Raw genomic sequence first — 287,651 nt, 5'->3', positions numbered from 1 at the left:
ATTGATCGCAATGCCTGGGATATTTATTGATTTCTTTATTTATCAGTTGCATTCTCTTTTTTTTTCCAGTTAGACAAGCAGGCATTTTTTTCCCCATTTTCTCTCCCCTAGACATATATAAATCCCTGCACTTGTAAATATTCTCCATGTTTGTTTGTTTTCTGGTTGTAAAAAAGTGTGTTTATTTTTAATATAAAATCCCATCCCTGCCTCATTCATGTGCAGATTGTGGCCAGGTGCTGATTGATTGATTGATTGATTGACTGTCAATCAGCCCTAGCCACGTGGTATCAGAGGAGCCAGTTTCTTTGTTCTGGGGCTCAGTTAGTCTAGGAAAAGGACTGGGAGCCTCTGTGTCTGCTATTCCTGCCACTGGCCAGTCCTCACCTCAATGCTGCCCTGCCACAGGCTAGTACAGTACAAAAAACACTTTCACTTCTTACCTGTTGAAAGCAAACTGTTACCCCCTTGGTCACTGAACTTTAAGCATTGCAGTTTGCAGCACATCACACTGGCATGTGTCTGAAAAGAGACTTTTGCTGGTCAGGCTGGGATCAGAACCCAGGCTTGAGATGCAGACAGCTAGACAGCAGTGTCAGTTTGGAAGCAGGTCACAAATCTGGAGGTACAAAGAACACACAAAACTAGAAGAAGTTAAGAGCACAAGTGTACACTGAACAAGTTTTACCTTCTGATTGAATTCTGCACCTTCGAAGTTATGGACAAGAAACTAAGCACGACGGGCATAAGTTTTGACTGATGCCTTCATCAGTGTTGAGTGTGTTTATCTGCTTGAGTTCTGCTAAAACTTGAACACACAGGTTTGGTGTACGATAAATCTTCAAACACTTATGAGCACTTTACTTTTACTATTGATTTCCAAACGTCTATACCGGTGTACCTATAAGAATCGATGTAAAGCTGTAGATATATATAAAGCTTGGGTGGCTTTCCCTGTGCCCTGTTCCAATAAATCGCCTTCGTTTGCGTAGGCCATGTCCCTCGTTCCATGTAATACTTTATAGGGAGCCATCAATCTGTGTATTAAAAAGCTGACGATGGGCTTTATTTGCCTAATAGAGGAACTGCCATTAAAAGGAGGTTATTTATGATGTGCCAGTGCTGTAAATCTGACGACAGTGGTGTGCAAATGAGATGCCAGATTCAACCTCCACATATAAAGTCTGCACCGGACCGTGTGGTACAGCAAGCTAATACAGTTTGACAGTACATAAGCTGCATTATAACGATATATATATATAAGTACACAATTGAATCAGAAGAGTGTTAGGCTTGGGGCTAGGGTTGCATCGTGCAGAAAGAGTTCCACATTAAGTGAACCCGAGACTCCTCCTGTTGGGAGTTTTTTGTCTCCTCTGGTTCCTCTCGAGCAGCAGTGAGTGCTGACCTGCTTGTTTGTGGGTTTTGCTTGTTGTTTCTTTCTGGCTCTGTTATAAAGCAGGATTTATGCTGTTATCTTAACGCGTGTCCCGAGGTAATGATGTATTTTAACACCTTATCAGCCCTAATCAATGTCTCATCCAGGGAGCCGGCTCCTGCCCCTCACACTGGGCTTGATTCATATTCAATCTTGTTAGCATCGACCAGCAGCCCGCCAGATCATGCCCTCAACACACACACACACACACACACACACTCACACACACACACACACACACACACACACACAGGAGGAGGTGAGAAATGCACCAGTACTCACGAAATGAACATTTCAGTGTTTTTATACCTTTTAAAAAAAGTGGAGTTACGGTATTTACACTTTTGCATGAAAGCTTTGTGCCACCTTGGTGGAGGTTTTGAGAAACGGAGGAAGCTTTTACCTGGGCGCCCCCTCCTGTGGAGTGTCTGGCTGCAAGGTGATGGATGAAGCAGTGTGGTCAGGCAAGGCTGTCTGGGCCTCTGCATCATTTTTCACACTGGCACCAACCTGCTGCTCTCCCAAGGTGACTGACAAACAAACGATGTCTTAAATCTTTGTGAATCCTGTGGGAAAGTGATGGAACTGTGCTTACAGAAGGTTTTAGCTGAATAATTTGTGTTCTTTACTGTATAGTATTATTTTTTCAATGCTACTAGCCCCATTTATTATCTCTCTCTCTATATATATAGATTGTGGTAACTTGACAGGCGGTCAAGGCTGATCAGTGGCAGGAGTAGCAAACACACAGAGGCAGTAACTGCAGTTCAGCATCTTGGTGCACTTTTATTTACACAAAACAAAATCTAACTTCACCTAGGCGTGCTAACTAAACTCTGCAAGTTCTAAACAAACACCGGACAGATAAGCTGTTACCAAAACAAGCAATCATTCCATTACCACCTACATTCCACACATGTCCAATTAACTAATAGCACACCCCAATTAAACAATTAACCACTTATTAATTTACATTGTGCAGTTGTTTCCACTTTATTTGTGCAGGGCCTCTGCCCTGTCACTATATAATAATTGTAAAACTACAATAAAAAAATAAATCTAATATAAAAAGCAATAAAATGGTATTTGAAGCCTCTTCCTCTCAAGCAACCTTTTAAATGTATTTATGTGAAGATATGGAAGCAGGTTCATTGACTCTGGTAACGGATGAACGTGATGGCTGATCCGCTGCCATGTGCGTGCAGGGCCCAGTGCCCCTTATAAAATTTCCCCATAGTAAAAGCCTAATAAAGTGTATTAAAGCAGAGTGAAAGCATGGTACAGCATAGGTAAGCACTGTAAAGAATAGCGAGGTATGGTAAAGCATATTAAAAAACATGATAAACCAGTGTAAACTATGGTAAATGCACAGTATAACCATGGGAATAGCATGTGGGAAAACTGCAAAAATACTGATTCTCTGCAAACAAGCCAGATTGGTTATAGGTGCATGTGTATATTGTAATGTTCACACATTATCCCAGCTCTTTAAGAAGTCAAATGCATCGGGCAGCAGTAGGTACCATACAGGAAACAGGAGATTTCGAGAGAAAAAGAATATGAGGAGAGAGACGAGGTGTAGGAAAGGGGCTATCCACTGCAGAGACGCTTGTGCTTCTGTAATTGCACTGAGCCCCTCCACTGCAGAGACGCTTGTGCCTCTGTAATTGCACTGAGCAACAACACGCACCTTGGATGAAATAATTACCATCATAAAAACTGTAATTAATAATTTGGTGGAGAGCGTTCACTGTTTTTTTTTTTTTTAATAAAGATGTGTTTTTTTTTGCTGAAATGCATCTGCAGTGGTTTTTTAAGTTTTATTGCAGCATTTTTATTCTCCGCAGTCGCCCTCTCTCAAAGAGCTTCGTAATAACTCTGCTGTCTGACAGCGTTCCCTGAACACACTCCCATAGAGGCAGTGCTGTGAAATTCCGGTTGAAAATAAATGAAGATGTAAGACAGGGGGAATATTAATGGCTAGGGAAAGAGACATTATTTCTTTCCTGAGTCATATATTTTTCAATTAAAGCGCTAAAATCAAATGCATTCATGTATGTAATGTATCCAGTCCTTATTATTAATATTATTTAGCTTCTATTTTTTCTACCCACTTAGAAATGCTCAATTCGAATGCCAGTGCGAGGGTTTGGCACAAACAATCAGGCAAAAGGCAGGAAATCAGGCAGCCTTTGAAATAGAGACTAATAATGAGAACTTTTATTTAACAAAACACTTCTTCCTAAACCCAGCCTCTACAAGACTGAGCATACAGGCCAGGTGCAGCTTTTTAGACACACATGCATCAATTAAACCAAAGTGATTGGACAAACGTTACTCCTGCCATTGAAACAAGGCTCAAAATGAACCCTTTCCCGGGTCCAGTTAATATACACATATTTAACTAAAACACTGTTTAACATGTATACCAAAAATAAAGTAAAGAAATATGAAAACAAAGATAATACTGTTATTGATGTTGTTGGTGGAATAATTATGTACGGAAGTTCAAACAAGTACCGGTATAAAATAAGTTAACACAAAATAAATAAACACTGTTGGGTTATTTTTACCACCTGACAGATCAGGACAATGGGGGACCATTGTTTCTGCTGTCAAGGAAAATAAATGCCTTTATTCACCCACCAAACCTACTATAGCAAAGGCTCTGCTTGGGGCGTTTTAATTGGGGAGGTGGAGGAGGAAGACTTTAATAACCTTTGGGGATAGGTGGAATATCTCTTTTGGTTAACCAATAGAATTCAGAGAAGTTTGCCCAGCATCGACCCTATTACGACATGCCCCAGGCTGTCATAGTACTAAAAAAATAAGCAGCTATATAACAGAGTTTGTTGAGCTCTCTGCTGAATTCTTGTCAATGTACACATTAGGATTTTGGCAGTAACTGATTTAAGAACAAGCACGTGCACGCATTAAATAAGACATCTTTTGTGATTCAGATACATGTGGCTCCATTTTTTGGATGCATTATGGAAGACTGCTGCCAGTCAAGCTGTCGCTTCTTGTGCAAATTACCCCAGTTCAATGCAACCTGCATATTATAATGATATGTTTCTGTAATGACTTTTTAAAATTACTAAAAACAGCATCCAATTTAGCAAGCGATTATTTTGAGGCACAGTGGTAAATTAAAATGGCATCACCATAATCTAAAATGGATAACAGTAATTGCATGGCAATTTCATCTTTCCTTTTTTTTTAAATGCATTCGCTATCCCAACATTAATGCTACCTTTGTTTACAAGGCCCTCAACATGTTTTCTGCATGGAAAGATATACTGTAGATGCGGAAGGAGAGTTTTGATGTCAGCTTCTTCCCTGTACAAAGATTGATACCCAATGTTGTATATATTTAAAAATGAAAGCACATGTAACATAATATTTGCCATCATGTAGTCCTGAAACTACAAGACGTACATACAGCTAGCATTATGAAGTCTTGTTTTGATTACAGAAAAATGCTTGATGTTAGCATATATGTTTCCCAGGTGTTGTTTTGTCAAGAAATACCCATGCCTGTAATTCATCAAAACAGACATGATTAAAGCTTGGTGGATTGGGCATTATATTGCAGTTTATTAGGCAGTAGACATAAAACCACAGGCCCTTGAGCCCTATTGAAAGATCACAGCTGGGTTCAGATGAGGGCCGTGTTAAATGTCATTGTCAGCACCCATTGTTAGCAGAATTAACTGAGAAGTAATGTGAACCTCTAATCGCTCCGCAGGCTATGGACTTTAACTGACAAGCACACCCAATCAAGTATCCAAACAAACCCCACGCTCCACTGGTCAAATGATCCTTAAATCTATCTTGAGCAGCATTATCAGGGCTGTCTGTCCTGAGCTAATTAAAGACATGCGTTGGAGCGGGGCTTTCAGACGCTACAGCTGTGTTAGCGCTGGCACTGGGCTGTATGTAGTCAACAGGCTCCTGTCATGGCATTGACAAGTCTGCTGGAACCAGCTGTCACCACGGCACTAACTAGCGACGGCATCCTGGTGGCAACTCAAAGATGGGCGTCTGAAATGAAGCAAGTCACTGCTGGAGCCGTACAGGATATACAACATGTGCAGCGCGGGCCCTGGGAAGAGAAAAGCAATGGGAGATATTCATCAGTGCACTCCAGCAGACCCAGCAGACAGCTCACAGGCTGGAGAAAGCAGAGACCGTACTGGAAGGCAAAGTAAAAGTCATTATGAAGTCCATGCAGGGGTGACAGGGATCAAACCTGCTGCCCTGTGATTGCTTAACTTATGCTTTAGCCATCAGATTACTCAGCAGGTGAATGCAACACAATCCTACCTGACAAATCCTGTAAGTAACCAAGAAAAACTGTCTATGATGGTATTAGTTAACTGGTCCTTGCTCTGATTGCTATAGAATATGTCTACTCTATATAAATGCTGCTTGGATGGGTTATTTTAATTCTATACCTACCATTTACACGAAGTGCTTACAATATGAGATAACTTGAGATATCATGTACTGTTACTGACGGCTTCAATTGTCAAACAATAATGATCATTTCTTTTAATTCAAGAGATTATATATGCTAGTAGCTGAGTCACCCATCCACTCTTGGCATTACAATTCTATATTATATTAAAAAAAGGAAATCAATTCATAACAGAGATTACTTTCCAGAGTTTTCACTCTGGCTAAGAAGCTCTGCGGAGATGGGGAAGCATATGCTTTATCACGCTTCTAATTCATTTCTTTGAATAAAAATTAAAATTTTTATTGCGCTGAAACAGGTACAAGACGTGACAAAAAAAAAAGAAAACTACAAAAAGTGCAAGGACATTTCATTAGAGGAGCAGAATTGTCCTTTTTATTAACTCAGTGATTAGAGAGGGAGCAGTGAATAAAGCTGAGTAAAAAGGACCCGTATTGGAGTCACTTAGCGGCAGGGATAAAAGGTTGCTTCATTTTCCACCCTCTGTGTCTCAGCCTGGAGCGCTCATTGTGCCCCGAGGTTGCCTTGTCTCTGCCGAGTCTGTCACGCTGAATAGAGTCCTGATTTATATCTCGTTGCAACTGTCATTTCCACTCATTTCTCTTTGATTTTGTTAAGAGCATTTGAAAGGATGGCGAATCACTTCTCCACTCCTCCCCTCCTCCAGACCCAACCAGTCAAAGTGGATTTGTATTTTTTGTTGCCATTTTCTGCCCACTGCTCTGCTTTAGTCCTGCTAAATCGGCAAAAACAAGACGCGTCCTTTCAAAAGAACACATTCATCAACAGAGATCAGCACGTTCATTCTTTTTATAGATTTTGTTTTACATCATAAATTACATCTAGAATAAATACAATTCATAACACAAAATTTCAGGAATTTAAATATGGCAATAAGTACTTGGCGAGTATTTTTATAGAATCTTCAGAGTAAAAGTTTAAAATTGGCTTCTCCGCTCAATGGGAATAATATGTTGACCTGACACTTCTTCTCTTTAACAAGAACCCCAATTCCCAGAAGCCATTGCAACTTCTCCACCCTTTAGCTCTCCTTCTCAGTAACTGATCGTATCTCATCCTAAAACTTAAAGGTAAATCTAGGAAAAACTAGATTAACATTTTGGCCTTCTTCAGTGCATTCTGATTGAGTGTTTTGAAGTTATGGACGATTTGCCTATAACTCACAATTGTTCAATTTTTCCTGACTTATTGGCAAGAATTTACAATAAAAACTACACTTTCACGATCATGTGTGCATCTTTCATATTGGAAAACGTGAGACCTGCAAAGTGAAGGAAATACAGTAAGTAATAATAAGTAATATTCAGTGCAATTCTTTTGTTAGATCTATTTTCTTTTAGTTATGGATGACTCTCACTCTTGACCTCGATACCAATCTCTGCAGTATTGATAGAGAAAATAAAATAAGTTGCCAACCAGTCTCTTAAAAGTCCTGCTGAATGTATTCTAGCTGTTTCTGCTAACTGGTGCAGATGAAACAGAACAGGACTGGAAAAAAGCCCAAGACATGATTAATCATGCTTTAGCTTGGCTCTCCTGCCCCCTCTCTGTGTTGCCCATGCAGATTTCACCAGGACCCCAGTGAAGGATGAGAGGGTTGGTTGACCGTGTGCAATCAAGAAAAGGAAACCTCCGGGGATCCAAGACCATTGAGCTGCCTCTCCTTCAGGCAAACTAGCTGACAAATGTGCATACAGATAGGACACACTATCTCAGGATCAATGGTATTGCTTGGTAACTGAGTATTGATTGCAGAGTCGCAGGCATTATGCTAAGGCACTTGGAATCCAATGCAGTTTTAACCATTTTGGAATTGGACAGGCTGTATCAAAGCAGAACTCACAGCACATTTTAAATATTGTTATGATACAAATGTTTTACCTTGGAGTAATCTTAGTTGAACCATTAGCAGACCAGGGTGGTAAATATATACTTATGCCTATAAATTATGCATGTCATACTGTTCTGTAGTTAGACACTTTTAAATGTCAGGTGATTCTTTCACATCACCGCGAAAAGGGCAGCTAATTAATATTATCCAAAAACCATGTAAGGAAATCACAGGCTTCCTGTTAATGTAATTAGGTCTGTCATTTTTTTTTTCTTTCTTCTGTGTAAAGAGTAAACGCTGTGAAAGCTGAAGTGAGGAGGCAATGTGTGTTTGTGTGAATATTTACTTGATTGCATGAGCATGGACATGTTTGTGTGGTTCAGGCCTTATTTTAAAGGACACTTTAGCTCTTTTACCACAGTCCTTATAAAAGTTTACCACAGTATTTTTGCCCTGTATCTTGGCAGTTTTACCATGCATTTATACAAAGCAGTTTCACCTGGTTTGCCATGTTCATTAATATGCTTTAACATATCTTGCTATTCTTTACAATGCTAACCTTTGGTTTACCATGCTTTCACTATGCTATGGAAAACTTTTATAAGGGATAACCAAGTCACCTCAGTTCAATCTCTACTGTTTATACTGTGTTAAGGGTGCTGACAAACCTAGCAAGCTTCTTACTGATTATGTGTGAGAGAGAGAGAGAGAGAGAGAGAGAGAGAGAGAGAGAGAGAGGGAGAGAGAGAGAGAGAGAGAGAGGAAGGTATAATTCATCTATCACCTGGTGTTGTGAGGCATATAAACTGTATGACTTTCTGATAAAACAAATTTACTGCAACAGTGGCTGCACAAAATCTATACCTCTAATGTCCTTAAAATAACAATTGTGACTAACATGCCACTGTGTAAATATATATTAAATCTTGCTAGAATGGTGGGCGATCTCGCCAGCAGGCTATTTTTCACTTTATTTAATTTGGCTTAAATAATGCATCTATACTGTGTGTTTGACATACTATAAACAAGCTTATCAAACCTTTCAAACACCATCGTTTGAACATCATTATAGTCTGGTGTTAGCCGTTTATACAAAATCAAGCAGGGTAACTCAAGATAAATGTCTGCAGTTCATTAAGCTGTTTTAACACTGCGTGTTTAGTTTAAGAGAACTGTTTAACATAAGAGAATGCTTACGAACACTTTGCACAAAATGTTCCTTTTTGCATCTATCGAGGAAATCAAATCCTGAAGAAAAAATGTGTCTGTAGTTTTGCATTCTTATTTGCTAATTATATTTTCACTGGAGTACTTCACTTAAATATTTTGATTTTCATGATGTGAGTGTTTGAAGAAAGTATTTCAGCTTCACTGCACCACAGTAATACAAACAGGGGAACACAGAACAGGGCTGCAGCAGTGGGACTCGTCTCCTTTAACATAAAGCTTTTTTTCTGCTCAAAATAAAAGTTAAATTGATTGGTGACTGAGGCTGGAGGGATCTTTCTTTCCACTGTAATTTCCTTCCCCCAATGGAGAGACGTTAAGGACATCTCTTTTTTGTTGTTTTCTTTTTCTTTGTATCTTTACAAAGGATAAGTAACTGCTACTGTACGCCATCAAACATCAATAATAGTTGGCAGCTGTATTTTGTAAGCTCAATGCCCCCCTCCCTGCTCGCCTGTGCACAGATTCTGAACATGTGCTGAATCAAAGTGTATTATTTTATCATGCACAATTATAAATACAGTAGAATCTGCTCAGCCTAAAAAAAACAAAAAACATTTTCCTACCCAAACATTTTGTTTAACTGTAACTATTACTGAGATGAAGACATTAGTCTACATTTATTTAGGTGGTTTCACAGAAACTGATTAGCACTATCTTTCCTATAGTTTCTTTTTGGTTTGCTTTTACTAATGGACCATAGGAGGTGTCAGGGTGGGTGTGGTGCTGTCTCTACAGTGCACCCAGACAAAGGACACAGGACCAAAGGAAACCCAGCTGTGAAGGGTGCTGAATAAACACAGCAGAGTGAACTTAATAGAGACTGACAGGCCAATTAGAGGAGCTGACAATGAGACTCTAGGCTCACTTTGAGAGTCTAATAAAGCAGATTAAAGGAAGAGCAGACAGCTGATTTCTGAATGTCCTAAGCATTCTAGAGCAGATCTCCAGACTCTTTCCAGTCACGGATCACTGCGGGGTTGGGGGTTGGGGGTTGGGGGTTGAGGTTGGGGGTTGGGGGTTGGGGGTTGTGGGTTGGGGGTTGAGGTTGGGGGTTGGGGGTTGAGGTTGGGGTTTGGTGTCGGGGGTTGGGGTTGGGGGTTGGGGGTTGGGAGTGGGGTTGGAGATGTAAGAATTTTGTAAGAAACGGTACAAATTTTCAAATCAATCTTCTGTGAAACACGAGATGTGGCTCCTCCATTATGTTCACAGTCAGGCCACAAAAGGAGTGGTCAGTTTGCCATGTAAACCAATGCCAAACTCGGGCCTTCTCTGAAAGAAACCGATAAGGGCCAGGCAGATTTTTTGCATACCATACCCAGCCATGCTCCATAGGTGGTGTGCACATATTCACAATACTTGTGTATGCGTAAGTATGGGTCTTTGGCATACTGTACGCTTGCTGAAGTGAGATTGTAGCGCATGGCACCATGTGTTTATGCTTAGGAATGTACATGCGACAGGGTGCAATTAATGGTGGACCTGGAATGCTAATGAGTGCAAAGCAATGACAAGTGTTACTTACCACGCTTTGAGGTTTGTCATGCTCCCGTTCATTTCAATGACCTGCTGAGGGCTCGCTGTGGCAGAAGTAATTTCCCTGGGCCAGATGTTTACCAACGATGAATGAGAGCAACAAATCTTTGCTGCCTATTGATCGCCCAGCAAGTGAGAGAATCGCATCATGCAAGACTGGGCTGCTCTCTCTGAAACGCCCTTGGAGCAAGGAGCCAAACAACCATCTCAATACAAGACCTGTCCTCCAGCTAACAGCACTGTCAGGGTATGATGTGGGCCTACCCCATACCTATAGCACTGAACTCTCAATGTCCTAGTAGCTTGGGGAATCAGCAATGAGACTGAAGAGATACTGTACAGGCATTTGGGAAAGCATGGTACCATTGCTGAACATGAATGTTGTATAACATTGATTATGGTCCTGCAAAGGTCTATTTCCCTTTGTTATACTGATATATTGTTATTTAATCTTAATTATATCATAATAATGTTATAACTGTAATCTGATACGTTGTGGTACAATATAATTTGATGAATGTTGAATTACTGTTTACCATACTGTTAGTTGTACTGTGTGTTGCATATCAATTTGAATAAAAAAAAATACAGATATCAAAATTCAATAATTATTACAGAGAATAAGAGCTTTAATAAAAATCCAACAGTCACTGTTCCTGAAAAAAGTGGCTTTGTGTTCCCTTAGCTTAAGAGCTCCACAAAGCTGAGATTTTTTTTTATGTTTTAAGCCCATCGCATCTCACCGCTAGGGGATAGGACAGAACCATAACATCACCCAGCCACCCCCCGCCCCTCCCCATGCATTCTCAAAACAGTAACATTCCTCCTGTTCTTTAGTTATCTATCAGTTTAGAACCGCAGACCAGATCACTGGACTCCAGTTAAACTAATAATCCAAATCATTCTCTCTCAGCAGTTACGTTGTCTGTACTGAGCTCTGCCACTAGGAAAAAGCAGCAGTCTTTATGTTTCTCTGTTGAAACTGCTCTCATGTAAAGAACGCTTTTATTTTCTTTCTTTCCTGTTACTTAATCCATGTCAGAATTTCGTCCTCATGTGCCCAGGGGCAGTACAACAATTTGGAGGCAGCAACTGAGTAATAATTTAATAGCTGGTAAATTATCTGCCTAAAAGAAAAAAAAAAAAAAAAAGCTACAGGCAGTATATTTATTTTCAGATAGTTATCTTCAGTCACAGAACATTAACCCCAGATTCGGAAAGGGAGAGCGAGACGCACAGAGAGTGAGACAATGGGAAAGAGAATAGCAGCAAAGCCCCAAGTGCTTTTTATTTGTTTGCCTTTTTATTTTATTGTTATTACCTTCCCTGGCTCTCTCTCTTTTATGACCAGCGAAAAATTATGGAACATGCCAATGTTTTATAAAGCTCCGTCTAGGGGAAAAAAAAACAGAAAAACACAACAACAAAAATCTCTGCAATGGCATTTCCATCTCTGAGATGCAGCGGCTGCACAGTGCCAGTGCAAGATAGCAAACCTGCTTCTTGTCATTTCTGTCACGGCTTGACGACAGTAATCACTTTGTGCCTGTGTGTATTTGTCTGCATACATCTGTATATATCTGTGTGGATGAGTCTGTGAAAATGCTTTCGTTTTTACGGTGAGTTAAAGGCGTGCCAGCTGCAGCTAACATGGCGTGCGTGTACGTGTGTGTGTGTCACTAGACTGAAGGTATGAACTGTACACAAAGCTGCTGTGTGGACAGACTCAGGATGGCTTTAGTTTTTTCTGAGACTTTTATCATGGAAAGCTGGAACCAACATCATCACCATGACAACACGACTGCCTGGAAAACCATGTGACTCCTGACCAATGAAACGTAATGTGAGACCATTAAATGACATTCTAGAAAACTGCGTGAGACTGTGACTTGTGTAACTTTTTTTTTGTCTCCAACTGTTCTGTAGTAAAGTATAGCATATTAGAATAGACTAGATTATTATGATCTTGTTTTGTAGAGAACAGATGGTGCTGACAGAGTTGAAAGGTCACAGACTCATATCACTTTCTTGATGAGGAAATCAAGGACAGTTGACATTCCAAAGCAGCACGTAGTCTAGCTGAACTGAAAAGCAATCAAAGGAAGCAATTGAGGAACCTTAATTAAACTCAGTATTGGAGAAACAGAATGTTGCAGACATCAAGCAAACGTTAGAAAGAGGGAAGTTGTCATTTGAAGCTATTTATTCTTTGAGAGGTCTTAAATTAAATCCCCCTAGTAGGGGCAAAAAACTTTGAAATGTCATTTCCATGCGTCTTAGAGATTACTCAATCAAAGCTTCTCACACGCTCTGAATAAATGACAGTTATTGCCTGATTCTGAACAAGGTCATTAGGGTTTGCACCTTGCAGTAACCCGTGTATGAAAATATGCCCCTGCGTAAACTACATTTATCACATGAGCCTTGAGAGCTACAGATACAGCTCCATACCGAAACACAATCTAAAATGTGTATCCAGCGGATTGGTCGTTGGTCTCAGAGGGGTTCAGCCGATAAAAAAAGGAAAACAAAAGGGAGGCAATGTGTTCTGACCCGACCGCTCACCTCCATCTCGGAGGATTTGACTTTTGTCTGCATTAGTCGGGATGCTGATTGGGTTTCGACCTTGGGAAGCGCGTTGCTGAGAGACATTTTTCAGCTGATTACTTGCAAGTCAAGGAGGTCCTCCGCAGTTGACCAGCGTTTGTCTTCTCTTTTGGATGGGGGGGGGGGGGGGGTTGCCCCCCTGTTGCCTGTACAAGAGGTCAATGACAAAACACAAACAGATGACAGGTTTGACAATCTCTGCCTATCAAGGGAATATTGAGCATGAAGCATGGCTAGGGAGGGGAATCTGCAGGACCAGTAAGCATTTACAGCTACCTGACAATCAAATGTGAACACCGGGGACCACTCCACGCTTCATTGCTTGCAGGCCTCAGTATGTTACAGTAAGATACTGGTAGAATTCTCTGGGCTTATATGGAACATGCAGATATCATGGGCAGTCTGTGCACCACCTAGTATCATAAAGTGCATAGGCACTAACTGGCCTTTGTAATTATATGTGCCACTTTCCCAGTAGTATTGGAACAGTATTGATACACAGGGTGTCTCAATATGTGTTGGTGGACAGTGTGCGTCACTGACCATAACTAAATAGAAATTCTATCTATAAGAAAGGTCCTCAGAAATGATGCATGCCACTTGCCCTGGGTATCTGTTTTTAAAGCAATGTTAAATTGGCTTTCTGTGTAGTTGTAATGCATGGCATTTAACCTCCGATTCTTCAGAAAGCTCCACTTTCCATGTAACCTCCCTCTCTGTCAAGTTGAAAAATGTAATTTGATTCTGATGCATGTAGCCCTCGGGGCATCAGTGACTCTGCTGTTTCTCTTCTTGTGCAAACAAAAGGCATCTGCCGGCCACACAAAGCGCTTTCCAGTGTTGTTGGGTGTTTTGCTGTGTAAAAGGTCTCTATTGTAAAACCAAGGGCATTATTTAACTGGGAAATTTTTCATTTATTAACAATGAGCTAACCAGCACGTTAACATATGTTGCTCAATTTGTGTTCACAGTTAATATACATGAACCTATTTGTAAACTAATAAATCAGTTTGAATAAAATAATAGCTGATCTCATTTTCTAACATACTACAGTAACATCTTTAAGCGTCTGGCATAGCATTCGATGCATAGAGGAAGCGGGGAAGCAGCGGAGAGTTCAAGGGAGCCCCAGCTCTCATCGATATGTATTTCACAGCCTATTACGTGGAGCAGCAGCAGCCTGTCACACACCGGCACACCACACACATGGCTTTGAAAGAATTCTTTTGGCACCAAATCACAAAGATGGGGCCGATGACATCTTTGATTTGTATGAAAAGATTAAAAAAATGTGCCCCCTTGTGCGAGATAATCCAGTTTTACTGAAGACCACACCGAAGAAAATAAAGCTCTCTGCCTCCTCCGTGCATACAATGCCTACGTCAAGCACTTAAATGGACGGGGACTTGTTAGTTTCAGATTTAGCTTGCAAAATATTTATTTAAAAAAAAAAAGAGAGATTTATTTTTCCAGATTTAATTGCTAACGACAAAGATTTAACTTACTTTAAATTGCTGAAAGATCGTGCATTTCGAATTTATCTGTTTGCTAAATGTTGATGCCAAGTGTAAAATAAAGATTGAAGTTCCATGTGTTTTTTCACAGATTCTGTAAGGGTTGTGCACCGTTAAATATTAAGAGGCCTGTTCTTTGCTCTAATCACTGGCATATGAATCTTTCTGAAAACACAAAAACATGGTGATCGTTCATTTAGAGCCAGACAGACGTTGGAGGAGACGGCTGGGGAATCATTTATGTCTGCCGATAATCAATGCGATCATTGCCCAGTTCATTTGCATGCTCCATTGAAACTGTCAGTGTGCAGGCGCTTTATAGCCTTGCACTGCTTGCTCTCGCTCCATCTCCTTGCTCAGTCTGAAATGATTTGCAGTGGCAGTTTTTAAAAGATCATTGCAGCTCGGGTGGCTGTACTGATTGTAAGCATTCACAGGACTGTGTCTAGAGCCTTTTCTGACCAGCATGTGTCAATCAAACATTAATATCCAGCCTGGCTAGAATTACCTGCTAAATAAGTGACCGCTGCAATAATGAGGTAATTATCCAGCAGCCAGGTAATGCCCGCTGCTGAGGTCGATAACGCTGAAATTAAACTGAAAATGGGTTTGTGTGCACCAAGAAAAGTTTAAAATGGCTGCTTGGAACTACCGTCAGCCACTGTTACTGAAGAGTTTGAAAGATTTCAAAGCCCTGTGAGATTTCTGTAGTATGTCAGAAACTATGTTACATTGTACAGAAATAGTCCAAATATACAGCATGCTGCAGCTGCCCAGTTTGGAAAAGCAATTCTGTATTCAAAGAACCAGCTGAAGCATTTTGTAGGTGTGCTCCTGCTTCCGATTGCCTCTTTGACGAGTTGCCTGGACGGGTGGACAGTGTGGTTGGTAATATATCAATTTAACCTGACCGCATTCAGCAGGTTTTGCACACCTGTTGCACTACACAGCCAGCCTAACTTTGCAGCTGTAGGAATTACAGCCGTTTTAACCCTTTTTGCAGTATTACTCCCTCCCTTGAGCAAAGTTACTGTGTCCAAGAAACTGCACTGTACAGCAATCTGTTATGCCAGGTGAGTACAGAAGTCACACATGATTGTGTAGCTTTGTTTTTAACATGCAGACATGTCACTCCGGACATCCTACAAATTGATCAATAATGCTGCAGTGTATTCTTGTAAGGGTTAGCTTGTCAGGACGTTCTTCCAAAAGAGATCTGTGATATTCAGAGTTCTTTTACTGTACTGGTCAAATGCTTCAGTGGATCCCTTCAGAACCATTTAACGCTGCCCTTGGTGAGGGTATCCCATTTTGACAGTGTTCAACCCCTGTATCACACAGAAGAGGTGTGTCATCCCTGACTTAAAATGAACAGCCATGCCTAAGACTGAAAAGAGTGTTGAATCTTTGTATATACTGCCTCCATGTGGCTGTAAGGTAAAGTACAGTATATAATCTTAGACTCCCTATAAAGTATACATACTTCAACTGAATATATATATATACATAAAATGAATCCCCAAATTCTGCTGTGATCGTGTTTATTTCTTTACCGCAGAGTTCTTCATGCTGATCCAGGTTATCAAGAGTCTTGCGTGAAGAACCTTCATTTTAGTTCATGTATCTACCCAGCCACAATGTTCCTGTACTGCTATTTTTGGTCATTTGAAATGTCTCGTCAGGCAGTCCTAAAATCGGGCATGTACACCTGACAGCAGCTTATCACAGGCAGTAATGTGACAGGTAAAGCCATCAGCACTTTATCCAAGCAGAATAACAAGGCAACTATACAGAGCAGGAGTGAAGGAAAGGACACAGGTCAGCAATCAATCAGTGCATCAGTCACCCCTCCAGCTGGAAGAACTGGTGTGACAAACACTGGTCTGTAGTTCCTCTTCTATGAACCCTTTACCATAATATATTTGCAGTTTTTCCCTATGCTTTTCCCATGGTTATACTATGCATTTACCACAGCTTACCCTGGGTTTCCATGTTTGTGAATATACTTTACCCATACCTTGCTATTCTTTACAATGCTTACCTATGCGTTGGCATGCTTTCACTATGCTTTATTACACTATGCTTTTACGATGGGAAACTTTTATAAGGGACGGACATGGATTAGCATTTTAGTAACACGCACTTACTTTGTGACAAAGCGTGTTCCCTCCGTTGGATTTGCTATATTTTTTTGATGCAAGTACTTGGTGAATTTGAACCTCTGTAAAATGGTTCTCTGGAAGACACGCATCATTGGATATTACTGATTTAAACAAAAAAGTGTACTCCAGGCCTAAACCAAGAACATCTCTTACAATTTCAATCATCCTTACAGCAGCTTTAAAAAGTACCAAACAACAAAACAAGCAGCAACTGTGATAAAGAGAGTGTTGGCAATCAATACTTGAGCAAATTATCATATTTGTTATCTGATGCTAAAAAACACACAAACCTCTAACAGAATGCAATCCCAGGGAGAGCGAATGCAATACTGAGGCGTTTGTAATTACATTTTTACACAGAGCCAAGAACAGAAACATAGGCAGACAGAACAGACCAGTGACTTCCCACCGTCTCGGAGAGGGCTGATGCCACTGAACTGTGAAAGGCAGATAGTACGCAGGCGAGGCTGGCACAGCGACCTTTCGAGTCTCAGCTGTGCTATCACCACAGATAACGTGCTTGAATAAAGGTTATGATACAGCGTGACATTTTCATTCTGACTGGACAACTTTACCAGGACTCCTCATTTAAAAGTGTGCGGTCGGGCGTGTGTTTAGGGGAGGGGCGCTTTATTCAGTCCTTTTCTATATTCAGCAATGCCATCCTTTTATACAAACCCCTGATGGCAGCTTTGCCGCCCTAACCCACGGGAGCTTCCAGCCCAATGCAACACTCCCTCTGGAATCCTCAGTGAAGACCAGCAGGACACAATTTGATTGACTTGATAAACTGCGCCAGCTCGTGACAGAATCTCTCACAGTCCCTGACAGCTTCCTTCAATTCCGATGTGTGATTATCGATGTACGTTGTACCTCATCTGGATTTGATAGGGCAGGAATTCAAGTTTTTATTTTTTCACAAAATCAGGTTGTATTTTGAACAAATGCTTTTCTATAACCTGACAACTGCTTTCGGATCTCAGCCTTAAAAGGCACAACAATTCATTTTAGTTTAAAATTCCAGCATTTGAAAGCATTCCCATTAAAACGCCCCCATCTCTCCAAGCATGGTCACTATGGAACTTAACTGGTTTAACTGGAGCTAACTGGTTAGAATACGGAACAAATGACACAATCACGTCTTTGAACAAAAGAGAAACTTTATTAGAATTAGAAAAAAGTAGATTCAATAATATTAAGATACCTTCTTTTTTACAAATTTCTTTTTCCCAAGGCAAGTTAAGACATCAGCCCTGCAAAGTCTGTACAAATCAAATCTGAAATGATCAGTGTAACAACACAGGAGCAGAGGAGATGACTGAAACATGATGAATCTGAAATGAGAGAAAGGGAGTTTTAAAGCTTGTTTTATATCTCATGAAAAGCAGATCAGTGCTGTCGCCTCTGAACAGATCCATCAGGATTCACAGCCTCGCGGGACTGGAGCATGCAAACTCCTTCCTATCCCACGCCAAAGGTTCGTTCTTTGTATCTCTCATCCAGTATTAACCCTGACAATGCCTCCGGCTCACTTGTGTCCATTTCTCATCTTCAGAAGCGAGTTTGCAAATTAAAAATCAGCTTTTTTTATTGAGATTCAAGTCACAGCTGATCTGAAAAGTAAAAGAATCTCAAACGGCGTCAGATTTTGGGAGTTTCTCCGAAGATTCAGTGACACTAAATTAAAAAATAAATAAATGACTGATACCTGGTAGGGAAGCTCATTCTCAAACCGTTGCCTCCTACAAAATTTAGTATCCAAAACCGTAAGATGTTCAGTTCTGTGTCCTGAGCTGCTTGTCGTTAGAGGTTTTATAATGTATTTAAACTTGGACGATGGACTATATTTGGCAATGCAATCTGTGTTAAAAAAACTCATGTGATATGCTGCTGCATGTTTCTTAGGGCGCACACACATGTGCGTTCTTAGCTGTGTTTTTTGGGGGTGTGTGTAGAGGGAATTATGGATTTCACACTGCTGCCCATGAACGCAGTAGTTATGCAATACTGTGAAACTGATTCATTCTAGAAGCAAATGGTCTTATTCTTAAGTCTGCTTGCCCTACCTGCATGACCTAATACAAGCCCTTGAACAGTATTGGTGCACTCAGAAAGGACTTATCAGTATAGATTGTAAAGTGTTACTGGCTCTGTGTGCGTGCGTGCGTGTTGTGTCTGTGGGAGTTAGACGTGCTCTTCAGCCTCGCTGGGCAGGGCTGAGACGCTGGCCAGTGCGGGGACGAGGCTGCAGTAGATCTCAATGCCGTGCAGGAAGACTCGCTCGTTCAAGAACTCGTTGTGGTCGTGCAGCAGGATCGGGGTTCGATTCATCGGCGAGAAGCCGATTGCAGGCAACCCAACCTGCAGAGGAAAGTAAGAGGAGTAGGGCAGGTTGACTTTATTTAGGGGTTGAGGAAGCTCACTCACACAGACACACAAACGGTGCTTTTGTGATCCCATAATTACATAGTAATTGATGTGGACACACTTACAGTGTAAACTGTTAAAAGGAAAGTAAGATAAACAGGATACATGTCCTTGCATAGGTGCATCCTAATCACACACTACTGTACCATAGGCCTACAGCATTTCCAGTTAGTACACTGGCATTGCATTGCCACTGTAGTGCCACTGCTTCACCATTTCTGATAGATCCAGAGAAAGCAGCGTACGGTTGCTATGGACAAAGCAACAGTAAAAGAAAACGACTTACTGCTCGAATAAATCGGCTGTCGGTTGCTGCTGGAAAGATTTCCTTTTTTAAAGCCAAGTTCCTGATGAAAGGAATGAACAGAAAGGAGTTTCTTGTTTGTTAACATGGTGGATGTTTTTGAAAAGCAGTGCTGGTCTGTACATCTCTGCAGGCTGCACTCACATGTCGCTGCACGCAGTGCTGAAGGCTCTCCACCAGGGGTCAGTGTGCTCCGTGGACGTCAAGTTCTGGTTCATGTGTTTCTGTTCAAACGAGACGAGAGACTGACCATTCTTTTTTAATTTACAGAAATACTGCTACCCTTATCTTAACTATATTAATACTACTGGTGCCCCCTACACCTAGGCAGGTCATTTTTATACCCTATTAGTGTTAACATTACTAAATACAATATAACAAAAATGTTACTGTATTTAACTTTTAAGTCCTGGTCAAGAAGGTAGCATATATCACCAATCAGCCAAAACAAACAACTTAATCTAATTCCAAGAAACAATTCAGGAGCACCGGGCAAAACTAAAACATGTCTCAGCTAGGTAGATGCATGTTTTTTGTTTGATCTCCTTTAAAAGGTATAGAGTCATTAAGTTTCAGTTCTTCCTGAGGTTTATTCCAAGACCGTGAAGCTAGAGAACAGAGTGGAAAGGGACCCATGCTAGAGTTAATGGGTTTAAAAGGTAGATTTGTTTTCAAATCTGCAGCACTGAAGTGCATTAAAATAGACCCCTATGGAAAACAGTAAAGAGGCATGAGGGAACCTGTTTGTCAAGGTTAGGAGGGAGTCATGGACAGCAGCGTCAGTCTGGAATCGGAGAGAGAAAGCCTCCTATCAGACCCTTGACCTATTTTAACAGTTCAGCTCTGTTCATACCAATGCCATGAACCCTGTGATTTTTGTTGTCTATGTACAAGACCTTGGCATGCTGTCCATGACCGATTATATTGTGAGGATCCTGAGTTAGTTAGAACTGGACTGCTCAGATACTGTACCTGTGCAAACTGGTAGGTGACACCTTCCCCAGCGGCCTGACACCACGCTTTAATCTGCTCTTCAAATTCCTGTTGGAAAGAGATTCATTTTCATCATGCAGTTAACGTTTCAGGTGCATTAGAAACAAATCAAATAACACCATGGAGCACGTTTCATCACAGAACAGAGTCAGGATGCAATGAACAATGCTGCCACCAGAGCGCTATATGTATCTTGCTGCAGAGCTCAAGTCTGTTCATGGGTCATACACAGGGGTTCAGATTTTCTGTTTATTTTTTTACTGTTTTCGGGTTAAAGCTGGGGTGATTCTGCACGGAAGCACAGCTAATGCAGTGCCTCAGCTAATGCAGTGCCTCAGCCTGTGCAGCCCCGTACCTTCAGACTGACGGTGGGCGGGATCCTCATGTCAAAGCTGACATCCATGTTGGGGGGGATGACGTTATAGGCCACGCCCCCTTGCACCATGGTCATGTTCACTGTGGTGACGTCACCCAGCGTGAAACACTCACTGGTGTTCAATCTGGAGGAGAAAAGAACAAAAGCAATGAAAATGGATTTCATTCTACTTCTACTTCAGGTTTGGAGTCTATGCCCCAGTGATTTTGGACATTCTGCTACCCTGCTCCTACCCTCTGTCTATCTCCACTCACTTTACAAATGTGTCCTCTGGTCAGGGTTTCTGTCCTTGATATAGTGGACGGGGTTGACTTTGCGGAACTGCAATCATGTATCTTCTAACCCTTCTATTTCCCAGGCATGACTCCTACTCCTTAGGTACTCTCACTCATATTTATTGCATTCATTCCTGCGTAGGCAGCTACAAACAGTTACACATTTAAAAGGCTTGTTTTTAATAACCTGGACCCACAGAGATCCAAATCAAATGTTTGCAGTAACAGTTAAAATCCCATTAATTCCCCTTACTGTTTAACACTGCCGAGAGGCTTGTGTAACAGCGCAAATTACACAGCTAGCACCAGCACAGCACTTGTCAGAAAAGCATTCACCAAGACAGAGCTTGACAATAGAGAACGACACGGGAGAGAACAGCCCTGGAGAGCAATGCATTAACCAGGGTAACAGCAGCTGCAGCAGCAGGGAATAATCACATCACCTGGCACCGCCATGCCCTGTCATTCCCAGAAAAGACTCTCCTTCCCCTGCACCACGCTTCTGAATGACATCATCCTTGTTACTAAAAGCCAGGATATACACGGCTGCCTGACTGACATCATCCTTGTTACTAAAAGCCAGTATATACACGGCTGCCTGACTGACATCATCCTTGTTACTAAAAGCCAGGATATACACGGCTGCCTGACTGACATCATCCTTGTTACTAAAAGCCAGGATATACACGGCTGCCTGACTGACATCATCCTTGTTACTAAAAGCCAGGATATACACGGCTGCCTGACTGACATCATCCTTGTTACTAAAAGCCAGGATATACATGGCTGTCTGAATGAAGCCACCTGAACGTCTGCTCTTACCAGTCTCCCGTAACATCTATCTTTCATATAGGGACCCTAGATATTGCTGCTAATTCATGTCAGTTTTACAGGCCATACAAGTCTTTACATGCCGTGGATCTCGTAAACGGTGTATGGTACAGACTTGACAACTCGGTTAAGATCACTAGTGTCGACACCCATACAGCATGTTCCACTGTGTAGCACAACAACGCTACCCAGGACTGGACAGTCACACTAACAGCACAGGACTGGACAGTCACACTAACAGCACAGGACTGGACAGTCACACTAACAGCTCTCAGGGGTTTTCATGAGGTCTTACCTGGTCTTCTCCTTCTCTCTGAAGTCCATGAAAGAATTTATAATTTTGTGCTGTAAAAAAAAAAAAAATGTCTGCAAAAACATGTAAAAAACTGCAAGGAGGGTTATATTTGAATGACTTTAAATGATGGTGCTATTCAGACCCGCCATGGTTTCAGATCAATTAAATAGACCCCAGTGAAGATATATCCATACTGTACACAGCAAACCGTACGCCGTGGTCAGGGACACCTACCAGCTTCTCAGCTGCAGTGTTTTCAACGAATCTTGACCCATGCCCTGGGTTTCCAGTACATCTTACTGTTATCCCTGCAAGCAACGCAATGTGAAACGTCAGCTTAAATCCAACAGAAAGAGACACACAAACTGCTACATTCTGACAGCTGCTGAGCTGACACAATTCTGACATGATTCACATTTGTATTTCGAGTCAGTCCAACAGGCAGTAAAACGGAATATTCCTTTTTAAAAGTAATTCTGTCTTTCACATTTTCTTCGGCTCACAATCATTGTAACAAAGAGCTACACTTTTGGTAACGTTCCCATGAAAGGTTGGGTTCATTTACAGATTGGCAATAAATGTCATATATATATATAGCTGTTTGCCTAGCATTTTATACAGCTGTATGTGTACAGCGTAAGAAATGTATTGTTTCAGATTCAATACTTAGTTTTTTTCAAGCACACATAAAGGCTGTCACATGTCTTACACATTAACGTTGCAGTCATTTATAGATTCTAATGAAAATTTTAAGGAGACAAGAAAGAAACGCTTTGGCTGCTGCCTACTTCAAGTCTCAAACTATACCCTTGCCCTTGGTAATGTGGAGTGGAATGTTACTCACACCATGGGTTCCTCTCTCCATAGAAAACTGTGAACGAGTCTCCAGGGTTCGCCAGGCCTAGAGAAACAGACAGAAACAGGAAATGTGTGACACGCTCCACAAGCCCTGAAGCAGCGAGCCAGGGGTCGCACTAAAGCCCTTTCTGATGGGTTCTCCAGTGGCCGTAGTGGGGTATTAAATCCAGGATCCTAATCTATACTGTGTATCAGATATACACTAATGGGTTAAACTATGTGAGCGTAAGGAATGAACTACTGTGTTACGCTAGAAGGATGAGACCACACCACACCACGTTTCAAATCTTGTTTACCAAACATTGTATGTTATTGCTTAGGTGCAATGCCATTAGTATTAACAGAGAGAGGTAATTGATCGAATCAGCAACATTTCCCTACAAGAGGATTTTGAAAGACTCAGCTCACGAAAGGTTTCATTAACACCAACCATTTTTCATTCATCAAAGCAGGCTTACACTGAGAGAGGTGATCATTAGAAGCTGTACTAGCCATGCTTTTTAAACCCGCCCTGTTCCCCTTCCCCACATTACCTTCGTCCAGTGCAAAGCCAATGTTCAGAGCTTGAAACTCAGGGAGATTTACAAACATCTCCATTCCTTTGTGGCCCCCAACCTCCTCATCTAAACACAAGCACAGACGATCAGCAGGGAAATGAATCACATTGTTTTTATATAGCGCCTTTCACGGCTCAGCCCTCTCAAAGAGCTTCACCATCACACAGTAAACAGGCCTGTGAAACGAGACCGAACGATAAAAGAACAAAAGTAAAACGGAAACGCAAAATAAAGACAGAAAATGTAATCACACTCCAAACGCTTGAGAGAACAACAAACAGGCCTTCAGCCAGGGCTTAAAGTTAAGCCATTCCCCGCTTTTTTGTGCTGCCTAGCTACATTTGAATACACCTTTGTTTAACAGGTGTTGTGTGAAAAATATAACACAGTGATTAGTCCCTCTAGTTTACCCTTTCAGTTTGTCAATTCATATATTGTGAATATGTATTTCTCTATTTTGTAAGCCCTAAAAATGCTATTTTTAGAGCAATATTTTTCAGAATGAATGCAATGGAATATTGTAATCTGGCACTTGTGTTTGCTTTTCTGATGAGGTGATTACCGTTAATGAACATTAAAATTCTCCAAAACGAGTTGAAAAAAAAAGACATATTTTCACCTGGGACAAACATTAAGTGTACTGTGCGAAGAAACCTTCTCCCTTCAGACTTCAGTCTCCTAATAGCTTCTATGTACCTGAAAGCAACATTATTAATTACACAACTTCACTTCACACAACTTTTTAAATACACATATGCAAATATACAGATGAAATAAAACATTGGCTTCCGAGCTTCAGGAAATAACAGCCATTTTATCATTCAAAGCACATCTTCTACTCGGACTATACTAGCCTCCCAAGAGAAGTATATTGCAAGACAGAGACCATGGACTAGACTCCTATAGTGCAGCTGGCAAAGCTTTTTCATGAAAGGAAAAGTATTACAAAACTACAGTAGGTCTATAAGGCTTAGCATGACTAAGACCCAGGATTATCCTACTGCTACACCATGCTGTCATCTACAGAAGCTAGTTTTATATTGGCACTGTGGGTCCTATTCCCAAAGCTTTCACTCAGTAGAATGCCTGTCCGCAGTTTGTATTTTATGAATAAAATACAGTTTGGAATCCATGACTAGGTTCTGTGCTGGTAAAAGACAGTGAAGAAGAGTTTCCAGTCTGGAACACAGCTTTTAATTGATGAAAACATGAAGTGAAACCTTTGTGAACAGGCTCCCACATCTTCGGTGGGTTTGTTTTATGGAAGTAAGCGAACAGGATTCAAGTTGAAACTCACTGTATGGTGACACACTTCATATCCTGGGTGCCTCTGCCGTATATGTTCCCTTCTCCGTCCTTGAATGCACCAAATGCATCGTACTTCCAGTGTTCCTACAGACAGCACAACACACGTGTGAGCAGACAGGAGTCACACTGGCCACAGTGTGTTTTTGGTACAGCTATGGTTGAGTTACTGTACATCAAGCTCCCTCCTTTTTCTTAATGATACAATACGATAGCTTACAGCAGCGGTGGCCAAAGCTGGCACTCCACTCCTGGTCTTTGTTCCAAACCTGTTCTAACTGAACCAATTAAACCTCCATCCAGACCCTGATCATGATCTCAATTCACCTGTTAATCCTGGAGCGGAATGGCCCTCCAGGACCGGGATTGGACACCCCTGGCTCAGTGTGCACGGTTTCCAGACATAAATCAGGTGTAAAACCAATACGTTAGTTGTACATTATTGTACCATCTTACCTGGAAGACAGGCACCACGTCTGTGTGGGAGTTCAACAGGATTGATCTGAGCTTCGGGTTCGTCCCTTCCCAGGTCATAATACCCACAATTCGCCCGGGACAGACCTGAGTGAATACAGAGAGAGACTCCGCTGAAAACCAGATCATACCAAGTCCTCTTCCAACGCTGGGGTTCACAAAACTTAGAAGAATCACACTCAACCAATTCAAAACAAATACATATCTTTAAAAAAATAAATCATAACTTTAATAAAAGACCACCAAAGGACAGCTAATCAATACAAGTTTCAAAATCTGAAAAAAAATAGATAACGACTGACATATACATACATATCAGTTTATTCAATTGATTTTTTATTATATTTCCTACACTACATATTACTAGATCGGTTTGCAATTTTGAATCATTTCCAGACTTGTAACCAGTATCTGTGTCACTGTGGTAGAGAGGGCCACTCGCCTACCAATTTACATTGGAAAAAGGAAATGATATAAATAATAAAATAATTCCTGCCATGGAGGTTGAAGGAAAGCGTGTTGAGTAAATGCATGTTGGACTGTGAGGTAGCATCTACCCCAGCTGCACCTAGCCATGTTGTAAAAGACTGACGGACGCACATTTTCATAAGCTGTCACTGTGCCTTGTTCCTGCATTGCATCACTTTAGATGGACAAGCCCAATCACGGCTTTCCTGGCGGAGGGATAGATGATCCTGCTGTGTTTTTAAATATACCTCAACTTTCTTAAAGGGCAGCCCCAGCTCTGCTGCAATTCGATCCAGGAACTTAAGAGCACCCTCTGCAAATAGAAGAGCACAGCCGTCATTACTTCAACAACAACAATAAAACATGCGGACTGCGACGTGAGAGACAGGACGTTATACAAACCTGGCACCCTGATCTCTATCTACATGGAGAGAACATCCTGTTACTGCATGCAAGGTAATAAGTCATTGTACATAATAAGAGATCTCATATTGTGCAGTGCGGGGAGCTCAAACTGCATGAAACGGACAATAAGAGATAGTTATAGTTAGCTATTATAAACTAAACTGCTCCCATGTCTTTTTTTTTAACTGGTACTGTGTATCACAATGTAATTCCAGGCTTGTTTTTTTATAGGATAAGTTTGGATGCTCCAAATGCACTTGATTTGGTCTGAATACATTTAAACATTCGTTTAAACCAAGTACGAACATGTTAACAAGTGGCTAAGAAGGACTACAGAAATATCTACACTCTCACATTCCAAGGATGTGCCAGGGCTAGATCGAGTCAGCAGTCACGCTAGTCTGTTAAACAATGACTTTCCTATTTTCCATTATCGGTGCTCCACAATCAGTGACCAATTATACAACCACTAACGAGCCATTCATTCTGTTGTTGCAGCGAGATGTCCAGGGACTTTGATCCTTCCAGTGGACTTTGCAATTTAAACCTGTCTGCATGCACAGTATCCGTGTTGGGAATACATTCTCCACTCTCATAAACTGTTTAATATGGAATACTGAGAGCGGTAGTGTGAATGCTAGTATTTCGAAGGATGCTGCCCCAGTACTCCGAATAACAGGTGGGATACTGGTTCAGATGAAACACAGTGAAACTGGCAATTCCCGGTTTTAAAAGGGAAATCTTTACTGTTAGCAGTGTCTATATAATGAGCAATAGTAATAGTGCAACAATAACCCATTGAAACGGGAACATGCACAGAGACAGCAAGCTGGTTATTAAATGCTAAATGGCTTCAAGGGCCTTTGTGATGCATGCAAACTGAGATCTTTTTTTAACCTGCGTAGAATGGGACCAGATATCTTTTTTTTTTTTTTTTTTTTTTTTTGACAGGTACGGTTTGTGGAATTGTTGCAAGGAGTTTATTGTGTGAGTTGGTTGGTATTTTTTCATGGAAAAGCACCGACCGTAATCAGGCTCTGGGTGGACAGTCTTGATCCTCAGGTACTCCCTGAAGAGACTAACAGAGGGGTCCTCGGAAGACACTGAGGGGTCCTGGCTCCTTCCTCCCCTTGTCGGCCCATCTTTACCTGGCAGCATCTCAGACTCACCTTGCCTGGAGTAAGAGAGTCAATCAACACCCTAATGTCACCACATCTGTACAAATAAACTCAATAAGAAGAAGAGAGCAAGCCACCAAAATCAATACAGCAAAAAAAAAAAAAAAAGTACTGTAGGTCACCTTGAGCTACATTCCCAGTGAGATATAGCATGCATTAGAACAACCAATGACTAGCCGTGGATTCTACAGCTTTATTAACCCACTCCCCTAAATATAACTTCAGGTATTTGAACTTACCTTGCTCTGCACCAACAGCAAAGGTAAAAGCACTTGATGAGAGGATTGGATGATAACTAATAAAGTCTAGGTTTATTCTGAAACACGAATGTAAAAAAGAATGTGAAATGGGGAGGGTACACCTATTGTATATAATCTAAAATGGGGAGGGTACACCTATTGTATATAAAGAATCTCAAATGGGGAGGGTACACCTATTGTATATAAAGAATCTCAAATGGGGAGGGTACACCTATTGTATATGTCGATTTGGTGTGGTCAAGATGGTTTCATTGCACGGCATTCCACTTAATGTCTAACTGGAAACTAGTAAAAATGCAGAACAGCAATGGGTGTGTGTGTGTGTGGGGGGGGGGGGGGTTGCATTCTATTAATCCACTGTTGACTGCTGACTGTAGCGTCACACCCATGGGACAGAATCAACCAACCAGGAACAGGGCTTGGTACTTACAGAACGGGTTGGGCCAGATTGACAATGTAACGTTTGTGTCAATCAATATCAGACTGATGACAAATCCCAAACTTTTTGATGATCAAACTCCCCACCCCTTGAAATGCAATATTGTACTCTTCAGTTTTCTTAGTTTATCATGTAGCCTACGTTTCTTGCATGTATATAAGCAAGGTGCAAGTCACCCATGGGGACACAGGGAACAGTGATTATGTTCACCTCCTGCGAGTGGATTATTGACCTCTAATTAGTAAAAGCTTGTGAGATTAATTTGGACTGTCAGTACCTGAACACAGATGACATCTCAAGACACTATAAATAAAATCAAAGCTTACAGTAACTAAATAAAATATAGAAATAAAATATAGAATGTGAAAAGAATGGACACACAAACAGCTAAACATGTTATCTGAATACATTAATAAATTATACAGCATCGCCTCTGTCTACAGCTGCTGTGATTTGTTTTTGACAGACTAAGCAACTTTATCATCACCATATGGCGACAGATACCTGTAAGAGAGTGTATATCACGATGTATATCAGTTTATTGATTTTTAACATTACACTAACCGATTCAAAAACGGATTCTGATTGTTGTACGAGACAAAACGGTCATTGCAATGGAAAGAGAAATACTGTTTGCAACTGTGCTGCTTTGATCTCATTCATTTTCAGCAATCTGAACAAGTTCTACATTGCATTGTCAAGAACCTATGCAAAGTCATACACGTTACATTATAAAAATAAAAAACACATGAAAACGGAGTGACTTCCTAAGGCATACAAATATAAATAATGAATAATAAAATGCGATTGGATACTACCTCGATTGACGTACAGCTTGGAGCTCCACAAAGCCAAACCTCACACTGAAATAATGTGTGCGCAAAACAACCCAGCTCGCCTTCTGTCACTGACACACACAGCCAGGCTAGTTAAAGGATTACCCAGTGGTCGATACGAAGCAGTGTCGTCACAGAATCTGCTTGCAATAAAACTCGGAATATACCGTATATATTATATGACTGTTCTCAGTAAATTCCATTCCACTTACATCAAATGGCTCTGAGGAGTAAAAAATATATATTTAAATACTTATTTGCATATCAACAGGACTTGCCAATTTAAATTTAAACCAGTGAACAGGAAGTATTTGTATCCCAGTAATGTTTGCAGCTCAGTAATGTTTATTATTATTATTATTATTATTATTATTATTATTATTATTGATTATTATTAATAATAATAATAATAATAATAATAATCAATAATAACCTGCAAATTCAGTACACAGAATCAGTATTATGCATCTGACAGCCAGGAAATGCAGACACCTGAATACTGTGAGACACAAAGCCAACACATTCAGTGTAATTAACTATATACTGGGGATCTGAAAGCAAGCAAATTCAATAGAACCAGCAGCTTCAATACAGATAGCTCACTAGAACTACTTGGGATCAAGAATCGTCAAATCACTTTAAAGATACTGTCTCAGAGCCACCGAAATCAGTTTACTGAACGCTGCTAACAACTTAAATAAGGGGACACTGTGATGCTGTAATTCCAAGAACCAAGTACTGGTAAAGCAAAGGGTTCAAATTCTGTAGTAATCTCTTGCATGTAGCAGAAGTTTAAATGTTCTCCAGTCATTGACCTCTTATCATATTTGACACTTTGTCAGCACTAAAGCACAGGATCTCAAAGAGCCAAAACTGGCGAATCAGCACCAGTAGAAACAGAAGCTTTATACTGCAGGGACAAAGGCCATTTGGCACTACTGCCTGCTCACCAATGCTGTTAACCCACTGGTGTCTAGTATACACTGATTTGTACACTCTTGTGTACAAAGGTGTTAAATGTACTTCCCTAGGGTCTCTATAGTGGTCAGTCTTAAGAATTGCAGCCTCAACACAAAAGGAGTGGCTGGTCCTTATGGCCAGTCTGAAGGTACGAGTTTATAAACCCTACATTTAAAAAAAATATATATATATATTATATATATATATATATATATATATATATATACAGTGCCTTGCGAAAGTATTCGGCCCCCTTGAACTTTGCGACCTTTTGCCACATTTCAGGCTTCAAACATAAAGATATGAAACTGTAATTTTTTGTGAAGAATCAACAACAAGTGGGACACAATCATGAAGTGGAACGAAATTTATTGGATATTTCAAACTTTTTTAACAAATAAAAAACTGAAAAATTGGGCGTGCAAAATTATTCAGCCCCTTTACTTTCAGTGCAGCAAACTCTCTCCAGAAGTTCAGTGAGGATCTCTGAATGATCCAATGTTGACCTAAATGACTAATGATGATAAATAGAATCCACCTGTGTGTAATCAAGTCTCCGTATAAATGCACCTGCACTGTGATAGTCTCAGAGGTCCGTTTAAAGCGCAGAGAGCATCATGAAGAACAAGGAACACACCAGGCAGGTCCGAGATACTGTTGTGGAGAAGTTTAAAGCCGGATTTGGATACAAAAAGTTTTCCCAAGCTTTAAACATCCCAAGGAGCACTGTGCAAGCGATAATATTGAAATGGAAGGAGTATCAGACCACTGCAAATCTACCAAGACCTGGCCGTCACTCTAAACTTTCAGCTCATACAAGGAGAAGACTGATCAGAGATGCAGCCAAGAGGCCCATGATCACTCTGGATGAACTGCAGAGATCTACAGCTGAGGTGGGAGACTCTGTCCATAGGACAACAATCAGTCGTATACTGCACAAATCTGGCCTTTATGGAAGAGTGGCAAGAAGAAAGCCATTTCTTAAAGATATCCATAAAAAGTGTCGTTTACAGTTTGCCACAAGCCACCTGGGAGACACACCAAACATGTGGAAGAAGGTGCTCTGGTCAGATGAAACCAAAATCGAACTTTTTGGCAACAATGCAAAACGTTATGTTTGGCGTAAAAGCAACACAGCTCATCACCCTGAACACACCATCCCCACTGTCAAACATGGTGGTGGCAGCATCATGGGTTGGGCCTGCTTTTCTTCAGCAGGGACAGGGAAGATGGTTAAAATTGATGGGAAGATGGATGGAGCCAAATACAGGACCATTCTGGAAGAAAACCTGATGGAGTCTGCAAAAGACCTGAGACTGGGACGGAGATTTGTCTTCCAACAAGACAATGATCCAAAACATAATGCAAAATCTACAATGGAATGGTTCACAAATAAACATATCCAGGTGTTAGAATGGCCAAGTCAAAGTCCAGACCTGAATCCAATCGAGAATCTGTGGAAAGAACTGAAAACTGCTGTTCACAAATGCTCTCCATCCAACCTCACTGAGCTCGAGCTGTTTTGCAAGGAGGAATGGGCAAAAATTTCAGTCTCTCGATGTGCAAAACTGATAGAGACATACCCCAAGCGACTTACAGCTGTAATCGCAGCAAAAGGTGGCGCTACAAAGTATTAACTTAAGGGGGCTGAATAATTTTGCACGCCCAATTTTTCAGTTTTTTATTTGTTAAAAAAGTTTGAAATATCCAATAAATTTCGTTCCACTTCATGATTGTGTCACACTTGTTGTTGATTCTTCACAAAAAATTACAGTTTCATATCTTTATGTTTGAAGCCTGAAATGTGGCAAAAGGTCGCAAAGTTCAAGGGGGCCGAATACTTTCGCAAGGCACTGTATATATATATATATATATATATATATATATATATTCTATGCTGTATAGCAATGTCAGCCATTTACTTTAAACATGTGTTGGTTCTTATCTGCTGTGCAATGGGATTATTTCACTGCAGTCCATGTTCCTTATTCTATTCAGCTGGGGTAAATGCAAACAAATTTGATTTTGAGAAGCAATGTTAGAAACAGATTTTTTTTCTGCACACACTGAAATAAAAAAGACTTGAGGTTGTTAGTTTAAATAACATTTATTTCATTAAATAAATACATAAACAAACTTTTTTTTCCAGCTACTTATTTAACCAGTAACATGTCTTAAAGGGTGCTGGGAATTGAAGTTCCACAAGATAGGTTTGTAGTTCAACACCAAGAACCATGAAAGAACTACAAATCCCACAGGACATGTGTAATTTTAACACAAGGAATTGAAGTCATCCTGGGAATTGCTCATTTGGAAAGTGGTTCTGTTCTCGTGCTGTAAGGTGGGAGTCGGAACGGACCACTCCAACCCTCCAGATTAAAATTTGCAAAGTGCGCTCACAAATGAAACTAACCAAAAAGAAACAACAACTTGCACATAAAAAATAAAACCTCAGGTGCGGGTAGAAGCCCTTAAATGAACAGTTGTTAATACTGAATATATATATATATATATATATATATATATATAGTTAGTAATTATAAACTGCTTGTCCCAGTGACTGTCTGCCCTTGGTGTTATTGAATTCATTTATAATTGTGATCCAGCAGATCACATCTATTTAACCTCTGGCACTGCTACACTTCTAGCAGCTTTTAAATAACAAAAACTATGATTTTTTAAAAGCAGCTATAATTATAGCAGCATCAGAATCATAGGGTTGGTTCCCACCAACCAGTAGCATTTCACATCCTTCCCATTTATTGAAGAGCCTTGTATATTTGCAAAACACAAAGAAACGTGCGTCTAATTTTAACGCCTAATTATAGCACTAGGTTTTAGTTTTAATCTATTTTTAAAAAAATTGACAATACTATTTTAGCATCCTTTTAACTAGATGAGCCAATATTGGGCCAAATGGCCTCCACTCGTTCTGTAGCAACTTTTGAAGAAATTTGATTTTTTTTCCTGCTTGTTATTGGTTGTTTTTACAGGTAACTTTGGTTACAGAGTAGCGCCCGTGTTTTTTAGGGGCTACCTACTTGACCCCTAAAAAGCACAATGGGGAGATATAACAAGGAACATGCCTGATGGCCTTAGTGAATCCCTACTTTCATTGCCACAATCAGCTGTTTTTTCATGCGACTTAATTAAAACTCAAGCACTCAAGCATTTTATTTTTTTTCTTCCGAAAGGATTTCTTTTTTTCTTCCGTGCTGTGAACGAGTCTCTCTGTTCAGCTTGCTGAGGAAGATGAGCAGTGCCTGGTGGAACTCCCTTGGCTTGTCCATGTAGCACGCGTGCTTGGCTCCATCGATTCGCACTACAGTGTGGTGAGGGAGCTGGCTCAGGTTCTTCAATGACTGGGTCCCCAGACTGCCATCCAGGGCACCAAAGACTATCAGAGTCGGGGTCTATGTGAGGAGAGAGGGAGACAAAAACTGATTGCAGGAGCTGTTCAAATTCCCTTTCCTTGCACCCAGTCCTGGTTCTTAAAACTACTTTGTTGAGATTTCTTAACTAAAATGATCAGGGGATTGAGGATAAACAGGACCAGACTATGAAAGCTATTTTATTAAGTTAAGGATACATTCTCCCTTAGGTAGGGTACTGACTCTTAAATTTCTGCAACACCTTTAAACTCAAGGAACACTGAACAGGAAATTTAACTTAAGGTGTTTCATGTAACTGGCCACTGGTTCAAATAAGGTCCTGGTTTGGAATGGACTGAAAGAGCCACAAATGAGTACTGCTGTCCTAACACTATAGAACACGAAGTGCCCGATCAATTGTGCTTTGGCCAGACTGACTGATGCTGACATAATGAAGAACGCGTCTCCTCTACCTGTATGCTGTGGTACTGCTGCTCGCTGTACAGCTTGGTGCCCACGGGGGCGACAGCGACGAAGCCTCTGAGACGGGAGCTGTGGTGCATCAGGAGGGGGAGAGAGAAACGCCCGCTCATCGAGGGGCTGATCAGGACCGGCGCCTGCACCCCCAGGGAGTCCAGGAACCGCAGCAGGAGGTTAGTCCGGTTCTGATCCGTCTTCATTGTTTCTGAATCTGCTCACATCCAAAATGATTAATCGCATTGCGAAGCGAGGCATGTTTAATTTATGCAATACATAAATTAATACATAAATTACTGGATCTGCATCAACAAACCTTGGGTTACTGATAGTGTTGACAAAGTTTGCTTTACTTAATATCTTTTAATGTATTATAGTTCTCTGTATATATTTAGTATGGTGCACAACATGTTCTTACCGGGCAAGTCCAGGGCCAGTGCTTGGTAGCCGTGACTAGCCAGTAAAGTCAGGGTGCCCAGGTCCTCCCAGGTCTTTGAGGTGAAGGCCTGACCGTGCAGTAGAACCACCTGCAGCCTGTGTGCGAGAGCAGCACGGGTACAATTTCCAATGAGAAGGGCTGAGGTCTAATACCTGCTTTTCAATTCCAATTCCAATTCCAATTATAAGATCAATTCCCAATTTCAATTCCAATGACCTTTTAACCAATTCCAACACACCATTAATCAAAATTGCAATTCACCATATTCTGCTAAAATGAGCTCCTCACAGTGGCAACAAATTACTTACATTGAAGTCCCTGTCAGTCAATTAAATTGGCTTCAAATTAAAGCAGTTGAACAATCGCAACAATTATTATGTCTCTAGACTATCAATTCCAATTCCTTTGAAGGAGCTGGATTTGGAATCGGTTCTAAAAAGGAATTGGAATTGACCTCGACCCTGCCTATGAGACACAACAATTTTGTGTATCTTAAAGGTTTCGTGGAGATCAAGCTCCCCGAGAATCTCCTTGTCTTGTCCCAGCACCCACTTTATTTCTTAATTTATTTTATATTACTGTAAAACAAAACAAAGGTAACTCACAAATAAAATGCAGAAGTGTAGTTATTTCACTATCAAGAATTTGAAGAATTCAAAAAGACAGGGAGCAGCACTGTGTTCAATGCCTTGGGCACTGGTACCCACCTGGGCTGCATCTTCTTCCCCGCTGCATCGACGCTGATCGTTTCCCTGAAGAAGAGAGGCGGGTCTCCGGCCAGCTGGCCCGTGCGGATTGTGATGTTGACTGGCTTAGGGAATCTGGCGGTCGGAGCTGTGGGAGAGCCTCCTGTCAGCCCCATCCTCTGGACATTCAAGAAGGGCTCCATACTGCCCTGGCGGATGGCGGGCAGCAGCAGGTACAGCAGCACGGTCGCCAGCAGCACTAGACCCAGGACTACCAGCCGGTTCCGAAAGAAATGCATTATCCCAGAGCGGCACAGTCTGAGGAATGGGAAGGGGGCACGGGGAATCGAAGGTTATACACAGATTTACATAAAAACAGAAGAACAGTTTGGGAATGAGAAAAGGCCATTCAGCCCATCAAGGTTTGTTCCTTGTTAGCACACCATTCTCCCCTACAGGGGGGATCAAAAGCACAGACTCTGGTCTTTCTTTAAATGTTCCCAGTGTTTTAGATCCCACTACATCACCTGGTCGGCTATTCCATGCATTTATAACTCTCTGTGTAAAAAGAAAGAAAAAAAAAAGCTTCCTACCTTATTCTAAACTTACTTTTGCTCAGCTTTCATTTATACCCTCTTTGCCACAGTTTATACCAGTGGTACGGTCCTAAGGATTGAAAGAGCAGTAAATCATTAGGACTGGTTTAAGAACAACACAATAGACCAACCCTGGGCTTTGTTCCAACCATGTCCTTAATAACACCGTATAAAACACACACACATTTTTAACAAGGCAAAGGTTTTATCACACAGAAAGGGATCAAAATCAAAATACATACTAAAAACAGAATAATGCATAGCAAATTACTCAACACAAAGCGTAATAACTTAATATTTCTAGGAAATTAAGCAACAAAATAAACACTAGATAAAATATTTTCAATAAAGTTCGTTATTTGAGCAGAAACCCGAAAAGGTGTTTTTACAGTCAGTTTACTTTACACACAATCCTGGAAAACATGTCGTAATTAAAATAATCCTAAATAAACTGTAACCTACGCTGCACTGGAATTGCATGTTTCATCTCTAAACCTAAAAAAATATTGACCAATGAAGTATACATTATAGTCTCCCAAACAAGCCCATTATCTTAGCTAACAATAACGGTAAACTGCAGTTACTCGTTTGTCTAATCACATACAGTACATACCAGGTCTTGTCTCCTGTTGTGATAATTACAGATTCGCAGATTCGACCGGACTTGTGTGCGTCTGTGTAAACTGTCCGACGGGGACGACGATTAAATAAGATTCCACGTTGTTTATATATATATATATATATATATATATATATATATATATATATATATATATATATATATATATATATAGTTCCCAACGTTTCGATATGTTTAATATATATATAAAACAGTAGCAGACACAAAAACATTATTATTGATTGCAGAGGAATTTGATCTCTGAATTTCAGCAACCAACAGACAGGATTACTCAAACACACTGGGTGAATGTTGTGCGTCGAGGGTTCTATGGAATTAATTTGCAGTGACGAAAATGTCAAAACCCTTGACTCACCTGTACCCACCTATGCTACCTGGCCTCTGTCTGGTTTTACTGTCAACATATGGATATATTTGTTAAGTGCTGGCTTAAAGTCTTGTGCTTCAAAAAAAGATCTCACCCATATTAATTTATATGGTGAATTTTGCAAAAACTGCATTCCCCATGCTTCGCTGCTACTCCTCCAGCGCATGCGCGTTGGACAGTTGTTTGTTTTTGGTGACGGTGGCAGCAGTGGCGTATCGCGGGGAGTGCCTTGAGTTTACGTTTCGGGGAGAATTAGTTGAGATAAACGTTACCTAAAAAAACAAATTAAACTGCCAAAATACACGCAGAACCACCCAACAGCAGCGGAGTTCAGTTCCGTTATGTGGACAGGGGTAATATCCCGTTAATTCAGTTATCTGGGCCTGGCGAGGGAGGATAATCCCCGGGCTCACCTGTGGACCGGGGCCGGGAAAAGGTGGGGGAGAGCGCGGACGGGGGGAGGCGGAGAGGACCCTTGGAATTCTATCTTTGAAATAGGAATCTTAATGCTGATTGTCTGTACTCCGGAGGCCGAAACAGTACGACAAAAAAACCGATTAACTAGCAGCTGTACTGTGAGCAGACGACTGGAATAAACGAACAATCGATTTGGAAGTTTATTGTCTTTAAGTTCAGTTTTTTTTCACTGTCATCTCTTATTTATACTGCGGGCTGAGATGCTTACAACCTGTCTATTGGAATAAGAATTTTCCTCAATGGGGAAAAAACAGCATGACTGCATATTAGAGCAGAAAAGCACTCGAATAATGATTGTGAACAACTAAGTATCATATAGTTGTGGTACTCCCATAGACAGTAGTTAATTACCTATTAATATAAGGACGTGGTACCTAGAATGACAGACGCCCGACTTTAATACATTTTCTATCAATTATGTTCCTCTTAAGTTAAAAAAATTCTTACAGCACTTATTTTTTGATCGTCCTCGATTTTCTTTTTTCCCTTAATTAAGTTTACTAGCTACCAGTATTACTACTAGTAACCATTTGCTTTCCTGATTACTATTTCATTATTGATTTACGGTATGTGCTAAAGATCTGGCTTCTTTTCTAAACAAGGCCATCTCTATTAAAATACTGATGGGACCGGTTTTAATAATAAAGCGAATTATTTGTTTGGATGCTGCTCTTTTTTGAACGCTGGATGTATTCCAGCACAGAAATCCAGACACATCTGTTTAGTGTTTTTCTGCTTTTGCAATTTCAACTCTCTTCGAGACATTAAGACCTAGTTCCACAACATTTACTTTATTAAGCAACAATATAAAAATGAACCGCTATCTGCCAGTCGCCCGCCAACACTTTCTGGCTGCCCTAGCCAGCACCAGCGTGGTGGTCAAAGCCATCTGTGCCATAGTCATCCTTTTGTACCTGCTCTCTCTAGTGGTGGACACTGTCTACGTGCTGGGGGTGACACCTGGCTTTCTCTTTCCCCCGAACTTCTGGATCTGGACCCTGGCCACCCACGCGGTGACAGAACAGCACGTGTGGGATGTGGTGGTTAGCCTGGCCACGGTGATCGTGGCCGGGAGGCTGCTGGAGCCCCTGTGGGGTGCCCTGGAGCTGCTCATTTTCTTTGCCGTCGTCAACATCTCCGTGGGCCTCCTGGCCGGCTTCTCTTACCTGCTCACCTACATCTCCACCTTCAACCTGGACTACCTGTTTGAGGTGCGGGTCCACGGCATGCTGGGCTTCTTGGGAGGAGTGCTGGTGGCCCTCAAGCAGACGATGGGTGACTCCACAGTGCTGCGCGTGCCCCAGGTGCGGCTCAAGGTGGCCCCCATGCTGGTGCTGCTGGCCCTGGCCGTCCTGCGCCTCACCACGCTGATGGACACCACGGCCCCGCTGGCAGCGTACGGCTACGGTGTGCTCTCTGGGTGGGTGTACCTGCGATTTTACCAGAAGCACAGCCGTGGCCGGGGGGACATGTCGGACCACTTTGCCTTTGCCTCTTTCTTCCCAGAGATCCTGCAGCCACTGGTGGGCCTCCTGGCTGGGCTGGTGCACAGCATACTGGTCAAGGTGAAGGTGTGCCGCAAAACCGTCAAGCGGTACGACGTGGGGGCACCTTCCTCCATCACCATCAGCCTGCCCGGCACTGACCCTCAAGATGCTGAGAGGAGAAGGTGGGTACAGTCTGCACAGGGGGTGAGAATGAAGGTCGAAACCCAAATGGGTGAGGACCAGAGAGTAGAGATCAGGGTTGGGGTCAACTCCTTTTTTTTTTTTTTCAATTTCAGTTCCATTCCCAGTTCCTTTTTAAAATAAATTCCTGATTCCAACTCCAACTCCCAAGTCCTTCAAATTAATTTTTAACAAGGAATTGGAAAAAAAAGGAATTGGCCCCAACCCTGGTACTGATCGCCTGTCTGCTGATAAGATGTTTTTAGTTTATTTTGAATGCCATCCCAGTATGTCTCACTCCACAAACATTGTAATGTTTTCAGACAGATTCCGTTATTGAAATGTAATTTGCATGTTGTAACCTCAACAGAGTGCCTCAATCACTTGCTTACCTGCCACATTTCAAGAGTCTATCAAACTGAGGGGTTGGTTTTAGCTTATGTCTTGTACACTGAACCTCCTAGTCAAATTATAAAACACAAAAACCATTAAGAAAATCTCAGCGTAACAGATTTTAGGTTTGTGATCCTTGTGACTTTGGTTTTACCTTGGATCCTGAACAAGTAGATACTTTACTACCCAATAGGTGCATGTATGAGCTGATATGTTAAATTATTATGGGTGGTGTGAGTGATGATACCATTATTACAACTTGTCTTTGTTGCAACTGCCAGCCTGCCTGTGTTGGGGGCAGGCAGAACAGAGTAGACTGGTAAGCTCTATGGCTCTGTAAACTTTGACAAGGATACAGACTGCGCAGTGCTTTGGAGAGATCTAAAATAAGTGGTGAGATCTACAGTAAAAATAAGATACTCTGGCCATCTGGTACAGTTTATATTAACCTTCTGGAACATCGCCCTTATTCCTCCTCCACTGCTGCTGGTAGAAAACAGAACCGGGCAGCAATTTCCTGCTTTGCCTGCTGATCTGTGATAAATTACTAAATAAGTGTTCTCTGAAGACTCACTGCCTCCAGTCCCCACCTGTGCAATTTGCTGAGTTGCACAGGTGCTGTTATTATGTGAAAGAATCATACAGTATGTATTACTGTACTAATAATTTCTACCAAGGCTTCCACGTATACATTTTTTTATATAAACATGTAAGCTACCTGCAGTGACCAGTGACCAGTGCACATTAAAACAGGTTAAAATGTGTCTATAGTTGCGCTCTATAGCCTGGACGTCGCGAGTTCGAGTCCAGGCTATTCCACAGCCGACCGTGGACGGGAGCTTCCAGGGGGCGGCGCTCAATTGGCCGAGCGTCGCCCGGGGGGAGGGAGGGTTAGGTTGGCCAGCGTGTCCTCGGCTCACCGCGCACCAGCGACCCCTGTAGTCTGGCCGGGCGCCTGCGGGCTTGCCTGTAAGTTGCCCAGAGCTGCATTGTCCTCCGACGCTGTAGCTCTGAGGCGGCTGCACAGTGAGTTCGCAGTGTGTAAAGAAGCGGGCGGCTGACGGCACACGCTTCGGAGGACAGCGTGTGTTCATCTTCGCCCCTCCCGAGTCAGCGCAGGGGTGGTAGCGGTGAGCTAAGCATAATAAAATAATTGGGCATTTCAAATTGGGGAGAAAATAATAAAAAAACTAATTGGCAACGACTAAATAAAAAAAAAAAAAAAAATGTGTCTATAGAAATCTTATAGAAGAACAGGGATGTGATTTGTAATGCTGCTGTTGTATGTGTCTCTGACAGGCAGCTTGCCCTGAAGGCTTTGAACGAACGTCTGAAGCGAGTGGAGGACCAGTCTGCCTGGCCGAACATGGAGGAGGAGGAAGAGGATGAAAGTGGAGCTGACGTGCCGCTCCTCCCTGGACGTGAGGCCCCATCCTCGGCTGGGGTGGGCGGTGGCCAGGAGTCCAGCATCATCAGCTTCGAGGACGCACCTTTACAATCCTAATGCCACAGCTGAGACTGACATGAGACCAACAGAGAGAGATACGCATTCAGCTGCTAACCATCAGGAGGGACCTCCTTGCACTTGTTAACGGGAGAAGTAACAGTTAAAACAAAATCATATATATATAAAAAACAAAGTAAAAATCCTACATCAGCGTTAGATCCATTTACAGTTGGGCAGGGGCAGGTTTTTATTTCTCTCTTTCAGCCAGTAGGTTTAAACTCTAAAGTCTGCCGGACAGTTTCCCTGACTTGCCAGGCGCCTGCTGGAATTTCATTGCTAAAGTCCATGTACCGTGTTGTTTCCTAAACAAAGGTTTCAGCTGAAAGTGCTACATATACAATTAATAGGATACCCTTTGTGCTACCAGTTAGTCATGGTTGTGTCCGATTTGTAAACCTTTCCTTTTTTTTTTTTTTTTTCACATAAACTTTAGAAATGCTTGCAAACAGCTTCCATTTTCGTTTTTAAATGCTTAAAGGTGTATTTGTACTTCAATAAATCTTTGAAATTGTGAAATCTTCCTACTTGAGAGACGTTCTGTATCTTAGATGATCAGTTTCCCAAATTTTCTAGGCTTTGCAGAAAAATTGTTGTGTTCAGTTTCTGTAGAATATCAGAACAATCCCACACTCCTGAATCATACTTTTGCTTTAACATGTGGAATAAAGATCTTGTATAACAAAAAGACACATCTATCCCGAGCATTGTTAAAGTAGAACTGTAATTGATGTTGGGTTTTATCATTGCATTATGTGGAGGCTCTCTTTTACCTTGGCGCTGTGAAATTATACACTCGCCTTTTATCTTTGGAGGCCAGGGTTTGATTTCTGCTTCAGTCCCAAAATGCCCAACCATGAGCTACTTCTTGATTGTTTCCACACTTCGCATTACCCAGCCATTGAGGCCACAATAGATATCCAGTGTCATTTTTACTGAAGTAGTTTATAAATATCAAAATCTTAAAGTTCACTCTTCTGGTACTGAATTCACAATTCATCTCCATCATCTGGGTGCATTCCAGCATGTAAACTGCTCCTTCACCCCCAAGAAGATGGTTTGTTGAGGCATGCTCATGAGAAGTCATGGACTCACATTACCACTAAAAGAAAAGAGGCCATTGTTAACTAAAGAGCTGGTTCTGTTTCCCTTGCTGGTTCCATTCAGCCAGTGGCTGTTAAAACATAGTGCATTTGACTAGTAGAAAAGTGGTAGCTGTTATAATAGTTTTTTGTCACCAGGTGTCAGTTTGATATAAGCAATTGGCAGACTTCTGTGCTTGCCAATGAACAGTATGTGGGAATGGGTAACTAACCAATTGAACAACCTGATCTTACGAGTACTTGCAGGCTTTAGAGTTTCAGCTAGGATTGCATGGGTAGGACTGTGTTGTAATCAAGAGTGTGAAAGTAAAACTCCACCAAAAGTGAAGTAAGCAAGTCATGAAATCAACACAACTAATCGCCGTATATCAAGTGTCTGCGAATTTCCCACGCACTTCTAAAGAGGTTGCGTCTCAAGGGGGTTGTTGTAATAATACAAAATATATATGAAAGTGTTCAGAAACCCAAGCATAGCAAGCACTGTTTTTTCAATGGTGTTCTGTTGTCTAACTGGCCATGCAAGTAAATGTAAACGGCACTTTCACGTCACATAACGATTTGTTGGCCAGCCAAACCTGAACACTAAGATGTCAGTGCTGTTAGAATCTAACTCTTAACAGGAAACCAAGAAAAACCGCAAGAACTGAAGCGGCTGTCAAGACCCATTGAGATGAATGCAGCTTTGATAGGAAATGAGAGCCAAGAACTGTCAAATTTATATTGATGAGCAATACTAGAAGAGTTATGTGGGTGAGATTCATAACAAAATCGCATGCTGGTGCTGTGGGGCATATTCAATAAGCTGTTATTTATCCAGGGCACATTTTGCACCACTTAAATAGAAACATTGCCTACAACAAAAATAGCAAGTAGTTTGGTACAAACCCATTCATATTTTTATGTTTTTTACTTAGTTCCTTTTAAAGAATTATGTGGATGAAGGACAACTGGAAAAAAAAATAGTGAAAACTTTTATTTGCTTTTTGAATTTCAACACATATTAGTGACAATGCCTGGAAGAGCTGACAGTTTATTGGCAGTAAAAATACAAATGAAAGTCTGCAAACATTTTAGTTGTTTGATTACTTTTGTTTCTATCTATCCTCACACACATGTATTAAGACACTGTGCAAATCCTGGTAATTGTTAGATATTGCACACACATCATGTTCACCTAGCAGGAAAAAATACTAATGGGCATAATTTTGATCATTTGTAGGCTTAAAAAAAAGAAAGAAAATTCAGTGACAACATTATTCATACAGATATAAACAGTACAATGGGGGGGAGGGGGGTTACAGTTAGGCTTCCCTGAAGTGCATCATTTACTCGAGTACATGTTGGAATGGACGGAGAATAGACTGCTTGGATTTCTGAGGCAGGGTTTAAACCCCTACATGTTATAATCATTGGCTGAGCCCACTGAATAACACGCTGTTATCCTGTGATAGAGCTGACATGCTCTGCTGCTTTAAGTTTGGAAGCGTTTCTTTGTCATGTAGGAGCTGGTGACTTGGTTCATGATGACCAAGGCGCTAAGTATAGGGCACAAGGCAGCCAGGTACCAGCCCAGGCTATGGACAGCAGTAGTAAACCATAAGGAAGACATGCCCAGCAGTAGGCTGGTGCAGCCCAGCAGGTATCCCACCAGTCCTGACGCAGAGTGGTAGCGCTTCAGTTTGGCCAGCGACCAGCCTTTGGCCAGTTTGGGGAAGAGCAGGGAGACCCCACCCAGGGACTGCATCACAGCAAACAGGACAGTCAGCAAGCCAACCAGCCCGTGCCAGGTGGCGAAGTGTGGTTTGTTGTTGAGGTGCTTGTTGTAGAAGATGGCAGCCAATCCCAGCAAGGCGCAGGTAGTGGCCAGGGCCTGCAGGATCCAATGGTAGCGGCCTTTGATCTTGTGGGAGAAGCGCTGAATGGGAGAGCTGTCTGGGGAGAAGAGGAGCAGGGCCTCTGTCATGAAGAAGGAAAACTGGGAAGGGAAAAACGGAAAAATAACAATCCACAGCACATCCATTAATACCCATGTGTTATATAGGTCAAATGAACACAATATAGATGAAAAGGAAAGTCCTGTTATTATAAGTGTAACATGGATAGCAGTGAGTTGTATACTGGAGGCGTGCTGGGGCACAAATGCAGAGGAAGGTGTACACTATTAATTACAGTACTTACAGAGAAGGTCATCAGGAACGGATGCCAAGAAAATAAACCTGAAAAACAGAAGAGGATAAGAGTCTGCTCCCAACACTGGGCTACTGTCTGTAATAAATTAATTAGTTATTACTTTGTAATAATAATAATAATAAAGGGCAGAAGGAACAGTGCAATATTTTCTGACACCAAAGTGGGAATCTCAACTCCTTTGTATTTATAAACCAATCTGAAAGTGCTTAATGTTTGGAGCACAGGATCTCTTTTTAGAGAAATACATTGCAAGATAAATCTTTTGGGTGTTGCAGCTGCTGAAGTATATTAGGGACTGAGGGCGCTTATACAAAGCAAAGTTGGTGAAGTCAGAGGCAAAATACACTACAGTGTGGTTGCACAGAGGAACGTGCAGAGCTGTACTCACTGGTCCCAGGCCTCGCCATTACAGCCAGAAACACTGTGAACCCCACACAGAGCACATGCACGCTCACACCAGCCACTCTGCGCAGGATGCTGTAGAGCTGTGATTCGGAATCCGCGCTCAGTGTCATTCTCCGGGCTGAACCAGCGCCAAGGCGACTCTCTCCTCCTGGTACAACGTTGTTCGCTTTCTCACTTCGTCACGTGTAAGCCCGTGCCCAAGGCTAATCCATTCAGAGGGGCTGTTACTGTCCTCCTTACACAAGGGCACTGTCTGAGCTTCAAGGAGGCAAGAACAGACAGCGGCGAGTTCTAGAACATCAGATCAGGAATGTTCAGTCTCTTGGGCTCATGAGACAACGAACGCAATGGTGCCTGTTGAGAGAAGGGTGCTCATTTCAAACCAAGAGTTTGTGGTACTGAATGTAATGCTACGAATGTTAACGTCATTATTGCTATGCCATTGCACTAGCTAGTACAGCAGCACAATGTTGGCTAACATTACCTGCCTTTGCATTTCTTAAATTGCAGGTAGGTCTACAGTATGCGTAAAACAAAATACCCCCCCCCCCCCCCCCCCCCCCTTTTTTTAGACAGTAACGTCTTACTGAAAGCAAACAGACACGCACGCACGCATCACAGCACAGAAGTTTTTGAACCCACTCTGTCCCACTTGTTTTCAGCTCTTTAAACCCCTCTGGTCCCTCTAGGCACATCACACTGCAATTCTAAACTACACACAAAAAGACAAACAATTGTTTTAAAAAACAAAAGGGAAATTCGATTACGGTAGGTTTAAACCCTTTTGAATGTTAAACTTCCGTATTCCTCCCCAAACGAGTCACTGCATCCACCCTATTAATAACACACCCACACCTTACACAACCACCGCAAATAAAAGAGGATTTTATAATTTGGCAATTGTAGGCGATTGAATGTACAAAATGTACAAGCGCGCATGTTTTTTTAGTAAGAGCATCGACTTGGTTTTTCAAAGACGTGGCTTAACTTACCTATTCAGATGTATTTGTTCCTCTGGTAATCACGCAAACCTCATATTTAACTACATAAATAGTTTTGTTCGTTCGATCAATATTGTTATAAAAGCATAATAACGCAAAGACAACGGGGTCAATCGGTGAATCAAATAATACGTGTTGTAATGTTTATTGCGTGTATGTAATCAAGCTGTCTTGCATTGCACAGGAAACAGTCGTCCCGCCCAGACAGTAGAGGGGAGCTATCAATCAGAGGTCTATTCCCGCCCTATCTATATTCTGCACTAATGCAGAGATACCATTTTAATCAATCAAATCAATGCCAAACAAGCCACCCCCATTCCCGTCCCGTGGGTTCATTTTAGAAGCCAATGAATTTCTATCCTCTCTCTTCTCCCCACCAACCCCCCACGCTTTCAATGACACGTCACAGGGCAATGCTTCCTGTTGCCACACGTGATGTAGTCAATTTAAGATTTTGAGAAAGAGGTTCCGGGCTTGTAATTGTCTGTATTTGTTTTTGTAGAAAGTCAGTTTAAAACTAACATTAGAAATATTGCGGCGTTTCAAGGTTTAGTTTCGTGTAATTTCCATTGAGGTTTGAATACCGTAATGCGTCTTTTTGTAGAAGAAAGGAGAAACGCTACCCTTCACAGCATAAATGCTCGGAGCTGAAACAAGACAGATACTGGTAAATAAATAAAGGGTATGTGTTATATAACAGCAGTGCCCGTAGTTAACTACCTTTAAAACAACCAATGTCGATGTATGTTTACTTGCGATAATGACCAAACAGATGTTGAGTACTGAGTCATAAATAGTCTATAGTCGCTATTATTATTAATTCCCCCGCTACGCCAGCATTCATCATGGCAAACTCACGCAGTGCTACCCCGGTGTGTTACTGTACCCCTTGCTATGGCTTAGGTCATGGCGAGCTGCTAACCCATTAAGTACCAAATCATTTTTATTTTGAGAAAAAAAAAAAAACAACACAAGCTGTATTTATGTAATTTGATACATTACATTTAGACGTAACGTTAACGGAATGCTCCATAACAAAGTAGCGTGTCCTCCAATGAGGGCACTGGCTGTAAATGGTTTAAACTGATAGCGGTTCCTAACCCTGAGCTTGAACCTAACCCTTTACACGCTCTATTCAGTAACTTTCCCCGGTGTGAGGAGGAGCATGATGTAACCGGAAACACTCTGCCCCAGTGAAGACGCACCCCCGGCTCAGGCATGGGCAGTAACAGCCGCATCGAGTGTATCTTCTTCAGTGAGTTCCACCCGACCCTGGGACCAAAGATCACCTACCAAGTGAGTGAGCAGCCATCCCGGTACTGGATACAGTTAACCAGTATGAGATGGCACGTTTTTATAGGGCTGAAAATGTGAGATTGTTTTCTCCTAATTGCTTTAAAATGGCCCTTTCATGATGAATGTCCCTTGGAACAGGATTCTTGGATTCATGTGTACATGCCCCGTATGCATACCGAGTCGAGTCACACTTACATTCAGCTTTATGTTGAGAAATGCTCCTGTTTCAAGTTTATAAGTTGAATGATAGGCTGAGCTGTTGAAGGTTTACAGAGTGTTCTTTGCACATTAATCTGCACTCTCTGTGCTTCTAATTGCTGTACTGTGTTCTAACCAGCTTGCTTTCTTTGTTCCAGGTCCCAGAGGAGTACATTTCCAGAGAGCTGTTCGATACTGTCCAGGTTTACATCATCACAAAGCCCGAACTGCAGAACAAACTCATTACAGTGTGAGCAGAAGCAGCAGCATCCCCTCCTCTTTCTTATCCTTGAGGCAAAGGGAGGGATTGTTTGTTTGTTTGTTTGTTTGTTTTATCCATGTTAAAGCTAGCTGTACCTATAGTTTATGACTGCATTCCCTGTTAATGACTTGATTAGCCGTCTCTCTCTTGTGATTGGTGCAGCACGGCGATGGAAAAGAAGCTGATTGGCTGTCCGGTGTGCATCGAGCACAAGAAGTACAGCCGCAATGCTCTGTTGTTTAACCTGGGCTTCGTGTGCGACGCTCGTGCCAAAACCTGCGCCCTGGAGCCTATCGTCAAGAAACTATCTGGATACCTGACAACACTAGAGGTGACCGTCCATACTCCTGCACACTCCACGAAGCTTCACACAGTCTCCCCTCAGGGCGATAGGGCATTAGGGAGCTGTTGACGCAGTCAACATTTTCAATCTGTTAACGCCAAGTTGCACAAATATGCTTTTTGTCTGTTTTACATGACTTTTGCACATGGGAGGAAAAAGTGTTGCTTCCATTTTTACAGCGATGCATCACTGTAAAAATTAGTATTGGCTGGGGAAGAGAAACATGATAAAAGTGCATTTTCAAAAAGGGTGGTCCACGTGTACACAGGACAGTTGTATTTCAGAGAATCACATCTGAGTTTAGGAGATGTTTGATTCGTCAGTTCACTTGTTTGGTTCGGATTGCCCTGCATTATGATTTTTTTTTTTTTAGTGGCATGTATGTAATGGGAGTGTTGGCTCTTTGCTTGTCTTCCAGCTGGAGAGCGGATTCATTTCCAATGAAGAGAGCAAGCAGAAGCTGGTGCCAATCATGTCCACACTGCTGGAGGAGCTGAATGCCAAAGGGGAGTGCACCTTACCCATCGGTAATACAGGCTCTCTGTATAGCAGCCTCCTGATTGTAAACTAACATGGTGTCAATCTCATGGGTACACCTTCCCTGGGAACCTTTCTCTGTGATTTTAAATTTTTTTTTTTCTCCAACTTAAGTCCCAATTATGATGCAAAGGCACATTTTATGTGAGGAATATAAGTATAATATAAATCTAGCAAGAGACCATGTAGTTGCAGGAAGGCACAGTTAGATTATTATGAACGCTGTCATTCTAGATGCATTAAAAACAAGTAATAATTTGCCTGTGCACTTGCTTTAAAATAGGGACTCTATTCATGGTTTTGTTATGGTTGCTGCTAATGTCAAGACTGGATCGGTCAATCTGGTCTAAAACCAGGCTGATGGTGACCAGCAGTGCCAAGGTTGTAGGTTTTTACCCCTGTGTGCTGCAGACGAGTCCAACACCATCCATGTGAAGCTGATTGATCAGCGGAAGGACCCTCTGATCGTGCAGGAGTATGACGTGCCTGTCTTCACTGAGTGCAAGGATGAGTTCTTCAGATCACAGTGGGACCTCACCACACAGCAGGTATGCGCACACACACACACACACACAACGGGGGTTTGAAATCTATATAGCCTGGTATTGTAGCCAGTTTGGTTCTGTTGCTTTTCATAAAGCTAACAGCACCCCACATGTTGGGGGGGGGGGGGGGGGAGTCCATGATCTAAAGGTTAACGCTATAGGATAGTATTTTCTGTATCTACTGTATATTACTGTCTGCGACCCATGTCTTTCTCTCTATATTACTTCAGATCCTGGCCTATATTGATGGGTTCCGTCACATTCAGAAGATCTCAGCTGAAGCGGATGTGGAGCTGAATCTAGTTCGAATCGCTGTGCAGAACTTACTGTACGTAGACTTTATTCATGTCCCTGTCTAGTGAAAGTGAATACCTAAAACTGTTTTCTCTGATAACATGACAATCCCAAAGAGCTTATGACGAAATGATACACATAATAGACCAATGGAACTTTAATTGCACTTTGTTTTCTTTTTAATCATTCTTCTCAAATGCTCTGTGTTCAATTGTAAGATGTGGGAATTAATGTATATTTGAATGTTCTTTTGTACAGCAGCTGGATGACGCATTTAAACAGAAATGATTTTTTTTTTTTTTAGACTTGCTTTTAATTTTTAAATTCTGACTCTAGGTACTATGGAGTTGTGACCTTAGTCTCTATCTTTCAAGTAAGCATTTTCATTTTAATAGTTGTGATTGATAGATAGATAGATAGATAGATAGATAGATATTTTCAGAATTAAGTAAATATTTCTGTGAAGCACAAGAATAGACTTTTTAATTTATGGATGATAGAAACCATTCACTGTTGCTTCAGTATTCGCCCATTCTACTTCAATTATAGGTACAGTATAATGTCCAACAAACATGGACTACTTTGTATAGCTATTTGTAGAGTTCAGATTTACACTGCTGTATCAATGTGCCACAGCTGTGCTTTGGGGAACAGTGATATTGAATTGTATCTGTTTTCAGTATTCAAATGTGTACTGCACCACCCCCAAGGTCCAGAATCTCATAGATAACAAGTCCGTTCAGGAGGAGTGTCTGCTCTACGTCACAAAGCCAGGTAAAGGCAACATGACTGAGGTCAAGAGGACTACCTGTTGAAGGAGAGTTGGGGCTGTGTTACTCTGAGGTATAGAGGGGTAACGATTAAGTGAGGATTAGGGGCTCGGTTACAGGTTTAGATGGGTGCAGAGTGGGAGTTGAACTGAGACGTAAAGGGTAATGTATTGTTTAAGGGGAATCGGAAGCAGAAAAGTATTGTATTAATGAAGGGGTCCGCCCAGTCATTCCGTGTGTAAATGTGTCTGTGTGCCTGTCTGTGGGCAGGTCAGAAGCGTGCCAGCCTGCGAGATGTGTTCCAGCTCTACTGTGGACTGAGCCCTGGCACCACCGTGAGAGATCTGTGCTCCAGATACGCTCAGCAGCTCCACAGAGTCGACGAGAGGTCAGTGTCCACACAGGGCACAATTCAAATCGCTTTTAAAAGGGGGGAGGGGAGAAACAAAAAAGAAAAGAAAAAAAAGTTCATGTAACAAACCCAGGGCATGCACATCCATTTTTATTGTGATGTATTACTGATTATGCGTTGAACAGGTAAGAAGTGCTCCACATTTGCATCTCTTTTTGTGCTTGTGTTTTTAAAATGCTGTTTCTCTGCTGAATGTAAATTGAATTGGGCCTGTTGTCCTGTTTCTGACGCAGTAGATGCGTTCAATAAGCATTTATTCCCGTGCATAGTTTGCAGCTGCTTAGAAGAAAACAAACAAGCGCTGGAGCAGATACCTGGCAAATGTCTGTCCCAACAGCAAGGCAGCCTGTAAGGGTTGGCACTGTCTCTACAGGAAGCTGATCCAGTTTGGGTTGATGAAAGGGTTCATCCGACGGCTACAGAAATACCCCGTGAAGGCGACCCGCGGCGATAGAAGCCGCCCGCCCCGGCTCTACACTGGTTGCCATAGCTACGATGAGATCTGCTGCAAAACAGGTACCAGATCCAGTTACGAATGTGCTGGTTTGCTTCGCAATATCTGTTCTGATCCCAGAACTAGTTGGTTCTTTTTAAAAGGTTGAATGTGGCATCGATTCCACACAGTAGGTGGAGCAGCTTGCAGCAGGTGGAGGTGGAGATGAGACTCCCGTTCTGAACAGCATGACCCATTCCAGCTTTTACACCTGCGCTTTATTTGATTGGACCTCTCTGGTGCATCTGATTAAGCTCGGAGTAAAACCTGGAATGGCTCAGACACTGCTATGCAACGGGAGTCTTTGTTTTGGATTCCCTGTCTGACTGCTTGCTTGTCTCCCTTTTCCTGCAGGAATGAGCTACAGAGAGCTGGACGAGCGGCTGGAGAACGATCCCAACATAATCGTGTGCTGGAAATGAATTCGCTGGGGGCAGTCAGCTGGGAAGAGACAGGCTGGGTCAAGCCAAGGCAGCAGAGAGATAAAGAGGGATCAGAAACACCCGGAAATCAAAGTGAATGCACATGCCAGTATCATAATGAAGGATTTGCTGTGCACTGGGATGAAAGAACCACAGTTTTTGAAACTAATCCAAGCAGGGAATTTGTGTTTTCATTGAAACAGAAGGAATCATTACACAATACTGGCTGCAGCTGTATTAAAATCATGCAAAAAAAATAAAAGCTTGTGTTGGTTAGTAAAATATGTTATTTTATATAATGCATCCGAGGTGACTTACCCTACAACCAACTGCACTCTCTGCTGCAATAGGTTGTGTCAGCTCTGTGTCATTCTGCATAGCTGTAGAGACTGTGTGTAAAATGTGGTGTTCTTTTTTCCAAAAGGGGGAAACAAAACTTAATGTTTTATAATTTAAAAATGACTTTTCATTTTGAATGTGTTCTTCAAACACTGGAATCCATGCAGAGTTTACATTCAGTCCCATGCTTCATGCACAGGAATCCTGGTGTCGCACATGATCTGTATTCATTTTTTTTAGCAGACGTCCTTAGCCAGGGTGACTTACAATTGTTACAGATATCACATTATTTTTACATACAATTACCCATTTATGCAGTTGGGTTTTTACTGGAGCAATCTAGGTAAAGTACCTTGCTCAAGGGTACAGCAGCAGTGTCCCCCACCTGGGATTGAACCCACGACCCTCCGGTCAAAAGTCCAGAGCCCTAACCACTACTCCACACTGCGTATCGTCTGATCTTTTGTATTGAGCTGACAATTACAGAAAATATAACAGTAATATGTTATAAGGGTTATAGTAATAATATAAGGGTTCTTGGTACCCGTTTTAAATGGTGTGGTTGTGTAAATGAATTGTGTTAGAAATACGACGGCTTACCTACTAGCTTTTGAAATCGATTGTTATTTTTTCTCTGTTCTTAAAATGAAATACAATACAATGAACTACTGAACTGTATGCTACAATACCTGTAACATTGTTACCATGGCAGAATAGTAATACTGTTTAATATAACGTGTCACAGAAATCTAACGTGTAAAATATTATTACACCATGATATACCATGATGATATAAAGTAGCCCATACATTGTACTGGTTCAGATTGTTTTCCTAATAAAATGTTTCCAGTGTAATTGATTTGTTTAACTACATAAGGCGCACACAGTTATATTAAAAGTTTGACTGATTAAAAAAAAAAAAAAAAAAAAAAAAAAAAAAAAAAACGTTATACAGTATAGGAAAAAAAGTATTCGGGTTTATAAAGAAAACGGTTGTACTGCGCCTGCGTATGTTTGTGGTTGCCACGGTGACGACGGCGGGCTCAGTGGAGGGAGCAGGTTTGACAGCAGCACAGGAGAAAGACCCAGGCCATAGAGCAGCACCCATCATACATACCACCGCCGCTCATCAACACAGACGTGGCGATGGAGAGTGCAACGGCAGTGCTGTTCCCCGGAGAATCTGAGGGGTACGTCCAGAGTTTGGAAACTTACCCACTCAAAGAAATTGGAAGCGCCCGGTAAGCTGGCTGATATTTTATATTAAACATTATTAAACATTTTCCAGGTATTGTACCATTCTTTTGTTAGTACGAAAATATCTACCAACTTAAGTTACCGTACGGTGCCGTACACTTTAGTATAGTACCTAAAATAAGTGTATGTAAAAAGTACATTATTTTACAACAATGTCTTCTAAAAGGTGCTTGATTAAAACTAACTTTTTTACATGTTTCAACAGTTAAACGTGTTCTCACGTATGATTTTCACCCAGAGTGATTTGATTTAAATAAAAATAAAATAAATAAAAACCTGCCTACAGTTCCAGTTCCAGTCTGAGGTTTTCTATTGCTCAGAATTTAGTATGTGTTTCACTCGTCGCTGTGCATTGTGCAGATGGTTCAGACAGCACGAATACATCGAGAAGCTGAACATGCAGGCTATCCTGAACGCTACTGCCAGCCAGGATGAGTTTGTGAAGGAGCACCTCATCTCCTACAGCAAGGTACAGATCAGCTGATCCGACAAGTCAAGCAAAAGTGCCTTTATTATTATTATTATTATTATTATTATTATTATTATTATTATTATTATTATTATGATCCCGCTCTGTATGGGTTTTATTAGATGACTCAATGTAATGTTATTTTATTTCTGTTCTTGTTTTACAGATCCCCACTCTGATTTATGAAGTGATCTCTGTAGAAATTTGGAAACATAAAGTGTTCCCAATCTTATGTCAATTGCAGGACTTCAACCCTAAAAGCACCTTCCCTATATACATGGTGGTGAGTCAGCTGCACTGTGCAGCTGTGCTGATATATTAAATCCACAGATGAATTTAGATTATACCCATGCAGTCCTATCCTCATTGTGTTTTTTTTTCAATGGATTAACAGATTCATCATGAAGCCACCATTATCAACCTCCTAGAGACTGTCCTGTTCCACAAGGTATGCGTTCTGCTCTCTGTTGAAACTTCTCCTGCGGCTGGTACCAGAAGGTACCAATGGGATCGAGTGGTGTCGGGTTGAAACGCTAAGCTCTGTTTGTGATGGCAGGAGTCCTGCGAGGCTGCAGAGGAGGCTGTTCTGGATCTCCTCGATTACTGTCTTCGGAAAGTCACCTGTCTGGCCGCTCAAACTGTGACTGGGGAGACGCCGACCCAGGACAAACTGACCCAGAGTGACCACTCGGACACAGCCACACTGCAGGTGAGACACCGCAGGAGGGAAGGGGGTTGTTTCTACACAGTTCCAAACATGACCCATTCAAATGGTACCCACATGCAATACAATGCAAGTCACAAAGTCGAAAGTCATTTAAAGTGCTGGTTTTGTAATAATACCTTGAATCTGCGTTGCTGGAAAATGCTGTGAATAAGGGCTATGACCTGCAACGCTCTTTCAGAACCTAAGAGATCAGGAAAGGGATTACCGAACATAACTACATTTCAAGTTTTACATTTGAGGCTCACTTCAGCAAAAGCATTGAATTGGTCCATGACATTTCCTGTTCGAATGCAGTATTTCCTCGGTTCGGGGTGCAGTTGTGTTTTGTGCCGCACAACGCTGGGTTGGCCTGTAATAAACTTTATAAGGAAAGAGTTGTTTTTAAAAATCCTTTTCAACACGCTTCAATGTTGTTGTTTTTTTTTTTTATCAGGATCTTCAGGAACAGAGCACAGCACTCGAGTTTGATGTATCACTAAAGGCCCTCTCCATCCTGCGCTACATCACTGATCACATAGACAGGTAGGTTGTTCTTGTGGATTGCCTATTCGGCTGGGTTGGGTTCTGTTACAAGTCGCTCTTTAGCCCCTAGCATCATGGCTCCTTGTTCTTCATTGCAGTTTAACTCTGAGCACCCTAACCAGGATGCTGAACACACACAACCTGCCCTGTGTGCTGGTGCAGTTAGTGGAGCACTGCCCCTGGAGCCGACGCACTAAAGGTATGCGCTAATAAACTGGATTACTCTATGGTGGAAAAGAGCCAGCACATCTAGTTATGGTGAGGCAGCAGCTGCAAACCCTGTGGTAACCGTAGCATCCTGTGCTTGTCACCTGCAGCACAATACCCAGCATTCTGAGTGACTGATAAGAGTCATTAAGGCCAGTTACAAACAATTGTCAAGAGTATACAATGCATTGTAACAGCGTATTACACTGAAACAGTATATTAGTTACACTTAAAAAGAGGGCCCAGTCTTACTGGTTCTTGGCAAACTAACAGCATTGCCCCGCTGCCTGCACCGCTGTGCTGACAGGTGTATTCCCCCCGCAGGTCAGTTAGAGAAGTACATGGATGGGAAGTGGTACCAGGTCCCCAAAGTGGACCAGCTGAAGATGACTAAGCTGGACGGCCAGGTGTGGATCTGTCTGCTCAACCTGCTGCTGAGACCGGAGTGCCAGCAGAAGTATGACTTCAACGACTTCAACAAGGGCCAGCTATTAAAGGTGCAATCCAAAAAATACACCCCTGTACCCCAGCGCTTGAGTGCGAAGGGATTCTGTCAGAATGTGCTTGTGTTGAGGAAGTTATATCAAAGTGGTTATTTTAATGCTTGGAATACATTTTTATAGAGGAAAAGAGTGATTTTTTTAAATCTGTTTTTGCCCAACAATTCTGTAACCAAAATAAATTTACATAAGGAAAGCTATTAGGAAGGATATATATATATATATATATATATATATATATATATATATATATATATATATATATATATATATATATATATTGGCAGGATATTTTGTATTCAATTTGGAGATTTTAATCTGGATTCATTTATTGTTAGTGTGGCCCTCAATGGTGAACAAGCTAATTTCCAGATGGCTAATTGTAATCCGCTGGCAGGACTTTTTTCTTCTTCTGAATAAAACATCCTGCAGAGTTGTGTACAATAGTGTACAAGGAACAAATACCTATAGAAAGAAGGCCAGCAAAACTCTGGTACTATCTGGAAAATGTAATATATTTTGGGATGCCATTGTGATACCAGTGTATTTCCCTGGAGAAACAGTAGAGGGATCTTTAGCAGACAGCAATTACAAACAGCGGTAGCATTACTGCTACAGCAGCTCTCTGGTGCTACCACTGCAGCTGTCCTTGTTCTTCCATTGCCCCTTTGTAGTGCATTGGTTTTGTAATGTCGCTGCACTGCTGTTGAAGATGGTTGGGTAGGGGATGCAGTGCTATTCCAAGAGGCTTGTTTGTCACTTGATACTTGCTTGTTTTCTTTGTTCTTTTATCTGCAGCTGCGAGGCTTCCTCACAGAAGTCCTGATCGACCAGCTGCCCAACCTGGGCGAGTTACAACGCTTCCTCAGCCACCTGTCTGTGACTGATCCCGCTCCTCCAAAGAGGGACCTCATTTTGGAGCAGGTTGGATCTCAGACTTTAATCCAGGACACCGTGTTTAACACCAGTCAAATCAGTATGACGACTTTGCAGGGCAAAATGACCTGACACAAGGGTTTTTAATGTGGCAGAGAAATAGATTGAGGGTAAACCAGTGGGTAGACTCAGTCTGCTTTAGTTCAGATCAAACTCAGCCGGTAAGTTTGACAGAAAGTCTTTTAATCCCCCTTAGTCAAGAAGCCTAGATACTGCATAGAACCCCTCTCTGCTGGATGGACAGAAGTCCACCTTCCCATTTTTTTTTTGTAACTATTTATTAGATCCCTGAGATTATGGACAACATTCTGAAGGAGAATTCCGGTAAATGGAAAGCGATCGCTAAGTACCAGGTGAAGCAAGCATTCGACCCTTGTGATGAGGACCTGCAGCAGCATGCACGCAGGTAAGCTAGATAGCCTTATTGTTGGTGCCACACAGACATGTAGGCACAGCCTCGCTCTTAGTGTACACTGAAGCACTGCAACAATGTGTTCTTGGTGCCGCTGCTCGATGCCCGGTGTGTTCTCCCTGGTCCCACCCTAATCTCTGGCTCTCCTCAGACTGGCACAGACCTACAACCTGGATGTGATGGAAAACCTGATCCCAGAGAAACCCAAGTGTGGCTTCTGTGGTTCGGAGGCGTCTAAGCGCTGCTCCCGCTGCCAGGGCGAGTGGTACTGCCGCCGGTAAGAGACACTGACACACACCCAGCACCCTCTTTAAAAAACAAACAAACAAGGGATAAGCCTTGATGGGCTGACAGGCCTCTTCTTTTTTCTTTTACCTAGTATAAGAAACAAGGTTAAGCTACATAGGCAGAAAATCTGAGAAGAAAAATTGTTTGATCAGTCGACTTTTTGACTGTATAGAATTTTTCAAGCGTTGCCGAAGTGAGCATGTTTATCTTAATTGAGGGTTTTCTTTGTTCTTTTCAAAATCTTAAATCTGGGTCCACATTTCACGTAGCTGTGTAGTTTTCTAAAGTGTAGCGACCCAGCGCCTGTGTACAAAATGTGCTGTCTCCTGCATGAAAGTGCTTCGGTGATTGACTAGCAATGACAGTTTTATTTTGTGAATGGGATTGAGACTGTCCGGCTGACTTGTTTTATTTCCCCACAGGGAATGTCAAGTCAAACACTGGCAGAAGCACAAGAAAGCATGTGAGCTAATGGCTGAAACTGTGAGTAAACTCCAGGGGGACTTGAAGATCGAAGCATAGAAAACCAGCAAAACAGCACAGAACAAGCAACTGGGAACTGATGCACCATCCCTGCTTATAGGAGCGGGGAGACTCATCTTCAGAAACTACACACATTAAATAAGAACATGAGATTCCCATCCTAGTCTGGAATGGGGAAGGTATACTTGAACTGCAGCAGTTTGTGCAGAACTGGATTGCAATTTGCAACTTGCAACTTCATTCCCAGCTCTTCCAGCAGGGGTCACTCTTGGACAGAGGGATTTCTTTGGTGCTGTGATGGGATTGTCATCCTGATCTGATCCATGTAACCGTTAGCAGAGTTTGAACAAGTCCAATTTAACAACGTAAACAGCAAAAGAAAGAGAGGAAGCCCCAAGGTCCAGCAGCTGTTTTGTACACATTTATGTAATTTGTAAACTAGTAAAAATATATATAGTTAAAATAAGCCTGGTATTGTGTTTTTAAATCTCTGTCTCTTATCGTTCAAGTGACGTTGTTTATTTAGGAGTTGAATTGTGACTTAACACAATTCAATGCCTATCAGTTACAACTCCTACACTTCCAGCAGGACCCGCCAGTGAATGCAGTAGCTGCATGTTCCATGTCTACTCAACTGACGGATTGTCCTAATTCCATAATCCAACAAAGTACTGCAAAGGAAAATCTGTTTCCAATGGGATGTAATTCCAAGCCTCTAAAAAAATGTGCCAAAGAATAAACGTGAAACAGACACAGAATTCGTATCTACTATCATGCATTTCCAAGGATCCCTCCTCCTGTGGATGGTAACAAGATGTTGTGTTTTTCCTTGTGTGTGGAAACTGCTGTTGCTAGCTGACGTCACAGCCAGTCGACAATAGCTTTTCCCTGGAATCCTTACCGGTGTCCCGAGTCTCATGGAGATGTTAGCTGGCAGACAGGGTTCCAGTAGTGTGTATGCTTTCTGTATATCGTTTACATTAAATGAGAAAGCATTTAAGATTGCGCCCCAGGCCTTTAAACAAATAGGCTTATTGCTACTGGTAATATAGGGCGATTATAAAAGGTTATGCATTAACAGCTTTGTTATGGCTACCATAGCTCTCAAGTAGGCTTTTTTTCTAAAAGTGAAAAAGAATACTAGAAAGAAAAGATTTAGACAAGCGCTGTTCTAGATACCTGTTTGCATCACATCTCTTCAGCAGATCGGATAGGAGGCAGGGTGGAGGCGTGTAACTATATATATATATATATATATATATATATATATATATATATATATATATATATATATATTAGTTCTGCTTTTGCTCTCGAGAATTTACAATAGGTGAATGTTTCCCCTGCTGTCATCAAAAATAACAGACTTTGAACTGAAAACACAGATACAAACGTAAAGGTTAACCACAGCCTAGTACCAGTTCATTCAAAATGCCTCCCACTTCCAACCCCCAGACTGACAGCTTTTTTTTTTTTTTTTAAAGGTGGATCTCTGGGCTTTTTCTTAAGAAGGCTGTTTCAGGGCACTGCCGTTCCTTTCACTCAGCCTGAAGTCATTCAAATTTATTTTTCGTAACCGTTTACGACCAACACATATTTATCGTACATTTAAATATAAAGCTGTGACTCCAGTAACGCGCCTAGCCTCCTTAAACATTTTTATGGAAACTGCTGAAAATTGTTAACAAAAATAAGTAACTGCGTCTGTGCAACTTTTGAATCAACTTCAAGGGGTCTGTGTTACTGTGAAGCTACATTGATACTTACTAGGCTGGCTTTAAAAATGATAATATACTATAATGGATTTGTGTGTGATTCTGCAACACCGCTACTTTTTTTTTTTTTTTACTGGACTGGCAGTTTGCATATTTAAAAAAATAAAATCACCAGGGTTTTTCACCAAAACTGCAAAACTAGGCTAAGATACTTCTTGAGCGTTCTTAACGGGACGTGCACGGGCGGCTACCCCATTAGAGTTGCCTGTGTTGAAATGTAACGATTCACGTCTTCACAGAACGCTGTGTGCTCGTGTGTTCACAGTCCATTATGCGATTTTACGAACCGCTGAACGCTTGGGTTGTTAACAGGGTGAAACGAAGTAGGTTGAAAAGAGTGGACTGGCACTGTGTATGTGTTATTTTTTTTTCTCTCGTTACATTTTGGACAGGTTCTTCACTCTGCGCAACAGACAGAGCCCGACGATGTGTTTTTATTATCATTCTCCTTGGCTAAATCAAGTGGATTTATAAACATTTCTCCATCTTCTACAGCGATGGGCATGGACAGTTTTAAACGATACAAGAAGGGCGTTTGTTGAATTAAAATAAAAAAAGGTATGCTTTTTATTTTCCTACTTAAGTGGTTGTTGTTTTGCCAGACTAGTAGTGAGAAGCTAGTTGGAAAAAAAAAGTACTGAAAACAAGTAAGCAGTATTTACAGGAGCTAAACACGGCGTTTCTTACTAACTAAAAAAATAGGGGAAAAAAGCGAATCTCTCTGACCGTGTAGCTTAATCTTTAAACTGCCTAATTTCTGCGGTGTTGCGAGTTTACAGCGGGCTTTGGTGTCAAGTGAACGGCCCTTCTGTCTGCAGTGAGAAGTTTAGCTTGCATATATAGGTCAAGGAACGAGGTGCTGGCTTGCTATGCATTCCGTTTCTCAAGGTCTACCGTGGGGAACACTGTTCGTATATTCGAGGGTTGTCAAAATAGTTTTGCGCGCACAGCATCATTATATAAAATGCTGGAAGTCAGTTGATTATAGTTACATAATTGTATTGCGTATTGAGGGTCTGCAGGGGAAATTCATTTTTAATGCGCGCCTCAGTTTCTGGTCTTTGTGCTTTATGTGAAAATGTGACACAAGATAGGGACGAACAGTGGCTCGATTCATATCCAAATGTGGAAGCTCCGATCCGCATTGAGTAGCCACTTTCTATAACGATGCCCCGGAATACAGTGCGCCAAGCATCGTCTTAAATTTGCTCGTAAAGATTTATCCCAATCATCACTGGCTGTTTTTTTTTTTTCTTACAGGAACTAAGGAAATCACTATTCTTTATATAAAGCATGTTTTAAAATGGGACAAGGACAGGAATGAGAAATGACCCGTGGGACACGCTGGTTATGTGCTCCAGATCAGGACTAGAAGGGGAATCTGGAAGCCTGAACAAACCCGCTGGCTTGGTCAGATTTCAGTGTCTCTGATTCCGGTATTTTTTCTATACCTCCAAAATCTCCTTGCATGGACTTTTCACACAGCTTCAGAAAAAAGGGGGGGTTGTACTACACTAATGAAAACAGTGCTCCCCTCTACAGAAATGTGTTTCATTTTATAGCGCTGAGATAATGTACGCATGATAAGGAACGGCTCCAGCCTGGATTAGAATTCTCTTTTATTTTTCTTTTTAATGTTCAGCTCCCAATCAAAGCAGTATTGACTTTCTCAGCCGCAGGACTCTGGAGTAAGAGTATAGACACCTTGTGCAGTGTCCTCCACAGCGGTCCAGCTGCCTGTCTGTCGGGATGTCCCAAGGCGAGCTGATCGAGCTGCAGGAGATGTCCCTGGAGGATCGTATAGAACTCACCCCGCAGACCCCCCGGCTGGAGAGGGTGAACGCGCTGCGGATCAGCCCGGGGAAGCTGCCGGAGCTGCTGAGTCGAGTGCGGGTCATCCGGCTGCTGGGGGAGAGCCTGGACCCCCGTCTGACTGACGAGGCCGGGGAAGGGCACGACTTCCAGCCCTGCACCCACGCCCAGCCCACCTGGTGTGACCTCTGTGGGGACTTCATCTGGGGGCTGTACAAGCAGAGCCTGCGCTGCACACGTGAGTATAGGAAACGCAGTGACATCATTATCAGCAGTGACATCATTATCAGCAGTGACATCATTATCACCTCAAAGCATGTGGAACAGGGCGGAGGCCTCCAAACTCTGCAAAGACCTTCTCCACACAAAGCAGACAGGGGAAACGGAACTGACTGAGGTTCCCCAGAATTACAGACAAGCTCTAAAGAGTACTGGGGAAGTATTAGACCTCTCAAACACAGCTCACACTGAAGCGTAGATAAGGGTATTCTATAAGTGGGGCATCGTTTGCACTGAAGGGAATTATTATTATTATTATTATTTATTTCTTAGCAGACGCCCTTATCCAGGGCGACTTACAATTGTTACAAGATATCACATTATTTTTACATACAATTACCCATTTATACAGTTGGGTTTTTACTGGAGCAATCTAGGTAAAGTACCTTGCTCAAGGGTACAACAGCAGTGTCCCACACTGGGGATTGAACCCACAACCCTCCGGTCAAGAGTCCAGAGCCCTAACCACTACTCCACACTGCTGCCCTGGGCAAGTGTCCATCAGATCAGATCAGGCTCCTACTATTAACAGTGGAAGTGAGTTATTTTAGGGCAGGTGGTGATTAATATTCAGATACATTTCAGTTCTGCATTTGCAATTTTTATTGAGGACTCAGAGAGAGATGACACAGATAAAGTATTTAATAACAAGACGGGTAACAGCAGTTATCAGTTCTTTCAAAAAACATATTTGCCATGTTGGAAAATCTTCCTTTTGTGACTTCTTAATTCAATTTATTTTACTGAAAACATGAATATTTGTAGCTCTGGAGGAACTTTATACCAATATTACACTTCTGATTGTGCATGATTGAGCATGTTTGGCTACATGGGATTTAAACCAGATATTAAAGGGAACAGAAGGACTACATTTCCCATCATCCTCTTGCTCACATATGTAACTGGGATGGATTTACCAGTGAGCAGGAGGATGATGGGAAATGTAGTTCTGAGAGGTCCATGCGCGGGTACATGGGAAGCCATCTTGAGGCAGGGAATGCAGTGTAAAAGTTTAAAAAAGTGGTCAAAAAAAAAGTAAACAATACGCACACCTTACGTAAACAGTTGTAGCAACACATGGGAACGTGTAACACAATAAAATAAAAAGGTCCTTATGTACCCTTTAAAGATGAACCAAAATGAGCATCTGAGAATAGCGCTTCTGTGCTGTTTTCTGTTTAACCACACAGTTTGCTGAACGCAAGCTCAGCTCAGCCTCACTGTGGCTTAAATTGCAGTACTTGCATTTTTTACATCATGAAACTGCAGTTTCTCTTTGGTGTATTTTGAGTGTGCTCAGTGCTTCCTTTCTCAAGGTTCTGCAGAATGTTAGGAAGGAAAAGTGAAACCATCATTTTTATCATATTTTGACATAAACGCCAAGTTTTACAATGTGTGGCTTTCTCGCAATGCAAAGTGCATGATTACACTTTTCCAGCTGTGTATCAAGTAGTGGATGTTGTGTGGTATAGAACTAGCTTCTCAGGGAACGCTTTAGTTAGGAGGTGTCTCCGACCTGTTCCATGCAAGTAGAAAAACGAAACGTACTGCATTCAAATCCCAAAGCGAGGGACCCAGTCCTTATGGGAAAGTCTCCTGTGAGGATTTGAAGGCAGCTTTGCAAGGCAGGGGGAGATGAGGGAGCTGGGAAGGGTGTGGACAGGAAACCCAGCACCCTGGAGCGTACATCTGTGTGTGGGAGCCTGTGTTCAGATCTACAGGAAGTGGCATTGGAGTGACCCCCTCCCAGGGAAAGCAGCAGAAGATAAGCGGTCAAATCTGGAAGCGTGGATAAAAACAGAGGCAACTCAACAAACAGAGCACTTCCCTGTTTCTGTGCGTCTGTGTGATTCAGTTTCATCGTGAAGGCCACTGTGAACTGATGTTGCACAGTCAGGACGGAGAGGTCATGGTTCTTTGTGTCTGTGTGATTCAGTTTCATCGCTGTTTCATTAAATTTACAAATATTTGGTTCTAAGAGTAAATTCCATTAAGAGCAAGTAGTAAGTACAATAAATGGATAAGAATGAAATGTTGAGAGCAGCTCCAGCCCTACCCAGACCCATTGTAAACATGAAAACCCTTAACTGACACATTACTGTTTAATCTTACTTTGATGTTTGCATGCACAGCTGATAGACTTACTACTGGGAGAGCTGTATAGTGTTACCATAGCTTTAAGAGATCTTACAAAGGGTTCAAATGGACAAAGTGCTCTGCTGAATCCTTAAAATGCTAAATAAGTGCTGGATCCACGTGGTTTTGGCTGAACTGTAGCGTGTCCTGGTTTGTACAGAGTTGTGTTGCTGTGTCCTTGTTTCACACTGAGACAGTGCTCTCTCTGTTTGTGCCCAAGATGGCTTGGCTCCCAGTGTGGGCGCCCTGGTATTTCTCAGACTGGAGGAGGTGGGAGGGGGGAGGGGGCACAGTGAGAATGTGCCCTGATAATAACATTAGAAGAGATGACTTCGACATCACAGGTGGGAGGAAATGACAAACAGTTACTCTAACACATCCCTCCTTCAACCACTGTGCCACACTGCCTCCTAGTCCTTCAGCTCTAACCACTGTGCCACACGGCTTCCCAGCAGCTCATCTCACACTAGTACAAACAGTGCTTCACCCTACAGTCCCTTAGCTCTAACCTTTGTGCCACGCTGCAACCCATTCCAAACAGCACTCAAGTCAGACTGTTACCCTTTAAGCTCCTCCAGTAATGAATACACAGGGTTCCGTTAGGTGTGTGTGTGTGTGTGTGTGTGTGTGTGTGTGTGTGTAGCGTCTGTGTATCTGAGCGCGAGGGTGGATGTGGTTTTGGGGAGGGGGGAAACATGAAGTGATATGGCAGAGAACACCTAGCTCTTCTTATCTGCTACCATTGTGTTCAACATCTTCAGCAACAGTTAAAAACAGAAACGGGTTTGCTGAGAGCTTTTTTTTGTCCGAGTTCGCCTCTCGCATATAGATATAGTGATCTTTTTTTAGTTTTATTTAGACACATATAAATTAAGTGTTCACACTCCACGTTAGAGTGAAGATGCGTTTATATATACTGACTGTTGTGCAAATAACTTCAAAGATTTCATAGCAGTATCTACAGTATACATATTTATTACATGCAAAAGTGTTTTAAATTAATCTATGTGATGGCTTTAGTGTGCAAGTAGTGCTGCATGTGTGCTGTATATTAAAAGCCACAACTGGTTTGACAAACAACATTTTTTTTCTTCAGTTACTACCTGATGCCAGCACTAGATGGCAATGTAGCCCTTGAGTTGTGTAAGCCGCCTTTACTTACAGCACAGTTTCATTATATGCCCCGCAAATTCATTCTCTTTACATGTTTGAGTTGTATCTGGAGAAACCCTAATCAAGCTGTGATGAAACTTGTTATAGACATTCCTTAACACAAGATATCTGGTTTCTCAGAATCTATCTGTTGTATAAGCTCCAGTTTGGGGGTGGGGGACCGGCTAATGGTTACACTCTGGGGTACCAGCTGTACTGGCAGAGAAGACATGTTTAGGAGCTCTATAGGCCACACGGGTGCTTTAAACTTTAGGGATTGAAAAAGTCAAACAGAATATAATACAAAGTGTATCTCAACAAGAAAAAGAATACATTAGTTCAGTGTAATATTGCTCTACTTCCACTATATACATCCTCTTTAATTGAAGGAAACAGGAGGCTGAGTAACAGTGAGTCAGTGTCTTCATTAAGATTCATACCCCAGATCCCCTCTCCTTTACTGTTCTGGGGTATGACTCTTAATGATCTAACCACTATGCCACATTGTATTGTGATTTTGCTCTGTGGAATCTGGCATAACAACCTGACCCGTGTCTCATTTCCTACAGCAAACTGAACAGTGTGTAACTAACTGGGTAGAGCAGTGTGTGTCGCATTCTGCAGTGTGGTTTGACTCTTATCTGTGGTGGTGTGCATGCAACACGGAGGAATACTTACCACATTCATCTGAGACAGCGTAATACTTCGGCCCATTTATCTAAATGGCTGTTGGTTTATATTTGTAACTATTTATGGAAGCAGCAATTCTGCCTAATAGTATGCAGTGAGATTATAGCAACAGCATACTAACTTAGTAGATAATGGCATCCCCAGCATTGTTACTGTAATAGATTTGAATATGTGTCAATACCGCTGGTGGCATTGCCTCTTAGTGCAGCTGGTAAGGAGTCATAGATTGCTCTAGCACTAAATCTTTTGCAGAAATTGTTTCACAGTTCTTAGGACCACTTCCTTCCACAGCTTAGATAAATACCAACTAACAACTTGGACTGCATTTTGCAATCAGCATATTAATCAATTATCCATTTTTATTTGCATTAAAGCATATTCGACTGACAGGGAAGAACAGGGAGGGTGTGATTAAAAGCCAGTGCTTTCAATCGTGAGCTTTTCTGCTGTGTACTGTAGTAAAAGCGCAGGGAAGCATAGTAAACAGAAGTATGGTGAAGCTTGTGAAAAGCAAAATGCTCAGCCGTGTCGCGGTAAACTTAATGTAAATGCTTTTTATTTTCTTAGGCATCGCCTTACCTACAGAAGTGCGTGCAGAGTTGAAATGAGACAAAAGAAAAACAGATTAGCTCGTTAAGAGCCCAGGAGGTTTCTTTTAATGAGTTGTATCCCTGGACAAGCTCCCCTGGAGGCCAGGCTGTGTAGTGCTTCCAGGGCACAGCAGACTGGCTTGCCCCCCTGGCGGCTCCTTCATGCTGGACATGCTGCTGGTTCCACTCTGTCAGAGAGAGCTGGCCCCCTGTTCCCACACTGCTCAGCAGACTGTCATGTGATCTGAGCTTGCCAGGGCTCTCCAGTGTTGTAATGCTCCTGCAATCTCATGCCTGTGTGTATATATAGAATCCCCTGCCCTGGCAATGGGGAGGTGGGGGAGCAGTGAATGCAGGCTGTGTCTGTGCAGGGATACTGCGTCTCCTGTGCTGCAGGGCTGGAGAGGGCAGCAGATCGTCATGACAGGGCTGGTTAATGAGCTGTCTGTTAAAATCATTTCTTACACTGGGCTTCTTTATTGTGCACAATGTAGCTTTTCATATCACCGTTTACAGCCAGCACTTCACAGTACAAAGCCCCTCAAACTTATTTTTGTTTAACCTTTATGTTTTCCCATAAAACTGAGATTTACATCTTCCTGTGTCAATAAAGAGCAAAGTCATACAGAAACACATCAGCATTGTCACACTGGCTATAAAAACCCCAATGTGATCACATTCATCAAGCTTCAGAATCGTTGTTTTTTTTTCTTTTGGTTTAATTACTTCTTTATCGAGATTATGTAGGTGCTGTCATGCTGTGACATGCTAAGCGATCCAAATCGCCTTTTTAATTCGTTTTCAGATTACAAGAGGGATGCCAAAGTTCTTTAAAAAAAAACCCACAGGAACAGAAACAAGTGGGAGAAAATGACGATTCAAGAGAGGGTACAGATGAAAAGATGTCTTAATAAATCTATGGCTTTCTCCTTGCCATTACACCCCCTTATTGTCTCATACACCCCTACGGTTTTGGGGGAATCTCTTTGTCATTGGGTCACTGTGTTTTAATGTTACTAACCCTTCTATGGTATACCAGTGTAATTATGCTTTTGAAACACAATGGAAAGTGTAGTTGCTGTAGCCGCAGCATAGCGCACCACTGGAAAGCATTGGTGACATCAAATACCATGAAGAAGAAAGACAGGTAGCATTCTTTTCTTTTTTCTTTTTTTTTATGTATGTATTTATTTTATTTTCAGACTGCGGGTTCACATGCCACTACAGGTGTCGGGCACTCATCCAATTGGACTGCAGCGTGCAAAGGAACCGCTTCACCGACCAATCAGACCCTGCAGAGCACACCGTGGAGACAGACACCAATGTGGTAAGAGATGATATTGATTGAACCCTCCCCACCTGTGTTGAGGGGTCATGACACGAGCGTTTTGGATATTAAAAGTGTCCCGTGGAAGTGATATAAGCAAGGCACAGGTGTTAACTACGTCACTCAGAAATCCAATTAAAACGTCCCTCTTGTCTCTACTGATTTTGAAGTCTTTACTTCCCAAACCCCACAGCCAAGAACGGGACTTCTGAAGTTAGGCCAAGTGAATGAAGCTCTTCACATCAAAATACAAATTGCATCCTTCTTAGCTCTTTATTACTATCGTGTAAGACATTTTTAGACACTTCTCATCTAACTTTTTGTCTGATTTTACAACACATTTTCATTGAATTTTGTATGATTATGGATTTATTGTATTATCGTTTTACCTGATGCAATATTTGATCTCTTCAGAAACACGTAGTTGATAATCTAGTACAGGAAAGACAACTGTTTTGGATTTCAAACGTTAAGAAGGTATCAAAGCATTACAAATTTCTAATTGTTCTTGAACGTGTCATAGAATATACCTGTCAGAAATACACAGCGTGCCAATATCAGAGCTGAACAGAGCGCAGGCAGGGCTGTGTCACAGCAGTGTCAATGTCAGAGCTGAACAGAGCGCAGGCAGGGCTGTGTCACAGCAGTGTCAATGTCAGAGCTGAACAGAGCGCAGGCAGGGCTGTGTCACAGCAGTGTCAATGTCAGAGCTGAACAGAGCGCAGGCAGGGCTGTGTCACTTTATCTTCACTTGACAGACTGAAGCTGATGCCAAGGCTATTCATTCTCGTTAATTGAATATTTTGTGACTCCCCAAGATGAGCCCTAGATTATATAGAGAGAGAGAGAGAGATTGATCTATTTTCAGATCCATCTTTAGTGAAATTCTGGCTCTGCTTTAATTAAAATTGCATGAACTCATATGCTAATATACAGTATGTAAGGATGATAATGTGAGCTATTTAAATCCTTAATTATTTACAACTCCCTATTCCCCGGGTCACTGCAGTACTGGTATATGAAAATCTGTTCTGAGCTGATAGGTGAAATAAAGAATTTGAATTTTTCACATGCAAAAGAGTTTCTGAGGAAGGAAGGAAGGCAGGAAGAGAGGCTGTTGACACCTCCAGTATCCATGGGGTAAAGGGAGAACAAGGGGAGGAAAGAGGGCAGCCCTGTTTGGGATGGGGGTGGAGTTCAGTAATGGAGTTTAATACCTGGAAAGTATTGTATTTGCTCAGCCCAGATGTAGGGGAAATCTAAACTTAAAAGAGTCAAGATATATACACATAGTCATCATCATTATGACTGTGTTGTATTATTAATCAGCATAGCTGTAGATGTTTTGTTAGTGTGGTTTTCGTTGCACAGTCGGCTCCAGTCTGCTTGGGATTGAGACTGGAGACAGGAGGGCGAGGCCAGCTTCTCCTGCAGTGAATATGAAAGAAGTGGTGGGATCTAAAGACACATTTCCACAGTAAGTTATATCATTGGGCTGCTTTGCAGAGTGAGTTGGAAGCAGGAGGTTTGTTCATTGCTCATCTGGTTGAGAGATGAGAGTGCCCCGGACTGGGAGATTGCTTCAAGCTTTGACCTCAAGGCAGACCCCAGGGATCAGGGTTTGAGGCTCTGGGACATTACAGGCACCATGTACCATCTGTAGAGAGCCCAGATTGTATTACCTATCTATTCATGCCATGCCAGAACCCAGCCACAATTTAAACGATTCTCCAGCAGCGAAGGGGTGGGGGTGGGGGTGGGGGTTGCCTAGCAACTGAAAAGGGACTGCTGGCCTGGTAATGGAGTTCTGTGTTGCCAGGCAACCACAGTGGGCTGTCAATTGGGCACGTGGAGGGGGTGAAGGTCAGAATCGAGAGCAATGCTGGTTAGTCAGCACAGTATTCTTACCAAGTTGAAAGCTTCCATAGTAAAGAGCTATTGTTACACACACACTGTTGCAATACTGAGTCACAAATGAGATGTGAATTGTCATCTCAGAATTCAGTGGTGCTTTGCAGTACGGCTGGTGTAAAATTCACAGATATGGCAGGTTAGTCAGTTAGTCCATTTCCATCATGGGAGGACCCTAAACTTTCAAATATATAGCACAGAAGAACAGAAGTACAAACATGTGCATGAATAGTTCTTATTCAAGAACCTATTAGATAGTGCCCTGGGGCTAGGAGATAAGCCTCTTATGTTCCTATGTGATTATGTTATGTGATGTATGGGGTGAACCATTCTGGGCTTACATTTTGAACATAATGAATGCAGAGCATGCAAGCCAGTGATAGCTTTCTGTGTGTATAATGCATGAGTTAACACAGTACCTTAAAATGAATATTGCACAAGTCTAATTATTATGCAGACAGGAGTAAGAGGAAATAACAACGCAATGTTCACAGCAGTCTTCAAATCAAACATCAGAAATAGCCTGTTTGAAGCTCTAGCCCTCGGAAATCCAGGATACAAAACCCCTTGAAGGTCTTAGAAAACTTGTTACCAGGCCAAAGCATTGTTTATTTGTACGGTTTGCCTCTTTGTCTCTGACGTGCTCGCTGGTGCTATGAAATAATAAATTGTAGGGATTTGAATCTATTCTTTTTCTGAAGGTTTTGGGGGGGGTGCAGCGCCTTCAATTCCACATCATACTGGATTGAGTGTGTGTGTGTGTGTGTGTGTGTGTGTGTGTGTGCGCGTGTGCGTGTGTGTGTGCATGTGGGAGTGTGTGTGTGTGTGCAGGGGGGGGGTGTGCGTGCATGTGGGAGTGTGTGTGTTTGTGCGTGTGCGTGTGTGTGTGTGCGTGTTAGATTAATGATTTATCGAGCGTTTTGTGCTATGCTGTGATACTATTATTACAGCAATCGACAGTTTAATGGGTACTACTCAATTCATTCTGATGTGATTGATGTCTGAGACAGCTATTGATTGTCAGCCTGAGGTCTTAGTATGTTTCAATACACAAACCTATACAGTGTGCCCTGTGTTCATTAGCTACATTAATGAAGCAGCTAAACTTCTGGAGTGACACTGATTGTTTCAGATGGTCGAAAGTGTGAGCAGATGCTTATACAGAAGAGTACAGTTAGACACTGAGTGAACAGGAGGCATGAGTTTTAGGTGGCATTGTCTGTATGGCGTGATTCAAATGGAATGTAGACCTAGAAGCACTCCATGCTAATGGACTGAAGATTCCTTCCTCCCCACACCAGGACTCCAGAACCTATAAACACCTCCGGTCTTAACTCCACCAATGCTTTACCACCAGGCTGCACTGTGGAACTCCTGTAGCGTTTGCATGTCAGAATATTACAGATAGCAAAGTCTATTAAGAATTTAGATCTAGCTGTCAAAGTAACACATGTATAACACTAGCTTATAAAGGGCTTTGTCATGGTATACCATAGTATTTGTGTTTTGCACTTTGCTACACAAAGCACAATACAAAATCTATTTCAGATTAAACAGCATAAATCAGGTGTGTTTCAGAGTTAAAGATTAAAAAAAAAAAAAAAAATGAACAGTGTGTTCTGGTACAGCCTGGCAGTGAGGGTGTTAATGGTGCTTGGCAGGAATCCCTAGGTTTTGCTAGGGACAGGAAAAGGGAGGGGAATATGAAGTTATTAGGCAGTTGGAAGTTCCCTCGCTATCCAATCAAGGAGGGGTTCTGGGCAGCTGTGTATTTTCCAATTCCAACGGGCGGGGGGAGGTTTAGAGAGAGCTAGAGAAGCGGAGCACAGCGCGAATCATTTACAGAATCGACAACGTGGGTAGAGTGAACTAGTGGAAAGAAAAGACGCATTTTACAGGAAATCTCAATCAACAAGACAAAAAGTTAAGACATATACAAAGCAATAAAGCATTTGTATAAAGAGACCGCAGGCTATATTACATTAGGAAAAAAAAAAACAAAGTAAGGTAAACGTGTATGTCGAGAACTACATTACCTAAGCAAATATATCGTATTCAAATTAAGAGTCGCTGACGGCCGTTTTAACTTTGTAGTGTTTGGCTGGCAGTTTTCTTTTTTAAAATTTGAAAGGCGTTGCGGGCTGGGCTTGCTATATTAGTTACAGCTGTATAGTTTTCTTGGGCGAAGGCACGGGATGAGAGACGGCGTTGAAGTGTCGACCCCGTCCTTTGAGATGACTTGGGGCAGCACCACGAGCAGCGGCTACTGCAGCCAGGAAGACTCGGACTCGGAGTTCGAGCAGTACTTCACAGCTCGGACCTCATTCTTCCGCAAGCCACGCAAAGACATCGGCAAGGTGAGAGATCAGCGGCTAGGGGTAGCGTGTGTGTGTTTGAATGTATCTGGGGGTTGAGGCTGTTTACATCGGTAACTAAAGTCTAGTAAAAAAAAATATATATCATTGAGTCAGATCCGTAATAACTCAATTAATTAAGAAACAAAATTAAGCGGCTAATAGTCTTATTAAAAAAAATAAATAAATAATATCGTGTACTGGTATCAATCAAAATGGTCTTTAAGATACATAATTAAGATATTTAAAATGATATATTATGCGGTAATTGTATATTAGCAGTGAGCAAACCGTTCTTTCGTTTTAGTAATAGTCAATGTATTTAATTTAGTTCTGGTATAGAACATTTTCTAAATGTTTTAATTATATGCAGTAGTTGTAGTAAACGCGTCTCTTGGGGAATAGTGGGATGGGGGTTCACAATGTACTGTCACAAAGAGATCAAATCCCCATAACTGGTGTCTGAACCCCCAATTTAATCCCCACCGCACCCCATTGTTATATGGGGCAGCAGAGAGAATCTCCCAGTAATGCCCCACAATGCCCTGGCATTGGTTTGGGGAATTACTTTGGGTTTGCAAACTTATTGTTTATATTTATAAATGTAACTGTAACCCCCTTTTCTTTTTTCAAAGCATCGTTCTTGGAACACGATTGTGTCACTGCTAGTGTTGCTCAGTCACATTTGTAGTTGTAACTGGAAAAGAACAAGTCTTCCATTTCCTTATGGTCTGATTCATGCAACGTGTCACACCGTGTGCTGCCTTCTCATCATTATGGATTGAGGAAGGTTTTGGTAAGTCTTGGATCCGATTGGTTAAAGACCAGGTCTTTCCTCGTCTCTTAACAATATATCCAGGTCTGTCCAGCTTCCCCCTGCATCTGAATTGAGGTGCACACTAGGCGCGTGTTTTGTGTAATGTTCATACTGGGGATCTGTGTTGAGTTCATTTGAATATATGGAAATATTTTCCTTGCATAGTAAAAACAGTGCTGCGTGTCTCATGCATGACAATGAGCGATGCAGTGTCGTTACAGACAGTCTAGACTGCAGATCAGAAGTGGGGTTTTAATGCAGAGGTTTCATTTGTTTTTTGTTAGGTGGTGGTGGGGAGGGGTGTGTTTAATCTGTTAGACTGGTAAGCAAGGCGCTGACGGGCCTTGTGCTTGAGCTTGTCTTCCAGCCCTCTGCATGACAAACGATCCTGGTGATAGCTCTGCGTCTCCAGGGAAATGCCGCGATGGATTCGGAGATGCCCAGCATTGCATGCATAGCTCTGAGCAAGGTCTCAAACCCACAGCAACCCCTGCCAGTGCAGCTCCTGTCCCATCTGCACCCTGAGCTGCCGTGCCCATGTGCTCGTAGACGTGGAGAAAGTGAAGACAGGCTGTTTGGTATTCCAGTCATCCCAAGGGTGACAGCTTGGACTATGCGCTATGACAGGCTAAACCCAGAGAATGCTACACGGATGTGGCCAGGAGGATTCTAATCTAGCGTTCCGTCACCATCTCAGTTAAACCATGCAAAGTCATATTTTATATTTCCTTTCATCCAGAATTGTGATCTGCAAAGGTTTTTTTTTTCTGATGCATGCTCAAAGAAACAATGCGATTCATATCCTAGTGATCGACAGTAATAAATCAGGCACCTTGCAAGGTTTCCTTGCTTGCATCCTATAAGGAGGAGCTGTTTTGTTGAGGTGAAGAAGCACTTAAACCTGCTGACACCAAGATAAGCTTAGTGGAGAACTCCAATCGTAAAGCAATAAAAACAAAAGGCTTAAAAGAACATCAGGTTTGTGTGGTTTGAACAGAAATGGTGACGCCAGGGTGTCTGCGTCATTGCCAGGGGGAAACCGTTTCAGCATTGGAGTCTAGCTCCACTGCTTGTCTTCTTGTTTTGTTACAAGAAGATTGAAATGGTTGTGGAGTTAGTGCTGTAAGTATAGATAGCAGGACTGTTTAGAGCTGCAGTCCTGTCTGAGAGCTGTAACACTGGATCGCACACCACACTGGAATGTTAGATGTTACAGATACAGTAAAATATGTGGTTAGTGGACAAGAAAGTGTGCCTACGTTCACCCGGCATAGCCTGGCAGGTGTAGCTGAAAGGTCCTAGTACTGTAACATGCTTTGAATCTGGCTGCTATAGACTGAGATCTGGTGGTTGCTGTGTGTTTTAAGTGGAAATGGATCCACTGCCTGGAAGTGAAATGCTTGAAAACGACACATCTGTTCCCATTATCTGCTGAGAATGCACCAGTAATGGCTTACAGTGTTTGCTGAGAGTGCCGTGTTGGGCTCGTTTGCACACGCCACACTACCATTAACAGAGAAACATTGGCAGCCTGCTGGCTCTCATTGTCTTCTGGGTCAACATGTTTCCTGCAGCCTCTTTCCTTAGGAAGCTGGGCAGGCTGGCTTTGCTGTGCAGACTGCCCCTGGGGTCGTGTCCCGGATTCACACAGGAGATGCTGGCTCTGCTGCCAGCTCGCACACACACCTGCTTTATACCAGCCTGGTTTGCTTTTGGCCCACATGCAAGTGAGTGCACAGGTGATGCTATCCTGCTGCAGAAACTTGACTTCAAAACAGGTTTTCTGTATACTGGTCTTCCCTGGGATTGTGACACACGCAGTCTTTGTTTTACGCTGCAAAGGGTAAAGTTGATTTACCGTTTGGTCTAGACAGGAGGTGAATGGCTAGAATCAACACCCACAACATTTTCCCAGTTTAGCTTATTTCTGCAGGGAGTGGATTTTTTTCTTTGCTCAATCTGAGAAGCAAAACAAGTGCTTCTATTGACCAGATGTTAATTTTGTCTGCTCTTTTTTTCTCAGTAGTTATTTATTTAAAATGGTGTCGCCTGTTCTCATTTTAGGATATAATGACAGGCTGGTATTTAGTCTTCCAAAATAACCAGAGCACAGACATTTGGGGCCTCCCTGACCAGGGATGGAAACTCCCATTGCATAGCAGTCTGATCCATTCCTGGTTTTACTAGGAGCTTAATAAGATACATCTGAGCTTGTTACCTATACACTGCGGCTGATCAAGCTCATAGTAAAACCTGGAACTGTTTTTCAGTCTTATTTCCATCCCTGCTGACTGACCGGTTCATTTTTGGCCGTCCCTATCCCATACAAAAACACATCATTTTCAGCTTATAAAAGCAGCAATGCCCTTTGCAGCAAGCATGACCTGGAGTGGTACAAGGGAGGGGTGAGAGAGAGCTAGGGCAGGTCACCCTGGAACCCGAGGATGTTCTGGTCTGGATTATTAGGAACAGCTGATTTGTACCGCACATGTCCTCCGGTGTTTCCTCAGGAAAGCTCCATTGCCTCAAGTCCAGGCTGGGCTTCAGCAGAGAGGAAAGGGAAAGGGAAAGGGGCTGAACCGCCTCTCCCAGATCAGTGAGAACTGCACACAGCTCCCTGGACAGGGTCAGGCTTGGGAAAGGGGCTTCATAGCAGGGCTTGGGAAGGGTCAATACGGACCATCAGACTGAGACCCCAACCCTGCTGGAGTACACACCCTTCCACACTAGCGCAGCATGATCTGCAGTATAATATTGTATTTCTTGCTCTTACTGTATTACTTGTATTGTAACACTTGAAATGTATTTGCTTACGATTGTAAGTCACCCTGGATAAGGGCGTCTGCTAAGAAATAAATAATAATAATAATAATAATAATAATAATAATACTGTACCTGGAGTGAGATTCAGAAAGCGTTCGTGCATCAGTTCTGAATTGGGAGTGCAGTGCTGTCTCGTTTGCTAAGATGTGGGGCTGTAATGATACACTAATGTCACAATAGGATATGTATCGCGATATGCAGGTCGCAATACAGTATGATCAGCCTTTTGCATGTATCAGTTATGAATATCCACCTACTGTACCTCACCAGTTCATCCCACCAGGGACAAACCTGCTTAAAGAGTTGAAGCATTGTATGTGTGTTTTAAACCATTCCTGCTGCCGTTGAGCATGAGGTGGTTAGTGCTGGTGTCAGCTGTGATTCTTGCAAAAGAAACTGTTGTAAAACAAGCCTTTCATTGTGAGCCGTTCCTTTTGAACAAAGGAAGAATGCAGTTATTTTTGTATGAATACAGGGCTTTGGAATGCAGACTAGGAAACCACAGTCGTGGCGGTGCCGGTATTGCATTTCCACAAATATGGAGATAGGAGGGGCAGCAAAGTGTTCCCCGCCCCCACACACACGCACACACACCCCAGAGGAGGGATCCGATTGGTTAATGGTGATATCATGGGTTTGCTTAGCTGATGATGAGAACAGGAAGTACGTCTGATGCAACAAGTGAGCAAGAACATTGTGGGTAAGAAATGCGAGAGAGAGGGAGTGGAAATCAGTGCTGGCTAACGTCACTTTAATTTGTCAGATTAGGATAAGGAAAGAAAAGAGAGCGAGCACAAAGAAAAAGACAGAGCAGCAAATCAATCGCTGAGTTGTTGAGGGGCAGGGCCGGGGTAGTGGGGCTTGGCATTTCCTTCTCCAGCTGCTCTGGGAAAGATTCCCGTAACGTTTCCCACTGCGTTCCCATCCCCGGGTCAGACCCTCCCCTGACTTCCACAGGTGCGTCATCCCAAAGTATTCATTGAAAAAAATTAAAACTGAAAGCTAGGAACTAAAGACGCAAAGAGCGCTTCAATGCCATACCTTTCTCTGGTAACAAACTCAGCGTGATCATTTAGGTACCGTTTTTACTTAGCCTCAAAGATTGGTAAAAGGAGAAACGTCTAGCATCCATCCCTGCTGTCGATACATAAGCAGGCTAACACAGCCTTGCTGTAACTGTCAGCCACAGTGGAGGCAGTGAATCACACAGAGAGCGATCGGGATTCAAAGCCTTGCTGTAACTGTGAGCCTCAGTGGAGGCAGTGAATCACACAGAGAGCGACTGGGATTGAATGAGGGCAGCAGCTGCAGAAGGGAGTCCCATCCTGGGGCTGGCTGGTTGATGCCGTGGGCACACTCGGGGCTCTGCCGTGTTCACAGCACCGCCTGGTTTACAGCATTGTGTCTCTCTCAGTGCTGCCTTCAGCTCATCTACTGCAGGCCCTGTATCAGGGGAGCAGTCTCCACACCTGCTCTGAACAGCAGTGCAGCGCAGTCATTGTGTAGCGGGCAGTGTTGTGTGAAACCCTGCCGTTATGGATTCTGTTCTCTCTCCTGTCTGTGAGGTTGGATAGTGAAAAGCTCACTAAAACTCACTAAAACTCATTATTTTGAAGCCATTGCACAGAACATTTGTTCATGGAGGGGGGAAGGGGGTATTTGATTTGCAGCATGAAATAATCCTGCCAGCTTGATTGATTGATTGATTATAGTAGTAAATGAGATAATCAATCCTGTTTTACACTCAATTGTGGGTTTCGTGACAGCTGTAATTATCTTGTATTGGCTGGGGAAACAGTCCAATACAAAATGTAATAAAAATTGAAATTTTAAAAAAAAAGAGATTACACATTTTATAAAATTGGAATTAAAAAAACAAACAAACACCCTGTATATTTTGACAGAGTTTCGTGCATGCCGCCTCATCTTCTGTGTATCCGCTGCAGTCCCTGTATGACTAATGATGGGGTGGGACGCATGCAGTAACATATAAAACTGGAGCTTCGGTTCTGCATGTATTTCACTTTGTTTTGTATTGAAGTTTAACTTGAATCTGTTTAAATACATACACGTAGCACAGTATCACTCTGAAGACAGTGGCTGTCCTATACACAGAACATGCTGATTTACACAAGCCTTGTCTGCTAGGCTGTGGGCTCAGCCCCAGGGGAGGCGAGGCTGACCCTCGCTGGGAAGGAAGCGCTTGTATGTGTTCAGCTAAATATAGCCCAGAGCTCTGACCGTGTTCAGAGAGCGCTGGCCTTGAGAGCGACATGGAAACTTTCACATCCACTTCCAACATTTAAAGAAATGAGTTCATGTTTTGGGCGTTTCCTTTTTCTTTCTACAAATAGTAGGCTTGTACAACTGGTCTTATCTCAAAAGCATGCATTTATCTTAAAAAATTATACTTAATAAAAAAAAAAGCATGCTGTTTGTTTGTTGTACTTTATCATCAAAGTTAATGCTACAATTCAGAGCTGCCTTTCATGGTAAAGCACTATTGAGCTATCAAATACTGCAGTGGAAAGGTGGCCACAGTAGAAATGGGAGACTGTGGTTAAAAAATCAAAAACCTTCCCAGAGAAGCAGAGGGAGCAGCTCTTTGGGGAGATGCCTTGTACAAGATTTATGGGAGGACTATTAACATTGCTGCTGGGCCACTGTTGCTCTGGCTTTATCAGCTTCCCCTTTCGTGGGCTTCTCTTTTAATCTTGTTTTTAGGTCGTTGTTTTGTTCCTCTTCAGTTTAAAATCTATTCTGCCCGCTGAAGCTCGGCAGCAGACGTAATGGTTTGCAGGCTATTACTATAAGACAGATCAGCTTGCTCGGCCCAATGGCTCAAGTGCCCCACCTTGTGGTAAATCATCAGAAAGCCCTTTTAAAGTAATCGAGCAGTACTCTGCTGCCTCCTTGTGGAATACCAGAGAACACTGTGAAATCAGGCATTTCTGACAGCATATGTTAACATACGGCGCTAAGATGAGGCACCAGGACTGAAAGGGATAAGCGAGCAATCCTTCTTTCTGCCAACGATGTAATAAGGTTGAATTTTCTGTTTTTCAGGACGAGCAAAAAGACCGGGAGAAGCAGGAGCTGTCTCCGAGCGAGATTGAGCAGAAAGTGAGGGAGTACAATGCACAGATCAACAGCAACCTCTTCATGGCCATGGTGAGCACACAAGAAGGAACCGGCTTTGATCAAACCATTGCTTCTACAGCACGGCGAAAGATCCCTTGATTGCCTTGGTGTCTCAACGTCGTGTGTCTTGTGTTGTTTTGTCCCCAGAACAAGGACGGCTCCTACACTGGGTTTATCAAGGTGCAGTTGAAGCTGGTGCGCCCGGTCTCCGTGCCTCCCCCTCCCCGCAAGGCGTCCTCCGCCCTGTTGGTGCGAAAAGGCACGGCTGTGAAGCGGCGCACCTCCTTCTACCTGCCCAAGGACACGGCCAAGCACCTGCACATCAGCTCCCAGACGAAGGCGCACGAGGTCATCGAGGCGCTGCTCAACAAGTTCACCGTGGTGGACAACCCCCGCAAGTTCGCCCTGTTCGAGCGCAGCGAGCGTGAGGACCAAGGTGAGCAGCTGTGTGGGATCCCATCGTTTCCAGTGTGATGGGTCTGCCCTCAAAACAAAATGCACATACAATTCAGCGTGCTCTTTCAACTCGGATAAACGAACTGAGAAAGGAAGGAAAATACAAATGAGTGAAATACACCCTACACGTGTTAATCCATGTTCAATTTCAATTTAAAATTTAAATGCACAAAAAAAAAAAACCGCTTAGCTGCAGTTACCCGTAATGAAACTGTGGTTGAATTGATTACGTTTCTTTTAGTGTTTGTAAAGGTGAATTGGTCAGGTGTTGGTTTATGTTCTGAGGCTGTGATGTGTTGCACACTGGGTCTGACCTACGTGGTCCCTCTCGTTTGTGTGTTTGCAGTGTACCTGAGGAAGCTGTCTGACGAGGAGCGGCCCCTCCACCTGCGTCTGTGTGCCGGCCCCAGTGAGAAGGTGCTCAGCCTGGTGCTCAAGGAGAACGAGACTGGAGATGTGAATGTGAGTGAGGACAGGGGAGCAAAGAGGATCTTAATCCACGAAGCATTCAGGAGACAGGATGCGTAGAGAATCTTTCTGAGGAATGTTAGGCATCAGGAAAAAAGGGTTCTTGCTACTTCTATGCAATTTATAGCACCCAGCCAGTGCAAAATTAAAATAAGTAAAAATCTCATGGATTAATAAAAATAAATAAAGGGAAAAAATTGTAATTGTAATAAAGAAAAGACTTTCCCTAGCCTCTTTTGTATTTCACCGTGTGTGTGTGATATATATATATATAAAATCAACACAGCTGGCTGTTGCATTGTTGCAAAGAGTCCACCAGATGGCCCTGTTTCCTTAACCCTGTGTTTGTGTCTCTGCAGTGGGACGCCTTCAGTATGCCGGAGCTGCACAACTTCCTGCGCATCCTGAAGCGCGAGGAGGAGGAGCACGTGAAGCAGCTGGTGGAGCGCTACACCCGCACACGCATCAAGATGCAGGAGGCCCTGACCAGCCACACCCCCGGCTGAGATGCGACACGCCGCAGTGCTGCCAAGAGGCCACCAGGGGGCCTCAGTCGCCTTTTCTCCAAAGATCACAGCTGACCGAGAGAGTGGATGGACACTGCCTGATTGTGGGTGGTGAAGAGAGCGAATGGAACGAACCGTGATGTGCCTTCGACCCGGAATGAGAGAGAGAATGAGTTGTGCTTGTGAAAGAGAGAGATTGTGAGAGACTGGCTGCGTCCAGCAATGACTGATTGCCTTAATAGTCTCTTGTATGATTCCAGTGTGTTCAGAAATAACGTGGGGGGAACATGGAAATGGGGTACTCCTTTCATTTCTTTGGGGGGCACTCCACCCCATCCCCACCATCAGCACTGTGGAACCTTGTTGAAGTGTTAGAGACTGCCAAGTTAGCCACCCGGGTATCCAAGCCCACAGTGTTCATAGTGAATGGCTGGACTGTCTGTACAGTACACAGTGTAGGTCACAAGGCTTCTGTGTTGAGAAGCACTTTGACTGAATCCTGTGCACTGCCCATTTTCGCTTTGCTTTTTATTGGAATAGTAATTCAAGTCTTGGCGGGTGGGATGGGAGATTTTACATTATTTACATTTTTTTTAGGCTTTTTTTTATATAAAACATGAAATTTCATATTTGTAATGGTTCAGTTTTTTTTTAAACAATCCCAGATAATAACACATCACATGTCTTCAGTCCAGTACTTTTTGGATGTGTATTTGTTTAATGCCTTCGTGTTACATATTGTAATTGTAATTTGATAACAATTGAAGGGTTTAGTGCAGTACACTGGTAACCCATGTTTTGCAGCATGCTATATCCCACACAGCAATGACCACCCTGGATTTTGTTTTAACGAGCCTAAGCGGCTCAGTCTTTTTCTATTTTGTTCTTTAGAGTCTAAGTTCAGGTAGAAACCAATATGAAAGCTCTGTAATCTGAGGTTCAATTCAAAACATGGATGTGAAGGTGAAGACTTGCCCCTTTTTTGAGTTTCAAGTTTGATTTTTCTCAGCATTTAAAAAAAAAAAAAAAAAAAAAAAAGTTTTGGTTTGGTTCTTTTTTTTTTCATATTCAAGACGGTGAACTGTTAATCAAGAGACAACTTTGTGCCTACAAACAGAAATAAAAACTGATGAGAAAGCCCCATTGAAATGAACTGTGTTGATGTTGCATGCATCTCTGTGCCAGTTTGAAATGTAAAGCTTCCTGTCATTTCTGCTCTTCAAAGCGTTATCAGTATAACCCCAACCCCCTTCACCACACACTCGCTGTGGCTGGGAGCCAGTGCGGGCCAGTTTGACTCGCAGAGGGACGGAACTGCATGCTGGTGTGGAGAGGGTGGGGATCATGTTCCTGTGCTGCTGAATCCTTTGGAGAATGTAAAAAAGCTGGGCAGTCAACAAAGTCTGCTAAATTCTCACCATGGATGGGAGATCACCTGTCTATAGTGGCCACTCTGCTGTATCCCAGTGTCAATGATGAATCCCTGGGGAGAGACCACTTCCATGTAACACGTTTCACTGGGAAATAGAACAGGACAGTATTGGAAACTCCTTTTAAACATACAGGGGCTCCTCATAATCTTGCACTACTTTCATCTGTAGAATACATATTTGTTTATTTGTTTATTTAGCAGACGCCTTTATCCAAGGCGACTTACAGAAACTAGGGTGTGTGAACTATGCATCAGCTGCAGAGTCACTTACAACTACATCTCACCCAAAAGACGGAGCACAAGGAGGTTAAGTGACTTGCTCAGGGTCACACAATGAGTTAGTAGTGGCTGAGGTGGGATTTGAACCGGGGACCTCCTGGTTACAAGCCCTTTTCTTTAACCACTGGACCACACAGCCTCCTATTTGTGAAATGTCATCAGTAAACTCCTCAGTTATCGAATTGCACGCAAATGCAGTAATCTACAGGAGGTCAAGAGGCTATGGTTACCTGTAAAACCTGCTGAATCCTCACTGTCCAGGACCAGGGCTGGGCACCCTGGGTTTAGATTTACAGACCAGCTGTGTGTCCTGTCAGAGGTCATGTTATGGCAGGAGTTTCCAATATTTTGTCCAGCCTTTGTGTAAAGTGGGCGTTTTAATAATTTTGGGCTATTTTCATAATTTGCCCAGCTTTCCAATTTGTGAGTGAAGATTTTCTACAGCATTGGTTTAGTAAAAGCCCTGTACCTTTTCTCCCATGTTAAATGTTGTGTTTATTAATCCCACTGGTCCCCTGACTGGTCGTTACAACAGGTACAGGACTGTAGGTAAATGACCTCTGAAAATGTCACTTGTGTACCCTGTGCCCTTGGAAGAGAATGGCACGTTTGCTCCTATGCGAAGAACTCGCCACGTGACAAGGGCCGTCAGGGAACGGAAGTGAGGTAGTTCCAGTCGCGTCTCGCTGTGCTTGGTGTTTATATAGAAAAAGGTAGAATCTATCAAGGGGTGTCTATTTTATTTTTAAGGGGGTGTAGAAAATAGAAAACGGAGGCGTCTGATATGAGACCCGGACTGGTAGTGAGAATGACGTCTCTGTAGTGTATCTGGAGCTTCTCTGCACATAATTACGAAACAGAAGCCTGATAGAGGTTTATGATTAGCGACCTGCTTTGAGACGGGCCTCGCAAAAAGAAACGCTACGACTAGCATTAATACAGGATGATAATCATTCTGCTGCGAGAGTGGTAACTAACAGTTACTATATCTTATCTGACACTTAAAAAGGGCCAGTCGGGTTCAGTTAGAACATTTAGCGACGAATACAGGACATGTTACATGTTATTTGTGTAACCCGGCTAAATCTGTGACAAGACGCTCACTCGAATGTACGGAGTAGAGGTCTTAACAGAAATAGATATATACGATTAGATAGTTCAGTGCTGTGAGAAGAAGACAGATTAAACAACACAAATAACTCCGGCTACAGTGTGTAGAAAAAGATCGGATTTGACAGGCCAGTTATTTTTTCTAAGTGTACTACAGGCCCGACACTAGCGTGTTGGTTGTCAATCTGTAGAGTTCTGTACGCTAACGGTTTAAGTGTAAAATCTCATCATCATCATAATAATAATAATAATAATCGATTTAGTTTCCGATAGACGGGAGTTTTGTTGGCTGTAAAAAGCGCTATTGGGTGGGTAATATTTATTAGAAAACGTTTATGCTGAGTGTGGACTTGTCAGACTGCTTCTGAGACGAAGGCAGGTATTGTTAATTTGTTTTGTGTAATACTGTTAGGTTTCAGTCGCTCCATCAGTTTATTATTTTTTTACTTGGAACAGACAAATCAGTTTATTTTGTGACCAGCATCTATTTTGGGATTCAGTCGCACCTTCTCTGCTGGCTCTGTCCGGCCAGAAAATAATGTCCCGGCGCTGAAGATGGGTGGCAGCGGCTCCAAATCGCGTGGGTTCTGGCCTTTTGCTGGCTCCGGTATCGGTTCGGATCCAGCCAACGGTGGCAATGAACAGACACTGTCCAGGCTTCGGGGCAGCAGGTCGTGCACTCCCTTCGTGTTTACTAGAAGGAGGTACGTATACTAAATAAAGCTTTTGCTAATCTGATTGTTTTATTTATGTGGTTGCTACTAATTATTCACTAAAGTGAAACTCCTAAAAATGTCTCTAGCACACAGTGACCTAGGTATAGAAATAATACTGTTTGATCAATTCAGGTTTCACTAGGAGAAGTCGGATGAAATGAAAATAGAATAATGCATTTAAATGTTAGTCATACAGCAGTGTAAGTTACCTAAAGATCCACAGAAAGACACTAGTTGAGTACAGTTAGTACCACTTGACACCATTGTTGCCATCCCCTTAAAGACTAGTGTCCAGCGCTGCCCATCTGCCAGCTTTGAAAAGCATGTGTGATTGATCCGCAAGGGTCAACACTTTGCTGCCGTGTGCCTGGTCTGTTAGATGTGTTTGTGATTAGTGACCCATTAATTAGATCCAGGGTCGACACAGATTCCCAGCAGCCTCTTCTGTCTCCACAGCTCCCTGTATTACGATGAAGATGGAGACTTGGCCCACGAGTTCTACGAAGAGACAATCGTGACAAAGAATGGCAGGAAGAGAGCGAAACTGAAGAAGATTCAGAAGAATCTAATACCTCAGGTGAGCACCTGGTCCAGACAAATCATCACGTTACACAGCTGTCTGTAACAGCAGAGAACACCCTAACACACCTTTTATAATAGTTTAGCACATTGCTAGTAATGGCATAAGAACAGCAAAAAGGTAAAGCAGTAACGTGTCTGTCCTGTTGAGATGTGGGTTAGTACATTTCAACTCCATCCCAGTAAAACATTTTCCAAGTCCACTGCACGGGAAGGTGGGGGGAACCTGTATTGCAGAGCACATCCTAACAGAAGGGGAAGGAATAGTCGTTGGCACATCAGTCCGCTGGATCATTAAGCGGATTGCACTTTTTAATTGTGAAATCGTCTTGCCCCTGCAGGGAATGGTGAAGCTGGATCACCCTCGGATCCACGTGGATTTCCCGGTCGTGCTCTGCGAGGTGTGACGATGAGGCGTTTGAAAGACCACGGCTGACGCCCTTACGACTCCCCCCCCCCCCCCCCCCCCCCCCCCCGCTTCCTCCCCCATGCAGTCCCTCCTGAACTTCCATGCTCACCCTCGGCACCCCGGGAGTGCGCGCGTCCTGGGGGCTGGCTGGTGTGCTGGGAGCTCTTTGGCAGCGGCTGCTGTGTCGTGCCTCATGGAAAATATAAACCCCGGTCTGCTTACTGTAAAAAGAAAAAGGTGTAAGTTTAACACCCTGACCGGCGAGCTCCGTTAGGGAGGAGGTTCATGTAAAGTGTTGTTGGCTCAGATCCATCCCCACCTAACCCACCCTCTTTAAAACATACAGGCCTTACTTTCTTTTTTCTGTCATGGGTTTCTGAATGAACTTGTGCTCTTTGATTGAATCCTTCAAATGTTAATGTGAAAGTCATGTGCAGTCAAACCTGACTCATGACCCCTCCTGGGGCCGTGTGAGTGGTCCTTATATACAAATGGTCTTTAATACAGGTTTGACTGTATTGGCCTCCTATTTATTCTGCCCACGGATTATCAAAAGGAAGATGAATTGGGAAAAATAAACTTATTTGCTTGTTTTTTGTTTTTATTTATGTTTTTATGGACCCCGTCTGCTTGAAAAATACTTTCTTGGCAACCCCATTTTATACAGATACTAAATGAAGTGAAGTAAAAGATAGCAGGTCCCCCTAAGCCGAAGCAGCTCGTCCCGACAAGACCCCTAAAATAAAACTCTAGTAATGTGTGTGTGTGTGTGTGAATTGTACATCATACTAGTCTTGTACGTTTAGACAGCAATACCTCAATTAGTGGTCAGTTATGGGTATCCGTAGCAGTTAGCAATATTTTACAACAAAAATAACGTAGTATTTTATATGCTACTCGGTTACACTAAGTTGCATGTTTCTGATGAGATGTGGCTCCCTCTTGTGGTTAAATTGATCTTTACATCTTAAGGTGATTTTACATAGGCTGGTTGATGCCTATGTGTATGTGTGTCACACCTCTATTACAACTGGCAATAGGTTCCTTTATCAGTAATCATTTTCAGTGTCTTGGGCTGGAAGAAATATAAATATGATCATTATGTGCGAGCCTGCCTGGGAAGAAGTGCTGTGACAATGTTGCATCGTAAGGTGGCAGCATAGCCTAAGTAATAACGAAAGGGCTCCAGAGTGCTTTTAGTTTTGGACTGCGCAGTCAATATCAGTGAAGTTAAATCATTCTCAAAATAGCAATGAGAAAAATGGCTGGGCAACATTTAGCAAGCTTGTGTGTGTTTTTTTTGTATTAACATAAGTAATGCCTCCATTTAATTAAAGCAAAAACTAACGTTAATTAAAGAAAAATATATTGTAATATGTATTCAATCCAGTGTGCATGGCTGCCGTTTACATTCCTGCTTTGTGTGTTTTAAAAAGGTTCTGGAACGTTTGCTTTAAAAAAATAAAATAAAATAAATCCACAGATCCCTGCTGTTCTAGTGCAGATGTCATGAAAATGAACAGAGCAGTGTCTGACTGTGGTGACCTGATCTGCCATGTCTGTCTCCCATTTTCAGGTTACATTCAGTCCTGTTATGTCATGTGGGTCAATTTTAACATTGGTCTTTTTAGGGAACTGTATCATTTATTTGCTGGAACTTATAAATACATTTAGTGACGGAGGGAGTAATCCCTAACGCTGCTGTAGAAACCATTAAAATGGACTCCATTGCCTTTTTCAACATTGAAATCTCGGTTGAGTCTCTTGTTGAATACATTATTTCTGGGTCGATGTTATGATGCTGTGCCTCAGAAAAATATACCTAATCTAATTACCAGGAACTGTGCATTATCATCTTGTGATGATACCACCCATTGAAAATTGTGCAGGGTATAATTGAGAACACTGAACTGCGACGTACTCCAGCTGGTGTTCGTTTGTTAGTTAGTTAGTTTGTTTTTTTTAGATGTAAAGTATCAAGCAGATGCTGGTGTTGTGAATGACACATTACAAAGACAGAGTACTGTGTTACAAGACCAAAGTTGGAAAGCTGTATGGGATGCAGCAATCTGCCGACCCCTTGAGCACTTGGGACAAAACGAAACTGAAATCTTGCCGCTTCGACGGAATAATGAAATCAAAAAAATAATAAAAGGGATGCTGTGTCTTAAGTACTGTGTAAATACGTAGCTGTGGTGTTCTGCGCCTTGAGCCAGCGTCCAGGCAAGGGTAGGCTTTTCATCAGTGTGTATATAATAAATGATATCCTGTGTGCAGCACTAAGTACTTACTGCATTTCTGCAAAAAAAAAAATGTGAGTAGATAAAAAATAAATCAGTTTTGTTTGTTAATATTTATGGATTTTTTTTATGAATGTTTTTGTGTCTTTTTGTTTGTTAAAAGTAATAAAACAAAATCCTCAGTGAATTGCAGAATTTTCATATTTTTTTTCTTAATTGTTTCTAACCCTTTTGTCTGTGGACTGTGTAGATCACGTCATTGTATTCAGATCTTTTTAAAGGTGGAATAACCAAAGTTTAAAAAAAGAAAACTCATTAGCATACCATCCTTCTCACAAATCCAGTACTGTTTAAATTTTCCACATTTTGTTTTCAATTGGACTCTGATGAAGATCATTTACAGGGATGGAAATAAGACTTCCATTCCTGGTTTCGCGAGGAGTTTAACAAAACATACCTGAGCTTATTATACACACCTCGTGGCTAATCAAGCTTGTATTGAACTGCTCTGCAATAGGAGTCTTATTTCCATCCATGAATTATCCAGACACAGCTCTTAATCCCCCTGATTACCACAGATCTTGAACTGCTTTACATACGGTGACAAAGCTGGCCAAGATCACTGCTAACTGGGGTGCAACCAGTTTCTGAATGTTTTAAAAAAAAAATGTGAAAGAAATACTTTGCTCTATACATCCACTGCATGTATTTTGTTTAAACGTGACCCCATGTAATTGTCTGTGGAAAAAAATCTGAAGTGAGTGCATGGTTCCTGTGGGGCATTATTGCCTGTAAGAAATGTGTTCTTGGCAATGCAAGCAAAGAAATCCTCTCCAGCACTTCCCTTTCCCATTCAGCAGTTCCTGCAGGCAGTGGAAATTGAGATCAGGTAATGCTGTCATTATTGTTTACAATGGGGGTCTGTAACCCTCCAGTCTTGCTGTCTTCAGTCCCCTGGGCTCCCCCTCATACGTATCTATTGGGCTGTGCCCCATATCTCTTAACTGTCCTTCCTTTCCTGTACTTGAACTCGTAAACTTATTACCTAGCTGTTTGAATAGATTATTAGCTATGGTGTCAGTAATCTGTGTGTAATGTCCATTAGAAACCACGCTTCAAAGGGGAAGTAACACATTACACCCTTATTCCTCCTTACTCCTTATTACGCTACCCAGCTCCTGGTCCAGGCCCTGGTACTCTCCCGCCTAGACTACTGCAACTCCCTCCTGGCTGGCCTCCCTGCGTCCGCCACCCGTCCGCTCCAGCTCATCCAGAACTCTGCTGCCCGCCTGGTGTTCTCTCTGCCTCGCTTCGCCCACGCTACTCCACTACTCCGCTCGCTCCACTGGCTCCCGATCACCGCTCGCATCCAGTTCAAGACTCTTGTACTAGCCTACAGATGCCTTGACCAGACTGCACCCAGCTACCTCCAGACCCTCATCTCTCCCTACACCCCTACTCGACCTCTCCGCTCCGCCTGCACTAGAAGACTGGCTCTACCTGCCTCCAGAGCCCGCTCCTTCTCCACCCTTGCTCCGCAGTGGTGGAATGACCTTCCTACAGATGTCAGGACTGCCCAGTCCCTGACCACATTCCGGCGCCTCCTTAAGACTCACCTCTTCAAACAGCACCTGTAGAACTCCTCTGTTTGTATCCTGGGACACTATCACCCTTCATTTAAATGTGCTTTATTTTGCTCTTATCTGCCCCCTATTTTACTGCATTTAATCCTGTACTTCAGAATACTGTAATCTGCCAAGTGTTTAACCTGTAGTACTTTGTATTTAATCATATCCTGATGCAACTATCACTATTTAATCATATCCTGATGTAACTATCACTATTATCTGCTGTATTATTGAATTGTGGTTTGTCACACTTGAACAAAAGTTATTGTATTTCTTGCTCTTATTGTATTACTTGTATTGTAACACTTGAAATGTATTTGCTTACGATTGTAAGTCGCCCTGGATAAGGGCGTCTGCTAAGAAATAAATAATAATAATAATAATTCCAGAAAGTGCAGTTTTCTGACCTCCAGACCAAACCTTGACGTATTTTTCCACTTTTGCCCAACGCTTTGCTGTCCCTCAATATGCACTGAGCACACTGACCATTTCCGTTCCTCAGAATGGTTTTCTAACCGGTGCAAGGTATCACCAATGTTAACTGCTCGCTAGGTATCCCTATTTACCACAAATTGTTTCACTTTCCCCAGCAGAAGAATAGAAAAAAAATAATACCTTCCATACAGGGAATGATCCCTTCTGTGAGAGTAATATTGCTCAAGTGTAAATTCAAATCTACCGTATCACAAGATCCATTCAGGATATCTCTCCGGGCACTTCTCTAATTAGCATCCACAGATATTAATAAAGGCTTGCTGTCAAAACATTTTGGAATGAACTCCCTGCTAGCAGCTGATACAGATCTGAAATATCTTAAGGTTATGACTGTGGAGCTAGCTCTGTCCTTGACATTATTCTTTGAACCGTGAGTTTTTTAGTTTGTGTCCAGACCCTGCTTCTCCATTAATGCTGAGAAGCCAGTCCTTTACAGCGTAGTGCTAAACTCTAAGTGAGTGTTTAAAGTTGAGGACGGTGTGCCCGCAGAACTTCCCTGCACAACGAGGAGCCTCGTGAGAGGCAGACAGACGGTCCCTTTGTGCTCCGCAGGCACACACGGCTGCGATTACTGGACTTGCCACTTTCTTGGAGCTCTGCAAGTCATTTAGGAGATAATGACTGGTGTTCATTAACACAGAATGCTGGCAGGAGAAGCTGTCCCCTTTGAAGTACCCTACTTTGTTGCAGCTCTTTGAGTCTCTGCCTTTTTGCAGTGTTTCTTGGCATGACATCATCCACTTCCTCTCAATGATGATTAGACCTCTTGATCCACAGTCCTGCTTCACTGTGGCTGCTTCTGTGGTTTTTCTGCTGTAACGGATTCACAGCACACTTAAGAATGCCTTTGGATCCCAGTGCAGACGCTTTAAACAACACAACAGTGTTTTACATTCTCCCTGTAACTGCAATGTGTGTTTCCTACATTATGATCTGAAGCCTAAGGGGTCAAATTTAATTAGCATTTTAGCTGGGGGGGTGATCTATTCACAGAATATCACATATAAGCATTTCTTATGGTAAATACAATAATGCAAAGGGGCTTTGCAGTTTGACCATGCTTTCACATGCTTTTCTGTACATATCTGTTCTTTACCATGCTTTCGCTGAACCACAACACACTTTTTTAAAACGTACTTACTGACAAGGTAGTGCATGCTCAATTTCTTTAGATGACATTAAGCTACTGTATACAATTCCCACAACTGATAAGCTTTTGTCTAACTGTGCCCTGCCTGTGAACAGAGTACTGTTCTGAATCACGTCCCTTAGCTATGAAAAGCATGTCACGGTTTGCCCTCTAGAACTGAGTTCTGTTATATTAAAGACTCACAACACAGCAGACAATGTCGAAGAACCTTGATCCTCGGTCTTTACCCTCTGTTTTCTGTTAGCATGCTATAGCCAAGTTTTACACCTGTTACTAAGGAAAGGAGTTCTGGACAGGCCTATGATTGTCTGTGAATGGCACACACTGGTAACACAGCATCCAGTGTAAATGTTGTGTCAGAGGTTTCCTGATTCACGTAACAATGGATCAGAAAAGCTCTTAGAGGCACCGATATTCTAAACAAACCGCTTACAAAACCCAGGAAACCCAACAACCCCAAAGGGAGCCCTCAAGACAATGGCAAAATGCAAAATCAAAACACACAATGCTTCTGAGTGCTACAGGTTACTGAACAGAGACTGCACTCTGGCAGAACACCTCTTAAACACTATAGACATCAAACAGGGACAGGTCAGACGCTCTCTGCCCATCTGTCTGATATAAAGAAATAATATAGAAAGATCCAAAAACACTATCAACTGATAAACTATCTAGAGCTAGTTCACTGGCTGGGGACAGATGCTTTCATGAAGTCGTACAAAGCAGGTAGCTAGAGAGGGGGTGATTGCCTGGGAGTGTGGAGCCGTGCCATGCATGTGCTTGTCAAGCTGCTGAGGTTTGTGAACACTGGCAATCACAACCTCACTGAATCTCACCTGTAGATAATGAAATACAATCACTAGGGACTACACTAAACTGAGGAAGAGCCGTGGATTGGGGGGGGTTCCCTTGCGATCCCATTGATTCTGCACAGTCCTGGCCAGTCATCCAGACTGAGGGTTAGGCAGGTTGAATTTAGCATTCCTCTCTACAATAATGTCAGGAAATGGCGCTGAGACTAGGAGGAAGGGTGTTACTAGCAGGCAGTGGCTGCTCCATGCTCCAAATGCTCCAAGATAGAGATAGTGATAGAGAGCGAGAGCGAGAGCGAGAGTGAGAGAGAGAGAGTATAAAATAGTGAAGGGAGTGACTTCTCTTAAACGCAGACTACAGCTAGCAACTCCGACATTCTCCATTCAATATCCGGAGGCGCTTATTCCTTGGAGGGCTTGTTGGTTTTTTCCTTGCTGGGTAAGTGCTTTTTTTTTCTTCTGGGGTTGTGCAAGCATTGGAAAGGTCTGGGATGCTTGACTCCTTTACCTTGCTTCCTGAAGCCAGTTGAGTCATTTCATATCATGTAAGACAGAATTATTTCCTGTATGAAACATTTAATCCTCAAGAAAGCAGTAATTACCACGTGGCAATGCCCTGCTCGTAACGACAAGCATCCCAGAAGGACATTATCAGATAGGAAATATAGCTTCTTTGGGTATTACTGCTGAAAAAGGTTTTACAGCTCTTTTCACAGCTTCTTCATGTAAATGTAGGTAAGATAGTCCATGATTGGAGCTGATTGTCTGTAAAAGCAGCTGTTAGACTGTTATTACAATATTTTGTTCGTTTTTGTGTGTGTGTGTCTGATTCCCTCAGTCTTTTAGGGTTCTCTGGGATTTTGCAAAAGCATCACTATACCACACAACAGTCACTCCTTCTTGATTACTGGCAGCAGTTTTGGTTTAATGTCCCAGGGGGGGAAATAGTTTCTGTATAATCTATTTTAGATAATGACTGCGAAACTCACAACCCGATTGGCTGAAACAATCTGTAAGGTTAATAAGGGCAGCAGTGTAGAGTAGTGGTTAGGGCTCTGGACTCTTGACTGGAGGGTCGTGGGTTCAATCCCCAGGTGGGGGACACTGCTGCTGTACCCTTGAGCAAGGTACTTTGCCTAGATTGCTCCAGTAAAAACCCAACTGTATAAATGGGTAACTGTATGAAAAAATAATGTGAAATAATGTTATATCTTATAACAATTGTAAGTCGCCCTGGATAAGGTCCTGCGGAGAAATAAATAATAATAATAAAGAAGATTAATGTCAGATGCAGCGGCCGTTCCCTGGGAGAGATAACTCACCAAAGTAGTTTCATAAAATGTCCAATGTAAAAGATCCGATCTTCATGTGCTTTACACTAACAAGGAGCCATATATGTGGCTGCTATCCTCCCAGATATAATTCAATGCCTGTGATTATTGCACCACATTGAGATATTCACTCCAAATCGTCACAAGCATTTTTCAGATAGTAAAAATACATCTAATAAAGTTACACAAACCAGAAACAAAACAATTCAGACATTTCATTTAGGGGCTTGTAGGTTGCCTTAAGTTGTTACAATTTGAAGTCAATAGCTTTGAGAAGACAGACGATTGTGTTTTCATCAACATGTTTTATTCAGTAAATAGACCATTTCAGATACAGGAAACACAGGCTAACCTGAAGACATTGTACTTTAAAGAATATCTTTAAACAAACAGCTGCGCTCACAGACCTCAAAGTAGCAGTGCTGTCCAGAAACAACAAAGTGAACACGAATCCCCCTCTTGCATTAAAGGAGTGGAAATGCTTCCTGTAGAATTCTTGCAGGCAATTTGAGTCAAGTTGCCGAGGGAAGCTGGGATAAGGTGAGGCTGTTGTGTTTTCAGCTAGCAATGGAATTAGCAGTTCCAGGCTTCCTCTCGGCTCATTATACTGAGCAGCACAGCATTATGTCACGACTGTGTGCTTTGAGAACTTCTGTGCAGTGTGATATTAAAGACATGGGTCTGTTTTAAAGAACAGTGGCAAACAGAAACGTCTCCCTTCTAAAATGTCTAAACCTCATTTCCATGGTCCTCATTTCATGCAGTAATACAAATAAGTGGGTCAGTAAATCAGCCCTGGATGGAAACACTAGCAGGATTAATAGAGTTAAAGTGTGGCAGTATCTAGATCATTAAAATAGACCCCACGCATCAAGCCGGCTGTCACCAAGCTGTGCCTGCTTATTTAAGGCTGATCTCCCTCATTCAATGTACTAGCTGATAGGTTCAGGCGGCCACTATACAGCTGACAGAAATGCAGTTTGTCCTTGAACTTCCCTGCTGTCCCTATAATGTACTCACTTTATAAAGCGCTGTGAGATAAGTGGACAGGCACCATACTAGAAAAAAAATAATCCTGTAACTAAAATCCAGGTGTCCTCGGGTTGGTCAGAAGCAGAGGACGTCTAGTAACCGCAAATCCCTAAACCCCCCCAAGCTACAGCACTGCCTGTGCGGCACGATAACAGTCAGAGGCTCCCATTGTCCTTATTTCCTGGCTGAAAATCCCAAGAACGGAATCAATTAGAGGCAGCTACCGTCCGCACAGGATGCAGCCATTCCCTTGTCGAATGACATCGGCAGGCGAGTCAGCATTAAAAAGTGACAACAAAGGAAGGAAAGGCATTATATACTCTTAGTGCAGGGTGGAAGTGTACTATGTTGCTCCACTCCAACAAAACAAACAAGATTTAAAACTGTGCCAGTTTAATCTCCAAGGGGAAATCACTTTCCCAAAATCAAAGATGGGTTACAAAAGCTAAGAAGTGAAGCCAGCATTTTACAAAGCATTTGACAAAGCAATCTCTACATGTGTGATAACACAACCTCCAGGTTAAATAAAGGTTAAAGTCAGCGTTGTGCCTCCATACTTTCAGAGCGCTGACCCCAGACACACGCCTGCTGAGAAGATACATTCCTCGGGGCAGAGAGGCTGTCTTAGCAACGGCTTGGAAGGACTGTGTGTCGTTCGGGATGATTTTAACCCCACCGTCACATTTATCAGGGTCGTTTTTCTATTAGCCTAACTGGAAAAATACAGGTTTTTATAGCATTAGTAAGAAAGAAAATAACAATAAATTATAAATGATATATCTCACATTGGATATATATTGAACTCAGACCCTTAAGTTTTTTTTTTTACTCCGCTTTGTGGGAAATTTAATTTGCCACATAAACCGGAAGAGAAGGGTGGAGACTTCCTAATGTAATTCTTCTCAAATAATAATCCTCAAAAAAATCAGTTCCAGACGGTAACGGTTTACATATTTTAATTATAGTTCAATGCGGACACCATGCGACTGATGTTATCAGAAGCATAAAAGCTTTGGTATTATTATACGGCCATTTTTTTTTTTTTTTTTTTTTTTTTTACAAGTTACAGTTATTATTACACAACCAGTCTTAAAGTCGATACATTCTGACTCAGCGACCAAACTACTGTAAAGTTTGCAATAACTTTCCTTCACTGCGGGGAGCGCGTGCTGCCTGTGGATGCTACCAAAATGAAATGGGGGGGCGGGGGTGGGGGGTTGTAAACAATGTACAGCGAACAAAACCGTTGATATGTTATAATTCAAAAGTAAACGTCTTCTCTTAGAAGTACCACTTCCGATTTCTTAAGAAATACACGCCCTAGATACATTTCACACTTTTATTATTTTTATTTATGCACCATCAGTGCCAACTCCACCCCTTCCTTCTCATGAAACGTGCCGAAGCTGGAGTCCCTTACATTTTTTTTTTTTTTTTTAAGCGTGCCCTTTAATAAAAACCTGGCTGTTTGCACTTTGGTAGAGCATTTTTGTCAAATCTGAGCATGTGGTTTGGACTAAATACACGAATTAAAAACAAAAAAGCAAAACTTTAGAGTACCAGCACGTTTGTAAAATATATATAAGTTACAAGGAAGGATACTACGGGCCTGGGTATGGTTAATGAACGATGACGTTTTGTTTGGTGATTATTTTTTTTTTCTTCTTTTTCTTGACTCGTGTCGAGTTTGATTCATAGTCGCCGGTTTTTTCACCGGGTATGTTTCTTGTTCCAGGTCATCTTTTCCAGTGGCCGAGCAAGCTGCATGTCCTTTTGTTTTCACGTTTTAAGGTTTAAGGTAACACACACACACTGAAAAGGTATTGTATGTTTCTTTAATTTGGTGCGCTGTGGGAAGCAATGGTCCTGTTTTGAATAAGAAGAGCGCGCTGTGCAATTTAGCTTTACCGAGTACTGCAAGCGGAATTGCATCCAAGTTGCGACCGTTGATTTATTTAATGTGTGTCTGATTTATCAGGACGCTTCGTTCCTGTGGTTTAGCGGTCCCGTGTCGTGTATGTTTGTTGGGACAGGTGTGTTTCATGCACATACCGCTATGTGCGCCAACATAGTGATAATTATCAACGGACAAGGTCGTAATGTCAACTGCCCGATCTCCGCATCTGATAGGTTATTTCGGTAATTGTTACTTTGAGACCAAATGTTGGTTGACGATGGTCAATTAATTATCAAAACAAAAGCACGCAATTGGCAAGCGGTTTGTGTTTAAACATAGACTACACACTACCCTATATGTATTTATTGCATGCATGCAGTCCCCGGTTTAGATTGGTTGGCATTCTTTAGAGTTAAACTTTAAAGCAGGCATAACTTTCTGCTTGCAAGCTTAATTAAGCTGCTTATTTTTATAGCACAAGTGCAAAAAAAAGGATATAAACTTGACAAGCTGTGACACTGGTAGTTCGGGCTGCTGTCTCTTGATATAAAACATATGATTGCATGCAAGTATCTGTTGTGAAGGAAAGTGAGAGGTACAGCATAGGGGTGGTGATAAAACGCCCATTGCACAGCAGTTTCACCCATTCCAGATTTTAACATGTGCTTGATTAGCTCCAGAGTGTCAATAAGCTCAGGTGTGGCTTATAAAGCCAGGAATGGATCAAACTGCTGTGCAACGGGAGTCTTATTTCCATCCTTGCAGCAGGTGTAGATGGGTTTTAGTTCTTGCATTGAAATCCAGCAAGAGCAGGTCTGTGGTGCGTGGAGCAGGAGGGCTGCGCCCCTGTCTCAAGCATATTTTTGCAATCTTGGGTATGAATTGGAAGTTTTAGAAATTGGGAGTGCCTGGCAATAGTGGCTAATCTTCCAGTTTAAGTCTCTGTATAGACCTCCTATCAAGCCTAGTTTGCTAAGATTTTGATCCAGTGTAAAATGTGTACTGTTATTTTATGTAACAATAAACAGACTCTGCACAAGAATACTGTGTGTAAAAGTTTTAGATTAAACATTAAAAATATTTTCTTTCATTTCCCCTCTTTTTAGATAAACATATTGGTGTTACCGTTAAGTGTCTACCGCCTAGCTTAAAAAGAAAAAGAAAAGAGGATGACGAAGCTGTCATTTAGAATTTGTCTCCTCCTGCTGGCGGAGCTCTGGGCATGCTGCTGGGGTGAAAGGTTGAAGCTGACCAGTTACCCCATCTTCTCTCAAAAGCCCTTTGCCTTGGTCTGGAATGCGCCCACTGAGGACTGCAGACCGCGGTACGGGGTGACGCTCAATTTAAAACAGTTCCAGGTCACGGCCTCACCCAACGAGGGCTTCGTGGGGCAGAAGCTCACCATCTTCTACAAGGACCGCTTGGGACTTTACCCCTATCACACCGAGAAAGGGCAGCCTGTCAACGGGGGGATACCCCAGCTCGCCCACCTCGGAGAACACCTGGCAAAGATGCCAGAAGGGATGGACAAATACATCCGAGATTCCCAGTCCAGCGGCCTGGCTGTGATCGACTGGGAGGAGTGGAGGCCCCTGTGGATCCGCAACTGGGACACCAAGGACGTTTACCGCAACATCTCGCGCTCCATGATCGCCCAGAAGAACCCGGGCTGGACCAAGGAACAGCTGAACAAGATGGCCCAAGTAGAGTTCGAAGCCTCTGCCAAGGAGTTCATGCTGCAGACCCTGAGGATGGCCAAGAGCCTGAGGCCCAACCAGCTCTGGGGCTACTATCTCTTCCCGGACTGCTACAACCACGACTACAAGAACAGCCTGAAGGACTACACTGGCCGCTGCCCCGACGTGGAGATCAGCCGCAACGACCAGCTGGACTGGCTGTGGGAGGAGAGCACAGCCCTCTACCCCTCCATCTACATGGGCACTGTGCTGCGCTCCAGCGAGTCCGGGCGCCAGTTTGTGCGCAACAGGGTCAAGGAGGCCATAAGGCTGGCATCTGTCGGGGAGGGGCTGGCACGGCCGGTCTTCGTTTACACACGGCCCACCTACTCTAACGGGCTGGAGCTGCTCTCTCAGGTGAGACTGGAGTCAGACTTCTGAACTTCTTATATATAAAAAGCTTGACGTATTTCCTGAAATCGCAAGTATGTTTTGAAACAGGGTTGTATTTTTGGTTCTAATCACAAGTTTCTGTCTGTGGTCTCCTGCCATCAGTTCGTGCCAGTAGAAGTGCAGCTGCACTTCAGGGACGTCATGTGCAAACCCGCTTGCTGATGCCTCTGTACTCCCTACTGTTTCACCTGCTTGTCCGTGGTTGGGTGGTGGAGCAATCTGCTGAACATCTCTGTAACTAGATGACCCCCTGCTACACTATGAAGTAATGGTTATCAAACAAACCAATGCAGAATTTCTGTGAATGCCCACTGAAATGCATCTCCTTTTTGTGATGTCCCATATTCCCATGTTTTAAGGGAAGGGTTGGGTTAGGGTGGGGGTGGGGGTTAGCCAGGTCGTTATTTTTGACTTGTGCTGTCATGGGGTTAACTCCTCTGAAATAGTCATGTACCGTCAGCCTTGTAACTTGACCTAAGCTGTTTCTGAATGAAAGTCTAGCAGTCTGCTTTAATTACAAATTCAATCTGAGATGCCAATTGTGTCTTTCCTGTAAATCTCCCCCGATAGCACGGATACCCTCCTCGCTCACTGCCATGAAATTGGGATGCAATCTTTTCTCTTATGGGTTGTCCCGGGAAAACTTTTCCCCCAAAATGCAGCCAACCTCTCTTTCAGTGAAGAGACACATTTCTGAAAGGCTTTAAATGCCCTTCTTTGTACTTTTTGAAACTGGGAAAGTCATGGGAGTGGAGTTTATTTTCCTCTGTATTTGAATTTCAGAAGCTCGTTTCAGCAAATATTTTTGCTGGCTGAGTAAAACAAGAGAGCTTCTGGAAATAGAAGAGCAGTAATCACTAAAAGGCATTGACCACATACAGGGCAGTTTAGTCTTACAGTAACACTTTCATTTCAACATCAGTTTGTTGTCAGAAACTGAAAAACCGAATAATCATTTTGCCATAATCCAGCACACCAGCGTGTCTCTCTTTGTGTAATATCGGAGTAGTACCATGACTTGGCCACCTGAGTTGTCTACGGTTTTCCTAATGAGTTACAGGTGGGACTTTAACTCCTAGTAAAACCTAGAATGTCTAAATGCAAGAGAGCTTTTCTTGAAGCATGGTTGTGTAAAGTGCCTGTTCATTGCTCTCTGCAGATGGACCTGGTCTATACCATTGGGGAGAGTGCAGCTCTGGGAGCTGCTGGACTTATCTTTTGGGGAGATGCAACTCATGCCAGCAGCTCTGTAAGTTTGTCTGTCTTTCTTTTTTTTTTTAGGTAACTAGGTACCAGACACGATGTAGCAATTTGCATGTTTCACTTGTGAAATTCCTATCAAAGACGTCAGCCTTGTTTTTTATTTTCTCATTCTGCCTGGCAGTGTACTGGACTTTGTGTCCTCTCCCTAGTAGAACTGCAAGGGGCTGAGTGGCTCTGTAACACTGCTGTGTAACACGTGCGCTGATGTTTCCTCCCTGTGGTTGCAGGCTAGCTGCGGGGTGCTGCGGGACACCTTGCAGGGGACGCTGGGGAGCTACCTGCTCAACGTGTCGATGGCGGCGCAGCTCTGCAGCAGCTCACGGTGCAGCCTGAACGGGCGCTGCGTGCGGCTCAACCCCAACACCAACACCTACCTGCACCTGAACGCCCGCAGCTTCCAGATCACACAGGAGGAGGGCAGCCTGAAGGTGAAGGGGGAGCTGAGCTCCGCTGACAAGGACGACTTCCGGAGGGACTTCATCTGCCAGTGCTACAGCGGCTACAGCGGGGACTCCTGCGTGGTTCAGGAGGCTGGGGCACGGAGGGGTGCTGCCCTCTGTATGACACCCTCTATCGCCGCCCTGCTGGCAGTGTTGGCTCTGCAGGTTCTCCTCTAGTAGTGCTATGAAACAAGAACAGCAGCATCTCAAGGACAAATTAAACTCTCTAGAGACTCCAAACCAGCATTCCTAATCCTGGAATAGCTTTCCCAAAGGATAAATTAATTTGTAGCTATTACCAATGTGTCCAGGGATAACCAAAACAGTAAATAAACCAAAATCATGACGGAAAATCTGATCTTTTGGAGAAGGTTAGTCAACCTATGAGAGTTATCCAAAGAATAAATAGCAATTATTAATTATGATTGCATTCTTCCAAAGACTTTGATGGACCACAGCCTTCACCCTGAAGCGCAGCGTGAAGTATCCAAAGATTGTTTCTTGTTCCACATTGTTTTCCAGGGTTTATAGGACTCTAGTCTCTATACCTCAACTCGGTGCCACCAGTACGTGACACACTTTACCTTTATTCAAGAGCTGTTTTTCTTGCAGGCAGTGTAAACTCACTTACAGTATTTGCTATCTGTCCCGAAATTAAAATCAGGCTGCAAGCAGAAAAAAAGAAAGAAGTGGTGAAGTTTGTAAACACAGCTGAATTCTTTTAACTTTGCTCATATGTTCAGATACACACAAAAAAGTGAAATCCAAATGCTTTTAATATATTTGCTTTAAAAACTAAAAACAAAAGGATATAACATTGAAGGGGGGTGTATCTGGAAATTAGTTAAACCACAGCTTGTTTATTTAAAAAAAACAGGGCAAAAGAGAGTTTGTGAAGGTTCTTTGTAAAGACAAGTTAATCTCTGGACATAAACCAAAGACAAATGTCAGTCCGTATCTCAAGGCTAATTTGGACCCTCCCCCATTCTGCATTCCTCTGTTTATTGTCTTTGATACAAGACTGCAAGCACATTCCACCTCCACAGGTCCACATTGAAAGGGTGTGTCTGTTTTTTAACAAGTGCCTCTCTCTCTCTCTCTCTCTCTCTCTCTCTCTCTCTCTCTCTCCTTCTGTGCTAGCTTTAAAATTATTTACAAGGACAAAAAAAAAAAAAAACAGAAACTGGAAAACACAATTGTGTAATAAAACCTCAGCTTGTAAAAGAAGACGCTCACCCCTTTCTGGTTTGCTTAACATTTACGAAACCTCCACGGCTGTCTTTGTAAGCTGGTTAGTGGCATTGTGTTTTCACAGGCTGGCTGAATCACCTTTGGGTGTGTGTTCTAAAGACATGCAGAGGCTGTTTCAAACACAGGTAGATGGCCACTGACCATTAAAGAACCTTTTTACATTTTTGTTAACTTTTGACTTTTGTTTCATTATCTCCTGATGTCAAGCAATGTAATTCTTGATGTATGAGTGCAATCATGTATAAAGCAAAGCAAACTGGATTTTTATTGTTTTTTTTTTGCCAACTAGAATGATCTGCAAATGTAACCTGATCTAAATTATTGTTTAAATGTCAGGTGTTCTTATGAACATGTTGTATTTGTATTGTTTTGAATACAGTGTTTAAATATGTTTTCAGTGATGCTGAACAGCTAACTTTGTTATGATGGTTTGTTGTTTCCCAAGGACTGCTAAAGCAACGGAAATTTCTTCCATGGGAGGAAAAAAACAAACAAAAAAAGCAACATATAATATTGTTCATATTTGAGCTAATCTGTGTGATGAATATATAACCCTGTATTGCTGCAAGCTGACGCAGGAGCGTGTCTTTTTGGCTCACACAGTTTTGTATATTTCATCATGACTGTGGCACATTGCTGCTTTAAGGTTACTGGGCACGATGTTGTAGCTTTAAACAAAACAAACCCAAATCATTTACAGCCCGGAGCAATGGCTCGATCCCTGAGCATAATGAGTCATCACATAAACCTGCATTAAAATGAGAGCCAATACTAACCTGCTGTTTCTCTGCTTCTAATTCAGTATGATTTAAAGAGCTAGACCTAATGCAGAGCTACTGTATCTGCTCTGGTGTGTGTGTAACTGCTATCTGAATCACAGGGCTCGACACGCACACCGACCCACCAAAGAAATAGACCTCCAACCGCCATAAGCCTGTTAAAGCTGCTATCGTGTGAGCAGGCAAACACATAAGACTGGCATTGCATTGTAACTATGATCTTAATTACTCGCACGGGAGCTAAATTAGGCACATCCTGGAGGACGAAGACCTAAGCATTCCACCTAAATAATGTGCAGTTATCAAGTCTCCACAACATGCATGTTTAATGAAGCGAATGGCAATCTCAAGATGTGTGTTGATCACACATTGTTTAGGTAGTGTGGATAGAGTATGGCAGATTAAGGAATAGTGAAGCCTGAAACAGCTTCTTAATTTACTGTTTTTATCAGTTTAATGCTTGAACTCTGTCAAAACTGATATCCGGTGGTAAAATTCTGAGCCTTCTCCGGGCAGCCTTCTCCCCTGGGCAGCCTTCTCCTCCAGGCAGCCTTCTCCTCCGGGCAGCCTTCTCCTCCAGGCAGCCTTCTCCCCCGGGCAGCCTTCTCCTCCAGGCAGCCTTCTCCCCCAGGCAGCCTTCTCCCCCGGGCAGCCTTCTCCTCCAGGCAGCCTTCTCCTCCAGGCAGCCTTCTCCCCCGGGCAGCCTTCTCCTCCAGGAAGCCTTCTCCTCCAGGCAGCCTTCTCCTCCAGGCAGCCTTCTCCTCCGGGCAGCCTTCTCCTCCAGGCAGCCTTCTCCCCCGGGCAGCCTTCTCCTCCGGGCAGCCTTCTCCTCCAGGCAGCCTTCTCCTCCAGACTGCCTTCTCCCCCGGGCAGCCTTCTCCTCCAGGAAGCCTTCTCCTCCAGGCAGCCTTCTCCTCCGGGCAGCCTTCTCCTCCGGGCAGCCTTCTCCTCCGGACAGCCTTCTCCTCCGGGCAGCCTTCTCCTCCGGACAGCCTTCTCCTCCAGGCAGCCTTCTCCTCCGGGCAGCCTTCTCCTCCGGGCAGCCTTCTCCTCCAGGCAGCCTTCTCCTCCGGGCAGCCTTCTCCTCCAGGCAGCCTTCTCCCCCGGGCAGCCTTCTCCTCCAGGCAGCCTTCTCCTCTGGGCAGCCTTCTCCTCCAGGCAGCCTTCTCCTCCGGGCAGCCTTCTCCTCCAGGCAGCCTTCTCCTCCGGACAGCCTTCTCCTCTAGGCAGCCACTGAATGTATGTGCATACATTATGAATGAACCTGATTACCATTGTGCACGACAACATTCCTCTCCCCGCCCCCTGCCACTTTTCTATTTTCCTCTAGCTATCTGTTCCTAATGTGGCTCTTGCTTTTTTTTGGGAGGGGATCATTTCCAGTAACAGGCAATGCGCAGACGCCAAAGGCAATATTATTGTGCTTGCAAAACAGAGAATGCCTTGTTTTCTAACTTAAACCAGGCCTACAGCAGCACACCCAGGGATCCCTTGGATTTACTCTGACCCTCAGCAGGGGGCAGGACCCACAGGCAGGCTGCTTGCATGTCAGACCCACTGAAGTAGTTTTTAATGCTGCGGGAGGGTGGGGGTAGTGCTCCTTAAATTACGAGCTTCCTCACACAGCTCTTTTTGAGAAGCACATGCAGACCAAGTCTTTCAATTTTGTTTGCATACGTAAGGTAGCCCGTTGGAAAAGTTTACTGCCATGAATGTAAGCATCCTTTGCCTGGGACAATCTTACCCGAGATTGAACATGTTTCCTTGTGCTTCACCGTGATATTAAGGTTTACTACTCTGCTTTGCTCTGGTGTACTGGGCTGCCGTGTGGAAGGCAGTGGGTTCAGTGGTTGGGGTTTTGGGCTGCAGTGTGGAAGGTGATTTCTAGCACAGATCCCCACTGGTTGAACTCCCCCAGTGAGCCATTACTGCTTATAAAGCACTAGCAGCTCCTAATGCGCTGATAACTGCTGCCTGTCTTTGGCTAGTTTCCTTTCTCTAATCTGGATGGATTTCCTGTAGTTAGCTTGTTCATAATGTCTTTAAATGACTTTGGGATGTGATAGAATTACAGCTAAATGCAAAACATCGGAAGCCACGTTTGCATTCCGCCAATCGGCACAGGAGTTTTACTGGCTATTCCAGCTCAGTCACTAAGAATACTCACAGGAACAGAATAAGCTTTGCTGCAAATTTTACTTAAAAAAAAAACTAAACAACTCAGAGTGTTATTGTAGGCTCCTGTGTTCACCTATTTTTTACTGTGCAAATAATCTTACTGACAAAAACAACCACTAGATGTCCCTGTTTTCGCTGTGTTCTTTGGCAGGAGACCCAGTGAGGGGCCAGATTACTTTTTAGTTCACTGTGGAAATGAAGTAAGAGCAAAAGAAAGTGATTAATTGTGCGAGAAGGCGCTGAACTGCTGTGCTGAAAACTACAGCTACCCCAATACTCTGCTTTGCCAGCATTATCAGTCGAAATGGAAAATTCTCAGAGACTTCCTGCTTAGTGTTGAGCCCAGCTTCCTTGGTAAGAATGACTTTGCAGGAAGCTCTGAGTGTGTTTGGCTCAGCCTATGATCTCTGTTGGGCCTCTCTGTGAGTTGATAAACAGCTTGGTTCTTTCCAAACCCCTTCCTGCATTTCTAAGCCAGCACACAGCACTGGGGTGGGGCCTGTCTGTCAGTGTAGTGAAGGACAGGCCGCTATTCACTTATACTGTAGATCTAGTGCTCCCAGCACCCTCACCTTTAACAGGCTCTGTGTTATTCTCTGTACAAAACCTGCACTGGGTTTGGACAGACAGACACACAGACAGCAGGGCTGGAAATAAAAGACACACATTGCACTTTTAAAAGACACCCATATGAACTTTACTCGACACACCTTAGCTTCTTACCCGCACACTGTGAGATGATAAATCCTGGCAAGGATCACTGTGCTATGCAATGGGAGTCTTATTGCAGACATTACTGTTAGCCCCTGGACCTGTACCCTGTATTGCATAATGCACAGCAAGACCATCTCCATAGAATAGTTTACCATGGTTCATTTGTACAGTAAATTTGCAGTTTTCCCATGCATTGACCATAGTTTGCCACGTTGTTTTTAATATGGTTTACAATTCTTGCCTTTACCATGATTTCACTATGCATGATTACACTTTGCTATGCTTTTACTATAGCACACTTTTATAAATGCGCACTGCTGTCTCCGCCACACTTCATTCTTACAATATAAACAGTTTCCTCTCCGGGCTTCAAGACTCTGCTGTCTTCCTCTGGAGCTGTTTGCAGGCGCATGGAAACACAGATGCCGGAGTGTGCTAACCCGTGAAGCAGAAACCGGCTTGGTTTGTTATTATTTCCAATGAAGTACGGAAGTGGAAAAAATGAAAACTTCATTTGAACTGCCTGGAATAGCAAACCGCAGCGTGACATGTTTCCAGACCGGCAGCTTTTATGATACTAATAAACTCGTCTCAACTGTAGCGCTTTGTGATATGGCAACCCACACATTTTAACTGCGACAGATCTGAAAAATATTATTATTATTATTATTATTATTATTATTATTATTATTATTATTATTATTATTATTATTATTGTAAATGTGGGAAACTGCTTTAAAAATGAACAATCTTTTCTCTTTGTTATAACGCGTGTTGACAGTGTCACATGTTTATGGGTGAAAGACCCGCCCCCTCTACTTTCATTGGCTGTTGCAGTAGCTATACAGTTCCTCAAATGTTGCCGACCCGAATCAGCAATGGGTTTGTGTGTTCGCTTCCTGCCTAATTAAGTAAGTTTTTTTTTTTATTTCCCTCACTAATATATTGTATTATTTATTTTAAACAAACACTTTGCTAGGACTATTTTAGTGTGTCATTTCTTCTTGCACCGGCAACATATTTATTTGTTGTTATGTGTGTTTTGAATAGTTCTGCTGAAAATATTCAAACACAAACGCACTACGAAGGTAGTGTTTTGAAAAGTTGAAGCCAGTGCCACTTTATAAGCGCTTGTGTATTACAGATATATTTATATATTGTCCACATTTAGAAATCCCCACATCAAAACAAATTCCAGATGAACTCCAAAGCTTTTTTTTTAAAACCGCGTTTCACTGCTATTTTTGAATTTCTGTATTTCTGTACAATAAATAACGTTTCTACGGTGTACCTATCAAATATATGCAATGCTGCTGCTTTTAATGAATTATCTAAGTTGTATCAATTGTTTGAGAGCAGTAAAAATGACACTGCATTGTAAATTGGTGACCAAACAAGTTAGCTTGAGTTGCAGGTTAAACATGTGATCTGTTGTCAACCAAAGGAAGTGAGTAATAAACAGTACTTTTTAATGAATCATAATCGTCTTTTATTTCTGGGGATTTTTTTTTTTTTGAAGCTTCCACAATTATTATTATTATTTTTTTTTTGGTGCAGGCATCTCTCATCAGGACAACCAGCTGGCAGGACCAGGGTTGGAGAAGCAGACAGCCAGGCTCCAAATGCTCTGCGGCGCCTCCACCTGGTTTGAGGTAATGAAGTGCGTCTGGGTGCTTCTCAGCATCTGGGCTCCAGGCTTGGTCACCCTGAGTGTCCGACAGAGCGTCCCTTCCCTGCTCCCCAACACCCCCTTCTTGATGGTGTGGAATGCCCCCACCCAGCCCTGCATGACAAAATACAACGTGGACCTGGACCTGAGTCTGTTCGACATCGTGCTGAACCAGAACCAGAGCTTCATGGGAGACAACATCACCATCTTCTACGAGGACAAACTGGGGCTCTACCCTCATTACGACTCCCCGGGGAAGCCAGTCAACGGGGGGGTCCCCCAGAACGGCAGCCTTCCAGAACACCTGCTGGTTGCCGGGGTTGAGATCCGGGAGGACATCCCTCACCCTGACTTTAGCGGCCTGGCCATCGTTGACTGGGAGAGCTGGCGGCCCCTGTGGGTGCGTAACTGGGACTCGAAGACGGTGTACTGGGAGGGCTCGAGGACGCTGGTGAGGGAGAAGCACCCCGACTGGCCACCCAGCAAAGTGGAAGAAGCAGCCCAGAAGGAGTTCCAGGAGGCTGGGCGATCTTTCATGGAGGGGACCCTCAAGCTCGGCCTCAGCCTGAGACCGGGCGGCTGGTGGGGCTTCTATGGCTTCCCAGCCTGCTACAACTACCAGTACAAGAACTCTACTGCCAACTACACGGGACAATGCCCCCAGCTGGAGATGAAGCGCAATGACGAGCTGGGCTGGCTGTGGAATGCCAGCTCGGCCTTGTACCCCAGTATCTACCTGGATTCAGACCTGCATGACAAGGATGACTGCATCCGAAAGTTTGTTCACTACCGGGTGCTGGAGGCCATGAGGGTAGCGGGACAGGTGGTGCCCGTCAGTCCTCCTGTGCTGCCCTACGCCCGCATTTTTTACGCCTACACTTTGAAATTCCTCACACAGGTAAAGGGAATGGTGTAGTTATTATAAACTCCTCATGTTAATGAGATGTTAGCGGACATCCTCAAGTTCAGTAATTGATTAGACTTTAGATATATCATTTTTGGATGTATAGTAACTCTTTGGAATTGTGTTATTGTTGTATTGTTTTTATATTGTATTGAGTATGGACTATTTAGGTCTCTCTTTGTATTAGTGCTTGCAGTATTGAGATGTACCCGTGCTGGCCCTGCAGGCACAATGGGAATAAACGAAACCGGGTGTGTCCAGTCTCGGGGCTGGAGGGCCATTCCACTCTAGGTTTAAACGAGATAGTGAACTATTTCTGCAGAGATTTAATTTGTTCAAGTAAACAATTTAGAACAGGGCTGGAACAACTGGCCACACCTGAACAAAGCTAAACTGTGAACACCAGCAGATTGATTGTTATGTGTTTCCTGCAGGAGGACTTGATTCACACCATCGGTGAAAGTGCTGCTCTGGGAGCAGCTGGAGTAGTGCTGTGGGGAGATGCGCACTACGCACAGTCACAGGTAACCTGCACCCCGAGGCACAAGCTTCATGGCTTGGTTTACTGGAGAATCACTTGGGCACAGCTTTTCCCAGTCATCTCCTCCAGCTCCAGCAGCAGACCTTTTAGAAGTACCAAAAATAACGTCTTCATGTTCTGTACGTAAAACACAGATTTGCAGTGTTAGGATTAGCACAATCAGTAGAGCGTGTCGGTGACAGTGAATGGACCAGAATGTGTGAAAGGGCAAAATATGTACTGCAGATGTAGTACAAAGAAGCAACTTGGGAGTATCGTCCTCACCTGACAAAGAAAATATCATTGTGGTGAAAGCAGTGCAACAAGGACTTTTAGGTCCATCACATTCCGGTGCTGCTATTGCAATACAAATGAGGAAGGGAAGAAAGTTGAATGCTGCTGGTTTAACCTCCCCCCCCCCCCTCCCCCTCCCCCCTCTCCCCCTCCCCCTCCCCCCTCTCCCCCTCCCCCCTCTCTCTCTGTAGGAGGTGTGCCAGGCAGTGAAGGAGTATGTGGACGGGATGTTGGGGCGATACCTGGTTAACGTGACGGCTGCGGTGACCCTGTGCAGCAACACTGTGTGCTCGGGGCGTGGCCGCTGCCAGAGGAAAGACAGCGGCTCAGCCACCTACCTGCACCTGGACCCTCGGAGCTGGGCCGTGGTGTCGAACCCAGGTCCCAAGAGGGTACAGTTTAGCGTGCGGGGACGACCGGGCAAGTGGGAACTGGCTGAGATGGAGGCCCAGTTTGGATGCCAGTGCTACCAGGGTTGGGGCGGGAGTCATTGTAAAAAGCGGATGTAGTTTGTGCAGCTGCTATTTGGGTTATTGTGTGGAGACTCGTCCCTCACCAGACCCTAGCTGAATGCCAACAACAAGCTGAGTCAAGTAGACAAATGTTAAGAGAACCTCTGAATGCATGATTGTGTGTTTAAAACAACGGGAACAGGGTTGCAGAACATCCAAAATCTTCAGGGCACAGACTCTGAACCTTCAGGAAATTCCAAACCTTCCGGAACCAATTAATGACACATTTAGAATTCACAAAAGATGAAAGCTATAGGCTAGGCTTAATATTTCTATTCCACATCGAATCTGACAAGAGATTGGATTAGCTGTGCAAAAAAAATAGTTCCTTTCGGCTCCCGAAAGACTAGAACACAGTAAACACCTGGGTACCTGGGTTCCATGCAAGACATGTGCTGCATGGTCTTAAAATGCCCCTTCCTAGACCTCGGTGCTTTGAGCAATCCTTTAAAAGGACTCCACGCAGCCTGTGGTAGATGCATCATGTGGATACTTAACATAGTTCCCAAGTACAGTAATCTAAATCTATTCATTCAAGTATTTCACAATGAAAAGGTGTACTAAACTGTAGCCCTTTTTATAAAAATGGCCCAATGTCTTGGGTTAGTAACAGGTTTTAGAGAAATATCCCACACCAGTGTTACAAGACCACCAGCTCCTATCAAGATGTTCTGCCCAAAAACAAAACAAAAAAAAAGAGCCCTGCACTGGAAGCAGTGCGGTTTGGGCTGAACTGTACCCTGTGCACCTCATGTTAATCTGTTTTAAAAAATAAAATGTTTACAATGCATTTACTTTTTTATTGAGCGTTTCATTGCATTACTTGAATTGTAAATTTGTAACCATAGACGGTCACTACTTCATTGGAACTACAGCGGTACTGCACCGGACTTCAGGAGAGACGAATCCAGTGTTGCCAGGTCCTCCCTGCTTTTCTAACAGTAAACACAAACAATTAGGCTGTCCAATATATATACTGAACTTAAGAGACAATTCATGCAAGTAGCACTGAAATCCAACTTTAGATAACACCAGAAGCACATCATTTTAAATCCTATTACAGTAGATTCTTGTTAATTACATGGCCCAGGTGCCTACTGTAACAGTTTCATGCAATTAACCAGTGTATGCAGTTATCAGTAACATATACAGTGTAATACATTGAATTGTATACCTGACAATTGCATACAATTGTGAAGCACATTTCTTTTGAAAATGTACGTTCCTTTTTCTGGTTAAATTAAAATGTGTGTTCCTTATTCTGGGTAAATGCATAAAACTGAGGCACACGGGGTATGCAATTCACAGGGATCTACTGCATGGGCATTTTCATAAGAACTAGGCTTCACATTTTTTTAAAGTTAACAGGAATATGCAATTATCATGGATGCAATTAATTGGAATGCACTGCACTTGTGTAATTCGTAAACCTCTAAAACCTACAGTAAAATTATATTGGCATGCCGTGGCTACATTGTAAAACAACAATCTGTAGTTTGTTTTTGATTTTCCAGAATATTTATTCACTGACTGGCACAACACTTAAACACGGCTCTTACACTGAATGAACTCCTGTGCCTCTCAATCAAATTCTAATTTCTATACAGAATTGACCCATGACGTCACAGCACATCCGCCATCTTAGTAAAGGAAGGACTTGCACATTATGAATACATCTTAGGGAGCAAATTGTTTTCAGACAGGAAAACAAAACAAAACAAAAAAAAAAAACCTTTAGAAAATATTTTTAAAAACCGTCTTCCCATTTCTTACCTCCAGATTGCTCTGAGCACAAACGTACAACCTCTAGATCTGGCAACACTGGGTAAATCGGATGGCATTGATTTAATGAAGGTGTTCACCTAAGACACCAATTGGTCGATCGCACCATCCATCAAGCACAGGGGCGGGTCAACATTTCGAAATGTGTTTCCGCTATGCACAGAGTGTCTGTGTCTGTGCAGATTGCACATGCTCTGAAGTTTAGCGCCGGGTCGTGTTTTTGTAATATTTTCTCCCTGAATGCATGTGTTTGGCTCCTAATGTAGTTCGGATATTGCAGGCCAGCGAGACAGGTTCATATTAAAAGTACAGAACGGTAAGTACTGGGCCAAGTCGTGTGCCGAGCAAGTCCACAAGACGTCTTTTATTTTTGACTTAAGTTTAACGCAAGGTGAGAAAGTGTGTACCATCTTCTGAATGCAATGAGAAAATAATCAGTTTAAAAAAAAAAAAATCTGCAATGATAGTATTATTTTTAATACACTTTCCTGAACGTATAACTGCATACACAATTATATCTGGTTTTCAAAACCGTCTGTTCTTAAAAAGGAAGATACATATTGTGATTACGTTTTGAAGTAATCCTCCCAACATATTGAAATGCTATGTCGTCCATTTGTCACGAAAGCCACTGTAGTTATTTTTACACACACACACACACACGCACACGCACACGCACACGCACACACACACACACACTCACACACTCACACACACACACACACTCACACACTCACACACACGCACACGCACACACACACACTCTTGTGACCAACGACTTCACAGGCGAGCAAGCCCACCGCTTTCAATAATGGGCATGTGTTATTTTTCTGGTCATTTGAACATGATGGTTGCAGGTCTGCGTATAGATTTAACATAACGTTTCAGTGGCATTTTAGTTTTTGTATCGTGTTGTCTTCAACGCTTTTCATTATTATTTTCAGACAGGACGAGAAGACTGAAAATGGATGTCTCGGGTGTAGAGCCAGGTAGGGCTTTATTTAGATTTTTATTATTAGAGTTTTTAAAGCTGTGGATGCCAATCAAATTCCAATATGATGACATATTTCATCCATGTACTATACTATGAAACTTAGAAATACCCAAAGAAACTAATGTACTGCATTAATATTGACAATTCTTAAGAGCAAAGCATGATGGAGAGAGCTTTGCACTAACTTGTCTTTTCTCCCTCTCTCAACTTCTGCACTGCCTGTGGCACAAGATGACGAATCATTTCCATGCCCACAGTGCAAAACATCCTTTTCTGGGGGGCAGGAGCTGGAGAGGCATATGAAGCAAACACACCATGTGGAGAGACTGAGCGTGACTGCTGGGTCTGAGCTTGGGAAGGGGCTGAGCGACTTGGGAGCCTGCAAGAAAGCAAGCCAGGGGGTCGTCCATGGAAGACCTGTGTGTAACGAATGCGGGAAGAGTTTCTGGGACTCCTCAAAGCTTAAAAGACACCAGCGAATTCATACAGGAGAGGCCCCGTACGACTGCAGTGAATGTGGGAGGAGGTTCGGTCGCTTGGAGCATCTTAAACGGCACCAGTACGTGCATGCTGGAGACCCCTCCTTTCCTTGCACCGAATGTGGAAAGTGTTTCAGGGCTCCGGGACGCCTTAGAAGTCACCTGCGAACTCACCCGTGGCTAGTCTTGCACTGGTGTACTAAGTGCGGAGACAGTTTCAGCCAGGCGGAAGAACTTGAGAAACACAAGGCAGTCCACGCCAGGAAGAGCTCGTATGAGTGTTTGGAATGTGGGAAGAGTTTCAAGGAGGCTGCGAAACTTAAAAGACACCAGCTTGTTCACTCCAGGGTGATCTCGTTCCTTTGTTCCGAATGCGGCCAGGGATTCATTCGCTCGGAGCACCTGAAGAGGCATGAGCTGGTGCATACCGGAGAGACCCCCTATCACTGCTCTGAGTGTGGGAGGAGATTCAGAGACTCGAGAGGCCTCGCCCAGCACAAGCGCATCCACACGGGGCAGCTGCCGTACAGGTGCGCGGAGTGTGGCAAGAATTTCAGGGAGAAGGGAAAGCTGAAAAGACACCAGCGAGTTCACACAGGAGAGACCCCCTATGCCTGTACTAAATGTGGGCAGAGGTTTGGACGGCAAGAGCATCTTAAGAAACACCAGCAGGTGCACACAGGAGGACATGTGAGCACTGAGCAGACAGACCGTTTCGCTCAGTTAGGGGCTCTGGTGTCGCACCAGCACACTCCCGGACTGGAGACTCTGTGTGCTAAAAGGGAAGAGGGTTTGAAAGGAGAACGCGCGGAGCAAAGCAGCGCAAGGGAAACGAAAACGCACGCCTGCACGGAGTGTGAGAAGAGTTTCGCTCGGCCAGACCATCTTAAAAGACACCAGAAAACTCACACGCAGGACCATCGCTGTGCTAAGTGTGGGAAGGGCTTTCCAGAGGAGTGGAGACTTAAAGAACACCAGCGGACTCACATGAGGGAAGTGCACGAGTGTAGTGAATGTGGCAAGAATTTCAAACGGTCAGACTATCTTGAAAAACACCAGCAGAGCCACAAGGGAGAGAATCCTTAGTGCTGTACCGTATACTGGAAGGGATAATTTAGGAAGCATTATAAACTACCAACTAGTGTAGCTGCACCAACAGAGAACATGCACTGTAATAAATATAGTACTGAACAAGGGACAAAAGTGTTAAGAACTTACAAACAATTAGAATAATGTATTCCCTTTGCAGATATCGTTGATTCACTGTACTTACATGTAGACTAATGTGTGTGTATATAGGAAGGAATTTGTTATTGGTGCGAAACCCGAAATAATGATAAAAAACAACAAAGACACGACTGCAGGCATTTCCAGGTACAAACAAATAAACATGCCTTTCCACTGGTGTGGCTAAGATTGAATGAAATGTTAAGCCCTGCATCAGGAATGAGATAATCCGAGGATGCAACATGATGATGTTTATACCAGATGCACCTCGAATGCATCTGGGTTGTAAAAAGAGGAAAAAACAGAGGGTCACCATTCACACTCTGTTCATGGGAGCCATTTCAAACTCGATTCAACGCACCTTCATACAAAGAGCAATCGCTCCCTAGAATTTCTGAGAGAACCATTCGTTAGCAATCGTAGTAAACTACCGGACGAGATAGATACAGAACAGCCTTATTAAATAGAATGCTGCAGGCTCAAACCTTCCTATTCATCTCTACACAGTGTGACAATAGCAAATACTCACTTTAAACAGGCAATGGAACGCAGCTGTACTGTGATGCTTTCTGTGCTATTAATAGAATGATATTATAGTACAGGACATACGCAAATGTTTTGTTACATTTAGTAAAAAAAATATTTTTTTAAAAATGATTCAAGAAAGTCCTGGTTGTTGTTTGTTTATTGCACAAGTTGTCAATTCTATGGCATAAGGACTAGACAGTGATTAAAATGTTTGCGAGTGACACATAGATTTACTTAGTGGCTGGCTTTATTATTTATTTCTTAGCAGATGCCCTTATCCAGGGCAACTTACAATTGTTACAAGATAACACATTTTTTTTTACATACAAGTACATTATTTTTTTACACATTATTTTTACATACAATTACCCATTTATACAGTTGGGTTTTTGCTTGAGCAATCTAGGTAAAATACCTTGCTCAAAGGTACAGCAGCAGTGTCCCCCACCTGGGATTGAACCCACAACCCTCCAGGCAAGAGTCCAGAGCCCTAACCACTACTCCACACTGCTGTGCTATACTGAATGCATTTCAATCAAGCACTACCCATATAAAATGCATTCTCCTTGTAGACACGGTGTGAAGTGTGGAAACAGCTTCCCAGATTCATGGAAACTGAAAAAACACGAGCAGACTGACGCAAGGGAAGTACAGGACAGTATTCAGTGTGGGAAGAGTTTCAGAGGGTTGGGCTGTCTTCAAAAACACCAGCAGAGCCACACTGAAGAAAACCCTGAGCCTCTCAGAGCAGACTGTGAGACCTTCTCATCCTTATAGACCCATCAAGGGACAAGAACAGACAGACACACTTCAGACAGGCAAGAGTGAGTACTAATAGTTCTCACAGACCTGTCGAGGTACTAGCACACACACTCATAACAATCTAGAAGGCACAGTGATGGGATGGATGAGGGTTAATATTACCTGTAACTGCTTCACATTTTCACAGACCACTGTTATGAACTCACTCTCGGTCTTAAACTTCTGATCCACAGACTGAGAATGATTGGTCTGTCTCACAGATGAACTGGTATCAAACAAAAGCTTTTTTAATGTGTTGGATGTAAAAGTTGATTTGCAGATTGAAATATATATATATATATATATATATATATATATATATATATATATATATATATATATATATATATATATACACAGAGTTTAAATCGCCCTATAAAAGGTTACATTTCTCTAGCGCCCAGCACTGCACAAAAACACATCTAATGCATTGGCAGATATATTGCATTGACATGACAGTTCCATTTCATCGCCACACGGGGGCAGCATCGGTAGAGAACCATAGTTCAAACAGCTCTACAGCCCTTCTTTCAGGCAGGTTCCGGTTTAATTCGTTGTTTTGTTTTTTGTTGGTTATTTAGAAACCGGCTCTTTTAAAATACTATCGATAGTAAAAACAATACTTCACAAGAAACAGTAAAATATAATATTTGTAAAATACTGGTGTCGACACCTGTACTGCAAATTTTCTTAATAATCAAAGTAAGTTTTTAAACAGTTGCGGATGCTGGACAGCCGTAGTCTATATGCAAATTAGATCTTGCTTTTCTCAGTTTGATTCGCCAACTGTGTTCGCCAATCAGGAGTCAGGTATTTACTGTAGCTTGTTGTATCCAATCAGATTGCTGACAAGCTGGGTTACAGGGGTTGATTATATTTAACCAGCAGTTCTACTAAATGGCCACACGATGGCAGCATTGTATAAGAAATGAAAGATAAAGCCTGGTCTGTCTCTTGAAGTTCATTACCTGCACTACCCATTGCAAACAGCAGAGGGCACCACAATCGCTTGACAGAGCCGCACCGAATTAATGAGATCGACCGGGGGCGTGTCGTGTGAAACAAGTATATTTAATGTTAGTTTGTTGAAGAACAAAGCCACGCTTTTGCTACTGTTTTGCAAATATTACAGGTGAATGCAGCACGTTTACTTCTTTATTATTCCGTGCAGGGGGTGTTTTTTGAATTTTACATTGTTAATGACAAATGACCGGCCGTACCCGCGTGTGATGTTTGTTTACTTGTGGTATCATGGGTGGGTTTGTTACTGTTTGCTGAGCGGCTGCTAATAATTTGTTTCGCTTGATGAGCTCTGATCAGTAAACTGGTGTGTATCTGCTTTGAAATATGTTATGTGCTGTTACTGTACGGATATGCGCACAAAGTTGTGCTTTTGTTGTGCAAGAGCATGAACTAATTCTGCTTTATAAAGTCGAATGAAACCTGCTGAATAATGTTACGTCAGCATACTAAATTACACACCGCTTTGTAGTTTTCCAGATACTTAACAAAAAAATGACAACAAATACAAAAAATATGTGACATTTCAAAATCTATAAAATGCTGTACTACTGACTTCCAGTAGACTTTTACGAGATTACTTTATAGTTTCTTTGATTACATGATGTAAATAAAAGATCCTACTTATGCTCATATATATCTTTCAATCCTAAAATCGTAGGTGATGTTAAACTTTTGGCCATTGCTGTATGTGAGAGGGTTTTGATTCGCAGGTAACACGGGTATTGTGTGCAAGCCTGTTCTCAAGTATTGCTCTAGTGAAGCTGGTCAGTGTAGCATTGCTCTAGTACAGTATTTTGTCATTATTGTGTTTTTAAATTATTCTTTTGATTCATATATATTTACATCCTTTATTAATGGTCTATTATCCTCTTGTTTATTAAAAAGAAAAATATATCTCTTGTAAAACTACCATTAGTGCTTTAGGAAATATCTGCTTCATTATTTCTGAATATCGAAGAATGAATAGGTCTTGCCAAATGTGTTTGTAAATATTTGGTAAGCATGTCATTACTAGGGTCTCTCTCTCTCTGAACCTTGTTTTCATGGTTTTTGTTTAGCAGTAGGTTGTCTTGACCGAACATAACTTTTAGTTTCCCCAACTCTCTCTTATTACTGTTTCTCTGAATCTTCTTTATCCAAAATCTATTAGGTTGTGCAGATGACATTCCTTCGGTCCTGGTGTCCATATTATTCGTGGGTTTGGATAAGGCTGTGTTTCAATTGGTCCTTGATAGCTTGACTCATATTAATAATATTCATTGCCTCCTGTATGGGAATGATCATATCAGTATTTCAGGTCAGCCAACAGAAGCACGGCATAAACCAAGTTGAAGAAATTCTTCATTTGTTTTAAATGAGTTTGCCAACCACAGCAGCTTGTAGCCGTAACCCATTTTTAATGAACGTGCTGCGCAATGTTGTCTTTTTAGATTCAATATTATTTGGTAGCATCAGACAGGGTTGCTCTAGCAGGCTGTGCATTGCAGGGTTTAGAATTGGCAGGTAAACACACCTTGTTAATAATGATACGAGGCTGGGGAGGTTATGTGCTGGTACTGGATGTGTGTTGAATTGCAGGTAACATCTATTCTTTGTTCATTATTTATTTAGTGTCCTGTAAGTGGTTCATTATTTTGCCAACCCCACGGTAAGGCACTTGTTTTTTGAACACACTCTCCATTGCTTCTGCAGAGTAACTTTATTATTGCATTGCGCATCACAAGTCCTGTCACTTTGTATTTTTACGTCACACATTCTTGGGTTTGCCAGAGGCTATATATATATATATATATATATCATACTAAATGTCTTCTCTATTGAAGTTTGTCATGACATGTCACTTGAACTGTATTTATTCCCTGCCTCTCTCTAGGGAGGCTCCTCCCACCTGCTCGTATTTGCATGCCCCTCTATACCCTGTTGCTCCTCCCCTTTGTCGCTCCCTTCTAGAACACTGAAATGCAGAATGCTAGGGGCCAGTATTCCAGGGTTAGCTAACACACGCTCCTCTGTCTTGCAGATGGTAACCCGTGGTGACTGGATCTATGGAAGGGTGCTGATATTTTTGCCATTGTATTTTTGGTTGGCAAATCACGTTTTAAGCCTAAAAATCTTTGACTCAAGATCTTTTGTAAAAAATGACTTTGCAATGTGTGTTTTTGTTTGCTTTAACATCTCAGTGATTTTGAATAAAAACCCATTTTACTGTCTGCATGTTGTGAGTATCGTTCCTTTTGCTGCTTTCAGTTGCTTACTTGTCTCCAAGTGTCTGAGTGTAGTAGCCTACTGCTACTAATCCTTGGGACCTTTGTGTGCATTGATTTTCATGGTTCATTCTTTCAAGGTATATTCACTTTACTGTGTTGGTGTTGTTTATTCTTAAGTTTTCTTTTGCTTTACTTTGTTCCTTCCTTTGTAATTGTTTAGGCTTAGCCCCAGGTCCACATCACACAATGTAATACTGTGTTCACATAGCAGGTGAGCTGGCTGGCTAGCTCTGTTAGTAGAGTATGGATCCTGATTCCCCGGTTAGTGGGTTCAAACCCCATGTTAGTGGCATGCGTGTTCCTTTTGTATTCAAAGACTTTGACCTTTTTTGAGACAAGACAAGGCGTCAGTGGTCTTAAGCATAAAAATAGTAATATAAAGACATTGATATAAGATTGTTATCATGCATAGAGTCAAGTGATGCAGTGTGATAATTCACCTGCAAATCCAGCCGATTCCTTCCTTTTTCAGACTTGGTTCATTTCCTATGTAATCAATGAAAAAGCAAGCTCTTCCATGAAAGTGAGATGGCACAGTGGGTTAATTCATTAATATGCTGTGCTTTTCTTCTTGGGTGACTGGGTTTGAATCCAGCTGATTTCTTCCTTTATTTTCAAAGAATTGGTTCATTGACCTTATGTTCAGTGTGAAACCCAGATTTCCTGTGGGAGCTGGTGGCGCAGTGGTTAAGGCCACTGCCTCCTCTCCCCGAAGACGGCGGTTCGAATCCAGCTCCCGGTAAGTTCCAGAGGCAAGTAATGATGTCGGTTGTAAGTAATGATGTCGGTTGTGTTTCCACAGATGGAGGGAGGAGGAGGAGGAGGAGGAGGCAGCAGCAGCAGCAGCAGTAGCGGTGGAGGCAGGAGAGGACAGAAAGGGGGGGGTCTGGCCCCCCCGCCTGGGAGGAGAGTGGCAGGTTGGGGTGTTGCAACCTGAGTGAAGAGAAATGTGACCAAGTGTTGTTTTAGTTTGAGTCCCCTTGAGCATTCTACAACTGTCTTAATTAATAGGTGGTCTCTTTTACTATCATAATCAATAAACCAACATATTACTGTGTATTATGATAGTAAAAGAGACCACCTATTAATTAAGACAGTTGTAGAATGCTCAAGGGGACTCAAACTAAAACAACACTTGGTCACATTTCTCTTCACTCAGGTTGCAACACCCCAACCTGCCACTCTCCTCCCAGGCGGGGGGGCCAGACCCCCCCCTTTCTGTCCTCTCCTGCCTCCACCGCTGCTGCTGCCGCCTCCTCCTCCTCCCTCCATCTGTGGAAACACAATCGACATCATTACTTACAATCGACATCATTACTTACCTCTGGAACTTACCGGGAGCTGGATTCGAACCGCCGTCTTCGGGGAGAGGAGGCAGTGGCCTTAACCACTGCACCACCAGCTCCCACAGGAAATCTTGGTTTCACACTGAACATAAGGTCAATGAACCAATTCTTTGAAAATAAAGGAAGAAATCAGCTGGATTCGAACCCAGTCACCCAAGAAGAAAAGCACAGCATATTAATGAATTAACCCACTGTGCCATCTCACTTTCATGGAAGAGCTTGCTTTTTCATTGATTACATAGGAAATGAACCAAGTCTGAAAAAGGAAGGAATCGGCTGGATTTGCAGGTGAATTATCACACTGCATCACTTGATTCTGGGACTAGCCCACTGCACCACAAGCTCCCACAGGAAAGCTTTCTTTCACACCGAATATAAGGTCAGTTAACCAATTTTTTGAAAACAAGAAGGAATTGGCTGGATTTGAACCCCATACCTCAAAAAGAACCACACAGCATGCTGGCAAATTAGTCCACTGAGCCATCTCACTTCAGTGGAAAAGCTTGCTTTTTCATTGAATATATAGGGACTTAACCAATTCTTTGAAAATATAGGAAAGTAGTAGTTGGATTTGAACCATACTCATGAATTAGTCTACCGTGCCATCTCACTTCAGTGGAAGATCCTTTTTCATTGAATATATAGGGACTTAACCAATTCTTTGAAAATAAAAACACCTGGATTTGAACCCAGTCCCTCAAGGCAAAACAACAGATCGCACTAGCAAATTAGCCCATTGTGCCATTTAACTTTCTTGGAAAAGGCTTCTTTATCATTGTCTATATAGGACATGATCATATAAATAAAGAAGGAAAATGTTTCTACAAGACAGTTTCAAATTTCTACAACTGTAACTTCCAATAAATCTTGTACTATCTAATGTTAATTAGAAGTAAGGTAGTGCATGAGTTGAGCCGCATTTCTCCTCACAGAGGAATTGATGACCACAAAGACTTTCTTTTTTTTCTTTTAATGTAAAAAAACAAATGCTTCTTATCAAGTGCTTCAACATTTAACAAAGAGATGTATCATAACCCCCTTTATATTCACAGCCTCTTTAAAAAGCAACTTCCTAGAAACTACAAATGAGACTCCTCAAAGTTCAGCAATGAAGGACAAGCGCTGAAAACGTAGACTCGAGTAGGGTACAGCACGCTGTTCCTTCAGCTAGCGATTCAACGGAGGTAGCAGAAATAGCTCAAATGAAAGTCAGGCGAATAAAAGGGGGTTTATAGTCAATGAAATACAACGACATTTAGTTCCTTTAGTTTTGTTGTTTTTTTTTATTATCATTTCAAATGTAAAAGAAATATGAACCGCCAAAAAAAGACTATGCCCAGTGTAAAAAAGAACAAGGCGATGGGAATACGATGTTTACGACCCACCGATCGACTGAAAAAACTTCAGTACGAATTCAGTCTACCCACTTGGATATGCCAATGTGACAGGGCAGTGCTTCAGTATGAATTCAGTCTACCCACTTGGATATGCCAATGTGACAGGGCAGTGCTTCAGTATGAATTCAGTCTACCCACTTGGATATGCCAATGTGACAGGGCAGTGCTTCAGTATGAATTCAGTCTACCCACTTGGATATGCCAGTGTGACAGGGCAGTGCTTTATGTTGGCGGTGCACAGTTCTCTTGCAATGTCAGCACAACGCAGGACAGTTCCATGTCTCGTTATCTACTGTACATTGAAACGTTATCTACTGTACATTGAAACGAATGCAGAGGACAAAACACTTGCTTGTCTGTTAGACCTATGGGGCGGTGTGCAGTGACTGTACCTGCCCTCTTCACCAGTGTATTCAGTGGGACACCTTCACATTGGGGAAGATTATACAGTGATAGAGAGAGCGATCATTAATACATGCGATAACAATATTCCTAATAGTTACTCTTCAGATCATGGTGTTGAAGCACACGGAGTAAAGGAATACCATGCTCACCAGGGCTTTAGCCTCTGCAGAGTCCTTTGCATCTAAACTGTTGAAGAGGATCACTGTGTCCTCATTGGGTATTATGAGCTCGGCCCTTTGAACACTGCTGCCACATTTCCCTGTTTGTCATACTCAAAAACAGTTTAACCCTACGGCTTACTTTAAGAATGGGACACATGTCTGGTGTGAGTGGGAAGCTTTGCAAATTCTTAATAAATAATAATAAAAAAAAAAAAAGCTACAAGTCACTGCACACCCCTCCACTACTGAAATGCTTCACAATACAGAACACACCGAAATACACATCAATACAAACCAGAACCGCAGGAGTAACGTCTTCCTCCACAAAGTTATTTAGAGAAGCTATACGTGATTGGCAAACAGACACTGAACAATCAAACGCAGAGTCCATTCTCACATTTTATTTGAGTTTGATGAATCCTATGATACGTAACCCCCCCCCCCGCCCCCGAAAAATAAGTGAACAGAACTCTTGCATAGCTAATGATAATCTAAGGCTTCTATTAGTAGTTATTATAATCTGATAGATGATGTGGTGAAATATATATGTAGTCCTTCTGGGGTCGGCCAACAGTCTTCGGATGAGCAAGAAAAGCAAAACAACAACATAAAAATGAAACTTAAAAACCCTTTACAAATAATTTAAAACAGTTCAAACGAGTTTTCAAAGCAGTATTCGATACTGTCCCTTGACATTCAGGTCACACTTCATTTTATAATTGAAACTTTAATCTCCAATATTCCTCATTGATGTGATGACAAGCAATTGTGTTTTTACATGTGAATAAACAGACGTGCAATAAAGGGAACACACGTGGTGCAATTATTATGTGTCTCGGTCTAATCTGCCATGATTTACATCAAAACATAATGTGAAGTTTTGTGTCAATTGAAAATATTCAACCGTATGCTCATTTTGTTGCACGCATGCATTTCTATTCCACAGCTGATAAGATTTGAGTCTGTTTGACGTGTGACACCTAGAGTATATCTAGAGATAATTCTCCAATTATCAATAATGGTTAAATCTAGACTGTCCTACAATAATGTATTAAAATGGGCAAACTTAGCATTCTGATTTTCTGATTATATTTTAAGGTCATGAATGCCGTTGACTAATTCCCTTCAAGTTGATAACAGGTTTCACATTCCCAGCACTACTGCAGCGCATTGTTTAAACAGCAGCTTGTTTGGGGTTTGCTCTAGAGACTGGTAGACCTACAGATGAGAAAGGGGTTCAGTAATAAGGCTTCAATGCTGTCAGTAAAACTCTAATAATTGAGACGATAGCTCCTACAAAGTGGTGTCTCTTGGCTTGAGGATATGTACTTATACATCTTAAAGTTTATAAGATGCCTTTTTTTAACAAGGTATTTATATTTATAGAATACATGCTTTTATTTAAAAAGGGAGGCCACTGCTTGCTTGTCCTAGTCTAAACTGGCTGTTGGTCTGAAAATGTAATCTATACTAAAACGTAATCCTTTTGACTAAGCTGGGATGTACACCATTTCATATGCAGCAAGTTAAAATGAGTATTTACTGGGAAGTACATTTCAAGTGAATCTCTGGGCAGGGCTACTGTACAGTGGTCCGGATTTAGAAATGTGCACTTGCAAAAAAATAATTTCATTTGCTGCATTGAAAGTGACGTTCAGATCCCAGCCTGTTGGGGTAATCATGGGATATATGTGACCTTTGAATGCAGTCTTAACACACTGAAACACACAAGCATGTTGCACCACAGTGTGATGCTGACTCCATGGAAGAACAGCTGAACAGGAACTGGAGTCTCTGGAACAGAAAGATTTCCAACTGGGGGAGTGGGGCAAGAAAAATATTCCAGGCTGTTTGTTTTGTGCACAAAGAAACACCGCTATTGACGGTGATAAACTCTGTCATCCGTCTCAATTCACAGACTTCTGATAAAACCCAAATGTTTAGCAATTATTATTATTATTTTTTTAAAATTCAATTTTCCAAATTGCAAAAATATGGTAGCCTGGAAAGATTTCTTCAAGCCAGGGAACAGTTGATGAGGGATACGGGTCTTCAGCATAAGCTGTGAAGTTCAGCTTCTCGTTACAGGTCACATTCGGCGAGATGGAACAAGGCATTTGATTTCCAGTCTCTGTCTTTCATTACACAGAAAGAGTGGGCTGCTGTTGCTGTACAGCATGCTGCAGAAGCAAACAGCTCAAATCCTTCCTAACTAACAATTGTTCCTAGAACATCGCCCTGTCCTAGGCTCATTAATAAAGGCTGAAATGAAATACATTCTTGAGTTTAGAGAAATACTCCTTCCAGACAAGGGCCCAGAAATCTGCACCCCCCCCCCCCCCCCCACAAACCTATTCATTTATAGATGATGATCCAAGCCCCACCCCAACCGACTTACTGGTACACCCCTTCCCCTCCCAGCTCTGTGTTTTCATAGCATCAAACACATCATTTTGACCTTCTCTCCACCTTACATTTCATGATGACCCCATTAACAAATAATAATAATACTGCAACAATTAGGCCACAGCGCCCCCCCCCATTCCAGTAGGCTGCTAATAAATAGGGTGCAGTTTAAACCAAGCTCTTGCCTGCCACCTGCTGGAGGAATGCAAACAGTTCAAGCGCATGATGAGCACAGGTATGTGTTTAACCTGTCTGAACAGGGAGTGCCAGAGGGGGCAGGGGGGCACGTTCCTTATCCCCTGTCTGTGGAGTCCTAGCACAGGACACAGTCCGAAAGCATCACATTCTACAATTCCACAGTTTAAAAGATCTGTTCTCTCTTTATTTTTCTCTTACATAGTGTTACATACAGCATTAGGATTTGTATTCGGCGATCTCCCCATGCTGCCTGATAGCTAGAGTCTCTGCACCCACCTCCACCCCTCCCCTATCAATCCCGCAGTGGATATCTCTCGCCAAGGTTCGATAGAAAGCAGATCCTCCACAAATCAGCTTGGTCTGGCTTGATAATCCTGATCCCTTTTGTTGTGTGTAGGTTAGAGGGGGTTTGTGACGGGTGGTGCGGCCGGGGGCATAAGGCATAGTTCTGTTTAAAAAAAAAAAAAGAAAAAAAAAAAAGCACACACAAGAATGCTCTCCCCCCTCCCTTCCTCTTGGTCTCACTGTCCAGTCACCTCGATCACATCGTCGTCCGAGCCGCTGCTGTCACTCTCAGAGAGAATCTGAGGCTCCGTCTGGGGAGGGAAGCCAGGCAGGTAGCCTGACCCGGTGGGTCCCGGAGTGGCTGGAAGGCCGCCTGGCAGCAGGTGAGTAGACGGGTAAGGCGCATACATCCTGGGCTCCGGCATGAGGGACTGGCCGTAGGGGAGTGGGAAGCCCGGGAGCATCCCGCCCAGGCTGGGGCTGAGCATAAAGGGGGACATGGAGGCCGAGGCAGCAGCGGAGGAGGACGACGACGAGCTGGGGGTGCTCGCCCCCCCGAGGCTGAAGGGGTCCGCAAACATCAACCGGGGGTCCCGCATCTGCCCGTGGGCTTGGAAGTAAGGGGACCCCGGGCCCATGAACATGGGGTGTCCCATCTGGGCTAGTAAGGGGTTGGCGAGTGCAGGGTTCAGGCCCATGGGTGGAAGGTTGTAACCCCCAGTGAGCGGGTAGCCCTGCAGAGGCACTGAAGTCCTTTTGCTCGTCTGCTGCTGCTTGCGTGCTGACTGCTCGTCGCACGCAGGGGTGGACGACTTGCGTTTGCTGCCCCGCAGGTCCAGGGCTTCCGCTGCCCCTCCCTCGCCCCTGCTATTCCTCCCGCTGCTGCTGCTGCTGCTTTCTGCTGGCTGGCTGGAAGCGGGGGTGTTTAAGCTGGGCCCTGGATTCAAGCCATGCATCACCAGCAGCTGTTCTGCTGAGATCCCCTGTGCACTGCTGCTGCTGCCTCCCTGCGTCTCTGTGGTCGACGCAGGATTGTCTCCGGTCTCTCGCACGGCTGCCAGAGCTGCATACTGCTGCAGCTCGCTGATGATCTCTGGGCTGTCTGGAGACAGAGGCCGGGTCAGGCTGTCTGGGGTCAGGCGCTTCCTCTTCGAGTCAGGAGACGCCGAGCCGTTGCTCCCATTGCTGGTGGATTCCAGAGCTGGCCTTTGAGAACCTGAGGAAGAAGCGACAGTTGTTTATAAATGATAGGCAGAGCAGGCAACAGCACTTGTCTATTTGAACGCAGGTGTTTCAGCAGATTACAACCACATTTGGTGCTTAACACATAATCAAAACATCTGGAATAAGGTGAATATCCATATTTACTCATCTCCCTTTTATGACACGCCTAGAAGGACACTGTGTATATACTATACTGGGATGGAAACAAGACTCCTATTTCATTGCAGTTTCACCAATTCCAGGTTTTACTACAAACTTGATTCATCACAGGTTATAGGTAACAAGCTCAGGTGTGTCTTATTAAACTCATAGTAAAACCAGGAATGGATCAAACTCCTATGCAATGGGAGTCTCATTTCCATCCCTGCAATGTACTGTATATATTCAAATAAACAAATAATGGAAAACATATAAGCACGATTGCTTTCTTCCCCTTGACCCTGGACCTTCCTTTCTGCTTTCTCTCCGAGGACGTAGTCCACAGTAACCCCCTCACCTAAAGAGCTGTCGCTGTTTTCCTGCCCCTGCCTGGACTTTCTTGCTGCTCGAACAGCAAAGATCCTCCCGTCGCTCGTGCGGATGTAGGTCCCTGTGGGAGGGAAAAGAGAAACGCATGAGGAGTGCACAAGGCTTTCAGATCCATTTTCAAACCTACAACACACAAAGCAATTAGGTACCAGGCAGTGCTGTTTTTTTTTTTTTTTTTTTAAATGTCTGCTTACTCCAAAATGAAGAATAAAATATAAGCAAAGAGCCAAAAGATCTCTGGCAGTGATACTATGGCAGCTGTATTTTAAAGACTACAACTAACCAATGCAAGAAAGTAAGTATAAAATGTGCACAATTGCTTCATGAGGCTATTCCGTGCTTTAGGTGCACTGGGTCATTTACAAATAATTTGTTTTTCAGTCTCTTGCATGTAGGTACTGGTGTGCTGATACTGCAGTAAGCCCATTACTGTGTATATTACACATGCTTACAAAGCACGAGGCAAAGTCAATTTAAGAACCCTACTAAAGGGAATCGTTTCATTCTATATTTACCTTTTGTTCCTCTGATAACATGGATACTCTCTCCAGCATTGATCCGAGCTTGAACATCAGTTAAGCTGTCAGTTCCTGGAATAACAATATCTAACACAGATTTAAAAGGGATTATTCTAAAAACAACCATGGTAAAACTGCAAATGAATAAATGTTAAATGTGCATCAGCTATCGTTTCTGTGCTTTCAAAATAAAGGGGTTCCATAATAAATCACAGATCGATTGAGCTCATAGTTTATATAAAAAAAATAAAAAAAATAAATAAATGGAAAGGCACAAACTGCTATGCGGTGGGAGCGTTATTTCAATCTCTAATGAGAAAAAAGACTGCAGTTTGAGTCATTCCAGGTTTGCTGAAAAAGCAGAGGTGTGCCTTCCTGATCTCACAGTAAACCCTGGAATATTTCAGGGTTTCAGCAATGCTCCAGCCCCTCAAGCTGCTGCTCCTGCCTCTACCTGTGGTGGTGACGATCTTCTGCACAAGCACTCCGGCTTGCTGTAGGAAGTTGACGGGGAAGTTGAGAGCGGAGCTGGACCCGGCGATGGAGGAGCTCGCCCCCATGGGAACCTGCCGAGGCATCATGGGAATGGGAGTGGACTGGACCGGCCGGACACTGGCTACTGGCTTCTCATCCAGCCGAGGAGGGGGCCGCCTGGAGAGAAGGCAAGCTGTCAGTTTCAGTTACTAAACGTTTCAATTTTAGGATTAAAACACCTGTACATGTTTAAAAACATGAACACAAGAAGCCCTCGGTCCCTTTTTATAAATGACTACAACATGTATGTGTACAGTTGTGTTAGCAAGAGAGTGGGAAGAATATGGAATATGAAATACATTTCTCCACATTTTACACTTACTACTATGTAAATACTGGATGCCAAAGTGGTTAATTGCAGCCTGTGCTAGTGTGCCCTCACAAATCACAAGCACTCATTTCAAAAGCATCTACCAATTTCTCTGGCTGAATGCAGGGATGTTGGTCAGACTTTGGTCACTGGCAGGGTAGTAGTGTGCGTAGGACGGGCGGGTGTAGGGCACACAAGCCCGCTTTTCATCCTCATAGCTTTTCTTTGCTGCCTTCTTCTCTGCCTTGGTGAGCTTCTGCTCCTTGCGATCCATCAGCAGAGACTCGTGCTGGAAGGGTTGCTGTGAGGGAAGGGAAGGAAATCAATCACTGACCACGTAACAGAGTAAAAACCAATATAGCCAGCCTCACTGGTATCTTCACAGCTACGGTAGACGAAACCCTTGACTTTTTCAGGCACAACACAAATAAAATCAGATGTTTTTTTATTTTATCGACTTGGGCAACAACCTTAAAACCATTAAGATGTCTTCAGCTTATCACAACACGTGCATCGCTGGTGTGTTCTTTCTTAAACAATGCAAGTTTAAAAACGTGGATGATACAGGAGATGGGTGGCGCCACTACCCATTGTCAGGATATACCTGCGAGGGGCATCCCTCTTTACCTTGGTGATGAAGTGGGGGTACAGGGTGTAGGCTCTATGCAGGACCCTCTCCAGGTGCTCGCTGGGTTCCAGTTGGACCTTGGCTGGGGCCGGCTCCTCCTCCACAAAGTGTAGCAGGGACTCCACCTCCCGCCGGGTGAAGTTCATCACAGGGTTCAGGTCATCCACTACTCTATCTGTGTGGAGGAGAGGGGGGGGGGGCCCTCCACATTAAACTGGTTGCATATTCATTTGTAATTGTTTCAGTTATTCAAGTGCCTTTTAGGACCGACAGCATTCCTGCAGGAGGTTCAAGTGACATTGGCACAAGATCAAGGCTGCTAAGCGGACAAATTATGGGTACAAATTTTAAAATCTAAAAATCAGGCTGTCTTGAGTTTGTACCAACTGCAAACGCTAAGCTGTGTCCTTCTCCTGGGTGGGATCGTTTCTCCACATTCTAGTGTGAGATTCTCCAATTAAAAAAAAACAAAAAAAAAACCAAAAAGTATTTTTCTGAATAGCTGTTTGGATACCTGACATGCCCTGCTTGGAGATCTGCCGGTCGTAGATCTTCTTCTCCAGGGTGTAGTCTGACACCAGGCGATAGATGTGGCAGGGCTTCTTCTGCCCGTACCGGTAGACCCGGCACACGGCCTGGGCATCGTGACACGGGTTCCAAGAGGCGTCGAACACCACCACCCGATTAGCACCCACCAAGTTCACACCAAGGCACCCCGCCCTGGTGAGGCACAAGCAATCGTCAAGAGATCTGAAGACCAAACTAAAACGGAGTCTAGTTTCTATTGTTCCCGTGGGTCGAGGTTTTGAGGAGGCTTACCGCGTGGATAGGAGGAAGAGCCAGGCTTTGTCATTCCGCGGGTCATTGAACTGGTTTATTAACCTCTCCCTTTCTGATGTCGAGGTGCCACCATCCAGCCCTGTGGAAATAATATCAAAACGTACAATTCGAGACAACAGAAGACAGCAGAATTCTACAATCTGAAGTGCAATACGAGTGTACAGACTTTCTCTGGCCAGTGACTTCATTTATAAACTGATGATTCATAGTGGCTGAATAAAATAAAAAATAAAAAACTTACCTCCCTTCTCCTCACATACAGTACTATCAAATGGACTTAAAACATTCGCGGACAACGCAAGGGCCGATAAGAAAAACAAAAAACAGAACAGATCGAGTAACTGCGGGAAATGTCCATAAATGTACAGCAGATGGCACTGTTATACAGCAAAACAAAACAAAACAAAACAAAAAATCTGGATACAGATACTGGATTCCCATCCCTGCTTGTTTCCTGATAACAGGAAGCTAGTGGCAGCATGCACGAGTTACACGGCGACCGTACATGTTGCCCAAAAAGAGTTTGTTTGCAGAATCAAGGTTTACACTTTAGGGGGCGCTAGACTTAAATCTGTGTCACTGACTATCCGCCTAGTGCTTTGCAAGCACATGCAATATACAGGCTACACATTATACGAGAGCTGCTGTGCACTTACTATAGTAGTTGACATTTCGCACCCAGTTGCAGCCCTGACCTTCTGTCCCCCGTGAGTCTGGCATGGGCCTCTTAGCCAGAAACGCCTCAATCACAGACAAGGTAGAGAGACTTTGGCTATGGAGTTGAAAAAAAGACAAACACAAAATACCTACACGTTAAAAAGCAATTGGGATTTTTTTTTAATTGACATACAACATAGTGATATTACAGTTCTTGGGAAGGAACTCTAATCCCATTGGGGCAGGGCTGTGTAGGGTCCTGGCGTACTCTCGCTTCACCCTTACCTGAAGACAAGGAATTTATCTCCCTGGCTGACACTCTCGTCTATCAGGTGAAACAGCAGGACCATTTTGGCCGAATTCTCCAGCAATCCTGTCTGGTAGTCGGACATGATGTCTTTCGCCTGTAACAGAAGCATAGTAAGGTCACTCATTTGAGCCGACTCCCGAAAGGCGTGTCTGATCCTGATCTCGGACTGCATACCCATTCGTAGGTCATGACCTGATTAGCCTTCTCCTGCATGACGCCCAGGCTAATCCCCCCCAGGTTGTACTTGCTGTTGGAAGCGTCTGTCCCGGCTGCAGTGCTGGGCTCCGGTTTGGGCTTTATCCCTTGGGGCTGGCAGCGGTTGTTGGACGTGGTGATGTCATCCAGGTCAAGGTCCTGCTCGTTGGCCAGATTCTGCTTCTGCAGGACCTCGTACAGAATGTCCGGGTGGTTCCAGATCTGCAGGGATGAAAGAGTGCAGGCATTGTTAGAGTCGGGGTCCTGGGGATTGAACTGGGCTCTACTTGTGAATTTACGTGGTCAATTAATTACCGTTTTCAGTGTTCAAGCTGCGAGACCATCAAAAATGAATATTCTTTGTTGCACTGCTCAAGGAGTTGAATAGGGGGGGGGCTTGCCAGACGTACCTTGCAGCAGACGCAGAATGCTTTAAGGGGGTTCAGCCCCAGCCAGCCGCTGTTGCCCGCCTCTCGGAAGCGGTCCATGAACTCGGTGTAGAGGGCCCTCTGGATCGGGGAGAGGCGCACCATGATCACGTGCTCCTCCTTGGATGGGAGGTGGTTTTGCAGCACGTCGTGACCCCGTCTGCAAAAAAAAAAAAAAACACGACATTCACAATCAAACTGGTACTAAATGACCTATAGTAATAAAAGCAGAGATTTCTAGTTATAAAATCCTTCCACGCACAGACGTGTGAAATTCCAGCAAATCAACACTATTAATGTTGTACACTGTTATAAATGATAAAGTGCCGGCACTGGGTAGCGTTGAAAAGCCGCTTCAGTGTGGCTCAGGCTTACCTCTGCACGAACCCCTCCAGCAAGCTGTGCAGCACGTGGCTGCGGTACCTCATGAGCCTCCTGTCCTGGGGCGTGCTGTCCATACACTGCCCGTTGAGGATGGGCCTCTCGAACATGTTGCTGAACTCCTGCCTCGTGCCCAGGAAGTCGGGCCGCACGAAGTCTACCATGCACCAGTACTCGATGAGGTTGTTCTGAAGCGGGTAACCCGTCAGCACCACCCTGCGCCGCGTGTGGATGCTTTTCAGGGCCTGCGAGGTGCTGGCGTGGCAGTTCTTAATGCGGTGCCCCTCGTCACAGATCACCACGTCTGGGCCAGGCCTCGACAGAGCTTTCTCCATCACTGAGTGAACCAGACGGGACACAATGAAACACGGCACAATAGATCCGTGCATGCCTTATATAACAGCATAAGAGACAGGGATGGAAATTGCACAGCAGTTTTAGCCATTCCTGGTTTTACTAGGAGCTTAGTAAGACAAGCTTGTTCCCAATATACTGTGGCTAATTAAGCTCATAGTTAAACCTGGAATGAGAGAAACTGCTATGCAACAGGAGTCTTATTTCCATCCCTGAAATAGTACAATTCTCCCTCTTTAACCTTCTCAGCTGGTTTCACAGACCCTGATTAGTAGTAATATTGGACTACCTCACTTTGCTTAAAGTAGTTTGCTTGGAGATCTCCACTTACCCCAGGTTCCTGACCACTGTGTTATAACAGGTGTGCAGAGTAATGTTATTTTTCGTAATTAACATGAAAGAGATAATATCAATATACAGATGTGTATTTGTTTGGCATATTTGGTTTATTTTGATTAACACGAGAGGACACAGAGCCGAGCCCGGCGCTCATTTCAGTCTCTTACCTTTCAGCAGTTCCTGCTGCCTGTCCTCTTCATCCAGGTCAATGATGACGGGACCCGTGGGCTTCTTGGGTTTCTTCTTCCTCCCCGTGACAAAGCTCTTCTTCAGCGAGAGCAGACGGTACATCTCATAGCCCATCAGCAGCACGCCACCACCCGCTGACCAATCACTGATCACCTTCGCTCGAGCTACTGTTGTCCTGTCAAAAGAAGGAGAGTCTCTAATGAGATTTCAGCACTGTTTACAGTGCAAGCACAAATAACTACAACAGAAACTTCCTATTTCACCCTTATAAGCTTTATTAGCGATATGTCGTGAGCAATCATCAGGAATCCAGCCAGAAGCCTTGCAGCAATATCAACACGCTGCTTTTCCTCTCAGGAGATGCTACAAGTAGAAAACTTCAATGTGCAAGATACTGGATGATTTTCATAGGACCACTCGACTGCTGTGGAGGATTGGCTGCGCTGTAATTTGCCCTGAAGCTGGCACACTTACTTGTGTTCGTCGTTGAGGATGTGGACTTTGCAAGTGCGGGGCAGGATCTCCTCTGGGTTATAGTCCTGGGGAAGAGCCTCTTGGGCTGGCAGCCACATGTTGAATTCAGCCAGCCAGTTTTGCAGCGTGTTGACCTGGGATTAGAAAGAGAAACACACAAAATGCTTTCAAAACAGACCTGAAAAAGAAGTATTCCCACGCCACAAGTTCACTGTCACTGTAGTAACAAAACACATTAACAATCATTATTTGAAATAATCTATGCATTTGCTATAATACACTAATCTACTTTGTGAAAATTACTCAGAGAGAAGCATTTCAAACTGCTTTACATTCAATTACAGTGCTTCTTCAGGACACATTAACAGTAAATTGTACTAAAAATAGTCCTTTGGTAATTCATTTATTTCAAAAAGTCATGATCAGTTTTTATTTTGAAGTGAGATAGCTATGTAAGGCAGTACTATGACCCTGAATGCGGGTGGCTGCAGGACTCACAGGCACGATGGCGAGCACAGTCCGAGCGGAGGTGTGGCGCAGAAGGACGTCCACGAAGGAGATGACCTGCAGGGTCTTGCCGAGGCCCATGCTGTGTGCCAGGATGCAGCCAAATCCGCTGCTGGTTTTAAAGCGCTCCAGAGACTCCACCAGGTTATCGTAGAGGAAACGGATCCCACCAATCTGGGAAAGGATGGAGAGAGAGAGAGAGAGAGAGAGGATACATTCGGTAATTGTGAGTGAAGCCTGAATGCACATCCTGTATAATGCAGCAAATTCAGTTTTTATTGAACGTTAGAGATTAGTTTCTGGAAGCCTGAGTTTGAGCTTGGCGTAGGTCGAACGTGATTTTAATTAGGTTTTCTCAAATCACCTCACTATTAGATGGTGGACTAGTCTTTGCTTAAGAGACACCCGGGACTGGATAAACAAATTGCACTTGTTGAGCTATTGTGAGGACGCTGTACAAATGACCTTTCTTTTTTTGCTGTTTTTCACAACAAATATTGAAATGATTTACTGCCCTAGTCGATTCCACTAAGGATTTTACAATATCAGTTCATGTGCCTCTTCTGGCTGTCACTCAGAAGACGAGACTGCTTCACCTGAAAGAGGCGTAGCATGAGAAACCATGTTTTCGGCTCTCGGGGAGCAGAGTGGTTACCTGGTGTGGCTTGACGGCCCGTGCCAGCTGCGGGGCAAGGTAGAGGTCCTTCTCTGTCGACGGGTGGTTGATGTTGACCAGGACACGGCCCTGGGCGTCAGGGTGGTTGAGGGCGTCGTTGATGTGTGCCCCGCTACTCTCCTCTGAGCCGCCCACCCCCTCCTCCTCCTCCTCATTGGTCGACTCGCTGCTGATCTGCAGGGTCTCCTCCTCCCCCGAGCTCAACTCGATCACATCTGCACAGGGGATCAAAGGTTACAGGTCAGATATACTGCACAGCCAGCCTGGCCATTCAGGTGGGAGTTACACAACCACTGCCAGTTTGTTCTACTTGAAGTGCATGGAGGGCAGTTACACAATCACATCTAATGGGCAGTTACACAATCAGGATTACTGTTTTAATAATCAAGTGCTCAGTGACTGGTGACTGGCATATAGCAGGGGTCAGCTGTGTGTTCAGACGAGCAGATATACAGCCGTGGTCGAGTTGTTTTATTCTGTAAATTGACATTAAAAGCCACCCTTCAAAAATCACTTTTTGCTAAGGTAAGGCAAATCAATTCAACAGGTCACCGTGCTTATTAATAATTACCCTAAATAATGCAATTTTTATGTAAAAGACAAGACTGCAGAACAACAAGGGAATTCAGACTTTAAAATCAGGACTGTTCTAGAAACTCAATAGCAGCAGAATTCTCCATGTGTGTCCAAAACCAAGAGTTCCTCAGTAAGCAAGTCTTGATTCTTGGCTTCTCCCAAGTTGCGGGTCAGTTTGCGGTTTTGTGCCGGTTTTACAAACTCTTACCGTCCCTAATGCTGTGCAATATTCTCTTGGTCTCATCCTCACTGGCACTCCCACTGCTGTTGCTGCTGTCCAGGCAGATCACATCCTGCTTGGTGGCATGGGGTGTGCTTTGGGAAACCTCGTCAGTCCTTAGAACTACTTCCCCTGAAAGACGACAACAGTACAACTGAATGCAGACGCATTCAACTTTTAGTTAGAAGCTGGTTGCTGCATGCTTTAAGATAGTTTTAAAGTTGGGGACTTTATCCAGTCACGTGAAAAGCAGTTTCTAGCCCACAGCCCTTGCTTCAGGCTCCCCTGCAGCTGCACTCACCTTGTATACAGTCAGGCACTGGGTAGTCTTTCCTCTGCTGGTCCAGCCGCTTCCGCCTCTCCGCCTCCTCTTGCTGGGCAGCTTTGGTCACCGCTTCAAGTTGGTGCTCACGCAAGAGCTTTCTGCAACAGAGCAAGGGGGGGGGGGGTGTGAAAACACGTGTCAGTAAATTCTATACAATGAAATGCACACTAGAACGGAACTACAAATCTTCAGGTGTACCGCACAGTATTTTAGCATTGAGTTTGTTTGCTTTATGTTTATTTGTAATTTCCCTAAATCCCATTAAGTCAACAGTCAACAGACTATTTTCAATAAAACACGTGAATATGTTGCGAGTCGGCGTGTGCGTGTGTGCGTGGCTACCTGATGTTCCTCCTCATGTGAGGCGGTTTCTGCACTGCCCTCTTCTTCTTGGCGCTGTGGGCGAGCGGGCTCTTGCTGGGCAGGGGCAGCTCGCCCTGCTGTGAGGTAGTTGGCGTGGTGCTCTGCCAGCCTGTGCCATCGCTCTCGGGATCCTGCTCCGTGCTGCAAGGGGAAGTCTGAGGCTGGTCTACAGCAATGACAGGGAAAGAGAGGCTTACACAGACAGAAACACTTTGCATGCACTGGAACCAGCTGGACAGACACACGACAGTAATGCCACATATACAGATGGAATACATTTCAGACATACACCAATCCAGACTGAAACTGATAGTTGTATATAATATATAAGACTAATGGAAATAGTTTTTCTAAGCAAGTGTGTGCAAGAGCAAGAAAAAGTCAGAAACCAACGATTAAACAAATGCAACAAACACAAACCTTTTTTGGTACTATGGCTTTCCTGATTAAGTTTCAATTGCATAACTCTGAAGAGATTATTGAACAGCCAGAAGCTCAATTTAAAGACAGCTGATGTGCAAAAGAGAAGGTAAATAATGAGCATGTTATAGTTTATGAAGTTTATTTAAAAGCACCAACTTTTTTGAAGCATAACAATACTTTTTTAAAATAAATAAACCTGGTGCACGACATTTGGTAATAAAAACAAAACAAATATTTACTGTTGATTTGCTATCTTTTTTTCTATTTGGTCACGCTATTTGCTACAGTAGCTGTTTTATTAGAATTAGCATTAAGAAATAATCTCTGAATGCTTCTCGGGTCATCCCAGGACTGCCAGGTGAGCCCAATTTCACAAGCTCACAGTAAAACCTGAAATGTCACGAACGACTATGCAGCTGGAGTCTTATTTCCACAACGCTGCACTACGAGGTGCAGACATGACTGTGGAGGAGCCTGGAGCTGCTCCAGCCACCCCTCTATCGTTTGGGGTTCCAGGAATTCTGTCACAAGGCTCTAGTCATGAACAGGACAGCAGTTAAAAGGAAGTGTCTGGTTCTTCTGATCTCCCATTACCCTCAACGTTAATTGAGACCTTCCCTGAAGTATTAGCTGTGCAAACAGGGATGAAAGAAGCAGTCACTTTGATAAGATTTGAAAGCCACAGAAGTATGCTTTTAGATCCCCTTTTAAATATTTTTCTTTTAAGTTGCCATTTACGTACAGTTTTCGGTTACCCTGAAGAACCCTTGCATAACTACTCCTGAAAATGAAACATCACATTAATAGAAATGTGGCTACAGTTCTCTGTGCAGCGGATCGAAGATCACCAACGGAGCCCCCACCACACACACAAAAGTTAGCCATAGATTTCTCAAAACATTATTTAAACGTCTTCTTCCCCTACATCTTCACAGGCATTTATACTGTGTGAGCGCACTGCTACGTGAATGGCTGACTGGCAGTGTGAGGATAATTCACGTTCAATGGAACAAGAGTCTCGCACCATGGGCTGGATCCTTCATAGACTGGACACAGCTGCTTCTTCGGAGTGGCATGATCCCTTATTGAAGCCTGCCGTGTGGGCAAATACATTGGCACAGCAATGATTTGCAATTAGGGTTGCAAGCAGCAGTGATCAAAGTAGCTGGTAATGACCCAGTGGGTCTCTCTGGCAAGCCTCAGCGGTCATGCCGAAGAACAAACTGCAGGCCTGGTGGTCTCCAGCCAGCCAGCCGCCCTCCCAGATCAGAAGCGTGTTCCAACCAGGTCAGTAATTATTTAATTGCTGCCTGTTGGAACAGGGTCTGGAACTGCAACGGACCGGAAGAGACTACTGTGCCTTGATTATCATGCATTACTTTGCTGGGCACACTGATCTAATCAGGGTTCTGTTACACAGATAAAATGCCACACAATTACTTTCAGAACAGGTAATAAGCAGTTTCATTGCTGGGAATAACTCAGATCGCCGCTCCCACAAATCCTTACACTGTACAGCTGATGGTCGTGTTTTATGTAACTGAGCATTGCATAATCAAAAGTGCTTGTCTTATTTGGCTGAAACACCCAGGGAACTGAAAAACTCAGTGCCCTGTGAACCTACCTGGGATTGCTCTCTCAAGTCTCTTATTTCTGTTAGAATCTAGAAGTGCCACTAAATTACAGTAAGATGTACCAGCACAGTACCATAAAGAGACCACTAAATTAACGAACTGTAGGTGGGTTGCAGCAGTGAGGTGCGATATTCAGATCGGGCGTTTGAAGCCTTGCACTGTATACCAATTCCTTATCAGAGATAGCAGATGTAAAATCATTAAAGGGACCATTTAAAAAGTAGCTTGAACAAGTCGCAGCAAACAAAACAAAACCAAGCTCAATTCACTGCTGCCTCTTGTTTGCTGAATAACAGGCAGTCTGAACTCACTTCAATGAGTGCGGATTACATAACAAGTGTACACTTACCCTTTACATAACAGCACTTCACAGCACAAGCATTATTCATGCCAGTGCTTTGTTAGAATAGCCTATGACCACGTACTCAAACGTAAGCAGGCCTATATGATAAATATAGTATTTGCAAACGGAATGGGGGCTGGCAACATTATAAAAGTCCATACAGTATAAACGTGCCTGACAAGATATGTTTAGTGATCTGCTGCTTTTCTGGGCCACCTAGTATAATCCAGAATACATAAATACTATAAATGAAATTTTAGGGTTGACTCTGAGGTTAATGCAACTGCAGGGAGACTGATACTGCAGAAGGTTTGCATGAAGGTTTTCCATGCATTGCACTGCCAGTAAAAACAGTAACACGCAAATGACCTACTATAGTAGCTACTACTACTACTACTACTACTACTACTACTACTACTACTAGGGAAGCCTTGGCTTTGATCCCAACGAGAAATGACTTAGAGTAAGCAGATTACAGCCAATCCCGCAAAACGAGGCTTTGCAGCTTTCTAGAGCGTCACCCAAGTGTCTAGCTCATGGTTTAAATACACATACAAAGAATCAGCTGCCGTGAAACAATAGCTACTGTATGTACCAGTCCAAGTTAGCTTTACAGACACAGAGCTTTTTCACAAACATTTCAAATGCACAATATTCTTTAAAATGCAACTTTACATGGATATCAGGAGCATAACAACATAATATCTGTGATATATATATATGACCTGCAGTGGCGTCTTCACCAGCTATAGAGCTCTCCTGCACTGCTTCAATACTTCCCACTGTAGTAAAAAATAGTACTGTACCAACTGAACTAAACACACTGGCAATTAAACTAATCTGTAGTTTACATTTCTAATTGGACGTGGAGCTAATATCAGTACACTTGTATTGATAAGATTACCTTTCAAATGAATCAATTCTAAATACAGCAGCTTAAGAAACAAAACAGAACACTAGGATTCCTTTAAGTGCTGTATAGCTAAATGGATGGATTACCCAAGGCTGAACACCCCTGGAAACTAGTACATGGGGACCCTCTGTTTCTCCCGTAGTCCCAAGGAGGGGGAGTAAACAGTCAGTTTAATTGCTTCCAAGAGACATAAAGTAGATATTTACTGATGTGTTACATAAGACCAAGCTTAGTATTACACAACATGTGTTCAGTACGCACCGTGCAAGAAATGCAAATGTAACTGTGGACAAAGTGTCCCTGGGAGTACTGCCTGTACTTCTGTACAATATGTACATATGGGCAGCAGTGTGGAGTAGTGGTTAGGGCTCTGGACTGGAGGGTCGTGGGTTCAATCCCTGGTAGGGGACACTGCTGCCGTACCCTTGAGCAAGGTACTTTACCTACATTGCTCCAGTAAAAACCCAACTGTATAAATGGGTAATTGTATGTAAAAAATAATGTGATATGTTGTAACAATTGTAAGTCGCCCTGGATAAGGGCGTCTGCTAAGAAATAAATAATAATAATAATAATAATAATAATAATAATAATAATATTTACAGTGACTTTTCCATGTCAAGATACAGTACAATACACTTGCAATTAAAGCACAGGTAAGGTTTACCAATATTGCCAATGTGCTGCTTCTTTATGAGAAGTAGTAGAACTCCCACATCAGTTATATTATCATCATCATCATCATCTCCATCTCCATCATCATCTCCATCATCATCACCATCACCATTCAGATCTTTGATGCCAAAGCGAGTTTTAGGCAGAGAACACAAATTCATTTCACATTCAGCTGGGAGATCAGAACAGGGAGTTAAATGCAATGAAAATAACACTACAAGTTCTTGCATGAGTCACAACAGAATATCTGAAGAAAAACTGGATCTTCGATGGCTCCCAATCCTTTCCCTCCCAATCATGCGTTTAATAACAAAATCCCAGCAGCGTACTGCAATGACAACTTCTCGTTACACCAAGAACCAATCTTTAGTACCATATATGCAGCATACGACGCATTAAATAATATCAGAAAATAACAACAGGTTGTATGAAGCCAAAACAAACTGTTGGGAGTCACAGAGATTACATGCACACAGGAACTTAATTCCAGTGAATACTAGGGCATACAGTGTTTGTCTATAAAAGACAATGAAAGCTATCTTTGCATCTACAAGAAAATGACACCATTTCAACATTGATGCACTGTACTGTGACTAAAGGGTCACAAAAGCATGAAAGGTACTGTACTACAGTACAATAAGTTAACATTTGTGAAAAGGGTAATGCAGCTCTTTCTACTTTCTCTTGTAACTAGGTACCGACAACACATCAAGTTTTGATAATACAAGTATATTCACAGACAACAAAGTCATTACTTAAATCTTGAATTATTGTTTAAAATTTAAAATCAAGCCGCACTTACATGTATATAAAACTGCACTTAAAATATACTAGAACTGAAGAATGCTTCCAGGATCCTTTAGTATATTTACAGCACACTATTTTGGCCAAAGTATTCTAAAAGCATGAGAATGAATGTATGATGATAAACAGAATGTAAAGTTGTACCTGGAGAAGGCTGTGCATCTTCTAACAGTAGCATGATATTACAGGCTGGTGAAAGGCACCAGCAGCTAGCTCTGGGTCCGGAGTGTCCTGGGTGCAATGAGGGTAATTTGGCTGAACGGCTATCACAGTGCTGGAAGGACGGAGGGGAAATCAGGGCATCTCTCAGCGTCTCTTAAGGCAAAGAGCACATGTTTGCTTGCTTGCTGCTGCCACTACACTCAAGTTTCCATTCACCGAAATCTCTTCAGCTAGTGGCAGGGACCGGGAACCAAACAAAACAGCTTACATAACCACTCACACTCAGCCGGGACCCTGCAAGGGGGGGAAGCGCACAGGCAACAGCGACTTCATCACACTGACTTAACCCCTTACATAACAAGTACCTTCATAAACACAAATGAGCAATGCCACACACACACACACACACACAGGGAAATTAAAGCACCAGAGGTCATTAATTACATACAAAAAAGAAGTATTCAGATGTGACCATAGCAATGAAACCTGGCAGGGAGCAACAGACGACTATGGAGAATATGGAGGTATGGTGTCAGCTTTGCATCTTAGTGGGTGCTGTCATAGCATGTCTAAGGAGTGTTAAGAGTTTAGAATTTGAAAGTTAATTTAAAATTTTTAAAACTTAAATATGTTTAGAGGTAATTAAGGTATGGAAACATTTTATTAATGAAGAAAATAATAATAAAATAATAATAATAATAATAATAATAATAATAATAATAATAATAATAATAATAATAAAGACTGTTAGCTGCTGACAGACTTAGGCCATCGACACAAAAACAAGTGCATCAGATTACAAAACAGTTTCTAGAAGAGGGACTGCACCGCCGGGAGTCACAGAGCCCCATCGGGTCCCCCTCCTTTCACAGCACACGCACCTCCCCCTCCAGCAGGGCTGTCTTAGGTAACAGGGGTGAGCGGGTTCAAAGCCTGACCGAAGCACACTTTTCAATACAACAACCCATTATAAAATTGTGCAGAAAATGAAAAACATATACTGCAACAAAGATTCTTCATTATCAGCACAGTATCTCGCCTGCAGTACAAGGCACCAAACGGCATGGAATTCATGGAAAAGTGAAATAAAATGATACTGGCACCAAATGGGTGCATTGTTGGCTTTGTTATAATACTGGTAACTCCAAATGTGCAGGGTATTATTGCAATCATGTGTCAATGAAGAAAGTAGGAAAGTAGTGCCTTCATTTTGCACACTGATATTAATTCCAGCTTCTGGGTGCACAGTCATTTTTAGGAAGGTGACCAGGTATTATGAGTCAGTTTATTAACCAATCAGCACGCACGTTTTCCAGTCATGTATCATTTACAGCACTTCCCTTGGGAGCCAAGGGAGACAATGGAACAGCGGGCAGGCTCAGTGAAGACCTGGGGCTCAGATTCCTTGATCCATTACTGCAGTGATTACTGAGAGAGATCGGCTTGGAGTTACATAACACCTCCAAACAGCCTGATGCAAGCGTTCAATCAGCGAGGCAGACAAGCACCTCACATTGCTGCAGGCTCAGCTCGGTGTTAACAACAGAGAGATTAGCGCTGGGACAGATACTCAAATAGGCCAACATATACAGTGCACTGCTTGAAATGTATTCACAGACAAAAATGGGTTTGTGTTAGCCAGATTCATCACAGGTAATTTGGTACATGTTTAGTATTGGGTGCGGCTTTCGGTAACTAAATGTGGATTAATACAACTAATCTGGGCTGCCTTCTAAAAATATTATAAAATTAGAACCTTACATAACATTGACCCTGACCTACATGCATAACAATAAACAGACTTCATGAAAACTATAGTTCTGGTGCTAATATATATTATTCATCTACAGTAAACTGGCATACCGTTCATTCATAGGCATCCAAAATAAATCTTTGATGTACTGTAGGCTTACAACAGTCTACCAATCATCCTCACCTTTGTATAAAAAAATATATATAATAAATAGCAGAAAGATTAAAATATTGTACTTCCACCGCATGCCCAGGCGATAAAACAAAGAATACAAGCAAGATAAATAGCCTTTGTTCTGCTGCCAGGCTTCACAAATGATTTTCATTTCACAGATCTATCCAGCATATAACAGGGTTAGTCAGGTAAGAATATACAAGGCAGGGAGAGTAGGAATTGCAAAGGGAATCTAAAGCTGCAGAGCAACCTCGGCCTCTATAAGTACATTGCAGAGAGGTTATCTACAGTACAAGCTAAATCAAGGAGTCCCTATACTCAGGAGTTGCAGCGTGCTGAAAACCATTACACAGAGGAGGAGGAGGGCTTGGCAGGGCAGACATGCACATCAGGGCTGTAAACAATCCCTGTACTGTAAATGCCCGGGGTAAAGACGTTAGGCTTTTACTGAACACCTCTGCTTGGTAGATCTGACGCAAGAAATACAGTACACGTATGTGCAACACTGGATGAAATACAGTACAGGTACGCGCAACGCTGGATGAAATACAGTACAGGTACGCGCAACGCTGGATGAAATACAGTACAGGTACGCGCAACGCTGGATGAAATAAAGTACAGGTACGCGCAACGCTGGATGAAATACAGTACAAGTACATGAAACGCTAGATTGATGATAGTTTAAGATCCCACGTAAAGGATTGCCTGTCTCTTAGCTCAGCAGTACCCTGCTGCTGTGCTTTGTGGACGAGTATGCAAGCAGAACTTACCAGCGGAAAGACAGCAATACCTAACCTCCTGACCCTGTGCAATACTGTCACCTAATAAGCAACAAATGCAGTCCCTAGCCTAACCCTGAAGAAGGAAGCAGGATTCAAAGCTATACTTTCATCAATCAATCAATAGAAACAGAATATATATAAAATTGTGTACAGCGTAAGATTGAGTCCTACCGCAGGCTTTAGTTCTTGCCTGTATCAAAAGAACAGAGCGTGCACCTCGGCCCGAGGTCAGCCGTATGGGAAATACAAAAGACCTTTCATTAGCCAACACAGTACAATGCTGCCAGATATTAGTGGTGAGAGCTGGCTGGTATCTGCACTGCTTGGTAAACACGCTCATTTTGTATAATCGATCCTTCATTTAGAGTTGAAGGGTGCATCCCTGTTTAGCACTTTATTTATCTGCTTTGTAATGGATTAAAAGAGACGCAGGAGAGCAGCTTTTACATGTTTTTTTTTTTTTTTTTTTTTTAAATGAGCTGTTTCATAGCTTTAAGCTGGTAAAAACAGGCCAGCATTGGGATTTCTGATGCTTTTCGCTACAAGCCATGTCAAACATGCTGCATCACTTTCAGCAGAGGGTGCTATGGAGCAAAGTATACAATAGTTGTCAGGAAGACTGCAGTAGATTTTCTTTGCTATTCTTTTACCACGAAGAATTAGGTAAATCATTTCAAAAAGGTACTGTGCAGGCCTAGTTAACCACAAAGGCCTTTAACATCTAAAGGGAAATACCTGCAAACTGGTCCTACCTCTCCTCTAAGCTCACTGTGCAAAAAAATAATACACAGTTTATGTACAAGTGTAACTCATTATATTAAAAAGATTCATAAGTGTCAAATATGGATTTTACCACAATAATAATAATAATAATAATAATAAATAATTTGCAGCGTCGACTAGAAAACACTGTCCCCATAGTCACAGATGTGAGCTAGTGGTTCTTCTAAATCAGGAGAAAAAAGCCAGAGGTGTTGAAGCTGTTGAAACGAAAGACCCTGAGTTTGTAGTTAAATCATTTCAATGCCAGACCTAGATGACAAACCCAGAACGTCCTGCCCTGCCTAAACCATCCAGCTGAGAGGCTTCAGCAGGGAGCTCTAGCTGTGCAGGACACCGAGCCCTGCCTTTCATAACCGCGTTATATAATGTGTGTGCGTGTGTGCGTGACGTCAGCAAGGCAGACGGAACGTCACCAGCTCTTCAATACGTGGCACCACAGCCAGCGCTAAATGAAGAGGGCTTATTACCCTGATCCCATCAGATCTCTTCCCTCCCCACCACTTCTCCAGCAGTCTGTAGGGAAATCACAGAGCCCTGCTTAATGATAGCCCCAAGCTGCATTCAACGCAGCTCCGATCCCAGAATCTCTTCTTACACGAGAGAAGGATGATGAAACTCCACAATGGGGATGAGCTTGTTTCTGGCACAGGCTTCCACAGTGCCCAGAAATCACAATGACTGACTGGATGAGGAACGATGCGGTTTGCATTAAGTATGACCCCCATCAGCATTCCCACTTGCATGCAAGCCCTGCGCACACACAAAGGAACTACTGCAATTCTATTTTATATGCACCCGCTTCTCATTAACTGAGCAATTTAATGCATTGCACATGGCTGGATTTAAACAAAGCCATTAAACAGAACAACATTTGTAGCAATCAAATTAAGAACACATGTCCTTGAATTTCTAAATTCCTTGCCTGTAATATGCTTGTGTGAGACTTTGGGAAGCTTAATGCTGTGTTATAAAGTAATAATATTTTTAAATGCTTTAGTATAGCAGTACATGTTTTATAACATGGTACTGCTACAGGCTGTAATAATGCAATAGGCTGTTTACAAACGTTGCAATAAATAGTTTATAATGGGTAATTGTGACCAATTATTCTATGCGCACCAATAACAACCCAACTTCCATTTTTCAGCGCTATACTACAAGTTTCAGAACTGACTTTACCCCACCTCCCCCGAAGGTAGCAAGCCACTTCCTCCCTGTGTGTGTCTCAGATCAACTACAATAAGCAATTAAACTAGACACACACACACGGCTCGTCTACGCTTAGAATAAACACAAACACACACACACACATATGGCTTGTCTATGCTTAGAATAAACACAAAGAACACACACACACACACACACACACACACACACACAAACATGCATATGGCTCGTCTATGCTTAGAATAAACACACACACACGCTTTTCCTTGCTCGTTGACTCCACTGATAACATCTCCCTTCTGGAGCACAGTGAAAGGCTGACCGCTTGCCCGGAGCCCCTAAAAGACCCCGTTTCTGTACCACCAGCTGGCATTTCCAAGCTTTATGCTTTGTGCTTTGTTTCACCTCCCACAGTTTCTTGGAATGCAAGACAGCAATCTGAGCACGGAATGGAGACCCACTGCTCTGCTGAGCCACAGCAGAGCTGTTTCTTCATGAGCTTAAAGATGAGACTAACTGCATATATATATCATTCTTCTATGTTATTAAGCAGTTTCCAGTAGTCAAAATGGCGTTATCATCCACTTTAAAAAGAAGATTGTTCCATCACAGACTGGCTCTGGAATGTCAGACTGAACTAGAAACAATGTAAACCGCTGATGAAATGAAAGGGCTGGGAACTCTTGATGGTTCAGATACATTTTGATACTTGCCTGCCAAAGTGAACCATATATGTATAATTCTATTAAAAAAAAAAAAAAAAGAAAGAGCCGAGGGTAGAGCGATTAGTTTTGATAGACAAGGCATTGGGAAGGGGTTTGTTTCAAACTTCAGAGCTGTCTGCAACTGGGATCAGGAAGGAAGCTTCAAAGGCAGACAGATAAAGCCATGAGGTATAGTCAGACAAACACATCTCCCCAAATGATTTGGTGTTTACAAATGATTCCTATGTTACAAGTGAAATATCTGTTTAAGTAAAGAACTTGGTTAAATAATTTCAGTGGTACACACACTACTCACCAGTTTTGTCATTCACGTCCTCTTCGTCGTCTCCATCGTTGTCCTCCTCCATCTCCTCCTCTTCCTCTTCCTCGCCATCCAGGTTCGGATCCAGGTCCTGGTCCGCATCGCTCCCTGAGCTTGCCTCTTCTGACATGGCCCCCAGCAGTGCTCACTGTGCATTACCTGCCATTGACCCTGCAGCGCGACAAGGGAAACACAGCACTGCTCTGTTACAACTTCACAGTGACAGGCTGAGTTCTGAGATGCGATTTATACAGTAATATGTTGCACGACTGTCTCCCTGTGGTCCCTTCAGGCTGCCTTTCTAAGGGCGCAATGGGAGTGTTATCTTATACTCTTCTATGCACCGTTGGCTACACAACATTAAAACCACAACACACACACCCCTCCAGCAGCCATATAGTAATATATAAATATATTTATTGGATGCATGGTACTGAATGTGCCACAGGGATGGAAATAAGACTCCCGTTGCATAGCAATTTGGACCCTTCCTAGTTTTACTACGAGTTTAATAAAACATGCCTGAGCTTGTTACACTACATATACACTGTGGCTAATAAAGGTTGTTTTAAAATCTGGAATGGGTGAAACTGCTATGCAACAAGAGTCTTATTTCCACCTCTGTTTTTAAGCATTTCACTACATCAGGAATAATGTGTTCTCACACCCACCCGTGAGTTCCAGGACCCTGACTGGCCAGTGTACGGTGCATCTTGTTAATCTCCCCTCAGATGCTGCTGGACAGATCCACCTGGCGTTGTTCCTAAACAGTGCTACCCACCCATATGAACCTGCAGTATCAAGCACCAATGCTGTTGCTTTCTGTGCCAGCAAGCAAACTCATTCTCCTTCCACTCCGGGTCTCGCTCTCTTCTTGCTTATATAACCAGAGTCCCTAACAGACAGGCTAATCTGGGACACGAACCTCCCTGTCCAATCAGGGGGTGATTATATAACAATAGGTGCGAGAGCAGAGACCCTTGAAAGCAGCAAGCCAACCCTCCCCTCTCCCTTTCCCTCTCCCCCAACCCTTTCCCCACCTCCCCTCCCCTCAACCTAACCCCCCTCCTTCCCCCCTCCCCTTCTCCCCTTTCCCCCCCAACCTCCCCTCTCCTCCCCCCCAACCCCTCTCCCCCCCTCTCCCCCCCCAACCCCTCTCCCCCAACCCCCCCTCTCCTCCACTCTCCCCCCCCAACCCCTCTCCCCCAACCCCTCTCCCTGCACAACATTCCTCGCCGAATGGAACTTATGCAACCAGATTTTTTTTTTTTTTCAGTAAGGTAAGAAAATTCCATCCCACCCCCACTCTCTGACTCACTGTGAAGCAATAAATTCTGTTTTTGTTTTGGGTTGTTATAACATTATTATTATTTATGTAGTTTTCTATGGTCATGTTTTTCTGTCCATATGGGAACAAAATTGTTATAAAAAAAAAACAACAAACTCTGAAATGTGTCAGACTAAAAACACTCATACATCCAGCTCTTCAAGTCCGCAGACAGCAATACAAACATGTTTCTGTGTGCGTGCGTGTGTGTACAGGCACTGTACTGTATGTGTGACTGCTAAGAAGATTGTTCTAGTGTTTGCAGAGGTGCAGTGTGATAGCTGAGGTTTGAGTGTGCAGTCTCTTTGTCATTCAGCTGTAGGGTCCACTATCAGCTGAAGAGCAGAGTGGAGTGTGTTTGTGCTGTGATAGTGCAGGAGGAGACACACTGAAAAACTGATGAGAGTGCAGGGTTTCAACGCAAGAGAGACAAGAGAACAGTGAACTGATTTATGCTTTAGTCAAACAATAGCCTACTTACAGTAAACTCCCAAGGATTGTCTTATTTAAGCCAAGATCGTCATGTTACCTTATGTAACAAGATCCAGTTTATCTCTACCATCTAATTTTGCTGCAAATTTCGAACATACTTAGTACTTAGTATGCCCACAAAATGATCACCACCAGGTGTACACATTAACACAACACGCACACCTATAAATGCCTGCTTCCAGCATTATCTGGCAGTTTAAATTCTTCTGGAGGTTAGCCTTCTTTTGCTCGATGAAGAAGGGAAGACTGGCAGTTTTATTATGAACAGATCTCCCGTTAAGCATTTAAGGAGCCATAACCAAGGTTTTAAAATTGTTTTTCTCACCTCTTATTGGCAGATAATTCAAGAGGTTGTGGCTGAAACCCTTTTTTGTTTACCTTTTGCTCCTTTTGGTTTATTCGTTTTGTTAATTACACTTTCTCCATAGTGTCACCTGGTGGACAAATATTGCAATTGCACGATGTTTAAAGAGACCAGACCAGCATTGACCTGGGTTTTACCACACACCCCCAATGCTATTAAATTGCGTACGATTCTGCTTTCAACCTGAGCTCTAACCTTTTCACTTCAGACCTAATGAATGTCTGACGCAAAAGCTTGCTTTCATTGCCCAAGGGGGAAAAAAAAAGAAAGGTGCCCCTGGAAGCGAAGGCATCTGAGCTGGCGGACGCAGCTATGACTTACAAGTTAAGTTATATATGCTAACACAAACACAGACTCACAGTCACACACAGAGTTCCTGCCGGTCATTATATAACACACAAACAAGTCACTCATAAACAACAAATACCTTCTCAGGCTCTCCTGCACTTTAAAAATCAGATCGTTCTGTCTCAGCCTGGCTCAGGAAACTAAAAACAATGTAAACTGCTGATGAAATGAAAGGGCTGGGAACTCTTGATGTGTCAGCTGCATTTCGATACTCGCCTGCCAAAGTGAACCAACCTGCTGGCATAATTCTATTAAAAAAACAAAAAACAAAACTGACTCGTTTTTTTCTATCTAGTTTCACATGAATTTCTCTCAAAACTACTAAGAGTTGGTAGATTCAGAAGTGTGGGCATACAGTTAAAGTTATCCTAAAATGTGTTCACATTGGCATTTGGGAATCCCTTTCTATGAGTTCCCTTTCCATCCTGGGTCTTCTAGAAGCGACTCTTTTGTTAATACTGTTTCTTAAGCAGTGATTGCTCTGTTGTGACAATGATCTTGTGCAGTGGATGTGGGGATACGTGGAAATGCCAGTATCCAGGACGTTAAGAGCAAAGCAGTCTTTGGTTGTGCAGGTGTTGCACTCCTTTAACTAGAATAAGCTACCCTGGAGAAAGTATGATTTTTATTTATTTTTTAAAGCTTTATGAGAATGGGGAATTGTGACCAGAAATAAAAAGCAGAACCTATCTGTAACATGCACTGTTTCTAATAATGTGAATAATTAATAACTTTCAGCAACTGATCCCAGACATTTTAAATTAAGCTAGATTGAAACTGAGAAAGAAAGGCAGTTCTGTTTTTAGAAAAAGCACTGTAAAGACAGCATTAAATATTTATGTACATTGACCAAACAAATCCTTACTCACAAACCAAAATACACATCATTTACACCTTATAGCACATATATTGTACAGTCTGGGTCATGGTTACAAATCACATTCAAACATTATTTCTTATTTTAACTCCCCTAAACAGCAAGGTCCACCCCTTCTATCTCTACTACAGTCCCACTGACACAGTGACACAACCCTATACTGTACTGGCAAGACCACCGTAGGGATGGAAATAAGACTACCATTACATAGCAGTTTAATCCACTCCTGAGTTTAATACGACACACCCAAACAAGCTTGTTACTTACACACTGTGGCTAATCAAGCATTCAGTAAAACCTGGAATTATGGGTGAAACTGCTATGCAATAGGAGTCTTATTTCCATCCCTACTATAAAAGGACACTAAACCAGGCTGCACTTGGGAGATTCTTGCAGCTCAGTCTCAAAAAAAAAAAAAAAAAAAATCCTGTGCAAGCAGAATCTCTATGGAAATTACAGTGCATACAGACGGTGTCTCAGATTCATGGTTTATTAATCACGATGGCTCTAGGGGCTCTAGGTGCAACACTTGAAAGAGAGACTGTGACACATACAACATCCATCACATTAGACTGAAGGTCTTTCGATTTGTTTAATAATATATGCTTTGCCGGTTCACGGAGGGTACTATATTAATAGTGCTTTAAGTTTTCATACGGGAATGGATATAGTTTTATGCATCTTAACCAAGCTCAGACATGTTGGGGTTACACAATGGAATCCCACTTAAATCCTGGTCCTGGGGCAACAGTTGCAGTAGCATCCTTGCACAGTGAGAAACTCAATACAATGCAGAATTACTGCAGACTTGATCACTCTCACCCTTGAAGGATCTGAGCAACATGTGCTACTGTAATCAATACAATTGCTGTCACCCTACTCACTCTGACCAGTAACCTTGACCTTGTACAGGATCTCACTGTGCACACGGCTGACCCCCAACGCCCAGGCCTGCATTTAGAGATAAACCTAAATAGAATCTTGTAACATTTCCCTAATCCTGCCCAATAGGACAGCAGCATTCTCCTTTGTTATGCAAATGAGCATGGTCCTTCTGGTTTTAGCTCCAAGGTTCTATCCCTTTTAGGAATCTCCTTCAAACTCCTCCTGCCCTGAAGATCTACAACAGAACATTAACAAATAGAAATGAGGTACAGCAAGCAGCGGGGCAGCTAACTGGCATGGGCTATATCAGGCAGCATAAAAGGATGCTGCATCCCTAATCGTGTTATATAACCTGCAGTGTGCCAGATTTAAACAGCCCCCCGTTTGACCTGACCTACCTGGGCGGCTGCCAGCTTCTGCGATGCAGGCATGAGGCACAGTAGCCTACTGCCGTCAACTGCTTTTAAAAATCCTCACCTTACACTGGGCTTTGATGACTTGTACACACACTTTTACACAAACAGTTACAATGATCGTCCACCGAATGGCTATGCAAAAGATCCATTCTAGGAAACTGCAAAACAAGCCAAAAAAAAAAAAAACAACAACAAAATAAAATGTATATTTAGGGTCACACTTTCAAATGCACATTGATGCTCAAGGCTACGATACTGTATACAGACACTACACGCACATCTTTCCCACATTCCAACCTTTTAGCTAATTTGCATGCTCGGTTTACATACTGTTAATATTATGAGGATTACTTCTTTGAAATGTGCTCACTGTCAAGATCTCTCTGATTGTAAGCAGGAATTCCTTTATCAGCAGGAGGCTGAAATGACTTTGTAAAAGCAGCTAATGTCATCCCCTGAGCCATTCTGCCAGGGGATTGTTTTGCGTTGTTCGGTTGAGCTGTCCTGCTTCCTCACATTAAGCACTGAAAACGTTCTGAACTGAAAAGCTACACTTTTCCATTGATATACAGTACCTCAGTAGTATTCCTGCCCATAATGTTATATCTCAAAGTCAGTGCAAAAATGCAACATCTAGGCGCAGTAAGGGGAAATGGGTTCAGTAGATACCATGAGCCACACACAATACTGTGAAAACTTAAATAACTGATTTAAAAAAACCTGCCACGTCAGTATGCAGGATAAACAGATAAGACTCCCAATGCATTGCAGTTAAAGCAATGCCAGGGTTTACACTGAGTTCACAAGCAAGATAGCGTGTTACTAAATAAGCCTTTAATGGCTTACACTGCTGTGCAATGGGAGTGTTATCTTTTACACACTCTTGCATGATTGGCTACACAACCTCAAAACCACAACACACACACCTCCAGCAGCCATATAGTAGTATATAAATATATTTATTAGATGATAGTGAATGTGCCACGAGGATGGAAGTAAGACTCCCGTTGTATGGCAATTCGATCCACTCCTGATTTTAGTATGAGTTTTATAAGACTGGATTGTTACTCGGTATTAAAATCTGGAATGGGCAGAACAGCTCTGCAATAGGAGTCTTTATTTCCATCCCTGTGCCAAGCAGCATACTACTGTAGTGCAACACTGAATTACAGAGAACGATTAAAAAGAGGACAACCTTTGCAGGCTCCCAAATGAATTGCTGTTTGTTTTTAATTACGTGCTATATGTTAAGTAGCTGATAAACACCACAGTGCCTGCTGCTGTGCCGCAATGGGGTCTTTATTGGTTTAAATATTATGCACAAAAATATTAAAATAACACATGCACTGTAGGCCAACCACACAAATGTTTACTGTGCATGGGCTCTCGTGGACAATTAGCACTGCAACTGGCACCCCTGAAAACACTTGTGGATAATTAGCACTGCAACTGGCACCCCTGAAAACACTTGTGGATAACTAGCACTGCAACTGGCACCTCTGAAAACACTCGTGGATAATAAGCATTATGGACAAGACAACAGATTACTGTCAGCAAAGCTGGGGCTCTTACTGTATTTCTACAAAATAGCTTCCTTATCTCAGTTTTCTAATTTTACAATCACTATAGAAATGTGCACTGTATTGTATTGTACATTGCAGACACGTCACACTGAACCAGTTTCGCTCTGACATCCTATTTATTGAGTAGTTAAATACAAAACTTTGAGGTTCAGCAATAATAAAGTATATTTAAAAGAAGATTGTTCTTTTCTTTCATAACTAACTCAATTGACTTGATTGAGCCCCCCCCCCCTCCTCCCATCATCATTTCCAGTTCAGTGTCCTAAATTGAACTCAGTTTGTGACTTTGCACTGGTAATTATTTATCTAATCGTCTCTCCTTACATAATGCTTGCCATAAGGTTTATTCAAACACACAGTACACGTTTCTATAATTAACCAGGGGTTTCTAAACAGCAGAACCCGACATGCCTTTCTGGAAGATTGTTTGTCTAAAGCATTAAGTCATGGAATTTATTTGAACTGGAAATAAAAATGGAAAAAAGACTCTTACTGCATAGCAGTTTTACCCATTCCAGGTTTTACTACAAACTTGATTAGCCCCAGTTATACAGGTAACAAGCTCAGGTGTGTCGTTAAACTCATAGTCAAAGTGTAAGATATCACACGAACAATTAGGGCTAAAGTATTTATTTATGAGAGGGTAGAGCCATCTCCTGCCCAAAATGTGGTCCACTCAGGGGCGCTGGAACTAGGGGTGCAGCAGCACCCCCTGGCTTTGCATGGCTTCCATCATATACAGGGGTTAGTTTTGTTCAATGGCTTTCAGCACCCCCATTTTAAACATTGCTCCAGTGCCACTGTGTCCAGTGGAGCCAGAGTGACCCAAACACTCTGCTGACTGCATGACATGAGCACGGCTCATCTTATCCAGCGAGATGTACTGTACGATACAATCATCTGCATGGTCAAAGCTCGCCTTTGTTATCAGGGGAATCCAACAGCTTTGTAGGACGATATACATTTCAAGCACGCCTAACATGTAAAAATAATAATAATTGTGTTAAAATGTAAAAGGCCTGGAACAGAAATATGGTTTAAGAGGTGTTGCTATATCAACTTGAGATGTAAAAAGCTACCTGATGCATTTTGTACAGAACTATCGAAGCAGGTTATATATTTATATATAGTCTACTGGTTATTTAAAGTTTACAACAGCAATACCACTACCACTACTACAACTAGTACGACTAATAATAATAATAATAATAATGAGCTTGTTATCTGAATGTTGCAGTGAGTGGTATCCCAGACACATCGATTAATTTACTTCAAAATAAATTAAATGTTTGTTTTGTAAAACAAACAAAAAAGAATGAACATGTACAGCATTTACACTGATAAAGAATGTATTGATAAAGAACATTAAACAGCTGTCTACAAGTATGTGTTTAGCTTTAAAGCCTTCCTAAAAGCTAGATATTTTTTTTTAAGTCCTACAGTTGTGTTTACTGCTTCGGACACAAATGACATGCATTGGTGACAAATGTTTTAACATGTTGTAACAGTCTTCTATAGTGTTACAAGATGTACTACCGCACATAAAGTCGGCTTCTATGGGCTCATTCTTTGCCATACGATGTGTTAAAAGCTTCAATTTACCTCTACAGGAGCTGGCGGCACAGCTTGCGAAACGTTAGGATTATTGGTTAATTAGTGGATTGATTTGACTTAGCTGTGCCACTGTGTTTGGAAGTCGCACCCCCCCCCCCCCTCCCCTGTTTAAAAAGTGCGTGTGCAGTGGCCCGTCGTCCCACCGCTTATGCGACTCCCATAGTTCAATGTATTGTAAACCAAACAGGTGCTCAGGTAACTAATAAGCACCACCGGCACAACTGTAGAAACACTGACCGGCTTAAGATTTCAACCAGTTCTTAATTATACTATAGTTAGAGGAACGGTTCATGTGTTCAAGAATGTAGTAATAGAGTTTTACACATTGGCCCGTGTTAATGCACCTATGCCGCATCACCTGTATAATCCACCGACCCTATTTGCAGTTTGTAACGCATTATCTGGATCCAAGAAAGGATTGAACAGCAGATGACCCTTTATTTGCACCACTGCTGTGATATAAATATTTACACTAATGTACTGTATTGTTGAGTACCAGCTATTCGGGGTGCAGAAAGGATGGACAAGGCGAGAGAGATGAGACGAAACGATTCAGGTCCAAAACGGCAATTACTTTATTCGGTAGACAGGACTAGTCTTGACCAATGACTGTCTATTGATGCCGACTGTTGCAACCCCTGCAGCCCCTGCAGCTGCCTGCTCCCGCGCGCGCCTCCTCTCTGCACCGTGCACACAGGAGCTCAATGCCTTGCAAGGATGCTGTCGAGGCTGCACGCGCTGTTACAGTACTATTAATCTAAATAGACTCAAAGTGCTTTCACAGTTCCCCTGTTAAATGCCCATTTATAAAATTAAAAGTAAACGTAAAATGTTAACGTGCTATGTTATTATTTCTATTCTTACAAGTGATTATATATATATATATATATATATATATATATATATATATATATATATATATATGATTACTACATGCCTGGTATATTAATCTAATACACGCTGTATTGACTCTTTGTACGTACTGCCTGCAAAATTTAAAAACAAAGCAATCGTGTCACAAAATTCCCATGACTGTCTATGTTCCATGATCATAAATTCCGAAGTCATGCGTTTCCTTATTTATGTATACCAACAGTATAATTCAGCAGTGTGCTACTGTTATGCAGACTTCGATGTGCGAGTCTCCACTCTCTATTGTCCAGAATTGTGGCTGCATAGATTTCGGGCTGCATGTATTTTTTACATCAAACACAGCTACAACAGTTAAAGCACAAGACTGCCGTCTTACCTTCCTCGCTCGGTGGTTTTCACAACTATATAATATGTTTTTGTTAAATTTTATTCCACCATATATTTTATTTCCTTCGGCAGTTTCCTAGACCTTATTTCTCACGGAGCAACCGAAATTAGATTCCCCTCCAGGAATCGATGACAAAGCAGAACGTTCCGGGGAAGAAGGGTTCTTCTCGTCAGAGACACCGGGGAAAGGTTTTCACAAGGACGCGGGGACGGGCATGTATTGTTTTATTTGAACAGTAGTTATACAAGTAACAAAAAACATACAATAAAATAAAAACAAGCAAAACAAACAAACACAAATACTCAAAAGAATAGAAGTGAATACGACGTTAACTGACCTGAGATTTGAAGTTGGAATTGATGGGGTGTACTTTCACTGCAGAACAGAGACACCTGGTGGACACAAAGTGCAATTGCATGAAAATCAAATATCGCTGAAACAAAGTTCTTGTACTCCAAAACTACACTTGCAGTGGCAAAATTTGTATATATATTAGAATATATACTAATGCTTACGTATTACAGATATGTTTCTGTGATCTGTGTCCAAAATGCTGATTAAAAAAAATAAATGTTGTGCAGTAGTTTAGTCACACTCGACCTTACCAATATGGCGTGCCACCTCGGTCTCTAATGAAAGATGACAGCACAGCAGCGTGACGATTGCGACGAGCTTTGATGATGTGTTGGTGTTGTTGTGTCTCTCGTTAATGACGTACAACGAATGGTTCATTTGGCAGTCGCTTTTGTGTTGCAGTGTGCGTGGGATCGTTTCTTACCATTTATCAACCCGTTCTCCCACTTTATTTTCAATTAAGATGGACTGGAGAAGGAGTTAGGAGTCTTCGGACTCAAAGGATTTGAAAATGAACAAAGGGTGGCTTGAACTGGAAAGTGACCCCGGTGAGTACCACAGAGGCAGTACAGTTTCACATCTCTGTGTACTAACACAGCGCATAGAGAACACAACGCCTTCTCGAATAATATTGTTACACGCATCATCAGCACCATTCACATCAGTAGAAACACACCTCCAGCTGCTGTAGATTTGTAGTTTTCAGCGCTTATCGGTATGGGTCACATCATAAAAGCGGCGCTCACATCACTCGCAAATAACTCGGATGTATGTAGACAACTGGATTTGAACCTGTGACCCTGCCACTCTAAATACCGTCCGAGCCATGCTGTTCTCTTTACAGTACGTAGTGAAACTCGCAAGGATAGATCACATAGATTAGATGCACGATCTCGTTTATGTCTCCTTCATCACTGCGTGCATAAGTGTACCATGTTAAGTTTCATATGCATGTATCTATTTTATGATGCATATACATTTTTTTCAAAGTTACGGCAGGGCAACTTCACTAAGTCCCATAGAGTTCACACAAACTGTTTTAAAATGTCTAAAAAAAAAAAGTTACAAACAAAATGGACTCATTCACAAGCTTCAATACAATCATAGGCAATCACATAATATATTCAATGTTTTTATGCACATGTTGTTTAGAAAGTCGTTTCTTAACACTGATCTGAAGACTTCGTGTTTTATATAATACAGGGATGTAATACATGCTTGAGTAGCAACAGTGCATAGCTAATAAGCTCAAGTGTGTCTTGTTAAATTCATAGTAAAACCAGGAAAGGATCAGACTGCTAAGCAATGGGAGTTTTATGGCCATCCCTGTAAAGTCTGCAACAATAATACAATATGTGAAATACCTTAATTATTTAGTGGCCTGGATTCTGCAGATATCTCCGTGCATTTTCCCAGGGGCACATATGTTCGTCCATCCTTGTATTAGCACAAAGCCCAGGTGTGCGTTTGCTGATTATTTATTTTTCTTTAAACTGGAATAAAAAGAATTAGAAACTAGTTTAGCAGGTAAACATCATGGTGTATCTATAAGTAATTCTGTCAAGCTGTCAGATATGCTCTGTGCATGATGAGTAGTATTAAATAAAGTTGTATTTCTGTCTTGTCCTTTGTTTTTTGTAGGACTCTTCACTCTACTTGTGGAGGATTTTGGTAAGTTGGGAAAACATTTCAGTGTACAGATACTGTCTTCATTCTATCCAAGATGCCCTGACCATTTCAGTGTAACAGATACTGTCTTCATTCTATCCAAGATGCCCTGACCATTTCAGTGTAACAGATACTGTCTTCATTCTATCCAAGATGCCCTGACCATTTCAGTGTAACAGATACTGTCTTCATTCTATCCAAGATGCCCTGACCATTTGAGTGTAACAGATACTGTCTTCATTCTATTCAAGATGCCCTGACCATTTCCAGTGGGGCATCTTCTTTTCACCCCATTTTACGTGAAACACATTGAACTTTCCATTACTTTTGAGTCACATTTATGACAGACACATATATTTGTAATGTTGATGTGAAATTGTGTGTTCCAGGGGTGAAAGGAGTGCAGGTGGAGGAGATCTATGACTTGCAGAGTAAATGCCAAAGGTAAATCCTCACCAATTTCTGCACCCATGAAATAAAAGCTGAACGTGGTTCTCTATTAACTATACTTGTATAGTTCTGAATGTTCTGCATTTGACTTGCAAGCAGGAGCAGGCTGAGCAAACTTGTGTAAAAACTGTTAGATCTACTGAAGAAAATGTCCAGCAGCTGCTCTTCATTGCCCTGTGTTTTTTTCTTTGCACCGGTATCCAGCTGTTGGTTAGACTTTCCCATTGTGCTCTCTCCCTAGTCCTGTGTATGGCTTCATCTTCTTGTTTAAGTGGATTGAAGAGCGGCGATCCCGGAGGAAGGTCTCTACCTTGGTGGATGAGACGTCGGTCATTGACGATGACATTGTAAACGACATGTTCTTTGCACATCAGGTATGGTGAAACCCTTTCTGATGCTGTTAGTTGCATGTGTAGTACCGGCTTTTCTTCTTAATATCTGTTGTTTTCCTGTTTGCTCAGCTGATCCCCAACTCGTGTGCAACCCACGCCTTGCTGAGTGTCCTCCTGAACTGTAACGATGTAGAGCTCGGACTGACCCTGAGCCGTATGAAGGAGTTTACCAAAGGGTTCAGCCCAGAGGTACGAAACTGTCCCAATCGAGATACACATTGGTGATTAACTGTGCTTTGTATATGTGTACCAGCTATCCTATACAAACTGCCTGTCTCTTTTTAAAGCTGTACAGCGGGACAATAGTGTAGAGAAATGAATACTGTGGTTCTTATACAGCCTTCTATGAAGTCTTTTCCAACTACAACTGTTCACAAAGCCATAAAGAAAATGCCACATAATTAAGTGAAACTGCTACTCTGTGACGTAAAAACAAACCTTTTGTCATTCCAGAGTAAAGGATATGCAATTGGCAATGCACCAGAGCTTGCAAAAGCCCACAACAGCCATGCTAGGTAAGATGCCAACCATTTTCCTGTTGCTTATAAGTTAGGGATCATGAGCGAATGGCTCTTATAACAGTCTCCCAAAACAATGCACGTATCAATTCATCTGTTTGATATATGTAGTTGAAGTAATAAATGTTGCACAAGTCAATGTTTTAGATTTTTGGTCAGTCTTTAGCGAAAACCTTAATTCAAAGCCCGTTACCAAGTAATTTACTTGGTAGACAAAGCAAACACTATGTGGCTGATAGTTTGGGGAGACTACATTTATTCAGCACTGTGCAATAGTTTCTTGTTGGAATAATATATACAAAAAAAAAAAACTGTCCACCTTATTTCATCTGTATGTATAGCTGGCACTAGTGAAACTGCCTAACTGTGAGGCTGTATTGCTTTCTCCTGGTAAAACAAGGAACATGTTGGACTTTACTGCCATCATAAAGGCTGCTCGTTTGTATTGCTTGTGTTTCCTCTGAAGACCTGAACCACGACACCTTCCAGAGAAACAGAATGGGATCAGCGCTGTGAGAACAATGGAGGCCTTCCACTTCGTCAGTTACGTGCCGATCAAGGGGCGCTTGTTTGAGCTCGATGGGCTGAAAGCGTACCCCATTGACCACGGTAAGAGCAACGGGAAAGACTGCAGCTAGCAGAGCCACCCAGACCATCCGAGGCTTCATTTAAAAGTCATTGCACCAGCCACTTGATAATCGTGTCAATCTAGCTCAAGTGGAACAAAAGGGGCTGCTTCACTCTCATAGCAATTCATTTTTTATTGTTGGAAAGCTCTTTACACAAGCTTTATTGCTACTTCTCCTGCATGGAGAAAAATCATGACAAGGGGCATCAAAATGGGCAAAATGCAGACTCCATAAACAGCTCTTCTTTTGCATACACCCAGCACCTACCCGGGAGCCCTTTTCTCCATCACAGGTATTTTATGTATCATGTGCCACAAATGGAGAAAACTCCTCTTCCGAATCTGAGCTGAAATCACCCACTTGAGTGTGATTGTAAATGTATTAACTGATATTTCTTTAGGACCTTGGGGGGAGGATGAGGAGTGGACAGACAAAGCCAGGAGAGTTATCATGGAGAGGATAGGACTGGCTACAGCTGGGTAAGGAAGATGACGATCAGCTTCAATCAATTTATTGAGCTCTCATCTCCTCTAAAACATATTCATGTCTGTTTTTAGTATCAATGGTTTTAAATTAAAGAGACGCGAGGTAAACATAATTGAATCATTTGTTTGAAAGACAGGAATTCATGCCAGTGAGTTCACATTTAAACCTGCCAGCTTGAGTTGAAAAGTACAGTTAGACTGAATGTTCTCTGCCCATTCTTAGGGAGCCTTACCACGACATCCGCTTTAACCTGATGGCTGTTGTCCCTGACCGGCGTATAAAGTATGAATCTAAGTTACACGTGCTCAAAATGAACAGACAGACCGTGCTGGAGGGCCTTCAACAGGTATGGAGGGTTAACTTGACAGGGGGCACGTTTAATCTGTTTTTAAATACAGTCTGCACCGTGTGTTTTGTCATTTTGTTTATTGTAGCTTATTCGGGTGACACAGCCAGAACTTGTCCAGGATCGGAAAGCGCAGGAATCCTCGCCTCCAGAAGAGACGCCTCCTACAGTGAAAAAGGAAGCAGAGTCAGACTCTGGGAAGGCACAGGCTACAGCAGACCCCTCACGCACAGGTACTCGCAATAATGAATGAGAAAACATTCAACACATTGCATCAGCCCCACCTGGAAGAGGCTGGGTAAATGCAGCACGACTGCTTCCTCGGAGAACCCTGGAGAATTAACCATAAGTACAGTCCTCTTAATCTCAGACTAATATAATGTATAGGTTAAACATTTGCATAAAATCATCATCGGATTTGACCCCAGTGAAATCCAAAAGGTCTGTAGGAGGTTAGGAGTAAATCACAATAGCATGGACACGAGCAGCACATAAGGGTCAATGTTTGGAATGAGAACACGAAGGGAACTGGTGCAGGTCCCAGTCCTAATGCTGCTTTTGACTTTCCAGAATCTGCAGAGTCTTCCTCTTCACAGAGCCAGCCGGAACCAAACCCGAGCTCAACAAGCAGATCAAAAGCCCCAAGGAAACAGGTGCTGAGCTCGCAGAACGGCCCGCCTATCCCCCCCACCCTCACAGTCCAGCGGTGGCCAGCCTTCCTTGACAACCACAATTACGCCAAGTCTCCTATGCAGGTCAGGAAGCTTTATTTATGAGTTAGTGTGGTACATATTATTATATTACATCCGTGTACACAGCCTGGCTCTCTTTTTTGTTTGTAGATTTGTAAATTGTTTTTCAGAGTTGCTGCCTCCAGGGTCCGATCCAACAGGCGATAATGAATAATGCAACTATTTATTTTTGTGCCCTAATGCCACTTTTAATGAAGAATCTTCCCTCACTTGTACTTTACCTATAAGTCTCCTACCTTCGATTGCATTTGTATGTTAGGTTTGTTAATCGTATCTCTAGAAGTTTTTCAATGCTTCACATGGAAGAAAGGGTATATTAAGGGTATCCATTCCTGGTTTTACTGTGAGTTTAATAAGACACACCTGAGCTTGTCCTATACACTGGTTAATCAAGCTTGTAGTAAAACCTGGTACAGGTGAAACTGCTTTGCAATAGGAGTCGTATTTCCATCCCTGCTGTATTGTCTTCCTTTGTGTGTGGGTGTGTACTGACAGAGAAGAGCACCAGCTGATGACAGTTTGGATTAATTGGAACAAATGTGTGTTTTACCTTGTGCAGTATGATTGTGTTATGATGAATGCAAACTGTTGGGAGTATGCTGTATAACAGATTACACTGACAACACTACCAAATATGTTTTCGTTTTTTGTTGTAGTAGCGAACGCAAATTGTTGGGCCTCTTTGTTGCATGGTTCATTTTGTCAGATGGTTTCAGAATATATTTTTTCTTATAAATCTGGTAGTTTGACGTAGTGTGCAAGGCACGGTCACAACACAAGCGCTGTGCTCCAGTGGCTCATTAACGGCGTGCTGTCATTGACAGGAGGAGGAGGACCTGGCAGCGGGGGTAGGGCGGACCCGGGTTCCAGTCCCCTCACGTCACCCTTACTCGGACGATGAAGATGATTACGATGAAGAGGAAGAAGACTCCAGCAAAACCGAGGCTCAAGTGAGGTGAGCCACTGACGTTAGTGTGGGCTAGCAAGCATTGGCTCAAAGCTAATAACACGTGCACGTTTTCACTTATCATTGCAGGGATTGTCATGCCCATACAAAAGTGAATGCAGCATGAACAACTTATATTAATTGTTTGCTGTTGAAAGTAGCTCCTGCCTATAAATCATGTGTAATAATTTACACAAGACACACATGAAATTTCAGTAATTATTACAGTTTTTTTTAAAAAGTAGATTCACTATTCAGTACAACACTTGTTTAAATCTGTTTCTCTCTCTCTCTCTCTCTCTCTCTCTCTCCAGGTACAAGAGGAAGCCTGGCCTGAAGCAGTCGAAGGGAGGCCAGCTGTCCCTCCTGCAGCCCAACACCATGGGCGTGCTGACTGAGAAGCTGAAGGAGTCCCAGAGGAAGGACCTTTCAGTGCCGCTCACCATCAAAACGGCTGCAGCAGGGGGCATCTGCATCACCGCCCCCTCCCAGCCCTCGCCCACCCCCAGCAACGAGAGCACAGACACCGCCTCGGAGATTGGCAGCGCCTTCAACTCCCCGCTGCGCTCGCCCATCCGCTCAGCCAGCGCCACTCGACCCTCCAGCCCCGTCACCTCCCACCTCTCCAAGGTGCTGTTCGGGGAGGACGAGGGCCTGCTGCGGCTTGACTGCCTGCGCTACAACCGGGCTGTGAGGGACCTGGGCCAGGCCGTCAGCTCTGCACTGCTCCACCTACAGGCCGACGGAGTGCTCTGCACCCTCGCTCACGCAGGTAAGGGGCTGCTTTGGGTGACAGGTTTGCTGCAGAGCGTGTCGCTTTTCCTTCGCATGTTTTTGGTGTGCAATATCCATTTATTAAAAGGTGCGCTGGCTTGCCTTTTTCAACCCTTGTATTGTGCTAGTCTGTAATAATAATGAATTATTTTTGACCAATTTTTTTTTTTCAGACCAAAAAAAACCAAACATTCTTCTTAAGCATCAGTCAAAGAGACAGTCGACTTTATCGCTCTTAAAGTTCCTCTGTGTATAAAATTGGAAAAAATGGGTCAAGTACCTTGAGTGCTTTTACTGCTAGAATTGGATGCACTCTTCTCTTTTAGTCAAGACTTCTACTCAAACACTGAAAACACTTGAATTTAACAAGGTTTAACAAGCTTTCAAGTATTGGCAAAGACTGACTGCTTTCTCTTTTAGAGAATAATGGGGAAACTGAAGCATACATGTTTTCTCAAGGTTCTGTAATTGTGCTTTCAGGAGAGCAAAGTCCCGAGGAGGTGAAGAATGAGAGCGGGCAGCTGCAGAGCAACGTAGAGGAGAACAAGGAGGCTCTTGAACCCAGACACAGCAAGGAGAAACTGGAAACTGGGGAAAACAGTAGCAGCAAAACCACAGGAGAGAAATACTCCCCTAAAGTTAGTGACCCTTTTTAAAAAGTTTTAAAAACCTTATTTTGTAGTAGCGCTTTGCGCTTTACTTGTGTGGTTTTGTCTGTTAGTGTTGTAGGTTTAAATGTAATATTTGTTTTTTGTATTTGGTTCTGTAAAGGTTACATGTCTGGGGTGGGAAACATGCTAGATTAGGTCTTTGTACTAACCATGTTTAATCCAACCAGTTAAACCTCCATTCAGGTGCTCTAGTAGTTCATTGCTTCCCTAAACTTGTAACCATCCAGGACTGAACCGCACTCCACCCCACCCCATTATAAATGACTTATTTCCCTCTTCAGGAAACAGGAAACATCTCTAAAGAGATTTCACCACATTTATTTCCCATCACAGGAGCTCCTCGCTTTGCTCAAATGTGTCGAGGCTGAGATAGCCAACTACGAGGCCTGCCTGAAAGAGGAGGTTGAGAAAAGAAAGAAATACAAGGTCAGTTTCCAAGTCCTTGAGCAGACGGTTAAGTGTATATTACAATACAAGGGTTTCACAAGATGTGAACAAACAAATGAATACAGCTAGTGAAAGGTTTTGCTGATGGACACAGGCATCAGTTTCAGGGTAATGCTTCTGAAACAAACACTTATTTTTTTTTCTGTTTTCCAACAACCTATTGTTTTATTATTTTTAGATTGATGACCAAAGGAGGACTCACAACTATGACGAGTTTATATGTACTTTTATATCCATGCTGGCACAGGAAGGTGAGAATTACTTTCATTGGATTATTTGCACTTTATTGCATTGTTTGGAAGTGTGCGTTACATTGATACTCTGCAGAGAACCTTATACTACGTGCTCCTTGTAAAAGGTCATTCAGAAACGAATACCTGGAAATTGGCTAATATTTAACCTCTTGCATGAGACTGTACACAAACTTGAAGGAAAGGGACCATTTCTGACTGCTGCACCACGACACTACTGGGAAAGCAATTTATTTACCAGTCTAATTAGATGTTAACTTGAACATACAGTATTGGACTTTGTCGGATGGATTTCAGTTTCTAATTTCTTTATTGCTTTAAATAATTATGCATCCTTCAACATTTCCAAGCAGCAGTTTATTTCCAGTGTGAAAGAAAGGTGACTAAGTGTCTGTGAAGAAATAGTGACCTCATTTTGGCTAATGTTGGGCACACTGGCAGAAGAGGGATGCAGAGCACAGCATTGTCACGGCATTATTTTATATTTCCAGACATCCAGACAGTATTTTCCAGAATTTGCAGACCAATTACAGAAATTCAATTTCCAATTTTTCAGCTTGGTTGTTATAAGTTTTCCATGTATTCATTCAGTTTGGATCACACACCATGTTCTTGTAATTCCTTATCGGTCGTCAGATGCTGAAAGGCCTCCCTTTTAACCCTGTCCGTTTGCCTTTCCTCAGGAATGCTGGCCAGCCTTGTGGAACAGAACATCTCCGTACGTCGTCGTCAGGGCGTCAGCATCGGACGCCTTCACAAACAGAGGAAGCCGGACCGCCGGAAACGCTCACGACCATACAAAGCCAAGCGGCAGTAACCTTGACACACAAAACCCTGGGATCCAGCGCTTGGAAAACTTGTATTAGCTTAGCTTGTTGAACAGAGGACTCTACACAGTACTGTACCGAACCGAACCCAGGCCCTGGTCTGCGGGTTGGAGCGGCAATATGAGAAACGCTATTGCATATATATACTTAGTATATTCTGCTCATTGCCGAAGATGCTGCAGTTTTATCGGACCGTTTTAATGAAGCTAGTCACACATTCACACACAAAAAGATAGGGACTCATCATGTTTCATGTCTGCGGTTGTTTTGGGCTATTCAGATCCAGTTGCGGGAGCCCCATTTTTATTTTTATTTTACTTTTCTTACTCTGTTTCCTATGTGGGTGGTCTCTGCACAGCTCCTTGTGATTCATATACCAGACACACACAGTATTTGGGTGTAATAATTCTGAACGTGAGGAATGAACTGTGATACCTGAGTGATGATACCAGGTCTGGATTGAGAAGCTTGGGTGGCTTGCAGATTGGGGAGGATGAATCCGTTTGTTTTTTTTCTCCTGCTCTCATAGTTTTATATATAATAAGGACTTACTTTGTGCTCATTTATCTCCAAATTAGTTTAGGGGTGTTTTACCTTTTGTTTTTGTATATCTGACCATCTCACCATACCACTGTTATTTCTGTCACATTATTCAATCACGCACATTTTCCTTTTACTAATTCTTCTTATGTTTAGTTACATGTATTGGTATAAATGTAATTATGCATTATCAAACCTGTTCTTCTTTAATGAACATCTTCATGAACAAGTACAGACACCACTGAGGTATAAATGATCTTGATGGCCAGCTGTTTAGGCAAGCCTGTGGGACAGTTCAGGAAAAAAAAAAAACTAAACAAAAAAACATTGTGCACATCACCTCACTGCTCTCTTTTTTGTCTGAATTTTTTTGAATGCTTCTCCTGCAAAAGGCAGCTTTTTTACCTTGCAGTGTTTGAATCACAAAAGCAGGGCAGGTTTTTTAATTCAGCAAGATGTCCGTAGCCACGCAGTGGTCTAAAAAGTTATAGATACAGAAGTGATCTGCCTTGTAATTAATTCACACCTTCAGTCCTTTCAAAAAAAGAGAGGAGAAAGAATCACCAAAATGAGCGTTCTGATATTTGTAATCAGTTTAACAGCAATGGAACCGATTTCCTTCTACTGTCTCATCCAGCCCCTGAATCAACATAAAGATCCTTTTATTCAAATCATTTTTATTTTTGGAAGGAAAAACTGTTAAAGCTGCCAGACCGGTGTATAATTTAATAACTGTAAAAATCATGACTTTGTATTTTTTGTTTTGTTTTGTTGTTGTGATAATGTTTTATGTTTAACTATAAACCACATGTGAACATTTTTGAACTGTTACAACTGTTTCTTTTTGTTATTAAAGCTTCAATAATATTGTATTGTGTGCAGGTTTTCCTTTTTTTGTTTTAGCAGGATATGTAATCAAGATTTCTATCCATGTACACATTCTTAGATATAAACGCTGTGTAAGATCATCTCAGTTCAAATACCACCTCCCAATCTGACAATCCCAATTTACTATTGACTATTGAAATGTAACGTAGTAATACTGTAATATATAGAATGTTTGAACCAGTTAAAAACAATTAAAATCCCTGTGGTATTAATTACAAGAAATCCTATGTACCTTCAATAGTAAGGAGTACCACCATTTCATCAATTGAAATGTTTCCAAACACTGCCCTCCCAAAGTGAGTATACAGTGTACACCATGCGCTCTGTCAGACATATATAAGATATACTAGTAAACATGGCAGTCTGGGGAACGGTCCAAGCTGAAGTCATTTAGTAATAAAGCCTATTGTAAAACCAGCCTCGGCTCGAATGTGATTTTTATTGTTTTTGTTTTTTGTCTCATGGGAGTTGAGGCTCTGGACGGCACAGCCATGCTATTCAAAGTTTGTAGTGTTTGCATGTTTCCAGTAGATGGAGCAAGATCTCTTTAATCATTTTCCGGACACAGTACAAAACAGAGAGATTTGTCCTAATGCATTTGTTATCGTCGTACGTGATTCATAACTGGAACACATAATGAGAGGGTTTGAAAATGTGCCCAGCATGACTGCAGCAAAAACAAAAGTACATAAATGTAATTTCTGGCACTTTGGAAAATTGTTTAGAATTTAATAGACAGGTACTTTCTCAAAGAACAAATCCATTTGTGGGCCCAACTTTGCAGAATTACAATGCTATTAACATTCAATCTATTAGCTTTGGCATAAACAGTGTAACTGTGTAACACAATAAAATATGTCAGTCAGCCTCTGGGGGAGCAATATGATTTAGGGGAACTAAAAGGAAATCTGAATAGAATAGTGTAAAACATGGATATATAAAAGCCAATGTACCCTATACAGATTTTGTTTTTTACAAAGGATACTATTGGCTGGTTTCACAGATTACCACTAATATTGGACTACCTTTCCTCATGTAACATACTTTAATTCAAGAAGAGCTAATCAGGACCTGTGAGGCCAACTGGTGGAATTGAATTTGGTGTAATTCTCTTGTTTACCATTACGTCTCCTATAAGCATCAGTTAAATCAATTGTAGAAACCTGTAACCAGCCCCCCTGTAAATGTTGACACGAGGACACCCCAGCAAATGAGATGCTGTAACTCAGTGGATCTATCCGTCTTACACACCTTCAAACTAGATTCAGCTGGAGCTGTGAAATCAGCCCAGTTAACAGCAATTATCCACCAGGTGTCAGTATAATAAACATGCTGTGGAGATATTTGCTAGAATATTCAACAGGTTTAAAAAAGGGGTTCATGAGGCACGATTAAATCTATCCATGCCCTCCCCTCTGAACCTGTTTAGCGTGACACGTTTTTAAAGGGAAGAAATCAAGCCGTTTCTGTGTGATTCAAAAAGAGCCTTATTTCCTTTGACTGGGCCATGCACTCCTGTTCAGTCTAGCCTGGCTCTCTGTTGCTGCAAGGGCTGTGTTTCTTCAAGGACAGGGTGATCTACGCCCTGCTGGGTGCAGTCCCTTTCTCATCGGGTGAATACACAGGGACTATCCAACCGCATGCAGCAGCACCACAGTACAGAAGCTGCCATCTGCCCTTGAAGGGGCCTGGAGCATGAACTATAGTGTAGCATTCTAAACAGATAAGAACTACAGTCTGATGCTGACTACCAATCTAGAAAGAGGCATGGAGAATACATATATATATATATATATATATATATATATATATATATATATATATATATATATATATATATATATATATATATATATATATATATTCCAAGGTATGGAAACGGGACTATCAGGTTAATATAGGATTTCTCTGAGAGTTAAAATCGTGGTTTTGTTATTCAAATTAAGAGCTCTTCGCTAAACAAATCAGATAGTTGAGAACACCATTTTGGAGCACCTCTTTGGGAATGTTATATGTTATAGACAGGAATACCAGCTGCAGTTAATTCTACAAGCTGAAATTTTAACATGAACAGACTTTCACTGGTGAAGCTTCCACTGCATATAACTATAGGTATTGAAGGTTATAATGTGTAGCTGGTGAAACGGGGGGGATCCTGTCTAAAAATGGCGTTGTGCAGCCTTGGGCACACCATGTATGCCAAGAGCTTAAATGTTAAAGTAAACTGGGTCATTACTCATCTAACTGAGCTGCAAGCTGCTCCTTTCTTTTCCTCTGTTCTATTGCTGCTTAATCTGTGTGTGCCACAGTGTCTGAAATATTACATGCGGTAAAATCTGGCTTTTATTACAGAACATTTGAATATGTTGATGAATAAAGTAGGCTACAAATGCATGTCTTTGTGTAAACTTCATTTTAAAGTTATTGAACTCATTTGTATTGCTAATATTGTTACACAAAATGTCTGAGTCTCTTTATAAGGCATTTAATAAGCCTTGAATTCTTGAATAATAATATTGCATTAGATATAAAGGTGGAGGATGCTTATTGTGCTATTTCATTAATGGAATACTTAAACAAGCAAGATTTAAGTATTTTGTCGAGTGCCTAATTTTAATCCCCTAAGTACACTGCTCTGTAATATTGATGAGTGGGATTGTCAAAGTGATTGATTACACCTGTGGCCATTTCGCCACTTTTAAAAATGGATATTTAATGAATTCCAATCAGGTAAACCTTCTCTCTGTAAGTAGATTTTTGGAAGAAGTTTCTGTAAAGAAGGAAAGAGGAGTCTCATAACCTTGAGGACATGTTTTATTAATATGGAAATGCTCTCTGCACAGAACCTGGCAGTACAACAGAAGAGCTTTTATCCAGGCTTGGAAGACTTCTTTATGTTTCATATCAAAGATCTCTTTGAGCATCTAAACTAAGAAGGTCTCCCTAGAACCCCAAATTAGGAAAGCTTTACCTCTTAGTTTATCCAATTCATCTATGACTATAGTGTTCCGAATCCTTTATCTGTATTAAAAAGTCCCATTCAGTGAGCCAATCAAAGTGCCTGATTCACATCCCTCTTTTTGACATTAGTATAGTCCCGTGCACGGCAAAAAAGTAAACTGACAAAAATAGTTCAATTCGCACAATTCATTTTTCAAACGAGGGTTGATTGTAACATTATTATGGAATAATATTAAAATTGTAAAGAAAATATATAGTTTCTTCCAATGATCATTTATAGTCAGTTAATATGAGTTACTGATGAGTCTTGACATACCTTGCCCCAAAGATTTGTATTGGAAGAGACAGGGTCAATATTGAAGGGGTTATAGCTAATAAAATAAATGCCTATCATGCCTATCGTGCACTTCCATTCCATAAGCAGATCTCAACTGCGCTGTTTTGAATGAAGCACATGTTATAGTGAACATGCATCATACATTTATATATTTCTGTTTGCTTGCCTTCCTAAAAGGTGATCTTTTACTTCATTCTTAATTTTACCAGAAGAGTGAAAACACTCTCTAACCTTTAAGTGTTGACTCAAACGTCCATGCAGAATTCTGCATTCCATGTCTACACCTTGAATGGTGTCCAGGGGTCATTCTTGGTCACCAAAACCAATGTAGAGCAAGGACAAGGCCATGCAGGGTGCTATTAGTGATTGTGGATATGTTTCTTGCTTTATAGAGGGCATCACCTGGTCAAGCAGACCTTCTTTTGAACCATTGCCCTCACAGCATATCAAACGATGCCATTTGAGGTAATGATAAACCAAGTATTACAGAGCACAGTGTTCTAAATAACAGTGTTCCAAATGGGAGTGTTCTAAATAAGGGGTGTCCAATCATGGTCCATTTCACTCCAGGTTAGCCCACCCCTGTTCTAAATGTTTCTTGCAGACATGGTGTAATATCCTCTAGGGATAAATATATTAATAGCTGCACAGATAACCATGTTATTTCTGTTTGGTCTGGCTCAGATTTATATTGTACAGCAGGGAACTAAAAATAAATCCCACAACAATTGCAATAACAATTGCAATATTAATAGTAGACACACCACAGGCCTAATGTGATAACATTAGTAATAATATTTAATCAATTAACCAGAACAACATCATTAATATTTCCAGCTTCATAACTCATTTCATAGCTCCCTTTTGCACAGAACTCTGCAGATATTTGCTAATCACATGCCCAGTAGATTCATATTGATGACAGGGGCATCGAAGGCACAGTACAAACCCATTTCTCTTGTTCATTTTAATGCATCAGCCGATCCACTTTAATATGCAAACACTTCTCACCCTACATTAGTAGTTTCAAAATGTATCACGATTGATCCTTCAGCTCTTCTGTCACCGGAAGTATTGCTCCAAGCGGGATGACTGTGACGTACCGGGTACAGCTATTACTGCACAGCTGGGGAGAGTGCAGCTGAAGAAGACAAAGCTATACAACACTGTAGGGAGAGTCAGCAATCAAGCAATCTGAGAACTCATCATCTTCATAACAAACCCTGGTCTTACGATTAGATTGTTATTAATAACCATGGACTGACTCTTTAGAAATGGGACTTGATTTCTGACTCTTAGCATGCCATAGATTTGTAAGTTAAAAATGATTATGTCTCTGTACACAGATCATGTTTAGTTTTAGGTGTATTCAAACATATGTAAATAGGTTTATGTGTATTTGCTTTTGTGCACTTGTATGTTTATGCCTCCATATATGTGTGTGTGTGTGTGTGCCTTTGTTTTAGGGTCTTCTTCTTCTTCTTCTTCTTCTTCTTCTCCTTCTTCTTCTTCTTCCATTTTGACAGTACAGTTGCTAGTAAAACTTGTAAATGAAATGCTCTGTGCTTGTCTGGAGATTAATCAAAGCAGCTTCACAATGCTTGATTTCATAAACATCAGGTACAATCTTATCATTTAATTGAAGCCCAACGAACTAGTCCACAGCAATATTCAGCACTGCTGTTTTAACTCTACACGCTTCTATCCAACCAGGCGAGAGAAAGAATGGGGTGTTTCTCAGGGCGCGTACCCTGTACTCGTCACCGAGCATGGAGTACACACGCGCGCTCCCCCATCGCGTGGACGCGCCCGTGCTCCGTGTTTCTGGTGCCCCTTAGCGTCAGCGTCGGGGTTCGTGCCTGCGCGTTTGATCCGTGCAGGTTGCTGGTTTCTAGGTGATGATGGCGGAAGAGGAGCACCGTTGAGTTCTCTCTCTCTTATTTTTTTTATTTTTTTTGTATGAAATACTGTTAAAAAATATACTCTAATACTCCTTGTCTCTATTAACCGAGACCATGGGGAACGAAGCCAGCCTGGAGGGTGGAGGGCAACCCGGGGATCCAGGCTCTGGCATCTCAACGGCAGGAGCTCCGGGTTCCATTTCAGCACCAGCGGGCTCTGGACAGCTCATCAAGCCCAGCAATGGAGCTGCAGTCGGGGGTGGAGCGGCGGCCGGACCCACGGCAGGGATTAACAGGTAAAATAGAGGACATTGCATTCCATTTCCTGACAAAAAGTATTATATACGAACTCCAGATTGCACTTTTATTCTGACGATTTTATTCGCTGTTAAAGACTTTGAAACATGAATTTTGTACAGAAGTGTGTGTGTGTGTGTGTGTGTGTGTGTGTGTGTGTGTGTGTGTGTGTGTGTGTGTGTGTGGAGAAAAAATATATATTTTCTGTTTCTTTTTTAAATGTAGTAATTCTACGGTTGCGTGGCGGTGATTCAATTTTTCTGGGTTGACTTTGGTTCTGTATTGAAACCCAGTAACCCAATTGCAATTCTAGGATTCATCTGTTTATGTATCGACATTGGTGTGTTCTACTGTGCACGAGAAGCCTGGTTTTACGAGGCAGGCTGTGCTGTCATTCATTATTCATTGAACATTTTCAATGGGATAGTTATAATTTTCAATTGGAACCAGAGATATTTATTCCAATTTTAATAATACCATTTTTTAAAAATGCATTTATGATTTGTAATCTGTTTATTCACTGCAATTAATAGGTTAACTCATTTACCGGAGTGCAGGTAATTGTTACAAGCAGTCTTATAGGGTGATGAGTAGTTGAAAGTACCCTATTTCTTTGAGGAGCAATACTATTTCTGCATTTTGCATTTTGAGTACGAATTGCTTTTCGGATTTTGTGAATGCGTTTCGGTCAAAAAAACATAATTCCAGCACAGCAGTGTGTACTGTACAACAGTCCTTAAAACGGAACAGATATACATATATTAGATACAACAATTCGCTTTAAAAAACATTATACTTGGTTATTTAAACGGGAAAGTGGAAGTTAACAAATGCCTTAGAAATTAATTATTCTGAAATTCTGACATTAAACGCCTGTGCATTTTGAAACGCGTGCTTATTTATTTCCTAGTAAATCTGGTTGCTGTTTTGTAGTAGCGTAAACAGAACACGCCTTGCTACAACGCGTTACTACACATTCAATTACAATTCTGTCGTTTTAATACCGATTTACTTCCGTGGCGTTCCTGATTTTTACTATACAAGCGGCATAAGCAACTGTCAACCGAGTAGTATGTCAATACATTGCTCAGTGCAGTGAATGGATGCTCGCGGTGGGCTGTTACACGATTTGTGGAAGACGACCTCAACAGCCCATTCATTTCTAGTATAGTTACATATAAGGCGTTAAAAGCAGGCTGTAGTGTGTTTCTGATCATGGAGGCATGCTGTCCTCACCTAGAGAGACATTTATATTAATATTTAATAACAAAACGACTCTGTAAAATAGCAAAAAGTAAAAAGCAAAAATGAATTTAAAAAAAGCCTTTAGTCTTTTAAAATGCTGTGATTGTAGGAATATCAATGAAACGGAAGGAAAGCATACACTGTGACACGTTACATTAACCCATTAAGTACTATTGTCCTCATGGGAGGACAGGCTACTTTGTAATTTTTTTATGACCCCTTAATATAAAATAAGAACCTGAAGCTTATATATCTTGGGTGTTTTCCCACTGTGATGCTACATCTCCATTTTCTATGTGCTGATCTTCATAGCCAGCATAACATTTCACTCCTTTTTCTTCTGTGAAGAAAGATTGATTTGGAATGTATGCAATTAATAAATACAGTGTGTGTTCTGATTTTTTCAAAGAAAAATTAATTTGGTACATAATGGATTGACAGAGATGTCAGGCTAGGCGTATGTAATGCTATTGGAGTAAGATCTTAGAAGGTGTTTTACTGTTAGCAGTGCAAGGCATTGACTGATGATGCCTACAGTTCCACTGCTTTTCTCAGAGCCTCTTACACACATTCACAGCAGCACTATCAGAAAGGCATTGCAGCCAGTGGATTTGCTTTCTGAGCTGTCATGAAGGAAGGTTGACAAGGTGTCATGAATCCAGTGGTTTTGTGTTTATTGGCCATTTATCAGAATAGTATTGACCTCCAACATATATTCCATAGTTAATGCATAGCCAGACAAATAAGCGGTCACTGTCATAATTACTAAACCTTCCCTCTTTTTAGCAGAGACTTCTGATAAAGAAAGGGAGGAAACCTACAGTATTGTTGACATTCGACAGTCTGTGACAGTCGGCCTCTTGATTGCAGATTGCCGTTACAATTGTGAAAATCACTACTGTACCCAAGGCAGAGTCTTTCATTCTGTTGCAGCAGTCTGCATTGGGAAACTAATTAAAACAGTATTGAGATGAGGTGATTAGAAAGGTTTGTAGCAGTATGGTGCGATACAACATACATTTCTATAGCTCCTTTTATGTCTAGCACCTCAAGGCTCTGACTGCTACACTAAGAATTAGGCTTGCTGAGGTCCACCGCCATTATTCAGTCCATTATGCATTCTGTTCAAAAGAAATACAATGTCAAACAGTGTGTGATGTTGTGTGATATTGTGTGATGTTCTCCTGCAAGGCATGACAGCCATTATGATTCATCTTAACCCTGACTTGGAGGGCCATCCTCTGGTAAATACAGAACATTCATCATGTTATTCCAAGTCCACTATGATCTGTAGTGAAGACTGTAAGAATGACCCATTCGCTGGCTAGACTACATACAAATCTTGTCCCCAGTGGAGACAGACCGATGTCAAATCAACTGGACCTCCTATACACCACTCCCTTCTTATTCTCAAATATTTTTTATGGAGGAATTTACTTCTCCCTAACCGACAGTGCTTCAATCCTTTTTTAAATGAAGGAAGACATTGGTAAATACTTCCTGTCACAACATTTGCCTACTTACAATAAAGTAGTTCCCCGCTGCTCTTCTTTGAACTAGTGGTATGAGATCTTTAATACAAACAGACAGAGGTGACCTCAGTGCCTTCATGAAACGCTTGGTTAGCAAAACCGACAACACAGTTACTGTGTAAAATAACAGTCTTTCATTTTCAGTGGGGGTGTGCTTTTACTCAGTTCTGCAGCTGGGGCAGAAGCACAGGGAGGATTCAAAACCAGAATCTTGTAACTCTTAGCTATTTGCACTGGATAACTGAGTTACTGGTCTCCAGAGGCCAAACTGCCTGCATCTGTCCTCTCTTTAAAGCAATACAGAACATAGCGTGTGTGTTTTTTTTATTGTTATGTAATAAACTCATTACTTGCTGTTGCTCTCCTTGCAGCACCAGCACCACCTAGATCTGTATACAGATGTTGAGGTTCTGCTGTATTGTATTCACGGGGGTGCATGCTCATGAATGTGCCCGTGTTGCTCAGCTTGCTAAGTACAGTAGAAGTCACAGCATGGCTCTGGAGATGATGATGACCGACAGTAAAATGTACAAAATACTGACGCTGTGTGCTGACATCTGCTGACAGTGTGGAGTTTAATGTGCTAGCCCGTGACTTTTATAACATTGTCGCTACTCTCTGGTGCTGCCTCTCGCACACGTTTTGATATTTTTGTTTCCCGTGTCTGAGATCATCAATCATCTAGAGGGTTGTACACACTGTCGTATGTCTAGTAAAATGTATCCAATCTGCATATCCCCATCTGTATCAACAGCAACAAGCTTTGCAATTGCAATAGCTACAGTTCACCCGCAAGGCAGGGAGACATACTGGAGGTATTCAGTTCATTATGTAACAGAAATGCTTTGTGGCTTTCAGACCAACAGGATTTTGTCATGGTTTTTAAAAACATTAAAGCACCACTAATATCCCTAGTATCACCTCATGAATATTATTCATACTTCTTTATGGTTGTTTTAGATCTTCAAGTTATAAAGTGACTTAACAGAATACGTAGGTGCTTTGTAGAGCCTTTATTTTTAACTCCCAAGAATTGACCAGTGTGGGGAGTACATTATTCTATTATGGAGGTTGTATAACTGCTATATTTGGAGACTTCTTTAGTCTAAATCCCCCAACGATGTGCCTTGTAAGATACATAAGCTCTTCCCATTCAACGTATTTGCATAGCAGTACTACAAGAAAAGCAGGCAAATCATTATAATTCAACAATAATTAATTCCAACGTAAAGCTATTTGGATTGCCGACTCTCATTATCTCATTCAGAATTTCTCAGCTACTAATTAATCCGTTTGTTAAAAATTGCATGAAAAAAATGGCATCGTTAGGCTACTATCCTATCGATTCATGTGAAACACATTACTAGGCATGCACTGTCAGTAACTCTATAAGATGATTTGTTCATACTATAGAAGTGTCCACAGGCTGTTGGTATCGTTGTGTGTTTCATTCACAGACTCCTTCAACACAGTGTCCCTGATTATATGCTGTTTTCTGTGCTGCCATGATTTTAAACTAAACCCAACACTGGTACAGATTCCTTCTTTCTGGTTCGCACAATTAAAAGGAAAATGAGACAAGCACACATTTTAACAATGACAATGACTGAATGAAGAATTCTGTGTTTGTCTCCGTTTCCATTTCGTTGATCTTTTCTTTGAGATAAACTCAGTGGAACTGAGCGTAATGGAAAAAATATCTTTGGTCAACCATTTTATTTTTTGTAATGGTTTCTTTACTATTATGCAATACTGGCAAAGAAAAACTTATATTGTAACACTTGAATGTATTTGTATTTGCTTGCGATTGTAAGTCGCCCTGGATAAGGGCGTCTGCTAAGAAATAAATAATAATAATAATAATAAAAAAAAAAGATTAGTCGTGATGAAATGCATAAGCAGCAAAAATAAAACTTCTTAAAATATCTTTTAAAACCCCTGAATTAATTACATTTCAAGTCAGTTCCGTTTTACAGCAGTTCATGTTTTTTTTATTATTTATCAGTAAATAATCGAGCTGCAATAGAAGATGTCTCAAACCATTTGCAAATTCATAATAAACACTGAAACGAAACATGCACGCTACAGGAAGGTACGCTGTGTGTCCTTCTGTTTATTATTCAATTTTATAGCATCGCTGTCCTCAGTAGGAGCCTTTAGACAGGTTTTATTGGGTCATTTTGCAAGGGTTTGCTGATATGATGTATTTAGCACAACATTTAGTAGCGAACATACAGATTTCATAATTACAGATTTACACATTTTGAAAAAAATAATGTTAATAATTGTATCTTCTGAACGTATTCCATGCCAGGCGTCTATTTAACATAGCTTTACATTAGCGTCATCCACCCCTCCCCTTATCCATGAACTTTCAGCCTTTGGGAGGTAATTGTTCCATCTGATGAGAGTGCAGTATGTTTCCTCAACCTTCTTCAGTGATGACGAGTGTGTTTGATTCTCCAGCGATTGCAGATCTGGAACATGTGATCGGGATCTTACATTATATAGTACAGGAAGGAGGCACTGACAAGCAGTAGCTGTGGTTGATTTTCTCAGAGGTTACAGAATGGAATGGAACCTGCATTATTACAGAACCCTTTATCCTTGCACAATCTTAAACAGCTTTTCAAACACTGTGTGCATCAGTCTCTAAGCAACCACTTAAATGCAGCCACATCTTTCTCACCATACCATGGAAAAGTAGGTCAGCAATACACACAACCCATTGCATGTACATGGAACACCCATTCCAGGTTCCATCACCATTGGATGCGCAAGTTCATACATGTTGAATGGAAGCCTCCCTTATACCCTTGCCACCAGTGATATGGTTTCCACTGTAATTGCTGTTATTATTGCCATTCTAGATGTAATGGGCCATATTTTCAAACCCTTTACTCCAGTCTTTAACTGCTATTTTTTGAAAGAGCTAAAACACACGTTCATTTTACAAAACTAGAACCCAAGCAACTAAGTCATCTATTTCAAGCTCTCTTCAGCGCTCTCAAGGGGTTTTGTTTTTCATTTTGTAGTATTCAAATGTTTTTTTTTCTTCTTTCAAAAAATAGGAGTTCATTCAAGAAAAAGAAGAAACGCTTTGAAAATATAGCCCAATATTTTAAAACTTAACAAAGAAATCCTTTTCGGTATGTGTATGGATTTGGGCACCATTACAGTATATGGATTTTTATTTCTTTCAGTATTGTGTCTTTAAAACAAAAAAAAAAGGATACAAAGTACACATTGGGGGAAAAAAAACTGTTCAATCGATGTACGTTGTTCTGTATGCTAAGAACTGTTGAAATCAAATTGGCAAGAAACATAATTTTAAATGACTTTTAACAGTTTAACACTGTAATGTATTTTACTATAAAAACAGACAAAGGGAATCATTCATTAAAAAACTTAGAAGGCATGGTAAATAGGGCCCTATAATCACAGCCCCAATACAATCAAAACGACAATGAACAAGTGCAGCAAAGGAGAAGGGCATCTGTAACTGATGATGACCAATTGAAGGATTGAAAAAGAGCATTGCAAATTCAAGCCGCATTACACCAATGAAGCTGAGGAATTATCAGGGGAGCTGAATATATTAGCTTGTCTTCGTGCAATAATTGCCTGGAAATGGGAAGGGTCATAGCTAATTGCCTACATAAGAGAGTGACCAGAACCTCTCTTCACTCATTAACCAGGGAGACTGATGTTAGGAAATCTTCAGTGTCCACTCCTCGATGGCAGATTTAGACACTCGATAACGCTGTATATAACCACTTCAACATAGCAGCTGTGTATAATCACCACACCACACTGTAGAAGCTGTGTATTGTGGAAATTCTAACAGATTTGAACATGCTGCTGATATTTATTTTTGTTGCATGGATAACAGTGCGTTTGTACCCTGCTTATGTTACAAGTGGCATTAGTTTATTGGGGGTAGTCTCGCACAATCCGGCAGCAGCTCTATATGCTCAGCAGCATTGGTCCAAGGTGGCCACACCCTCTTCTTCTGGGAGCATGGTATTGGATTCTTAATTTGCAGTACAGATTTAATAACATATTTACAGGAGGCAAATGGAATTGAAAGCAAATGGATACTGTTATTGTGCTTTTTGCGTATGTTGCACATGCCATAGACTAAAATATCTACCCAAATAATTAGAATCACACAGTATAGTAGTTTAGCACCTCTTTCATTGATCATCTGGGAAAGAGCAGCTTGCACTTAAAGTAGATGGAACAGAGAAGCCTTTCTGCACATAAAACACTGTTATGTGGATACACACACACACGCACTCACACACACACACACACACACACACACACACACAGCCTTTTCAGAAAGCACTGCAACGTGAAGGACAGCATGCTGTGATGAGGAAAGAGTGCATGTTTTTCATTTAAATGCGCTTGTATTGTAAATCAAGCAAATAGCCTTAAAGAGGTCTTTATAAGTCCACGCAGGCGATGGAATTCTGAGCTTGAGTTCATAAAACGGAGGCGCTGTGCAGATTGCAGCCCAAGGAAATGTATAACCTTGAAGCATTACCCTGACAACCTCCTTCAGTGTGCTTGGAATTCCAGTAAACCTGCGCTGAAGCACGTGCCTGCACAGAGGGTCAGTACCAGGTTTTTCACTGAATAAGCACAGTGGGATTGGAGAAATATTCAGAAAGGGAAGAAAGAAATGCTGATTTAGGAGTACATACAGTATAGGTGCCGTCAAGCATCTTCTCCTCCTGAGAGGACTCCGGCACGTGATGCAAAGCTGTGCTTCCAGATCATCAGCAGTGGGGGGAGTAGGCACTTTTTTATAAGCAGTGGGAGGGGGGTGATTATAGTATACATTTGTAGTCGTCACACCCTGCTTAGTATTGGTGCAGGTGATGCTGACATGCAGTGGTTGTGGTTTCTCTCATCTCATATGTTGCCTACCAGGGGTTGCTATAAATGATTGGTATTTCAGATGTCTTATTCTAAAAGAAAGAGGAATCATGTATGAGAAATAGTGCAGTTGTAATATCTGGCCACAAGATAAAAAAAAAGCTTTTATTTTTGTATATGTCAGAGAAAGTGAATAGAGCAGTTCTTTCTTGTACTGCACAAACTCAAATTTCTGGAGTTCTGATATTCATTCAGGGTTGATGATCGTGATGAATGAACCAGGTGTTCATATATATATATATATATATATATATATATATATATATATATATATATGAATTATACTGTGTGCAGTGGAATAGCTAATCAATTATCTTAAATAGTGCTTAACAAGAAACTCTGATCATGTGTATTATTCATGCACTGCTTTTGTTTTCTTGTCTATCTTCATTTATAATTTAATATATTGGCAATAAATTCTCCATTATAAAAATAACCTTTAAGTGCATTGGCATCTGCAAAGCTGTGCAAATTAGTTTTATAATTATTATGTTGCTAACACTTTTTACTCTTTGTTAATCATGCTGGTGTTTTACCTGCAACAGTGATTTGACCTTCTTATTAAAAGAATTCCGAGAAATTAAAAGGTCATTAAAACATAACATCTGCCAGACATAAAGCTCAATACTGTATATGAATGTTTTTTTTCAGGCCAAACTATTTTTTAAACTTGAATTCTCATCTCCTTAGTGACTGATCAATAAAGCAACTGATTTCGCAGTATTCATGAAAGCTTAGGTGCTCAAAAAGGGCCCCTTCCTTTCATTATTAACCTCTTGTAAATCAGATAGGGAACACAGAAAGAAAGGAAGGAGGCCTCTTTCTGAATGCTGTAGCTTGACACTGCTACTGGTACACTCTCTACGTTGTTGAACAGTCACCAATTGGGTCCAAATCAGAGTTACTTTTGCATGAAACAAACATGAATATGCTGGACTTCATGCAGAGTCTCAAGTCTTAGGATTGACAAACACATGCCTGTGTGCACTCAGAAGCTGCTGGTAACTGATTGGGTAAGACCATGGCTGCAGTGGAAAAGCGCCAATGAGTACACAACATTATCCAAGCACTGAATGCATGTATCGACTAGCACAGTGTTGAATGCACTGAGGTTGTGCCCAGCAATGTGGCTATGCCCTTGTACATTTTATAACAGTAATATTACAGTGATATTACAGTGATCGTTCAAATGTACAGCAGTTGTATTGAAGTTGTTTTTATCTGGTCTCATTCCCTGAACCTTCACTGTATTTTAATCACGGGCATTTTTAATTTGGACCTCTCTCTCCCACCCTCTAGCCTTTTTCTTAGTTTAATGTTGAATTTCAGAGAAATTTAGGCACACACAACCAAAAAAAGACATATACTATTATTGATTTGTTTTCTGCAGCATCTAGAGTGAGTCATTTACAGTTTTACTTATGCTATTCATGACTGAAACTAACAATTAGGCTCTGAAGGCAATTTAATGGAATATTTTAAAGAATAATCTGGGAACAAATTGAAAACGGTGAGCAAGATAGCATATATGAGTCTAACAGTACTGGGGGCGGACAAGAAAAATCATTAATTGCTTTCAGCAATCAATTTATTTGCTGCTTAAACAGTTTTTAATATGAATCAGTTTCTTGCAAGCTGCTGATATAAGGTCTATCAAAACATAAACTTCTTTATAAACGCGGCTAAATTGAGTGTCTGGGAAGGTTAGCTCTGGCTTGCTCTCACAACTAAACAGTTCCTGGATATTGGATGCATAACAAACTAGTGGTCGGTTACTATGCACATTATCCATTAGGTCCTTTTTGCACAGAGCAATTGCAGTGAACATACAGAACTGAAAAATGAAAAGTCAGCACTACAGTAGTCTTTTCAGCTGCAGAAGTTGCGTTTGCAATTTGTTTCGGTACGGTAGACAGACATTTCCGTTTATGATTGAGTGTTTTAAAGTTATGTACAGACGGGTAATATATTGTGGGTCTTCGCATCCTTTTGGTGTTTCTGTTTTTCTCTCCAGAACTTGGGATTGTCCGCTAGCACTGTGGAGCAGTAATTAGGGAGGCGTACAAGATTAGTTGTCAAGAAATTGGAAGCACCTCTGATTAGCTAGCATACACTTTTGAGTAAATGGGCTGTCCTTCACATGACAGATTCATTTGTTTTGGAATTGGAATTCTCTTCTCACATTCTGAAATATAGCTGCATGTCCCTGTTGCAAGTCAGTTTCGGTCGCAATAGACAAAGATACTGGGAGCCAGGTTTGCCAGGTGCTGACTGTAATGACTGATGTTTCAAGAGGATCTTTCTCAAAAGTGATGACTGTAATTCATGATAACAGGCTGCATATTTCCATCCTTAACTTCCCTGCAGGAATTGGAGGCAGGTTAGTAGACAATGGTCAGAACAAATGGAACACATACAGTCATTTTTCACCCAACCCCTGTACAGCTACAGTATGTGTAAGGGTATCATATGACAACACCAGTATCTGTGTTCTTGGATGTAAAGAGAGCTTCCAAATACCAACTTGGATACACTTCTGTTGTATCACATTATTGCAGACGATTACAAATTCTTATAATGTACTGTGTAACGGTTGATACCTGGAGTATTTGACGCCTTTAAATATGGGATGGAAGGTGAGGTTTTGCTCAAGAGCTCACCCTTGGATTAGATCTGGTTTTGCAAGCCTTGACTGCTCTTTTTTTCTAATCATTGCTATAGTCTCTGGTGCAAATCTAATTGTGAATTAGCATTCCGATATCATAGCATGGCACAGTTTAAAGCATCTGAGAAATCGTGAAAAAGAACAGAACAGAATAAAAGTCTGTGCTTGTCTCTGACGGCTCTTTGAAAACCTGGCAGTCAAACGCAAGGAGTTACAGGATAAGAACAATGGGATGACAACAGGTTAGTCGAAAAGCTGTTTCTTCAGATTTTAAAATCCTTTTCTCTAAGGCAACAATTCCTTTGACAGTTCAGCGTTTTTATACTGACGTTGGATGTGACGGGACACCTTATCCTGTAAATCCCCTTTGAACGATGAGGACCTTTTATTATATTGGGGGTAAATACAAGTGTCAGAGAGAGGCCAGTTCATGCTGTCTTTATAAGGGTTAACTACAAGTGAGAAAGAAGCTCGGCACCCATTTTGTAAGAGGTTCACGCTACCAAACCAACTGAAGCTCAATGGACATTTTCTAATGATTCTGTGGTAGCAGGATGCAGCCCATTTAAGTGTCTATGTGTTTCATCTCCACCCCTTTTGAATGACTGTATGCAGGACAGAATGCTTCAGCCCTTGTGGGTGTAACGTGAAAGATAACACCTGGAAGTGGGGACTGTGTCCGATGTGTGAAAGCATTAAGTACGGATATAATGTAATGGTTTATTCTAACTGGATCCTGTTTTATCCTGTGCTCTCAAATAAACTCACAACAATCTTTGTTGCTGCAGTTGTGCCTACAGCTGATGTTATTAATCCACTATCCATCCTGTGTGGTTCCCTAGCCTGCCTGCAGTGTTCAAGGACCCCACTCCCAATTATAAACAAACCCGATTACTAGCAGGGTCGTCGGCAGTTTCGCTTTCTTTATCTTCTGATCCCAGGTCACTCTCACGACGATCAGGATTACACAGCCAGGTCTCCATGTCCAGGTAGCGTGGACGATATTCAGCCCGTTATCTTTTGCGTTGCAGCAGCCCTGAGGTGAATAAACTGAGTGTCAGATACTTCATTAATTATTTACAACAATTATAAAAAACACACACTATTTACAATATACATCTACACAAAAAAACCCTCTTCATGTACAGGGCTCCTGCCCTGCCACAGTCCAATTATCCTTCCTGCCTCAATCCCCAATTTGCTCAGTTAGTGGTCCCTGTGAGAAAGGTACTCTACTGGGAGCCTATTAAATAATCTCTCTGCCCCACTTCATATGTTACCCTTGTTGTTAGTGTTCCCCCCTAGGTATCTGACAGCTCAGAGGTCATAGGTCAGAAAAAAAAATTCAACCAACAACGGGATAGCTCTGTCTTGCAGTCTTTAAACAGCTTGGCCCAAATGGGGCACAGTCATAACTAGTTCTTTTTCTTGTGTTCCTTTTTCAGCCTGTCGGGGAGACCCAACCAAATTAACCCGGCCGGTCCAAAACCATCGTCCCAAGTTGGCTATGCTGACAGCAGAACAGGGGGTGGAGGGCGTGCCGAGCCCTATCGGCTAGCTGCCCATGATAGCCCCAGAGAACAGAAGACCCAGGCGCCAGGGCAAGGTCAGGGGCAGGGACAGGGGTCCCATCACTCCCTCCACGTGGACACCAGCGTGCGGTCAGGGAAGTCTCCCTCGGTCTCGCCCTGCACCACGCCCACATCACCCTACTCTGTGCCCCAGATCGCCCCGATGCCCAGCAGCAAGGTGTGTCCCCTCTGCAAAACCACCGATCTGACAACCCCCCACAACCAGCCAAACTTCAACACCTGTACCCAGTGCCGCTCCACAGTGTGCAACCAGTGTGGGTTCAACCCCAACCCACACCTCACTGAGGTAGGTGCTCATTCACTGTAAAGATGTCAGCCCTTCTCTTTGGTTTAGCAGGTGATGAGTTTAGAAAAGGCAGGCACACAAATAGGACAATTTGAATGTGTTTTTGTTCCAGTGTAAAATCACTACATTTATATTTTCCTGGAAGAAAACTAAGATTTTACAAAATAGACAAATAATATTAGACACTGTCTGTCTGCCTATCTAGTTCTCTTTCTGCCTGTAAAATAAACAGCTACAAAAGTTGTTTAACAAGGGAACATCAACTACCAGGCAAGGGTCTCACTTTTCTGTCCCTAACGGCATCCCACCTACTGTACCCTATAGCTGTTGGTAGTGTTTTATTACAAGAACATAAAGCTTCTGTCCTTATAAAGCTGGCAGAGGAAGAGCAATTAGGAATATTGACGTGAAGGCAGTTGTACAGATGGCCTTATCTGCAGTGCAGCACCCAAGAGCCAGATAAAGATAGGCCAAAAACCTGAACCTTTATTTTGTGTGGAAATGTTAGCACAGTGAAATGATAAGAACACAGTTTATGGCTACAGTAGCAGCAGGAATGCTGTACAATATTACAATTTACATAAAACGTTAAAACAAGCACGAACCTCCAGCAGCATTAGAAGGCATAGCCAATATATCAAGGACGTTTTTATTGGTGGAAACAAGAGTTGTGCATGTAGTGGCTTAACGATCAAATTAGTTCTGTGTGCCAGAGGGCAGTTGCCAGTTTATGCTTTCAGGAACCAACTAAATATCTGCATTCTAGTATGAGAGTGTGACTCATTTCCATCCTCTGCGTTTTACTCGTTTAATACTCTATTATGTGTGTTGTGTTATTTTTACGTTCTTCTGCTGTTAAGGTATTAGTGGGACTGTAAACAGGTTTTCAAGAGGCAAAGAAACTTGCGTTTCTGTGGCTGCACGTCACGGATGGCTGGAGTGGTGCGTGTGGGTGGTGACGTCAGGTTCAGGAAGCAGTATAAACACAAATGAGACAAGGCTAAAACGGACGCAGCCGCATCTTTATTAAATAATAAAACAAAGATTTAAACAAAACGCACAATAAACAAAAGGGCACACAGGCCAAAGTAAAACAAACACAAAACTATAAATCTATTCTATAACAATGAGTACCTTGTTAACTGGCTGGTAGCATTCATTCTTAACCAGGAGGTCCCTGGTTCAAATCCCACCTCAGCCACTGACTCATCGTGTGACCCTGAGCAAGTCACTTAACCTCCTTGTGCTCCGTCTTTCGGGTGAGACGTAATTGTAAGTGACTCTGCAGCTGATGCATAGTTCACACACCCTAGTCTCTGTAAGTCACCTTGGATAAAGGCATCTGGTAAATAAACTAATAATAATAATAATAATTAATCTCTTTAATTCTCCTCACAACTCTCTTTGCAGCTCTGAGCCCAGAGTGGGTCTTTTATACTGTGGCTGGAGCCTTAATTACCTATTAAACAATGACCTTATTAAGGCTCCAGCCACATTCCCACGAGCTACTTAGGATGGAGATTCAACCCCATCCATGCCAACCACATTTTACGAGACCAGCTTTTTGCTGGTTTCAAACAAAAATGACGGACGGTTTCGTCCCCCTGTAGACACACACAATATACATATAATAATAATAATAATAATAATAATAATAATAATAATAATAATATATAGACAAATGTGTTCTTTGAAGCAAGTAAGCTATTGGCATGCAGACATGTGATTGCTAATTGGCTGTAAAATTCAGTAAAAAAAAAATCAGCAGTTGGAGAAACACACAATGTTCCTTGTTAAGTGTTGAAGTCCACACGAATTAGACACCAAAAGCGAGTGAGAAATGGATGAACCTCAATTATTTTGCTAGGTTCATCTTAGCTTGATAATGTGCTTTAATTAAATGTCAGAATGACTCATCTTGTCAAATTTTGAATATCTACGTGGGTGGTGTAATCGCCTAATGTTTTCTGTAGATTTTTTAAATATCACACATCAACCATTTTAAAAACATTGCAGTTCTGTCCAAAATCCTGTAAACCTCAATGTCTGTTGAGGTTTACAATACAGCTAGTATCTAACAAAAACCATTGCATCCATATTTCCAGGTCACCATATTCAGCATGCTGTATGGCTGAGATATATCAAGATTGCTTCCATTAGACTGTCAGCAGTGGCCATGGCTTTCTCACCTTGCTATGCATTGAGGTGTGATATTAAGATGCAGTCAAGAGGCATTAAAGTGCTTGGCCAATCTAATCACCCCAGAGCCAGCCTGAAAGAGGAAGTCACAGCAGCAAGATTTAAGGCAGAGATGTTAGCATGAGGCTGTGACCTCATGCTTTTAATAACACTCACAGAGGTTATTCTGCTGCTTTCAGGTCTTTGTTGGTGTCGTGCTCCAAGCAATGGGGCCGCTGTTGGATTGGATTTAAAGCGCAATACATTTCACACTGATTTTATAGTGTTACTGCATATAATATTTTGCACAAATATATAGGTATAGGTACAGTGCTTGCAAATGATACTTATAGGTATCTAAAGCAAGTTTTTACCATTGTATACATAATACTATTTTCTTATAAAACTGTACAGAGCCTAGGGAACTCAGTCATTACATCTGAATACAACTGAAGAGTTTTACCCAACAATCAACAAATAGCATCTTCTAAACTCTGTCTTAAGAGGTTCTCAGCTGGCAAGCACGGTGGGCTACTAACCATGATAGTGATCTTGCAAATTGCCATTGCAGGTGGTTTAGTGGCTACATGTCGCCAAAACAAGCCTTAAAATGTTCATCAGCCTCATCAATCAGCTTTAAACACAAAAGCAAGCAACTCGAAAGCAAGCGGCTTTCAGCAAGATCCAAACACTCCCTTACAGTAAAGTTTAAAAAAAAAACATCCTAGAACCAGAGGATTACCTAGAAGGAACTTTAGCAAAACCATTAGGAGACCACAGCTTAACCAGCAATGACAACACAATGCAATTAAAATAATGATTGCAGTGTTCTTGATACAGTAGCACATCAGGAGCACGGATATGAAACTGTGCTACAACAATGTGTGTAGATATGTGTAAAGCACTTTATACCATGTGCAGCAATACACCTTGTTAATACAGCTTCAATTGCACCGTGCTGGGAAACCGTTCAATATGCTTCTATGACGCCATACAATTTTAAATCCGTAGCTGTTTATTATCACCATAAAAAAAACAATACAACTGTTAAGACTGTTAAAGAAAAACTGCTCATGCTCAATCTCAAAGCTCTGCTCTTTGCTTAGCTTCAAGGTAAACATGGCGTGCTTATTTATATCCAGTGTATTTTTGAAGTGACTTTGCCACCAAGCTGTCTGCCTGACATCACCTGTGAGAACTGTGCAATGTTGTGAAAGTCGAAAATGAACTGTGAAATTCCATCTCTGGAACTTTCCAGACTCAGCCCTAAAACAACTTCAAATATATTTGCAATCATTAAAACGAGTGTGGTGTTTGAATCATATTTGAGACTGGCAACAGCATATAGCATGTGTGCAGAGTTAGATATGATATATGATTGAGCACCACAATGTAAAGCCCTGCAGGTTAATAATGGGTTATATATATACCCATTATATATATACAAGGGCCAGCATCAGCAAATATATATATATTTATGAGGTAGCTGGGCTGTATGTGAGCTTAACCAGTATGTCGCCTTGCTGGGTCAGTTATGAGATGATGAGGTCTCAGAGGTTAATAATAATTTCACATTGGTCCTAGTAGCTTAGGTACTGTATAACCTGCGCAGATCAATGAGAAACGGACCATTGTGTCCAATTTCTATCTGTAAAATTGACTGACCGCAGCCACTTTTCAGAATCTTATTGCTGGTGACAGAGAGAGAAAAAAAAACTTTATCATATCCAGATAGTAAGAGTGTGCAGGAGTTGTGCACTTTACGAGAAGCATTGTATTTCCTTTTTAAAATAATTGCACGCTTAATACAATTGGAACAAGGTGAAGGGAGGTAATTTGTTTTATTATTTTTAGCATGCAGGCAACAAACAAACAAAAAGGAAAAGTCTGATTCTGTTTTGTATCTTGACGGTTTGTATTGGCTTAGTGTGGTGCTTGAGGGAGTCTGTGAGTTTGTACGCAATTTAATTAATTTCCACAGTTTCACGCCAGCCTTGTCAATGTTTGGTTATCATCGTTATGACCACAGTTGTAACACAACATGAAAGAAAAAAAAAAAATCCAGGCATTAGATCAGGTTATGCTCAGAAACCAGTCAAGGGCATCATAAAAGCCTTTTTTTCACTTGTACTATTCAATATTTCATAACGGTAGGGGACATATATGAATGGTGTAGCTATCTGAACAACAGCTACATTAAAACATGCTTCTTTGTTCCTTGCACGGTTAGGGCAGCCTTATCATGAACAGTTTACAGTACTGTAGGCCAGCACATTGCCACAACACTTTCTTCCAACACCCGTGACTTTTGGTAAACTGCATTAATCGATTCACAGCAAACCTTAAATGTCTTAGCGAGAGCACATACAGCAGCAGCTGTGAGGCTCACAGTGTTACTGAACAGGCTGTAGCGTTGAAATCACAACACATTACTTTCCCTAGTTTCAAGCTGTTGTACGTATTCTTGCAATATCTTTTTCAACACAATTGTGATTGCTTTGATATTTTTCTTAACATATCCCTGGTTATGACTGGTTATTTTGGTTTCGCATCGGTTTGGCACCTGGTCTTCCCGTCAAAATGCCTTCTGAATTGATAACATGGGCTGCTAAACACAGCCCGTTCAATCAGAAACGTTTCATTAGTTCCTGACTCCTCCCCCAAGGTTCAGCATTTGGATTGGTTCGTCTGTCCTGCCTGCTCACTCGGGCACAGGTTCAGAGGGGTGGGAGCAGGTTTATGAAACAAGATTGTGTTGAAAAAGTTATTTTGTATTGGCTGGGTGTAGACCCTGCTCTGAATTATTCTTGAGTGTCTAAAGGCAATAGGAAATGGGAATCTTAAGGCATTCCAGATTTTAATACAATCTTGATTAGCCACGTTGTATAGGTAACAAGTTCAGGTGTGACTTATCAAAGTCAAAGTAAAACCAGGAATGGATCAAACTGCTTAGGCAACGGGAGTGTTATTTCCATCCTTGGGCTTGTTTTCATGCACCCGCCTAAGAACGTGTTGGTTTTTCAAATGAACTGGTTCCATATGATAACTGAGATGGACCTGCAGCTAAAATAAATGGGTTCCAAAAAAGTTTGGATACATAGAAGGAATGCAACCAGATGTTTTGAGATCCACACTGTAACCAACAAAAAGTTCTGGAAAAAAAGTGTGATAAGGGCAGAGCTTTCTAATTAACACCTTGCAATTGTGAGATTCTGAGAATCCCTCCTAGACCAAGGGCCAGCATCAGCAAAACAGGAACATTCTGACTTGTAAAGGAAACTATTAGTTTAAAATTAGACTTCCTCTGTTCCTCTCTTATCCCTGTTGAGATAAAGGCCTGTATTTTCCACTATGGGCAACTTGCAGGCAAACTGCTCACTCCATAGCAAACATATGAAGTGGGGAATATGCAGACATAGGCACAACTCATAGCCAACATAGACACAACCTTCTTGCATTCAAACATCTCTCCGTCTTTCTAACCTTCTTGACACATCATGCACGTTCCTCAACAGTCTGTTTTAGATATCTGTTTATTGTGATGTACCTAGTAACTAACATGATTTATATCAGCATAGGGCAGCTCTCTGCTACATGCAGCCCATATATGCAGTGTACATGGAAAGCGATTTAGTTTAATCAAGAATAAAAGGTCACTGCCGATGACAATACAGAGCGATAAAGTATGTCAAAATGTGCACATGAACGCAGCAAGTGATATCAATTCAAAGATGAATGGGAAGTATCTGCCAGGACAGTAGAGGTCAGTGAAGCGATGCTGTTGAACTAGCCCTAGCCGATTCTCCTCCTCAGCCTGCAGGAGTACAAACTCCCATGCAGTGGGCCCCCAGCCAAGACTTGGTCAAAAGTTTCTACCCAACAAGCTCCTGATCATATGAACCACCCTGAACTCTAATGTGGTGGTGCCTTCATACATGAGCCACGGGACCGAAAGTGCTTTCTCGGCTTTGTCAGCTTTGTGCAGCAAGTTCTGCATCTTGAACCAGCTTTATCAGCTGATGGGACTTCTTTAGCTGACCGGGCAGATTGAAAACCTTACCCTGTAAAAATCAGCAATAACGGAGGCAGCAGTGGACACTTGTACTATATCAACCCACTTTGGAGCAAAGGGATCTGATTCGCATTTGTGTAGCACCTTGCCTTGAGACACAGCAGTTTCATCCATCAATCTGAAGCCTAATTTATTGCACTTCCCATTTATAGTCCAGATTGAAGATGTAACTGCTTAGTATAGCATTCCCTTAAGCAGTTCCGTGAACTATGATAAATCACCCCTGCTTTTTTATTTTATTGAAATCCTTTTGTAAGCTGGGTAACCTTTTGCACACGTTTAAACTGAATTGAGCTCCATAACTAATTTATAGAGAGTCAGGACACCGCAGTACAGAAAGCATGGCTGAATAAGTGTCGATATAAATACTATTTACTGTACAGGGAGGGTGCTATTGATTGTAGAGTTGTATTGGGGCAAATGAAGGGAAATGACATGGCTTGGAAATGGGTAAGAATAATGATTTATGCATTATTTGATGTAAATGAAACATAGTTTAGGCTTCTACACATTGAGCTATAGATTCAGAATTTGGTATGAATTCAGAAAACGGAATTCCATCTGCAGAATTCCAACACTGCTGTAAACACTTGGATTTACTGGAGACAGTAACACTGCACTGAGCAGAACCACTCACATAGGGAGATGCTGTAATAAGAATGACCATTTGTTTGGTCTTCTGCCGTTTGACTTTCCGATATTTTTTTTTTTGTTCCCGTCAAGAAGCGGGTCGATCTGTCAGAAGCAATCTCAATTCAATTGCTGCATGGATATTTATAGCATCGCCTTTAAAGCACAGGTAGTCTTATGCCTTTTTTATTTATTGTAATCTCATACAAGGGAATTATGAGTAACAAGACCCAGAGGCTCATTGGTGTCCAGAACTAGCAACATCTTGTGCAATCTGTCTTTTATCACCCAGGATAACTCACACTATTTCACATCATTTATGCCTTAGTGTGCACTCCATGTAATCTCTGTCCAGAAATGCAATCTCCGGTAAATAAAACCAGTAACACTCTACATGAAGCGTGTCTAATTATTGTGTATTTACATAGTAGTTACTTAGTAAATACATGTGTACTGACACATAATTACAATGTCATGATGCATAGTTACAATGTATTTAATGTATAACTCTTTTTTCAGGACATGATCCTAACCCTAACCGCTCTAACCCTAACCCTTTTCTGATATAATTGTGTATATCGTGCAAAAAGATTTACACAGTAAGTACATTGTAACTATGCATCATGACATTGTAATTATGTATCAGCACACATGTATGTACAAAGTAACTACTATGTGAATAGACAGTAATTCAGGACACTTAATGTAAAGTGTTACCATGAAACCAATCATGTTTTGCACAAAATATTGCATTTCACTTATTTCCATCCAAATAACATTCACAGCTCACCCACCCCTGTCTAAGACAGCTCCATCTGTTTCTTAGGAGATGTAAGTTCTGGTGCACTGCGTAACTGTGTTTTATGTCACTTGTTAAAACCTGTCAGTCTTTTCTGGGAAATGTTAGGTGGTTTAAAGTAGTCTAAACATAGATTGCTGAACAGAAATGAAGTGGAAACTATATGTGTGCTAATTAACAGAGCTGTATAATCATCAGATTGCATTTTGATTACAATCTGCTAGACAGACTATAAAGAGGATAAGAATATTCTGGTATTTTCAACAGCTCTGAAATCGCTTGTTATATATAGCACAGTTGTGAAATTGCATGGTACCTTATAAAATGTTTTGAGATACATCAAAGGAGTGCTTGGTAAGCTTTACTCTGTTGTATTACTCCAGTGTAAGGACTGGAAATGAGTTATTATTCCCTAATGCTTTCTGAGCTAATGGCAGCATTGGTAGAACAGTGCTATGTGAAACTGCCTCTTACTTCAATGAACTATACAATAAGATCATAAGACAATGTACAAACAATAGAAGAGCAGTTGGCCCATCTCTTGCATTCTAGCACAGTCGTTTGAATTGTGTAATTGGTAGGGGAAAAGCTCAGTGTACAGCAGTGAGAAGAGGTCAGCGGCATGCTCTACTGTTATAGCCCTCCATAGATTAACACCAGGTTCCTATTCCCAGCTCACTGGAACAGAGGAAGGCACGGAGGCACAGCCTGACCCCTGCACCCTCCCTTAACAATATATTGTGTTTTTTAGTTTGTTAGTGTATTTCAACTCAGTTTCTGGCAGAAGTGTTGGTGTGAGATTATTGATTGCCGGCTTCTCTCTGTGCTTTCTCATGGGAAACAGAGCTGAGAAGCCTTCATAGCACGGGATGATCGTGTTTGCTTGTCCAGGTCTAAATTGAGTAAGCATGCATAAAACAGCATTGCACCAAGATGCATTCTTACTGAATACAGAAATGAATTACTTCAGAGCTCAGAGGAAGAGCACAAGATATTCAGGTGTTATTCCTGTGATATTCAGCCAGAATGTATTATGAATTTGCGTCCATTATTTTTAGTTACCCAGTGTTTATTTCATTTATACTGTTTATTTGTGCATTGAACTGACTTCCTTCATTTTGACCAATTCCATATCAACACCAGCTTACCATTAAGAGCACTCTCTGTCAGTCAATTTGGAGGCCATTTACAAAGCTCTGCATGGAGACCATTTTAGTGAAACCCATTTCCACTGCCATTAACATGCAAGCAATTGTACTAGCAGTAGTAATTTGTTTAGCCTTGATTCTCAATACATTGCAAAATGTGTTTAAAAAAAATCAATACTGCAGTTATTATTTTTTCCTTTCTATTATGTATAGTCACAGCATGTGCTTGATTTTGTTTAAATTGGTTGAATTGTTTTAATTTGTGCTCTGTTGATAGTAGCGCTTCCTCTCTCTGTGACTCAGACAAACTGTTATGAAAAAGTGTTTAAATACAGATTTTAATCCCCAGCTAACAATCAAATTGTTTTCCAAGATGGTCAAATACATTTTTTTCAGAGATTAACTCCCTTATAAATTACTTGTTTTCCCAATAAAAAACATATTATTACTAAGAAAATAAATAGATATATGAACAGCTCTAAAATGTTTTACAAAAAAGATATATATTTTTAGTTTTCAAGCAATAAGAAACACCTTACACATGAAATATTAACTTAAATCAAAGTAAGACCAGTGAAAGTTTAAATACTGCTATACTTTGTAATCGCTCTGTAACATGCAGAAGTTATAGGAACGATATTCTGTATATCATACAAAACGTACAAGATACAGTATATTACACCCAAACTGTGTGGCATCCACTTTGTGTATTGCATGAAGCATTGAGCCTAAGACTTCAATAATAACTCTGAAAAAAGCAGGCATGTTTGTGAATACAGTACCCATCTTAAGTTCACAAGACCTAAAAAAAAGAGTTTTTGGCGTGTTTTGGAGGTTGGAGTTTACCGACTGTTTTTTTGTGTGTGTTAACAGACTAGTCAGCAAGAATCACAATCCATTTGTCAGCCTCCCTTAAAGGAGCTATAAATAAAAGCATGGAGCAATCGGTAGCCAGCACCATTTGACAAGATGCCTGTCCTGGTTTGTTAAAAGTTTAACTTACAGGACAGTCCCTCTGCTGTGACTTAATATTTTACGAGTCTAAATAAAAAATGTACCTTGTATTTTTTTTTCTTTGTCTTTGGTTGAAGTTGTCACGAAATCCGCGTGGTCAGATTTCTTTACGTACTCTTATGAACTGCTCAGCACACACTCTTATCTCAGGGGAACCGTTAGGAGGACAGAGATGTTATTACTCCTAGTCGGATATAGTTCGTGCTCTGGACCCGCAGTATATCCAGATGACTAATATAGAACTCAAGAAATTGACAGACTCATGTATTTAAAGTTTTTTATGAATCGGAGTATGATCAGTACTCGTTCGGTTTATTAACGGTTAAATATTGGATAGAGTAGCTACAGGCTACGTCGTATCCCCAGCTGAAATACACACTGGGCAGTCCAGTGTCTTATATCAGATAGGAATCTGCATTACAAATCCACTGTCACAAAATGCACTGATCAGCAACTCATTCGACAGGCTCAGTGGAGAACAGGGAGGGGTAGTGCAGAGAGAGAGAGAGGGTACGTACGTGCGTGTGTGTTCACGTTTGAGGCACATGTATGCATTTATACGTGTTGCATGTTATATTTTTTTAATTGCCGGCTGATAGATTGACTGCAGTTAACTTGTAACCATTTGTACTTGAATGCTGACTGCTATCATTTTAATGGAAAACATGAGCACGTCCTTTGTGTTTTGACTGAATTTCAAAATGCTATTTACAGTATAATACTGTGCTTTATTCTTTGCATCACCTGGACATTAAATGCCCCTGTTCCTGATAGCATTTTTTTAAACCTTTAAATATACCTACTGTTTCACTGTCGATTTAAACAGTACATCTGTCTCCTTGCTATCATTTCATTGCTCTGCACACTTCGGTAATCAAGCCCCCAGGCACTGCCTCCCCACTCGCTCAGCGTTGTGCATGCTGCAGGGGGTACACTCTCTACAGGAGGTGGGGATGAATATTAAAATGACTAGGGCTGCTGGAGAGTGCCTTTAGCAATTTATTGATGATTAATTGCATGCAAAAACAGCCAAACCTGCAAAGCAAATGTCAAAAGTACAAAAGTACTGCAATTAACTTTATGGATCTCTAAAAGTTTACGGCTTGTCCAGCAAGTCAATGTGTGTGTGTTGTTATAAGCGTCATTTAGTAGTATTTAAGGACTGAAACTATGCCAATTCTGTGTGTGTGCAAGAAGACAATGCTATCAGAGGCATGTAACCAGCCGAGTAGAGCTTTGCCTGTGACAATGGATTAAAACTCTACCGTGCAATCTAGGGATTTTGCTGTAACCGCTGCAATTTACAAACACTCTACCACGGTTCAGGAAATTAGATGGTTCTGGTTTGGAAATAATAATAATACAAAAATTTTTTAAAAATGGTCTCAGGGTCCAATCCTCATTCATTTTGTTTTTCCTATTTGTCCTGTAGTAATACTGCATCCCGTCACTGAAAAGTTTGACCCCTCTCTGTGGTCCCCAGCTCTGTGCATTAGGTCAGAAGCAAGCGTGGTCAAACCAAACAGCTTTCCTGACTGCTCTTTGATTGCAGATGCACTGTGGTGTCTCAGTAAATAGGATAAGGGTAGCACCCACCATTGCAGACCAAGGCCAAATGAATTCCCTGTAGCCCATTACAAAGCAAGCTGGAGCTGTACTGCCCGAAGCATTATGCAAATGGTCTACTGCATGAATGATCCCTCCGTGTCTTGCCATCCGTGTCTTTCCATTTTTTTTTTTTTCTTAATGAAACAACAACCTTAGCTTTGATCTAAATGTCACTCCTGGCCCCAGTAAGAGATCTTTTCAAGCTTAGTTTTCTATATTCTAATGATAACATGTACTTTGTATGTATGTGTGTGTATGTGTTTGAAAACACATTGTTACAATTATTCATCTGTAAAAACCTCTGCTTTGTATAACCAGTTTGGGTGCTGCCCTGTGTGCCAATGTTTCCATTTGATGGAAGGGAGTCTGAGCGACCGATCGAGGCCGTGTGGGAGGCTCTGCACCCCGGGCTTTGGCTCTGTGGAGAACTTGCATGATCATATATAAGTGAAGGCCACGTGGCAGAAGAATACGAATGTCAGTCCCTGAAGGTAACCGCACCCAAACAGCATCCATACCCAGTGGCTGAGACAGAGGCTATATAAAGCAAAGTGAGAGATTAGTTCATTGCGTTTTCCTGAACCAGCAACCACCATTCTAATTTGGCTGGGGGAATTCGTCCAGACGTGGTCAATATTACTTTCATTCTGCATTAGGCCATCAGCTGTAAAGTAAGATGTTTATAAGTTGTCGCAAATTTAGATATCGGTCTACAATGTAATATGAACCTTGAACACTGAGTAATGTCTATTTCCTTGTTTGGTAAGTTATTGTTTAATCTTAATTATCTCATAATGATGTTATAACGGTGGTAGATTAAACTTTGATTAATGTTAAATTACTGTTTACCGTATTTTAAGCTGTGTAAGTGTTACATATCAATTTGAACATAAACCCTACACATATAATAATGATTACAGAGAATAAGAACTAATTATCATATTAATAAAAATCCAAACGAGTTAATTCTATAAATGTGAAATGTAATCGTGGATCGAGGGCATGAGATCTAACATTTGAGCTGTAGGTTAGGAACAGGAAAGAAACAAAGGAAATATAAAGGTCACAGGCTGTGAGTTGTGTCAGGAGTCACCTTTGCCAGGGCTCTTGGCTTTTATTATTCTGATCTGCATCTTCTGTGGTTCCATTTATGGATGATCATCATAAGAGCTCTTTCTATGTATTAAGTCTGTAAACTGCTGTAGGTTACTATGAATTATTTTGAAATTACCCTCACTTTTTACACTAACACTTGTTACCAACCTATTACTTAGATGTCACTATACCAGGGTGCGGACGTGCTTTTCAATGATTTTTGGTAATAAGAATGAATGCAGATTAGTAATGTATTGTAGCAGTGCTGGGTTGGGACGCCCCAGGCTCAGCCTGTCCTGGCACATGTGCTGACGGGGCAGTACGTTTTGAAATTTCGGGGCTATAAATAACCTTGGAGATTTAGCAAAGTGGTTGGGGCTGGCGCTTACGATGCGGGTGCCAGGATACCATGAGGTCTGCATCTCTGCCTCTGACACACGCCGTATGCTTTTCCTCTTGACGTTAGTCTTTCTGATGACATGTGAGGAGAGAGGACCTGTCTCCTCTTATGGATTGCACAGATCCCACTGAGCTTGCTTCAGAACACCATTCTATGAAAGAAAAATACAGTTACTATATTGAAAACAAAACAGCAGTGGTGTATCCTTGTATTGTAATATAATTCATTACTTGTATGTTATACAGATACATAGTATTACAAAGAAAGAAATGAATAAAGTAAAAAAAAGAAGTAAGACTAATCCAGAGGCTAATTCGAAGTACACTGTAGTGTAGCTGCTGCCACAGCGAGACTGGCTTTTGAACTTGACTGGATAATGTAAATAAAGCCAACAGCGATCAGCACCTTTAATTCCAGTTGTTGTTTCTGTTGTTTCTGTGCATCCCACACACTGGCCAGGGCAGCTCCAGAGCACGCTTTATATCAAACCAAGAAAACATACAAACAAAGCAATAGCCGCTCCCTGCCCACGCAGCGTTTAAAGAGGCTTAGCAGCTCCGAACTCATCCACAGTGTGTGTTAGTCGTCGTTCACTCAGCCTGGGATCCACTCTGGTTGGTTTTTTGTTTTGTTTTCCCCTTGCTGCTCTAATATTATATCAGGTCTGAACTGCTTAATATACAGTACTTTGCTGATGTTGAGTCTAGTAACCTGCCCTTGCTCAGCACTCTTTTGGCTGATTACTGAACATGATTGAAACACAGCAATCAAAAAGGCCTTGTTTGGCAGAGCTGCATGTTGTTCATCTCCCTGCAGAGTTCATATATTGAAACATTTTCTGTACAAGTATAGGAACAAGTACGGGCAGTGTAGTTTACCTGGATAAGCTTCAGTAGAATGCTGTGCTAAATTCACTAACACTACAATAAGTGACGAGAAATTAAAACGAATTATTATTTTCTGTCCAACAGCAATGAATCAGGTCCTCGATAATGATAAAGACTGCGACAGTTTTTTCAGTGGTAATAGAAAATGAGAGCCCTCAACGGTGCAGCGTTTCACTTAACGTTTAAAAGTAAACCGCGCAGTCGAAATGTTTGTCTTTTTCTTGTTCGATCTACATACATAGCAAATGGAAGTGCGCGGCAGGTACGATTTGTGGAATTATGGCGTTAGCTATAACCCCTTTAATGCACAGATAATACAGCCAAAGCAGTTTATAATGACAGCTCTCGGGAGAAGTCTGAAAGTGTTAGAGCGCAGTGTATTTATAGACAGGTGGTCTTTATGCCCAGGCTCCCGATGGAATCTGTGTCTTGACGCTATGCAATACGGGGACAGTAATTACTGTCTGCTGTCTACTGCCTTGCTAGTGTTGTTTAAAGTGCAACTTAATTACTGTGGAATTAATGAAAGCAGCAGTGCTGGTGCAGGCAGATTCACAGGGTCTCACCCTTGTTCTTCAATTCGTTAGCCCAATTATTATTATTTTATTTTATATGGCATGCAATATTTCGTTTTCTGGTGCCTTGGGCAGAAGATCAAGTGCCTTGCTGTTTTTTTTTTTTTGCATTTCAGTAAGGCTCCTATATTTATGGTCCTGCTATCAAAAAAACAAGCTTATTCAAAGACTTGAGGGTTCTTTAACAACTCAACAGCAATGCGGTACACTGGCAGGGCAGCGCGAGTGTGTACGTGGAGAGGACAGAATGAAAACTTTGAAACCATGTTTAAAAAAGAGCCAGGCCTCTGTGGGGCGTCGAGCTGTTCTAAATATGGGGTCCCTGAATAATGCATGCAGAAATCATCTTATGTGCTTATGTGCTCAGGCTTGATGAAAAAGCTGGCTCTGTCCCTAGGACTGGTTTCTAGGACATCTGTCCAAATATCACCGAGGGGCAAGGCTTTCATCTAAAAACGGTGGAAGGATGAAGTTGGTTATTTTCAGATGCATTGAAATATTTTTCTGGTGGTAGTGTGTGTGCTGTGTGAGTATACACTGGGTTACCGATATGCCTTGAGAAAGTGAGTCAAGGTGATTTAGTAAGTTTTAAAACCAAGGGCTGCAAATCAACACACATTAAAATAAAACCTCATACATTTGCAATATGTGTTTTATATTCAACATACGTTTGCTATTTACATGGATGACATTGGCAGCAATATATTGGAATGTCTTTGGAATAACAGCTATTCCAATGAAATTGATCAAGTAAAACCCTGGTGTGAGGGCATTATCATCTGGTGGCTGACTACACAGGGAATGTTAGCTCACTGTGGGTAATATACAAGGTCAATTACCGAAGTAAATCCAGATAATCAGGGTTATATTATGGTTTATTACAGTTGTGGGATAGCTGCTTAATGCACTTTTCACAGCATAAAGAGAAAGCAGTAGTTGCTGGGCTTTCCTTTGCTACTGCTGTGTCCGAAACACTATACATATTTCTTTGGTTGTAAATTAATTTGGTACTAAAATTGCGCACCTTTTCAGTTAATTAACTTTTAACATAAAGTGTATTAAATGTTGTTACTTTTGTGTTAATAGTTTCCTAAACTAATTACAATAAAACAATGTGAGTACACCCTTTTTGGAATACTTTCCTAAAGATATTCCATATAAAAGTTTCCCATAGTAAAAGCATGGCAAAATTATTATTATTTATTTCTTAGCAGACGCCCTTATCCAGGGCGACTTACAATTGTTACAAGAGATCACATTATTTTTACATACAATTACCCATTTATACAGTTGGGTTTTTACTGGAGCAATCTAGGTAAAGTACCTTGCTCAAGGGTACAGCAGCAGTGTCCCCACCGGGGATTGAACCCACGACCCTCCGGTCAAGAGTCCAGAGCCCTAACCACTACTCCACACTTAAATAAAAATTAAATAAAGCACAGTGTAATGAAGCACAGTGAAAGCATAGCAATGTGTAATAAAGCATCCTGAAAGCATAGGTAAGCATTGTAATGAATAGTGAGGTATGATAAAGCATATTAATAAACATTGCAAACCAGGGTAAGCTGTGGTAAATGCATAGGCTAGCCATGGGAAAAGCATAGGAAAACTGCAAAAATACGTTGCAAAAATCCCATGGTAACATTTTATAAGGGTTAATACTTAAACATTTTAAATGCATTGACAGCGATAAAAACAGCTCGGAATATAGTACATAGCAGATTGATTATTGATCTTTTATCAAAATAGATATTTGGTGCATCATGCTGGCAAAACAGGTTTTGTTTATTTCAGTCCTAACCCCTTTCCTGCTTTCTCCCACCAGTATACAGTTTACTCCCTCACTACTGTACTTTTGGCTTTTGTCTCTTCTGCCTCACGGTTGATCAGCCATCCCTGAAAAAATAAAACCAGAGAACCAGTCAGTCAAATGACAGTGCACTGACAGACTGGATATTGCTGTGGACCCTTCCTTACCCTTCTGAGTCTCTATACAGTACTACACCTGTACCACATACAAGAAGACGCAATTAGCAATCTGCTATTCAAATTAGTGACCTGTTCAGAGTAATGACTGTACCATACTAAAAATGCCTTGTCTTGTCTTGGTATTTTTTTATACTCTCCCAATGTAATCGGTTTTAGCTATTAAAGCTTTTCATTTTCTACACGCTTACCACAGAATTAAGGCCACTCTATTGTACTTTGCATTTGCCGATCGGCAGCAGAACTGTGCATGTGGACATGCGATTGCAGGTACCTGTCAGACAAACCCTAAAGCTGTGAAGGTTCGCTGTACCTCTGCAGATCACCGTTAGGAAAGAAAACAACCACAAAGTTGCACCTGGAAGAGGACTTGTACAACAGCTGTGCTGCACTTACTGTAGGCAGGTCTTATAAAATTAATCATCATTGAGAAGTACAAGCTTCATGGTGGTTTGCAGTTTAAATCTAGGTCTTGAATGCAATCAGCACCAGCGCCGGAGTGTTTTGCTGGTGTTGATTGCCTTTGTTAATTTATGGAAAGTCTGAAGTCTGGTCTTATTAATAATTGCAGGCACAATTCCTACAGGGAACTGGCACATTCTAGAACGTGTGACGGGATGTATGATGCAATGCTCCTGCCCCTGGAGATTAACACTAAAGCAAAAGCACACGCTATAGTCGCCATGAAAGCTGGAGCTGTTGGGTCTGTTCTCTTCATCGTGAAGTGCTTAACTAAGGCAGAATATCGTGTATGCATTTTTACAAGTGCAGGGTTGCATTTGCATTGGGGACAACAAGAAAGGAGACCGTACAACAAGCTGTTGGAATCATAGATTTCTTTTGGGAGGTTCCCACCTCAATCCACATTGCCCCATTGTCAGCGTATGACCTGTATCAAGATAGTCAGAAAGAGTAAAAGACAATTATTACATGTTCAGGAAGTTAGTGGTAGGATATTTATTTTTGTCTTGTTATTGATCTTTACCAAGAGGGTCCTGTTGGGCATTGCTGTTGTCAATGGTTTATAATGGTCAAGTTCTGCTGTGAGCCAATAGGAAGCTGTTAATTAAAAGATCATTAATAGGACAAGGTATACTGTGCTTAAAGCATTCCTTCCCTGCCATGTCTAACTTTGATTTATTGGATTCTGCCAAAAATGATGAGCACTCGATTGGCCAAGAGCTGTGTTCTTATAAAAGCAGAGGACACAGCAGTCACAAGACAGGAGGATGTGCTTTTGAATTTACTTCTTAATGCAGATGTCCAACTCCAAAGGCTCAAGCAGGAATGAGATGTTTTTGCTGACCCAGGTTTTAATCATGTAATGCCGGTCAATACAATTGATTAATACCAGCGTTTGAATGGGATGGGGATGGGGTTGGCGGTTGGGGGTTGGGGGTTGGGGGTTGGCAGCAGTGTGGACTGGTAACACTTTCCAGGATCCATGAAAGGAACAGCAAAGCATTTTATAATTGCAATTTGCAGATTACAGTTACCAGAGATAGGGTTATCAGAGATTTTCAATGTAAACTCTTTAACAAACTCACTGTTCCATGCATCTCATGGGATAATAAAGAGATATAAAGTCAGATATGATGCCAATTCAGAGAATTCAAGTATTCCCAACACACTGCTTCTACCGTACTGTGAATACTTCAGAAGGGCAATGAAGGGTATGTGCTTTAAAAAAGCAAGTGGTTAAAAATTCTGCCATCTAGAGCAACTCCCTCCCCTTCATGAAATGAAGCGAAAAGCTGAAGCTGGAAGTTTTTGAGTTAAGAAAAAAAAGTGATTTAATCTGTCGAGCCTGTTAGTTGCTGTGTTAAATGTGAGCTGTACTTACAGATACGAATCAAACTCGTGATGCTAAGCAGTCTAAACGGCCAAATGCAAAAGTATCGAAAGAAAGTAAAAGCTGAGTTCCTGAACGAGAGTAAACCTGGAATAAGCAGTGAATCAGGTGAAGCTGCAAAACAAATGAAAGAGATGCTACTGACATGGGCACCCTCATCCGGAACCAACTTCATTGTAACCTAAGGAAGACAGTGCTTAGTGTGCGGCCCCAAAATCAGTCAAATAAGCACCTGGATTCAAAGGGGCATTGTAAATGCAGTAAGGTATAAGCAGGTATCATTTTAACCAGAATTACCAGAATATATTTAACAGTAACCAAAGTCATACTCAGTACAGCTGCAACTCACTAAATAACTGAACTATACTCAAAAGACAAGCCAAAAGACAAGCAAAAGACAAGCAACATTATATATAATGTTTTGTTTTTTAATAAGCTGTGCTGTTTCCAACACAGATGGTCTTCCTACACTCCAGAAGAGATGAGCAGTCTTCTCAAATACTGGCAGTGAGCTGGCATGGCCGAAAACAAAAAGGGCTAATGGTATTTCAAAAGCACTTGGCATTTAAATTGCTAGCTGTTATGTTGCACCACGACAGGCATGCACACAGACTAAGGAACAAAGGGTTTGCCTGTTGGGGTGACCTGTGCTTAATTGAGACAGCGCTGTACAGTGCGTTCATAGAATTCACATTTTCTGAAGGCAGCTCACAGCACTTGAGAATGTTTCTGTGGATTTGCAGATGGCTGCTAATTAAAAGTGAATCAAACAGTACGGCTGCTGCTCTTACTTAAAAAAAAAAAAACGACATTGAAATATAATTTAGAATAATTACAGCAGTACAAAATGACCCTTTATAATATTTATATGCTTGCCATATCAAATCGATAAGTACGCAAGATCTTCATTACTAATACTTGCACTTATCTGCTCCCTATTTTACTGTATTTAATCCTGCACTTAACCCAATCTGTAGTATTTTGTATTTCACTTGCACTCATATCTAACCCTGATGTAACTATCAACACTGTTATCTGCTCTTGAACTGCCCCGATATCAAATCGTACTGTTTTGTATTTGCTCTTATTAGGACTGAAGTCATTGGATTTTGTATCTTGCTCTTAATTGCACTGTAATTCTTGATATGTATTTTTTGTATACAACTGTAAGTCACCCTGGGTAAGGGCGTTTGCTAATAAATAAATAAATAATAATAATTATTGGCAGAGGAGTGTGCTGTTCAGGCACACCACACACTCCACCTGTCAACTGAAAAAGCTTTTCAAATGCATTATCCAGCCACTCACTGAAGAGAAAATGTGGAATTAAATCCAGCTACTAACATTACACTCTGCTGGCTCCCCTATGGAGCTTTTGTGCCACCAAAACAAAACCGAAAAACCGCGCACCGTTAAAATATCTGTCTTCAACCCAGGATTTGCTATATCACAGGAGAGTAGAAGCTGTTTACCTGCATATACCCTCGTCACACCACTGCGAACAACATAAGTACAATAAAATGATCTGCAGTGAAAAAAAAAAAAACATAAAAAAACAACAACTGGAAGCCTTGGGATATGTCTGAGGAAGGGAGGGGAGGAGTAGGCATTAATTTGACAGCAGTGGGTAGAATGGGACACTCTGGGGCAGCAGAGCAGAAGCAGGAGTCACTGGAACAGCGGTATAGTGGATAGATTTAGTGTTCCAATACCTTGTACTCCATTCCCTTAACGTCCAGCTTCTTCGAATGCCATTAGGCATCTTATGTTATCAAGTTATGTTCCTCTTTGCTCTTTTCCATGACTGTGTTACAGCAGCTAGGCCGGCCTTCAGACAAACACTACCGACCCTAAATCACTTTAAACAGAAAAAAGACACCTTCCTCCAGGGCATCCACAACAGGCTGTGCTGCTATGACTCAGATCAGGTATACGCTCAACTCGATAAGGCGTAGATGAGGAGAGATGAAGCAGGGTTAGGGCTACAGGCCACATGTCTGATATTCCTTACTGATACTCTAGAATATCCATCCAGTGCTAGAGCCTGAACCCCAGTGAAACAGAGCTCTCACTGTGGCTTTGACGTATACTAAGGTAATGTGCACTGGTACCGTCTATGTACAGTACAATAGTTACAAACTAGCACAGTATTAAGTGTGTCAGAGATTCCCACACAGGACAATTATTATTTATTTATTTCTTAGCAGACGCCCTTATCCAGGGCGATTTACAATCGTAAGCAAATACATTTCAAGTGTTACAGTACAAGTAATACAATAAGAGCAAGATAAATACAATGATTTTGGTACAAGCAAGTACAAGTGTGACAAAATACAATTCAATAATACAGCAGATAACAGTGACAGTGATAGTTACATCAAGATATGATTAAATACAAAATACTACAGATTAAACACTTGGCAGATTACAGTACTCTGAAGTACAGGATTAAATGCAGTAAAATAGGGGGCAGATAAGAGCAAATACATTAGGCCTTTAGCAATTAGGCCAAGGAAGGAATGCCTCTCTTTATAATTTAATAAAGCATTAATTTCTCTGCACACAGTGAGGCTTCATTGTTTGTTCAGTAACATACTGTATATATATATATATATATATATATATATATATATATATATATATATATATATATTGTATATATATATATATATATATAATACTGTATATATATATATATATATATATATATATATATATATATATATATATATATATATATATATATATTGTGTAAAATAGCGGGTTATGAGAAACAGCAGGGAGGGGGTTAAAACCTCCCTGCGAGAGAATGTACTTTTGTTTGGTTGTTTGCTTTATTGTTTCATTTAATTTGTTTAATTGTTTTATTGTTAATTATCATCCGCACCTGGGCGTTATTGGAAATTAGGCCCAGGTGCGGGGTTTAAAAAGAGAACAGGCAGTCTACTCGAGCAGACTGCTTGCTCTCTTTTTAAACCCCCGCACCTGGGCTTAATTTCCAATAACGCCCAGGTGCGGATGATAATTAACAATAAAACAATTAAACAAATTAAATGAAACAATAAAGCAAACCACCAAACAAAAGTACATTCTCTCGCAGGGAGGTTTTAACCCCCTCCCTGCTGTTTCTCATAACCCGCTATTTTACAAGGGAAACGGCTTAGCCGTCCTGTGATAGTTAGGTTCCTGCGTGTGTAGTTAGTGCTCAGAAAGAGCTAGGTGTTTATTTTGTGTACTTTGTTTTACTTTTGTGTTTATTAAAAAAAATAGCGCGTCAGCGCTAAAAACGCCATTTCTCGTGTCTGGGTCGCATTCTTAAAGGGGCAACGAACCCGAGTGAGGGTGAGTCTTTTACAGTACATTCTCTCGCAGGGAGGTTTTAACCCCCTCCCTGCTGTTTCTCATAACCCGCTATTTTACAATATATATATATATATATATATATATATATATATATATATATATATATATATATAAAATACATTAGTTTGTTTAGTGCATTTTTATTACCTTTTTTATACACCTGCAAATATATTCCTGCAAAGCAGAAGAACACTTTATTTTTTTATGAATCGGTTTAACCCTTTCTTTTTCCTGGATCCTGGATTATTGTGGGTTCTGTATCCAGGGTACAATTATATTCTTGGTTCACCCTGCATCTTTTATTTAATCGGTAATAATGACAGGAAATCAGTGGCTCAAACAAACAAAAGAATGAAAAAAGAGAGGTGTAACTAGGAAAAAAATCCATAATTGGGATCATGTCTGATCTAGCTGGAGTATAAAGTACCTAATGTACATAGCAGTATATTAGGTAGTTTATTCTAATGTAAAAGAACAGTATTGTGAACAATGTAGCTACGGTGTACTATATCAACTGCATTAAGAAGCTATTAAGCTTGAATTCATGGCTATTCCTGATGCCGATGTGCCTATTAAGACCAGTGAGATCTGAGGTCCACAGTCCATTTAACGTCACTTTCATATACAGTGTGATCCCGCTAAAGGGTTTTTGGAACAGCTGTTAAGTTTTATTAACCTCCAGGGACCTGAGACTAATTTACCTGTCACTGATTGAAATGCACAGAGGGTCTTGTGGGGACTGAGATGGATCGTCTGGGTAATGTGCGTTTGATTCGTACACAGCTTTAACAATCATCCCAGTTCAATGTTCATTTAATGATGTTTTAATTGACACCCTGCTGTCTCTTATGTACCTCTCGGTCCCTGGTTTTGGTTGAGTACCTGAGCTGCGAATGGGAGAAAGAATAATTTATATGTACGATCCCCAAAGCAAAATGGACCAATGTGATATATTTCCATACTATGAAGTGGTATTTTTTGTAGATGCCATACCATGTGTACTTGAATATTTTTGTTTAATATATACTAACACTAGAAAGCAGAATATATCCAACTGGTTTTCACAGGACTTTCAGGATCATTGACAGACAGGTCAGAGTGAAATCCATTGATATAAATTCACATACATTCAATCCCCTTTGTCACCTTTTGTGAGTCACAAATTACTGAACAACACAAACAAAACAAAATGGTATACAAACACTGCTATCATCATGAACCTACAATGGAATAAAATATACCAATTTAAAGGAGATAATTAGCTGTAAATGCATTACATATTTTAATAAGAAAGGCAAATGGCAACAGCAGTGTACTTTGAGAGGACGCTCGTATACACACCTTTTGATGATTTCTTATGCACCCGGTTTAACAATTCATTAAAAAGTGTCCGGCTGCTGTGTCTTTGCAGAGTCATTTTTAGAGGGATAATTTGTTGATCTCTAAAAAGATATTTCTGTTGCTCATACAGTATATTGCCATTGTGAGCATTGTACTTGCTTTCAGTGGAACCTAACTATCTAAACCATTCCAGAATGCATCAACCCCCATTGCTTGCATGGCTGTCTGACCCCAGCTCTGATAACTGGCAGGAATGTGGACCGGACATGAGGCTTGCAAGGTCTGCCACTGAGTTTATTCAGTCTGCCATGCACATTACACACAGGAGTACCCAATCAATTAAAGCAGATCAGTATTTGTTTGTAAAGCAGTCATGCTGGCACGGAAGCACACTGCTAAGCCTTAGTGCATCGACGCTGTGCTCCCTAGTACTGCAAGTGTAAGTCATGTCAGTGGGCTTAATCTCTTACTGGGAAAGGAAAGAGTTTCCATGCAGACTGTGCTCATCAATTGGAGGCGAGGGGCGGGGGTAGATTGAAAGTCATTGATAAGGTGCAGTGCAGGTCTCACACACTGCGGTTCTTTATCTCTGATGATTAAGACATTGTTCTTCTTTTGTTTTTCCAGGTCCAGGAGTGGCTGTGTCTGAACTGCCAGATGCAGAGGGCTTTAGGAATTGACATGATCACCACTCCACACTCCAAGAGTCAGCAACAGATCCACTCGCCCTCCCACCAAGCCAAACCCCAGCCACAGCCCCAGCCCCAGCCCCAGACTCAGGCCAAGCCTCAGGCCCAACCCTCCCAACCCGCACCAGGGCAGCAGAAGCAAGCTGGCCCTACATCGGTCAATCAAACCGGGCCGCATGGGGGGCCCGTTCCTCACCAATCAAAGTCAGAGCAACCTGCCCAACGAGGGCCAACCAACCAGGGTCAGGATAAGCAGGAGCCCACTGGGAGTAGGGTCCCCCAAGGGATGGCACCCAGCCAGAGTTTGACAAAACCAGTTTCCCATCCAGAACTGGCCAAAAGCTCTCCACAGCACCAACAAGCTAGACCTCCTGCTTCTCCACAGCACCAACAAGTTAGACCTCCAGGTACAGACCAGAACCAAGGGGTCGGAAGCTCCCCGGCCAGGGTGCCCGGTGGACCCCAGGAACCAGCGCAAGACGGCATAACTGGGAAGCTGTTTGGGTTTGGGGCCTCGCTCTTAAATCAAGCTAGCACTCTCATTTCAGTGGACCCCCAGCCCACAGCGTCGCCCCAGCCGTCTCCTGCCAAAGTGACTTCTAGGGTGGTGTTCAGCGATGCAAGTTCCGCTTCTGCCCCCAAAGCCCAGGCACCTCCGACAGCAGCCACCCAGGGAAAGCCTGGTAGTGGCCCTGCTCAGCAGCAGCAGCAGCAGCAGAAGCAACAGAAGCCACAGCAACAACAACATCAAGCACCCCATCAAAAGACGCAACATCAGCCACAACAACAGCAAGCAAGGCAGGAGCCTGCACCCAAGCCCAAGGAACCGGAGAAGCCCAAAGTGGCGTGCCCTCTGTGTAAAACTGAACTGAACGTGGACTCCGGGCAGCCTCCCAACTACAACTCCTGCACGCAGTGTCACATACAGGTGTGCAACATGTGTGGCTTCAACCCGACCCCACATCTGGTGCAGGTAAGAGGAGCAACATTCTGTCATTCCTGGCCACAGTGTGCTTGGCAGCATTAGGATCTCCAAAGTTCCAAAGGTTTGTTCCAAAGTACAGGGCCAAGTAAAATTAGTCACTTGGCAGTAAAGGGCAGCCAACTTGATTCAGCAGGAATACAAATGATTAAAAAAAAAAATTATTATTTAATAATAATCGTAATAATAACTGATCATTCCTGTTTTTTTAAACAAAGAAAAAACTGCCTGTGGTGTTTCTGATGGTCTGCACTTTTAATAGGAGAGAACAGGTTCTTAGATACAATATTTCCTGGTACTGCTTGGAGTGTTTTGATGCCTTATTAAACTTATTATAGACATTATCCTTCTTGAAGTTTTATGTCTGCTATTCAAGCTACTTACATTAAAGACATTGATAGCTTTGACACTTTTACTGGCTTCAAACTGGAGATACCTGGAATCACACATTGCCAATATGAACTAGACCTAGTCCATCCCAAAATCTACATTAACTAGATACAGAAGGTTTATGTCTAGGTTAGAGTTCGGTCAAGGGTTATTAGATATACCATGAGATAATGAATAAGATAATGGGTGCTTTTGTCAATTGTAACAGTTTATGCACACCATGCAGTTGCGTCAGTTTTATTTTTTGGTTATTTCTGTATAAAATGCAATCTACTATTGTATGTTTTACAAAATGCTGCACTAATACAAAGCAAGACAAGACAAGTGACCTAAATGTCCCAGCTGAGTGGGAAGGTGTGAGAAACTGGGCCCTGGGTCTGATAGACTGTCAGATTGTCAACTAAGGATGACATCAACCCACAGGCATGGGATGTTACTGACAGATTTAAAAAAAGAAAATCTTAAATGATGAAAAGTATGATTCTGAAATATTTTCTGTGCAGTCGAGCAATTCTCGTTTGCTGGCTAGTATTCAAGACTTTTTTAGATTCCGTCTGATTAAACATTGTCCACTCTGAATATGCTCGGTGTCTGGCCAGTAGGGTTCGCTGTTGCGCGATGAGGAGATTAAGCCCCTGCCGGTTTCCCAGCCCCCACCCTGGAAGCGTCAGAGCCAAGGTGATGCCTCCCTCGGGGTCCCCAGCAAAGTTCGGCCTCTTTGCAATTAGTGTACCAATTATTGTTAATGTACCTGTATTTTCAAGTGCACATTTCACATGGTCTGTTATTATTTGATTATTATTATTTGTTCAGTGTTCAATGATAATGTTCACTGAATGAGTCATCATTGAGTCATCTTCTTTACTTTGGTTTTAAAAGTCATGTTAAAGTTTGAACAAAAGCAAGAAAAAAAGCTGAGAAAGACAGTCGTCGTCTCCTTTCTAAATATAATGAAAGGCTGCTCCGAAAGAAACGGAAGGGTTATTGCAGGGATCCTGTGGCTGCTGTAAGCTAAGCTCATACTGGTATTGCATAAATCCTGTATGAAATATTTAAATATGAGGGGAAACCACAGACAGCATACCCATTCACCCGCCAAGCAACCAACCAAAGATCATCTGTAAATCATTCAGACTACATACAAACAGCTGCTTATTTATTTTAATTTGTTTAAATATTCTTTCCTTTGTATGAACACTCAGCATTATAAATGCTTAAAAACACACACACCAACAACATACAGTCAACCTTACCAACATGAGCTTACCAACCCTGTGCTAACAAGCCTGTGTCTTGTATCTTCAGGGACTTGACAGGGAGTGCTGTTTCAGGAGGGTGTGGGTTTGTAGAATGTGCAACATGATGTCTGCTCAGCCCTCGGGGTTGGAGGGAAGGAGATGTGTCCAGTGAAGGGTGTGATGATGTGAGCACAAGCGCAGGCACAAGTGAAACAAACTCGTTATTTTTCTCTATTGTGATTTCCTCTAAAGTGACTGCAGTAACCTCAGGGCTTGTAGGTGATTTTTTGTTTCTTGTATACTAGTGCAGTATCTAATGATTTGTGATGGAATACCTTATAAAAATTAGATAATGCTGCTTAAGCTCAGTTAGATGTTCAGCATGGTATTGACATAATGGCCATACTAATTTCAAGGTGGTCTGTGTTGTTAGGAAGACCACAAGGGTATGTGATTACTAATTTACATTTAATTACTAATCGACTCATTTAAGTACTGTACTATATGTAATTGAATCTATTTCAGTCATCCAAAAATATCCTAACAGGTATATTTAAAAATCTAGGGGGATTTTAGCCTGGAGGCCGCAGGTTCGAGTCCAGGCTATTCCACTGCCGACCGTGGAAGAGAGCTCCCAAGGGGCAGTGCACAATTGGCCGAGCGTCACCCGGATGGGGAGGGCTTAGGTCGGCCAGGGTGTCCTCGGCTCACCGCGCACCAATGACCCCTGTGGACTGGTTGGCTGCCTGCGGGCTTGCCTGTAAGCTGCCCTGAGCTGCGTGGTCCTCCGACACTGTAGCTCTGAGGTGGCTGCATGTTGGGCCTGCTGTGAAAAGAAGCGGTCAGCTGACGGCACACGCTTCTGAGGACAGCGTGTGCTCGTCTTCGCCGCTCCTGGGTGGTAGCAGTGAGCTGAGCCTAAAATAATTGGCTATTTCAAACTGGGAGAAAAACAGGATAAAAATCAATTGGCGACTACTCTGTGGTCTCTTAGAAAACTTTCAAATCCAACTCCATCAGGACTTTAATGGTCTGGAGTGTTTTTTTTCACATTTTAACAAATAAAGTCAAATATAACCCACAGAGCTTTTTATGGTTTGATGGACAATACAGCCTTTAATGGACCCACTGTCTCCACTCCATTTAATAACCCCCCTGCCTCCACACACATATACTGCAATATATATAATGCATTTTAATGTCCCCCTCTCCTCCCTCACTTCACAAAAGAATGATTGCCATAACATTAAACACGCCTACACTAATAAGCACCATTATTTACATATTTAAGCAATTTTGTTTCCCATATGACTGGTTGGAAGACTTTTTAAATATGGTATCCTTGCATGCATGCATGCAGCATCATGTAGATTAAAAAAAACATATATTACATGTCATATGGGCTATACTAGTACATTTGCAGTGGCTTCCCCCTTCTGTATTCCAGCAGTGTCCAAGTAAAAGCCCCATGCATGGTAGGTGAAGATACACAGTCCTTAACTCTATAATCAACAGTAGTGGCCCCATGCAGTAATTACAAGATAGCCTGCTTAGACTTAGGGTAAGACTGCATGGCTCAATAAGGCAATTCAGTGCCCATTTAGATCAAAGGTCTGGCAAAATGAGTTATTGGAAAGAACTAGCAGCACTGTGGTCTTCACATTAGCTGTCGTAAGGGATTAGTAGTCCGGTACTTGGCAGTGAACATACTGCTGTCAGTGCTGGCACTGGATACCCTGGTGAGTCGCCTCACGGTTGGATGTAAGACTATACCATGACTGAAAAAGGAAGCCGAGGAGTGTCAGGTGTTGTCTGAGCCACAGGATTCAGGTGTTCAGTATTCACAGAAAGCCTTGAAGTACAAATATGTTTCATTTTTTAAAATTTTCAAAACACACAGGAAGCTATAGTTGAGTATATATAGAAGTATAGCTGGTACGGTTGCAATTTTTTTATTTAAGAAACGTATTATCATGTATTGCAGGTAGTCTAGCCCTCTGAACCTAATCTTACAAGCTGCTGCATCTCTCACCTGACCTATCATCATCTTTTCATCCCAGTGGGGGACTCCCGAGTATCCGGGCATTAATTGCATTAACCTTTCCACTGCTGAGAGTATGATCACAGCATTTACTCATTACTCATAGCAGAAGGCAGCCTTGTAAAAATGACCCAGTAAAAACACAATGATCTCTGTTTTAAGGATCTAGACCATGGCGGATCTTAATACCACTGACCTAATATTTATCTAAACATGCTTTTTTTGCAGACGTTTTACTGTCTGTTTTATTGTGTGTAGCAATGTTAATAGGTGGGTCAGTAAATCATCCCTGGGGGAATATAAAAATTATCCAGATGGGCGGTATTCAGACCACGCATGTTTAGATCATTAAAATAGACCTCAATGACTCCACTGTATCACAGTGCCTATGATGGTACTGTGTTATTCGTATAAACATGGAATTTTTATGGTTTAATATTCCATCGAAATTAGAATTTTCGATGATTGTTAATTAGCTTGAAAAAACATAACAAAACCAAAATCACAGCCATTTTATTAAAATTTTTACGTCGATTTTCACAAATTTTTCACTTGAAATTTGACCGGCTCAAGCTTGTGCAAATACATATTTACATTTGGTAGTAACATTTAGTTAAATAATCAATAGTTTTTAGTTTGATATACTATAGTACTGATACAGCTTAACTTCATCAGCTTTGCACAACAGAGAGACTTTCATGTTTAATCTTATTTACCTATCTGAGATGATCATAATGCAAATAAAGAATATTTTCTACAGCAGGGAGGGGTGTGCCTGCATTTTCTCCGTTGAGTCACTTGAAAGCGTTGAGCCATGCTCTCGGAATATTAAGAACCTGCCTTGCTTGCTGGGGGCGACAATCCTTAACGGAAATGTATTTCAATTTCTGACTATTTTTTTTTGAAAACTGAATTGCTGTTGCACTTGCACAGAACTACAGTTTTTGCCCGGAGCCTTTTTGCATTGACTAGTCGAGGTGCATTGGCAGGAAATGTTTGCGGTGTCTTTTTGTCAGGGAGGTGTAAACCACTAGCACAGTACATAAAGTAATATCAACCTGCCCCAGCCTAAATGATAGACCATTTAAATAGAGGATGTTACGGTGATACTGTAACTGAGAATAAATAAAAAGTAAGTACAAACTAAAAGACAAACTAACTCAATTATATAGTTAGTTAATTGGCAGCATTGGTGCTTTGTTTTTTTTGATTGGATTTGCAGCTCTGTTTTAAAAAAAAAAAAAATCTGGCCATTTTGATTCGTTATATTCTCTTCGTCTGTACGGCTTGATTGAGGCAACTTTAAAAATTCGTTTCTGTCAATTCCTGCTTAATAGCTTAGAGAGCTAATCAACTGAAATGTCTTGGAAGAAATGACATTACTTCATGATTCATGGCCTGGACTTGAAATACCTCTCTATGTGATGCTGCCTGTGAAGCAGAAGAGAGCATGGTTACGTAACAGACGTGAGGGCCAGTAGACTGTGATTGCTCACTCTTGTCTTTAACGGTATAGAAATGAATCTGAATTGCAATCAGGACTGCTCTCAACAAATTAAATGAGATGATGCTGACTTTATTGTATTTCTATTTATTGTGCAGTTTTAGCAGAAGTCATGGATCTGGTTCATGGTCGTGTTTTTATCCATATGCCATCTGGTGGATAACAGGCTAGTATGACAGCACTCCTTGGCTTCGGTCACATGCACGTACAGTATACTTACACACACACAGGGAGGGGCATCGCACATGGTTTAAAAATAGATGGGCTACTGTGGTTGGCAAGGTTGGGTTGCACACTGGGGCACGTCAGGCGGTATGGCTTCAGAAGCCTGGTGCAGGGCTCAGAGAGCAGATGGCAGTTTAGGCTCTTCATTGCAGCTCATTCTTCAATCTCTAGGGTGTCTTGTGGCGGCGCCCCTGTGTGTGTGTTTGTTTGCTGTTTACTTTAAAATGATTCATAAGCGCCATGAGACCACTCCACTGCATTCAATTAAGAAACCGGAGCGCTGAAAAAGAAAACTGCAAGAAACGCAAAAGGAAAAGTATCTGTGCCCTTAAGATAGCCAAATAAAAGAGTGATTTGAAATAAATTGTTTAAAATAAATCATCACATTTTAAAATGTATATACTGAACCAAGAAAATAGTGCACTCGCACAGACCCGGCAGTTTTCTTGCATACACAAACACACACACACACACACACTCTTGCTTGTGAGTGTTTGCTATTGGCTGGGGACCAAAAAAATGTAAACTAACAATAAACAATAACAATAAAAAATTATACATCCACTAACCCATACATATGTGTCAAAACTACACTTCCAAATCTGTCATAGATAAATTGCTTGCATTAATAACATTTAAAACCAGACTACTGCAAAACAGCAATGACAGCCACGTAACTCAACTGCTCCCCCTACAGATCACATTTGGCATTGCCTCATCTGCAGGGAGCCAAGGACTTGAACACCTAAAGACAGGACCCTGCTAATGCTATTTGGCTTAAATGAGCAGATCCATTAGCCCTGGCAGTGTTGGATCCCTCTGTTCTTAACCAGGATGAAATAAGCAATAACCCCTGTGCAAATGCATTGCCCAGAATATTACAAAAAGCTACATGCACCACGTACACATGCAGCATTGAAAAAGGTACAGTAATAATGTTAAGGAAGCTCCAGATAATTTCTTTCTGAAGTTTAATTAACCAGAAAGTGTGTTTTTCAGCTTTTTAAAAACTGGTTCTGCTTCTTCGCCTCCGGTGATCGGAATTCAGCCAGACTGACCTTTCAGTTCTAAACGGAGTGATGACCTGCTTCCCTCTTTTTTAATTTAAACTTCGCCTGTAATCAGTGGCTGACAGACCCAGTCCCAGATGCACGCTAGCACGTCACAACACATTTATAAGACACAGCAGATTTTTCTCAACCAAAGTCAGGCACGGTCCGTGGGTTTGGACATGTTCTGCGGTGGTTGATTGAGTTTTGCTTCATGCCTGATCTCCTCTCGTTGCGTTCCCTTCTACAGGGACAGAGTCACGTGCACGTGGAACTCGCATTTTAGATTTAAATCCTTAATCCAAGCTTTACGGCAGGGCCACTCCGATTCCAGCTGTCACTGCTCTGTGTGCACTGTACAGCAAGAGAGGTACCCTGAACAGAGTGACATCACAGCCCGGGCATGCCTGCAATACAGTATGATGACCTCCTCTCAGATCTGGATGTATTAAGTAAGATCCATGTTCAAATGGAGCTCTCTGTTTCACTAATGTATTCTTTTTGGTGGTTGTAATCCATTTGCAAAAAACACTAATCTATAGTTTATAGACATTCTTGAGCTATTTTCTTGGGAGTGGGATGGAATCAGGCACATTGTCTGATTGCTTGCTTTTTTTGTCATTGAAAACTGTTTACTGTGTGACAAAGTGAGGCTGCAGTATATAGCACTGGCTCAAGAGACCGCTCAAATTAGCTGTTCTCTTATGAGAAATGTATGCCATTAAGGTTTATGTACAGCACAGCAGAGTGCTCTTGTAAATTATTCTCCATTCATAATTTGGCTGTGATACAAACAACCTGCTTAATGCATCAAATTAATGCATCTTCTTTCACGTTGGCAGAAGTAATACATGTTGCATCAAATGTTGTGTTTTGCATTGCCCCAATATATCTCAATGATGCATGGCTCAAAGGGGCATTAATATGTTTTCCAAGGATCCGTGACTTACCATGTATTTATCATGCTGATTTCCCTTCCCCCGCCTACATGAAAAACAGTACCTTGCGATAATTGACCTATTTACACCTATACAAGGTCAATGTCTTTTACGTGTATAACCAGTACATGCTCATTTCTTTTGTAAAGTTCTACACTTTACATTTGTGGATGGCGACAATACCAAATCCTATAGTACCCTATGGTATGAACCAAGACTTCTAGCTGAAACTTTTGTTAAATAATTTAGTTTCTAACAGCATTACTATATATTGAGTGTTTTATAGTTCTGAATGATCCCAACAGGCCACATAATAGGTAATTAAGGCTAACCTGTAAGTAAATTGAAATGCATAGTGTAAATCAATATTGAAATAAGTCATTGGAAAATATTCCTGCCTTTATTGAGTTGCTGGAAACCTACACTGATTCTTCCCTTTAAAGGTCTTGATTTACTGGCTGTGGGATTGAGTGAGAGCTAGAGAGAAAAAGTCAGAGAAATACTCGGAAAAACACAATAAAAAATAACAGGGGCTTCTGATGAACCATTTTCCTATCCTTGCTGATTTTTAAGGTGAGCTTTTTCCTTTTCAGTGCAGAAAGTTCTTCTGAAATCCAAATAGCTCACTGCTAAATCCGGCTTGACATCTCTCATTGCTCTGCAAATCCGCTGTAGACAAGGGCTTCGTAACAAACGCTTTGTAACAAACTGTGGTAGTTTTATAGCTCTGTTGGCCCCTGCACTCTATAGTTAATAATACAGTACTGGGTGTTGCATTGATTTGATCCCATGCTATTTAGAGAATGGGAACTATATTTTTTGCCTAGCTACAGTATACCTAGGGCTTGAAGTTTTCGGTTTTAACCGATAATAACCAGAAAAACACCCCCGAAGACCTATTTAGAAGATTCGGTTTCTATTTTTTTTAAACGATAAATGTGGGTTTTGGCAACATATTTGAAATAATGTCAATCACGCACCACTCTCTTTCTACATAAAGAAAATGTATATCTGAAGACGGGCAGTGTGCAAAGACATTACAACTGACCAATCAGCAATTTTGTGCGCTACGTAATAAGCGTCATTTGTGTCAATGCGTAATTTGCTTAGCAACCGGCTTAATGACCATGAACCCAAACAAGTCAGCAATATGCCGTCGTACAGTTATGCTTCTACTGATGCATATTAAAGAGTTTCTTGTGTACGACGACTGCCTAATTATTATTATTACTATTATGATTAACATTATTATTATAGCTACATAAATATCAAACCTTAATCAGAGTGCCATGATGAATGTTTAATCTTAGGAAAATATGTAAATAGCTTCTTGTATGCTAAGGTTAATTACTACAGCACGCTATAGTCATACAAAGGGGTGGTGTGACGGGGTGCACCCCGCCCCTGTGTGTGTGTATATTATTTTGTATTTGTTTTGTTATTTGAAACATATTGTTTAATTTGTATAAAACACAATGTTTTGTTATTATTGTTTACAGCCTGGCTGGGGTTAAAATGCCCCATCCAGATAAAAGTGTGAGAATGCATGGTCAACACAGAGTGCTTATTGATAAACTGGCTGTTGACCACTCATATGATAAAACCCGTGCCGAATGTGGTTGAGGGGTAAATTAGGTCATTGATAGCCAGTTGACCCCTCAGCCACAATATAAAAGACCTGCAGCTTTGGCTGAATGGTCTGGGTTGTCCAGAGGAGGAAAGAGACAAGTAAGAACAGATACTGGAAGTAAACAATTGTTACTTGTGCTGTGTTTTGTCTGTTTGGTTTGGCCAACGAGCCGTTTGGTTTTGTAAAGTGTTCTGTGTTTGTTTAAACCTTTTATTTGTTATTAAACTGCACAACAGCGTATTCACTCACCATTCTGTGTCCTGCATGGAATGGCCTAATTCACCAGCCTCTCATGCCTCCCACCTCTGGAAGCCTGGGTTTGAATCCAGCCCGTCACTGGGAGTGAATATTCAGGTCAGATTACACCTGCCATACCCTGACCTTTTAGGAGCACTGAATTTACAAGCAGGGTCTTAGCTGGAGCACCATGGTATCTCACTGTTGTGTTCATTATTCAGTGTCATTATCATCCCACTCATCATCACTGCCTTAGTCGATATGCAACTGAAGTGATAATTCCAGAAGATGTGGATTAGTCTCTGCTGGTTTTCAGTGTTTTATCTCCAGTGTTATCTCCAATCTAATGCAGACACATGCTACTGAAACTCCTAATTCGTAGAAGTTAATTGCCTCATCTGCTAGAATTATGTTAGCTAAAGGTGCTGGACTAAGATTCATTTTCTATATAACATTTACTTTGTATAACGGGTGTGTATGTGTTTGAAAACACAGTGTTAATTTGTAAAACCTCTGTTTTGTATAACCAGTTTGAGTGCGTCCTTGTGTGCTAAACAATATGTTTACATTAGTGGGAAGGGAGTCGACTGTGTAAACTAGCAGGGCTTTGGCAGCCTGCTGACATGACCATATATGACAAAAGGCTGTGGCAAAGAACAGAAATGTAAGTCCCCGAAGGTAACCGCACCCAAACAGCATCCACACCCAACAGCATCACAGCAAGTCCATTGCGTTTCCAACCAACAGCACATTTTTCATTTGGCAGGGAGTTCGTCCGGACGTGGTAAATATTACTTTCGTTCTGTATCAGGGTATCAACTGGAAACTAAGATGTATATAAGTTGTCTCAATTTTATATATTTATCGGTCTACAGTATAACGTGGACCTTGAACACAGAGTAATGTCTATTTCCTTGTTTGACATTTTACTGTTTAATTATCTCTTAATAATGTTGCAATGGTGATAAAATAAAATTTGCTGAATGTTAAAATACTGTTTACAATATTTTTTGCTATAAGTGTTGCATATCAATTTGAACATAAAACTTACACCTATTGAGGTGCAATAATTATTACACAGAATAATAACTAATTATCATATTAATAAAAATCCAACAAAGGTGTTTTTTTTATTTTTTAACTCTAATTGTGTCCTTTTCTTCAAGTTGTAATCATATTGTTTGCTTGTTTGCGGTACATTCCCTCCTGTCATTAGAGAACTTACAGGAAATCAGGGGTTAACCCACTCAGTCTTTTTTTTACAACTGTATTTGGTGTGTTTTTACCTTAGCAGGCATCATACAGTTTACATGCAGGTAACCCAGTTGGTCAATAAAAAACAGAGTTCAGGTCAGCTACATTGGACTCTCATTCAGAACTGATCTATTATTCAAACCATGCTTAATAAAATGCATGCTGATAGCTAAGGCTGTATTTTTTTCACAGTGAGCACGGATTTCACAAATTTGTAATAACTGTAGAGAAACATTATCAATTTGTTTCTGCTTCAGTAAATATCATGTTTAATCATGAAATATCTCAAATACAGGCCTACTGGTAGCAGTTGTAAAATCTGTGATGAGAGTGTGAAGCATGTACAGCCATCTCTGTGTGTTTTATTAATTATCAGTTATTACTGATCAAATATAAGCATCAAACACAGAAAACAAAATCATGGCATTTTCAGTACGGTGCAGATTATGATCAGTGCTCCGAATAAATCTCTGAATTGAACAGCATATGGTGCCAACTGGTTCTGATTAGCAAGGGTCAGCTGTAAATGTTTTTTTTTTTTTAATCTAAAAAAAACTATGCTGAGCATTTCAATTTCGAACACAATAACAGCAATGCCATGTTTTCTGTCTCTTGTTTTCTTTTGAACTGTTATTATGTTTTTGTGCACGCATTTTTACGTAGGAGTGAAATACAAAACTGCTGCGCAACTGGAATTGCATCCTTGATCCTTCTAGAACGATACACCCTTAAAGGAGCACCCTGGAAAACTGACAGCCAGTTGTGGTGCTATGCAGCATGCTTGTGGAATAGCTGGTCATTGCATTCTATTGTGTTGGGATGGCTTTGATCTGCAAAGACTGCAGGGCTTGTACAATATGTAACAATGCAGCACAGGCAGTAGTGATCAAATTAATTGATACACAAAGCAGTTAAAATATATACGAAACAGTATTTTGTGTTGCCTTTCTCTCAGAGGAAAGAGTGATTCATGTTTTTTTCAATAGACCTAGATCTACAGTAGGCCTAACCCTAACCATAAAATAATGGCTGCAAATGTATATGGATTACAATGGAACTGATGTTTTTTTTTTTTCTTTTTCTTTTTATTATATAACATAATTGCCATTATAAATGTGTTACCATCAAGTCATCCTGGAAATCAAAGAAACCTGATTGCATGAGTTTGCTATGAGTTTAGGTGTACTGTGGATCGATAAAGACTGTAGGGCTTTTACTGTATGTAACATAGGCAGTGGTGAGGGGGATAAATGAATGCATAAAGCAGTTAAGAAGTGATACTAAATTGTACTGTACTTTGTGTCGTCTTTCTCATTGAGGAAAGAGAGATGCGTGTTGCTTTCTATACAGCCGAGACGGGCCTCCTTCCAGGCTGAGAATGTCCAGAACATGACAAACACAATGAAAAACGACCCAGTTTACACTGATACCTCCAGAATCTTTATTAAAAGCCTCCCAAGTGCCGCTGAAACAGATTACATCGTAACAACAATCTCGGCGACTGATTAAAAGCCTCTCTGTCCTTGGCAAGGATCCTTGTATGGATGAAAAATATACTCTTGCCCACCTGCTTTCGGAACAGCGACAACGGGTGCGTGGGCCAAACGGCTGCTCGATGATACTTGTTTTTTTCCCACTCCTGATTTGTGGTAGGAGATAAATGATACTCTAAGCTGGCATGTAGGAGACGCTGCTGGCTGTCTCTGGCTAGTGCTCTTCAGACTCTGAGTTGCCCCTCCTCCCCCCCTCCCCATCCCTTTCTGCTACGGTAACTAGGTCACTAACTAAGTTATTTCAGCAAGTTGGTCCCCCCTGGGGTAAAGTGAGTGCGCAGTGAGTGGATATTATAAATGTGTATGAGGATTTCACTCCTGATGACTCGCATGATACCCGAGGGGTTAATTTGGTGAAAAAGACGTAGCCTCTTTCCCTCGGGTTTTCAATAATAGTTAAAGAAAAAGTAGCTTAAAATTAACAGGTTTTTTTCACTTTTCCCTCACCCTATCTTTACCTATTAACTTTTGATGCTGTGTTAAGTTGTTTTGACCTAAATTCAGAAAATGCTTGCAGTTCTGTTCGACAGTCATTGCTAACTAGTGCACAGCTACTTTGCATTGCCTGCATCTGATGCATTGCAGTCTTCATTAACCGTGTGTTTTGTTAATCAGACACCTCTGTTTAATGTAGACGTGACAGTTCTTTCCAGCGCAGTAATCTTTTGCATTTCCATATTAATCTGCAAATTGTTAAATTACAATTCAACAATTCAGATTAACACACATTATTATAATGCACGTGCATATCTTATTTCAATGTTGATTATTTTAGCGTGACTGGAATCTAAATAGGTCACTATGATAGAAACAGGACTATAGAGTGTCTCAAATGTGTTTTTTGCTTTGCTCCCATCCCCTCCCCTCCCCTCCTTCTCTTTCATGCTCAAAGCTCATGCTATCACAAGCCTATACGATTCAATTTCAATAGCAGGGCAGTTGTTTGTTCTGGGATGCAATGTTTCTCAATAAGGCCCCTGCATCATTCTTGCTCCCCATTCTTTAGGGCAATTTGTGAAAGAAATAAAATAATTTGTTAATAATAAAACATAAAAAAACCTACAGTGATTAATTTCCTACTTGCTTAAATCTAGCAGCCTCGTCCCCAGTATGCTAGACATTAGTCCACTGTGCATCACAAAGCCACCTCACAAAGTCAGCTCATTTTGTCATTGGGTAAGGATGGAGTTGATAGGGGAAGCTCCCAGGGCTTCTGCCTGAAGCCAGTGTCCTCACGTTTCATGAGCACTGGCTCCTCTGGCTCTGTATGTTGGTGGAGCAGAGAGATTAGAAAGCTGCACAAAGCCACAGCTGTCTCCCATGATGGATGGTGATACCTAACAACATTATCACAGATATCTGCTGCAGCAGCCTATGTCTAGCCTTGGGGGACGTGACCGTTTATTTGAGATACTCTGTAATATTAAAACGATGTGTACACAGAAGTGCTTGGCAAACATAACCGCATGCATTCAAATTGCGCGTTACACTGGTCCGCTTGACAGAGCAGTCCACAATACGCTGACACGGTGTTGGGGTTGAGTTGTTTGATGCCACTGAGTGTCATGCGGCGAGGGGGAGAGCGGGATTTTGAACATGCATAGTTGGTATGGCTCAGCCTACAGGTCCTCAAAAAGGATTAAGAAAGCTTGCCTGATGATGCTCACATTCTTAACTCCAAGCCCTGGTGTTGTGTCAGGGGTAGTATGACCGTACCCCTGTATAAATGTAACCCATGAGCAGGAGCTTTTTATGAAGTACAGTAATGGTTGCCGGCATAGCTTTATTTTTTCATATGTGTTTTTTTAAGAGACAGTAGGGAATGCCAGAATTAGAATGTGAAACAGCTTTAATTCTGTTAATTACTCTTCCACGAAGGGCAAATGCATTGAAACATTTCTGTATCGAGACACCGCAAGGCTTTAGCAGCTTCTTCGAATAGGCAGCAGATAAGGGGAAGAAAATAGCTCATGTGATCTTCATCAAATGATTTTACGGACAACGACCATGAAGTGTTTATAGGTACTAAAAGAAACTTTTCAACTATAGCGTTGTCATACTTGAAGTATATGCCAAATCATGAAGTATAAAATAGAAGCACAGAATCAAAATATCCTCTATAAAAGAAAAGGGAAGCTGTGATAATGTTGCTAATGGCTAGCCCTTCTATAAGGGCTTCTGGAATTATAACACAAGCATTTGACTCTTTTGCTAATGCAGCAGTGTGTTTAGGGTGGGCACTCCTATAATGTGTCTGGACGTTTGATTGAATAGGGCCATTCAACAGGGAGATAGCATGGATGATAAAGCAGCACAGTATTTATTTGATTAAATCTACGTTAGTTAGTTTAACTCTGGGAAATGAAACTGACTGTGCTACATTTATTATATCAGACAGTCTTCATACTGCAGCAGCCGCTGGTACTGATTCAGGGGTAATGCAGCTCTACATCTCCACATCTAGAATGAGTTATGCTCCAGTACTACCCACAGTTTTCAGGCTCTGGACTGACCACAGTGGTGCAGAGTACCTCATATGCCAAACCAGACAACATTTGCCTGTCTCCCCTGATTTAGAGACTGCCTCGCTGCTGTGCTTGTTTGCCAGGACACCCTGTGTTTTTTTCCCCCGTTTGAACGAGTTGTCGACTTTTGCCATTGATTTTATAAATACATTTGAACCGCCTCTGCTAAGACTGTTATCGCTCAAGGATTTAAAAAAAATAAATCAACTAAAAGCTGCTTTGTGTTTGTGTGAGTGTGTGTGTGTTTTGATTTTATGACACAGTGAAACACATTTTTACAAACCCCTCCGCTGTAAAGGATTATGCTGTGACATCAAGTACAATTGAACCCAGCTATCACAGAACAAAGAAAGGAGCTGTTCTGCGTGCCCACGTTATTGTAGCTCTGCATTAACATCGCTGTGACAAACATTCAAAAGAGCAGGGACCTTGTATTATTGGCAGTTGGATTAGTTGCCCGTTGTGAAGGTAGTGGCGGCCTGTCAGGATTTTGTGTGGGCTTTATCTGCCAGTTCTGTGAGAATTCCTCTGAATTGTGTGTGTGTGTGTGTACGCCTCCTTCTTCTTTCTCTGTGTTCTTGCTGAAGGACCAATGGTGCTTATTAAATGATAAGACTGAAGACATCCATTTAAGACAGGGTTTAAAAAAAAAAACATTTTTAAGAGATCCACATTAAGCCACACGTCTGTCCATGCACCAAACCAGTTCACAGAATCACCTCAATATCCTTGAAAAGCTCACGGTAAATGTAAAGCTTAATGTAAGGTGTGAATTGGGCCCTCTAACGAAACCGGAATCTTAGAATTTGACAATAGAGGCCATGGTTATCAAACCAACAACACTATACCAGCAAACTGGGTAAGAGCTTTACTAATTCACCCTTGAGCATGAATGGAAACAAGGAGAATCCAAATGATTTTATGCATGTGTGTGTATACCGTACTATATAGCCAGTGTATTTATTACATCGCTCCTAATTTATATATACATATATATGGTTTATTTTTAGAGAGAGAGAGAGAGAGAGAGAGAGAGAGAGAGAGAGAGAGAGAGAGAGAAAAGATTGAGTAGTGTAGTACTGTACTAAAAACTAGAAAAATCCAGCTGGAGCCAGCACAGTCATGTATATCTGCTACTGCTGTCTCACTGCAGAATCACATGCTATTCCTTACAGAGCAGGGATGTAATCAGTGAGCAAACTCCAGAAAAACAATGTATGTGTCTTTTGTGTGTGAGACTTGATCCGGCAGAACACAGGTTGGGACAGAGTGGGAGTATGCGCCCACATAAGCAATGATTAGCTGATGATAATTGTCAATGCTTCTCAATGATAATAAGACGTGATGGCATCTTTCTCAAAGCCGCTAATTTCTGCCTCCTTTTCTTTTATGCAATGTTGAAAAGAGTGTGAGACAGGTTTGAAGTATAATTACCTGTTGCCAAAAATGTCTTTTAATTACACGCTAAAGTTTTCTTTGAGAGACAGCTCAGTGGCGTGGGTTCACATCAGGTTCACATCATACATTGGTGCAGTATGTTCCATATATAATAATTACACCTTTTTGTTTTTAACCCTGGTAATATGGAGCATAAAATAAGTTGAAAAAAAGTTATCATCTGTGAGAAGTTGTCACTTCTGGTTCTTTCAGTCCAGTTCATTGTAATCCAGGTAGAGTTCCACCCAGGTCCTTCACAGTGTAATTGAATAGTTCAATTAGACTATTAAAGACCTCTTTGGAACTGCCAACATGAGGTGCACTGACATTAAAAAAAATGTTTACGAACATTCTGACTCTCTGAACTGGTTTGGTGCATGCACAGACATGTGGCTTAATGTAGATTTCACTTTCAGTTTGCGTGCTATTCCTTGTCAAAAGTGTCTTTTACTAGTTCAATGAGTACTAACAGTGTAAGGTACAGTACTGTGGCATTTACGCTATGTTCATATATTACTGCTGAAAGACTGAACACAGGGCCCGTAGGTGCCATTCCCGTACTCTGCCAGCTGAGCTGAGAGGCTGGCTGGATTTCCCAAGTCACCCACAGTTTATTTATTTCCATTCCTGGTTGATCATGTTTGCTGTTTGTGAGATACTGATATGCATGCACTGGCAAGCCAAAAATTGGAGAATGTAAGATGAATTCGAAAATTCCGTAGTCTGCAATGTATGCAAACGTATGTGGTCATGTAGCATGTCATGTGATACAATAGACCTGTTTTAGTTGGGTGGGAGCTGTGTGCAGCTGTTCAGCAACAAATATGGAGAAATAGCATTGTCTTCTGTAGCTGCAAGCTCATTTACATACAGTACCATGTCTTTTACAAAAACGTTTTGGCCATAACAAGACAAATACAAACTTTTGTCACAGTGGTCTTTACTGAGGATAACAAAGAAAAACAAAACCTTTCTATTGATGTTTGTTAAATGGCATCAAGGACTGGCTCAGAATCTAGTTTATGTCTTTCTCTGTACTGTGGTGTCTGCTGTTGTGAGCTAATCTGCAGCGCCAATAAATAAAGAGAAGAGGCAGAATCGACCTGACAAGGACTGTAAACCATATATATATATATATATATATATATATATATATATATATATATATATATATATATATATATATAGCTGCCATCGTATATACGGTATGCTAAGTAATGAACTTGGAAAGACGAGGGAGACAGAGGGAGCAGAACTGAGAGTCTTCCAAGAGAAAAGAGGAGATTACGGCTGTAAATCAGTATAATACCAGGCAGATCCAGTGATACCGCATTTCTGTCTCTCAAAAAAATTCTCTCTAAAGCTGTAACTGACTTACAGTTGAACTTCCAAACCCATTGATAGCCTCAAACTTCAGTGCAAGTAAGACATTGCCACCTGGTGGTGAGTCAGTTGTAAACACAACTACCTGCCTCTTAAAAAAAATAAAAACAATAAACCCCCCCTCAAATAAAATAAAAATATATTTTTTTATGAAAAGTCTACAGTAGCTACAAGAACTGCTATCCAGAACCCAAAATCACTAGGTTCGTTAAATCAATAGCTGTCCAGGTGGTTACCTTGACCCATTTACCAAGATGTGCTCTGTACATTATATCCACTGTATTGAATCATGTGCTTAGAAGGCACGTGTTTATAATGATGCTCCTGGTATATATTTTTTAAAGACCACCTGGCAAGTCAACTAATTGGTTCTTCTTTGGATCCTACCACTGCTGCAATTTACAGCTGGGAGATTTGGTATGGGAGAAGGTCATTGAATTTGCCCCAGAATCACACAGTCAGTAGCTAAGCAAGGATGGTGTGTCTAGTATTGGGCCATTGCTTCAACACATAGACCTCACTGCCTCTTGAAGTTTTTAATGATCAATAGATGAATAGAGGTTGTCTGATAATCACATCTGTTTTTTCTTTTGCTTTCTGTTGCTCATAAAGCACAGAGTGAGGCTGCTGGCTGTAAAAGGGAGTGCGGACCCACCCATCCAAGTTGTAACAGGGTGGAAGATGACACCGTTTGGGTAGTGAACTCTGAAATCGAGCTTATTGATTTTGTGGCAGAGGCAGGCAGCACTGTTATTAACCCTCCCGTCAAGCTTTCTGCTGAGAGAGCTCTCTCTGCAAGGCTGTTTCTCTCTGGATACCCACAAGCTGCTCAGTGCATTAAATATTTCTACCACTAGGCAACCAGATATTGTGTTCACCTTGAACCCACACAATCAGGCACATGTTCTTTGTGGCGCATAGAAAACCCAGGTTCACTGACAGAGCTGCAAATTAAACACTATTATTGCATTAGGGAACTGGTAAACCTGTTCTCTGTTCTTTTCATTTAGAAACCTAAAAATACCTTTTTTTTAACTCTTTTTAAAATGTTTTTTTTTTTTTTTAAACATATTTAATTCCATAGCACTATCTGCTTATACATGCGTGACATTGCCTGGGATTTTTGTGAGCACATTCCCATAAACCTTTGGCAATAGATTTCAAGGCTGGGTCTCCAGAGCACAGAATGCGAATTTCCAATTGGATGTGATCCTTAGAAATCCGTCTCTAATCACTGCTTCAGTGCTTCCCTCAGTTTTGCAATCCTCAGAAGCATAGCTCCTTCATTCACAATGCTGGGTAGTTGTTAACGGATTGCAATATATAAAATATCATCTGTTGACCTCTTGTCCCAAAATAAGGACACATCACGCAGCATGCTACCAACGGAGCAAACAGTGTCCAGAAGCAGCAGAACAGCAGTCGCATGGGCTTTCTGAAAGTGGAGGCTGCATCTGTACTCGCTTGTAAAACCCCTTTCCGTTGCCTTGGCAATACAGAAGACGAGTATGATTTTAACATGGACAGACACAAGTGGTAAACAAAAAGAGAAAGGAAAAAGCCTGAACGCCTTGGGTAAAAACTTAGACTTTTAATGTCAGGTGGCATGCTGTTATTCCACAGTCGTGAGCAAAGTCTTTTCGTAAAACCTATTGTATGCCTTTCACTTATGCGCTATAAAGGGGTGCTGATGATTTTTTAATTTTACATTTAAATCCACGTTTGTTGTCTTTTTTTTTTTATATTTCAGTTTCATTTCATTTTAGTTTTTTAATTTGATGGTTTCTTTTTTTGTGTGAAGCGCTTTGGGATCCTTGTGATGAAAGGTGCTACAGACATGTGAACTGTATGTCAACTCGTACGATAGAAACAAATATTTATTACAGATTAGACACAATAACACATTTATGTATATTATACATTCTTGGATAACACATTTAACATATAATACATCTTTAATCTTTGGCCTCGCCTCGGGGAACTTCTGCCCATAAATTTCTCCGCTGATAAGTGGAGAGGCTGCCTAGGGAAGCCATTGGCAGGAGGCAGGACAGCTGCCCTCCCCTTTAGACGAAGCCACAAAACAGGTGGAGGCTGGGGAGCAGGCGGCAACTCTACTTACAGTGGGGAGGTAATGGATCAGACATCTGTGATACTTGAAATGTATTTGCTTACGATTGTAAGTTGCCCTGGATAAGGGCGTCTGCTAAGAAATAAATAATAATAATAAAGGCAAGATTTAAATCCTTTCCTTGATAATCATTGGTCAAGTAATTACATTGTTAGCGATAGGTACTGCTCTTTCCATTGACAATGTCTGGTTATTGACGCTTGATGACTTGATTTGACTGACTGATTGAAAGTGAGTTCCCTGGTTGAACCACCGCTTTGCTTAATGGTATTGTATTATACTGTACTGTATTGTACTGTATTATATTGTACTGTACTGTATTGTATTGTATTGTATTGTATTGTATTGTATTGTACTGCACTGTATTGTACTGTATTGTGTTGTACTGTATTTATTCTGTGGTGCACAGGAGTTTCAGCTGACCAGAGGCTAGTAAGGTATAATGTCCTTGTGAGTGCACACTTCTCATCAGCCGGAGTGAATTGACTGGCATCATGGGGACACCGACCAGCTTCTTCCCCTCTCCGGGTTTGTGCACGCGGCACGGTACAAGGGTTAAGAGATCATTTTTAGCTGAAGACATTTCAAGATGATGAACTAAGAATGATGAACTAGAAGGGATTTTAGATAGCGCTGAAGTCTAGGAAGGGAACGACAAGATGTTTGATCATGAAAACTTTCTTTGAGGCGACAAAGCCTGTTTAATGTACTGCAGAGAGATGCATCATATGTTTGTACAGATAACTGCCACTGTCAAGGACAGGCGTATTAGACCAACTGCGAAAGAATACGATGACAAAGTAAAAGTGCAGTGTCCTGAAAACAAACAAAAAAACTAAGAACCTCTTACCAAGTGCAGTATCTCTGTGTTGAAAAAGAGAAACTGAGTATGCCAATGTCAGTATCCATGACTCTCCATTGCCTTCTGTCTTATGGATAAAGGCATCTGCCAAATAAAAAAATGAATTGTGTCTGTGCCTCTGTCTATGTTTGTCTACCTCAGCCTATTAGAGAGATAGGTCTACTGTTCACAGATAGGTTTCAGAGTCTGCTCTGGAAAGCTAGCTGGGTAGATTGAATACTGATTAAATACTGGGCCTGGCATTGCGTGGAGCTTGACAAAAGCAAGATTAATAAAAGCAGCAGGGAGCTGGGATGGAATCAGAGAACATGACAGAGCCATCTCTCTTTCATCTAGGAGAGGCTGCCCAGCCGCCAGCCATTGTAGCTGTGATGTGACGGATTGTAGATAGAGAGTTTCAAATACACTTGCCACTTCTGCAGAAGAAACAGACGTGGACCGTAGCAATTCATTTAAGAAAACAAAAAGTCTTTCAGTGCTCGTCATTTTTAGGTGTGCTGGAATACTGAGAATAAAATGTCAATGTCAAGGAGGTAGTTCCACGTGATGTAGTTGTTAGTGATCTGGGTTCGAGTCTGATCCTGTGCCCCAATGTGCCTTGTATAATTTAGCAGCACCACTCTCCACAACCTAACCTTGGCTGTCCCAAAGCAGACCTGTTGTGCTTCATTTTGCTTTTTTGGGGGTTTGTTTTGTCTATGAGGAAGTATGCCGAGACCAGCAGCTCTTGCTCAATAGCTGTTCAAAAGGAGAATAAGTACACTTACTCATGTATTAGATTTAACCATGCTTCCCCATGCTCTCTCTTTCATTTTATGTGGTTTTACCACAGAATACTACAGGAAACATGCATATTTAAATCTGCCACCATTTAGATTATTGGTCATTGCCAAAATAACCAGAAACTTTCCATTCGGATTGGGACATGGAACTTTTGTCTACTCCTTTATTTCCCCTGGGCAGCGTACAGTACCTGGTTTAAGCCTGGAGGTTTTCCAGATTGATGTGTCCCCATCGAATGAGTCAAGACTAGCCTGACCTAGTTCCTTTGTAACTTTATTAAGCTGTCCTCCATGACCTGAACCATGTAGCAGACTCCCGGAATTGCGAATGCGAGTACAGCACAGGTTCAGAGGTAACGCGACACTGAGAATATTCATTTCATTAATCAAGCAGGTGGCACGGTGACGGAGCTCATTCTCCAGAACCGAAAACAATTCTTACATTTTAATAAATAATAATAATGAAATCAATCAGGAAGTGAAAGGTTGGATAAAACAGGAGCGATGAATCAGTTTGATTTGCTACAGAAATCATTTTTGCGCTTGTTAAATTAATTATTGATAAACAAGTTGGAGTATTTAAGTTTGCCAAAATAATAAAATCATGCCTAATGATGAAAGTTACCAGTGTTTCCAGTTACTGTAACATATTAACATATTATTTACTGACCCATGTCTGGGAAGTCGTTTCTGTTTCATTCAAAGTAATGTATTATTAAAATATTATGTGCTTGTAAAGCCCAGGGCTCCTTGGTAACTGGAGTTATTTGTCTTTTAAAATGAAGTGGTGGATCCAATTGCTCACTGAAGCTTGATAAATGTGTATAACACTGTGACGGGATAGTGTCATGGCCTAAGATGTTACCGGCAAGAATTAGAGACTCGGAGACAGAAGCTGCAGTGAAGAGCTGTTACACACTTTATTGAACAAAAAACAAACAAAACACAGGAACAAATAAACACAGCACAGGGGACAAAACAAATGTTTAAACAAAACAAAACAAAACAATAGCAGCTGGGCATTCGCCTTCACTATACATTTTAAAAATAACACAAAAATCACAGCACAAGCACCCCCAAGCTCACCCCCCCACTCCCCAATTAGCAACAATGATCTAATTGGGGAATGGCCACACCTGTGATTGCTGGCAGTGACAGATTTCACCCAATCCCTGCCAACCTTACATTCCCACACACACTTTACACAGACAGGGCTTTGGCCCTGCCACAAACACAGCTGTAATGATTTTGGGGAAACTCTGCACCTAATTGGATTTAAAGCACTGAGCTGCTGATATATTTAAAGCCACTCACAGTTTCTACTATAAATAAATCCTAGCTTTATACTGCAGCTAAATTCATCTAATTCACAGAAAAAAAATAAAGTTGATGTTTTAGAAGAAGATCCTTATAAGTCATCTCTCTCTCTCTGCTTCTTATGAAACAGATTTTAAGCAGAATGGTTGAAAGCCCATGTAGGGAGTCTGCAGTCATGCAAACTCTCTTGCAGTGAATGTTATTGACTGATGTTGCCAATAGAATTACCACGTCAGACCCCACAACAAGATGAGAACTGTAGACAGCTGAGATATATATCGGAGATAGCAAATGTTTATGTGCTACTTTTATTTGATATTTTGGCTTGTGATGTACATTATAGATACACGTTGACAGTCAGAGTTAATTTATTTTCAGTGTTATGGGCTATCAAACATACACCACAGGCCTACTTCTAACACAAGTGACTTTGCTTTCAAATCAGAAAGGACTCCAACTGAAACTATCTAACAGTCAGCAGGCACCAATATCAGCATCATTCAGCAGCTGGCAAAGATATTTCAAAGAAGGAAATAAATCACAGAGGGGCAGTCGGGCTGCAGCTTGCTGTATCTCTATTTATAACCTTCCAGTGTTGTGATCTCACCAGGGTCCTGAAACAGACATGTGCTTTGAAGCTCCAGTATTTGCCATTACGCTACAGGTATTTATCATCCACCTCCACCAGGCTGGGAGTACAGTGTTTTTCCATTACTTTGTGTGGATTGGTCCTCTTTCAAGGAAAACATCAGGGTGTGTAGAAAAACCTAGTCTTGAATCTATTGCACATTGGTGCAGGGGGCAACAGCAGCAAGACACTCCTTGAGTTTCCATTGGTCTAAGATGTTCACTGTATTATCTCAGCATCGATCTACAGCACAATTGGCAGTCTCTGGTCCCCAAGGCAATTTTCTTTCAAAGCAAGTAGGATCCACCTCCCATCTGCACACACTGCTAGTCTGCCCCAAGAGTATACATTTCCATCGAATGTAAGTCTGTCCTAGTTAGCCTGTGGGCAAAGCTTTTCCAAGTCACATTCACAAGACTAGACAAACATTAGTTAAAGTCTTCTGTAATTTATTTTTAGACAGATGCACGCAAATGTATGTCTTTTAACATTTTAAAACAAAGATGGAAACATAAAAAAGCAGTTTTTTCACAACATATACAGAGGATGGAGAATATAGACACCAGCCACAACACTGTCAATAAGGTGATGGTCAACCATGGGCAGCCACTAAATCAGCATTATATAAAAATTATATAAAATTGCCATAGCCAGATTTTGTACCCTTACCACAGTGTGTCTTGCGACCTAGATGGCTGGTATTCAAATATAGTAAAGGGATATGAAATAAGAATGTGGTTTGCTGTTACAAACCCTACAACATTTTCTCAGAGCGATGAGCGATGCGGTATTTAGATATGTACAATTTAAATCTTTAATCAGGTGTTTAAGCTTTCACACGGGGGATGATTTTTGTAGCAGGTAAAAGCAGCACTTGAGAGAATTGTTGATTTTTTCCCTCCCATGGTGTTCTTTGCAGTAGGAGCCCTGAATTAAATGCACTCTATTACAGAGTGTCATTTGATTGCTTTTAGTATTGGAAGTACTAAACATTACTATTGTGCCTTCTTTGTGCCTTCTTTTCCTCTTCCTATGACTCCAAATGCTTTGTGGCATGCAATGGGAATACCTATTTTCAGAGTTTGGTGCTGTGGACACCTAACATGATGAGTTTTGGGGAGAGAGGCAGGTAATCGCCAAACAAGCCAGCCATGTGGGAATATGGCTGGACTGTGCTAATTTTGAGAATGTGTCCAGGTTTAATTGGTTAACTGATTGCCAATTAAAACTGGCAGCCCTATATTTATGAAAACGGCTTGTCGCCTGCACAGTTCAATAGGGGACCTCAAGTGAGCAGACACCTATGATGGTTACCTTGAGAAACACTGTGATAGATGTCTGCTTGGGCATGTACATTTATGTGGACTGACCCAGCCTTAAAGGGCCAGAGCATCTCATTTGCGTTTGGTTACATTTATTTTGTGTGCGTTTGAAAATAAAAGTGCATAAGCCTGTGTCACCTTCATGATTTTAGAATGCAAGAGCCAAATGTGCAATCGTCCAACACTCTGGAACACAGTGGTCATTGTGGTACCCATTCGTTTCTATGGCAACCTGATGTCTTTATAAACACTGGAGGGAAAGGATTCTCTACCAGATTCGGAATCAATAAACCTCTCTCTGTATTAAATGTTGTCTGCAGCAGTAGGTTTCCCGAGGGGGGGGGGGGGGGGGGGGGGGGGGGGTGGTATTAATAATAATTGTTGCAAACATTAGCAGGAATATGATGTCTTCTCAAGTTGAATACGTGGTTTTTTTTTAGTATACACATGCCATATCTAAGGAATGTTCTGAACACTGTTTATTTGAAACATTCATTATACACCCTTGAGTATATCAATGGCAACGTTTGTAATTCAGCACCAATCTCTATTCTACCCAGAGTTAACTGCTAAGATATGAAGTTAACTGCTAAGACATGAAGCTGCTGTTCAGGATCATGAGTCAAATTCAAAGTCATAAGAAACAAAATGAAAGAGACCATGTTTTAGGAAGCATGTTTGAAACGTAGTTACTTTCACCTCACAATATCTTTTCACCGCAGATTTGAAAAAAACCTTAAAGCTTGACTGAACCCATCTCACCAAACCATCCTACTCTTTGACCTGACCTTTAAAATAGATTTGCCTCAGCCCACCTACTGTGTATTTACCTATAGAAGTTAGTAATAGCGATTTCCAGTATAAACACACAGGATTTTGGGTCATCACCATTCTTGTAACATTTATTTAACTTGTGGAGAGGACAGGGCTTAAAAGGATCATTACAAAACCAGAACTATATTTAAATTGAAGATTAAGAAAACCCTTTGATTCTATAGTACTGGAGAATCAGACACACATACTATGAATGTTTAAATATTTAACTCTGTGAAAGTGTATCAAGGTTTCACTCCCCCCCCCCCAACCACGTACCAGGTAGTAATAAAGGTTTGACGTTGGAGTGCAGTTAACAGCCCGTGAAATAACAGCCTGCCAGCTGTTACTTTACCAAATCAGAAGCATGCCTTTTTCGAAGCAAATTTAATCCGCGGCACTTCAGTCTGACAGACCACCTACAAATGTATTTAATTAGCTGCATGGGGCCCGTGATCTGGTACGCAGATTGACTCTCACAAGTTGTTCTTTTTTTGGAGCCGGGGGTTAGATTGACGTGACCCTTCCCACCTGCACACACACATAATGTGCATTATCTTTTTAGTTCTTATGCTGTCAAAAATATCATGAAAGCAAGCGGAATAAAAAAGGCAGCAAATAATACAAATCCGTAAGACAAAGGAGATATGAATGGCACTTTGTGGGTGTTTTATGTAAGTTAAAGTATTTTTTTTTTATTTTGGTAGTTTCTTGGTATCTCATTTTCAATTCATTATGTGTACATTTTAACAAGAGTCTTTTTCAATGCCTGTTCTTCCTTTTAATACTGAACAGTATTTCCATCTGAGAACAGAAGACTGTCCATGTGACCATAGACAGTGAAATCCATTGAAATAAAACTAGGAAAACAATCACTGTTCTCAGAAGTTTCCTGCTCCAACCAACATTTAAGATAGGAAACCTATAAAGAACATATGCAGGTGTGCGATATGATATGGATCACGATACATGTGATGGTCCTGATGGGCTGCTTGTATGATGCACTGTAAGATCAGATGATCAATTAATGATGGATTACTGTGCTAAAAGACAACAGTTAAATGAGTTAGTGAGAGTATGTATTTTCATCAGCTGTAAAACACAATTATTCTCCATTGAAGAACCATTTGGTGACTACAATGAGCTAAGCCCATTGCACTCATAAATTGTCTATCAATGTAAGTGTTGTGTTAACAAGTGGATGCAATGAGAGAAAGGGGTTGCGATCGACTCTCAAACTGCAAAAAAAAAAAAAAACATTCCTGAAATGAAACGACCCCCGTGTGCTGTAATTACAGCAGCTGCCGGATCAAAAGTGTACATCGCACTTTGCAGACACTTTTCTTATGAACTTTTCCTCATTTCCTAGGGCGAATGCTATCCTAATCCTATTAAATAAGCCTTAATGCCAAACATGTGTGCCTTTGAGATATGCCAGCCTGATGCTTTGCTCTGTCGTGAAGCGTTCCTGTTTCCTGGGAGGGGGGTGGGGTACCACACATCTTTATTTAGCCCAACGAGGGCACAAGAAAAAAGCACTGCGATAATCTATCTGCACAGTGTTGTTAGTCCCTTGGAGCCTTTTTCATCTTTACGCGACAGTCGATGCACTGCAGCCATTTACACTACCAGCGTGCTAATGCTTTATAAATACAGCCCTCTTTGCTTGATGAATAGAAAATAAAAAAGGGTTTGTTATCACGCTGTTCTTCTTTTCCCCAGTGCTTTTTTCAAATCAAATGAATCTGAATGCTTCATTTTCGGGAAATAGAAAGTAAAAGATAATAGCTGTCAGTTTGTTCTTCAGCCTGCAAGGAGATTTCAGCAGCTTCTGGTAATAGACTCACGCATTCATACACGGGGAGCAGCAGCAGATTTCTCCTTGGTTACATTTTATCCTCCCTCCTTTTTTATACTCTGAAACTTAGTTCAGTCCAATTCCAATTGATATTTAAAACTGAACTCCAATAGACTCATTGTGTGACCCTGAGCAAGTCACTTAACCTCCTTGTGCTCCATCTTTCGGGTGAGACGTAGTTGTAAGTGACTCTGCAGCTGATGCATTGTTCACACACCCTAGTCTCTGTAAGTCGCCTTGGATAAAGGTGTCTGCTAAATAAACAAATAAACAATAATAATAATAATTATAATAGTCAATGAAAAGTAACCAGCAATGTCAGGCTTTATCGATAAAGTATAATACCATCCAGAAATCTTTGTCACTGTTCTGACTAATCCCTGGTAGAGGTGTATTAAACTTGATTGCCATTCCTCTTCTGACAGAACCCATTATGACTATTAAATGACTCATACTGTACTATAAGCAGCACAGTTCCAAAGTTTATATATTAGATAAGTTTGTAGCAATTTGCAATGAAATTGAAAGAGCATTATAACATGTTGGCCACCCTGACATTTCAGTTATGTCCATTCCACTCATTCACAGACTTTTCTGTTGGTTTTAGTGCTGTGTCACTGCATTAATGTATGGTTGTTTTATGGAGCCCTATCCTGTGGAAATGGCACAAGAGGACTCTTTTTAGCTCAGGTTCCCTATAATGCTAATATACATTGCTGCAGATTTACCCAGTTAGTGCTTTCATTCCAAAAGCCTACCTTATGGAGTAGCACAGCAATGCAGTTAACTGGCAAGTGTGCAGTATAATGCTGTCAGTCAAGTCAGCCAGTGAGGATAACATCACATCTGGTCATCAACACCTAGCTAGCATTTGAAGCATTCTAAATGTACTCTGATGTTCTGTTAAACTGCTGACAATGTGCAACATGACAGGAAAATAATGCATTTATTGTTTTAAGAAACTTGCAGCTGTTTTAAGCCTACCTGAGCATATTCAATGGAAAGTGTCATACAGTGGTATCCAATGTTGTGAGGCTTTAAAACATATTGTCCAGTATGATTAACTGGACTTTAGCCAACATTGGAAATGTTAATAAGACATTATGAAGATCAATGTTATTGATTCATACTGTCAGGTTTTATTTGTTTTGATGTACTGCACTATAACCAAGATCTGTTCCTGGTGCAGTGTACCACACAGACCAGAGGGAATGAAGTTTACATGTAGTTCACATAGTGTGTTGATAATGTGGCTCACTTGTGGTATAACATGTGCTTTATACACTATGTGCACTTGGTACAATTCTTAGCAAGGCAGAGACCAGAAGATGGGAGCGAGTACATTGTGTGATCTGTGAAAGTTAGGGTTGAGCTGCCCAGCCTTTAGAATACTCTTATCTCAGCACTCCAGTCCTGGCTGAACCTTCATTAGCTTCACTAATTTAACACCACCTAAAAAAGAAAAAAAATCTTGTTATCTATGCACCATACTTCCAGAGTGGAGAACGCTGTGTATAATTACCATAACCATTCAAAGGCTGTAATGGCACAGAAAGCTTGCATAATGTATGGCATTTCAAAATCATCAGCAATGGATTCCCTGAAGTCCCACTGCACCCCTCCTGGTATGATGCAGTTGTGTTTATTGTGCATTAAAAGGCTTTCAAACCAATCCTACTGTTTCAGGCTTCTGTGTCGGGGTGTGCTGAGGTGGTCACAGGTTTGGTTTCTTTAATGAAAACTATCAGCACTGAGATTCATGGCTCACGGAGGAGTCCAATTCAATGTGTTTTTTCCCCCCCTAAAACAAGACTAAATTGAAACGTGTCCAGACAACCATTAAAAGACTTGACCATCTTATTTGAGGAGGGCTGTTTGTTTAATCTCCAGGGACGGCTTGAAGTTCTCAATGTGCATCTGATTAGGCAGTATTGCCACTCTAGCTCCAGCCTCAGAACATATTTAAAATCTGGAGCGTAGGCGTTAACCCATTACTGCAAATAACTACATTCACTTCTGAACTCTGCATTTCATTTCCATGCGTATTACTGTTTGGGTTATGTACCTATTGCATGGTGTCATTTTCTGTACTCCTTTTAAACTCCTCCACAGGAAGGATCTCCAGAAAGAAGTTTGCAAGTATGCAGATTTGTTACCTACTAATTATTACTATTTCTTCCCCTATGCATTTATTTTGTTTTACACTTTTACTATGCTTGCTTACTTTACAACATTTTAGTATGATTTTTGCCATATTAGAATTAATTTAATTTGCGCCTAGTAAGACTAAAATCCATACATTTTCCCTACATTCATCTCCAAGTGTAGTCAAAGCAAGCCAGCTTTAATAACAACACTGCTTTGCAGCACTCTCATTACTATGTAACTTACAGAACTGTAGTTTCTTGGCTCCAAGTTTTTCCCCTTTTTCTTCCATCTATTCATTCAGCCTCAGATCATTTATACTTCTAGACTGTCAGTATAATAGCTGAAGAATAGCCTGGTATACTATCATTTTAAATGTCCTTTGCTTCTGAAAGCTGTCCTTTTTTCATAGCGTATTATTACTTTGCAGTTATATTGCTGTGTTTAGACACACAGCACTATAATGAGCACTGTTTAAAGTGCATAATTATAAATTAGTGTACTGTGCATTTCTTCTTTTGTTACGTGGGTGGGATATAAAGTGCTGTAATACGATTTATAATACAAAGCAACTTTTGATGCAGGGTAATTCTGTTTCAATTTTAGTTGCATGATCATGGAATAAATGTCTGCTTGCAACTGTGTTACTGGAATATAAATCCAGCTGTTCATTGCTCCTTTCATTTTACTGTGTACTTCTCTATATCAACAAGTTTGATGTTTTTGCACTGGTGGCATTACCCAGGTTGAACACTGGGGGTACATTTTAATGATCTAAAAATAGTGGCAGATCTTAATACCACCGTTCTTTAACTCAATATAGCCCCTTTCACACTGGCACTCCTACTGGGGCAGGACCCTGGTTCTGGCTACCCGGGTCACAATCCTGCATGTGTGAAACCACGTACCTGGGTCATACCCGGGTTGACCCGGGTACCAGCGACCCACCTTCGGATGTGGGTCAACACACATTGACCTGTTTGAGTGAGACAAAATTCATGATGGTCGTTCGTGAGCCAACGCAAAGTAACAAACAGCCACACCTGCCTGAAGGTTTCACTTCCGCAAGGAACATTTCTGTTTATTCTGTTTAGCCATATTTTTGTTGATTGAGACACATCACGAGCCAGGTTGCAGCAGGGATGTAGAAACATTTGCCCTAATCAACATCTAAGCTGACTATTCAATCCAGAGAAGTTTGGGTGGAAGTGTCCATAGCAAGCTGCTTCCAGGGCATTGAAACGCTCATTGTGCACTAGCGTTTGTCACCCAGGTCAACCCTGCTTTATGAAAAGCAGTGTGAAATCGCGTACCCAACCCGGGTAGGTTATGTCCTGGGTACAGCATGCCAGTGTTAAAGGGGCTTATAATGCTAGTAACCCCCCCCCCCCCCCCAATAAAAATACAGTAAATTAAAGTCAGTGGAAAAACAAGTTTAGACATTTTAGTGAGGCAGTATTTAGGTCTGCCATAGTTCAGATCATTAAAATAAACCACTGTTTCTGTGATTACATTTAAAGTATTTAAATGTTCCATCTCATACCTCTGCTGTAAACATCTGATCAGTTTAAAAGTTTTGCCAATTAATTTTGCAAACCAGTAACAGATGTTATTTCACAGTTGCTCAGTTTCAAACGTACTTCAGAGGATGAAGCTTCAGCATCGTTTTCAAATTGTATTTCTCTGCATGTCCAATAACTAATTAATTTGTTACACAGCTATAAGATACAATCATTTTTTATTCTGAAAAAGGGACTGGTATTCAAGCCGTGCTTCTGCTTGAAGTAGAATGCAGGGTCACGGTGGAATGGCAACATTTGGATGTAACAGTCTGTAAATTGAGTTCATCAGTAGCTTTGAAATAGCATTAAAAAAAAAATAGAATACTGTACAAGTCATCCATTCTGTAAGCGTGCATCTTTTATTTAGGAAAATGTGAGCCCTACAGAATGATAGTAGTTTTAGATAAGATTTACTGGATTTTTTTTGTTAGCTTTTTTATGTACTTTTGGTAATGTTATATTGTGTCTCTAATTACTGTGTATTTACATAGTAGTTACTTAGTAAATACATGTGCACGTACTCATAATTACTAATGATTACACATAATTGTTATTATGCATAGTTACAATGTACTTAATGTGTTCATCTTTTTGCATGATATATGTCAGTATATAATTCTATCAGAAAACAGTTAGGGTTAGTGTTATATTGTGCAAAACAAATTACATTTGCATAATAACTATGCATAATAACATTGTAAGTATGTTACTATGTAAATACATGGTAAATAGAGACACTTAATGTAAAGTGTTACTGTGCTTTTTAGAGTGTGCCTTGTTGTTAAATGTTTGCTTGAATTAAGAAGGCACGTGCGGTTGGCCATTGGAATACAAGTCAGTCTTTCAGACAAATAAAGCAGAGGCGTGCCAGGATGAAAAGTAAGGGAAAGTATGTCAGCTACAACCTTGCTGTAAATGAACACAGGGCTAGTCAGGACAGCTCAGAGCCATAGCCATGATAAGTGAACTGTCTTGATGTGAATTAATTAGAAAAGTGTCTCTGAGATAGGAAAAGCTTCATTAAACTAGTTTCTCTTCAACAGTCCGCTGTGAGAGAACCGCAGCCCGTAAAGCATAGCAAGTCGATCTAGTCCTCTTGATTAGAATTTCTTTTTCGAATGAGTCTCCCTGTAGCTGGAACGTGGCTTCAAGCCCTGGAGGGATCCGCAGTCTCTCATTTGCTCTGTGCAGCTATTTCCAGTGCTAGTCGAAGCAGGTAGAACATGCATTTTACACTGAAGTGTTAATTATTATTATTATTATTATTTATTTCTTAGCAGACGCCCTTATCCAGGGCAACTTACAATCGTAAGAAAATACATTTCAAGTGTTACAATACAAGTAATACAATAAGAGCAAGAAATACAATAACTTTTAATAACACAGGGAGCAAACTGGTGCAGAGGTACACAATGTAGGAGCGTTTAAATGTTATCAGGTCCTGGCGGGATGGTGGGGGAACGGAGATCAAAAGCACTGGTTAATGCTCTATTACAGAATGAAACTGCTGAGATATAATTTCTTGTCTCCAGGGATTTCCACGGATCTCCAGGTCCAAATTCTTAGTGGTAGTGGGACTTCTTAATGGAATTGTCCAGAGCATGCAGAAGCTACTCATATCTGGAAACCTCATAGAATATTGATTGTACTGGAAATTATTTCAGAGGTTTTAAGTAAAAATGTTGAAAGCACTATATAAAAAAAGCAAACTCTTCATTTAAGTACCGAATCCGTTTAACATTCTCTATTACATTAATGTTCTTTTGTTACTGTATGTATTGTACCTGCTCCAGTCAGACATTTAGAATGGTACTGCAGACAATTCTATCTCCAGAATGATATAAGATGCAGTGCTACAAAGAGTTCTAAAAGACAAAAAATAAATAATGATGTCACTGCCATCATTTATTAAAGAACTGCAGGAACAGAGCGTTAATGTACCGTGTAACCACTGAGCTCCACAATTCAACACCTCGGATCATCTGTTACTTTACCACTTGATCCTTCACTTTCATTATCATGGTGTCTGAATCTACTGTACGGTAATTGATCTCATGGTATCACATATATCTTTATGCGTGAAACTAAGCAATTCTAAGGAAGTACAGTGCACCAAAGAGATCGATATTCATAGTTTCGTTTTTTTTGTACAGCCTTCACCAGTTTTGCCAGTCATGCACATTGTAGGAATACTGTACTTTCTGGAAAATGCTGGTACATGTGCTTGTGCACACAGATTTCAGGAGGAGTTCAATATTAGTATAGATTCAGTGTTAATAACAGTATTGAAGACAAAGGATATTGTATTGATCCAGCTAGGGTGTCCAGATTATTGGACAAAAAAGCATGCATTGATGAATAATTCATAAAACATGATGATAAAAACCACCACTGCTATTTCTAATTAAAGTAGACCACTGTTTAATGAAAATCAGACATCCACTAGAGCCCACAAGCTGTACCTCCAGATTCAATGGCCCACAGTGTGTCGGACGCAATGCAAAGTTAGATTTTATCACAAATAACAGGCACTTTGAAAAGACGAGATTCATTTAATCTTATTTTGTATGGTGTTCTAAAAGTACTGCGTGCTACCTAAATTATTTACATTTATGAATTTTTAAAGATACAGAATGTATTTGTTTTTGTCTGTCACTCTTAGCTTCATTAGTTTCGCTTTACCCAGAAAAAAATGATATAGAGAATCTCTGTCCTTCAATGCTGAATGCTGGTTATGCTTTCCAGTCCATATTTACCGTGCTCTGCTACACTTTATTATAAAACAAATTGATCTTGAGATTGACTTGTTAAACTGTGTAACCAGGTGTCAGCCCACGATTACTACAGAAAATGCAGTTCCTGATAGCACTAATAGTGTTTCTATATAAAGATTTTTCAATATAAAAATTCAGTTTTTAACTTTGAAAAGATTATTCTGTGAATATGAAAATTAGCTTGAGATTGTGAAGTGTGCAGTAGGTTTGTTATAGTTTTATTTAAAGAGCTATAAATGAGCAAATGAATTTGATATTACAAGAATATTTTACAAATTGATATCATTTATATAATATCTCTGTTCAGTCCATTGGGGCTTTTCTGTTGAAATACAAAGCAAATAAACAGATACAACTGAAACATAGCCCCTCAGCATTATAACTGGATGCTACTACAAATTATAAGGCGGGTTCACAACCACGGTAGGTTGTACAAGTACTGACCTTGCAATTATTGGCCTTGCATTAACTAAACCATTTGTGTTGTATGCTAAGGAATAATTCAAAGCGTACATATGGGACACCCACAGGACTGTACACTGTAGTTATTTCAGTGACTCAATGCATAGGGTTCGCAGTCTGTAGTTTTATGATTTGATTTAAATGTAGCTGTATCTCACCTCTGAGGAGCTGAACAGTGCATATGCATAACTATTAAATGTACCTACAATCGATCTTGGAAAACCCACTCTTTGGGTACACTCCTTTCACACATTTAAAGATTGCCATTAAATAAAAAACACCTATTTTTGAATAACTCTGGGATCGCTCACATGCTTTGCTTATTGCATTGAATGTGGTTCTTTCCAACAGTACTGCCTGTTGGATACAAAGGGCTTTTTTTTCTCATTTATCATTCCACTCAAAAAGACGTATTATTCAAGTCCAGTTTCTTTTTTGATGCAGTGCGTTGTTGGTGTGTACACTTTATAGCCACAAACTGAGCGTTTTCTTGGAGTTTAATGTCCAAAAGCCGTAACGGAAAGTCTAATTTATTTACTCCAGTTCCATAGAAACATTTGTCACAAGTGCATTAATAACCCATGTCACAGGACCACAGAGAAACATAACACACGCCAGCAACACATCACAGAGCAACTCACACACATTGACACACGTCAGCCACAGAGCAACTCACACACATTAACACACGCCAGCAACACCTCACAGAGCAACTCACTGTCAGATGAATAGATTCTTATGCTCCAGTGTAGTCCAGGCACGCCCATTTTTTTCCCATAATTATGAACAGTGCATGGACATGAAGCAGTGAGAGGGAGCAAGAAAGAGAGCGAGCTTGTGTTCCAGCTGGCAGCAGAACCAAGGCACCCAGCTGAGAAATTGCTTTTTAGCTCTAATAGGGACATCAAGGTTATGCTGTACAGGATTTCTTGCAGTCCAAATTCCCTGTATTATATGTACCTCATGTGAATGGAGTTACACCGTGGTGGCATTTCTAACCCTGCAGATACCTTGCCAGGATGCCGTTTTCTTAAGATGCATTGTAAAAGAATAAACAAGCACATCTTGCAAGGGCTATTCAGTAGACCTTTGGGGCAATAAAATAATAATTATAATTAATATAACTTTCACTGTAATCAGCCGTCAAGCAGATGATGCTTAAATATAACCCTGTCATATTATAAACACCCCACATCAACATGTTTAATATACCTGGAATTGGTGAAACTGCTGTGCAATAGGAGTCTCATTTCCTTCCCTGCTGCAAAAGTCATTGATGTAAAAAGCATCCTATTGAAGGAAAAGGTGAATTGTACTTGTTAGCTTTAGCTATGGCAGTGTGTGTCAGTCTTGACTTCGAGAAGCAGAGATTTGGCAGGCACGCTTGGCCCCCAGCCTTGTGTGTAATTACTGTACAAGCTGTTGGTCTCTGCACAATAAAGTCTTCTCTGGCACATAATCAGTGTCAAACTGGGGATTCTGGAGGCCACAAAGGAGGGCTAGCTGAACCCATGCTGAAAAAATGTGAGTCATTTGGAAATCGTCAATATATATTTTTGAGTCGGTAGTATATTAATGGTTAGTCCGCAGAATAAAGCTTGAGGTAAATTGTAGATAGACTCTGTTGTCATAGAAACTCTCAAAATGGTTCCTTGAAACAACCAATTGCTTGCAAACAAACTCACTTTTTCTGTATTATCCCTGTAAAAAACATATTATATATATACTGTGTATATATATATATATATATATATATATATATATATATATATATAGATAGATAGATAGATAGATAGATAGATAGATAGATAGATACAGGAGTTCACATAACTTTTAACATTAGGTTCTCACGTGAGTACCAGCAGTCTAGCTCTACCTCCTCCTCCGACAGTTCAAACAATTGGGATGGCAGTGTCAGAGACCACAACAATAGGTTCTGAATGTTTAAGTAGGGGTCCGGATTGCTGGTTATTACAATTTTGGTTATTACACTGTAGAGCAGTGGGGTCTTGAACTGGCATGTCCATTCTGGAGACCAGGGTCTAATTAAGGATGCTTTCCCCAGCTAACCTGGCACGGACCCATGTGGCTGTTCCATTTTGTCACATGTCCATGCTCTTACACCATAAGACTTTTCTGTTCAATTTGTTCAGCAAGCAGCAGGGACACCATTGAACCAGGGGTGAACCTTTTTGTAACCAGTTATTATTATTTTTTTCCTTTTTCTTCTTTTTTATAGTTTGTTATTTCTTTTTTTGTTTCTTAAAAGCATTTAATACCGCAGGCAACTTTTCTGTCTGCCTCCCTTTCTAAACTCCACGCTGCTTCCATTAACAGATGTACGTTAAAGCCATCAGAAGCCGAATCACTGTGGAACCGCAGTGCTAATGTACAAAAAAACAATAACAGGCTGGATAAAAATAGTGATTTTATGGCTTCAGAGGGGTAAATGTGCTTCCCGGCAGAGGGGCCATGGTACATTGACTCAGATCTTGATTTAGGCTTCCTTCAAGCCTTGTGGCAGATACGTGCAAAATCAGATCCTACTTGAGGAAAGAACAACTGGATTCTTTTTTTCACGTCCTAAGGCAATGGCTGTTAAAATATGTCCGTCCCCCCCCCCCCCCCCCCCCCCCCAGGACTGCAGTTTCTGTTGTTGTATTTCTCTGGATTGTTCTGCTTGTTTACATACTGATATATGTTTGATTGTTTGTATAAAGCATGTGCCAGTAACTGAGCCATATAATGTGTGAGTGATGTTGAGTAGCCTTACAAAGTATCACACTTGACTGACTTGAGAAAAACACTGATTCGTAGCATAAACTCATGTTAAAATGATTCTTCTTTTTCTTCTTCTTCTTAATAATGGAAATATTATTCATCCAGACATCCACCTGCCAAATAATCTAAATAACGTTACAAAGTATTTTTCCATTCATTTTTGTAATGGTTAACATCATTAAAAAACCTTTGCCGTCAGCAAAGGAGAAAGAGACCGCATCTGCTGGCAATGTGCTTCAGTAAGCCTCAGCGTGAAGAAGCTCCATAGCTGATGGAATAAATCTTCCCTGTATAATCGCAACGCAAGCCCAAATCAAACAAAATGTTTGGGAGGAGAGAAAACAACGATGCGCCATTGCTGATAGTCACGCCTGAGCTTCCACCACGCCACTCAACACGCAACAATTCAATTGTGAATAAACTGATGGCAGCTGTTGGGAAAGTGTATGGTACGGTATGAGCACAGGAGTGTTCAGTAGGATATGCCCGCAGAGACATGCACACCAGCTAATCTTCTTTTTAATTGACAAACTTGTTGCAGATGAAAGGTTGCCCATTTACAGTGCCAGAGTTGTAAGACCTGTAGTGATTGACTTCTTGTTTCGCATCCCAAAGTCATGCTCATCAAGGACGACTTAACCCTTCCCGTGGTATTACAAGAATGAAATTGGACTGAAAGATAAAAAATCATTGATGGTGTCAGTTGCACAAATTAACTTGTAGGGCATCTGTTATTAAAGCACTTCAATTTTTTTTTGTTAAAAATGCAGTTTTTCATTGAAAAATGATATATGATCTATTAACATTGTTGCGCATTCATTTGTTTGAGTCATAAAAATGTAAATAAAATGAAGGGATGACTCGTGAGTGACATTTTTCTATCTTGAGAAGCACTGAGCAGTTCATTTAGGATGCGTATTATGCAGTGGAACTGAAAGCGTCTGCTGTTTTGCTACTGATTGCTGCTGCATTTGTTATCATATCCTTTGTGTTGAATTAATATGGTTCCATTTATCAGTGGTGTAATTTCCTGATCGATGCTGTATTTGAAAAAGCTGAAATGCAATGAAGCAAAAATAGAAGAAAGGAATCATTTGTGATCAGTCTCTCATTTAACTGTTTCATCCCCAAAACTGTTTGTTCAAAATGATCCTGGATCCTTAAAATCCCTGCGTTGTTCCTGAGCTTGTACTTGTATATCAATGTTACACCTTTACAAGTTACCTGTATGCCTGTTTTATAATATTGATGTCACTTTCACTGGCTTGAGGCCCCTGGGTATAACAACAATTTGTTACATGAGAACTAAACATCAAGTGACCAAATTGTTCAATTCTGCATGTTTCATTATGAACAGCTTCCTGAAAAGGCAGCTATGGTATTGAAATGCCACTGGAACTTGGAACAGCATGTATAGTATTTATACCAGGGGTAGCCAACTCTAGTCCTGAAGAGCCGCAATCCTGCAGGTTTTCTGGGTATCTTTAAATCATCAGTGGCTAAAGAAATTAAGACATTTAAGAAAATAATTTGTTCAATTAAGTAATTGAAAACTCAGAGGGAACGAAAACCAGAAACCCCTGCAACTCTCCAGGACCAGGGTTGGCCACCCCTGATCTATACTGTATTATTCGCTGGCAGGGTAACTAGGTTATGCATGCATGCAACTATGAAGATACTGGTAACTGTATGTAGTCTTCACTTGTACCTCAAAGGCACAGTCTTACTTTTACAAGGAGACCGAGAGCTTTATCTCTTCCTATTGGCAATGTCTATTATTATGTTTATTTAGCAGACGCCTTTATCCAAGGCGACTTACAGAGACTAGGGTGTGTGAACTACGCATCAGCTGCAGAGTCACTTACAATTACGTCTCACCCGAAAGACGGAGCACAAGGAGGTTAAGTGACTTGCTCAGGGTCACACAATGTGTCAGTGGCTGAGGTGGGATTTGAACCAGGGACCTCCTGGTTACAAGCCCTTTTCTTTAACCACTGGACCACACAGCCTCCTATGGCCAGGCATTCTTTTTCATTGCGTGAAGAGCAAATGCCTGCCAAAAAGAGTCCAATTTAATTTCATCCAAACACACCCCTTATTTATGTTTCAAATCCTCTTCTTAATACAACTGCATCTCGTTCCTGGCTTTCTCTTTTTTTATTGCACGTCTTGTGGAATTGAGGTTATAAATTCTTACGGCTCTCAAGGAAAAGAAAAAAACAGATGGAAGCAATACAGGGGAAGTGCATTAATGGTTTGCTCCTGGACAGTCTCGGATTCTGTTGTTTGATGAGAAAGCAAACTATGAGATTTTTTAAGGATGTGTCATCTTAATGGGTATTTCATGGTAAATAAATAAATAAACATACAGTTATGGTGGTAAGGGATGAGGATGTACAGTAATCCATGGCTATAAAGCACCAGAGAAAGAGTTCATTCACTGTACACTTCAATAAAAGGAGCTTAAATGGCACAAGTATTATTAGCATGCATGCAAATTATTTTATGGAGCAGCAGAATTCTTAAAAAAAAAAAAAGTCCTGCCAGTCCTGCAGAGGTCTATAATGAAATATGTAACACAACAAATCAGCATTTTGAAAGGCCCTCTTCTTCCCTGCCATTGCTGTCAATGTGATGTACAGCTGTGTTGAAGGTTATCCTTGTTATGTCAATCCTTGGTCATTATGAATAAATGAGCCTAATGCAGGGGACTGCAGCCTTTGGAAGTGGCAGCTAGCGATTCTGATCAGAGGAAGCCCTTATTAAGAGGAGGGATCGGCAGAGAGAGATGCTTGTTATTCATTAGGGACCCCTCCCTCTATCCCCAGAAGTAAAGCTCTCGGTGTGGATACAGTATGAGTATAACCCCCCCCCCCCCCCCCCGTGCACACAGCTTGCTCTCCTCAGAGAGTGTAGCTATTGCCTCTGTGCCTCTTTGTATAATACGCCTGCGCTGTCTTTAGTTACACATCGTTTTTAATGTGCACCTCTAGTATACCATCATATCAAAAACACAGAAGTTTTTTATATAGAATACCTTGTATATGATCTGTATATAATCTGCATACATTACTTTCATTTTTAAAACAGTGTTATGTTATGTATTAAAAATATGATACTGTAGTTTCCACAATGTGAGCAATTAAAAGATATATCTTTTGGCATATCAGTAGTTATATAAAATGGCACATCAACCTCAACCGAATACAATATATTGAATAACTTGTCAGGTTATGGTGTGTTTACACAGTGATGGTACATGCATGTTTGCCTGCATGATTCTATCTAGTACGTGTGATCCTAACAGTTATCTGCTGTAGCCGCGTATCTGGTGTGATCAGCTCTGATTTCACGGACAGGAGTTAGCTGCATGTAGCTGATTGATTTGCTATCAGCACGCAGCAGCTGCCAGGAAATTTTCCGGTCAATTAATGTTAATAAATTATCGATTGCTACAGTGCTTTGGCTAATAATCTGCCAATGTATTTGGTCATCTCTGCATGATACTAATGATTTGAATTGGGGTGGTGGCACCTATAGCCCAATATTGAAAAGCACTTCATATTTCAAATGAAACTGCCTCCCTATCCATTCATACTGTAGAAAGAGTATATAACTCACCTTGAAACAGAAATTTAACAGACCGCAGCTGTGACGCCGATGATACAAGAGAGAGTGTGTACAGGACCAGGTTAATTTCTTACAGACTACCTAGATAATTCAATATTTGTAGTTATGAAAATATTTTAGATTTTTCTATACTTGTGGTTATGAATGAGATTTATTCACTTCCATTCATTTTTCCTCCTGGGCACTTTTCTAATCAAAGGGAATGAATGCAGCAGTATGGTGTGTGTGTGTGTGTGCACATGATGAATGCAGCAGTATGGTGCACATGTGCGGGGCTGTAAATGCTGATGACTACTGACTGAATGAGGATTTATCAGACCTGATGAAGCCTCAAGTGAAGCGTAACTTATCCAGCCCAGAGACACGTACGCTGTATCACTCAAATCATTTATTACCTCCTAAACACTGGCGCATAAACAGCTTCTCAGATTCAATAATCAAAAGCACTTATAGTCCCGTTTTCTTCTGAAAATCGATGGCAGTGCAGTGTTCATTGGAACCAAAGAAGGCAACTAGGCAGTAGTGGTTTTAAGCACACGCAAGGGGCCCCAGGCAGAAAGGAGGCCTTTGTTGTCGTGGCTCAGTTACTATAAACAAACTTATATTCACCTCAAGTCTGCACCAGAATTAATGACTTATTAGCTATTTTACTGTTCTTTTTATCTGTACGCCACAAGCCATAAACAGAAAAAAAACACAAAGGTATAAAGCCGTGTGCTAGTTTATGTCAGTATGTGCTGTTTAACCATGTAGCCAACAATTTAAGCAAAAAAACGGTAAGGCATTTAAAAATGAACTAATTTCGACACACCACAAACAAAGTTTGCATTGTGCTTGCTGGGAATACATGCATAGGTGTCTCACACAAGTAGGGCTGTGTGTTTGAATGAACCTGGAAACAAATTAAAATAAACGCGTTTTCCAGCCAATGCATTGTCCTCGCCTTTTGCAATGCTGGACTACATCTACAAGGGAAATTTCCTGGACCTGTATCCCAACCTCAGTATTACTGACTTGCATCTGCTTTTTTCTTGCCTGAACATGAAATTAATAAAAAAAAAAACTATTTACTTTATACAATGTCGCAGGAACGTTTGACTGGACTAGGGCAGAAAGGGCAGTGTGTGGTTTTTTTTTGCGATTGCTGTAGTAAAATGCAATATATTTAATAAAGTCGTTGTTGCCCTTTTTAAAATCATGGTATCATAGCTTAGTATTACTGGTAAAAATAGGGAATAGGGGCCCCGGAATCAAGTGGAATGGTGGGGCCTCCATTGGACAAACACCACCACTGAAACTAGGCAATGTAATACAAAAGAAGTACTGTACTTGGTTTTGCAGCATACAACATTTCTTTGCATGGGCCAGTGAACGGTACCTTATATACCATATATCAGAAATCGCTTTTGATTACAAGGTGTTAGAAAGAGGGTGAAAGTTATAGTAGACATATATCAGATGCATTGTTCGAGTTACTCTAGCATGTTTTCCAGCTGTATATCAGAAACAATGTTAGAACAGTTATTAGAGCTATTTCCTTTTGGGGAAGAAAATGTTTGTAATTTGATTAAATATTGTTCTGCTACAAAAAACAATTAACCTGAGGATGTTGTGTACTCCAACTGTAGTCGGCAGGTTTGTTAAATAAAAATTGTATCATGGCGTGTTGTTACATGGATCAAACTTTAAAACAGTACCGATTCATGGCAAAATGATGTTACATCTTGAAGTGATGTTTGCAGCTGGTGTGAAATAATGTTTCTTTTTCTTTTTCTAATTGTTTTCCAGAAAAATGAGTGGCTTTGCTTAAATTGCCAGACTCAGAGACTGCTTTCAGGCAGCCTGGGAGATGCACCAGTTCCTGTACCTCAGCCATCTCCAAAACACCAACCCATGGGCTCACCTCGACACCAGACGCCTCTTGGGACCAATCAGCAGCCACCACAGCAGAAGGGACCCAATCAACAGCTAGGGGCAGGGCAAGCGAAGCAGCAGAAACCTCCTACAACTCAAGGGAGTGCATCCTTCTCCCCAGCAAAGCATCATGGTGTCCCTACGCAGGACAAGCCTCCTGCCCAGGCAATGCACGGTGTCGTCAGCGAGGCGCACAAACAGCAGCAGGCTCAGGAGAAGGACAGGATGCACCTAAAAACAGGAAAGGAGGCCGTGGCTCCAGCCGTCTCCAAAGAGACCAACAAACAAGTACCAAAGAAAGAACCTGAACACATCACTGCAGTGCCCCAAGCAAAAGACGGCAAGAAAGCTACAGAGTCTCATAAAGTCAAACACCATGAAGTTAGTTTTTTTTTCCTTTTTATCTTTTACCAATAACCACCCCCTTACCATTGTGAAAAATTCTAGTTCCTAAAATAAATATATTTATACATTCAATAATATAATCAATTGCTGATGGGAGCTATTCAGACCATTTCTTGTAGAAAAAACTTTTTTTTTTCAAACATACAGCATGATGTGTTTTTTTTGGGGGTTTTTTTTACACTTTTTCCCCCATGAATGTGATTGGGCCTCAGTTAGCTATATCCAATTGTCCTTTGAAAACAGGATTCAATTCAATATGTCAGCTGGGAACATTGGGGAACTCCAGGGGATGTAGTATATATATATATATATACTCTTCTATGGGTTCTATTGATTCCTATCAGGTCTACATTAGGTCGCCAAACAAAGTATCTCAGGGAACTCACTGGGGCAGCAGTAGTCTACTCTTGGGTGAAACAGTGGTCTTAAGTTCCATTTTTCAGTTTAATTGCAAGAATAAAATAATAGCCTGGGGTATTCATTGACTTGTTGTGAGACTTTCATTAAGGCTTTATCGCGTCCTCCTGTTTCTGTACCAAGAAAGTGCAAGCAGCTGGATTCTTGTAAACTTCTCGGAAAAGAGTCCTAGCTCAAAACTGGCATTAGTTATTAGTAAACTTCTTTAGTCAATAAGTCCTCATAACTCCTCATTGACTTACACATGGAATGTGATGTTGTTCTTGGAGATTGAAGGGGTGAGGTGGGTACAGTTTATGTTACTTTAGCAGGACATTATGTTGAAGTTAGGGTCTATCTTGCCCTAAGCAACATTGGAAAAGTGCCCAAAGGTGTTTTTTAAAGCTGGTGGAATGCATTACACTGTACGACAGGTTCCTTATAATAGAAAAGTGTACAAATCTGATAACACCCTTGTAGTGACACTGCAGAGCTGCCTGATGTCCCTGTGCTGATGAATTACATCCCCCTGCTGATCCTTATTATTCAGGAAACTGCCTGCTGAAATGTTGCTGATAAGGCAAATGTATGGGATGATTCATTGATCCAGAGTTGAGACAAAAGAGCATCCTCTTCTTCGATTAGCATTTTGAGCAGATTTCAATTAAGAATATGTAAATTTAATTATACGTGATTTTAAGAAAAGTATAAAATCTTAGCCAAGTAGCTGTGCACTAGAATCTGGTTACAGTATTTTTAAATCTGGTTATGTATTGTATACTTGTCTATTAGGGGTGTGCTGTTACTCGTCACTTGCTCTCGGAATTGCTTTTTCTGCAGGTATTCGATAATTCGATTCATCAACTTATTGATTTCAAAACAAGAAAAGCTTACAACTGAGTACCAATCAATGGCAAATAATTTTCTCATTGAGTGTTTTAAAATCTGATTGTTTTCCTCTCTTCCGGTGCACTGACATATTTACTGCTTTTACTAAATTGTATATTAAACATATTTTTGGCTTCAGTGTAGTAACCATTCTATTTCCCCCCCTCTAGGAGGATAAGAAGTCGAGTACCCAAGACTTGTCACGCAGCCCTCAGAGCCAAAGTGATACAGGATACTCGTCCGATGGGATCTCCGGCTCCCAGAGTGAAATCACAGGGCTAATCCAAGAAGAGGAGATGATCCTGAACAAAAGGGGGATCGTTGAGCACAGCCCTCCCAGTCCGTCAGAACTCACCAAGCTGGAGAGCACCATGCGGCCACTACTAGAGTCCAAGTCTGTCCCTGGCCAGGAACAGGGAGGGAGGGAGAAGCAGCATCACCACCATGACCCCAGGGAAGAGCAGAAGCAAAAGCAGAGGCCCCGCTCACTGTCCATCACCCCGGAGGCCTTTGACTCAGACGAGGAGCTTGAGGACATACTGGAAGAAGATGAGGACTCAGTGGAGTGGGAACACCAGCGTGACCAGAGGGACAGCGTGATTGAGTCATCGGATGACTTCAGCAGCAAGCTGCGCCATGACTATGTGGAGGACAGCAGTGAGAGTGGGTTCTCTCCACTCCCTGGCAGGCAGAGGAAGACGGAGCAAGAAATTACAGATGAGGAGTTCATGAGAAGGCAGATAATGGAGATGAGCGCCGAGGAGGACAACCTGGATGAGGATGAAGGCTATGGTTACCCTAAGCCAAAGAAGAGCCACAAGCACAGCACAGATTCAGGAAAAGAGTCAAAACGGCGCCTTCCTCACAACTCAAGCAGTTTGTATGAAGAAGAAGGCAAAGGTACTGGAGATGCCTACAAGGGTACTGGAGTAGAAGGAGAAGAAGACCTGATGGCTTCCCAAGGAGGTCTACGACGCTTCAAGACCATTGACCTGAACAATACCAATACTTTTGGTCGAGAAATGGAGCTCAGCAATGAGAATGACCTCAGCCTGGACCGGGAACCAGAGCTGGAAATGGAGAGTTTGACCGGATCTCCAGATGAGAGGTCCAGGGGGGAGTATTCATCAACTCTGCCCCCAACAACCCCCAGCTACACCTCCGGCACATCCCCAACATCAGTCTCCTCCATGGAGGAAGACAGTGATAGTAGCCCCAGCCGCAGACAAAGGCTGGAAGAAGCCAAGCAGCAGCGGAAAGCCAGACACCGTTCACATGGGCCACTGCTGCCCACTATTGAAGACTCCTCTGAGGAAGAGGAGCTGCGGGAAGAAGAAGAACTGCTGCGGGAGCAAGAGAAGATGCGAGAGGTGGAGCAGCAAAGGATCCGGAGCACTGCAAGGAAAACCAAGAGGGATAAAGAAGAATTACGTGCACAGAGACGCAGAGAGAGATCCAAGACTCCTCCAAGCAATCTCTCCCCTATCGAGGATGCCTCCCCAACGGAAGAGCTGAGACAGGCTGCTGAAATGGAAGAGCTGCACAGATCATCTTGCTCAGAGTATTCGCCTTCTATTGATTCAGAAGCAGAAGGGTTTGAGATGATTGCTTCCAAGCTTTACAAGTCTGGCAGTGAATACAACTTGCCAACCTTTATGTCACTCTACTCCCCAACTGAAAAGCCAACAACCACATCAGCCTCCTCTGCCAGCAAGCCTCTGAAAAGTGCAGAGGAGGTCTATGAGGAAATGATGAGGAAGGCTGAGATGCTGCAAAAGCAACAGAAGCAGCAGACACAACAGCTCAAACAAGGGCAAGCATACAGTAACACATACCAGCAGGAAGACTTTAGAAGCACAGGGCAGCAGGACAGTGATCAGTACCAATATGAGGATAACTATGGTTATGGAAAAGACATAGGGTCATCTCAAACTGCATACCAAAACAACATATCCAAGGCTGAGAACATTTATGACGAGATCCTGCAGACATCGCAGAGCATCTCCAAAATGCAGCAACAAAAAATCAGTCAGATGACAGAATGCAGTACCAACCAGGACAAACAACTGTTAGATACAGGGTCTGTCTTTGCTAAATTGCTAGACCAAAACAGTGCTCCCCTTACTCCTGGGACAAGCCCCACTCAACTTTCGGCACCTGTCTCATTTTTAGGGACATCAGGGAATGAACCAGGTGGAACTGGGACAAGGGGGATCCCTGATGTTCATGTGACACAGCACTTCTCGAAGGAGGCGCAGAAAGAAAGAGCCAAGAGCCAAGGCTCGTCAGTAGGAGCCACCTCCACTGCAGTGACAACTATAGCTTCTTATGTCGTTTATGGAAGGGAGTCAACAGCTACCACTCAGGTCATAGCCAGTCAAACTGCAACTTCGTCTAGCTACGGACGTCAGTCTGCTCCAACTAGTACTGCTTCAGCCTTTGCAGGGTGCAATCAGGGCTATAGTCAAAGGGACAGCATAACTGGTGGCAAAAGGGTTCAGGAGAACAGAGGGGTCCAGGCCCGAGACAGCTCTCAGGTTAAAACTGAGGCTGGGAGTGTAAATCTTACATCCAAAAGCTACTACTACAAAGGCTCCAGCCCCCCTATTTCTCCATCCTCCTCCCCCACACAGAGCCCCACCCACTCACCCTCCAGTGCTACCTCCCCAGTTATAGCACAGGGCACCCAGACGCCACACCGGGCCAGCTCACCACGTCTTTTCAGGCAACAATCCTCACAAGGCTCACCTTTTATGGTTATCACTCTGGGGTCCGATTCGACCAGTCCAGGGAAGCCTTTGACTGTCAACTCTTCCACCTCTCCTGTGTCTTCGCCAACTAGACTGAGTCGTCAACAGACTCTTCATGGTTACGACCAATCTGCAAGTTCTCCATCATCGCCTCAGCACCAACAGCAACAACAATCACCTCAGCACCCCTTATACAAGTCACAGACTGACAGAGTATCATCAACCACTGCAAGTACCTATAACCGTGGATCTTTGTCTATGGAGAATATCTCCTTGTGCAGAATCTCCACTGTTCCTGGGACTTCCAGAGTAGAGCAAGGCCCAAGGCTACCCAGCGGGAGTGTGGTGGATTTACGTATTGCCACCAAGCCATACCCAGTTATCATGACAGATAAGGGCATGGACCTAACTTCCATTGCAACAGAGAGCCGCAGGTTCTCTCTGGGATCTGAGGAAAGCCCTAGCCGCCATTCTACAACTGTGCAACCACTCATCATGAACCTAAATGCCCAGGAACAGCCCCATGTGGCAACATCAACGCCGACCACAGTTAGCATCACAGTGGCAGCTTCCATGTTCACCTCCCAGCCAAAGCAGCCTATGGTTTACGGAGACCCCTTCCAGAACCGGGTAGACTTTGGACAAGGATCTGGGTCTGCAATGTGCCTGACACAGACCAAACAGCCTGCTGTTAATGCCCAGGACTCTATCCCGAAGATAGATGCCAAGCTGGAAGACCTTGGCATTCAGCAGCATAAACTTCAGCAACAGCAGCAGCACTTGCAACAACAGCAACAACATCTGCAACAACAGCTGCAGCACCATCAGCAACAGCAGCAGCATCTGCAACAGCAACAAGCGATGTTTTCTAGATATAACCTGGCCAATCAGGTTCAACCCTTGGTCAAGAAAGACATGAAGGTCAGCCAGACCAGTAGTGCCCAGACTATAGTCAGTGTCAGTGCAATTCCCAGGGCAGCACCTCTGCCTGATCAACCAGTACCAGCTGTTCCAATTCCTCCTGCTCCTCCTCTTGACCTGTACAGCAATGTTAATTTGGAATTAAAGACTAAAACTCCTGCTGTCAATCTTTTGGGTGTGAAACCAAATGTTATGATGGTGCAAGTGGACAACGCCTCCCAGGGTGCCACCGTCACCCAGCTTGTGAAACCAGATGAGCCCCACGATGCCCTGGATCTTACAGGGATAAAGTCAGAGAACCAGGTAGCCTGCTGTGATGTGGTCTACAAATTCCCCTTTGGTGGCAGCTGCACAGGAGCCTTTTCCCAGCCACCAGAGAAAGCCTCTGTGCCAGTGGCTGAACTGCCACAGAGTAACCACCCACCTTCTGCTCCTCAGTACTATGGAAACAGGAAACAAGAACAAAGCCAAGAGAGCTATCAGTACCGTGAACAACCAGAGTCCAGTCATGGCTTCATGGATGACCGAAAAATCTACCCTCTACCTTTCACTGGGCGGCTGTCCATGTCTGACACCAACCTTGCTGAAGCTGGGCTAAATTATTATCAAATAAAAAATTATTCCACCTTCCATGGTCCTGGAGGTGATCTAGCAGTTGACCTTAGCACAGTGAAACAGCCATACAGTGGCAGTTTCTCAGATGGAGGGTACTTGGGCTTGGGCATGCAGTACGGCTCCTATACAGACCTGCGGCACCAAGGTGACGTGATGAGCCAACCCTTGCCAATACGGCGATACAACTCTATGTCGAACATCAACACAGATTATGGTTACTCCCCACGTGACCTTTCCAATTTCCAAGAGTCCAGCCTGGCCCAATACAGCGCCACCACTGCAAGGGAGATCAGTCGGATGTGTGCAGCTCTGAACTCAATGGACCAATTTGCTGGAAGGTATGCCAATAACCCTGATCTACTGCAATACGCATCCACAGGAGCTGGAGGGGCTGGTGCAAGACTCAATTTGCTCTCTGGTCAGCAAGGCCTATCAGCCATGAAAGCCAACCTGATGTACGGCCCCAACTTTTCAGAAGGTCGCCAGGTTGCACATGGCCAAGCCTTTAGTAACTTGCCGCAATACAATGTATCTAGCGCTAGGCTAGCTGGCATAAGGCACATGTACCCTTCAGGTGTCAGAGCTGCTGATGGCATGATCTACTCTACCATCAACACCCCCATTGCCTCTACCCTGCCCATCACCACCCAGCCTGCTTCTGTCCTGCGGCCTATGATTAGGAGCCTCTACAGGCCCTACCCTCCAGGAAACACGACGACTGTACCATTGGCCAGCCTATCCGGGTTGCCCCTGGTTACACCCAGGATGCCTCTGTCCTCCCAGGGACCTTACCGTTACCCTCCTCCCAACCGATTCACAACAGCCCCAGTGACTGCCACCACCACTACCAATACCACAGCCTTGGATACACCTGTCTACCTGGGGAGGCCCTCAGGAATGCCAGCAGCACCCAATACCATCAATATGGGGATGACAAACATGCAAGCTGGCAGAGCCCCTACAACAGCAATGATGGTGGGACAGGCAGTTGCAGCGCCCACCAACCAACAGCAGTTTCAGACGCAGATGCAACACCAACAACAGACCCAGCCACAGCATCCTCATCAAACCCACCCTCAAACCCACCCTCAAACCCACCCTCAAGCACAGCTTCAATCACAGCCTCAATCACAGCCTCAAACACACCCTGAAATGCACCCTCAGACGCACCCTCAAGCACAGCCTCAATCACACCCTCAAACACACCCTCAAATGCACCCTCAAGCACAGTCTCAATCACACCCTCAAGCACACCCTCAAATGTACCCTCAAACACAACCTCAATCACACCCTCAAACACACCCTCAAATACACTTTCAAACTCAACCTCAAACACAACCTCAATCACACCCTCAAATGCACCCTCAAACCCACCCTCAAACACAACCTCAATCACACCCTCAAATGTACCCTCAAACACAACCTCAATCACACCCTCAAACACACCTTCAAATGCACATTCAAACTCAACCTCAAACACAACCGCAAATACATTCTCAAGAACAGCCTCAAACACAGCATCAAATACAGTCTCAATCACAGCCTCAAACCCAATCTCAATCACAGCCTCAGCCTCAGGCAGCTCCAGAGGCCACTTCGAGCAGCAGTGTTGGCAGCAGTGGCAACAATGGAGAGAAAGACAAGGAGGAGGAAAGGCTGCGATGGCAGCAGGAGCAGCTGCTGCAGTTTGAGAGGGAGCGAGTGGAGCTGGAGAAGCTGCGGCAGATGCGCCTGCAAGAGGAGCTGGAGCGGGACCGCGTGGAGCTGCAGCGGCACAGGGAGAAGGAGCAAATGCTAGTGCAACGCGAGATTCAGGAGCTGCAGACTATCAAGCAGCAGGTGTTGCAGCAGCAGCATGTCGAGAGGGAGACCCAGCTTGTCATGCAGAGGGAACAGCTGGCCCAGCAGAAGATGCAGCTAGACCAGCTACAGAACTTGCAGCAGCAGCTCCAGCAACAACTCGAGGAGCAGAAAAGGCAGAAGGTAGCAGCAGCAGCGGCAGCAGCGGCAGCAGCGGCAGCGGCGGCAGTGGCAGCGACAGCAGCAGCAGCGACTCCTGGGGCAGGAGGACAAGTAGGAGTAGCAGGGGGAGCAGTAGTAGGAGGAGGTGGGGCTCCCCAGGGATTCCCTGTTGTCTGTGACCAAACAGGAAGGATACTTCAACACGAAGTGCCACCTGAACTACAGAGGACCATGGGCCAGAACGGGCAGTACTGGCAGCCCTATGTGGAAGGTGGGGTAATTCAAGGAGTAATTCCTCCCAGGCCTCTGCCCAGTTCTGCTTCAGAAATGTCCTTGAGGAATGAGGAGCATGTGGAGACACGAGGCATGAAGAAGCGCAACTCTATGCCTCGTCTAAGGGATGGAATGGAATTTGAGGAGGCTCAGCACTCGGTGAAGAGGATCGCAGACAGCAGTGCACAGACTGATGATGAGGATGGTGAGGAGAAATACTATATGTCGAGACGGAGGCGAGCCCGTCGCAGTGTGGACTGTAGTGTGCAAACGGATGACGAGGATAACGAGGAGTGGGAGCAGCCTGTCCGACGGAGGCGCTCACGATTTTCCAAGCACTCTGATTCTGGCTCAGAGAGCAAATCTGAGTCTTCAAAGGGCACCTCCAGCATTGCAATCCAGACTATCAGCGATAGCTCGTGTCAGACTGATCCTGACCAACTAGGGAGAGTGTCACCGGCCATCCACATTACAACGCCCGACCCCAAGGTTGAAATTATCCGTTATATCTCTGGCCCTGAGAGAACCCAAAAGGGAGAAAGCTTGGCCTGCCAGACAGAACCAGAGGCCCAGTCTCAAGGGGTGGTGATCCCCCAGCTTACAGTCCCCACCACCATCACTCCTTACTCCAACAACATCCAGCTAGTGACTTCTGGACCACTGGATCCTCATTCCTCCCGGCTCCAAGGGTTGGCCAAGTTTGAAAAGAAGAAGCCCGACCCATTGGAGATCAGCTACCAGTCTCACCACCTTCACAATGAGTCTCTCTCCCACCTGGTCCGCCAACCCCCCAAGTCTCCACAGGTTCTCTACTCCCCTGTCTCACCACTTTCACCCCACCGTCTCCTGGAGACCTCCTTCTCCTCCAGTGAGCGACTCAACAAGGCTCACGTCACCCCGCAGAAGCACTTCACTGCCGAGTCTCCCCAACGGCAGCAGACCCTGCCCCGGCCAATCAAAACCATGCAAAGGTCCATGTCTGACCCAAAGCCTATCAGCCCCACCTCCGAAGACCCTGCCAAGGCTAGGTTCTCCATGTACCAGCAGCAGGCTCTTCAAAACAGTCAGGTAAGTCTGAGTTCAGGACATGAGTGTAGCTTTAATAATATATTAACACTGTGAACGCCAGTCCGAACCCAAAACAAAATCCAAATTAGAATAGTGTGATTTTTTATTTACAGTGACCAAAAGTTGTATTCACACAAAAACACAAAAGAATAAACAAAATCTTCTCACCCTGTCACAAACATATTTGTAACTATGCAGGCATTTGCATCACAAAACCCTTTCTGGGAATGAAAGGCCCCACTAGCATTTCAATCTTTCAGTCCAGAAGGAGTTTTTCCTTGTACTGTAAAGTTTGAGTTTAGAATTTGTTAAAATGTTATGGCGAGAGATGATTTCTTCTTATCTTTGAAGAATGCATAATAATATATCTGACAAAGAAGTTTTGACTTTCCGGTGTCGCTCTCGTCAAGTGTCAGAGGAGGCGAGACAGCTTGACTGTACTAGGCAGTAGTGAAATCCTACACTGGCTTACTCAAGGAGAACCTTGTCTATGCTGTACAAGAGTAGATGAAGGTCAAGATGCTGATTAGAATAATGAAATGAAGCACAAGCTTTATACATTGAAGAAGCTGGATTACTGAGACATTTATCATCCCTTCCATTACTGGCAAAGAAACCAACATTGTTTAGATTTGTATGTAGAAAACTTGAAGTATCATTAACAGGCCACCGCTTAATATTGGTACCTGCAGCAATGCAGCTTGTCAGCAGTTTAGTGCCTTGCACAGAGGTGACTCGTTAAGTGCAGATAACTAGTAGACTTCAGTGGTGGACCTTAAGGAAATTCATCACACATTTAAGAAAAAAAGAATAAACTGAGGAATATTTTCAGCTTATTTTGAGGCACTTAGCATAGTACTATTATATAAAATGTGTTTTTCTAATTTTGGAAACGCTCAGCACTGATACAAATATATGCATTCTTCAGCCTTCAAAGCCCATCCTCTCGTTACACTGACATTTCAGACGTCATTTCAGAGTCTGAGATGTGCCACTCTCTCTGTTTTTCAATGTTTTCAGTGTGTTCTCATAACAATACATTCATTAAGTGGCATTTACAAGCAAGATGTGTCACAGATGTGTTTTCAATCATGCCTATTGTCTTGCAGCAATTTAAGATACAGTTTGTTGCCAATCCCTGCCCAGTATAGTTCAGGTACAAAAGGCAATTCAAACTAGGCACTTACTGCGGGATATACTCAAAGGTTATTTAAGGGTAACTAAAAGAAACCTAATAAATTCAGTCTCAAACCATTTCTGCAATGGCTTGAATTTAGCCTGCTGCACTGGGGTCTACTCTGAAAACACAGAATTGCTATTTCTCTAACTCAATTTTATCAGAACCTTACAAGACTAAGAAGTAAGGTTTGCAAACAGACACTTGCGAGACCTATACAGTGAATTGAGGTGCACAACAGTTCAGATTTATAAAAGCCCTTTTACTTCACTTGACTTTTTGACTGCCAAGATATAGCAAGGATCAGGCCAGCACATTGGGCTTCTGTTACAGTAATGTTGTACAGTACTGTAGGAAAAACAAGGTGGTATAAAGTTGGCATAGCAGAACATCACAGAATGGAATCCTTTCCTGTTGACGAGGGTAGCCAGCAGGTACCCAGCATGTCTATGTCTATATCGAGCAAATCCTTAAAAGTGACCTAGAAAAAATCTTCAGGACCTGTGTTGTGTACTACCTGCTGTCCCATCTTATGTTGGGTTGCTATTTGTCCCAGGTCCTCAGGCTGCATTGCTATATTGAATACACAGGCATGCAGGATTTTCAGCTGAAGCGCCCAGTAACCCACACCGGTATGGTATTGTTACATTTTACAGAAATGTAGCAAAATGCATTAGTCGAAATTCTGGCAATTCAAGAATATTTCAAGAACAAGAAGGACAGTATTATGAACTAGACTACAGTTTATTTTTGGATCTTAAAATTCAGACTGCAGAGTTAATGCCTGGATTCTGATTCTGTTCCTCATCATCAGTTCACAGTACAGTACTTAACTATTGTAAGTAAAGATTTGAATAATTACATTGTGGTAGAATTAGATCTGTTTGTGGATAGCAGAATTCAGTTATTGTTGATTTTCTTTTCATGACTACTGCACTCAGGAATTATATCAAACATTTTTGGAATACACCCTGCGATGAACTGGCGTCCCGTCCAGGGTGTAGTGTCGCCTTGCACCCTGTGTATGCCAGGTTAGGCTCCGGCTCACTGCAACCCTGTAAAGGAGTAAGCGGTTAATGATAATGGATGGATGAATGGATTTTTGGAATACATTTTTTATTGGTTTCTATTTATACTATATGATCCTGGACTGTTTTTTTTTTTAATGAGTATTAATTGTGTGCATTCTATTAAAATAATTGTTTCAAGACTTTGCTGATTGCTTCTTACAAGGGTAATTTAAAAAAAATAATTACATTTTATTGAAAAATAATAGGAATCCACACAGCAATAGATAGTAACTCATTACATCAGTGACATGTGTTAATAGTAAAGCAAAGCATTGTATTGCTTTTCACCTGAATATGGCTGTTGTTATTGTACAATGTGTATAATGTAATTATCAGTGGAGGCTTCTTTGAGGAGGCAAGGGAGGCAGTCCCTCCTTAAAATTTCAAAGTGAATATATATATATATATATATATATATATATATATATATATATATATATATATATATATATATAACCTAAACTCTAGATTCAACATGTCTGTCGTAACAGCAGCTCTGGCTCCTCAGAGGAGGCAAGTCTCTGTTATAAACTCATATCTGCTATTAACCACAGTAATAGCAGTAGCAGATCACGTGATCTGAGCACAGGTTTTAATTGGAGGAGCCCAGAGAGTGTTTTTCATTAGAGGAGACAAGCCTCCTTTACAAACTCCTATCTGTACTAGCAATGACAGGTGGCGTAGTGTGATCCCTGGTTTTAATTGGAGGAGCAACTCAAACCCTCCCGCTCACTGCTGAAGTGACCAGAAAAAAAAGAAATCCAGCATAACAAGAACATTTTTAAAAACATAATATATTTAAACACAGATGTTTTATTGTCTTATTAGCCCTAATTGGGCTTGTCTTGTGCAGGCATTTTTAAAGGTAGAATACAGTGTTCAAGCAATTGGGCTTAAAAAAACAAACAAATACAGTATGTCATTGAAAAATATTACATTGAAATGTAAATTAGTGACCTACAAATTCGTGTTAGTATTATTATTATTACTAATACTGTACTCATATTAGGCATACATGTAGTGTATGGAACACTGCTTCTACCTTTAATTTTAGTTTCTAAATACATACGGTATTTTAAAATTACATGAGCCGTCTGAGGCTAGATATTTCTAAGCAAGTATATCAACGAAAAGTAGACAGAACGGAAAGCAATAACTACTGTGTTCATTTCAATTTTACTTGATCTGCTTTGTGTTTTAGTGTCTTTATACTCTTTTAAAGTACATTTAATTTATAATGCCAAAAGTTCACATTGAAATCATGACTGTGAATAAATTAATATGAAACGCTGGCGCTGCACATATTTCAAAAGTAATGCAAAATTCAGCACGACAGGGAACTCACAAATAATTGCTGCTGATATTGAACAAGCAACCGTATTTACTAGGATGTCAAAAACCATAAAGAATGACTTGATTTCATCCATTTCCTTTACTGTGCTGGAAGAGATCAAGAAAGAAATTAATGAAGCTCCTTTTTTTGCATGGCAGATTGATGAAACGACGAGTCTGTAGCTGTGCCTCTTCTGATTTAAAAGTCACCAGCCACTATTAGTACAGAACGATATGTAATTATTTTGTTGGTCATTTATTTATGTTTAATGCTTGATGATTTCTGTCTGCCTTTCTCCTGCCTTAACAACTTTGTTCAGAAAATATTTCATGCAAAGTATGTTAGCATGGTGCGATTTGATGGGGTTGTGTCCCTGGATCTGCGCTTAAAATTTTCATCCCCGGCAGGGAAAATAGATTTTGTACTGACAATGTCTTTCTGCTGGAAAATGTCGTTTGTACCGATGATAGTCAAGCAATTTGCAAATACAGTGCTCACCCTTTATAAGGCAGCCCTTTATACTGCGGAACAGGTTATAAGGCGGTACAGTCATGGCTCCCATTTGCCCCATAATGCCATTCCACTAACACTAGCAGTCTCATTATAAAGTGGAACACAAATAGCACAGTCTCTTAACTATGGCTCCCAACTACAGCGCTATAAAGGGAGAGCACTTTTGTTTGTAGCATTAAAGCGAATGTTGTTATTGACTTTTATTTATCAATAATAATAATAATAATAATAATAATAATAATAATAATAATAATAATAATAATAATAATAATAATAATAAAACGTGTTGAATGACAATGACATTTGCAAGGTGGTAGATGTTAGCATATTAGTGGTGTATCAACGTGATGTATCTTCACTGGAGGCTTTCCTACTGTTCTGTAGTTTGTGTATTTTATTCCTCTCACCTACGGGAACTTTGACAAATCTCACCCTGTATGTTAGTGACGTGGTCTTGAAGTACATTGATGTTGTGAAGAAATGTGTTTAACAGCCAAATTGGGGTAAAATGTTAAGATGATATGAAAAGTGTGGTCAGTCAGACTACAATAATACGCTTCTACTGCTGCTGGGAGCTTAAGGGGACCCTAAAGCCCTATATATATATATATATATATATATATATATATATATATATATATATATATATATATATATATATATATATATATATATATTACTTTTAAATGTTTAAAAAATATGTTGTACTTCAGACCGAATACAAACTCAGGCAACCTTGAATAACTCTCTTATAAAGTGATAACTTGAAATATCTTCCCGTTGTAGGTGAATGTGTAAATGCAGCCTTGAAAAAAATGAAATTATATTTGAACACTAAATGCCTAGGTGATGCAGCTTTGTTAACTGGAATTCCACAGGAGCTTCTGTACAGATTATGACTATTGTAGAAAACACTTTTAATTGTATACATAATCATCCAAGTACTTTTCCATATTATGAAAAGCATTGACATTGTTTAATTCTTTTCAGAGCATGCCATATGTACGCTAAGGTTAAGGATAATGAAAAGGATAAGCTAAATCTTTATAATTCATATTTACAAATTGTTTATGCCCATAGTTAATGAATGATAAAAAAAAAATGCCTGATTATTATTCATGCTGCAACAGCATATGGAACCAACTCAAGCAATGAAGTGTGTAAGAGGCTAACGTATTTCAATAAGCATCTGTTAAAAAGAGCTGCTATCGGATGGTACAGTTGTTAAATTACTGCAGAAAAAAAGAAACTTTAAAAATGCCATTTGGCAATGAAGAGAAATAACATTTTGAAATGTCATACCTTCTGGTTTTTAACAGGGTAACACAATTTGTTTTATTGTACTGTTTTTTTTAATCAGGTGCCGTTTTTATTCTGTTTGTTCTGTTTGATCATCTCCTGTGTCATCAATCCATCCTCTCTCTCTCCTGTCTTGCAACTGTCGGCCTTGCAGCAGAGCTCCCTGGTCAGGAAGGTGAAGAGGACTTTGCCCAGCCCACCTCCAGAGGAAGCTCACCTCCCCATCGCCACCCCACCGCTTCCTCAGATGTATGTGCCGACCCTGCCCCAGAAGGTGGGGCCCAGGTCGTTCCAGGTCACCAAAGCCAGTCTGCTGAAAGACATCACCCATGAGCTGAAGGTGGTGGAGCAGGAGTCCACCAAGCTGCGCAAGCAGCAGGCCGAGCTGGAGGAAGAGGAGAAGGAGATTGATGCCAAGCTGCGGTACCTCGAGCTGGGAATCACACAGAGGAAGGACACCCTGCTGAAGGAGAGGGAACGGAGGGAGCTGGCCTACATCAGGTGCATGGGAGACACTCGCGACTACATGTCAGACAGCGAGCTCAGCAACATTCGAATCGCCACCACGTATGAAGGAAATGGGCTTCTGACCAGGCCCACCACGGCTCCCATGAATCAGTTCTCTGAGTTCACTACCACCCAGTACCCTACCACTTCCTCCTTCGTCACCTACCAGTACCAGCCAACCCAGACGGCTCCACTGGGCACAACCACCTACCAGCAAACCGGGTTTCAGCCTCCTCAGTACCAAACGTTGACTAACACCCAACAGCAAATGCCACAGCAAATGCCACAGCAAATGCCACAGCAAATGCTACAGCAACAGCAACAGCCACAGCAACAGCCACAGCAGCAGAACACCTTCCAGACCCATCAGCAAGCTCCAGCTTACAACACACAGAGCACTTTTCAGCCACCTAGCTTTGCCCAGAACCAGCCCTATCAGCCTGATCTCGGAGTGCAGAACCACCCAGGCTTTCAGCCTCCTCTGTCCTACCAAGCGCAGACCACATACCCAAGCCAGACATCCTACCAGCATGGCCAAAATGTACCTTTCCAACCGCAGGCTGAGATCCTTAGTGTTCACCAGAAGCCACGGCAGACCTCCCTGGCCGACCTTGAGCAGAAAATGCCCACAAACTACGAGGTCATCAGCAATCCCACTGTGGTTGTAACCTCCACTGTCCCTGAAGTCACCTACACCTCCACCACTGTGGCCAATAACTATGGTCAGTACAAGCCTCCTGAGACCACGCTGGCAGACCGGGTGAACGCTGTCGGAAGCCCCACGTGTGCCTACTCTTCTGAATCAGTCTACACCAACCTGGAGCAGAACATTCCCCGTAATTATGTCATGATCGACGACATCAGCGAGCTGACAAAAGAGAACTCTGGCACATCTTCAGAGATGCACAAGCCCGATACGCAGACCCACTCTTCCAATGGGCGCCACGGGAAGGACCGGTACGAACTGAGCGAGAATGGGAACTGCACAAGAGGCAGCTCCTACTCCAGAGCAGAGGAGGAATCTGAGGAAGACATGTACGACCACCATGGCAGGGGTAAGAACAGCTGCAGCTACAATCAGAGAAGTGGTGACAGTCATAGCAGAATGGGCAGCAACAGCAGTAGTGTGGGTGGGGGATCCTCCTATTATTATGACGACTACAAGCACTCCTCATCACGCGACAAGCATGGATCCAGCATGGGAGTCCAGAAGCATTCCTCCAAGAACCTGGCCCCGGCAGTGGTATCCTCCAAACGCAGCAAGCACAGAAAGCAGGGCATGGAACAGAAGATCTCCAAGTTCTCCCCCATTGAAGAAGCCAAGGATGTGGAGGCTGACATGGCCTCCTACACCATCACCCCATCCTCTGGGGGCAGCTGCCACGTAATGTCCAGGGCAAAGAAGCTCCAGGATGAGATCACCTACGGCCTGAAAAAGAATGTCTATGATCAACAGAAGTATTACGGCACGTCCAGCCGGGACGCCTACGAGGAAGACGACCGCATATACAGCAGCGGGAGGTCGAGGTCCACAGGCTACGGGATGGACAAGATCTCCTCAAGAGATTCGGGCAACCACAGGAGCAAGTCCTACGAGAGGGACGCCATGGAACGATCCCAGAGGGGAAGTCAGAGCCGTGGCCGGCCCTCCATGCGCTCCCAGAACTCTGAGGAAGAAAGCCCGCTAAGCCCTGTGGGTAAACCCATGGGTGTCGGCCGTGGTCCTGGAGGGTCAGAGCCACCTGATAGCCGAAATCAATACGGCTCCAGCCACTCCCTGCCTGACGTGCAGGATCACATCAAGGATATACCCAGAAACCACACCTACAAGCCTGATGATGCTTACATCATGGATGATCTGCATTGTGCTGTGTCTGACAGTGAAGGTAAAGACTGAAGGGGGAGAATGCCAAACCCCACCCACCTTAACTTCCCCCACCCCCCAAAGAAATGCATGCCAAGATTGCGTTGAAATAACCACCTGCTCTGTCTGAACTGACTGTTATCCTGTTTGCTATGCCCAAGGCTGAACCAGCATGTGCCTTTTTACGTTGCACGTTACATTCTTTTTTTTTTTGTATATTATCGCATGTCATGAGCTGCAGCTTCAGTTTTATATGTATAAATATTCTCTGTATTTTTTTTTTTAAATGTTCATCTCTGGTGTTGTGCCGTGTTGTGTCTTGTGGATTTTTAAACTGTTTTTGTCATATTTTTTGTCCTTTTTGGTTTTGATGTCCATATTTGATTTGTTGTGCCCAGAAGAATTGCAGTACGTGTTGTAAAGTTCGCCCCGTTTTATTTTCCTTGCATGGCTTCAGTCTGCTCGCCCTACTCACCGACGGATTTGGAGATTGACTGTGATCTGTGTTTGGTTTCCAAAGCCTATCATTTGGGGCAGGAGGAGACGGACTGGTTTGAGAAACCACGGGAATCCCGCTCCGAGAGGTCCCGGTACTATAGCAGCACTGGCGGGAGCAGTGGGCACACTTCTTCGCAGAAGCGGGACCATATCAAGCACACGTACCATGACTACGATGAGCCCCCTGATGAGGACCTTTGGCAGCAGGATGACTACGCCCAGCCCCGCCATTCCTCCTCCACATCCCGGGACAGCAGGCACCACGGGACCAACTCTGGGAGACACTCTTCCTCCTCCCGCCATTCCTCTGAAGAGCCCAGGTCCTCCAGATCCTCCAAGCAGCATCCCAAGGATACTTCCCTGCGCCACGAGTCCAGGCAGCAGCCAAGCTCTTCATCCTCCTCCAAGAGGAGCCAGCCTACTGACCAGAGATCTTCGCAGGGCTACAACCCTTCAGATTACTCACGCCAGCCCACCAGTCACCACCATGGTTCTTCTGAAGGTCAGAGATTACAGAAGCAGCCGCTGCAGTCCCAACAGCCACTGCAGTCCCAACAGCCACTGCAGTCCCAACAGCCACTGCAGTCCTCCCGGAAGCAGGACATGCAGTCTCAGCAACCGCCGTCTTCAAGGCAACAGCCGTCATCTCAGCAACCGTCGTCACGGCAACAGCAGCAGCCACCCCAGCAGCAGCCAGGAAGGCAGCCGACGCCTCAGCAACAACAGGGGCTGCAGCAGCAAGGACAACAAGCGCAGCGCACCCAGCAGCAACAGGCACAGACGTCAGCGACACGGCAACCGCAGATGCCACAACAGCCTGCGCCTGCGCAGCAGCAGCCGGTACAAGCACAGCAGCAGCAGCCAAAGCCAGGCCAGGCTGCAGCCCGGGGTCCACAAGCAGGCCCTCCGCAGACAACAGCGGTAAGCAGTGTTAGGTTACATACAATAAATTCATTGTAAAATCTTCTTCCATAGTAAAAAGTGAAATAAAAGGCTGCAGTAACACGTGAGAGTAATGTGGCACACACACATAAGTGAATATTTTTACTACATATTTTTCACTTATTTTTTCTCTGTGCTTTGTGCATTGCTGCAATATATTGTAAGCATTTAAAAAAAAAAAATCAACTATGGTGTGGCTGTCTTGTTTTAACACAACAAACACCCCTGTATGCTGAACACTGTTGCCGTTTATGTGCAAGAATCCAGTATAGGAGAGCGGTGAGTGATGAGAAGTGGAGTCTGTTTAAGAGTAGCTCTTTTGAAGTACTATTGGAAGTCACTGCTCTCGTAATACTGCAGTATGTTTTTGTAATGTGAAATTATGTTTGAAAAAAAAACAAGAAAAACATACAGGGTGCAGCAACACTAGTTATAGATCTGTTTGGGTCAGTTTATGTGTGATTAATCCGCCCTCGACACCTAATTATTGTTTATTAATTTCTGATGAAGTTCAAGGGCCCTGAATAAAATGTTAAAAAGTAAAAAACAGAACAAACCAAAGAAATTGACTGTGTAGCAGGAGCTACTCGGCAACACAGCATGAGAACCATTCAATCACCTTTTATCCAGTGCTTAATTTGTGCTGGCGCTCGCCCAGCTCCAGAACCTGCAGGGTCATATTTCCCGGTACATCTAGTTAAAAATCTCATAAAATGTTTTATTTTAAAATTTTCAACACAGTTGTATCAAGTCTGCAAGTTCTTGTGTGTGCGCTAAAGAGAGACAGTCCGCTGCCACGTTTGTAGCCTACTTTAAATTACTTTACGATTTCAACTTGCGTGCCTGTAAGTAAGATGACACTGGCTGCCATTCTATTGTCATTTTTTATACACAAATGAGCTTTCTTGACTTGAAAAACACCATGAACGATACAAGCAACTTCTTACACTACTTGGTTTGATTAAAGGAGTAGTACAAAACAAAACATGAAAGCTGAACATTAATTTCAACAAAGAACAACGACAACTTTTTAATGAAAAAAAAATACTGTAGCCTACTTCAATAGGAACATTAGCCTGCTATATTATATTAAACCAAAACAATAAAAATAATAACAATCTGGTTTTCTTTTTCAATTAAAATAATTTAATTAATAGAGAATAAAAACATACTAAGATAACAACTACCTAGCCTAAGTTTAATTAATCTTTTTTGTAATCTACCAGCGACTTCTGTTGCATACACATCAGTGATAATAGTGCAGACCATGGGTCAAACCAATGTTGGGGTGCATATTTTTTAAAATCAATGTTGTCCTTCTGGAGTCCTCTAAATGCCTTTTAATTTGTTTGTTTTTTAAACAATTTAAATGCAAAACCATAACAAAACATGCATACAGGCTTTATTTTTTTTTATTTGTCCTGCGGTTGCCTTTAATTAATTTTTCTGCACGTAGGCCTACTACTACTTTGTATATGATGTAGAATACATGATTGTAAACATCTAACACTAGTACGTACAATACTCTTTCAAATAAGCGTGTTGTGATTTTGAATGTGCGGTTCTTGCTTGCGCCCTGGCACCTCTTTCTTTACAAATTAAGCACTGCTTTTATCCTCTCATAGCCACCAGACCTGGCACGTCTGACTCAGAAATCCCTGCAGTGCAATACTTTGTCTCAGAGCTTGCTAGTACTTCTGTTCGTTACTTCTGCTCTTTGGCTGGGAATTTATTTCCACCGGGAGCTGAAGACTGTTCTCTGAGATACCATATCTGCTTGATATAGCGTCCAGTCTTGACTGTCCGCTGTTTTTATTATTAGTGCCCAGCTTTACTGGCAAAAGGTTAAATGAATGCATTTCCTAAACTGTGAAACCTGGAATTAACTGAAAGTTCTCTTAAATGAACCTTTTCGGTTCTTCCCTACTAGTTCTGTAACGTTGTATTTTTGGGTAACTGTCGTTGGCTTCTCTAACAGTGCTCTACAACAGTCACTCACGCTGTCTCTGTGTTGGCAGGTGAAGACGGAATCGGCAGATGCTTCCAAACTGGCTGCTAAGCCGACACAACAGCCAGTTAAAGCACCCCTGCCAACGACCCCAGCAACTGGTATAGGTGAGTGAAACCCATTGAAAGAAACAGAGGTGTCATAGACCAGTTGTGAAGAACCTCATGCAAAAAGACACAGAGACATTAACTGTTTCAGCACTAAGTGATTGATTCGAACGTACTGTACAGTACACCCTGCAGGGATAAGACACCATAGATTTCCTTCAAGCATTTTCCAGCACTGTCCAATCCGGTTAATTCCAGGATAAAAGCACTACAATGCTCTAATATCCAGCAGTGGCTTATCCAGGCCACGTATCCAATCAGCCACTATGTGGCATTGCAGAAAGACTTACCCTTGAATAACTAATGAAATTGTTTCAGTGTCTTGCAGCATTGATAAGCATATTAGCATACTAGATTAGTTTACTGTCCTGCAGTTTCGAGTGTAGTTCCTGCAGTTCTGAAAGAATTAAAATTAGTGTAAATTAACTTCTCATAATTTTGTTATGCTATTTAGAGGTCAGAATAACATTTGTTTCCAGAGTCTATTCTACAATTCTATTGTGAACACTAAATTAAACAGACCATTGCTCGTAAGCTTGGGAGCTAATGTGTGAACAAACACATATTTCTCCAGGTGTACAAGATCAGTTTATAGCATTGATTGAGTGTCAGTGGATTCATAGCAATACTATATTTTCCTGCAATTGGCCGCTCTCTCTCTGGAGATCAATTGAGGTTAAAAGGGTCGCAGGGAACTCAATTCTGGCCTTTTTCACATGCTGGCAAATAAATAAACACGTGTATGCAATACTCACTATGTAGAAGGATTTAATTTGATTTTGTGAGAAATGGAGAGGACTTTATTGAGTTTATTGATCTCCTAAATGACCTGAAAATATTGAAATTTTAACTGGTGAAAAAAAGATATATCTCAGACACTGCAGGATACATACCAGTATATGAGTAAAGACCTCGGTCAATCTGGCCCATTTTATATAATTGTGAATTAACTCTAGTAGTTCTTATAATCTTATGTCTCAGACAGTTTTCCAGGTCTATACAAAATATGGAAAAAAGGCATTCCTTTTTTCTAGCTCCAACTGAAACTTTCTGTTTTTATATCTTTTAAAGGATTTCAAACAAAAAATGTCCATCTCTGTAGCCGAGTCATGTTTTAGTTTTGGCCAGTGCTCCTAAATTATTTCTTGTAATTAGATTAACTTGTTTGTATTGGTTGTGCGCATTTAAATTTGTTTGTGTGTGTGTTTTTTTTATTATATGACCATGTCTCCCTTGAAAAACAGATTTTAAACTCCTGGTTAAATAAATGTTAAATACAAATAAAAAAAAATAAAAAAAACTGGGATAAGGAACAATAGGATCAGCCCCAGCCTGGCCCCGGCTTCAATCAGTGCTGTGTCTTTGTTTCCACACAGGTTCAAAAGCAGTCCCAAGACCTGGGGGAGTGGGGGGCGCTGCTGCTGCTGGACAGTCAGCAACAGACGAGAGCGTGCTCTCCAAAATCTTACCTGGGGGGGCCGCTGAGCAGGCCGGCAAACTCGGAGATGGCAAGCAACCCCCATTACCAATACAGTCTTTTTTCTGATTGCTTTTATTTCATTTTTTGTGAAGCGATGATCATCCTTAACACATATTTTTTTATTACCTTCCTCCATACAGCTGTGTCTGCGTTCGGAAAGAAATTTACTTCATTGTGGTGAGCAGCTAAGCAGTGGGTAAGTGTCTTTCATTACTGATGATCATTTATTTTACACTATGCTGTACACTATCCTCGGACATTATTATTATTATTATTATTATTATTATTATTATTGCTATTATTATTGCTGCTGCAAAGTCACTTACAATAGGACCTGGGTTTTACGTCTCATCCAACATACAATGATGTCCACATTGTGCAGAGGTTATTGTTTCAGCCAATTTGAGACTTTCAACAGTAGTTCTCTGATTCCCCATAACATATTATTTGAGCTAGATGGGGTAGCCAAGTTATATTTGAACTACTGTATGAGAAGTGAATCATAGCAATATCCCTGAATAAAACAGTGTTGATCCGACAGTAATCTGTATGAGATAGCCCATTTAAACCCCCACCTGGATTTTAAAGCTGAAACTTCAACAGCCTCATCCATTCAGAAATACATTAGAAAGACAAAACACGATCTAGTAAATCCTTCATTTCGTACAATACAAGTGCATTTTGATTTCTTCGTTCTAGGATTTCTGGAGTGGATAAGGAGAAAGACTCCAGGCTTTGTACTGGAAAAACCTATGAACAACCCCCTTGTGTATTTCATATAAGAGAGAGAAACGTGGGACTCTGAGTGCGGCAGTGAGTATGATTACGCTTTTACTATACTGTGTCATACTGTATGCAAAGAAGTCACGCGCTGTGTCACTTGATCAGCTGTGTAACATGTGGGCCAGTTAGCTGTTAGATAGCATGGTGTATATTGGATAGAGCCAAACATGTATATAGATTTGAAACAGGCTCGACTAGTTGGATCCCACAGTACAGTATTACCCTGGAGTGCTACCAGGAAATCAAGGACCCCCGTCATAAAGGAAACAATGATAATGGCGGATCAGTCGTCTTCTGCTATATCCCTGTACAGTACATTGAGTACAGAGTGCTATAGCGTTACAATAATGTAATCCTGCTATGAATTTACTAAAGCATGCATGTATTATACAATTTACTAAAGCATGCGTGTATTATACAATTTACTAAAGCATGCGTGTATTATACAATTTACTAAAGCATGCGTGTATTGTACGGTAGATTCGCTCTGTCTAGGAATACAGTTTTATTATAATCTGTTTATTTAGCAGACGCCTGTATCCAAGGTGACTTACAGAGACTCTTCTGATAGACTCTTTTCATTTATATTCAGCCAACAGGGGATTGGAATCAATGATGCCCAGACAGCACTGGAGACCCTGAACATGCACATCTGTTGAAGAAGAGAGGCTTTTATCGTTTCATCAGGCAGGAGGTAAGGAGAGAAAAGAAAGGATTGGAATGTGCTGCTGTGCAAGACAATAAAAAGCTTAAAGTCATATTTTTTTGTGTCCTTTGCTTTAAGGTCTGTGGTACATTTTTTGCACTGCTACCCAAAATGTACAAAAACCCCAACAAGACGCACGTCCCTGGCACTGCACACTGCCTGGCCACATTATTGGGACCTGTCTACCTGATTGGATTTGGCATCACCCTAAATTAGAGATGCAAATGAGTTTGGTCCTGTGATGGGACGTGTGTGATCCCTGCAGCACTACAAAGCTGTGGCAGAAGCACAACTGTAGTATAAGCAGTTTATTTATTTTGTATTTAATCTTGACCTTGAGCTAAACAAAACACACATACAGTGGACGTCATATATATCACTCTCAATACGGCCCCTGTACTGGACTGTGACAGGACATCAGGCATCATCTAATTTCAGCCTCACCTCAGCATTTTATTACTCTCCCAGCTCTCCAACATATAGATTTCTGATACAATTCCCAGGTCACGTATCACAGCAGTAATAACAGAACTATCATTAAATGGAGCAGTGTCGCCTATCTCCTCCCCCCCCCCGCTGGTGTCAGGAAGTAGCCTATCGATCCCCCCGCTCACCTATGAGCTGCAGTGTGCACCAGAATAGCAGGGCTCGATACCTCGTGAAGGACGTTGTCAGTGTATGAGTGAACGGAGTTAGTTTTATCTCTGCACGAAAATGGAAGTTTAAACGGTGCTTGTTAAAGGCTGCCGCGGGCTGCATAGCCTACATGTGCTTTGGGTTTATATAAGTGCACGTGGTTATTGCTTTGATTTCTTTTCTCTTTTTTTATCATTGCCTCTGGTACATCTTTCTACTAAGATGGCACCCACTGACCCCCACCACCACACACACCACACAACCGCACCGTTTGGAAAGCTTTGCTTCAGGACTAAGGTTACACAGGGGCCCCCCAGTGTGGAGCCGAGTAAAATCAAAATGTTTCTTATAATACAGTGAGTTTTTATTGTTTGTTTTTCATTGCTGCAGCCCTGTAAAACGGCACTCACTGTTTTGAATTCTCCTACCTTTTTTTTTTTTTTTTTTTTTGGAAAACTAAAAGAAGTAATAAATCATTATAGTCATCGCCTTTGTATTTCCATACTAATGGGTTATTTAGTGTATTTGCGAGAACGCCTGTGCTGGATGAAGCCTTTTTATGACTTTTATTAACTAGACATTTTAGTCCATAAGTGGCTCTGAGAAAATAATTTCTAAAACTGCATTGTCATTACTCCCAAGCGAGGGATTTAAGCAGGCACAGTTTAATAGACACTGCTGGGTGTTTAATTATGTGAGTAGTCTGTGACAACTGGACCTGTGTGGAAAAACATAATTATTAGGCATTTGCACACTGACTATTGCCACAGGAACCCACCCTGCGGAGAATGCTCTCTATGTGGTTAACCTTTAGGCAGGGTTCAAAGGGTTCCCACGGCCCAGTAGCTTTTCCAATAGTGCTTTAATTACTTGGTAAGACCGGGCTGCTGTTTGACATTCTTTTAACTATGTTTTGAAAAGCGGTCATTCGGTTAGGCTTAAACTTGGTATGGACATTCCTTAGCACATGAAATATTAAGGTATCAAAATTCAGAGTGGTTGTGTTAATGAAGGCTGCATAGCTAGAACCTTTCGCCTAAATTTGATGAACATCGACACACAGGCAATGTAGGTCGCAGGAACGAGGGTGTAAATTAGTGCATGCTTGTGTAACAGTGAATATTTTCAGTTTCAACTGCTTGCTACTTGAAAACCGTCTTCTTTTCAACAACCCTTATCAATGCTGATCTGGATTCACAGCTGAATATAGTCTATGGACCAAGAACCCTGAAGCTTCCATGCCACCACAGTGTTAAAATATGAAATCAAAATGAATGTTTATGGCATGCTGCTCTGGTGAATAACATTGAAATGAATAGAGGGGTCCAACGCTTACGGGCATTACTGCATTCAATAAAAGTGCAAAGAAACGGCTTCGATTGTGCTGTGTTCCTGTCTGCAGTGACACATTGTACACAGGCTGGCCGTTCATTTGTTACATTGTTTAATGGTATTTTCAAAGGCTGGTGTAGTTGCTCAGGCTGATCTTCCTATTCAAGGTCAGAACTGATAGCAGAGGGGGTCGGATCTTCTTACAGGTGATGGCAATGCTTCAGTTGTGAACCTGCTGTTGCAGTCTTTATCACAGACTCAATTTCAAGTGTAGGGGGGTGTACACCCCCACTCGACCTCTCCGCTCCGCCTGCACTAGAAGACTAGCTCTACCTCCGCTACGCTCCCCTGCCTCCAGAGCCCGCTCCTTCTCCACCCTTGCTCCGCAGTGGTGGAATGACCTTCCTACAGATGTCAGGACTGCCCAGTCCCTGACCACATTCCGGCGCCTCCTTTGGACTCACCTCTTCAAACAGCACCTGTAGAACTCCTCTGTTTGTATCCTGGGACACTATCACCCTTCATGTAAATGTGCTTTATTTTGCTCTTATCTGCCCCCTATTTTACTGCATTTAATCCTGTACTTCAGAATACTGTAATCTGCCAAGTGTTTAACCTGTAGTACTTTGTATTTAATCATATCCTGATGTAACTATCACTATTTAATCATATCCTGATGTAACTATCACTATTATCTGCTGTATTATTGAATTGTGGTTTCACACTTGTACTTTGCTTGAACAAAAGTTATTGTATTTCTTGCTCTTATTGTATTACGATTGTAAGTCGCCCTGGATAAGGGCGTCTGCTAAGAAATAAATAATAATAATAATAATAATAATAGTAATAAAGTGCAATCCCTGTTTCCAGCAGATACGACCATTTGAAGGGAATAAAAATAGTTTCCTGTGTTTTCAACACTGGAAAAGGTTGTTAAAAAGTTGTTAAGAATAGTAAAACAACAATAAAACATTAAATGTTTATATATATATATATATATATATATATATATATATATATATATATATTACAAATCCTAGCACTGCTTCTGCTTCCACTGCAGTTTAAATGCATGACATTGAGGTTAGGGTTTGTACTAAAGCACCAAATGTAAAAATAGAACATTAGAAAAATGATATATTCTCAATCTATTTCTATGCAGCAAAATGTAGTAACATAACCTTACAGTATCCATATAGAGGCTGTGTGGTCCAGTGGTTAAAGAAATGGGCTTGTAACCAGGAGGTCTCCGGATCAAATCCCACCTCAGCCACTGACTCATTGTGTGACCCTGAGCAAGTCACTTAACCTCCTTGTGCTCTGTCTTTCAGGTGAGATGTAGTTGTAAGTGACTCTGCAGCTGATGCATAGTTCACACACCCTAGTCTCTGTAAGTCACCTTCGATAAAGGCGTCTGCTAAATAAACAAATAATAATAATGATATCCGAGTGCACCTCTAATTATGCAGTGTTCTATTCCTGAAAAAAATTAACTATTTGGAGACAACATATAAAACACTGCAGTAAAGGACACAAATGTGATTTAATACAAAATACAATGAGCCATTAAGTGGCTTAGGTGCATGTGACTGTACGGAATAAACTCATGTGGGGCACATGATGTCATGAGTCTGTTTGTGATGGGTTGATGTGGTGTACTGTACAGCATCAGAAACGGGCACTCGATTGTCTGATCTTTAGGATACATCTTTTGTAATAATTTTTTGGGATATTTCAATGATTTCCATCTCAACCACAATTTGGTTGAAACTGTTTCTGTCAGAGGTATTTGCCTTTCTTCCGGTTCCTAATTAATGTGATCCGGGCTTGTCTGGTCTTGCATTTCTAAATTTAATAATTTAATCTCTAATTATCTCAAAAATAAAGTGTTTCAGTCTTTAGACATTTCACTCAAGTATTACATTTTTCTTTTTACATTAAATAAGGAGACCTTTTTTTAGCTTGATAAAAATAGATACATAGCCCATATGATACATGAGTCAGACAAAATGGAGAAGTTAATAGGGCTTCATTAATTTCATCTATTTAATGTGCTGTGGATTAGTCATTCGCTGTGGAAGAAACCAACTGAACACTATAAGGTCTGACTGGGATCAAACAATGAAAGCGCAAGATTATTTCTCTGAAAGTGAAGAAACTTTCCAATTGCGCCTTAAGCTCTTGATTAAATACGCAAAAGATAAATATACCTACTTTTTTTGTTCTCTAGTCTCCTATCTTATTTGACTTCCTCCCTGCTTATTTCAGATTCTTTATCTTCGTCTTGAACACAGTACTGCGCTCGTTGTGAATTGCTATACACTGGTTCTGTTCTCTCAACCCACAGCACTTCAATTAACTCAGCGGGCTCATTCTCAAGTGATCAGTAGGCCAGGGATTAAAAAATAAAAAAGCACTGAGACTGAATTACCCTCTCTCTTCGAGAGAGGATAATCCCACGAGGTCAGAGCGGAAGTGACAGAATCCTGTTCCTGGTGAGTGGATCATGAGAGGGCTTCAGTCACCAGTGCTATTAATACTTTGCCTTCCACAAGTGCAGCGAGTATTGCCCTTTGCATTCCCCTTTTGTTGTTGTTCATTGTGTTGCTCATGAGAGGTTGTGCAAGACCAAAGCCCTCTCTGGTTATCCACAGACAGCTGAACCTGTGGCTCTATGAACTTGCTGTGATGGTAACACCATTGTCAGGAGTCAAGGAGCTTTTGCAGATTGTGGCTGTCTTAACTGATGGTCAATGAAGCCCAGCCATTTTTTATGTGCTGGGATCTTATTAAATGGAAAAACTGTACTTGAGTCAGCATGCTGGCTTTGCGTTGCAAAACCCTGTGTACTGTGCTTTAAAATTTCTAATTGCTTAAAAATGTTGTTTTGGACACATAATTATATTTTTCATTGCTTTATATGGGGAATAAACGGCATCCTCATATGAGGCTATCATGCATTTGCGTCTTTCATATGCCCTCATATAAAGCCTAGAAGAGGGCACCATGTATGAAGGGGTGTGAGTTGGATGTAGCGGCAGACCCATTGCAGGCTTCAGTATCTTGGGAACCGCAATACCAAATGAGTGTGAAGCAGGTGCGTTTGAATTTAAAGTACAACAATATGCATTGACGTGTGTGTGATATATAACTTACAAATAATTAAAGGATTCATTTGCTGTGTGCTCTGAGCACTGGACTGAGACACACTACAGCTCACATGCCTGTGACTGAACTCTTTTCCAGTGTTTCATTTCTACTTTTAAAAATGAACAACCTCCAGGGGGCAGGATTAGTAATACCTCCAGCATCTAAATCAATTAAACAGTGTTGACTTGCGTTTTACATACTGTAAAATACATTGAAAGACAAACATACACTGAAGGGACTGCTAGGCATGTTGTTTTTCACAGCCTTGGAACACAGAGGGACCTTATTCAAACATTGTATAAATCAATTAACTAGGCCATGATAAGTTAGATCTCATTGTGATTTACAGCTGCATAAATGTATTAAACGATGTATATCATTTTCAGCTTAACCTAATATTAATATATATATATATATATATATATATATATAGAGAGAGAGAGAGAGAGAGAGAGAGAGAGAGAGAGAGAGAGAGAGAGAGAGAGAGAGAGAGAGAGAGAGATTTTTTTCACTGTCATTCACAGTAATGGTCTGTAATGGTTTTTCATTGATCACCACTGCCACCAAGTGTACATTTTCAGCATTGCAATAGCACCTAAAAGCACTGGGTTGCCTGTGATTCAGGGTTCTTACAGTCACAACAGAGCAATGAAACCTGTCTGATGATGGACAAGACAGTAGCTGACTCCTAGAAGTTTTACTGCCATAAGTGCTTTACAGGTATATGGGCACCATATGTGCTTTATATAGGGTTCTGAGATTCAGATAACATTAACAATCTGCAGAATGCAGCGTTTTGGCAGGGACTCATAATGCCTCTTGATAGCTGGACTTCAAACTGTTTGGGCTTTTTCTGCATAGCGGCATTGCAAAGTGTCCCAGCCTCATATCCACCCCCGTGCTGTGGGCGTGCTGCAGATGCCTCTGGTAAAAGCTCACTGAAGGCTGATACGCAGTATTATTGCAGACAGGGGACTCGCTTAAACTGGTGGCTGACACTGTGATAAAGTGATGTGTCAGTTTGCATTGAGGAGGACAGGTCTGATAAGCTGTCAGTTTGTAATCTTTTAGCACATTCACCCCAGAGGGAGCAACAGCCATGCACACAGTGCTGGTAGGGAGGCATTGATAGACACTGAGGCTGTGGCAGGGAGGGGGAGTTGGGTGTTGGATCATTGGAGGGGCTCATATCTATGTGCAACTTGTCTTACCAGAGGCAAACTTAGATTTAAACTATTATAAATAACGCTGGCCTCTTAGGTAAATGCCACTGTCACATTAAAACCCATTCAGTTCTGAGAAGCGCAATCCACATCCATTCATATCAGTACAGAGACCACTGGAAACTGTGTCTATTAACTAGGACTGCGGCAGTCAACCTTAAACAGAGGTATTTCATAAGTATAGATTATTACCATGTGCATGCTTCACATCGCCGTATAAATGCAAATTCAACACATTCTTCTTATAGTCCTGAAATGGAAATGTATTCAGTATTGTAGCCATCGATATAAGAATTTGCCTACAACCAATTACTTTGTAACATAGCTCCATGAAGCCAGGCTATCGCATTATGGGAGTTTTCTGATCAGGGAAGTGTACTTACAGTGCAGAGTGCCATTGGGGCTGAGTGTACTCAGAAATGTGATGGACACAAACCAGGCTGCAGTTTAGCATTGCTCCCTCACCAGCTGACCAGATTACTCCCACTGCACTCCTGAAATAAACCACCTTCCACTGCCCTCCTCCACCTAATGAGACTTCAGAGGGGACTCAAGCCTTAATTAATGAGAATGATGCAGCATTCCCTTTTCACAGCATGGGTCATCTTGGTGCTAATTACATTTACATCACAGCAATCACCAGTGGGGTTTTAAACCTCTTTGTATTGTGTTTTAAAATACTGTCTCACGAGTGCACAGCATGCTCTGCAATTGTATTAATAATGTATTCATATACTGTATTGATATTTTCAGCATAATGCACCTTCTTACTGATATACTGGTTGTGACAGGGAGGACCCTGCTGGTTCTTGCGTCGATGTGTGCAGCTGGGACACATAACAGGAGACGCGTTTCTAGGCAACTAATTGAGCAGGTAGGCTCACCTGGTGCTGAGCTGATCAGGACGTCCGGATTGGCTGGGAGGTGTGCCCGGGGAGGCTGCGTGCTGCTCATAAAGCTCGAGGCGACTGCACCGCAATGCTACACAGACGGCCGTTGAGCGAAAGCTCGCTTTGGTCACATAGAGGAGGAGAGTGTGCGCTCCTCAGGATAATAACTAAGGAACCCCTCAACTGCAAGACGGTGCCTGTGAAGGCTCTGCCCAGCCAGGACTGTCGTAAAGACCCAGAGTCACTCGGAGGCCGGGACTTCGGGAGCAACAGCAGTAGGTTAGTTTAGGAGATGTTGATCCTAACCAGTATAGAGAGGGTAATGTAGTGTAGTAGGTTGCTGGAGTGGGACGTCTCTTTTAGTGAGAATAGCGCTTGCCTTGTGCAGCAAACTTTTATTTTTAGCTTTGTTTTGTTTAGCAAATCTGACACTAGGGCTACCATTGCTAGTACCCTAGTGACAGCACAAGTGTGTTAATTAAATTTGCGCTCCTGTGCGGCATGTTAACACACAATGCTCTGTGTCTGCCTCATTATTATTCAGTGGCGAGTCACACATGTAACATTTCTCCCTGTTACACTGGTATATTAGAGGTTTGGATTTCTAACTGAAATCATTTTCCTTAGTCGTGTAGATCATTTGTATACACTATTTATTTTGAATGTCTTTGTATCACAGTTATACATCCAAAAATAAATCAGGACTAGAAAGTTTTCTGAATACATTCTGAAGGCTTTGGCACTGACTTGGAATGGAGCTTCCTGATTGGTGGATCTGAGGTTTCAGACTATAATTAGACTCCGTTAGACACGACCTGGTAGATAAGTGACCGCAGCGACAGCACGGTGTTCTGAGCTGTAGTCTCGCCAGCCATTGATAGATGAGACAGGTCTTACAAGTTACACCTCATCTGACTTCAGCAGTTCCCTTACGTAGATTCTAAATGAGCCACGAAGCAAATACTGCACATTTCCTTCTCCGATCTGTGAGGTACTAAAAACCAGACATGTGATGACAGGTGTTAGGTGATTGAAGAGGTACCCAATCCCTGAGCAGTTACATGAGCACCATGCCTTCTTGCAAATAAAGCAGGCTCCACTTAAGAATGAGTGTCGTTTAGGTCTTTTCTGCAGCTTACATCTGTTATGAATAACAACATTTCTGGAAGACGTTGCTGAGATTTGTAAATGTTAGAGCAGGACGAGTTTTCCTGAAATTTCATTATACAAGCCAGCCAAGAAAAATGCTTTGCTGACGCTCATCCTTCAAGAACGCGGGCATACATATGAATGTCTACTGTATATGGATCAGATTCAAATAAGCATACATTCACTCATAATCCATGTGATAGATCGTATTTCTGTAAACTATAAGCATAGTGGACTGAACCTGTGGTGTAAATGACGTAATGCGTGCAAAAGGAAATATACCAGATAACAGTTCATGCAAACGTGCCTGTCTGTTGTGTACGATCTGGGGCTGAGGAGTGCATGGTGCTTGGTTAGCAGCCAGCCTCTGCCTGTGCAGTGGGTTGCCCTGCCTCTCCCTGAGCCTGTTTTTGCCACCCACTGGAAACCACACTGCATTAGAATTAGTACATTATAAACGGGTGTCTATGAGCCAGGAGATATTGGTTGATAAATGTAATTCCAGAGAAAAACCTAATAAACCGCTTTGCCTCAGAGTCAGCTAAATGGCCTTATTGAAAAATGCACTGATTTATTGATAAAGGAGGCTCCAAAATATATATTTAGATACTTCTAGCACCGTAGCATCTTATTCAAAGGGAGATCTCATTGACAGCAGTGGCGAGTAGCGTAGTACAGCGCACTTTGTAAGCCATTAATGCATTGTAACTAATGTTCACATTTCATAAGGTCAGTAAGAGCAACCAGTGTGTATCCGCCAGTATCCTCTTATTCATGTTGTTTGCATTATGCAGCATTTCTTGTCCTCTTAAATTGTTAAAAATGAAATGACATGCTAGATGTATTTTTTCTCTTTCCTCTACTTGTTACCTGAATGAGAAAGGATGTTACAATGGTATCTAACATGTCATTTCCTCTATTCTAGTAGGCACAGATCTTATAAGAAAATACAAATAGCAACAGCTCAGCATGGATGTCTTCCATGCTCACTGTCTCAGTTTCTCTTTTTTCTTGTCTACAGGACCGAGAGGACAATGTCACTACTGCACCTTCAACCAATATCCAACATGGGTCAGACAGGCTTTTGGATGTGGCCTGCCACTGGCTGTATTTTAGCTGATTTAGGCAAGTTTTACATACCTCTCTGACTGCACCGTTTGGGTTAGGTGTTGTCTTTATATTAATAAAAGTGGTATTGCTGTTAGTAGGGTGTTGCCAAGCACCTGTCCCTGGGCTGAAGTCAACCCCCAATGACATTGTGTCACCAGACAAACCAGGAACTGGGAGCAGAATCCTATGTTTTATAATGCTCTTTAACTTTTGCAGAAGTCTTCTTAGCAATCTAAAGTTTGCATTGTTTGAAATATCCAAGCTGATCGGAATCAGCCTGTACCTCGCAAACAGGTAAGTCTACACAATTTATTACAGTAACATCTGGGATAAACCCACCCCAGCTGGGTATTTAACACAGAAATCCAAAGGCACCTTTTCCAGCAGTTTTTGCAACTAGTGATCTTGGACAGTGAAGAACTTGTTGACCTCCAAAACTAGTCTGAGAGCTCGCTGTGTGATGAATACGTACATCTCCCTTCCCGTTCTTTAGGTTTAAACAGGCAGATGGCTCTCAGCAGGTGCTGCTTCTTTATATCTGGAAATACAATTTGTTCCCTCTGACAAGCAGCGAACATTGAGATAAGAAATAAGCTATGAGTTATTGGAGCTGTCTTGTGCCTTGTTATCGGCAGGCAATGAGCTCCAGAGATGTAGGAGGAATTGCTGTTGCCTTAACTGCACAACTCGATGTTACACAGACTAATTTGTGGTAGGTCTTGCTGACATGTGGCCATTGCCAGAGTCCCAGACAGGAGCCATGAAATCAATCTAATGGTACAGGCACATACAGTACAGTGTCGGCCAGTCTACACATATTATCATGCATGCATGATAATATGTGTAGACAGGAGTCTCCAGTTAAGGTAACCAAAGTTTCCTAAGAATGGGAGTCATTTTAAGATATCCAGCACCACATAATACTGAAGAAGAAAAGCTCCCTTGAGCCCCTGAAAAGAGACTAAGTCATTTTTTTTTCTAACAATCAGAGCTTGTTTATTAGACCAATATTGATTTTGAATAGGGACACCAGTTGTTACTAATGAAATGTGTATCTCTCTTTCAGATGACCCAGAGATGAACAACTGAAAGGAAACTTCAGAGCCATGAGGATGAGATCTAGTGCATGTGTTTCAGACCCAGACCCTATGATTCATCTTCATGGTGTAGAAGAAGGTCTGGAAGGCTGGTCTTCAGACACTCTTTGTGGTACAGAGGAGCCCAGGACTAGGCTACAGCACGGGGCCACCATTGGGATGCTAACAAGCTAAAGAACCATGTTGGAAAGACAATGGCGCGAGCAGATAAATATGAGAAACGGTGTCCTACTTGCCAACTTGATTGCGACCTTTGTTTCTCAGACTGCTAGTTGGGAATCCTGAGAAGAGAGTCCACAACAATGCTGGCAAACTGGAGTGTCTTTGCACGGCAGGAAAGACCCAGCAGCTGAAGGTGACAGGGGATGATTTGTAATCTACTCCTGCATTCGGAGGATTTTTCTTTTTAAATATACGGCTGCACGTCGTTGGGGATACTCAAGGCTTTGGGATTCAGGCTGTCTGCTGCTTGTTTGATTCCAGTCTTTTTCGCCCAGAGCATGAACCTATCCCAGGTCCCACAATCTCCTCTTATTCTTAATAAAAAAAAAAAAGTTTCATAGGTTTTTCTTGTACTAAAAGACCTTTTTTTTATTTCGAACGGAGCATTTGAAAATAAAAAAAACATACTCATATAGAAATGAAATGCTCAATTTTTTTCTTAACATTCCAGTATGGTAATGATGACCCTTCTGAATGCTGACTTGTTTTTGCGATGTGTCCTAAAGATTTTGGGAAGCGGACTGCATGTAGAACACCAGAGAACTGTATATCTAGGACCTAACACTGTTCATTACCTGAAGCAAGGAGGCCATAGGACATTACAAAAGTTAAATAGAGAATAAAGAAAACAGAGAAAAAAAAACAGCGTTGAATCTGGTCACACATTTGAGGACTTTCTTTTTTTAGCCATTGCAAAGCCATCACGAAACCATCCCAAAGCATCTGGTTCTCTGTGTCTATGAGTTCTGTTGATTACTTTCCACAGTTTGCTTATTTGTTATCGTGTTTGCCTGATTTTCTTTTCTGAAGAGAAAGAAACAGCCTTAATCATTTCAGTTTTATTTTTTACTTGTATACCTCAAACTTTTTTTTTAGTCCACAAATCCCTGAATGATTTTGTTTGCACACTGTATATTATATATGGCCTGTTAGAAAATGGGCTGTAACATTTATTTATATTTTCATTTTGGTTTTGTAGTTGTTGTTCTATTTATTATTATTATTATTATTATTATTATTATTATTATTATTATTATTATTATTATTATTATTATTTTTTTTTTTTTTTTTTAAAGCAATAGAGTGCAGAAGGCTGTCAAGAGCACAATCTCTTGTGTATAAAAAAAGGAAATGTTTGCCTCTGCCGTTTATGTTTTAACTGTGCAATGCTGTTCTCATCCATACCTAACAGGCATGCTCAATGTGAGGTCACTGGGTCACACTGGCAACACTGTAACAAAATCCATGGTACTCGCTTGAGCCCTCCGCAGATTGCTGGAATGATCCCAGCTCCTCCGTGATGGGCTGGAAACAGCAAGAGTCTGACTACACAGGTTCAGCTAGCTGTGGGTTAAGCCACGGCTCTAACTAGTTTCCTTCCCCAAAATGTGAAGAAATGTGTGTTTGAAAAGGAAAGGGAAATCTGTAAGGGTTGGCACTGACATTGATCAAATCACCCTCCATGCATACAGGCCACAGGAACAAACACCCCTTTCGCATTGGTTCAGTACAAGGACTGTAGATATATACTGTATGGAGTACTGTACTTTTTTTTTTTATCCCAAAAGTTTGAAACTGTTGATGCTTTATCATTCACACTGCATATCTGCAGATACAGTGTAAGTATTATGGGGTTAGTTTTTAAAATGAATCTGAAAAAACACAGATGACATCAAGCCTGTTCAAGCAACGTGGTTTGAAAAAATGAACAAGGGGCACACCTTTTGAAGCAGGTACTGTATGACCCTGATACACGAAGCAGAGCATTCTTTGATGATTTCATTTTCATGACATCGTTCTAGACTGCTGTTTATAAACGTATTTCATTTATCAAAACCGAAAAAAAAGTTTTTAAGTCAAATCACAGAAATGTTGCCGGAGCAGTAAACTATTTTATTACAGTGTTGCAGTTTTCTCCCCCAAAAAACATCTCAAATCCATGCCGACGGGACTGACTGAGCATGCTGCCACACAACCTCATCAGCGTTTCGTTTTGTTTTATTGTTCTTCATGTGAGCTTCCATTTATCGAAAAACAAAGGGTGGTCGAAAGCAATTTCCATTTCAAACGTTCTATGCAATGATACACATTTGAAAAAATAAAATAAAACTGTTAATATTTAATACCACTATCAACGTTGTGTTTAAGAATACAATGAAATTGTGTTACCAAGGAACAAAAAAAATGGATAGACTTGTTTGTATTTAGCGACTGTATGAAATGTATTTATTGAATTGAGTTTTTTTTTTATTTTAGTGGCATGTTTGAGACCCCTCTCCCTCTCCGTCGTGGTTGCCAAAAGGGTAAACATATAGCCTGTCATTACTGTCCTCCATACTGTAGCTTCAAGCATGGGTCTCTAGCTAAAATATGTTGCACGTCCTCATTCTGTCTTAGTGTAGTGGGGTAATTAGTGCTCTTCAGTACTGCCAGGATATGCACTTGTTATTGAAATTAGCATAAAAAACACACATTACAATCAAACTCTGCAGCAGGTTTTGTATCCTCTGCTTATATTCAAAATATCGTGACTTGTATGATCATTTTTCCAACTCTGCTGCCGTCAGCAGAAACAAATAAACACATTATATAGACCTTCCACGCTCCAGGAGGTACAAACCCCATTTCATCAGTCCTTCTTGGTATCAATAAAAATCATATGTGCTGTCGTATGAAAATAACAACACATGGTCTGATTACTGTCACACTATTGGAGAGAGCGACCAACATACCATACAGGATGTGATTGGGTATTATACCCAAATCAAAAACAACAATCAATACAATGAAAGGAGGAACAGTGATAGTGTTGGTAATGGAATAACAAAGGGTTTGATTCAGTGGGTGTGTACCAATGGCTTTTACCAGGAGGCTGCATTTTAACACGCAGTAAACTGTCCATAGTTTTCAAAAAGCAACAGGTAATGGTGGATAAAACAAGAAGCACATGCATACAGTAGGTTTATAGTGACAGGGTCTGTATAATTGATTATACAGGGGGTCAGTCAACCCTATCTGTAGCTATCACCACCTACTGTATACAGTGCTGATGGAGACGATTGCTTTGAATGGGGCTCCACTAGTACAGCCAATACAAGAGTAGCAGCTGTGGATTGAAGGACTCACAGGGTTGCAGTGGCAATGCAGGCATGTAGTGCTACTGTATGTTCTGCTTGCTGTATCATTCCAGACAGAAGTGTATACTGCCCCCTAGTGCTGCTTCTACCGTATGAATAACAGTGCAGAACAGCATTTCAAGAATTAGCCAAGTACATCTTTTCTGATTTCCACTCACCCAAGCCATTAATCAGTTGCACTGTCTAACACGCAGCGTTTATCCATTTATTTTGATGAGTTTCAGTTCTCATGCTGCTAAAATGTAACCTCATTGTATAGTGTGTAGTATTTAGTCCAGGTGTGTTTTTGGTCCCATGCAAGTAGTGGTCCATGGGAAAATGCTGAAGCTCTAAGGGGGTCGCATCTTAAAAGACAAGGTTGGGTCCCACTGATCCAGAGCCACACTGAACTATATAACAGAATGGTAGCATACCGTGCTTTTCCATCTCTCTCTTTATCTGTATGATGGGATGCTACTGATTTTCCTTAGCTTCTCCCGAGTAGCACATTACAGTACCTTGGAGCCTCGTTTTTGGCCATTCCCGTTGATAAGGATATTACATACTCAATTAAAAATAATATAGATGCTTGATAAATGATTATAAGGAAGTAAAAAATAACCCTTTACTGTACAAGAGCAAACTAGCAATAGTAAGTCTCATTTTGTATGAAGTGTGTTTTTTTTTTAAATCATTTATAAAGGAATACGGGTCTATAAAGCCTTCAGTATTACAGACTTACTCTTCAGAAAACAGTAAAAAGGCAGAATGTTTCTGTCCAATAACAAGTGCATAGCCACATGCCACCAAATCCTTAGCCCACAACTGAAAACACCTGGCAACCATTTTCACTGTAAATAAAAACTCCAAACTGTACAGCGATCATTGGCGTGGGTCATCGTGTATGTCCCAGCCCGGCCGACCTGCCAATTCCTGCTTACTGTGTATAAAACAAACAAACAAACAAACAAACAAACAAACAAAAACAGCATTGTGCAGTGTGGCTGGCTCATATAGACTGTTGAAAAACAAAAGAACTTGTACTCAGAAACATATTGGTCTGTGTAGAGTTTCTATACATGTCGTGTTTGTAAAATAAGAAAACTTCCTTAAAGTGAACTTGGCTTCCATGTCATTGTATGGGGGGTTGGATGTAAAAATAAAAAAAAAGATAACGAAAAAAAGAACAAGAAAACTATTTTAAAAAGTTACATTCACTGTTGTAAGTGCAATGAGCTATCTCACATGTATCCATTGTAAAACTGTGTGTATGTTTCAATGTATTCTTGTAAACAGTTGTAGTAATTTGGTGCATCATGTCATGTAATGTGATTAATGAGATAATTACCCTACAATACAGTTCCTTCAGGAACAAATAAAGAAAAAATTCAATTCTGGAGTGGTTATTCATAAGCTGAACCAGAGCAACCTCAGCTGGAGTTTCAAAATGACACCACCTACAGTCCCTTTAAAAGTTCCCCATAGTAAAAGCATAGCAAAGTCAAATAAAACATAGCAAAAGCATGGTGAAGCATAGGTAAGCATGGGAAAGAATAGTGAGGTGTAGTAAAGCATAAAACTAAACAAACCTTGGTGAACTACAGTAAACGCACGGTCTAACCATAGGAAAAGCATGGGGAAAATACTGAGCACAAATACAGTGGTTATGCAATCCACCTTGGCAAGCCA

General features: G+C 41.7%; 14 protein-coding genes and 1 long non-coding RNA gene across 36 annotated transcripts; 11 read left to right on the top strand and 4 right to left on the bottom strand.

The window, feature by feature from the left end:
• Positions 1-17,958: 17,958 nt before the first annotated feature.
• On the bottom strand, positions 17,959-29,195 carry LOC131701553 (aminoacylase-1A-like). Of its 3 annotated transcripts, XM_059000220.1 has the most exons (16): positions 29,080-29,181; positions 27,802-27,878; positions 27,410-27,558; positions 26,228-26,292; positions 25,494-25,598; positions 25,030-25,124; positions 24,352-24,428; positions 23,709-23,798; positions 23,162-23,218; positions 22,552-22,625; positions 22,318-22,367; positions 20,896-21,040; positions 20,520-20,588; positions 19,692-19,771; positions 19,530-19,590; positions 17,959-19,177 (listed from the first exon to the last, which is right to left on the bottom strand). In XM_059000220.1, exons 3-16 carry the CDS (start codon positions 27,540-27,542, stop codon positions 19,001-19,003), a joined length of 1,278 nt encoding a protein of 425 aa, XP_058856203.1. In that variant the 5' UTR covers positions 27,543-27,558; positions 27,802-27,878; positions 29,080-29,181; the 3' UTR covers positions 17,959-19,000. The 3 variants fall into 3 exon arrangements, with proteins under 3 accessions (XP_058856203.1, XP_058856202.1, XP_058856204.1); XM_059000219.1 differs by lacking the exon at positions 27,802-27,878 and having other exon boundaries at positions 29,080-29,195; XM_059000221.1 differs by lacking the exons at positions 27,410-27,558; positions 27,802-27,878; positions 29,080-29,181 and having other exon boundaries at positions 26,112-26,239.
• Positions 29,196-32,145: 2,950 nt separating this feature from the next.
• Positions 32,146-36,810, bottom strand: LOC117411947 (protein ABHD14A). 5 transcript variants are annotated; one of them, XM_058999923.1, is made up of 6 exons: positions 36,728-36,810; positions 35,640-35,696; positions 35,052-35,348; positions 34,324-34,439; positions 33,902-34,119; positions 32,146-33,470 (listed from the first exon to the last, which is right to left on the bottom strand). In XM_058999923.1, the coding sequence occupies exons 2-6, from the start codon at positions 35,654-35,656 to the stop codon at positions 33,231-33,233; spliced, it is 888 nt and encodes a 295-aa protein (XP_058855906.1). In that variant the 5' UTR covers positions 35,657-35,696; positions 36,728-36,810; the 3' UTR covers positions 32,146-33,230. The 5 variants fall into 5 exon arrangements, with proteins under 5 accessions (XP_058855906.1, XP_034775436.2, XP_033875714.3 ...); XM_034919545.2 differs by having other exon boundaries at positions 36,622-36,796; XM_034019823.3 differs by lacking the exon at positions 36,728-36,810 and adding an exon at positions 36,240-36,332.
• Positions 36,811-36,829: 19 nt separating this feature from the next.
• Positions 36,830-41,561, top strand: LOC117411880 (transmembrane protein 115). Its single transcript, XM_034019692.3, has 2 exons — positions 36,830-38,779; positions 40,470-41,561. The coding sequence occupies exons 1-2, from the start codon at positions 37,923-37,925 to the stop codon at positions 40,672-40,674; spliced, it is 1,062 nt and encodes a 353-aa protein (XP_033875583.1). The 5' UTR covers positions 36,830-37,922; the 3' UTR covers positions 40,675-41,561.
• A 1,174-nt stretch (positions 41,562-42,735) lies between these two features.
• On the bottom strand, positions 42,736-45,704 carry LOC117412077 (transmembrane reductase CYB561D2). The gene is made up of 4 exons (XM_034020059.3): positions 45,365-45,704; positions 44,356-44,726; positions 43,956-43,993; positions 42,736-43,752 (listed from the first exon to the last, which is right to left on the bottom strand). Exons 2-4 carry the CDS (start codon positions 44,480-44,482, stop codon positions 43,249-43,251), a joined length of 669 nt encoding a protein of 222 aa, XP_033875950.2. The 5' UTR covers positions 44,483-44,726; positions 45,365-45,704; the 3' UTR covers positions 42,736-43,248.
• A 62-nt stretch (positions 45,705-45,766) lies between these two features.
• Positions 45,767-52,154, top strand: LOC117411895 (GATOR complex protein NPRL2). 3 transcript variants are annotated; one of them, XM_034019725.3, is made up of 12 exons: positions 45,767-46,055; positions 46,513-46,669; positions 47,026-47,117; positions 47,292-47,460; positions 47,891-47,999; positions 48,421-48,557; positions 48,785-48,882; positions 49,185-49,221; positions 49,559-49,622; positions 49,889-50,006; positions 50,404-50,546; positions 50,878-52,154. In XM_034019725.3, exons 2-12 carry the CDS (start codon positions 46,592-46,594, stop codon positions 50,943-50,945), a joined length of 1,113 nt encoding a protein of 370 aa, XP_033875616.1. In that variant the 5' UTR covers positions 45,767-46,055; positions 46,513-46,591; the 3' UTR covers positions 50,946-52,154. The 3 variants fall into 3 exon arrangements, with proteins under 3 accessions (XP_033875616.1, XP_033875615.1, XP_033875614.1); XM_034019724.3 differs by having other exon boundaries at positions 45,768-46,040; positions 49,529-49,622; positions 50,878-52,153; XM_034019723.3 differs by having other exon boundaries at positions 45,768-46,055; positions 49,529-49,622; positions 50,878-52,153.
• An 88-nt stretch (positions 52,155-52,242) lies between these two features.
• On the top strand, positions 52,243-58,084 carry LOC117971371 (zinc finger MYND domain-containing protein 10-like). The gene is made up of 12 exons (XM_058999922.1): positions 52,243-52,525; positions 52,902-53,010; positions 53,177-53,293; positions 53,405-53,458; positions 53,567-53,719; positions 54,171-54,259; positions 54,358-54,458; positions 54,791-54,963; positions 55,765-55,890; positions 56,187-56,308; positions 56,466-56,591; positions 57,025-58,084. Exons 1-12 carry the CDS (start codon positions 52,431-52,433, stop codon positions 57,122-57,124), a joined length of 1,365 nt encoding a protein of 454 aa, XP_058855905.1. The 5' UTR covers positions 52,243-52,430; the 3' UTR covers positions 57,125-58,084.
• A 520-nt stretch (positions 58,085-58,604) lies between these two features.
• On the top strand, positions 58,605-80,459 carry LOC117412589 (ras association domain-containing protein 1). Of its 2 annotated transcripts, XM_034021079.3 has the most exons (8): positions 58,605-59,418; positions 60,121-60,296; positions 60,503-60,910; positions 66,722-66,846; positions 77,818-77,922; positions 78,040-78,328; positions 78,695-78,810; positions 79,176-80,459. In XM_034021079.3, exons 3-8 carry the CDS (start codon positions 60,610-60,612, stop codon positions 79,320-79,322), a joined length of 1,083 nt encoding a protein of 360 aa, XP_033876970.1. In that variant the 5' UTR covers positions 58,605-59,418; positions 60,121-60,296; positions 60,503-60,609; the 3' UTR covers positions 79,323-80,459. The 2 variants fall into 2 exon arrangements, with proteins under 2 accessions (XP_033876970.1, XP_033876971.1); XM_034021080.3 differs by lacking the exons at positions 58,605-59,418; positions 60,121-60,296; positions 60,503-60,910; positions 66,722-66,846 and adding an exon at positions 70,490-71,114.
• A 1,201-nt stretch (positions 80,460-81,660) lies between these two features.
• LOC117971348 (tumor suppressor candidate 2-like) lies at positions 81,661-83,910 on the top strand. Of its 3 annotated transcripts, none has more exons than XM_059000121.1 (4): positions 81,661-81,746; positions 82,644-82,847; positions 83,316-83,436; positions 83,780-83,910. In XM_059000121.1, the coding sequence occupies exons 2-4, from the start codon at positions 82,699-82,701 to the stop codon at positions 83,843-83,845; spliced, it is 336 nt and encodes a 111-aa protein (XP_058856104.1). In that variant the 5' UTR covers positions 81,661-81,746; positions 82,644-82,698; the 3' UTR covers positions 83,846-83,910. The 3 variants fall into 3 exon arrangements, with proteins under 3 accessions (XP_058856104.1, XP_058856102.1, XP_058856103.1); XM_059000119.1 differs by having other exon boundaries at positions 81,669-81,746; positions 82,600-82,847; XM_059000120.1 differs by having other exon boundaries at positions 81,706-82,518.
• A 6,553-nt stretch (positions 83,911-90,463) lies between these two features.
• On the top strand, positions 90,464-100,290 carry LOC131701532 (hyaluronidase-2-like). Of its 6 annotated transcripts, none has more exons than XM_059000096.1 (5): positions 90,492-90,611; positions 94,271-94,355; positions 95,539-96,525; positions 97,721-97,810; positions 98,052-100,290. In XM_059000096.1, exons 3-5 carry the CDS (start codon positions 95,602-95,604, stop codon positions 98,439-98,441), a joined length of 1,404 nt encoding a protein of 467 aa, XP_058856079.1. In that variant the 5' UTR covers positions 90,492-90,611; positions 94,271-94,355; positions 95,539-95,601; the 3' UTR covers positions 98,442-100,290. The 6 variants fall into 6 exon arrangements, with proteins under 6 accessions (XP_058856080.1, XP_058856079.1, XP_058856081.1 ...); XM_059000095.1 differs by lacking the exon at positions 90,492-90,611 and adding an exon at positions 93,872-94,179; XM_059000097.1 differs by lacking the exon at positions 94,271-94,355 and having other exon boundaries at positions 90,464-90,611.
• Positions 100,291-103,967: 3,677 nt separating this feature from the next.
• Positions 103,968-108,197, top strand: LOC131701520 (hyaluronidase-1-like). The gene is made up of 4 exons (XM_058999920.1): positions 103,968-104,097; positions 104,744-105,753; positions 106,194-106,283; positions 106,765-108,197. The coding sequence occupies exons 2-4, from the start codon at positions 104,809-104,811 to the stop codon at positions 107,080-107,082; spliced, it is 1,353 nt and encodes a 450-aa protein (XP_058855903.1). The 5' UTR covers positions 103,968-104,097; positions 104,744-104,808; the 3' UTR covers positions 107,083-108,197.
• Positions 108,198-108,810: 613 nt separating this feature from the next.
• Positions 108,811-112,377, top strand: LOC131701519 (zinc finger protein 501-like). Its single transcript, XM_058999919.1, has 3 exons — positions 108,811-109,183; positions 109,812-109,856; positions 110,093-112,377. Exons 2-3 carry the CDS (start codon positions 109,832-109,834, stop codon positions 111,424-111,426), a joined length of 1,359 nt encoding a protein of 452 aa, XP_058855902.1. The 5' UTR covers positions 108,811-109,183; positions 109,812-109,831; the 3' UTR covers positions 111,427-112,377.
• Positions 112,378-113,691: 1,314 nt separating this feature from the next.
• On the top strand, positions 113,692-116,129 carry LOC131701561 (uncharacterized). The gene is made up of 2 exons (XR_009308874.1): positions 113,692-114,028; positions 115,940-116,129. It is a non-coding gene; the product is annotated as an uncharacterized LOC131701561 (long non-coding RNA).
• A 6,129-nt stretch (positions 116,130-122,258) lies between these two features.
• On the bottom strand, positions 122,259-153,433 carry LOC117412445 (helicase ARIP4). 4 transcript variants are annotated; one of them, XM_058999917.1, is made up of 23 exons: positions 153,372-153,433; positions 153,104-153,158; positions 143,594-143,770; positions 132,940-133,126; positions 132,574-132,695; positions 132,261-132,404; positions 131,456-131,691; positions 130,792-130,974; positions 130,294-130,427; positions 129,798-129,994; positions 128,932-129,274; positions 128,539-128,716; positions 128,108-128,350; positions 127,909-128,027; positions 127,623-127,738; positions 126,946-127,045; positions 126,641-126,846; positions 126,126-126,301; positions 125,603-125,799; positions 125,109-125,305; positions 124,652-124,741; positions 124,105-124,197; positions 122,259-123,600 (listed from the first exon to the last, which is right to left on the bottom strand). In XM_058999917.1, the coding sequence occupies exons 3-23, from the start codon at positions 143,727-143,729 to the stop codon at positions 122,621-122,623; spliced, it is 4,377 nt and encodes a 1,458-aa protein (XP_058855900.1). In that variant the 5' UTR covers positions 143,730-143,770; positions 153,104-153,158; positions 153,372-153,433; the 3' UTR covers positions 122,259-122,620. The 4 variants fall into 4 exon arrangements, with proteins under 4 accessions (XP_058855900.1, XP_033876779.3, XP_033876778.3 ...); XM_034020888.3 differs by lacking the exons at positions 153,104-153,158; positions 153,372-153,433 and adding an exon at positions 152,755-152,948 and having other exon boundaries at positions 124,652-124,726; XM_034020887.3 differs by lacking the exons at positions 153,104-153,158; positions 153,372-153,433 and adding an exon at positions 152,755-152,947.
• A 56-nt stretch (positions 153,434-153,489) lies between these two features.
• LOC117411763 (ubiquitin carboxyl-terminal hydrolase BAP1) lies at positions 153,490-163,689 on the top strand. The gene is made up of 17 exons (XM_058999918.1): positions 153,490-153,668; positions 154,762-154,791; positions 155,178-155,232; positions 155,480-155,612; positions 155,700-155,819; positions 156,084-156,145; positions 156,615-156,757; positions 157,178-157,256; positions 157,486-157,609; positions 157,698-157,842; positions 158,180-158,364; positions 159,186-159,316; positions 159,622-160,079; positions 160,562-160,719; positions 161,086-161,178; positions 161,378-161,450; positions 162,134-163,689. Exons 1-17 carry the CDS (start codon positions 153,632-153,634, stop codon positions 162,265-162,267), a joined length of 2,160 nt encoding a protein of 719 aa, XP_058855901.1. The 5' UTR covers positions 153,490-153,631; the 3' UTR covers positions 162,268-163,689.
• A 5,225-nt stretch (positions 163,690-168,914) lies between these two features.
• LOC117971365 (protein bassoon-like) lies at positions 168,915-287,354 on the top strand. Of its 3 annotated transcripts, XM_058999915.1 has the most exons (14): positions 168,915-169,200; positions 181,036-181,468; positions 205,044-206,078; positions 248,347-248,853; positions 250,332-257,750; positions 263,297-265,535; positions 265,971-266,932; positions 268,972-269,068; positions 270,445-270,576; positions 270,689-270,744; positions 271,248-271,361; positions 271,924-272,025; positions 281,439-281,821; positions 282,594-287,354. In XM_058999915.1, exons 1-10 carry the CDS (start codon positions 169,019-169,021, stop codon positions 270,727-270,729), a joined length of 13,047 nt encoding a protein of 4,348 aa, XP_058855898.1. In that variant the 5' UTR covers positions 168,915-169,018; the 3' UTR covers positions 270,730-270,744; positions 271,248-271,361; positions 271,924-272,025; positions 281,439-281,821; positions 282,594-287,354. The 3 variants fall into 3 exon arrangements, with proteins under 3 accessions (XP_058855898.1, XP_058855899.1, XP_058855897.1); XM_058999916.1 differs by having other exon boundaries at positions 266,034-266,932; positions 281,439-287,354; XM_058999914.1 differs by having other exon boundaries at positions 281,439-287,354.
• Positions 287,355-287,651: the final 297 nt, after the last annotated feature.

The sequence above is a fragment of the Acipenser ruthenus genome, chromosome 25 (assembly GCF_902713425.1).
Source record: "Acipenser ruthenus chromosome 25, fAciRut3.2 maternal haplotype, whole genome shotgun sequence".
In the NCBI taxonomy this organism is placed as follows: domain Eukaryota; kingdom Metazoa; phylum Chordata; class Actinopteri; order Acipenseriformes; family Acipenseridae; genus Acipenser; species Acipenser ruthenus.
The sequence above is the reverse complement of the archived record's forward strand: the minus strand, read 5'-3'. Positions and strand labels throughout refer to the sequence as shown.

Coding starts and splice junctions, on each gene's coding strand:
- LOC117971348 (XM_059000121.1), top strand. CDS start 82,699: ATGGGTGGCAGCGGCTCCAAATCGCGTGGGTTCTGGCCTTTTGCTGGC. Junction 82,848..83,315: donor TTCGTGTTTACTAGAAGGAG/GTACGTATACTA, acceptor CTGTCTCCACAG/CTCCCTGTATTACGATGAAG. Junction 83,437..83,779: donor AGAAGAATCTAATACCTCAG/GTGAGCACCTGG, acceptor TTGCCCCTGCAG/GGAATGGTGAAGCTGGATCA.
- LOC117412077 (XM_034020059.3), bottom strand. CDS start 44,482: ATGACACTGAGCGCGGATTCCGAATCACAGCTCTACAGCATCCTGCGC. Junction 43,994..44,355: donor AATGGCGAGGCCTGGGACCA/GTGAGTACAGCT, acceptor TCTGTTTTTCAG/GTTTATTTTCTTGGCATCCG. Junction 43,753..43,955: donor CGTTCCTGATGACCTTCTCT/GTAAGTACTGTA, acceptor TTCCCTTCCCAG/TTTTCCTTCTTCATGACAGA.
- LOC131701519 (XM_058999919.1), top strand. CDS start 109,832: ATGGATGTCTCGGGTGTAGAGCCAG. Junction 109,857..110,092: donor TGTCTCGGGTGTAGAGCCAG/GTAGGGCTTTAT, acceptor CTGTGGCACAAG/ATGACGAATCATTTCCATGC.
- LOC117411880 (XM_034019692.3), top strand. CDS start 37,923: ATGAACCGCTATCTGCCAGTCGCCCGCCAACACTTTCTGGCTGCCCTA. Junction 38,780..40,469: donor CAAGATGCTGAGAGGAGAAG/GTGGGTACAGTC, acceptor TGTCTCTGACAG/GCAGCTTGCCCTGAAGGCTT.
- LOC117411895 (XM_034019724.3), top strand. CDS start 46,592: ATGGGCAGTAACAGCCGCATCGAGTGTATCTTCTTCAGTGAGTTCCAC. Junction 48,558..48,784: donor GGGACCTCACCACACAGCAG/GTATGCGCACAC, acceptor ATATTACTTCAG/ATCCTGGCCTATATTGATGG. Junction 48,883..49,184: donor ATCGCTGTGCAGAACTTACT/GTACGTAGACTT, acceptor TTCTGACTCTAG/GTACTATGGAGTTGTGACCT.
- LOC117412589 (XM_034021079.3), top strand. CDS start 60,610: ATGTCCCAAGGCGAGCTGATCGAGCTGCAGGAGATGTCCCTGGAGGAT. Junction 66,847..77,817: donor TGGAGACAGACACCAATGTG/GTAAGAGATGAT, acceptor TCTGTTTTTCAG/GACGAGCAAAAAGACCGGGA. Junction 78,329..78,694: donor CAGCGAGCGTGAGGACCAAG/GTGAGCAGCTGT, acceptor GTGTGTTTGCAG/TGTACCTGAGGAAGCTGTCT.
- LOC117971371 (XM_058999922.1), top strand. CDS start 52,431: ATGGAGAGTGCAACGGCAGTGCTGTTCCCCGGAGAATCTGAGGGGTAC. Junction 53,720..54,170: donor CGGACACAGCCACACTGCAG/GTGAGACACCGC, acceptor TTTTTTTATCAG/GATCTTCAGGAACAGAGCAC. Junction 55,891..56,186: donor GGGACCTCATTTTGGAGCAG/GTTGGATCTCAG, acceptor ACTATTTATTAG/ATCCCTGAGATTATGGACAA.
- LOC131701553 (XM_059000219.1), bottom strand. CDS start 27,542: ATGCTGCCAGGTAAAGATGGGCCGACAAGGGGAGGAAGGAGCCAGGAC. Junction 21,041..22,317: donor AGAGAGAAGGAGAAGACCAG/GTAAGACCTCAT, acceptor TTTCTCCTCCAG/ATTGAACACCAGTGAGTGTT. Junction 20,589..20,895: donor CGCCCACCGTCAGTCTGAAG/GTACGGGGCTGC, acceptor TCTTTCCAACAG/GAATTTGAAGAGCAGATTAA.
- LOC117971365 (XM_058999915.1), top strand. CDS start 169,019: ATGGGGAACGAAGCCAGCCTGGAGGGTGGAGGGCAACCCGGGGATCCA. Junction 169,201..181,035: donor CCCACGGCAGGGATTAACAG/GTAAAATAGAGG, acceptor TTCCTTTTTCAG/CCTGTCGGGGAGACCCAACC. Junction 248,854..250,331: donor ATAAAGTCAAACACCATGAA/GTTAGTTTTTTT, acceptor CCCCCCCTCTAG/GAGGATAAGAAGTCGAGTAC.
- LOC117412445 (XM_058999917.1), bottom strand. CDS start 143,729: ATGTCAGAAGAGGCAAGCTCAGGGAGCGATGCGGACCAGGACCTGGAT. Junction 132,696..132,939: donor CACATGAGGAGGAACATCAG/GTAGCCACGCAC, acceptor GCTCTGTTGCAG/AAAGCTCTTGCGTGAGCACC. Junction 125,306..125,602: donor GCATTCAGCCAGAGAAATTG/GTAGATGCTTTT, acceptor CCTTCTCTCCAG/GCGGCCCCCTCCTCGGCTGG.
- LOC117411763 (XM_058999918.1), top strand. CDS start 153,632: ATGAACAAAGGGTGGCTTGAACTGGAAAGTGACCCCG. Junction 157,257..157,485: donor ATAGGACTGGCTACAGCTGG/GTAAGGAAGATG, acceptor GCCCATTCTTAG/GGAGCCTTACCACGACATCC. Junction 157,610..157,697: donor TGCTGGAGGGCCTTCAACAG/GTATGGAGGGTT, acceptor TGTTTATTGTAG/CTTATTCGGGTGACACAGCC.
- LOC117411947 (XM_058999923.1), bottom strand. Junction 34,440..35,051: donor GGGAAGAAGATGCAGCCCAG/GTGGGTACCAGT, acceptor TCTCGCACACAG/GCTGCAGGTGGTTCTACTGC. Junction 34,120..34,323: donor ACTGGCCCTGGACTTGCCCG/GTAAGAACATGT, acceptor GGATGTGAGCAG/ATTCAGAAACAATGAAGACG.
- LOC131701520 (XM_058999920.1), top strand. CDS start 104,809: ATGCTCTGCGGCGCCTCCACCTGGTTTGAGGTAATGAAGTGCGTCTGG. Junction 105,754..106,193: donor CTTTGAAATTCCTCACACAG/GTAAAGGGAATG, acceptor TGTTTCCTGCAG/GAGGACTTGATTCACACCAT. Junction 106,284..106,764: donor CGCACTACGCACAGTCACAG/GTAACCTGCACC, acceptor CTCTCTCTGTAG/GAGGTGTGCCAGGCAGTGAA.
- LOC131701532 (XM_059000097.1), top strand. CDS start 95,602: ATGACGAAGCTGTCATTTAGAATTTGTCTCCTCCTGCTGGCGGAGCTC. Junction 96,526..97,720: donor GGCTGGAGCTGCTCTCTCAG/GTGAGACTGGAG, acceptor TGCTCTCTGCAG/ATGGACCTGGTCTATACCAT. Junction 97,811..98,051: donor CAACTCATGCCAGCAGCTCT/GTAAGTTTGTCT, acceptor CTGTGGTTGCAG/GCTAGCTGCGGGGTGCTGCG.